Here is a 288,358-nt window from a genome sequence, read left to right as displayed (position 1 = left end):
TGCACTTTTTTTTTTACTTGCAGATGCTGACCCAAGACAGGAAACAGACCGCCCGGACATCTCAACAGTTCAAAAGTTAAGTATGCCCTTTATGTTAATGGCCCCTTTTTCCAAAATTGTCGTATTAATGTGGAACTAATATGCACTTTTTTTTTTACTTGCAGATGCTGACCCAAGACAGGAAACAGACCGCCCGGAGAGACTCAACAGTTCAAAAGTTAAGTATGCGCTTTATGTTAATGGCCCCTTTTTCCAAAATTGTCGTATTAATGTGGAACTAATGTGCACTTTTTTTTTTACTTGCAGATGCTGACCCAAGACAGGAACCAGACCGCCCGAACAGACTCAACAGTTCAAAAGTTAAGTATGCGCTTTATGTTAATGGCCCCTTTTTCCAAAATTGTCGTATTAATGTGGAACTAATGTGCACTTTTTTTTTTACTTGCAGATGCTGACCCAAGACAGGAACCAGACCGCCCGGACAGACTCAACAGTTCAAAAGTTAAGTATGCGCTTTATGTTAATGGCCCCTTTTTCCAAAATTGTCGTATTAATGTGGAACTAATGTGCACTTTTTTTTTTACTTGCAGATGCTGACCCAAGACAGGAAACAGACCGCCCGGACATCTCAACAGTTCAAAAGTTAAGTATGCGCTTTATGTTAATGGCCCCTTTTTCCAAAATTGTCGTATTAATGTGGAACTAATGTGCACTTTTTTTTTTACTTGCAGATGCTGACCCAAGACAGGAAACAGACCGCCCGGACATCTCAACAGTTCAAAAGTTAAGTATGCGCTTTATAATAATGAACCCTTTTTCCAAAATTGTCGTATTAATGTGGAACTAATATGCACTTTTTTTTTTACTTGCAGATGCTGACCCAAGACAGGAAACAGACCGCCCGGAGAGACTCAACAGTTCAAAAGTTAAGTATGCGCTTTATAATAATGAACCCTTTTTCCAAAATTGTCGTATTAATGTGAAACTAATGTGCACTTTTTTTTTACTTGCAGATGCTGACCCAAGACAGGAAACAGACCGCCCGGAGACACTCAACAGTTCAAAAGTTAAGTATGCGCTTTATGTTAATGGCCCCTTTTTCCAAAATTGTCGTATTAATGTGGAACTAATGTGCACTTTTTTTTTTACTTGCAGATGCTGACCCAAGACAGGAAACAGACCGCCCGGACATCTCAACAGTTCAAAAGTTAAGTATGCGCTTTATAATAATGAACCCTTTTTCCAAAATTGTCGTATTAATGTGGAACTAATATGCACTTTTTTTTTTACTTGCAGATGCTGACCCAAGACAGGAAACAGACCGCCCGGAGAGACTCAACAGTTCAAAAGTTAAGTATGCGCTTTATGTTAATGGCCCCTTTTTCCAAAATTGTCGTATTAATGTGGAACTAATATGCACTTTTTTTTTTACTTGCAGATGCTGACCCAAGACAGGAAACAGACCGCCCGGAGAGACTCAACAGTTCAAAAGTTAAGTATGCGCTTTATGTTAATGGCCCCTTTTTCCAAAATTGTCGTATTAATGTGGAACTAATGTGCACTTTTTTTTTTACTTGCAGATGCTGACCCAAGACAGGAAACAGACCGCCCGGACAGACTCAACAGTTCAAAAGTTAAGTATGCGCTTTATGTTAATGGCCCCTTTTTCCAAAATTGTCGTATTAATGTGGAACTAATGTGCACTTTTTTTTTTACTTGCAGATGCTGACCCAAGACAGGAACCAGACCGCCCGAACATCTCAACAGTTCAAAAGTTAAGTATGCGCTTTATGTTAATGGCCCCTTTTTCCAAAATTGTCGTATTAATATGGAACTAATGTGCACTTTTTTTTTTACTTGCAGATGCTGACCCAAGACAGGAACCAGACGCCCGGACAGACTCAACAGTTCAAAAGTTAAGTATGCGCTTTATGTTAATGGCCCCTTTTTCCAAAATTGTCGTATTAATATGGAACTAATGTGCACTTTTTTTTTACTTGCAGATGCTGACCCAAGACAGGAAACAGACCGCCCGGACATCTCAACAGTTCAAAAGTTAAGTATGCGCTTTATGTTAATGGCCCCTTTTTCCAAAATTGTCGTATTAATGTGGAACTAATGTGCACTTTTTTTTTTACTTGCAGATGCTGACCCAAGACAGGAAACAGACCGCCCGGACATCTCAACAGTTCAAAAGTTAAGTATGCGCTTTATGTTAATGGCCCCTTTTTCCAAAATTGTCGTATTAATGTGGAACTAATGTGCACTTTTTTTTTACTTGCAGATGCTGACCCAAGACAGGAAACAGACCGCCCAGAGAGACTCAACAGTTCAAAAGTTAAGTATGCGCTTTATGTTAATGGCCCCTTTTTCCAACATTGTTGTATTAATGTGGAACTAATGTGCACTTTTTTTTTTACTTGCAGATGCTGACCCAAGACAGGAACCAGACCACCCGGACAGACTCAACAGTTCAAAAGTTAAGTATGCGCTTTATGTTAATGGCCCCTTTTTCCAAAATTGTCGTATTAATGTGGAACTAATGTGCACTTTTTTTTTTACTTGCAGATGCTGACCCAAGACAGGAACCAGACCGCCCGGACATACTCAACAGTTCAAAAGTTAAGTATGCGCTTTATGTTAATGGCCCCTTTTTCCAAAATTGTCGTATTAATGTGGAACTAATGTGCACTTTTTTTTTTACTTGCAGATGCTGACCCAAGACAGGAAACAGACCGCTCGGACATCTCAACAGTTCAAAAGTTAAGTATGTGCTTTATGTTAATGGCCCCTTTTTCCAAAATTGTCGTATTAATGTGGAACTAATGTGCACTTTTTTTTTACTTGCAGATGCTGACCCAAGACAGGAAACAGACCGCCCAGAGAGACTCAACAGTTCAAAAGTTAAGTATGCGCTTTATGTTAATGGCCCCTTTTTCCAACATTGTTGTATTAATGTGGAACTAATGTGCACTTTTTTTTTTACTTGCAGATGCTGACCCAAGACAGGAACCAGACCACCCGGACAGACTCAACAGTTCAAAAGTTAAGTATGCGCTTTATGTTAATGGCCCCTTTTTCCAAAATTGTCGTATTAATGTGGAACTAATGTGCACTTTTTTTTTTACTTGCAGATGCTGACCCAAGACAGGAACCAGACCGCCCGGACATACTCAACAGTTCAAAAGTTAAGTATGCGCTTTATGTTAATGGCCCTTTTTCCAAAATTGTCGTATTAATGTGGAACTAATGTGCACTTTTTTTTTTACTTGCAGATGCTGACCCAAGACAGGAAACAGACCGCCCGGACATCTCAACAGTTCAAAAGTTAAGTATGCGCTTTATGTTAATGGCCCCTTTTTCCAAAATTGTCGTATTAATGTGGAACTAATGTGCACTTTTTTTTTTACTTGCAGATGCTGACTCAAGACAGGAAACAGACCGCCCGGAGAGACTCAACAGTTCAAAAGTTAAGTATGCGCTTTATGTTAATGGCCCCTTTTTCCAAAATTGTCGTATTAATGTGGAACTAATGTGCACTTTTTTTTTACTTGCAGATGCTGACCCAAGACAGGAAACAGACCGCCCGGACAGACTCAACAGTTCAAAAGTTAAGTATGCGCTTTATGTTAATGGCCCCTTTTTCCAAATTTGTCGTATTAATGTGGAACTAATGTGCACTTTTTTTTTTACTTGCAGATGCTGACCCAAGACAGGAAACAGACTGCCCGGACAGACTCAACAGTTCAAAAGTTAAGTATGCGCTTTATGTTAATGGCCCCTTTTTCCAAAATTGTCGTATTAATGTGGAACTAATGTGCACTTTTTTTTTTACTTGCAGATGCTGACCCAAGACAGGAACCAGACCGCCCGGACAGACTCAACAGTTCAAAAGTTAAGTATGCGCTTTATGTTAATGAACCCTTTTTCCAAAATTGTCGTATTAATGTGGAACTAATGTGCACTTTTTTTTTTACTTGCAGATGCTGATCCAAGACAGGAAACAGACCGCCCGGACATCTCAACAGTTCAAAAGGCTTTATGTTAATGGCCCCTTTTTCCAAAATTGTCGTATTAATGTGGAACTAATGTGCACTTTTTTTTTTACTTGCAGATGCTGACCCAAGACAGGAAACAGACCGCCCAGAGACACTCAACAGTTCAAAAGTTAAGTATGCGCTTTATGTTAATGGCCCCTTTTTCCAAAATTGTCGTATTAATGTGGAACTAATGTGCACTTTTTTTTTTACTTGCAGATGCTGACCTAAGACAGGAACCAGACCGCCCGGACAGACTCAACAGTTCAAAAGTTAAGTATGCGCTTTATGTTAATGGCCCCTTTTTCCAAAATTGTCGTATTAATGTGGAACTAATGTGCACTTTTTTTTTTACTTGCAGATGCTGACCCAAGACAGGAAACAGACCGCCCGGACAGACTCAACAGTTCAAAAGTTAAGTATGCGCTTTATGTTAATGGCCCCTTTTTCCAAAATTGTCGTATTAATGTGGAACTAATGTGCACTTTTTTTTTTACTTGCAGATGCTGACCCAAGACAGGAACCAGACCGCCTGGACAGACTCAACAGTTCAAAAGTTAAGTATGCGCTTTATGTTAATGGCCCCTTTTTCCAAAATTGTCGTATTAATGTGGAACTAATGTGCACTTTTTTTTTTACTTGCAGATGCTGACCCAAGACAGGAAACAGACCGCCTGGACATCTCAACAGTTCAAAAGTTAAGTATGCGCTTTATGTTAATGAACCCTTTTTCCAAAATTGTCGTATTAATGTGGAACTAATGTGCACTTTTTTTTTTACTTGCAGATGCTGACCCAAGACAGGAACCAGACCGCCCGGACAGACTCAACAGTTCAAAAGTTAAGTATGCGCTTTATGTTAATGGCCCCTTTTTCCAAAATTGTCGTATTAATGTGGAACTAATGTGCACTTTTTTTTTTACTTGCAGATGCTGACTCAAGACCGGAAACAGACCGCCCGGAGAGACTCAACAGTTCAAAAGTTAAGTATGCGCTTTATGTTAATGGCCCCTTTTTCCAAAATTGTCGTATTAATGTGGAACTAATGTGCACTTTTTTTTTACTTGCAGATGCTGACCCAAGACAGGAAACAGACCGCCCGGACAGACTCAACAGTTCAAAAGTTAAGTATGCGCTTTATGTTAATGGCCCCTTTTTCCAAATTTGTCGTATTAATGTGGAACTAATGTGCACTTTTTTTTTTACTTGCAGATGCTGACCCAAGACAGGAAACAGACTGCCCGGACAGACTCAACAGTTCAAAAGTTAAGTATGCGCTTTATGTTAATGGCCCCTTTTTCCAAAATTGTCGTATTAATGTGGAACTAATGTGCACTTTTTTTTTTACTTGCAGATGCTGACCCAAGACAGGAACCAGACCGCCCGGACAGACTCAACAGTTCAAAAGTTAAGTATGCGCTTTATGCTAATCAACCCTTTTTCCAAAATTGTCGTATTAATGTGGAACTAATGTGCACTTTTTTTTTTACTTGCAGATGCTGACCCAAGACAGGAAACAGACCGCCCGGACATCTCAACAGTTCAAAAGTTAAGTATGCGCTTTATGTTAATGGCCCCTTTTTCCAAAATTGTCGTATTAATGTGGAACTAATGTGCACTTTTTTTTTTACTTGCAGATGCTGACCCAAGACAGGAAACAGACCGCCCAGAGACACTCAACAGTTCAAAAGTTAAGTATGCGCTTTATGTTAATGGCCCCTTTTTCCAAAATTGTCGTATTAATGTGGAACTAATGTGCACTTTTTTTTTTACTTGCAGATGCTGACCCAAGACAGGAACCAGACCGCCCGGACAGACTCAACAGTTCAAAAGTTAAGTATGCGCTTTATGTTAATGGCCCCTTTTTCCAAAATTGTCGTATTAATGTGGAACTAATGTGCACTTTTTTTTTAACTTGCAGATGCTGACCCAAGACAGGAAACAGACCTCCCGGACAGACTCAACAGTTCAAAAGTTAAGTATGCGCTTTATGTTAATGGCCCCTTTTTCCAAAATTGTCGTATTAATGTGGAACTAATGTGCACTTTTTTTTTTACTTGCAGATGCTGACCCAAGACAGGAACCAGACCGCCCGGACAGACTCAACAGTTCAAAAGTTAAGTATGCGCTTTATGTTAATGGCCCCTTTTTCCAAAATTGTCGTATTAATGTGGAACTAATGTGCACTTTTTTTTTTACTTGCAGATGCTGACCCAAGACAGGAAACAGACCGCCTGGACATCTCAACAGTTCAAAAGTTAAGTATGCGCTTTATGTTAATGAACCCTTTTTCCAAAATTGTCGTATTAATGTGGAACTAATGTGCACTTTTTTTTTTACTTGCAGATGCTGACCCAAGACAGGAACCAGACCGCCCGCACATCTCTACAGTTCAAAAGTTAAGTATGCGCTTTATGTTAATGGCCCCTTTTTCCAAAATTGTCGTATTAATGTGGAACTAATGTGCACTTTTTTTTTTACTTGCAGATGCTGACCCAAGACAGGAAACAGACCGCCCGGAGAGACTCAACAGTTCAAAAGTTAAGTATGCGCTTTATGTTAATGGCCCCTTTTTCCAAAATTGTCGTATTAATTTGGAACTAATGTGCACTTTTTTTTACTTGCAGATGCTGACCCAAGACAGGAACCAGACCGCCCGGACAGACTCAACAGTTCAAAAGTTAAGTATGCGCTTTATGTTAATGGCCCCTTTTTCCAAAATTGTCGTATTAATGTGGAACTAATGTGCACTTTTTTTTTTACTTGCAGATGCTGACCCAAGACAGGAACCAGACCGCCCGGACAGACTCAACAGTTCAAAAGTTAAGTATGCGCTTTATGTTAATGGCCCCTTTTTCCAAAATTGTCGTATTAATGTGGAACTAATGTGCACTTTTTTTTTTACTTGCAGATGCTGACTCAAGACCGGAAACAGACCGCCCGGAGAGACTCAACAGTTCAAAAGTTAAGTATGCGCTTTATGTTAATGGCCCCTTTTTCCAAAATTGTCGTATTAATGTGGAACTAATGTGCACTTTTTTTTTACTTGCAGATGCTGACCCAAGACAGGAAACAGACCGCCCGGACAGACTCAACAGTTCAAAAGTTAAGTATGCGCTTTATGTTAATGGCCCCTTTTTCCAAATTTGTCGTATTAATGTGGAACTAATGTGCACTTTTTTTTTTACTTGCAGATGCTGACCCAAGACAGGAAACAGACTGCCCGGACAGACTCAACAGTTCAAAAGTTAAGTATGCGCTTTATGTTAATGGCCCCTTTTTCCAAAATTGTCGTATTAATGTGGAACTAATGTGCACTTTTTTTTTTACTTGCAGATGCTGACCCAAGACAGGAACCAGACCGCCCGGACAGACTCAACAGTTCAAAAGTTAAGTATGCGCTTTATGCTAATCAACCCTTTTTCCAAAATTGTCGTATTAATGTGGAACTAATGTGCACTTTTTTTTTTACTTGCAGATGCTGACCCAAGACAGGAAACAGACCGCCCGGACATCTCAACAGTTCAAAAGTTAAGTATGCGCTTTATGTTAATGGCCCCTTTTTCCAAAATTGTCGTATTAATGTGGAACTAATGTGCACTTTTTTTTTTACTTGCAGATGCTGACCCAAGACAGGAAACAGACCGCCCAGAGACACTCAACAGTTCAAAAGTTAAGTATGCGCTTTATGTTAATGGCCCCTTTTTCCAAAATTGTCGTATTAATGTGGAACTAATGTGCACTTTTTTTTTTACTTGCAGATGCTGACCCAAGACAGGAACCAGACCGCCCGGACAGACTCAACAGTTCAAAAGTTAAGTATGCGCTTTATGTTAATGGCCCCTTTTTCCAAAATTGTCGTATTAATGTGGAACTAATGTGCACTTTTTTTTTAACTTGCAGATGCTGACCCAAGACAGGAAACAGACCTCCCGGACAGACTCAACAGTTCAAAAGTTAAGTATGCGCTTTATGTTAATGGCCCCTTTTTCCAAAATTGTCGTATTAATGTGGAACTAATGTGCACTTTTTTTTTTACTTGCAGATGCTGACCCAAGACAGGAACCAGACCGCCCGGACAGACTCAACAGTTCAAAAGTTAAGTATGCGCTTTATGTTAATGGCCCCTTTTTCCAAAATTGTCGTATTAATGTGGAACTAATGTGCACTTTTTTTTTTACTTGCAGATGCTGACCCAAGACAGGAAACAGACCGCCTGGACATCTCAACAGTTCAAAAGTTAAGTATGCGCTTTATGTTAATGAACCCTTTTTCCAAAATTGTCGTATTAATGTGGAACTAATGTGCACTTTTTTTTTTACTTGCAGATGCTGACCCAAGACAGGAACCAGACCGCCCGCACATCTCTACAGTTCAAAAGTTAAGTATGCGCTTTATGTTAATGGCCCCTTTTTCCAAAATTGTCGTATTAATGTGGAACTAATGTGCACTTTTTTTTTTACTTGCAGATGCTGACCCAAGACAGGAAACAGACCGCCCGGAGAGACTCAACAGTTCAAAAGTTAAGTATGCGCTTTATGTTAATGGCCCCTTTTTCCAAAATTGTCGTATTAATTTGGAACTAATGTGCACTTTTTTTTACTTGCAGATGCTGACCCAAGACAGGAACCAGACCGCCCGGACAGACTCAACAGTTCAAAAGTTAAGTATGCGCTTTATGTTAATGGCCCCTTTTTCCAAAATTGTCGTATTAATGTGGAACTAATGTGCACTTTTTTTTTTACTTGCAGATGCTGACCCAAGACAGGAACCAGACCGCCCGCACATCTCCGCCCGGACAGACTCAACAGTTCAAAAGTTAAGTATGCGCTTTATGTTAATGGCCCCTTTTTCCAAAATTGTCGTATTAATGTGGAACTAATGTGCACTTTTTTTTTTACTTGCAGATGCTGACCCAAGACAGGAAACAGACCGCCCGGACATCTCAACAGTTCAAAAGTTAAGTATGCGCTTTATGTTAATGGCCCCTTTTTCCAAAATTGTCGTATTAATGTGGAACTAATGTGCACTTTTTTTTTACTTGCAGATGCTGACCCAAGACAGGAAACAGACCGCCCGGAGAGACTCAACAGTTCAAAAGTTAAGTATGCGCTTTATGTTAATGGCCCCTTTTTCCAAAATTGTCGTATTAATGTGGAACTAATGTGCACTTTTTTTTTACTTGCAGATGCTGACCCAAGACAGGAAACAGACCGCCCGGAGAGACTCAACAGTTCAAAAGTTAAGTATGCGCTTTATGTTAATGGCCCCTTTTTCCAAAATTGTCGTATTAATGTGGAACTAATGTGCACTTTTTTTTTTACTTGCAGATGCTGACCCAAGACAGGAAACAGACCGCCCGGACAGACTCAACAGTTCAAAAGTTAAGTATGCGCTTTATGTTAATGGCCCCTTTTTCCAAAATTGTCGTATTAATGTGGAACTAATGTGCACTTTTTTTTTTACTTGCAGATGCTGACCCAAGACAGGAAACAGACCGCCCGGACATCTCAACAGTTCAAAAGTTAAGTATGCGCTTTATGTTAATGGCCCCTTTTTCCAAAATTGTCGTATTAATGTGGAACTAATGTGCACTTTTTTTTTTACTTGCAGATGCTGACCCAAGACAGGAAACAGACCGCCTGGAGAGACTCAACAGTTCAAAAGTTAAGTATGCGCTTTATGTTAATGGCCCCTTTTTCCAAAATTGTCGTATTAATGTGGAACTAATGTGCACTTTTTTTTTTACTTGCAGATGCTGACCCAAGACAGGAAACAGACCGCCCGGACAGACTCAACAGTTCAAAAGTTAAGTATGCGCTTTATGTTAATGGCCCCTTTTTCCAAAATTGTCGTATTAATGTGGAACTAATGTGCATTTTTTTTTTACTTGCAGATGCTGACCCAAGACAGGAACCAGACCGCCCGGACAGACTCAACAGTTCAAAAGTTAAGTATGCGCTTTATGTTAATGGCCCCTTTTTCCAAAATTGTCGTATTAATGTGGAACTAATGTGCACTTTTTTTTTACTTGCAGATGCTGACCCAAGACAGGAAACAGACCGCCTGGACATCTCAACAGTTCAAAAGTTAAGTATGCACTTTATGTTAATGAACCCTTTTTCCAAAATTGTCGTATTAATGTGGAACTAATGTGCACTTTTTTTTTACTTGCAGATGCTGACCCAAGACAGGAAACAGACCGCCCGCACATCACAACAGTTCAAAAGTTAAGTATGCGCTTTATGTTAATGGCCCCTTTTTCCAAAATTGTCGTATTAATGTGGAACTAATGTGCACTTTTTTTTTTACTTGCAGATGCTGACCCAAGACAGGAAACAGACCGCCCGGAGAGACTCAACAGTTCAAAAGTTAAGTATGCGCTTTATGTTAATGGCCCCTTTTTCCAAAATTGTCGTATTAATTTGGAACTAATGTGCACTTTTTTTTTACTTGCAGATGCTGACCCAAGACAGGAACCAGACCGCCCGGACAGACTCAACAGTTCAAAAGTTAAGTATGCGCTTTATGTTAATGGCCCCTTTTTCCAAAATTGTCGTATTAATGTGGAACTAATGTGCACTTTTTTTTTTACTTGCAGATGCTGACCCAAGACAGGAACCAGACCGCCCGGACAGAATCAACAGTTCAAAAGTTAAGTATGCGCTTTATGTTAATGGCCTCTTTTTCCAAAATTGTCGTATTAATGTGGAACTAATGTGCACTTTTTTTTTTACTTGCAGATGCTGACCCAAGACAGGAAACAGACCGCCCGGCATCTCAATAGTTCAAAAGTTAAGTATGCGCTTTATGTTAATGGCCCCTTTTTCCAAAATTGTCGTATTACTGTGGAACTAATGTGCACTTTTTTTTTTACTTGCAGATGCTGACCCAAGACAGGAAACAGACCGCCCGGACATCTCAACAGTTCAAAAGTTAAGTATGCGCTTTATGTTAATGGCCCCTTTTTCCAAAATTGTCGTATTAATGTGAAACTAATGTGCACTTTTTTTTTTACTTGCAGATGCTGACCCAAGACAGGAAACAGACCGCCCGGAGAGACTCAACAGTTCAAAAGTTAAGTATGCGCTTTATGTTAATGGCCTCTTTTTCCAAAATTGTCGTATTAATGTGGAACTAATGTGCACTTTTTTTTTTACTTGCAGATGCTGACCCAAGACAGGAACCAGACCGCCCGGACAGACTCAACAGTTCAAAAGTTAAGTATGCGCTTTATGTTAATGGCCCCTTTTTCCAAAATTGTCGTATTACTGTGGAACTAATGTGCACTTTTTTTTTTACTTGCAGATGCTGACCCAAGACAGGAAACAGACCGCCCGGACATCTCAACAGTTCAAAAGTTAAGTATGCGCTTTATGTTAATGGCCCCTTTTTCCAAAATTGTCGTATTAATGTGAAACTAATGTGCACTTTTTTTTTTACTTGCAGATGCTGACCCAAGACAGGAAACAGACCGCCCGGAGAGACTCAACAGTTCAAAAGTTACGTATGCGCTTTATGTTAATGGCCCCTTTTTCCAAAATTGTCGTATTAATGTGGAACTAATGTGCACTTTTTTTTTTACTTGCAGATGCTGACCCAAGACAGGAAACAGACTGCCTAGACAGACTCAACAGTTCAAAAGTTAAGTATGCGCTTTATGTTAATGGCCCCTTTTTCCAAAATTGTCGTATTAATGTGGAACTAATGTGCACTTTTTTTTTTACTTGCAGATGCTGACCCAAGACAGGAAACAGACCGCCCCGACAGACTCAACAGTTCAAAAGTTAAGTATGCGCTTTATGTTAATGGCCCCTTTTTCCAAAATTGTCGTATTAATGTGGAACTAATGTGCACTTTTTTTTTTACTTGCAGATGCTGACCCAAGACAGGAACCAGACCGCCCGGACAGACTCAACAGTTCAAAAGTTAAGTATGCGCTTTATGTTAATGGCCCCTTTTTCCAAAATTGTCGTATTACTGTGGAACTAATGTGCACTTTTTTTTTACTTGCAGATGCTGACCCAAGACAGGAAACAGACCGCCCGGACATCTCAACAGTTCAAAAGTTAAGTATGCGCTTTATGTTAATGGCCCCTTTTTCCAAAATTGTCGTATTAATGTGAAACTAATGTGCACTTTTTTTTTTACTTGCAGATGCTGACCCAAGACAGGAAACAGACCGCCCGGAGAGACTCAACAGTTCAAAAGTTACGTATGCGCTTTATGTTAATGGCCCCTTTTTCCAAAATTGTCGTATTAATGTGGAACTAATGTGCACTTTTTTTTTTACTTGCAGATGCTGACCCAAGACAGGAAACAGACTGCCTGGACAGACTCAACAGTTCAAAAGTTAAGTATGCGCTTTATGTTAATGGCCCCTTTTTCCAAAATTGTCGTATTAATGTGGAACTAATGTGCACTTTTTTTTTTACTTGCAGATGCTGACCCAAGACAGGAAACAGACCGCCCCGACAGACTCAACAGTTCAAAAGTTAAGTATGCGCTTTATGTTAATGGCCCCTTTTTCCAAAATTGTCGTATTAATGTGGAACTAATGTGCACTTTTTTTTTTACTTGCAGATGCTGACCCAAGACAGGAACCAGACCGCCCGGACAGACTCAACAGTTCAAAAGTTAAGTATGCGCTTTATGTTAATGGCCCCTTTTTCCAAAATTGTCGTATTACTGTGGAACTAATGTGCACTTTTTTTTTTACTTGCAGATGCTGACCCAAGACAGGAAACAGACCGCCCGGACATCTCAACAGTTCAAAAGTTAAGTATGCGCTTTATGTTAATGGCCCCTTTTTCCAAAATTGTCGTATTAATGTGAAACTAATGTGCACTTTTTTTTTTACTTGCAGATGCTGACCCAAGACAGGAAACAGACCGCCCGGAGAGACTCAACAGTTCAAAAGTTACGTATGCGCTTTATGTTAATGGCCCCTTTTTCCAAAATTGTCGTATTAATGTGGAACTAATGTGCACTTTTTTTTTTACTTGCAGATGCTGACCCAAGACAGGAAACAGACTGCCTGGACAGACTCAACAGTTCAAAAGTTTAGTATGCGCTTTATGTTAATGGCCCCTTTTTCCAAAATTGTCGTATTAATGTGGAACTAATGTGCACTTTTTTTTTTACTTGCAGATGCTGACCCAAGACAGGAAACAGACCGCCCCGACAGACTCAACAGTTCAAAAGTTAAGTATGCGCTTTATGTTAATGGCCCCTTTTTCCAAAATTGTCGTATTAATGTGGAACTAATGTGCACTTTTTTTTTTACTTGCAGATGCTGACCCAAGACAGGAACCAGACCGCCCGGACAGACTCAACAGTTCAAAAGTTAAGTATGCGCTTTATGTTAATGGCCCCTTTTTCCAAAATTGTCGTATTACTGTGGAACTAATGTGCACTTTTTTTTTTACTTGCAGATGCTGACCCAAGACAGGAAACAGACCGCCCGGCATCTCAATAGTTCAAAAGTTAAGTATGCGCTTTATGTTAATGGCCCCTTTTTCCAAAATTGTTGTATTAATGTGGAACTAATGTGCACTTTTTTTTTACTTGCAGATGCTGACCCAGGACAGGAAACAGACCGCCCGGAGAGACTCAACAGTTCAAAAGTTAAGTATGCGCTTTATGTTAATGGCCCCTTCTTCCAAAATTGTCGTATTAATGTGGAACTAATGTGCACTTTTTTTTTTACTTGCAGATGCTGACCCAAGACAAGAATCAGACCGCCCGGACAGACTCAACAGTTCAAAAGTTAAGTATGCGCTTTATGTTAATGGCCCCTTTTTCCAAAATTGTCGTATTAATGTGGAACTAATGTGCACTTTTTTTTTACTTGCAGATGCTGACCCAAGACAGGAACCAGACCGCTCGGACAGACTCAACAGTTCAAAAGTTAAGTATGCGCTTTATGTTAATGGTCCCTTTTTCCAAAATTGTCGTATTAATGTGGAACTAATGTGCACTTTTTTTTTTACTTCCAGATGCTGACCCAAGACAGGAACCTGCCTTTTTTTTTACTCAAAACTCCTGTCCTGCCTATTTTTTTCAAATTTCATCCTAGCTATTTTTTGTCTTTGCAGGATCTGTTGTTGAAGTTTTTCATGATTTCAATTACCAAGTACAAGGAGTTTTCTAACAAGATGAGGAAATGCAAAAAATATTTTCTGTTTACTCCCGTACAGAAATTGCTAACAAAAGCACACAAGTTGCATGTGAGATGCAAGTAAGAATTGTATGCAAATCAGTTTGGTAGTTCATATGTGCCCACAAAAATCTAACATAATGCTCATATGTGCAATTCAAACCTCATGTGAGCTTTTACCATGTTAGTTTTGTACTTTGAAAGTTTGTCCATTCTTCTAATTATTCACCTTGTAAGAAATAAAACCTGAGAAGACAAGAAACTTAATTATAGCAGAGGACTGCATTTTAAAATATAATATTTATAAAACTTACCATTTTTGCTGCTATAACAATATCATCTTTGTAATCCACAATAAAATCGAATATATCTGAACACACATTTGATTTTGATCCACAATGAAATCGAATATATCTGAACACACATTTGATTTTGATCCACAATGAAATCGAATATATCTGAACACACATTTGATTTTAATCCACAATGAAATCGAATATATCTGAACACACATTTGATTTTAATACACAATGAAATCGAATATATCTGAACATACATTTGATTTTAATCCACAATGAAATCGAATATATCTGAACACACATTTGATTTTAATCCACAATGAAATCGAATATATCTGAACATACATTTGATTTTAATCCACAATGAATCGAATATATCTGAACACACATTTGATTTTAATTCACAATGAATCGAATATATATCTGAACACACATTTGATTTTAATCCATAATGAAATCGAATATATCTGACCACACATTTGATTTTAATCCACAATGAAATCGAATATAGCTGAACATACATTTGATTTTAATCCACAATGAAATCGAATATAGCTGAACACACATTTGATTTTAATCCACAATGAAATCGAATATATCTGACCACACATTTGATTTTAATCCACAATGAAATCGAATATAGCTGAACATACATTTGATTTTAATCCACAATGAAATCGAATATATCTGAACACACATTTGATTTTAATCCACAATGAAATCGAATATATCTGAACACACATTTGATTTTAATCAACAATGATATCGAATATATCTGAACACACATTTGATTTTAATCCACAATGACATTGAAAATATATCTGAACACACATTTGATTTTAATCCACAATGAAATCGAATATAGCTGAACACACATTTGATTTTAATTCACAATGAGTCTAATATAGCTGAACACACATTTGATTTTAATCCACAATGAAATCGAATATATCTGAACACACATTTGATTTTAATCCACAATGAAATTGAATATAGCTGAACACACATTTGGTTTTAATTCACAATGAGTCTAATATAGATGAACACACATTTGATTTTAATCCACAATGAAATCGAATATATCTGAACACACATTTGATTTTAATCCACAATGAAATCGAATATAGCTGAACACACATTTGATTTTAATCAACAATGATATCGAATATATCTGAACACACATTTGATTTTAATCCACAATGGAATCGAATATAGCTGAACACACATTTGATTTTAATCCACAATGAAATTGAATATAGCTGAACACACTTTTGATTTAATCCACAATGAAATCGAATTTATTTATCTGAACACACATTTGATTTTAATCCACAATGAAATCGAATATAGCTGAACACACATTTGATTTTAATCCACAACGATATCGAATATATCTGAACACGCATTTGATTTTAATACACGCTAGTTTGAAGCAACACAAACACTAATAACGGCATCACTTCTTCGTTTTTTTGCACTAAGAATATACTTCCATTGTCTTTATCCATTTTGAAACACAAAACGCATGTAAAGGTATTTACTGAAAATATTGAGAATAGTCCTTGCGCAAGGCTGATATATACATATACCTGGTGTCTTAAAGTGTGTTTGGATATCTACCTATAGGTAACATAGCATTATAGAGGGGGGATAAGAGGGGTCTTGATCCCGAAATCCCGGACTTGAAAAAACGAAATCCCGAGGTCCCGAATTTAAATAAAGCAAATCCCGACATCCCGAAATCCGAAAAAAAGGATTCCAGGATCCCGAAAGGATCAACCCCGAAATCCCGAGCTTAAAAACACCCGATCCCGGAGTCCCGATAAAGGCCCTATCTCCCCTCATTATATCCTTAATCTTCATGTTGTTTACCTTCAGCTGCACTTTCTTGTTGTCTATAGTTTAAGATGAGCTACTGTTTAAAGGAGCTAACATCTATGATAGAAAGTTTATTCTTAAAACATTTTTTTACAGAATGGCCTGTTATTGGCTTATATACTGTTTAAAGGAGCTAACATATTGGATAGAAAGTTTATTCTTAAAACATTTTTTTACAGAATGGCCTGTTATTGGCTTATATCCTTTATAGAAATGTTTAATATTTATAAAAAAAGGCCAAAACATTTTTTTAACCTCTACAAAAACAAGAAAATTTCGAGTAGAACTGTCAAAAACTTAACATTAACCATAAATGTAGTTTCATAAGGGGGAGCAAGGCAAATTGTGAAATATTTTGATTCTTCAAAAGCGTTTTTTTTTTATCAAAATCAACAGTTAAAAATTCTTAAGGATTATGTACCCTTGTCATGATTCAATGCTAAACATATGGAAATTTTATAAAAAAAAATCCACAGCCTTTATCCTTGTATACTCTCATATCTGGCAATTTGGTGACTGATAGATATAGGATTATTTCATGCAGTGCTAGCATTGATTTCTTTAAAACAAGTTTATTAATGTAGTTAGCCCACACCAATTTAACTTCCTGTTCGACGGACTCGCCCGCACCTAATTATTTCAAAACAGATTTTTTTTATTTTTTTATATTCCCGCTTCCAACATCAGGAAATGTAATCATGTCCATTTCCCGCACCGTTTTTTTTTTGTGAATATTATAAGAAATATCAACATTTGTTTTTTAAAATCACTCGTACAGAAATTGCTAACAAAAGCAAATAAGTATCACATGTGAAGCACATGAGATGCAAGTAAGAATTGTATGCAAATCAGATTGCTCACGTGTGCAGTTTGGTAGTTCATATGTGCCCACAAATATCTAACATAATGCTCACGTGTGCAAATCAGACCTCAGGTGAGCTTTTATCATCCATGTTAGTTTTATGTTAGTTTTGTACTTTGAAAAGTTTTCCATTCTTCTAACCATTTAAAACTAACCTACATTATTACTCACATGCGCGTAGCTACGTTTACGTCAAAACGCCCGGGCGTACACTTGAATTTTGAAAATAAAACAAATAATCGACATAGAATAAGAAAATTTGGTCAAAAGCACATCAGCCTTGTGCTTCTTTTTTTAATGGATTGTAATTTGGAATAAAAATTGGGACTAAATTTACTCAAATAGATCTTTTATTATATTTGTTCGAATCTTTTGTAAAAGTCTGAATCCACTTTGAATTCTACCGGCTTCTTTTCTTATATTTAAAGCAATTCACTATCTGCTCAGATTCGATATGCTGTTTGTATTTTTGTCGAGCCTGTGTTTTATATCCCAAAAGCGAGACAAAGTGGTGTCAATATTTAGGTTTCCGAATGTGGATAAATTCTTTTAAATGACTCTCCGACCGTGAAATTTTACGAAAGTTGTACAGAAACTGTTTATGATCAAAAGAGTATTCAGAGCAATATAATAATGCAATTATATCTTTAATTTTCCCGCATTTTAAGGATAAAATGTGTTTCTTTCTGCAATTAATCTGAGACTACTATAACACTATAACACATGTGTTATACACTATAACACATGTATTATACACTATAACACATGTGTTATAGTAGTCTCAGAATTAACAAGTGGTGTGAATAAAAACATTTCATATTCAGTAAAATATGTATGAAATAACAATATGCTTCCTTGGGGAGATAACCTAAAATACTATTCTTTTGAATAAAGACTTTTTGAAACCAAAAAGCGATTATCTCCCTTTCCTACAAACATATTGCAATTTCAAATATTTTACTGAATATGAAATGTTTTTATTCACATAGTGTGTGATTCTTATAAATATAGAATACTTTTCGAAAGAAAAACTCTATAAAAGCTTAGTTTTGACATTTTTGTAGCAATTCAAAATAAAACAGTTCACCTTTAGTATTGTAATGGCAATAATATAACTATACATATTGATAGACTGATTTAGGAAATACATCAATACAGTGGAGTTACAGACTTATAGGATTGTAAGTATGATTTATTTTATCACTTTGCACTTTCACATTTTGGCTGAACAGTTTGTTCAAATTTTTGACCAGTTGAACAATTTGATTTAATAAAACAAATTGCAATTGGGTCAAAATTTTGAATGAGTTGCAATTGGTGAATAGCAACACTAACAGTCAAGTCACTGTAATATACCATAATATTTCAATAAAATGTGATTTGAGTACATTTCAATGAGACAGCAACTCAACGACAAATATTTAACATATTTTCCGGAGACCAAAGAGGAAATTTAAATATTACTTGAATAATATTCGTATCAATTGGAATATTGATCGTTTTAGGAATTAACGCAAACTTCGGCACAACAGCAATGAATCAAATTCGGAGATTATTTTTTTATATATATCTGCAACAAGTGACATTCAAATTACAAAAAAAATCATCATAAATGATTCATTCCAAACGTTGCCATATATTTTATTTCTCGTTTCTTAACTAAAATAAGTGCACGTATATGTATCGTTTTACGGTACATACCTAGTAAACATCGGTAAAGTCGTTTTGCTCATTATGTTTTTTAAAACAGCAATATTTTACGAGTTAAACGAATGAACAAATAATGTGAGATAACACCAAACTCTGCCCCCTACTTGCCTGATCATTGTCTCATTATCGATCTAAGTAACTACAAAGGAGACCTGCATTATTGCAAAGTCGACAAAATTTATTTGACAAGAAAATATCCGACTAGAGACACATTAATTAAAAAAGAAAATGATGCTAGTTTTGAATGTGCGAGGGTATGTGTTGTACTGTTTCACTTTTAGGTAAGGGAAGGTTTTGGCGCCAGCAAACATGTTTAACTTCGCTACATTCTGTATGTGACTGTCCCAAGTCAGGAGCCTGTAAATTCAGTGGCTGTCGTTTGTTGCTGTATATATTTTTTCCCCCGTTTATTGATATGTATTTTTAAATCTGTTTTACCTTATTTTATTTCGGGGCCATTATAAATTACTGTGTGGTATCAATTTTGCTCATTGTTGAGAGCCGTACTGTGATCTATAATAGTTAAATTCTTTGGTAGAGAATTGTCTTATCGGCAATCATACCCATATATCTTCTATTATTTAAAGAATTTCAGAGGCCTTGTTTTCCGAGCGATCTAAAAAGTATAGCTATACTGATCACTTAAGGATGTCAACATCGAGGTTTTAAATTCGATGAATCTTATTTACTAGGAAGTGTCGGTTTCCTGGCGTAGATCTCTGTGCACTGCGGTTTTCTCTGCAAATAAAACAAATTTTGGACGCAATTCTTTTCTTATTCTGTTGTTGTCGCGAAATCGAGGGCATATACAGCTTGTGAACTATTGTAGGATGATTTTTTGTCAAAGATATTATGTATGGAGAATTTCATAAAAGGTATGAAAAGCTCTCTTCCTTTTTCCAAAGTCCGATATTTGTTTCCTTTCTGTTAAATTCAATTATTTCGTTTTTCTGGTCTCAGACCACAATTATTCATCTCCTTTGCTACAATGCTTCTTTTGGTAAAATTCAAATCAAATTAAAAATTTGCACCGTTTCAGACACGAAATAAATGTAACTGCTTATATATTATGAAAGACCATTATTAGTCTAATATAATGCAGTATGCTTCTAGGACAATCCATTAGTGTTTTTTCTTTTAAGAGCCTTATTAACATGCCAATGGTAGGATATTAATCTTGTATAAATGACCAAGACCGACTAAGGCTAATTTGAGGGGTGGTCGGAGGCCTCAGGGGTCCTGATCCCGAAATCCCGGGCTTAAAACCATGAAATCCAGAGATGAAGAATTTAAAGAAATTCATATCCCGAAATCCCGAAATCGAAAAATATATTCCCAGATCATGTAAGGATCAATCCCAAAATGAGGAGCTTAAACACACCCGATCCCGACGCCCCAAAAAGGTCCTGCCTTCCTCTAATCTCTACCTTACTTTCATTTTTGCTAAATCACTATTTTCCCTTTTAACAATAAATTTGTATGCCCCATTTATGGGCATTATGTTTTCTAGTATGTGCATCCGTGCGTTCGTTTGTTCGGTGGTCCGCCCGTCCGTCTGTCCCGCTTCAGGTTAAAGTTTTTGGTCGAGGTATAATAGTTGTGATTCTTGCGATCTAAACACCATGATATGGAGAACACTCTGAATGGCTTATTTATTTTTCATTTTTGTTATCTGTCATACGATTGGTTGTACTTGTGTCACATGTTTTACTTATTTTAATATATATATATGCAACTGGTATGACCCCTTAAATAGTAAACATTTCAAAGAAAACAGTAGACAGAGAGTCTCTTAGACTATATATTAAAGTAGTATAATCGTAGTTTACATGTAGATAAACGCAAAAAATAATTGGTCCTCTATAAGAAGGTATAATAGGTGTTGGCCTTGCGATCTAAACACCATGATATGGAGAACGCTCTGATTGGCTTATTTATTTTTCATTTTTGTTATCTATCATACGATTGGTTGTATTTGTGCATGTTTCAAACCGGAAGTCTTATCTATTACTAAAAGTCAGTCTAATGACGGAATCATATCCGGACTCCTTTTTGTCCTTTTTCTCCCAAAATAACTCAATCTGAATAATCGCAAGAATGGATGACAAATGCGACTATGCATGTTACCTATAGCTAGGACACAGAGGCATGATGATTGATTTATTGTGGAAGGAAGAAAATTATTGTCCTCTATAAGAAGGTATAATAGGTGTTGGCCTTGCGATTTAAACACCATGATATGGAGAACGCTCTGATTGGCTTATTTATTTTTCATTTTTGTTATCTATCATACGATTGGTTGTATTTGTGCATGTTTCAAACCGGAAGTCTTATCTATGACTACAAGTCTGTCTGATGACGGAATCATATCCGGACTCCTTTTGGTGTCAGACCACCAATTACTCCCTCCAATTTAGAACGTATGTAAAAGTAGCCCTACTCTGACACAAAATATAGTGCTTTTGATGTCCTTGTTTACTGAAACTAACCAACAAATTTGCAGAAATGAAACTTTTAGTGAAAGAGAAATATATCTAGATCATTTTGAGCCAAAATTTACTTGTCTATGAGTTTGCATTAAAAATTGAGGATTAATGCGCACCATAGTATACTAATTTTAGATTTCCAGAAAACCAGGTTTTTGTTTTGGAGTACCTCTGTTTGATGGTCAGTTATTTTGTTAGAAGGCTTTAAAGGTATGATGAAAATTGGCATGTAGAAAGCTGATACATGTACAATTAAGGATATACCTGGTTTCTATGAAGTTAAACTTAAGGTAAAATATTTAGAAAGCTGTGAAAATTGCAAAATTTGGTTGAACAGATAGGGATTTTTAATTGGTGGTCTGACACCTTTAAGAGAAATGCGGTGAAACCCAAAATTCAGAAAACAATTGATTTTTTGGTCTTAATTGATCATTTGAAATAATAGTAGCCACATTTTAATCTTTTCAGGAGCAAAAAGTCACAAATTGCAAATTTAGAGCCTTAAACCTGAATGTGTGCTATTTTTAGCTTTTCCCACCCTGATAATATGCTTTCATATAAAAAATGTTATAAATTGTTATAAATGCACAGTAAGTTGTTTCTGTGGTGTTAAACATTTAAACATAGGTTGATTGCTACCCCAAAAAAATTGTTGTCATGAAGATTTGATGAAATTATTTGATTTTTACCCCTTATATCATTGCGGCATACCATGTATATGGCAGTTAACATAGCCTGATATAAACACTGCATAAACTCACAAAAATCTCATTTATTATCCCAAATGAAAGTTTTATACTTTAAATTTTATTGTCTGATAGTAAATAAAAGAGTTAAATGACCATGACTGCACTTTTGATCAGTTAATAGTCCCATTACTGACATCAGGTGTAAAATAGGGGGGTCAATATTCCTTGACTCTTCAATACCTTGGATTTTTTTATTAAACTCATTGTAAAAATTGTGGAAAGTCTTTCAAGCAGTAGAACAAACAAGGAAAAATCAACAAAGGCTGATCTTGATATTGAAAGTTTATGTTTCTCTAGTCCAAAATGAGATTTTGAAGTATTTTCTATCAAAGGCTTACATTACAGTCAGTTTAAATTGAGCTGTGAAATTTGTTATATGAGTCGCATTATGCTCAGAAAGGATGTTTTTAACTTCATATTGACTAAGGATTAAGAATAAACAAAACAAAAGATTTCTGATTAACTTTTTTGGCTCTTTAAGAGAAATGCGGTGAAACCCAAAATTCAGAAAACAATTGATTTTTTGGTCTTAATTGATCATTTGAAATAATAGTAGCCACATTTTAATCTTTTCAGGAGCAAAAAGTCACAAATTGCAAATTTAGAGCCTTAAACCTGAATGTGTGCTATTTTTAGCTTTTCCCACCCTGATAATATGCTTTCATATAAAAAATGTTATAAATTGTTATAAATGCACAGTAAGTTGTTTCTGTGGTGTTAAACATTTAAACATAGGTTGATTGCTACCCCAAAAAAATTGTTGTCATGAAGATTTGATGAAATTATTTGATTTTTACCCCTTATATCATTGCGGCATACCATGTATATGGCAGATAACATAGCCTGATATAAACACTGCATAAACTCACAAAAATCTCATTTATTATCCCAAATGAAAGTTTTATACTTTAAATTTTATTGTCTGATAGTAAATAAAAGAGTTAAATGACCATAACTGCACTTTTGATCAGTTAATAGTCCCATTACTGACATCAGGTGTAAAATAGGGGGGTCAATATTCCTTGACTCTTCAATACCTTGGATTTTTTATTAAACTCATTGTAAAAATTGTGGAAAGTCTTTCAAGCAGTAGAACAAACAAGGAAAAATCAACAAAGGCTGATCTTGATATTGAAAGTTTATGTTTCTCTAGTCCAAAATGAGATTTTGAAGTATTTTCTATCAAAGGCTTACATTACAGTCAGTTTAAATTGAGCTGTGAAATTTGTTATATGAGTCGCATTATGCTCAGAAAGGATGTTTTTAACTTCATATTGACTAAGGATTAAGAATAAACAAAACAAAAGATTTCTGATTAACTTTTTTGGCTCTTTAAGAGAAATGCGGTGAAACCCAAAATTCAGAAAACAATTGATTTTTTGGTCTTAATTGATCATTTGAAATAATAGTAGCCACATTTTAATCTTTTCAGGAGCAAAAAGTCACAAATTGCAAATTTAGAGCCTTAAACCTGAATGTGTGCTATTTTTAGCTTTTCCCACCCTGATAATATGCTTTCATATAAAAAATGTTATAAATTGTTATAAATGCACAGTAAGTTGTTTCTGTGGTGTTAAACATTTAAACATAGGTTGATTGCTACCCCAAAAAAATTGTTGTCATGAAGATTTGATGAAATTATTTGATTTTTACCCCTTATATCATTGCGGCATACCATGTATATGGCAGTTAACATAGCCTGATATAAACACTGCATAAACTCACAAAAATCTCATTTATTATCCCAAATGAAAGTTTTATACTTTAAATTTTATTGTCTGATAGTAAATAAAAGAGTTAAATGACCATGACTGCACTTTTGATCAGTTAATAGTCCCATTACTGACATCAGGTGTAAAATAGGGGGGTCAATATTCCTTGACTCTTCAATACCTTGGATTTTTTATTAAACTCATTGTAAAAATTGTGGAAAGTCTTTCAAGCAGTAGAACAAACAAGGAAAAATCAACAAAGGCTGATCTTGATATTGAAAGTTTATGTTTCTCTAGTCCAAAATGAGATTTTGAAGTATTTTCTATCAAAGGCTTACATTACAGTCAGTTTAAATTGAGCTGTGAAATTTGTTATATGAGTCGCATTATGCTCAGAAAGGATGTTTTTAACTTCATATTGACTAAGGATTAACAAAACAAAAGATTTCTGATCAACTTTTTTGGCTCTTTAGGTGTCAGACCACCAATTACTCCCTCCAATTTAGAACGTATGTAAAAGTAGCCCTACTCTGACACAAAATAGTGCTTTTGATGTCCTTGTTTACTTAAAACTAACCAACAAATTTGCAGAAATGAAACTTTTGGTGAAAGAGAAATATATCTAGATCATTTTGAGCCAAAATTTACTTGTCTATGAGTTTGCATTAAAAATTGAGGATTAATGCGCACCATAGTATACTAATTTTAGATTTCCAGAAAACCAGGTTTTTGTTTTGGAGTACCTCTGTTTGATGGTCAGTTATTTTGTTAGAAGGCTTTAAAGGTATGATGAAAATTGGCATGTAGAAAGCTGATACATGTACAATTAAGGATATACCTGGTTTCTATGAAGTTAAACTTAAGGTAAAATATTTAGAAAGCTGTGAAAATTGCAAAATTTGGTTGAACAGATAGGGATTTTTAATTGGTGGTCTGACACCTTTAAGAGAAATGCGGTGAAACCCAAAATTCAGAAAACAATTGATTTTTTGGTCTTAATTGATCATTTGAAATAATAGTAGCCACATTTTAATCTTTTTAGGAGCAAAAAGTCACAAATTGCAAATTTAGAGCCTTAAACCTGAATGTGTGCTATTTTTAGCTTTTCCCACCCTGATAATATGCTTTCATATAAAAAATGTTATAAATTGTTATAAATGCACAGTAAGTTGTTTCTGTGGTGTTAAACATTTAAACATAGGTTGATTGCTACCCCAAAAAAATTGTTGTCATGAAGATTTGATGAAATTATTTGATTTTTACCCCTTATATCATTGCGGCATACCATGTATATGGCAGTTAACATAGCCTGATATAAACACTGCATAAACTCACAAAAATCTCATTTATTATCCCAAATGAAAGTTTTATACTTTAAATTTTATTGTCTGATAGTAAATAAAAGAGTTAAATGACCATGACTGCACTTTTGATCAGTTAATAGTCCCATTACTGACATCAGGTGTAAAATAGGGGGGTCAATATTCCTTGACTCTTCAATACCTTGGATTTTTTATTAAACTCATTGTAAAAATTGTGGAAAGTCTTTCAAGCAGTAGAACAAACAAGGAAAAATCAACAAAGGCTGATCTTGATATTGAAAGTTTATGTTTCTCTAGTCCAAAATGAGATTTTGAAGTATTTTCTATCAAAGGCTTACATTACAGTCAGTTTAAATTGAGCTGTGAAATTTGTTATATGAGTCGCATTATGCTCAGAAAGGATGTTTTTAACTTCATATTGACTAAGGATTAAGAATAAACAAAACAAAAGATTTCTGATTAACTTTTTTGGCTCTTTAAGAGAAATGCGGTGAAACCCAAAATTCAGAAAACAATTGATTTTTTGGTCTTAATTGATCATTTGAAATAATAGTAGCCACATTTTAATCTTTTCAGGAGCAAAAAGTCACAAATTGCAAATTTAGAGCCTTAAACCTGAATGTGTGCTATTTTTAGCTTTTCCCACCCTGATAATATGCTTTCATATAAAAAATGTTATAAATTGTTATAAATGCACAGTAAGTTGTTTCTGTGGTGTTAAACATTTAAACATAGGTTGATTGCTACCCCAAAAAAATTGTTGTCATGAAGATTTGATGAAATTATTTGATTTTTACCCCTTATATCATTGCGGCATACCATGTATATGGCAGTTAACATAGCCTGATATAAACACTGCATAAACTCACAAAAATCTCATTTATTATCCCAAATGAAAGTTTTATACTTTAAATTTTATTGTTTGATAGTAAATAAAAGAGTTAAATGACCATGACTGCACTTTTGATCAGTTAATAGTCCCATTACTGACATCAGGTGTAAAATAGGGGGGTCAATATTCCTTGACTCTTCAATACCTTGGATTTTTTATTAAACTCATTGTAAAAATTTTGGAAAGTCTTTCAAGCAGTAGAACAAACAAGGAAAAATCAACAAAGGCTGATCTTGATATTGAAAGTTTATGTTTCTCTAGTCCAAAATGAGATTTTGAAGTATTTTCTATCAAAGGCTTACATTACAGTCAGTTTAAATTGAGCTGTGAAATTTGTTATATGAGTCGCATTATGCTCAGAAAGGATGTTTTTAACTTCATATTGACTAAGGATTAACAAAACAAAAGATTTCTGATCAACTTTTTTGGCTCTTTAGGTGTCAGACCACCAATTACTCCCTCCAATTTAGAACGTATGTAAAAGTAGCCCTACTCTGACACAAAATAGTGCTTTTGATGTCCTTGTTTACTTAAAACTAACCAACAAATTTGCAGAAATGAAACTTTTGGTGAAAGAGAAATATATCTAGATCATTTTGAGCCAAAATTTACTTGTCTATGAGTTTGCATTAAAAATTGAGGATTAATGCGCACCATAGTATACTAATTTTAGATTTCCAGAAAACCAGGTTTTTGTTTTGGAGTACCTCTGTTTGATGGTCAGTTATTTTGTTAGAAGGCTTTAAAGGTATGATGAAAATTGGCATGTAGAAAGCTGATACATGTACAATTAAGGATATACCTGGTTTCTATGAAGTTAAACTTAAGGTAAAATATTTAGAAAGCTGTGAAAATTGCAAAATTTGGTTGAACAGATAGGGATTTTTAATTGGTGGTCTGACACCTTTTGTCGTTTTTCTCCCAAAATAACTCAATCTGAATAATCGCAAGAATGGATGACAAATGCGACTATGCATGTTACCTATAGGACACAGAGGCATGATGATTGATTTATTGTGGAAGGAAGAGAAGCGACACACAAAATGAGGTCTTCTCGTTTAATAGTATACTGCTCTTTGTGGGCCCATTGGATAGAAATACACATATGCTTCTCCTTAAGAAGACTGCTGAAATTTCGTAAATCACCAATACGCAATCAATTAATTTTCGGTTAAAGCGGGGGTCAAGTTAAAAATACTTATTAATAAAAGTGAAATCACAAAAATACTCCGAGGAAATTCAAAAGTTCAAAACTTCATACTAGTCTTCCATTTAACCTTTTCAAAACTCTACAGAACTATAAAAAAAAAAAATAACTCTGAATGTGATACCGCGAACTTTGGTGTGACGTATATTTTATCATACGTTCCTACTGCCTTTAAGACATACCCATCCTCTCCAATGCGCATATATACATACATTTTCAATAGTCATGGCTTTCTCAACATACAAATAAATCGGTCAGCTAATAAAACAATCATTATAATTTTATACAAAACTACATTTTGACGGCATTTAAAAACCATGTGTTGAAAGACGCAGAATATAATTTTGTTTATTTGGTCATAATTTTTCTTTAGTTATTTTTTTTTCAAATTAGGTTAGTTTGAATATAAAGCAAATTTTAGGATGAAAATCAATTTTGTGTGTATCATCAGAAATTGATAATTAACACAACAAATATATTACCCAAAAAAAAACAACTATGAGAGTTCTGCTTCTGTTGGTACCAATTTTTATTAAAACCCCCAACATGAAATTGTCCCTGAATAATTTTTATGAAAAAATGTAGATTTACATGAAATATATAACAACAAATCGTAGTCGACAAACCCTTATGTCCATTTACTGAATATCCAATATCTTGTTTCGTTCATAGAACACAATATGTATACCTCATAATTTCTTTTGTCCTAGAGAACATGGTGTTAACCCTTATCTCCTTTTATTCACAAAAACAATGTGTTTAAAGACTTTACTAGAAGGCAATAAAAACATCACGTCAATAAAGTACACGACTTTGACGTTAACCTACGACGTTACCAAAAGTGACAACAATATCATGCGTAACGTCTATTGGGCCATTCCAGTTAATTTCTGACAGGTGGGGATGGATGGGGAGATTTTTGTTCATACCTATCAGGAAAAAAAACATCACGAAAAACTACCTATCAGATCTATATATTAAGACCTATCAGATGTAGAGTTTCTGTTCAGATTGGGTGGATGGGCTTTCTTGTGAAAAAATGACCTATCAGAATGTTTTACTGCAACATTTTGTACCCATCATAATTTTAAATACAATACCAGATAATGCATGATACGAAACTGTCTACATTCCAAAGCACCCCTAAGATCTGAAATAGGTATTTTTTGTAACCCCTAAGATGTAATTATTTTTTATTATTTACTGCTGCAAGACCCTCAGAAATTTTTTTGCGTATAAGTGTACGTGTCAGATGAAAAAAAAAAAAAATTTCACCCCTAAGATGTATAAATTTTACACCCCTCAGAAAGGACCATCCATCCCCCTTTAGCAGATATTAACTGGAATGGCCCATTTAGTGAATGGCTATTATTTATTTTGAATTTATTGAACCCTAAAACTAATTTTTGACTCTTCACATTGAATAATGTAAAATGTGAAGAGTCAAAAAATAGTTTTATGGTTCAATAAAATCAAAATAAATTATTGCCATTCATTATAAATAAATTTCTATCAAAAATAAGGCTCAAAGAACTTTTTATATATTATTTATATTAACAATTACAACGTACACACATGTTAGCGTATGAATACACAACGTCAGAGTGGGCGTGTCGCCATCAAAATTGATAACATGAAAATAAAACTAATGATTTTAACCAATCAGAAGACAGTCAAAACACCAAATTTATTTATACATTTATATTGTGTCATTTCAAAAGAATAATTCAAGTCTGGAAATGATTTATTTTCGTTTTTTTATTTTTACATGTAGCATAATGAATTTAACACCAGTCAACGTTTTTCTCAATAACCACACTAAGCAAATAGAAAATGATCATCTCCTATAACACTTCGGTTTGCAGAGAATTAATAAACAAAAACGAACGAATTTTTTGATTGTCCTGTAAATCTTTTGTGATAAACTAATCTTAGTAATAGTAAGTCCGTTGTAACTGTTCAAGTGGTATTCGTCAAATCGGTAGCACTCAATAACAAAAATTAATAAAACGACTATAGAGAGCAACATGATTCTTTGATCAGACTGTAATTAAAAGTAATGCACAATAGTAAGTTATTAAATGTAATAATCAGTTGTTAACTTGTAAAAAAAAATCAGTTTAATTTATGTTTTTCAAATTTTTACATACCGTTAACTCAAACATACAATAGTATAGTGTACAACATACGAGCGCTGTGAACACTGTGAACTACATGTACATGTATATTCTAAAAAAAATATGATAATCATAAAACCGTATACCGTACACACATTCTCGTAGAAGGCCTTTGGTGTATTATGAAGACGGTAACCATCGACATGAATTTCTAACTTATTTCATGTTTCAAATAACATATTAGGGTAATAAACGGTTGCAGTAAATATTGAATGCAATGGCATGTATATTCTAGATACAAAGTTGTTATGGATCTGTTGAGACCCCACTTTGAAAAAAAGCACCATGTGACCATCGACAGTCCGAAATTAGTACACGACCTCAGAAACAGGGGTACATATTGTACTGGTACCATACCCGTAGCCAAGGGGGGTCGGACGAACCCCCCCTTTTGAAAACGAATTGTGACCGTTAAAGTCGAGTTTGTGAGTCCAAATACCCCCCCCCCTTGGGAATTGCTGGCTACGGGCCTGGGTACAGTAATTAACACAAGAAAAGGCATGCTTCAAAGTTTTAGAAAAGCAAAACTTCCAAAGGGGGCAATTCTTGCAAAGTTGCAAGGACCAGTTATGTCTGTTTTATAAAGTGATCGCCGACAAGTGTCCTTGTTAACAACAGCTGGAAGTGCAAAGTAATATTTTTTTTATTGAATGTATTGTACTATTTCCGGAGTCTTTTTCTTCTTCCAAGTAAGGAACCGTATTCATATATTAATGGTTCCGCGAAAACTAAGCAGAGTGTTTGGGCAGCTGTATTCACAATTCATTCCAAAAGTTCACAATTTAAAAAGCCGTGATAATATCTACGAGTAAAACGGATTTAAAATTAAATTCATTCATACTTGTAAGTACATTCATTGAAGTAATCAGAATATTTGTTTTATATCAAATTCTAAATCTAGACTATATTTAAAAAAAAAATATTTTATATTTTCAGAATGACCCGGAAACCTAATAGTAAGGGGAAAGTTGTGAAGGCGCCATCTTTGGTACACAAATACAATGAGACGATGGGTGGAGTTGACCTAGGTGACCAGTTAATTGCACAGTATGAAACCCAATTTAGAAGTTTGAAATTATGGAAGAAGATTTTGTTCAATCTCCTCATGACAGCAACATGTATGGTTTATTCGAAATTTTAAGTTACCGAAAGGCTTTAATTTGAAAAATATATTTAAAGTTAGTATACGAGCGCTATGCAATTGTTTGTTCTCTATCTTATTTTTTGGTGTGACGGGTTTAGTTCTGATGTTTTTACAAACATTTAGTCCTATATCATACTGATAATTAATTACCGTTTCTCGAACTAAACTCGCATACAATTCAAATATGACTTTGTTTTTCAAAAGGTATTACAAAACATCAATTTAATATTATTATTTTATTTTGTTTTAAGTTAACGCCTACATATGTTATAGAAATACCTTTGTGGTACAGAAGAAAATGGACCATTTGACATTTCAGCAGGAAATAATACAGGGTTTGATTGGACAACACAGAGAAGGACAGACACGACCGGGTAGACGTTGCTTACTTCACAGTACCAGACTTACTGCTCGGCACTTCATAGAATGGATTCCCAACAAAAGGAGAATGAGATGTGCTGTTTGTTCTGGCAAAGAGAACAGATTTTCGGGGACAAAAATAAGAACATGGTGTCCGGACTGTGGCGTTGGTATTGATTTTCAGGGCTATTTCATTTCTGCTTAAATTATGCACATTTTGATATATACATTCATATACCGGCCCACGTCCACTTGTATTTTTGTCCATCTGATGAGTTTAGCCTTTTTCAACTGATTTTTATAGTTCGTTCTTATATGTACTGTTATACCACTGTCCCAGGTTAGGGGGAGGGTTAGGATCCCGCTAACATGTTTAACCCCGCCACATTATTTATGTATGTGCCTGTCCCAAGTCAGGAGCCTGTAATTCAGTGGTTGTCGTTTGTTTATGTGTTACATATTTGTTTTTCGTTCATTTTTTTTTTACATAAATAAGGCCGTTAGTTTTTCTCGTTTGAATTGTTTTACATTGTCTTATCGGGGCCTTTTATAGCTGACTATGCGGTATGGGCTATGCTCATTGTTCAAGGCCGTACGGTGACCTATAGTTGTTAATGTCTGTGTCATTTTGGTCTTTTGTGGATAGTTGTCTCATTGACAATCATACCACATCTTCTTTTTTATATATATAGTTATCAATTTCAAAACTTTGATTAGATTCTAAATACAATAAATGCGAACTGGAAAGCAACATCCGTATATCACCAACAACGCACTCGACGTCATACGGATTTACGATGCATCAAACAAAGATCTATATTTTTCTTATATTTTATATTGTAAACACACAAAGTTAGGAAAAACCAAATACAACCGAAAAATGCATTAGACCTTATCTAAAGATGTGTAAATTTAAACATTGATGTACAATATAAATGAATACATACAGTGTTAATTTTTACTTAGTTTTGGTAAGTTATAAACTCTTTGATTGTTTTGGCTACCGTAACCAGGTTTTTTCCCATATAGCTATATGAATTCGAAAGTGCTCTGTAATATTTATCTGTAAATACATATACAAAAGTAATCAGGAAGTTGTTGAGTACTGAATCCGAAAACACATCACACGATATAGCCGACTTCAATAAACCCTGAATCCAAATTCAGTCAGAAATCCTTGTAATGTAGTTCATGAAAAAGATGCAACGAAAAAATTTATTGGACGGACGGACGAACTGACGGATGTACCGACGTACAGACAGAGGTAAAACAAATACCCCCTCCCCCCTTTTCCGAAGCGATGGTATAATGATTGGGTCAACATTAAGACATTACAATACTAATATATGATATATTTATCTTTATTTCACCATAAGCCTCAGTTACAAATGGAGCCAAAACAAAATAGAATAAATCAAACTCGTTGATCGATATCAAAAGCACAATCAAGACGTCTATTATGCGTAATTGAATAGAACTAACAATAAAATCATCAGTTTTCCCATAATAGTAAAGTTTTCTTGTGTTGACATTTACGATTTATCATGTTTAATGTTTATCTAATACGCGAAAGGGGGAAACCAAAAAATCAAAGTGAAAGAAGGTAGACCAAGACACCAACAAACAACGAACTAGAACAGCACAGACTGCCATTTTTGCTCTTGAAAACCGATAAATCTATCCGTATAGCACCATTACGATCCTTATATGTTAGTATTTTAAAAGACAAATAAATCTACTAGCTAATGAGCATCAGTTAATTATCTTGTCTACATTGATTCAACTTAAAACTATTGCCTAAGGCAGCAACCATTTGATTTTCGAGGGGGGGGGGGGGGGGGGGGGGGGGGGCTATGTTTTTTTTTCTGTACAAACTTTTTTTTTGACTATTTTTTTCGCGACAAGTCGAATACAATTTTTTTCTTTCAATTTTAGCATTATTACATATAGTGGCAGCTGAGGGTGTAACAAACAATTTTTTTTTTCAGAATTCAAAACAAATTATTTTTTTCTCCAAAAACTGGAAACAAACTTTTTTTTCCAAAAAAAAAACATAGCCCCCCCAGAAAATCAAATGGTTGCTAACTAATCGGTTGCGAGGGTTTCTTATCGTCGAGTTGCAAGTTGCGAGTTACAAAAGTCGAGAACTTTGCGAGTTACGAAAGTCGAGTTGCGAATTACAAAAGTCGAGTTGCGAGAGTTACAAAAGTCGAGTTGCGAGAGTTACAAAAGTCGAGTTGCGAGAGTTACAAAAGTCGAGTTGCGCGAGTTACAAAAGTCGAGTTGCGCGAGTTACAAAAGTCGAGTTGCGAGAGTTACAAAGTCGAGTTTCAAAAGTCGAGTTGCGAGTTACAAAAGTCGAGTTGCGAGTTACAAAAGTCGAGTTGCGAGTTAAGAAAGTCGAGTTGCGAGTTAAGAAAGCCGAGTTGCGAGTTACAAAAGTCGAGTTGTGAGTTACAAAAGTCGAGTTGCGAGAGTTACAAAAGTCGAGTTGCGAGAGTTACAAAAGTCGAGTTGCGAGAGTTACAAAAGTCGAGTTGCGAGAGTTACAAAAGTCGAGTTGCGAGAGTTACAAAAGTCGAGTTGCGAGAGTTACAAAAGTCGAGTTGCGAGAGTTACAAAAGTCGAGTTACGAGTTACGAAAGTCGGGAACTTTGCGAGTTACGAAAGTCGAGTTGCGAATTACAAAAGTCGAGTTGCGAGAGTTACAAAAGTCGATTTGCGAGAGTTACAAAAGTCGAGTTGCGAGATACAAAAGTCGAGTTGCGAGTTACAAAAGTCGAGTTGCGAGTTACAAAAGTCGAGTTGCGAGTTACAAAAGTCGAGTTGCGAGTTAAGAAAGTCGAGTTGCGAGTTAAGAAAGCCGAGTTGCGAGTTAAGAAAGCCGAGTTGCGAGTTACAAAAGCCGAGTTGCGAGTTACAAAAGTCGAGTTGTGAGTTACAAAAGTCGAGTTGCGAGTTTCGAAAGCCGAGTTGCGAGTTACAAAAGTCGAGTTACGAGTTACAAAAGTCGAGTTGCGAGTTAAGAAAGTCGAGTTGCGAGTTACTAAAGTCTAGTTGGGAGTTGCAAAAATAATTTTGACACCGAATTTTCAAGTTTGATTCACATTTGATAAACAAAGAATGCATTAACCCGAACTTAGTTATTCCCGTGGCTGCGCGGGATATGAAAGAGTTATATGTTATATTTTTTTTTATAAGAGTCTAGTATAAGTTAAGTTCTGTAAGTATTTGTAGAAAAAAACAATGTATCCTTGAAGGACGAAATCGATCTTATTTAATCTAGTGCGTGTACACTACAACATAAAAAGAACCGGTCTAACCATACATTACCTAGCCACTAATCCCGAAAAATAGAATAATATAGGAATTCTGCATCTCCCGCTAACTATAACACACTGCAGTGCAAAATTATGTAGAAAATTGTTTGCTAATTCGAATTTCGTATGGATTTATTCATCATTTTTTTTTTCATATATCCAGGGACTTTCTATACTAACGTTTACTTACTATGAAAAGTCCCTGATATATCACATCACAAGGCAGTCGGTTTAAATGGCATCCCAACTGAAGTATTCGTCGGAAGAGTGGTGCTAGTATTTTGGCTCTATGATTTCAAAAACTTTTTAATCAAGTATTTTCTAACGGAATATATATATAAAAAAAATTGGCCATCAGCATATATGTTTCAAATGCATTTATTGACACCCATGAAACCCCAGATGCTGGTGATATAAATGGCCGCAGAATTAACTGTCTCATGTATGCAAATGGTCTTGTTATTTTTTGTCTAGTTCCAAGGCAGGGTCTTCAAAAACGACTTGATGGTTTATCCAAATTTTGAATTGTTAAATGGTGTTTAGAGGTCAATCTATCTATTTTTAACAGCATCTTTATATGAACGTTTTTCATACATTATTTTTTTTAATCTGAATATTCATAATTTGGAAATAAAGCTTTACTTCTTTATCAAGTCAGTTAAGCAAAAACTTTGTTATAGTGTGGTAAAATTTTGGGACACAAAAAAAATAGATATAAAGAGTAGTAAATTAGATACACATTTAAAATTAAAAACTTCTTTTTCTAAAGTTATGTTTCTAGTACATGCATCTTTAAACAATTTTTAAATGAATCAGTGCCCATGATCTCAAAATAGAAAGAGACAGATATAAAACTTTGTATATAGAATGAGACCACTTTAAAGGCTTTGTAAGAAATGTACTCTAAATCTAGTTGAAGATGAACAACATTTCATTCCAAGTTGCCGAGCATGTACAACGATGATCTGTAGGGAGATATTTTTCAAGGAGATACTTTACAGTATTTGTTTTAATTTTTCATATCTCTCAAATGAGACAAAATTTGTTTGGTTATTTACTAATGAAAATTTGTCTGAACTTAAACTATATTATTACATGTCCAGATGTTAGACGAAATGTAAATGAATATACGTAATATATAATTAATAACAATAATAATTGTAATGATTTTATTGTTCATACTATTTGGCTAACTGCGAGTTCACCAGTATTCGAAAAATTCACTGTTACTCCTAAATGATGACCGCTGGGAAAACCAAAAAAAAAGTAGTTCTGAAGTATTCGTTTCGTTTCGCTTTTATTCTATTTCGTAGTTTACCAACCCTCTATTCGCCCTTTTTCTATTTTTGATATAATTCAGGGGTTAAAAATTCCACTAGCCGGACGCCCGGGACTAGATCAATTACGCCTCGGGCAGTTAAAATGTGTAACCCGATATGCCCGACGGACTAGTAACACAAAATTCTTGACGCTTCCAATATAGAAAGTGGAAAATCCCTTCATCACTATTCTATGTTAGCCAATCCGATTCAATTAAGTCATCCCGGATTCCAAGAATTTGAACTGGTTTGTACAGGTCCTGTTGTACATATTTTAAAAATAGAAAAACAACTCTGGCTGCTCGGTATCGTATGTTGATTGCAATTCTAGTACTTTAAATATTGATTTCTCATACCATGGCCTGGGGTATTGTACATTGCTGATGCCGAGCTTTTTCAATTAACGGTATTTGGGGGTATGATGTATTGATCGGTATTGACCTGTCTTGTCGCACAGCTCTTGAGCACGAAACCATGCAACAAAATATTTCTTAATATTTTAATACGGGAACCCCAGGAACTTTATCCGTTCCAAAACGAAAAACTGTAGATGAAGGGGGTAATGAGACTGACAATTCATCCCCCCAAAAAATGCCAAATACGACCGGGAAAAGTGGAAATGTTTTTATAGTGTCTAATAATTAACGGTACCAATTTTGTTGCACCAGATGCGCATTTCGACAATACATGTCTCTTCAGTGATGCTCATGGCCAAAATATTTGAAATCCAAAGCTTATATAAAAGATGAAGAGCTATAATCCAAAAGGTCCAAAAAGTATAGCCAAATCCGTGAAAGGAATCAGAGCTTTGCATGAGGGAGATACATTCCTTAATTTATAATAATTTATAATATTTTGTAACAGCAAGTTTTAATAACACAAAAAATTCGTATGTTCATGCCAGTAACGAAGTACTGGCTACTGGGCTGGTGATACCCTCGGGGACTAATAGTCCACCAGCAGAGGCATCGACCCAGTGGTAGTAATAAAATTAACGGTACCAATTTTGTTGCACCAGATGCGCATTTCGACAATACATGTCTCTTCAGTGATGCTCGTGGCCAAATTATTTGAAATCCAAAGCTTATAATTATAAAAGATGAAGAGCTATAATCCAAAAGGTCCAAAAAGTAAGACAGGAAGCCTGCCAAGACTTTATCGCGAGATTCACACATTTTCATGCTAATTTGGAAGCATTTGCCTTTGATCTATTGTTTTGTATTTGATCTTTACAATTTGGCCAAAAACTCACGCATTTACCATATTTACTACCTGTAAAAAAAGTTGGCAGAACTAGGACACAATGATTCCTCTGGCAAGGTTGGCTGTTGGTGATGAAAAAAACAGACGATGCTCTGTAAAAATTGCCGTTAATTGCCCCAAGCACGCAAATAAAAAGTCTGCTTTGAATGTGGGAACAACTAAATTAGGTTAAGCACCAACAGAATAAATAGCAGATTAATAAAAAATATGAAATACAGTGTATAACATGTATAATGTCTTCTTCAAAACAAAGGACACACATTTTGTATTAGGCAGCAAACTCTTGATTTTTACGGCATACTAGGGCTAGCAGGTCAGTTTTGATGGACTAGCAGTTCTTCCAACAGGGCTAGTGAAATCCTGCTGCCAACAAGTCTTGGGCTAGTTAGCTGTTACAAAAAATTTTAACCCCTGAATATTTTAGTAAAAAAATTAAAAAATAAAACTTTCAAAAAGCGAAATAATTAAAAATGCACGTTAAGTTTAGCACTTTTAAAGTTTGATCAAATATAAAAACTATCAAATATAAAAACGTAATTTAGAATTTAAAAATTTCAATTATTTTCAAAAGTTTGGAATTTTGATATTTTAAAACTTTAATCAAAATTTCAAAAATCTAAAATTTGAAAACTTTGTAATATTTTTAATTGATATATGTTACACGGACCGTATGGCTTTCAAAATCCATTCTTTGTAGTCTGCTATAAACGGCCCAAACATGAAAAATGTGAAACCATCCAAATGGAATTCTTAGAAAACTAACGGAAACCGTTTTCTAACTCATACATTTGTAATTGACAATCTCAAACATGTGAACACTACTGTGAAAGTACTTTTATTCGTGGAGTACCAATTTTCGTGGTTTTCGTGGATGACTTTATCCACGAATTTAAGTGTCCAACGAAATAAAATAACCATTGTCTAAATCAAGACCTGGAAAGATCCCAATCGGTAGGTTTGACTACTGATATGACATGTATGATCTAGTCTAAGAGAAGATATTGAATAGCACCAACTCTGAGAATACTTTAATAGCAGTCGCATAACTACAACCGCATGCAGGATTATACCCATTTAATCTTTAATAACCTAAAATGTACAACTTTTGTTTTTGATTAATGAAAGTCAGATTTCCGGTATTGATATGCTAGTATGATAAAGTGCTCATTTTATATCCTCATAGTTCTCGTACATATTAGAAATAAAAAAAAATATGCTGGTCTTGATTTTGCTAAGAACTATTTGGCAATTCATAGCATTTGTTTATGTTACTGTTTTCTTTAGGTGACATGTTAATGGCCTAATTAACACCTTTGATGGTCTTTAATCTGTTGATCACTTTATCATTGTTTAATTAGTGTTATCACTACGATTTACACGGGTCAATGCTTACTTTGCAATTTCCTTCAATCTAGACTATTTGTAACCCTCGTTTCTAAAGGCTTCAATTTTTCATTTTTTTTTCTTTTTTAGAAAACTTAAATCCACGAATTTAAAAACCCACGAACATGTAAATATTGCTCAAACCACGAAAATTGATACCCACGAATTAAAGTACTTTCACAGTATATAATTTTTAAACCTAAGTGACTCAGTTTTATAAGTTACCCAGTACCTAGGTGGAATACTTTAAAAAAATATATAATTCACGATGTAGCAATAAACATTTCAAACTCTCAATTCAAATCTTACCTGTAAAATGGCGCAAATGTAGTTTTTACAATAGTATGTTTGACAGCTACATGTATAGACTAAAGAAACGGGGAATGAGTCAAAGAGACAGCAACCCAACCAAAATATACAATTCAACCAAAGGCCATTGGCTCTTCAACACAGCGAGAAAGCACACATCTAGAGGGAGCCCCGAGCAGGCCCCGAAACACAATGTTTATTTATAAGATCAACAATATGGACGCCATTCTATGCTCCTAAATATAAAGATGAACTAAAATTATAAAATATACAAGCGCAACAAAGGCTAAAGGTTCCTGACTTAGGTCAGACACAACACTGCGCCGGGTTTAAACTGGTTTTATGCACGCCAATCATTTTCCCTTCATCTCTAGCCAATGTAGACATGTATAATTTTAACGTCCACAATTTTGAGTGTCACTACCAAAGAACAAATTTTGCGGTCCTTAACGAATATTGCCCGGCTCTGCAGCTGCCCCAAAAAGCTCACTCTAAACGAAATCTGCAGAAAGGGTCTTTCACATATACATGTATGTACTATCATGACTATAGTTTGGTTGCTATCTCCCTTTACGTTTAATATGACGGTGCTAGCTATGAAATTTTATAATGATTAAACTGCAACTATCCGTTGTATTACAAAGGGCTATCTGATTCTTATAAAATACTATACATAGTGATTTTATTTTTACAAGAGACTCAGATGAAGTACAAACCAGAAAAAAATCAACAATACTGAATACAATTCTATAAGCAATGATCATACCAAAATGTTGAACAGTTACAACAAAAAATTAAATAGTTTCAACATTTTTACGCAATTCGACTTCTTAACTCGCAACTCGACTTTCTTAACTCGCAACTCGACTTTTGTAACTCGCAACTCGACTTTTGTAACTCGTAACTCGACTGTTGTAACTCGCAACTCGACTTTTGTAACTCGCAACTCGACTTTTGTAACTCGCAACTCGACTTTCGTAACTCGCAACTCGATACTCGCAACTCGATACTCGATACTCGACAACAAGTGAATCTCATCGATTGCCAGGTGGAAATTTTGAAAGTTCATAAACATTTAAAAAAATTCTAATTAAATATTTCGTGGAAGGGCAGACTAGAATTTTTTAGTGGTTGAAGACTATAAACCGTAGTTATCACACACACAAAAAATAGTTTTTTTTCGAAGATATGCATTTTCATCATCCAACTTGAAAGACTGTCGTCAAGTACTATAGTAAAAAAAATAGCAATTCGAACGCACCTACTCTGTTTTTATGATTCATCAGATAGGTATTTCACTTGACTCACATATTTCATCATTTAGTACTGTGATTTTTTTTATGTTATAAAGTAAACCTGTAGCTTTGATATATAAAAATGATAGAATCTGAAGCGAGATGATGTATCAAATATTCTTGCTTTGTACGTTTTCAAGACAAAATATTCAACTCAAACACGCCCTAACATAAAAAGGTGCACTCGATTTTCTCTTTTCGATACAATTGTTACCCATTTTTTATAATTTTTTCTTGAGTCACATAATGGGAGGACAGACACGAAAATTACTGAACTAAAAGATTGATATGTTCTCCACCCGGAGGTTATACATTTTCTACATCCAACTTGATAGATACCCATGTCGCAGTCTTCACGCCGAGTGGCAGCCCAGACAGCCCAGGCTGGTAAAATTGGTCACGGGCCTGTAAAAATTAGACCTACAGGCCAACAGAATCTAACTAAAAATTTTCAAAAATTGAGCTGCGGGCCTGTAGATTTAGCAGTTCAGCGTGAAGACTGATGTCGTCGACTTGATATCTAATTCTTCTGCTTAACTATGTAATAGATACATTGAAACCTTATGCAAATGGTGTTTTTAAAATAGAACACTTCGTAATTGAGAAGAAAATTGTCATTTTATTTGTTTCTATTAACTTTTAAATTTTTTGTTACTATAGTAAACATTACAGTAAGCATTTATCGCCTTCTCTAACAAAGAGCTTCGATTCTTTTGTTCTATTTCAACCGGGTTTCCACTTGAGCATGTGTATCAACTCTAATATATTAGCCGAGACAAATATACCGCATGGAAAGAATAATTGGAATCAAAACGGACAACCACAAATATTAAAGAGAACGGAGTAACCAGTTGGTCTTTTTAGAGAAAATTAACCCATAAACATAAGACAGATGCTTTGCCGGAATAATGGGCTGTCGGAGTAATGGGTTGTCGGAATAGTGGGCTGTAGGAATAGTGGACTGTCGGAGTAATGGGCTGTCGGAATAGTGGGCTGTCGGAGTAATTGGCTGTCGGAATAATGGTTGTCGGACTAATGTAATGTCACCGTCCATGCAGCATATAGGGTTATATAATGACCAGTGTAAAACAATTCAAAAGAAAAAGACTACGACTTGATTTATAAATGAAACAAACAAAAATGTAATAGGACTGACCCAGCAATAAAAGAAAACCATTGCCTGAACCACATCCGCGTTACACCGGCATCGGAAGTTAGCGTGTCATATCATCGCACTTTCAGGGGCGGATCCAGCCATTTTAAAAAGGGGGATCCTAACACATGATAAAGGGGGAGGGTGTTCCAACCACATGTCCTCATTCAAATGCATTAATCGTCCCAAAAAAAGGTGTGTTCAAACCTCCGGACCCCCCCCTTCCTGGATCCGCCAATTACTTTAGTATTCGACACAATCGCACTTTAGCGTAGCCGTAGACCATCGCTCTTTAGAGTACTTTCGCACTTTAGAGTCCTACATATATTTTTTTTTATAAAAGGATGAAAATGTCTCATCTGTCCTAAAGATCTCCGTGTCTAATATGGTTCTAAAGATTTTTATATTGTATATGATGATTATGACACTATAATAAACTATCGATTTACTAACTTACCTTTCTGTAAATATATATAATATGGCGCAACACATCCAACGACTGAATACAAATAATGAACTATACAGGTATGAAAATTTATTACAGGTAAGCAGGGACTTTTTGGCGGCAACTAGAAAGCATGCAGGTAAAAAGGTGTGCTTGATTTAGAATTTGTCATGCGTCTAGCATCAGTGTGATATGATGAATAAGAATAAGAATTTTATTAGTATAAAATCCAAACAATAGGATTGTTACTAAAATACAAATCAAAAACAAAACAAACAGACAGACAGGCATATTAATTACAAAACGATAGACATTAAACACTACAAACATGTAGCATTGAAAGATTTTTTTTTTATAGATGATTAATTTTAATTATAATACTATTTTTGACAGCATGCCTCCTCTTTAACATTATTAATTCAAATATTATGCTTATATATAATATTAAAAGTTGAGACGTCAATTACAGTTCATATAATGACATTATAATTGTTTCTCTCATTATACATTTCACTTATATAGTTTATTATAATAGGTAAAATATCACATTCTTCACTGGAAAACAGGAAAATATAAAATCAAATTTGTTTTCTTCACTCATTGAATTAAAACTGGGGACAATACTAGAAATTTCATTAAACATTTTGATCCTAGTTTTATTAATTTCTGACTGTGACATGTTATGACAAAATGAAATTCATCTTCCACCCCTTTATGGCATCAAGGACATATTCTATTTTCTAATGCTGTTTTGTTGTATCTACCGCGTTCAACAGCCAGCCGTGATTTGAAATTATACCACATCTTCTTTTTTCATCTAATTTAATACCCTTCCAGAGCATATAGTCACCTTTTCGGTATATATAGATATTTATTTTGTACGAGGATTATTTTCATTTTTATTTTACATTTGATTCTTAACATATTTTGTACTGTCCTTTTCTTTTTGTCTTGTATACTTATTCAGTGGTTGTTTGTAACGTTTATGTGTTACATATTTGTTTTTCGTACATATAAAAGCCGTTAGTTTTCTCGTTTTATCTTGTTATTTCAGGGCCTTTTATAGCTGACCGAGCGGTATTGTTTCTCATTGTTGACGGCCGCACGGTGATCGATAGTTGGTAATTTTTGTGTCATTTTGGTCTCTTGTGGAGAGTTGTCTCTTTGGCAATCATACCACATCTACTTTTTTTCCCTATCTATTGTACACATTTTGTTTTTGTCTGTGATATAGTCACCTTAAAAGCCCGGGGTTCCTTGATAGAATCTTAATTGTCACAATGACTGGTTTTGTGTTTATTTTCATTTCAAATACCATAGATGAATATAATAGGACAGACAAGGAACAACCAATCACGGCAATGCATATGCAATGTATTTAATAAATTTAGCCAAGCAATTCTACAGGAAAGCTTCAAGTAATTGTACAGGAAGGCTCCGAGGGATTGCACAGTAAACTGGCAAGCGATTGTACAGTCAATATTATACAAATATCCGACATGGAGAAAATGAATATATTTGGCCGTTTCTACTGGGACAATGGCTTTGAAACTTTCAGACAGTAATACTATATATCAGAAAAGGTACACTGTGAAAATTCAGGTAGCAAAATGATTGATTTTTCGATGTTTATTTGACATTTTTGATCGGTGTTGTGTAACAATATTGATCATTTTACACGGAGCTCCACCATTCTGAGGAAAACGTTTGGATGCATATCTTTCTTATTATTTCTGATCATTTCTTGGTTCATACAGAGACATATAATACATATATTATATGTCTCTGGTTCATACATAAAGAATGTTTAGTTACCAAAACTTGAAGCAGAAACGTTAACGTAATATAGTTACATAACATTTCATCAAAGTTTTCATCAAGCAACTTGTTACTTTGCAAATGTCCGAGTCCCGCTTGACAGTCTACCGAATGACCAAATTATCAGAAAACCGTACAGGTTCCGTTCCCTGTTTACAGGATTGCTCCGGTTACGTTCGTGAATTACACATTGTTTACTTCCGGTTGTAAGAAAAGTGTTACCTCTCATCCCATTTTCAGCCTTATAAACGGTATTTTCTTTTAATTACACCTTTAAAATCCTTCAAGATTTATATGAATCACTAATAGATTTTGAACAAAGTTCATTTAACCCCATAATCGGTATAGTTGAGAGAGAGTTCTCACCTGAGTTCTCGAACCATTATTTTTCGATTTTTACTCTTAGAGTGGGGTGCACACATTTGCCGGGGACACAATTTCGCCGTTTTATGATTTTGAGGTAAATTAAAAATTTTATAACAAATATGATTATTTTTTAAACTACGACAAAATTGCTTCACTTTACTGTCTTTAATACCGCATAGAACCGAAAACTGGACAACGATTTTCGGCCAATTTCCAGAATGAAAAACCCGATTTCGAAGAAGTATTTCTTAGTAATTCTTTGACTGATCGCACTAAATTTTAGTTTTGTACACCTATGAAATGTCTGATATTGCCGTCTGTAATAAAATTGATTTGAAAATTTTGTTTAAAGTAGCAGTTTTTTTGGATTTAAGTAGATTTATAAAAACGGCGAATATGTGTCCCCCATAGACAAAACATCAGGCAATTTCAAACACACTTAAATCTAATTTTTCAGAGGATTATTTTCAAACAAACAAGTTTTCAAGCTGAAGAATATTTTGCATTTTAAGTTATCTTCGTATAGAAATATCACTATACTTCAAAAACATATAGACCTGAACATAAACTGTAGAAAACATGGAAAGATATGGCGAAAATGAGCACCCCACTCTAATTGAAATCTATTAAGAAAGACAGAGAAAATCAAACTTAATAATTAGAAAATACATGTCAAGTTTCATATACGACTATGCCCAACATTATATCAAGATGTTGACTAGAATAAAGATCAAAAGAAATATAGCAGCAAAACATAATGACCATGATGACATAATTTGAAATAGAAATACAATAAGTGTGGGGTGCAATGATCCATGATAAGAAATGTTTTAAAATAAAATACAGTGAAACCAAAGTTACCCAAACAAGTAGTACATGTCATGTCATCTGTTTATAAGTCTAAATGGCAAGACTTGAAGTAATTAATAAAATAAGCTTAAGCATACACATATGGACCATAATTTGGGACCGTTTCCGATAACGATAGAACAGTAGAAAAGTGATAAAATATTGTATTTCGGTGAGAGAAGTTGTTGCTCCACCATCAAATGCTATTATTTCTATTAAAATAAAGGTGCTTTCTACTCTCCCCTAGAGAGAATTTAAAATTAACAAATGTTTCAGATTATCTGTGTCGTTTCTTAGCGTTATTTTCGCTTCTGAAGTGTAACTCTTGCCAAATTAAAGATAATCGTCACCTGCAAAATCATAACTTTTGCTTTCAAATAATAAAGAACATCGACCAATAAGAATAGTCAGAAGAAAATGCCGAGAACTATAAGTATTTCTGTAGCAGGTGTAAGAATACTAGCGTTACTTTGGTTTCCGATTTCGTAACGCAAATTTTAGATGGTGTAATCTGCTTTGTTGTAATAGAATTCTTTATAACAATATGCAAATATGAACTCTCGCGAGATGTTCAAACAAGTAAATCAGAGATGATTTACATTCTAGTTTTGTTCTTCATACAATATGTAATTAATAATTAAGTTAGAAAACGACGTTACCGTCAGGGGCGTAGCTAGGTATCAAATCAACTGTAGGCACAAATCGGCAGGGGGTCTGGGGCCGCTGAAGGCCCCCATGAGGTCCAGGGCAGAGCCCTGGTAGGGGGTTACAGGGGGGCAAAGCCCCCCGACGGAAAACAGTTTTCAGCATTATAGTTGCATAATTTTGTGTACAAAAATATCATATTTACTGGTTTTTATTATGATAATATTCATGAAGAAAAGTTCGAAGAATTATGATTAATTTTACATTAACACCTGAATTAACACAGTAGTGTACAATCAAAAATCTGAAAAAAATATTACAATACAGTGTAGATCAGACTAGTTTTAGATTAAGGCCCACAGAAGGTCAAAGGAAAAGATTTTAAACTTTTTTGAACGAATCTTTTAACTCAAATTTGGGCAAAGACTGATAACTTTCAGATCCAATTTCATACACAAAGACAATGATACATTTACTCAAAGTCAAGTCGACGTTTTTTTCTGCCGAATAAAATCAGTTATATACTCGCATCAAAATCAACATTGATGTGTCAGTGTACATGAAGAAGAGATAGATTTGAAAGTCAATCGTCTCCACAGGCACTTGTCTCAGAATTTTTTTTCCCGATATATATATATATTTCCTTGTTATATTAAGGTGTATAGGAAATTTTTTTCTGAGACAAGTGCCTGTGCTCGTCTCCCATTGTCGATCTCGGGTACGATTTGACGCGTCTCATCGCGCTGAAGGATCTTTTATTAGTTGCCTATGAATTACAATTTTAGCCTCTGTCAAAGATTCAATCAAATCAATATCGGTTTTCTGTAAGTAATTTGTCAAGGCGACTGTTGAGCTAAATATGTGTTCTGCAACAACAAGACTTATGATAAATTCAAATCGAAGTATCGCATTCATACTCTGTGCTGCTTTGTCATCGTTGTCGTCTTTAAGTGAATCGAGGGCAGAGACAACAACTTCAAATGCTGTTCAAAATGTATACAGCGAATCTGCCCGGCTTGACCAACGAGTTTCACACAGTGTTCTCAACTTTGTTCAACGTTCTAGTTGTTCTTGAACATTTTCATCTTTGAACGATAGTGATTACTTGATAGCACCCGCTGAATGTAAGTAAGGTCTTAATCATGTACTGCTTCCCTATATAATACAGGTATCCTCAAGTAATTACGCAACAAGTTTACGATGTTATAGACGCAGGACGGACTACGATATTTTAGTTTTGTACACAAAATTATGCAACTAAAAGACTCGATATCTGGGTAAGGGTGGTGGTGTTGTGTACATGACGATGTATTACTTGTCGGAGAAGCTTCAGTCTTAGATGATTCGCCACTATCGTCAGTTGCAGTCCTAGTCTGACAATTTGGACTCTCTTCTTCATTTTTCTTTCGTTTCGAACGAACAACAAATGTATCCATGTTGAAATTTTGTTTACCTATGCACGAGTTATTGCACTTAACCAGGATAGTCGTATCGGGATTCGAATACGGGTGGGTCATGTATAAATAATAATATGCATTATAATTAAAATTTTTAATTTTTTAAATATTTGTTTTCCAAAGGGGGTATAATCGGCAAATTTATGTATAGGCACGTGCCTAGTCGAGCCTTAGGTAGCTACGCCCCTGACTGTTATACGTTACATTTCACACAAAACAGAAGTCCAGCTATTTCTGTTTTTTATTAAAATTGCTTTTGTCGTTAAGGCAGCAACCATTTGATTTTCTGGGGGGGGCTATGGTTTTTTTTTCTGTGCAAACTTTTTTTATCGCCTGCGGCGAAAAACAATCTATTTTTTTCGCGACAAGTCGAAAACAATTTTTTTATTTCAATATTAGCATTACACATAGTGGCAGCTGAGGGTGAAACAAACATTTTTTTTTTCTCAGAATCAAAAACAAATTATTTTTTTCTCCAAAAACTGGAAACAAACTTTTTTTTCCAAAAAAAACCATAGCCCCCCCCAGAAAATCAAATGGTTGCTGCCTAAGTTCTAATAATTTCTGGTCATACATGAAACATGTGACTAACGTGATCACACACTTACGGCCGGATATATATGAAATACTAGGTCTAAACATTGTTTTTGTTTCCAACGGGATGTTAGCAAGCATATTCTGTAGACTTGATTCATATTGTTTATTAAAAGGAAAATACAATTTTCAAAGAGATCGCGCCGGGGGGTCTATTATTTTTCCTATGTGCATAATGTTACATACAATCTTGAATGAAAATAAATGCCTAATGACCTGACAAAATCGATTTCAGATTTGACGGACATTATAACACACTTTGTTTCCGGATAACGATGCAAAGGGTCCTTGGAAAATTCAATCGACATTACGTCTCTTATCATTGTGTCCATGCTCGTTGAATTTATTTTGCTTCAACAGTAAATATTACTGGATATTTTAGGTGAATAAAGATAATTTAATAAAAAATACATGTTAATATACTATTACACTTGGAATATACAATGATGGTATGATACTAAACCCCTAACGGGAAGGATTGTGCCTGATGTTCATATGATGAAATCATAATCTTTCAGTCAGTTTAATTGAAGTCTGGAGCTGGCATGTCTGTTAATTACTAGTGGTCTGTTGTTATTTATGTATTATTGTCTTTTTGTTTATTTTCTTTGATTACATCTTCTGACATCAGACTCGGACTTCTCTTGAACTGAATTTTAATGTGCATATTGTTATGCGTTTACTTTTCTACATTGGATAGAGGTATAGGGGGAGGGTTGAGATCTCACAAACATGTTTAACCCCGCCGCATTTTTGCGCCTGTCCCAAGTCAGGAGCCTCTGGCCTTTGTTAGTCTTGTATTATTTTTATTTTAGTTTCTTGTGTACAATTTGGAAATTAGTATGGCGTTCATTATCACTGAACTAGTATATATTTGTTTAGGGGCCAGTTGAAGGACGCCTCCGGGTGCGGGAATTTCTCGCTACATTGAAGACCTGTTGGTGACCTTCTGCTGTTGTTTTTTTCTTCTATGGTCGGGTTGTTGTCTCTTTGGCACATTCCCCATTTCCATTCTCAATTTTAAAGTTGGTATCTTTGTCACAATTTAATTTTTTTTTTAATCATGTTTTCAGAAATGCAATAAACTTGTCAAAGGAGAAGTAAACTTTTACCATGCATGACTTGAAAGGAAGTACTTTATTGATTTTAGCCCACTAAAGTAGGTTAAAATGTGGAAACCATGTAGATGGTGTACAGGTCACAAAATCACATGATGCCTATTTTAAGATTTTAATTCCAAGTTAAAAGTTTTTTACTTTACTGGATTTATAGGATTTTGACATTGCCAATGATTTGGAATAAATTGTGTAAAACTGGAAATTTCAGAATAAATTGTACTAATTGTTTTCAAAACAAGCACATATTTAGGAGTTTTATAATACTGTAATTCATGTATTTGGTTTTGATGTTATATTTGTTATTCTCATAGGATTTTGTCTAATGCTAAGTCCGTTTCTCTGTGTGTTACATTTTAATGTTGTGTCATTGTTCTCTTATATTTAATGCGTTTCCCTCAGTTTTAGTTTGTTACCCTGATTTTATTTTGTGTCCATGGAGTTTTGAACAGCAGTATACTACTGTTGCCTTTACATTTAAGATGGAGTTTAAGAAAAAGTATACTGTTCTGATTATTTTAAGCAGATTTTGCAATAAAATAAAACTAAAAAAATACTTTTGGTTTCTTATGGTTTCCTGTCGCGTTTAAAAAAACTTTAATTTAACATTGAAAATAGATTTTAAATATTAACATGAAGCAAGTAACACAAGTAATGGTGTTCATTTTGTCTTTTGAAATATATTTTGCAAAATAAAGAAAATAAATAGATATAGGAAGATGTGGTGTGAGTGCCAATGAGACAACTCTCCATACAAATAACAATTTAAAAAGTAAACCACTATAGGTTAAAGTACGGCCTTCAACACGGAGCCTTGGCTCACACCGAACAACAAGCTATAAAGGGCCCCAAAATTACTAGTGTAAAACCATTCAAACGGGAAAACCAACGGTCTAATCTATAAGTTTGGTTTCCTGTTAAACAGTGAATCAAAATGTATTAATTTTTTCTCAAAAAACCCACTTGTTCCATTAAAACTATTCTAACACCAACACAACCCACAGAATAAAAGTTCAAGTTTTAGAACTTACAAAAAAGGATACAAAAAGAAACCAAAGGCTGAATACCAAATTATGGTCCATATACTAATCAATTAATTTTAATCTGTAATAAATATACTCATACATTGTACCTTGAATTAATTAATATAAGTCATATAGTATTTATAAAATACAATTATGTTACTTAAACATAGAAATATACACAATTACTGCAAATCCTATAAAATACAGTCTACCACATTAATGTCCATGACTGTATATAAGTATTTTAAATTTATTTTCCAAAGTATATACATGTATCCTATATTTCTTTGTAGGTCTGCACTGTGATTGAATAATGAGAAGATCAAGAAATGGATCAGGTGAAGAAGTAAAATACCACAAATTAAGAAGAAATGTTGATGATGGCTTTATAGATTTACAGGTTGGTACATGTACATTTGTCTTTAGGTAAATTAATATGGGGTTCATTATCACTGATCATGCGCTGTTATATCTTTGAAAAGATTAGTATACTTAAAGAAAATTATAATATCAATATGAACTAGTATATATTTGTTAAGTGCCAGCTGAAGGACGCCTCCTGGTGCAGGAATTTCTTGCTACATTGAAGACCTGTTGGTGACCTTCTGCTGTTGTTTTTTTCTATGGTCAGGTTGTTGTCTGACAAATTCCTTATTTCCATTCTCAATTTTAAAGATACAAGTACATTTGTTTTTAAGTAAATATAAAAAAAAAATGTGGTATGATGGCCAATGAGATAAGTTTCCATAAGTGACCAAAATGACACAAAAATTAACAATTACAGGTAACAGGTACGCCTTCAACAATGAACAAAGCCAATACCGCATAGTCAGCTATAAAAAGCCCTGAAATGACAATGTATAACAAAAAGTAGGATACAAGAACATTTGTTGACCTATCTTTTTTATTATATATTTTTTAACATACATGCATATGTATATAGATATATACAAGGTTTTGGCAACATATGAACAAATTCTATCATTTTTATTTTAGACTCCCATACCACCTTAAGCTAGTAAGGATACATGTAAATTGTTGCTATTATTATACCCCCGCTTTAAATACCCCCGCTTTAAAAAAGGGGGGGTATACTGTTTTACCTCTGTCTGTCAGTCCGTCCGTCCGTCCATCAGTCCGTCCGTCAGTCAGTCCGTCCCATGAAACTTTCGTCACATTTTTCTCAGGAACTACACATCCACCCTTTCTGTAATTTAGTATCAACATTTATATATGTCAGCCATACCGTGTGATGCGTTTTCAGATTCATCATCTGACAACTTCCTGTTTACCGAACACTTGTCTGATTTTACACATGATAGCCAAGTTGAACATTTTCGTCACATTTTTCTCAGGAACTACAATACAAGGATTTCTGAAATTTGGTTTCAGGATTTATATAAGTCCGCTATACCGTGTGATGCGTTTTCAGATTCATCTTTGACAACTTCCTGTTTACCGAACACTTGTATGATTTTACACATGATAGCCAAGTTGAAAATTTTCGTCACATTTTTCTCAGGAACTACAATACAAGGATTTCTGAAATTTGGTTTCAGGATTTATATAAGTCAGCTATACCGTGTGATGCGTTTTCAGATTCATCACTCGACAACTTCCTGTTTACCGAACACTTGTATGATTTTACACATGATAACCAAGTTAAAAATTTTCGTCACATTTTTCTGAGGAACTACAATACAAGGATTTCTGAAACAACTTCCTGTTTACCGAACACTTGCATATTTTTACACTATTAATATTATCCACTTGCGGCGGGGGTATCATCAGTGAGCAGTAGCTCGCAGTTTCACTTGTTTAATTTAGCAGATCAATCAGAAATTTGAACAAAATGATCTACATGTAGAGTGTAAGAAACCCAGTTATATTGCAATTAAATGTACGAAATTGTTGTATTATCAGACATCAAACAATGAACAGGAAAATCTTTTCAGTCCAGTAAAGCCTTTCTTGTTAATAGACAACTTACAAGTTGGTTGGATTTCCTTTAAAACTTTGGTTTTCAGTGGCAGATCAAGAGGGGGGTTCATGGGGTTGGAACCCCCCCTTTTTTTCGGCCGATCAATGCATTTGAATGGGGACATATAGTTGGAACCCACCCTTTATCCTGGGTTGGAACCCCCCCTTTATCCTGGGTTGGAACCCCCCTTTTTAAAATGGCTGGATCCGCCCCTGGTTTTATTGATGCTACATTTTATATTGCACAAATTGTTTGGCAAATTAAATTCTTATAATTCCTAATCAGCACTGCTTTAAATATATGGATTTGTGATTAAGTACCTATGGAACAATTATTAATTCTAGTATATCCTGCACAATAATGAAGACGCTAGAAGAACTTTAATAGTGCAGGGATACAGCTGGTGGTCCCCTCTATCTGGTAAATGATCTGACATTTATAACTCAAAAGTTGTCTATTCTTTATTAAAATATTCAAAATGATATGAAAAGTGTTTTGTAGCTTGCATAAGAAAAAATGTATCTAAATTTACTTTGGACTTCTTGCCAAGAAAAGGATCTTTCAGTAATTGAAGTTTATTCATTAGTTTCAGAGACCACCACCAAAGATACCATACAAAGCTATATCACTTGCTACAGTGCTGTTTGTCATAGGAACTGTCTTGCTTGTTATTGGATCAATGTTGTTGACAGGTTACATTGATGCTAAGGTAACAATACTTGAAAGAGAGGCAAAAGATGCAAGAGTGGTACTGTAAATTCAGAAATTATTGTGTGCATTTATTATTGCGATTTTGTCATTTTAAACGAAAATACGATTTTATTTTTTGCCATATATTCAGAAAAATCCTGTTTGATTTATATAAAAAAAAATCAAAATGCAAGTTTTAATTATTGCAATAATTTCTGAATTTACAGTATTCAAACTCATGAATAAAAAACACAAACTGACAATGATATTGCAAAAAACATAAAACAATCAGAAGACATACATCATTATACAAAACACAACATAGAAAACTGTGCAAAATGATCCCCACCAAAAACCAGGGGTGATCTCAGTTGATTCCAAATGGTAAAAGGATCCTGTACCACATGTGGCATCTGTTTTGCACAAGCTTGTTGATAATAGATATAGGAAGATGTGGTGTGAGACTGTGAGTGCCAATGAGACAACTCTCCATCCAAATAACAATTTAAAAAGAAAAAAAAGGTCAATGTACGGCCTTCAACACGGAGCCTTGGCCCACTATGAACAACAAGCTATAAAGGGACCCAAAATTACAAGTGTAAAACCATTCAAACGGAAAAACTCCTTATTTTAGTGGCATATAAACAACACACATAAAAATGGTAAATATTTGTAAAATCAAAAGTTACAACCTTGATATCTATGGTATTCTTTAAAAAATCTTTTTAACCACTAGATGTCTTCAATTTTTTGTTAGGGATATTTCATTTTATTTTTTATATCAAATATAGTTATATCATTTTATTCTTACCAAAAAATTTGTTGGAAGTAAAGTAGCATCTTCATCTAGCAAAATGTACATGGTGATGAACTGACAATGTTCTCCCCAGGGCATTGTACCATTGTGTTCTATCTTTATACCATATTATCAGGAAAAAGGAAACTGTGCTAATTAAAAATTCTAATCCCACTTTGCTATCTTAAGATGAAGTACAAAACTGTATTAAGTTTTGAATTTACAGAAAAACTATGAATAAATGAACAATTAATTTATACATGTACATTTTATTTCAGTATGGGGACAGAACTTGGCCTGTGATTATTTTAGGAGCTATTATGTTTATTCCTGGTGCATATCATGTTAGACTTGCATGTTATGCTTATAAAGGATATGATGGATATTCTTATGATGACATTCCAGAATTTGATGAATGACAATCTAACATATATATATATACATGTACAAGGAACATTTTAGTGGCCTGAGAAGACCTTTATATCAGACAATGTCACAATTTGAATTAGGAAACTGCCTTAAACTATACAGAATTCTTGGCATATATAAAGTATTGCAGAAAAAAACTTTATTTGTTTAACAATCCAATTTAAATTCATGTCAATATGAGAAATGCATATCATTGTTGTGTCTTTTAATCTTTTGAATACATATTTTAATTGTCAGTTACTTGTATTTAGATCACAATTTTTGTTTTAAAGCATAATATAGTACCCCCAAAAAATAACTATAATTTTGTACTATGCAAATTTTGTATGCATTTTTATTTTAAAACCACGACTGCAATAGCAAAATTAATTACATGTAGCATGGTTTTGTCAATATTTATTGAGTGTTTTTTAGTTAAAAAAATGATGTTAGATTGAAAAAAGTAATAACATTTAAGTGCTGTCTGTGATTTCAATTTCATTTCTTAATAATGATAAAGAGTTTTTGAAATGTACCATCATTTTATATTATTTATTCATGGGGTTAAGGAGGGTGGTTGTTTATAAGACAACCTTTCAGAAATAAAGGAATTTCATAATTTTTGATAAAAAAAAAGGTCTTTTTCGCTGTACAAATGTATCTCCCATTCATTTATTAAGAGCCCTCACTTGAAATATAAATTATAGGAGTCATATTTCCTTTAACTTTTCGGTTTACATAATGGGATATCTGAAATCCAGTTTTTATTGTTCATATACGTTTCATGCAAAAAATATGTCAGACAGTCAGCAGAATGCAGTTTCTTGCATTTAACAGTCTAAGGTTTTTAAAATATTTTGACATTTTGAAGGTTCAAATCTTTATTTTCTATTCGAATATAATATAATGAGTATGAATCTCACAATTTTCTTTGAGTGGAATAAACATGAAACAATGTTGTCAATTTTTCATATAATAAGAATATATTGTCTTTATTGATAGTAAAAATGTAAAGAGTACAACGATTATTTCATGGATCTGTGCAATATGTAAGTTTGTGATGAAGCTGTGATTACATGTACATGTATAACATATTATAAATGTCTTTACAGTTCTTATAAGTACTAATTTGAACATGATTTATTTGTACATTTTGAAATCATGTGATTTATTTGTACATTTGGAAATCATTTGGTTTATTTGTATATTTTGAAATCATGTGGTTTATTTGTATATTTTAAAATCATTTGGTTTGTTTGTATATTTTGAAATCATGTAAAATGATTTTTCTGGATCCTTTGCACTCTTGAAAAAGTATAAATTTTGATTGATTGAATTTTTATTGTTTTCTAAAATTAGAAGCAACTAGGATAATAATTACAAAGCTGGGGGGGGGGGGGGGGGGGTAGGGGGCCAAGACACCCCCCTTTTGAGAAAAAAATTGGTTAATTACATAGGGAATCACTAAAGCATGATGGGAACAGGCCCCCTAGGCAGCCAGTGGGCCCCCACTTATGAAATTGTCTAGGTCTGCCAATGGTTTGTAATAAGGAATGATGACTGAATAATTGTTGGATAAGGATAATAAGTTTGTTGTATAAAAGTTACACTTTTTCAAGTGTCAATCTGCATTGTGACTGATATCAAAATATTATTCTTACTTGAGGAAATTTTAAATATAGTGAATCATGCTAAAAATAAAAATTGTTTTCAAAATGGTCTATGCTTCTGACTGACTGAAATTAAATTTCAGAAGAATGGTGATTTTTACTGACAAATGAAACATAAGATATTTACTCCATATTTTTTGTCCAAATTGTTAAGTGTTTATTTCAGATTACTTGTATGAAAAACAAAACATGAAAATAAGTGATACTGATCCTTTAAAAGTATTTGTCTTTTATTAGATTTGATATAAGAAAACTGATTCAGAAGAATCCTGATACAAATTGACCTATACAAATGTTTTGTGCTTGTATTTCTTAATCTTTATTTATTACGTTTTCACAAAATCCATGGTAACTGTTATTGTTATATATAAACATGTAATTATGATTTTTTTTAATGTAAATATTACTTTTATTAAATGATATGAATATTGAATTAGTTTTGTTCACTTAATCCTACTTTACAACAATATTGTTCAGTAGTTTTACATTATTTCCTTGTCCATCTTATTCATGATATGCAAAAAGGTGAAACCTATAACCTATAAAACAGTTTAAGAACTAGGACTTTTTTTTATTAACAGCAACAAACAACATCGAAATCCAAAACTTGAATGGGGCTTTGTAAAAGTATGCCTCCTACATAAATCAGGCTGTTGTGTCATTTGAATAGTTTTACATTTTATTATGTCAGGTTTTAATATTAAAAAATAACACTTGATAAAATTTCATACCTTCAAAAAGTTCAAAGTGCTTTTCTTGATTTACATTTATCAGGAACTCTCAAACTTAAAGATTTGGTATGTGTTTTGCTCGTTGTTGGAGGCAGTTATTTATGATGACCTATAGTTGCCTACAACTACATCTTTTGGGATCTGGTGTTTTAAAGTTGTCACATCCTATATTACCTCATCATATTTTTATATATACATGTATATAAATTTTTAACAGGTTAGGTCACTTCATCAGGATTAACCCCTTAACCAAAATTGTTTTCCAAGCACTTGAAATTTGAATTTATTTTTCTCAAATAAAATAAATATAGAGGTCAAGTCCAACATAGACTTTTTCACTTTAAATTTCAGGAGTTATTGTCCTCTAAGATTTGTATATAGTGAGAGTCTCATTGTTGAAAATTTGCACTTTTGTCCATTGTATAACTTAACCCTTCTACCAGTGGTTTTCTAATTGTAATTTTTTTATTATGCCCCATTTATTGGCATTTTTATGCCCAATTTATGGGTATTATGTTTTCTGGTCTGTTTGTCTGTTTGTTTGTTCGCCCTTCCTTCCATTCATCTGTCTGTCCCACTTCAGGTTAAAGGTTTTGGTCAAGGTAGTTTTTGATGAATTTGAAGTTCAATCAACTTGAAACTTAGTACACATGTTCCCTATGATATGATCTTTCTAATTTTAATGCCAAATTAGAGTTTTTACCCAATTTTCATGGTCCACTGAACATAAAAAATGAAAGTGCGGATGGGGCATCTGTGTACTGGGGACACATTCTTGTTAAATTATAAAATGGAGGCCAAATTCACTATTGACAATTTTAACTTTTACTGTTCAGGAGTAAAAATCCTTGGTCCATTGAAAGTTGGCACTTTATGTTGTTTCTATACAATGAGGGGGAGGACAGGGGTAAGGGAGACAGGGAGAAAGGGGGTAGGAGAAAGGAGAAATGGGGGAAGGAGAAAGGAGAGGAAGGCTAGGAGAAAGGAGAAAAAGTTGGAGAAAGGAGAAAAAATAAAATATCTCTCCTTTTAAAAAATGATCTAATATTTCAAGAAAATAATCTCAAAAGGAGATGTTTTATTCTAATGGGAGAAAGGAGAATGGGGTAGGAGAAAGGAGAAAAGGGGTGGAAGAAGGGAGAAGGGTACCCCCTGTCCTCCCCCTCATACAGTATCTCATGACCTGCCTAACCAACGCTTGTAATATATTGATGCATGTATGTTGTTATCATACTGGTGAAAAAATGGAGTTAAATTCATTGATTTACATATTCGATGTTCAGGAGTTATGGCCCTTGATAGAGAAACAAGTCATAGAATGTGGCAGGTAAAAAAAGCCAGAGAACACTTTTCAAAATACAGAAAACCAATTTGCTGCCAATATGTGGTGATTGGTCATGATGTCATCATTTTAAAGATGACCTTTCAAGTTTTCATGAGACAGCAAAATGGGGCTACATGTACTTTCTTTTGTCATATTAAGACAGATAAACATGGCATGGTAATACTCATAGAATTATTTAAGAATTTAGTTATCTTAATGAGTTAAAAAGGTATCTTGTTGAGTTAAAAAGATATCTTATTGAGTAAAAAAGATATCTTATTGAGTAAAAAAGATATCTTATTGAGTAAAAAAGATATCTTATTGAGTTTAAAAGACATTTGGTTAAGTCTGAAAGATATCTTATAAACTATTATAAGATATCTAATATACAATCATTCTCTGCTGCTAGGCCATGGGGGGGGGGGGGGGGGGGGGGGGGGGGGGGGGGGCATTTAGGTTTAAAAAAAATAGAGGACAAAATATTTCATCCTATACTGTCCTATCCTAAAAAAACATTTTAGATAACTAAATTAAATAATATATTATAGAGCTAAACGAGATATTTCATTAGCCAATAGAGATATTTTATAAACTAAATACATGTGAGATATTTTATATTCTAGTTAAGATATTTCATTAGCTTTTAGAGATATCTTATAAACTAAATATGATATCTTATATTCTAATTTAGATATTTTATATTGAATTCTTATTTAGATATTTTATATTGAATTCTTATTTAGATATTTTATATTGAATTCTTATTTAGATATTTTATGTTCTAATTTAGATATTTTATGTTCTATTTTATGTATGCAGTTATAGGACAAACGCCACATTTTGAGTTTCTTCATCAAAATAGCCAGAACATTAACCAATTAACAGCTAATTGATAAATCATTTATTCAAACACTTGTTTATTTGTCTTCACAGCAGGAGATCTTCTGACTACCACAATATTTTAGATGACTGACCAGAAATGACCACATGTGTAAAAGTACTGTTCCACTTAAATACTAAATAGATTATTATCAGAATCAGCTAGTGGCAAAATTTTCTGACTTTTGAATTTTATCTACACAAGAACCCCCCCTTTTTTCAATAAAAAGTTTTGGCAATACAAACATTTGAACAGAGTATTTTTGTTTAGTATTTTATTTTAATATTTAAGCGTATAACTTAATCGACAATATAAATATGAATAAGAAATGACTGATTTGTAAAATAGTTTTTTGTTTACTGAAATGAAACTTGAGAAGTTATGGAATTTATTGTTCTTGTACCCAAGGCACACCTTGAAAATGTTTTCTCTAAATAACGGTGTTAAAAATCAAACACAAAACATTTTTCATAGTTCCAGTTTTACAATTTGCTATTTGTCTAGCCTGCAAATAAAGTGGTCAAATCTAGACATAACAAATTTCCTTCTATCGGGAACGGATTTATATAATTTTTTCTTGTTTCCAAATGTCTGCATTTCTATTGTATAATTTTTGCACTTTTGAAAAATAGAATATTGTTTTGAAACTAAACTAATCCTTCTCTAGTCGTGTCACAGCATTCTTCGGTTATTTTCTTTTTTAAAAACATTTTTTGTTAAACCTTCACGTAATTTATTTAACTGACAAACGTATCTTCAACACAATGACAGCATGCAGAGAATATTTTTTTCTTTTTTTCAAAATTTTAGTGTTATTTAGTCTTGGGTTAAAGTTTCCAGATATCAATAAAATGAATAACTTTATAGAATTTTATGAACAGGGAAAGAATTTTTTTCATGACCCAAAAATGGCAACTTAAAAAAAGGTTTTTGTTTTATGTCCCTGCAACTGAAAGTTGGGAGATTGGACTATTGTTTTACCCCTGTCTGTCCATAAGTCCTTCCCCCTTCAATCTTTCTGTCCGTCCGATTTATTATGGGGATATACCTTTTCGACATAGTTTTTGAAAGTTTGAATGGTTGCAGGTTTCGCCTTATGTAAATATATTGCGCATGTAGTCAGGGTTTTGATATTTATTAATAATTTAATTTTGGATGTAATGTGTCTTCTGATTGGCTGACGTTATTTTGTTATCGGCCCATAGAAATAATTTAGTAATGTGACCGTGACGTCATCAACGTTTTTTCATGGTTTTCTACGGTTTAAAATGAAATTTAGAATGTAGCTAGTTGAAAAGTTCTGTCTCAACAGAACAACTAGTTAGCAAAATTTGAGTTGCATTTCATAGCTCAAATAAAACGCAATAAGTTGCATTATTATGCAAATTTAGTATACACAGTACCTTCGAAAGAGGAAAGAATACCCCCTCCTCATGTGGGTACTTAAATATCAATTTCAGATTAATGTATAACAATAATTAGAACTTATTCCGTTATTTTACTTTGCATCAATTCTCCAAATGGAACTTTGTGACTTGTTGATAAGTTCCGTTGTAACTTTTGGGCTAGTTTGTTAGTTCTAGTTTTGACTAATTTACCAAAGAGGAACTTTGTGACTACCGGTAGTTGATAAGTTCCTTTTGACTTTTGTAATCAGTATCTTGATTCCCCTTTGAAAGGTTCAAATATAAAATGTTGCGCTTTTACTTTGCATCAATTCTCCAGACTGGTTGATAAGTTCCGTTGGAACTTTTGGGCTAGTTTGTCACTGATGAGTCTTATGTAGACGAAACGCGCGTCTGGCGTACTAAATTATAATCCTGGTACCTTTGATAACTATTGTTAGTTCCGGTTTGGACTAATTTGGCAAAAAGGAACCTTCTAGCGAGTTGACATGTTCCGTTGAAACTTTTTAACTAGTCGCTTTGTTCCGGGGGAACTTTAAAACCAGATGAAGAACAAAGTAACTAGTTAATAAGTTCCTCTGGAACTTTTCGGCTAGTTAGTTCTTTCCGCCCGGAACTTTCCAACGTCGGAACAAAAGAGCATTTGCACACACTGTTAAAAAACCTTAATTTTCAGGAAAGTAAAAGCAGATTCTTCACACTCAATAAGTACCTAACATGTAGAGTGAAATTTTGAATTTTTCTCCCATTCTTGAAGTCTGTTGTGAAAGATTTTGAAAAGTTTTGCTGAACCCTTCGATCATTGAATTTTATAAAACAAGAGATTGAACCCTGAGCTTTTTAGATAATTTTTAATTATTTTTTTAAAGTAAGGATATTTTTAAATAGGAATTCAAGACTTAAACAGGGTTATATTCAAATATAGATACTTCTAACGGCACCTTGTTGCCTCCTCTTTTCAAAATCCTTTATTAATATAGTTATTCATTTATTTTAAATACATATACATAGAACTCTTTTAAACATATTTATATTATATTATATACACATATGTTTCATTCCTGGAATAGTTTGCACTCTATAAGGTCCTATAAAATAGTGTTCTTCTATAAATTCTGAAATATACACAATATATTGTTTCTGATTTAATCTATTTGTCTGTATGGTCAGTGGTCTGATTACCATAGTCACAGATAAAAGTTTCATACCCATTCATCTAAATCACTACCAGCAGGGAGTCTGATAAGAGGTTGTAATATGTTGAATGGATTAATTAACATCAATAAATTGTGCAATTTGATATCTCCTAAATTTTAGGATGAGATTTGGCGTTTGTCCTATAACTGTATGTTTTGATTAATTGAGATATCTTATATAAACTAAATAAGATAGCATATAAACTAAATAAGATATTTGATAAGCCAATCAAAAAATAAAAAGATATACAATGAAGTAAGATAGTTATTTTATAATCTTTACTATTTATATGATGAAGTATTTGTTTAAAAGATGACCCATTAGTCCCTTAATATAAGATATCTCATTATTATAACTCTTATAAAGTTGATAAGATATAGTATTAACATGAACTTTAATTAATGTATCTCATAAAGAATACATGATGTCTTTTATTATCGTTATGAGATATTTTATTAATTTTATAAGATATGGTATTTTGATTAAAACTTTATAAATTATCTTATTTTACACCGCTTCATAATCTAAAAACAGATTGTCTTGCTCTACATCATACGACGATCCATCAGCACATTGACATACCTGCCAACTGTCACTATTTGCGAGGGATTTCCCCCATGGAGGCTCCCAAATTGAAATTTTTAAAGAGCAATTATGTCCACAATTTTAACAAAACAATTAATTTTACAATGAATTGAGGATTATAAGGTATGAAGAAGCCAAAAACAACATTACACTGTATTTGAAGGCCCCCTTGAAGGTTTTTTAGGAGTATGGCAGCCATCTTGCATGCAAAACCACCATGGGCATTTTGAAAACTTGGCAGGTATGCATTGATGGTCTTTAGAGATAAATCAAGTTAGATTTGCCTAAGATCTACCTGAGGCTAGAACCGGTCTCACTAATTAGCGACAACAAGAATTTTAGCGACAACAAGCGTCAACAAGCGACAAGAAGCGACAACAAGAATTATTTTAGCGACAACAAGCGACAAGAAACTATTTAGCGACAAGAAAACATTTTTTTTTAATTAAAATTAATTATTGCAATAAATATTAAAAGAATATGCAAAAGAAAATAATTTTAGCGACAAGAAAGTTAAAATTGATAGAAAAAAATGAAACATTATTTACATAATATTTTATCATCTATTATGAATAACAGCCAGTATTACGTTTAATTATTGTATTATGAGATTACTTTTCCTTGTGTTTTAGAACATATTATTTATCTTATAATTTGTTTTTTAAAACTCTTTTCGTGCAATATATATTAAGCTCGCAAAATTAATTATTTGTGCATCATTGTCCTGAAAATATTGACACAAATTGTGAAATACAAAGAACTGAAATCAAACAGGAGGAAAAGAAAATTGAAATGTGAATGTTTTCATCTTTTTATATGTTTATTGCCTCATTAAACGATATTTATCATGTTTATGCATATTGATTGAAGATGAAAGGAAATTCACAATCTCTTTCTTCCTCACAAATGTTTCATTTCTTCGTCTATCTATATAATAAAACATTTTAATTAGGCATATCTGCTCGTATATTTAAAAAAAAAACATTAAATACAAATTTCTTTATATCTAATAAAAAAAAAACGTTTTCTTGTCGCTAAATAGTCTTCTTGTCGCTTGTTGTCGCTAAAAAAATTCTTGTTGTCGCTTGTTGTCGCTTGTTGACGCTTGTTGTCGCTTCTTGACGCTTGTTGTCGCTAATTAGTGAGACCCGCTAGAACAGTTTGGGTTTCAACAACTACTATCTTTTACAGAGACAAATAATGTCTCTGTTTTTTTTTACATTTCGTTAATGAGATAATATTGAAAACTTTTTGCGGAGTTTGGACACAGGTACAGTATTCGACAATCGATTGAATAGCCAGTTTACAAAAATTACTATCTATTGTATAGTCAATTCAAATCAATTGACTACTGCTGTAGGATCAATCAATTGTTTTCAGTTTATTACTATCATTTGTAGTCAATTCAGTGAATCTATTCAATCAACCCTTTATTTTTAAAGTTAATTGTATTCAATCGTTACGATCGATTAAGAGTTGATCAACTCAATCAACTTTATCTTTTGTATTTCAAGGGTCACGATCGTATCGATCGTGTTCAATCGTTACGATCGATTAAGAGTTGATCAACTCAATCAACTCTATCTTTTGTATTTCAAGGGTCACGATCGTATCGATCGTGTTCAATCGTTACGATCGATTAAGAGTTGATCAACTCAATCAACTCTATCTTTTGTATTTCAAGGGTCACGATCGTATCGATCGTGTTCAATCGTTACGATCGATTAAGAGTTGATCAACTCAATCAACTCTATCTTTTTTATTTCAAGGGTCACGATCGTATCGATCGTGTTCAATCGTTACGATCGATTAAGAGTTGATCAACTCAATCAACTCTATCTTTTGTATTTCAAGGGTCACGATCGTGTTCAATCGTAACGATCGATTAAGAGTTGATCAACTCAATCAACTCTATCTTTTGTATTTCAAGGGTCACGATCGTAACGATCGATTAAGAGTTGATCAACTCAATCAACTCTATCTTTTGTATTTCAAGGGTCACGATCGTATCGATCGTGTTCAATCGTTACGATCGATTAAGAGTTGATCAACTCAATCAACTATATCTTTTGTATTTCAAGGGTCACGATCGTATCAATCGTGTTCAATCGTTACGATCGATTAAGAGTTGATCAACTCAATCAACTCTATCTTTTTTTATTTCAAGGGTCACAATCGTATCGATCGTATTCAATCGTTACGATCGATTAAGAGTTGATCAACTCAATCAACTCTATCTTTTGTATTTCAAGTGTCACAATCGTATCAACCGTGTTCAATCGTTACGATCGATTAAGAGTTGATCAACTCAATCAACTCTATCATTTGTATTTCAAGGGTCACGATCGTATCAATAGTGCTCAATCGTTACGATCGATTAAGAGTTGATCAACTCTATCTTTTTTTTATTTCAAGGGTCACAATCGTATTGATCGTATTCAATCGTTACGATCGATTAAGAGTTGATCAACTCAATCAACTCTATCTTTTGTATTTCAAGGGTCACGATCGTATCGATCGTGTTCAATCGTTACGATCGATTAAGAGTTGATCAACTCAATCAACTCTATCATTTATATTTCAAGGGTCACAATCGTATTGATCGTGTTCAATCGTTACGATCGATTAAGAGTTGATCAACTCAATCAACTCTATCTTTTTTTTATTTCAAGGGTCACGATCGTATTGATCGTGTTCAATCGTTACGATCGATTAAGAGTTGATCAACTCAATCAACTCTTTCTTTTGAATTTCAAGGATCACGATCGTAAACTGAGCTGGTAACTGTGTATACCTTGTATAAAACGTGAATTACATTTATATTCTAGTCAGCATAAGTAGCCATACACACCTTTCGACTGTAATATATCACAAAATGTATTATATAAGACAAAGTGAGGAATACCATTAAAAGCAGAATTAATTTTCAAAGTGTTTGCATATAATTAAAATAATCTTAATTTTTCGGAAAATTACCAGATCCTCTTTAAAAGGTCATAGGTATCAAATTATGTTTGTTGGAAAAAATATCTAGAATAGAGACCCCATTTTAAAAATACTAATTAAATATTATTTTTTTCAAAGATATGCAACATTTTAACCAAGCTATGCTAATGTATAACATTTTTCGTTAAAGTAAGTATTTGTTTTTAATTTTAGTTAAAAAGATACGTTTTTAAAATCTGAAATATTGCAAAAACAATTTTTTGTGTGTTTATGTCTAAAATCATTGCTTTTAATTCGAAAATTGAACATTGGACCAATTGGGCCATTTCTAAGATTAAAGCCGTGTATATTGAAGACACATTGTATTGTATCGTTTCTTTTGTTGACTAGTATATTACTAAATTAATTAAACGTGCCTAAATGTGTATTTCCAATACTGATAATGCATATAAGTAATCAATATCTGTTTCTGTATAGTATTTCGTGTACTTCACTTTATTAATTATTGCTTTTCTTTTATACTAAGTGATTTTTTAAGTTTTTAAGTTTTTGATTGTTTAATAGTTAATTTGTTGCATTTTTTTCACTAGAAATACTCACAATTTTCCAAAATATACGTACAAGTACGTTTTTTTTTTTTTAGTAATATTAGCAGTCAAAATGATTTAATCAAGTAAAGAACTCTTTAAAACAATACAAAAAGTCATTATTATTATAAGTCAAAAACGTAATACTAAATGTAACTCATATCTTTTATTTTTTTTAGGGAAAATAAGTGTAAAGCGCTTATAATCCCCATAATTTTTCAAAATTACACCTAAATCTGGTAAAGTTATTAAATCTCATATTTGTGGTACATGTAATAGTAATATATAATTGAAACAAATCTGCACAAAAAAAACTAAATTATTTTTGTACTACTGTTAAAAAATATACAGGTGTAGGAATCCTGCATTTGCCATTTATTATTATTTGTTTAAAATTGGTAATCATTCTTCAATTAGTATATTTTTACTAAATTCATTAATTTGTGCATTTATTCTTTATATTTTGCACTCCATTATTGTCAAGTGTTAAAAATCGTTAATTTTTCTATATTCTCTATGTGTTAACCTATATTCCAGCATTCCTTATTGTTTCTAAAAGAGGGACGAAATATACCAAAGGGACAGTCAAACTCATAAATCTAAAACAAACTGACAACGCCATGGCTAAAAATGAAAAAGACACACATGACACAACATAGAAAACTAAAGAATAAACAACACGAGCCCCACCAAAAACTAGGGGTGATCTCAGGTGCTCCGGAAGGGTAAGAAGATCCTGCTCCACATGCGGCACCCGTCGTGTTGCTTATGTGATAACAAATCCGGTAAATAGTCTAATTCGGTAGGTCACATTCAGGAAAGGGAAGGGGATTGTAGTTACGACGTAAGGAACATATCCGATATCATTTGTGATACGGTTATTCCATAACGGTCAACCAACTCGTGATGGCGTCCGTAAAATTTACGAAGGGATGATTTCAACTTCACCATTTGGAACTCTTGGTTTAATAGCTTCCTTGTTAGCAGCAACCCTCTATCAAGAAAATCATGATAGGAAATGCAAGCACGGGAATATCGTATCAATTGGGAGATATATACCCCGTATGCAGGTGCTGCTGGAATGTTGCTACTTAGAAATGGAAAGTTCACAATTGGAAAGCTGAAATCATCTCTTTTGTCGTAAAGTTTTGTTTTCAACCGACCCTCATTGTCAATTTCTAACCTGTAAACCCCATCCACACCATACTGTGATAATCATAATTAATAAAACATTTTAATTCGTTTTCAAGTACATTTATTTATAAGTACATCAAAATATCAAATGTTATGACAAGTTGAAACATTACTGATTATAAGTGCATACAAATACTAACTACGCATACATATTCATGTATTAAAACACAATATTAATAATGTATAATTATCCATTAGTGCTGTAAAAAATGTAATTTTCCCCCAAAAAAATTACAATAACTTGTGTATATGCATTTAGTATGAAATATGTCTCTGTTTGTATTTCTGTAAACAATTAATAAAAAATGGCTTAATATTAAAATGTATATGCATGTACAAACAATGTTGTTTTTATTCATAAAGAAACCTATGTATATTGTTCATAGTTACATTGATGATCAGTTACATTAATGTTTAGTGCATTAAACAGTAACAGATAATGGCGTAGACAAGTGATAATATCTTATCTTTTACACTAATCAAAATATCATTTGCATAAATGAATGAAATGGAATTAATTTTTAGTGAATCATACATTTACAAAATATATAATTTCTTTCATTGCTATAATAAGTACAAACATCCAATCTAAATAAAATTCATATGCATCTAATTTGTTTAACTATTTTTAATATAAAAGTTTAGTAACATCATTATTTATACAACATCAACAATTATGAAAAACTTTTATTCCAACATAATTCACAAAAATAATAACCAGTATAAATACAATTTTATGCAAATGTCCTTGGTCAGAAGTCTGCTGTTCGGTAGTTGTCGTTTGTTGTTATGGTTCATAAGTATTTCTCTTTTCTCATTTTGTATACAAATCAGGCTGCTGCTTTCCTGTTTAAATTGTTTTTTCACTAGTCATTTTGGGGCCCTTGATAGCTTTCAGTTCGGTGTGAGCCAATGCGTGTTGAAGTCCGTACTTAAACGACCTTAAACCTGTAATTGTTAACTTTATATATATACATTGTTATTTCGATGGAGAGTTGTCTCAATGACACTAATACCACATCTTTTTATTTATATGTATATATAAAAACTAACAAATCCTTGCAAAAAATACATACTCAGTATACTATTTGCAGTTATAATTATATGAAAACCGTTTTATAATATTTATTTCCACCTATGTTGTCGAATGCACAAGTCTTTTTGGATTACGCTTCACCAAAGCCTTCCATTGGTAACGATCAAGTTGTTGCATTTCTTATTAAGTTAATTGAGTTAAAATTTGGTAATCAATTGTGATCAATAGTATCGAATCGTTGTATTGAGTTGATTGAGTTGATTTTTGGTAATCAATCGTGATCAATCGTATCGATCGTTACGATCGAGTCGTTGTATTTCGTATTTCGTATTGAGTTGATTTTTGGTAATCAATCGTGATCAATCGTATCGATCGTTACGATCGAGTCGTTGTATTTCGTATTGAGTTGATTGAGTTGATTTTTGGTAATCAATCGTGATCAATCGTATCGATCGTTACGATCGAGTCGTTGTATTTCGTATTGAGTTGATTGAGTTGATTTTTGGTAATCAATTGTGATCAATCGTATCGATCGTTACGATTGAGTGTTTGTATTTCGTATTGAGTTGATTTTTGGTAATCATTCGTATCGATCGTTACGATCGAGTCGTTGTATTCCGTATTGAGTTGATTGAGTTGATATATGATAATCAATCGTATCTATTGTTACGATTGAGTGTTTGTATTTCGTATTGAGTTGATTGAGTTGATTTTTGGAAATCAATCGTGATCAATCGTATCGATCGTTACGATCGAGTGTTCGTATTTAGTATTGAGTTTATTGAGTTGATTTTTGGTAATCAATCGTGATCAATTGTATCGATCGTTACGATCAAGTGTTTGTATATCGTATTAAGTTGATTGGGTTGATATTATATAATCAATCGTATCTATCGTAACGATCTATGGTTTGTACTTTTTAGTTGTTGATAGAATTGAAAACTGGTTATCAATCGTGATCAATCGTATCAATAGATGTTTTAAAGTCAATTGTTATTGTATCAATCGATTGTCGAATACTGTACCTTAATGGGAGTTTGAGCGTAGAACACGGATTTTGTTCCGTTCCGAAACGGTTTTAGTATTTAGTTTTTAAAACACTTGGAGGACACGTGCGTGGAAAAAAATAATGCAGACGAATGTTCGTTCACTTCATTCCCCTTTAATTTTACAAACAGACAGTTTGCATGCTTGATTCTAAAAGCTGGTAAGTAATGGGTTATTATTAACTAAAAATGCAGTCACGTTGGATGTCGTTTGTGAAGATATCAATTTGCATCATGTCCAACTTCATGTCAACATATGACAACATGCCCGCGGTTTCATGGTCAACAACTGGTCAAGGTTGCAGTGGGAAAATTATCAGCAGATACTGATAGGTAAAATTTCATGCATGGTTATAAAGCAAGCTCAGACCATGATCAGTTACTGCAGGATTGTTCAGAATGGAGTCTCATACTTCTAACAACATGCGAAAACTAGACAATAAAAGGAATTATATCATCAATTGTTGTGAAAATCATAAAATAGGTTGAACATGTTGTACATGTTGTAGTAAAATACTTATTTATGTTTGCAATATTATATGATAAACGGCAATTCACAATGAAAATTAAACCAGAAAGCATGATTTTACATACACAAAAACTTTGTCTCCTGCAACCGACCGAGCTAAAGAAGTATTTCCTTGGATCAACTGCTTACCATGCTTACTGCTGACTAAGAAAGTATTGATAATCATTGACCAGGGAAGCAATCTCGCCACACTTCCCCAACCTCAAGATTCATTGAATCTGGGTCTGTTTGCCCTGATTCATGTCAATTATTTGGACTTAATTATACCTGTTCGCCCTGATATCTGTTCGCCCAGGGTTCATTTGCCCTAACTTCTATTTTTTTGCATTGTTGTTTAATTGCAGAATATTCATAAGTTGAACAGCATGAACAGAGTATGTTAAAATTTGATGAAAAATGCAGAATATAATTTTGTATTGCTGCAACCTAATAATTAATTTCCTCGATCTGCATATATATATAGTCACTAGAACACACCTGCGAAATCGCGGTCATTCAGAGCGTAGTTTAAAGTATTTAAAGTGTTGTTGGAAGAATTTTGTAAAATATTGAATGACTGGAGAATTTCAGCAAAAGTATCATAAGTCATAGGTCATTATTTCCAAAATTCCCAATTTTTGGTTTTCTATCAATTTCAATAATTATGAACATACATTTAGTATGTTATGAACATTTAAGTAAGGAGCCTGTAATTCAGTGGTTGTCGTTTGTTTATGTGTTTATACATATGTGTTTTTCGTTAATTTTTTGTGCATAAATAAGGCCGCTAGTTTTCTGGTTTGAATTGTTTTACATTGTCAGTTCGGGGCCTTTTAAAGCTGAGTATGGAGTATGGGCTTTGCTCGTTGTTGAAGGTCGTACGGTGACCTATATTTGTTAATTTCTGTGTCATATTGGTCTCTTGTGGAGAGTTGTCTCAACATGGCAATCATACCACATCTTCTTTTTTTTTGTAATCAATGAATTTTGTAAAAGATTTAATGACTGGAGAATTTTAGAAAAGGTATCAAAAGTTCACATGAATATTTTTAGCGCTTATCTGTATATTATGAACATTCATTACAGTAACTATATAAATATAGTGTATTTACTTTCAATTCTAAGTTTACTAATCGATTCATGGTGGTCATTGGTATAGTATACACACGTGAGTATACAGACTCTCTCTATTTAATAAACTCTGTGACCGCCGTAGATAGTAAATTCTAAGTTTACTAATCGTTCCATGGTGGTCATTGATATGGTATACAGACTCTCTCTATTTAATAAACTCTGTGACCGCCGTAGATAGTAAACTTGAAAATGATAGCAGATAGAATTCTGAAAATACACTTTATTCTTTGTAAATGTATGTTCAAAGTATACAGAAAAACGCAAACCGGAAGTCTAATCTGACTTAAAATTTCGTCCAATGACGGGACAATATCTGGATGCCTCTTTTCTCGTTTTTCTCCCAAAATAACTCAATCTGAATAATCATATGAATGGATGACAAATGCGACTATGCACTGTACCTATTGGACACAGAGGCGTGTTGATTAATTTATTGTGGAAAGAAGAGAAGCGACACACAAAATGAGGTCTTCTCGTTTAATAGTAACTAGAACACACCCGCGAAATCGCGGGCATTCAGAGCGTAGTTTAAAGTATCAGTATGTAAAGTGTTGTTGGAAGAATTTTGTTAAATACAGAATGACTGGAGAATTTCAGGAAAAGTATCATAAGTCATAGGTTTTTGGGGACAGGAAAATGTTTTTTTTTACCCTCCACCTTTATTTCCAAAGTTCACAATTCTATCAATTTCAATATGAACATACATTTAGTATGTTATGAAAATTTATTTAAGTAAGGAGCCTGTAATTCAGTGGTTGTCGTTTGTTTATGTGTTATTTGTTTTTCGTTTATTTTTTGTACATAAATAAGGCCGCTAGTTTTCTCGTTTGCATTGTTTTACATTGTCATTTCGGGGCCTTTTGAAGCTGAGTATGCGGTATGGGCTTTGCTCTTTGTTGAAGGCCGTACGGTAACCTATAATTGTTAATTTCTGTGTCATTTTGGTCTCTTGTGGAGAGTTGTCTCAACATGGCAATCATACCACATCTTCTTTTTTTTTGTAATCAATGAATTTTGTAAAAGATTTAATGACTGGAGAATTTCAGAAATAGTATCAAAAGTTCACATGAATAATTTTAGCGCTTATCTGTATATTATGAACATTCATTACTATATAAATAAAGCGTATTTACTTTCAATTCTAAGTTTACTAATCGATCCATGGTGATCATTGATATAGTATACAGGCCCCCTCTATTTAATAAACTCTGTGACTGCCGTGGATAGTAAACTTGAAAATGATAGCAGATTAAATTCTGAAAATACACTTTATTCGTAGTATATGTATGTTCAAAGTATACAGAAAAACGCAAACCGGAAGTCTAATCTGACTTAAAATTTCGTACAATGACGGGACAATACCCGGATGCCTATTTTCTCGTTTTTCTCCTAAAATAACTCAATCTGAATAATCATATGAATGGATGACAAATGCGACTTTCCACTGTACCTATAGGACACAGAGGCGTGTTGATTAATTTATTGTGGAAAGAAGAGAAGCGACACCAAAAATGAGGTCTTCTCGTTTAATAGTATAGAAGATGATAGTAGAATATGGGAATACAATCATTTTTGACAATCATGACAAGGTATTTATGATTTGACATTTATTTTTATTGATATGTGTTCACAATTTTTATTAGTCTTGTCAGTCAATTTATGCAGTATGAAAATAAATGAACATCTTTTTCGGGTTTTACAATTTGTTTATGATTGCTTTTACTCATTCCAAGCTTACTAGTAAGTTTATCAAAACAAAAATGTTGTTTTATTATTAATTCATTAAAGACAATTTTGATCATTACAACAATCCGTGAATATTATTATTATAAATAATTATGAACAATAAATGCTACAAACTACCAAAGCAAGCATTAACTTTAAAATCTTTCAATTTAGTTTCATGAATTTGGAGAATTTATACCATATAAATATCTGAGTAAGTTTATTAACCTTTAATAACCCTTATATTTATAATTTTGTAATAAAAGTAGGCAGAACAAATCTAGGGCAAACGGACCCTGTCCCATGGCAAGGGCTAAAAGACTCAGGGCAAACTTGTAATTAGGGCAAACAGACCAAATACCAGATTCATCATACCATTATGACTCCCACGCATACCCTAGCTAGAAATCCTTTAACTAACATGGTTTTTTAGTTGAGCACCTTATGTAACCAGAGAGCATGATTTTGCATACAAATTTTCTTTGTCTCTTCCAGGACTGGAACCTGGTACATCTGTTACAAGGCTTTAAACCAACTGAGGTTAAGAAGTACTTCTTTAGCTTAAGCACTTACCGCTGACTACTGAATCATGTCACAAAAAAAAAAAATTCAGTGTAACCTGTGTAATCTGACACACTGGGGGACCAGAAAAAAATGTCTGATTAAGCAGGGTGTCCGAATACTCCTTTTTTTTCTGCAAGGATAGGCATATTTTGGGACCATGAAAATGTGTTGGTTAAAGCAGGATGTTTGAATACTCAGGTGTTGGATTAGACAAGTTACACTGTATATATGTTCCGGACCATATGAGTATTTGGACCATACGCGTATGGTCATGACCATATGCGTATACTCATATGGTCCGACCATACGCGTATGGTCCGACCGTACGCGTATGGTCGGACCATATGCGTATGATACTCGTTTGGTTATTAACGGGCCGGACCATATGAGTATTGGGACCATATAGGTATTTTGTTTTAAATTACATTATTAAAGTTTCAATAATACAAAAACTTTATCTAAAAAAAAACAATGATGGTTAGATAACAATGTATTATTTTTATAATTTAAATACTACGTTATAATTAAATATTGATGCCATAGTTGGTTTTCATCGCTAATTACATTCTTGCTTACAGGCTTGGGGTGACATTTACTTCCACACGGTATCATAGCTTTTTTGCATTTGCAAGTCTTGGTTGTACACGATCCTTTTCATTTTGAACCTTTTGTTTGTGAGTGAAAAGCTAACCTTTTTGTAGCTGCGTACATTGATACCGAGGTCTTGGGCCATTCCGATATGTCTACGGTGTTTTTTTAAGAAGCTCTAGATCTCAAATATCGTAGCATGACTGAATACACCATAATCACAAGATAACTTAAATAAACTATGTTACTTTCCAATGACTTCCATTCAGAAATTTTTGGAATTTATTTTTTTAAGTCGACATATTGCCATTCACTCGTTATAACAAATCGGTAATGGCCATCGGTGATGACCATCGGTATAAAATGTGTTTATTATAGTTTTCAGTGACAAGCAAGTAAAATTAACTGTGTGAAACTTCTAATTTTTTATTTAGCTAATCGTTTTATTATAATATCTTAATAAAATTACCTAATAAATATATGATAGCGTCTTTTTAATTATCGAGTTTAGAAGTATTAAAAGTCAACTGTAACAGAGTGTTAATTACCCCGACCATACGCGTACGGTCGGACCATACGCGTATGGTCGGACCATATGAGTATATACCCATATGGTCATGACCATACGCGTATGGTCCAAATACTCATATGGTCCGGAACATATATTTATTTTAAACAAATGATTGGGTCTTAAACCAATATACCAAGCAGCAGGTAGGGATTCGTAAACTTTTTTCTGCAAGATAATAAGAGTATATAATGGCTAATTACGGTTCATGTACATGTGGACCCTTTGGCTTAAAAGGTGGTGTATTTACATCTCAAAATTTACTCTGAGCTCATGACAAATCTGTGCATCTGGAAAACATCTGCATTTACATGTAAATCTTACAATGATCCATCAGCACATTGATGACTATACTTCGGTGCATTGTAAACACACTATATAAAAAGATAACAATTTTATGGGTGCAATAATCAGAAATTATTATTTTTCAAAAATGATTAAAAACCAAATACATTATTTTATATATTTATAAACATATAAGGGACTGTTCAATATTTATCAGATGGATGGGCCGGTGCATTCTTAATATTGATTCATTAAAAAAGTTAATGCCCATCCTTTTAAATTCTGAAAAAAAGTCCTCGCCCATCTAAAGAAATCTATAAAAAAAGTCCTTGCCCCTGTCCTAAAGCTTAAAACAATCAAAAAATATTAAAGTTCTTTTTCTATTTGAAAGTTTGCAAGTTTATGTCTTGAAATCAAAGAATAGACTTTGATGTAAATACAAAATTTAAAATGTGCTAGTTAATTCCATTTATATATAAATATTTATGTGTGTATCAGAACCATACATTTTATTGTTTTTAAAACCAGTATGAATATACATGTATATATTTGATTTTATATTGGCAGCCTCAGATACAATATTGATTTAAAATAAAGGAAATAATTTAAACTAAGGGACAATAACTCTTGGACTAGTAAAAATATTATCATATGCTGAATTACTAATTATTGTCTCAATAACACAGCATGTTAAATATAGTTCAAATACCAATGTCCCTTTATCTAATCTTTTCAAAAAAGAAATTATGGTCTTTTTAAGCAATTTAGGCAGACATATTTTTGACTTTGATGCACCCTTTTTCACCTATTAATTAATTCCGTACATTTGACAGTAAAACACCAAACAACCTGGCATTCTGTAAGATTAATATATAAATGAGATAGCTGTAGAGTTATATGAAGATCTAAATTGATTTGAAAAAGTTATAAAAAAGTTTAAAGATGACTATCCAATGATTTGGCCTAAACTGAAAATTTAAGCTTTTTTTAACCTTTTTATGAAATCCATTAGAATGACACCAATTCACCAAACTACCAAACAACCTGGTATTCTGTAAGATCAATATATAAATGAGATAATTGTAGAGTTTTATGAAAATGCCAGTTGATTTGAAAAAGTTATGAAAAAAATTAAAGATGACTATCTGGATTTAGCCAAAACTGAAAATTATAGGTTTTTTTTTAACCTATTTGTTTAATCCATAGAATGACAGCAATTCACCAAACCATCAAACAACCTGGTATTCTATAAGATCAATATATAAATGAAATAATTGTAAAGTTTTATGAAAATCCATGTTGATTTGAAAAAGTTATAAAAAAATTTAAAGATGACTATCTGGATTTGGCCTAAACTGAAAATTATTGTTGAGACCATGTCCCTTATGTTTTTTTGTGCCTGCAAAAGGACTTTCATACACACCGATAAAATTGAAAGCAATTTTTTTTCAAATAAAATAAGTTCTAGCCCATCCACTATATATATTAAAAAAAGTTCTCGCCCATCCAAATATTTCCACAAAAAAAATGCTTGCCCCACCCCATTTTGCACCGGCCCATCCATCTGATAAATATTGAACGGTCCCTAAATAGAAAATAGTGCACACTAAAAGCAGTAAAAAAAATCATTTTTCTTAAACATAAAATAGAAGCACTGGTAACCTTAGTGTAGGTAAATGTGTTTGAATGTTTTTTTGTTCATACAGTTGTGCTTAAAAGTATGTATAGAATAACAAATAAACAATATGAACTTTATTCGGACATTTGTTATTACTATCATGACTATCATTAACAAATTAAAGTTTATAGCAGTTGATAGTCATGATAGTTATAGCAGGAACTGAATTGGAACTAACAGGATTTAATATAAAATCAAACAATGATATAAACAAATATATTCCAATTTGTATGAAATTAATAAGATTTGCCTATTACCGGTAATTCATGATTTAATGAAGAATTTACAGAATGTTTCAATCAATGCCTTAAAAATAAGATTTTGAAACTATTGTCCCCTTTAAATGAGAAAACTTTGTCTATGTGGAAAATTGAAAGAGGAAAAGGTCCCTAGATGGAGTTTTACAATGAGGGAGAGATTAAGCTTGCTAAAGTAAGTCTCCCTATTAAATGTGGTTTATAGTAATATTTTTCTTAACCATATGAAATTTCTGCTGTGCAACTTGTACAGGTAAATTAAGCTTAATATTTCATTCAATAAAGTAATCTCATATATTGACATTTCAGCAGATATGTCGGTTACACCAGACTTGCAAGCTGTTTACAGCAAATGGGAGAATAAAGGACCAAGACAAAGACAACCTGATACCAGTACCCAAAAGATCCTGCAAGATGGGCGTCAGAAATGGAGGGATAGATATGGAGACCAGATAAAACCTCAGAATCGAAGGTCATCTTATAAACAGAAGGCTATACCAACAGAAAATGTAATATTATAATGTTGTGCTGCAAAAGCTGTATAAAGTTAATTGGCATGTATAAAAAGGAAAAACAAAATAGTAAAATATTGTGTATGCAAAACAGTGATCAGTTTTGATAAGTTGCAGAATTCATATTTGTCTATGAAAATGAAATTGATACAACGATACACTTAAAAGTTAAATCACAAAAATACTGAACTCCTAGGAAAATTCAAAACGGAAAGTCCTTAATAAATGGCAAAATGAAAAGCTGAAACACATCAAAAGAATGGATAACAACTGTCATATTCCTGACTTCCTGACTTGGTACAGGCATTTTCTAATTCAGACTGTTTCTTAATAGCCATGAATAAAATGTTCTTTTCACAGAAATTTGTCATTTTGCAATCAACACCATATGATATATATACAGAAGCTTTAGACAACAATGCTAATGTGATGTTCTTCTCTCTTTTTGTTAACAAAGCCATGCTCTTATTATCATAAAACATGGGGTGCATGTGTGTAACATCATGATTAGTATTGCAATATATATATCAGTTGTATTTTGAACAATGCAGGATATAAAAATGGACATTTCTGATAATTCTGCTTCAAAAACTAACCAAAAATGACCTCGCAATATTTTTTTGTTGAAAAATGTAGAGTTATATGAAAATTTGGTGATAAATTTCATTGGCCATACAGAGTGTTCACAATGAAGATATTCTCCCATTAACTTGAAATTTAGTACATGTCATATTCATTTTAATGTGAGCTTTGAAATTATATCTTATGTTTGTACCCATATTTTGTGGTTCAATTATCAGGTTAAATTTTGGTTTAAGTTATTTTACCAGGGAGATGTTGTCAAATCAATTTATTAATTTGCAGGCTTGTTCAATATGTTGCGATTTTTCCAAAATAAATGCCAAATTAGGGTTTTGACCTAAATTTTGGTTAGTTTACCGAAACATGAGAATGATGTGTGTGTGTGTAGGGCATTGTGTTATATTGACCTGTTTTCTTGCTTATAAATCGCTAGCTCCATAATCTACTTTTTTGAAGCAATCAAACAAAATTTAGCATCCAACATATTATTTGACACCAATTTAAATGAAAGACTATTCTATTCATCTACCAACTAGGTGGGATCAGATAAAAAGGTATAAGATCTTAATGCAGATTTGATTTTTTTATTTTTATTTTTTAGGTGAGTTATAATGTAATAACCCAGTTTAAGACAATGCCGACCATTACAGCAGACAGTTTTATTACTTCAAGGCCATTAATGGGGCACTGTTGTTCCTGTGTACCATACAGTCAGAAGGATTTTAGTACATCAACACAAAATCATGGCATAAATAATATCCTGAATGTCACTGATGGTGTCAGGTTAGTTGATGTAGATATTTTGTATATATACACATGTTGAAAAATACTTGATGAACTATATATATTAAGATATGAAGTTATTGTGTTTTAAACAAGGCTAGCTACATTTCTTTGTACAATTTCTTTGAATCAGTATTGCTTACACTTATATATTTGTAAACCGATCAGATACTTTTAAATACTGTAATTTCAGAAATTATTGCGAAAAATGTGACAGTGTTATAATCGTATTTTGAATTTTTTTATTTAAATTAACATAATTTTTCTAAATAGCACAAAAATTAAAATCACATTTTAGACTGACATGACAAAATCGCAATAATAAATGCATGCAATAATTTTATATTTACAAATGAATTAAGGGGGATGGCGGGTATAAATAAATATTTTTTTTAATGTAGGATTTCGCTTTATTTTTTTTATAAATAAACTTTATCATATACCCCTTTCCTCCATTGAAATTTTTTTTTTGCATACTTGATTCGCATAGGATTTTTTTAATAAAATGCTGAACATATGCTTTAAAGTATTAAGGCATTGCCAAAAACAACTATTTCATCAAATAAATTTTAAGTCGGATATTCCTATGATATTTCTTTTCATATTGGATACAAATTTTATTAAGTCAACTGCAGACACTTTGTAGTCAAAGTGGTTCAACTGAGGTACTACACAGGCGTCAAAAGGCATCATTATGGAGTAAGGGGGGTGGCGTCAAAAGGCGTCATTAAGGAGGAAAGGGTTAGTAGAAAAATAAAGTTTTCATTTTAGCTCACAGTATGCCTACGAAAAAAGCATACATTTTTGTTAATGTCCTTTTCTTCTGTTGAACTAATAGAAGAAATAGAGGTAATATCGAAATAAAAAAAGAACTAAATTACAGAAATCACTTAAATTTTACAATTATTTAGTTTATGTACAGCTTATTTGAAAACAATAATAACAAATATAGGTCACGGATGAGTTATAAATTTATTTCAATTTTAATGCCAAAAAAAAAGGCATTTTTTGCTCCAAAGGGAGATAATTTGGAGCTTTTTCAATGATATACACATTTTAAAAGTCATCTAGGACCAAGCCAAATTGATTTTTTTGGTTGATTTTTGTACCATAATCATAAAGTAATAACTAATGGTGTTATAAATATAATTTGTAATGAAAAAACAAATGTTTAATTTTTTGCTGAAATCTTTGTACCCGCAAGCCTCCTTAAGATGAAAAATCTAGACTTTATATATAACTGATCCAGTCTTTGTTAGTTCTAGTAAGTTTTAAAGATCACATTTGCAGCAAGTATTCTAAAAGCACCAATATACATACTAGAACTGACAAAGACTGAATCATTTATAAAAAAAGAGATTTAGGGTTAATTGGAATATACATACTAGAACTGACAAAGACTGAATCATTTATAAAAAAAGAGATTTAGGGTTAATTGGAATGAAACAGCAAGTCAACAACACAAAAAAACATCTATAGGTTATCAAATATTATATATTATAATCTTAATTTCTTATCCTGATAAATGATAATGTGTGAAAATATTGAATATAGTTAACAAAATAGATAAATTTAAGCTATCAACCATTTTGGACAAGGATTACATGCTTTGGAAAACAAATATTTTTAAATGGGCAAATGAGTGAAAAATTAATGTAGCATAGAGATCTTGATTAACTAGATTTAAAATTTGGCAGACCCAAAGGATTTTTTGATAGAAGATTGAAGAAGTTAGCATACACCTTTAGACGAAACACTTCACACAGATACAATGACATTTTGATGTTAGTGTTAACTGCTCCAAGGTAGGAATCTTATTTGATATTGTGTCTTATAATGGATTTGGGGAACTAAATATAATAAATTCGTTGGTGATAATATAGAGAATCAAAATGGGGAATGTGTCAAGGAGACAACAACCCAACCAAAGAGTATAAAAAAAAACCCAGTGGAAAGGTGGTATGCAACATGATGTAATTGTTCAGTGCTTTATAAGATGCAGATAATCAAGTTACAAAAGTGCTTTATAAGATGCAGATAATCAAGTTACAAAAGTGCTTTATAAGATGCAGATAATCAAGTTACAAAAGTAATGTCCACAAAACAGTCTTTTATTTGAAATACAAAAAATAATATCAATGTTACTTATTCAAGTTTATACAGTCACACTTTTGTAGACAGGACTGCTGAGTTTGGGCACTTATTCAATAGGCTTATATTAGGCCTAAAACTTTAAGGCTGACTGTCAGAGATTTGATGTTGAAACCATGGATTCAGTCTTTATTGTCTCGTTTGTGTATATCCTTTTAAAAACAGCTCTTATGACATTCATCAAAATGATTCAACTGAATTTTATTTGTGCACACATTTTTATCACACTATACACATACAAATGGAAAAAGCATATCTTTAAATTGCAGTGTATCAAAACGAACTGGTATCTATCTTACTACAAATAAACCTTAGGTTAATGCATATAGAATATTAATTTACATCATAAAATATGCATTGTATTCAGTTACATAGTCATGTTTGGTAGTTTTGCAGAAATGAAAGACTTTATGAGCTGTTGAGCATGAAAATATATTGTAGTGATTTTGGAATCAATCACAAAGTATGGACAATGCAAGAAGAACTATGGGCTGTTGCTTAATAACATAGTTTAGATTTTGAAGTGCCTTCTCTATTCTTTTTCACTATAAAATAGTCAATGAAAATTCTTTATATCTTTCAGAGTTTCAGAAGCTGTGAAAATGAAATCAGAAAAAGGTAACTAGAAAAAGCCAAAAAATAAATTACAGATATAATTTTGTTGCTAGAGTTTTTATGAATTTAGAGAATATAATTCACTGTATAAAATAGAGTTTTTAACAATAAAAAAGTTTAATTTAAGATAAAGACCAATCAGCAAAGGAGGAATGAATGTCAGCTTTATACATGTCAATTTTCCTGCAAAAATGGATAATGACTATGGTTTATTTTTGGTGTTACCTTAAAAGGTCACTAGCTGCAAAATTCATGGTCACCGATTTTATTTATAGCAATGTAAAACATTTTTTCAAACTATCAAAAGTATAAAATAAACAATTTACAGGACATGGTTTTCAGGGCTCACACTACTTCAGAATTATAGGGAGAAGTGGTGAGATTTGAAAGAGAAGTGCTCATTCGCGCGGGTGCGCTACAATGTTTGGATTTTACAATAGTATAAAGGGCCATATGTAAATAATGTTCTTTTTATGTTGTTCAATTCATATGAGTAAAAAATTACAATTTGAAATTAAAAGTTGTTTAAGTTTTACTAAGGTTCTTGTTCTTACCAACTAAATATCTAGCACTAAAAAAAAAAAAATATTTTAAAAAATGTAAAGAAATTATATCAATTACAATTTAATTAAAAATTATCTTGTGTATGAAATTCAGTGTTTCTCATAAAAAAAATATAAAAGTTATTAAGCTGGGCCATAATATATTGATATTAGTATAATGTCTCAGAGTTAAGCAACTTTAATCAATAGTTTGAAACATTCATAAAAAATATAGGGAATTATATACACCAATCAATTAGATGTAACCAAAAGTCTCTTAATGCGTGTGGGATGCGTAATTTTTCCCTTTGGGATCAATATTCTTCTTTCAGCTGTTCCATCCGTGCGTCCGTAGTAATTATTGTAAAAGTACAGATTTCGGTCATAGCTGGACCGGTTCAGATCCGTAGTTTAGAAATCGGTCAATGGCGGACGAATGCAAGAAAATTTACAAAAATAAACGATGTTTGACAAGTTATTTGGAAAGGAACATGACGGTTTTAATGCAATAAATGGATTAAACATTTACTGGAGGCAACTTTTATCACGTTTAAATGAAGTAACGAACTTATTTTGCCGCCGAAATTTAGGTTGATGTACGTTTTCGAGTAACAAGCACCGGAACTTGCACGAAGTGATAAAAAGTTGTATTTTTATCAAATAACCTGATACACACTGCGAAGACAATGCTTCAACCTCTTTTCTAAAGATAATGAATAGTTTATGTCTGAATTTCTTAAATTATCAGTTAAAAATTAATGTTTCATCAACTTGGTAAAAATTGAAAATGTCCGATGACGGAAGCGACTGAAAGCGACTTTCGTCAAGAACAGGGCGACTTGTTTTCGCTTTTGGGGGTTGGGGAAAGCGAAGTGACGGTCAGGAGGGCGACTTCTTCGCCCAAGTCGCCTGGTAGCGTTAGCCCTGGTCGTAATAAGATGTAACTTCGTTTCGTGTAAATTTTAGCCAAGACGCCATCTAATTAACTATAGAGTTGACCTTATATGACCATATAAGCGATGTAAACATAAACATGGATATAAATAGATTAAGTAACTCGTGCACTTGGATTTTTATAGAGCTGTTAAATTTTGTATTATAGATTAACAATTTATGTTTATCGTCGTTTTTACCTTTTTGAGAATGAATCAGTTAATCAAATTATTTAACTTTGTTTCTCTTTCAATGTTGACATTCTTTTCCTTTAAATACCCGTACACGGACAATGCATGCGTTATTCTATCACTTTCTATGGGGTTAAATTGGAGTTCACATGAATACAGATTTAATGAGGTCGAATTATTCACTTGCAAGTGAATAATTCATTATCAATGTTTATTAGCTTAATTTGACAAAATTGAACCATTTTAGCTGATAAAAGTAAATTATTATTTCACTTTTTCACTTTCATTAATGATTGAACAAAAAAAAATCATACTTGTGATTTTTTATATATCTCGTAGCTCCCCTTTAAGTATTTTTTAATATATTGTTCTTTTGTATCGATTTTTTTTAAATGACAGTACATTTGTATTTTCATTTGAATAGATTGGAACAGAACAGTTTAAGATAATAGTTTCCAAACATTTTTATTTATTTTCCCAGTAACATCAATAAAAAGAAAAGAAAAGATAGAGAAAAACCCTGCAGAAATATTAAAAGTGATGAAAGCTGCTATATCTAACAAACTGTTAAAGTAAGTATGTGACTAGTATGTTTGTGATAGCCTATTTAATAAAATTGAGAATGGAAATGGGGAATGTGCCAAAGAGAAAACAACCCGACCATACTAGCAGACAGCAGCCGAAGGCCACCAATGGGTCTTCAATGCAGAGAGAAACTCCTGCACCTGGATGTGTCCTTCAGCTGGCCCCTAAACAAATATGTATACTAGTTCAACGATAATGGACGTCATACTAAACTCCAAATTATACACAAGAAACTAAAATTAAAAATCATACAAGACTAACAATGGCCAGAGGATCCTGACTTGGGACAGGTGCAAAATTGTGGCAGGGTTCAGCATGTTTTTTGAGATCTCAACTCTCCCCCTATACCTCTAGTATATACTTGTGATAGCCTATTTAATACATATTTAACCCCAACCAGTTCCTTAGTTCAAGGGAACTTAAATGGTAAACAGCTAATTCTTTTCAGGATTTTAAGGGAGCAGATGATATTGTGCAAATTTCTATCCGAGAATCAAAACATTTCCTGAAAATTTGTATTGGATGAGCATATAGTTTCCTGCAAATTTGATAAAGCTGATTACAAAAAAGATTAACGATATCTAAAACAAAATTGAACCAATAACCTTCTTGAGCTCATCAGTTAGCACCTGCCTCATATTACTATTAACACATAGATGGAGATTGGGATTTACATCTGTGTGTTACAAAATTAGTTTTAACTTCCAAGAAATGAGGTGGTTTATTTAAAAATATAATTCATTAGGCTTTTTACCATTTTGCAGATGATATAAAAAGAGAAAAAACAACAACTTAGAAAATAGTACTTTCACATAATCATTCCCCCGGTTTAAAAAAGTGTATACTGATTTACCTCCATCCGTCTGTCAGTCCGTCCATCATTCCATCCATCTGTCCGTCCGTCCCTTGAATATTTTTGTTGCATCCTTCTTAGGAACTTCATCATAAGAATTTCTGAAATTTGGTAACAGGGTTTATATAAGTAAGCTATACCGTGTGATACTTTTTCAGATTCATCACTCAACAATTTCCTGTTTACCGAACACTTGTATTATTTTACACATGAAAGCCAAGTTGAAAATTTTTTGTCACATTTTTATCAGGATCTACAATACAAGAATTTCTGAAATTTGGTTTCAGGGTTTATATAAGTCAGCTATACCATGTGATGCGTTTTCAGATTCATCATTTAACAACTTCCTTTTGACCGAAATATTAAGGTGGGGGTATCATCAGTGAGGGGGGATAGGAGGGGTCCTGATCCCAAAATACGGGGCTTAAAAACTTGAAATCCTGAAATCCTGGGCTTAAAAACACGAAATCCTCAGGTCCCGAAATTGGAAAAAAATAATTCCCGGATCCGGAAAGGGTAAATCCCGAAATCCCGATCTTAAAGACACCCCATCCCGGAGTCCTGATAAAGGTCCTATCCCTCCCCCATCAGTGAGCAGTAGCTTGCAGTTTCACTTGTTGATTTGATTTATATTTGACATATACTTTTCAATTTACATTGTCACTATCAGACAGCATTATATGTATAGAAATGTTCTATCTTTCTATAATTTCTTTTCCAAAACATTGAGAATGTAATATGAAAACCCTTTGTATGAACTATTGAATTACTTTGACTTGATTAAAGTATCATTAATTTAATAAAGGATAATTTTCTTTTTTTCCCAGAATAACAGCTTGGTTGTTGTTAAAGTTTTTGTCAGTGATGTTGAATGGTGTTCATGTACATAAAAATCAAATGGTTGTTATAAAGAAAGCATCAGAGGTAATTAGACAGTTGATAAGTATTATACCGTTAGTTCATTTATCTTTTGATTGATACAAGATCCCTGAAAAGGAAGATTGATAAATTTCAAATAAAACAAATTTTTAGTGAATTTTAGAAAGCTGTAGCAGAAAAAAAGTTAAATAGATCTATATGTTTCATAAGAAAGTTGAAACACAATACATGTGCAATGTTATTTTCCAGTAAATTAAAAAAACAACATTACAGAATAATTTAAGCTTCATAGTAAAATTGATATTTTAAGTCAATCGAGGGTTTACATGATTTTGTGAAATCTAACATAAAAAGTTAGCAGGTTCCAGATTTTGAATTTTGCCAAGGGAGACAATTGTAAATAATTATGCCTAACAGAATGGGTTTTTCATGTGATCACACTTTCATCTCCTGAACATTGATACGTTGTTAATTTGAATTCTCTTTGAATTTTCAGTTGTTTTCCTCAGAGTCAGGGCTCACGCTACCAGGCGACTTGGGCGAAGAAGTCGCCTTCCCGACCGCCACTTCGCTTTCCCCGACCCCCAAAAGCGAAAACAAGTCGCCCTGTTCTTGACGATAGTCGCTTTCAGTCGCTTCCGTCATTGGACATTTTCAATTTTTACCAAGTTGATGAAACATCAATTTTTTATTGATAATTAAAGAAATTCAGACATAAACGATTCGTTATCTTTTGAAAAGAGGTTGAATCATTGTCTTCGTAGTGTGTAGCAGGTTATTTGATAAAAATACAACTTTTTATCACTTCGTGCATTTCCGGTGCTTGTTACTCGAAAACGTACATCAACCTCAATTTCGGCGGCAAAATAAGTTTGTTACTTCATTTAAACGTGATAAAAGTTGCCTCCAGTAAATTTTTAATCCATTTATTGCATTAAAAACGTCATGTTCCTTTCCAAATAACTTGTCAAACATCGTTTATTTTTGTAAATTTTCTTGCATTCGTCCGCCATTGACCGATTTCTAAACTCCGGATCTGAACCGGACAAGCTATGACCGAAATCCGTACTTTTACAATAATTACTCTGGACGCACGGATGGAACAGCTGACAGAAGAATATTGATCCCAAAGGGGAAAATTACGCATTCCACATGCATTTAGAGACTATTGGTTACATCTAATTGATTGGTGTATATAATTACCTATATTTTTTTATTGATTTTTTCAAACTATTGATTAAAGTTGCTGAACTCTGAGACTATTATACTAATAACAATATATTATGGCCCAGCTTAATAACTTTTATATTTTTTTAGGAGAAACACTGAATGTCATACACAAGATAATTTTTAATTAAATTGTAATTGATATATATTATAATTTCTTTACATTTTTTAAAATATTTTTTTTTTTTTTAAGTGCTAGATATTTAGTTGGTAGTTTCTCACAAGCTTAAACAACTTTTAATTTCAAATGTTACTTTAATTGTAATTTTTTTACTCAGATATGAATTGAACAATATAAAAAGAACATTATTTACATATGGACCTTTATACTATTGTAAAATCCAAACATTGTATCACACCGCGCAAATGAGCACTTCTCTTTCAAATCTCACCACTTCTCCTTATCAGTTTCAAAAAGAGAAGTCACTTCTCCCTATAATTCTGAAGTAGTGTGAGCCCTGAGAGTGTGGAAATCTTAATAATTTTGAATAAAATATGTAAGTGATACTGTTATGGAAAGGGAGATAAATGTAAATGACTTTAAAATTTGTGATGGGGAGGTTACTATAGATGAATGTACTAAAGCTGTTAACACGATGAAGTTAAATAAATCACCGGGACTAGATGGTTTAACATTAGAATTTTATAAGACGTTCTGGGAAAAATTAAAAACAGTGTTAGTAAAAGTTCTAAATAAGGGACATGAGGAAAAACTTCTTTCATATACACAACGAAAAGGTGTTCTTACTTTATTATTCAAGAAAAATGATCCATTATCTTTAGACAATTATCGTCCAATATCATTATTAAATGTAGATTTGAAAATACTATCTCATGTTTTAGCACAGAGACTAAAAAAACTTCTTCCTAAATTAATTAATGAAGATCAAACTGGATATGTAAAAAAATCAATTTATTGGATTTAATTTACGGCAAATTCAAGATATAATGGACTATGCAGAATCAAACGGAATAGATGGGGCTATAATATTTGTTGATTTTACAAAAGCTTTTGATTCTTTGGAATGGGAATTTATGTTAGGTGTTCTAAAACATTTTGGTTTTAATGAATCATTCATATCATGGGTGGAAACATTATATAAGGGAATACAGACGTGTGTAATAAATAATGGATGGGTATCGGAAATTTTTGAAAACTCTAGAGGAATCCGTCAAGGGTGTCCTTTATCGGCTTTACTTTTTGTTTTATCGGTTGAAATATTGGCTGAGTGATTGAGCCAAACCTCAGACATTAAAGGTTTTCGTATTACTATAGATAATAAAACACATAGCATCAAAATATCACAATTAGCTGATGATACAACTCTGTTTTGTAGTTTAAAATCAGATATATCTAAAGCTATGAATTTAATTGAAACATTTGGCTCTTTCTCAGGGTTGAAGCTAAACCGTAATAAAACAGAAGGAATTTGGATTGGGGCGCTTAAAAACAGCGTAGATAAGATTGAGGGCATACGCTGGACAGAAAAACCTGTCAAAGCTCTAGGCATTTATTTTGGTCACGATAGACTTCAATGTGAAAAGTTAAATTGGGAACCTAAAATAGATAACATGAAATCATTAATTAAAACATGGGAAAAAAGAAAATTAACAATGGTTGGGAAAATATTGATCATAAAATCTTTAACATTACCAAAATTTACATTTTTGGCTACTTTGTGCAAAGTTCCAGATATTTACTTGAAAGAAATTGAAAGCTGCTGTTTCAAATATATTTGGGAAGGAAAAAATGACAAAGTAAAAAGAAACACACTTATTGGCGAATACCAAAAAGGGGGGTTAAGAATGATCGATTTTGACAGTTATTTTACAGCACTGAAAGCCTCATGGGTCTCTAAATTAACAACAACCAATATGTCGAACTGGAAGATTATTCCTACTAAATATTTTAACAATCTTGGTAAAAACTTTCTTGTTTTTAACATGAATTTAGATAATATTAAATCAATAAAAAATACCCGATTTTTATTTACAAGTAATTTCAAGTTGGGTTAAAACAGGAGGAGGTTTATCAACATTTTCTAATCACTTTTCTAATATTAGAAAACAGATTATTTGGGGAAATAAATATATTAAATGTCGCAACAAATGCTTGTTTTTCCCGAGCTGGGTTAAAAGTGGATTGGTTTATATTAACGACATATTCGATCGTGAAGGAAATTTATCCGAAAGTTTTATTTAAAAAAGTTTATTAATAAAACAAACTGGATTGCAGAGTTTAAGATGTTAAAATCCTGCATTCCAAAAGAATGGATGCAAGTTTAAAAAAAAGAAAACTCCGTTAAGAGTATAATCAATATATGTAAGGTTAAATTAAGATGGCAAAATAAACAAATTGAAACAAAAGATATCAACAATAAAATACTCTATAAAACTTTAGTAGATAAAAAATATATAAAGCCAATCGGTATCAACATTTGGACACGATATTTAAAACTAGAATACATACCACAGATGTCATTTGTATACGATTTTATATTTAAAATTTTAAAGGAAAATAAGTAAAAAAATTTCAGATGGAAACTGCTTCAATATATTATTCCTACAAAGCAGCTACTATTAAAGTGGAAAATATCTGAGAACGATAAATGCAATTTTTGTAAAACAAAAGAAGAAGATTATTTTCATTTCTTTATTACATGTTCATTTTTGAAAGATTTTTGGGAGAAAGTACATTATCTTCTAGCAAAAATGAATTTTCAAAACAAGATATTAGCAAAACATATAATATTTGGATACAAAATATCAGAATCAGATCAAGGGTATAACGGTTTTAATTATTTCTTGACAATTATAGGTTTTTGTATTTACAAGTCGTACTATGTATCCGAGCAAAAACTGAAATTTTTAGATGTGTATGCTATGTTTATAAAGGATTTACAAAGGTTTATGAATGAGAACAAAACAGTATCTCAAAATGTATTTTTCATAAAGTTAAAAAGATTAATATAATTGATGGGGAAAAAAAAATAATGTTTTATTATATTTTATTATATTCTGTGTATTTTCCTGGATACTCAGAAAGTATTTCACAGGGATACTTTATTGAAGCTTGGACAATGAAGTAAAGATGTAACAAGCAATTTGAAGAATAAAGAATATTTATTTGTTGTTAAAAAAAAAAAAAAAAAAAATTTGAATGAATTATCAATTGTGAAATGGTTCTAATGTCTACTATTAAAGAAGAAAAAATATTTTACTGGTACAAAAAGTACTTAGAAACATTGGAAATCAAAGTTGAATTCAGAAGCTGGTTGACAAATTCACGTCCCTTCTACCTACAAAGTCTGCAACAGAGAATTCAAATTTGACCACAGTGATTTGAGTGAATCTAAAAATTTATATTCTTATTGCACTTCCAAGACTTTTACAGTACTTGAATATCTTTGTTAAGTCTTTCCTTTTTTAAAAGATTAACATATATAGATAATGGGAGGACATTTTTATCATACTTAATTTTTCCTTCTAGATATCTACAGTGTATGATCTTTTGAAATCTATTTGTTGTAGAGAGGAATTCCAATGATCTACTTACCATTACATCTTAGCCATCTAGACTATATTTTAGTGACATTTATCTTGTGGAACTATGATATAAAAGCACCTTTTGTGGCAGCTGGAGATAACCTAAATATCCCAGTGTTCAAGTAAGTCACACATTTCCTAAATATTCCAGTGTTCAAGTAAGTCAGACATTTCCTAAATATCCCAGTGTTCAAGTAAGTCACACATTTCCTAAATATTCCAGTGTTCAAGTAAGTCACACATTTCCAAAATATTCCAGTGTTCAAGTAAGCCACACATTTCCTAAATATTCCAATGTTAAGGAAGGTCACACATTTCCTAAATATTCCAGTGTTCAAGTAAGTCTCACATTTTCTAAATATTCCAGTGTTCAAGTAAGTCACACATTTCCAAAATATTCCAGTGTTCAAGTAAGTCACACATTTCCTAAATATTCCAGTGTTCAAGTAAGTCACACATTTCCAAAATATTCCAGTGTTCAAGTAAGTCACACATTTCCTAAATATTCCAGTGTTCAAGTAAGTCACACATTTCCAAAATATTCCAGTGTTCAAATAAACCACACATTTCCTAAATATTCCAGTGTTAAGGTAGGTCACACATTTCCTAAATATTCCAGTGTTCAAGTAAGTCACACATTTCCTAAATATTCCAGTGTTCAAGTAAGTCACACATTTTCTAAATTTTCCAGTGTTCAAGTAAGTCACACATTTCCTAAATTTTTTATTTGCCTTTACTTAAGTTTCTGATATATTTTAAATTGATCTTACTAAATCACATGTTTGTTCGGTTAAATTATACTTTGGTATGCCAATTAGATACAATTTCTACACATTAGTCTTTGTAGCTCATCCCCCCAAGTTTTAAATTTTATATCTATATGAAAAGGGGGATAACTCAATTTAAATTTCAAAAGTGTCAAACAGCTGTTAGTCCCCAGTTTTTCCAAGTTGTAATTTGTTATGTAAATATGTATATATATGTTGTGAGATTACACATGCTTAGTAGTGATAAAATATTTCTTTTATCCTATTGTTTGTTAACATAGATAGATTCAAAGTATGATAGAAGTGCTGGTATAAATTCGTGAGACAGCAAAACAATAGAATCTTGGTTAAAAAATGTACATATCTAAGAGGCAGCATCAGGTCAACTTGGCAATAGTATTTTAGTACGACAGTAAAGGACTTATAAGTTGGTATAGTTTGCTCAGGTCACTTTGTAGTTTGGTCTATAAGTCATGCAATATAGTAACAAGTTGGTAAAGGTCCAAGATTGGTTTTCTTATACATGTATCAAGTTCCATTATTGTGGTATATTCCATGAGACAATTACTAGGCTGTTCGTACATGTAGATATCGTGAGAAATATTGGGTTCATTACATTAGGAAATGGCAGGTCTATAAATATCCGAGTGTTCAAGTAAGTCACACATTTCCTAAATATTCCAGTGTTCAAGTAAGTCACACATTTCCTAAATATTCCAGTGTTCAGGTAAGTCACACATTTCCTTTTTAGCTCACCTGACCTGAAAGGTCAAGTGAGCTTTTCTCATCACTTGGCGTCCGTCGTCCGTCGTCCTGCGTCCGTCGTCTGTCGTCCGTCGTCCGTTGTCCGTCGTCCGTCGTCCGTAAACTTTTACAAAAATCTTCTCCTCTGAAACTACTGGGCCAAATTCTACCAAACTTTGCCACAATCATCCTTGGGGTATCTAGTTTAAAAAATGTGTGGCGTGACCCGTCAAACCAACCAAGATGGCCGCCATGGCTAAAAATAGAACATAGGGGTAAAATGCAGTTTTTGGCTAATAACTCAAAAACCAAAGCATTTAGAGCAAATCTGACATAGGGTAAAATTTTCAGACGAATAGGACAACCTGTTGTTGGGTTGCTGCCTGTGAAATGGTTATTTTAAGGAAATTTTGCAGTTTTTGGTTATTATCTTGAATACTATTATAGATAGAGATAAACTGTAAACAGCAATAATGTTCAGCAAAGTAAGACCTACAAATAAGTCAACATGACCAAAATTGTCAGTTGACCCCTTAAGGAGTTATTGCCCTTTATAGTCAATTTTTAACAACTTTTCGTCATTTTTTGTAACTTTTCTAAAAATCTTCTTCTCCAAAACTACTTTGCCAAATTTAACCAAACTTGGCCACAATTATCATTGTGGTTTATAGTTTAAAAAATGTGTCAGATGACCCAGCCTGCCAAACAAAATGGCCGACATGGCTAAAATTAGAACATAGTGGTAAAATGCAGTTTTTGCTTTATATCTTTGAAACTAAGACATTTAGGGCAAATCTTTCAAGATTTAAATGTCCATCAGAATAAGATATATCCCCTCACAAATTTTGAGTTGAATCGGACAACCTGTTGTTGGGTTGCTGCCCTAAAATTGGTGATTTTAAGGAAATTTTGCAGTTTTTGGTTATTATCTTGAATACTATTATAGATAGAGATAAACTGTAAACAGCAATAATGTTCAGCAAAGTAAGATCTACAAATAAGTCAGCATGATCAAAATTGTTAGAGGACCCCTTAAGGAGTTATTGCCCTTTATAGTCAATATTGAACAACTTTTCGTCATTTTTGTAACTTGTATAAAAATCTTTTCTAAAACGACTTGGCCAAATTTAACCAAACTTGGCCACAATCATAATACTAGGGTATCTATTTAAAAAAAAAGTGTCTAATGACCCCGCCTACCAACGAAGATGGCCGACATCAGTAAACACATTAACAGGTGAGCGACACAGGCTCTTGAGAGCCTCTAGTTAAAGATTTATCCTTAATGTATATCGTGCTTGTTAGTGTTGTGTAATTTTTCCACATCATGGACTTGTACTTTCAATTTATATTTTACTCTTACTTATTAAGATGCTTTTTTAGCTCACCTGGCCCAAAGGGCCAAGTGAGCTTTTCTCAGCACTTGGCGTCCGGCGTCCGTCGTCCGTCGTCTGTCGTCCGTCGTCTGGCGTCGTTAACTTTTACAAAAATCTTCTCCTCTGAAACTACTGGGCCAAATTTAACCAAACTTGGCCACAATCATCATTTGGGTATCTAGTTTAAAAAATGTGTCTGGTGACCCGGTCAACCAACCAAGATGACCGCCATGGCTAAAAATAGAACATAGGGGTAAAATGCAGTTTTTGGCTTATAACTCAAAAACCAAAGCATTTAGAGCAAATCTGACATGGGGTAAAATTGTTCATCAGGTCAAGATCTATCTGCCCTGAAATTTTCAGATGAATCGGACTACCCGTTGTTGGGTTGCTGCCCCTGAATTGGTAATTTTAAGGAAATTTTACTGTTTTTGGTTATTATCTTGAATATTATTATAGATAGAGATAAACTGTAAACAGCAATAATGTTCAGCAAAGTAAGATTTACAAATAAGTCAACCTGACCCAAATGGTCAGTTGACCCCTTTAGGAGTTATTGCCCTTTATAGTCAATTTTTAACCATTTTTCGTAAATCTTAGTTATCTTTTAGAAAAATCTTCTCCTCTGAAACTACTGGGCCAAATTAAACCAAACTTGGCCACAATCATCATTGGGGTATCTAGTTTAAAAAATGTGTCCGGTGACCCGGCCAACTAACCAATATGGCCACCACGGCTAAAAATAGAACATAGGGGTAAAATGCAGTTTTTGGCTTATAACTCAAAAACTAAAGCATTTAGAGCAAATCTGACATGGGGGTAAAATTGTTTATAGGGTCAAGATCTATCTGCCCTGAAATTTTCAGATGAATCGGACAACCTGATGTTGGGTTGCTGCCCCTGAATTGGTAATTTTAAGGAAATTTTGCTGTTCTTGGTTATTATCTTGAACATTATTATAGATAGAGATAAACTGTAAACAGCAATAATGTTAAGCAAAGTAAGATTAACAAATAAGTCAACATGACCGAAATGGTCAGTTGACCCCTTTAGGAGTTATTGCCCTTTATAGTCAATTTTTAACCATTTTTCGTAAATCTTAGTAATCTTTTACAAAAATCTTCTCCTCTGAAACTACTGGGCCAAATTAATCCAAACTTGGCCAAAATCATCTTTTGGATTAGTAGTTTGAAAAATGTGTCCGGTGACCCGGCCATCAAACCAAGATGGCCGCCATGGCTAAAAATAGAACATGGGGTAAAATGCAGTTTTTGGCTTATAACTCAAAACCCAAAGCATTTAGAGCAAATATGACAGGGGTAAAATTGTTTATCAGTTCAAGATCTATCTGCCCTTAAATTTTCAGATGAATCGGACAACCCGTTGTTGGGTTGCTGGCCCTGAATTAGTAATTTTAAGGAAATTTTTCTTTTTTTGGTTATTATCATGAATATCATTATAGACAGAGATAAACTGTAAACAGCAATAATGTTCACCAAAGTAAGATTTAAAAATAAGTCAACATGACTGAAATGGTCAGTTGACCCCTTTAGGAGTTATTGCCCTTTATAGTCAATTTTTAACCATTTTTCGTAAATCTTAGTAATCTTTTACAAAAATCTTCTCCTCTGAAACTACTGGGCCAAATTAATCCAAACTTGGTCACAATCATCTTTTGGGTTAGTAGTTTGAAAAATGTGTCCGGTGACCCGGCCATCCAACCAAGATGGCCGCTATGGCTAAAAATAGAACATGGGGTAAAATGCAGTTTTTGGCTTATTACTCAAAACCCAAAGCATTTAGAGCAAATCTGACATGGGGTAAAATGTTTATCAGGTCAACATTTATCTGCTCTGAAATTTTTAGATGAATCGGACAACCCGTTGTTGGGTTGCTGACCCTGAATTGTTAGTTTTAAGGAAATTTTGCTGTTTTTGGTCATTATCTTGAATATTATTATTGATAGAGATAAACTGTAAACAACAATAATGTTCAGCAAAGTAAGATTTACAAATTAGTCAACATGACCGAAATGGTCAATTGACCCCCTTAGGAGTTATTGTTCTTTATAGTCAATTTTTAACAATTTTCATAAAATTTGTAAATTTTTACTAACATTTTCCACTGAAACTAATGGGCCAAGTTCATTATAGATAGAGATAATTTTAAGCAGCAAGAATGTTCAGTAAAGTAAGATGTACAAACACATCACCATCACCAAAACACAATTTTGTCATGAATCCATCTGCTTCCTTTAATATTCACAAAGACCAAGGTGAGCGACACAGGCTCTTTAGAGCCTCTAGTTTATATATAGGATCATTATGATTCCAAGAAATATCTATAGGTAGATTTGGTATAATTGTCAATGACACAAAACTATTTACCAGAGAAAAAAAGGAAAACAATGTTAGCAAAGATAGACATTTCATTTTACAATGAACAAAACCCATTTAGAATAGTAAGCTATAAATTGCTTGACAGAACTATGAATCAATATAAAAGAATAAAACAACTGTTGGATATATTCTGTAAGCAGATAGCAAACAAGGACAACCACAATTTCAACTGTTTTAACTGAAACTTATTCATTTGTTTTATTATGATATCTCAAACTTGATTTAGTTGATTATTGCCATTGAAAATATTTGTCTATTTTAATTCATTCAAAATTCAATCTTAAATATTTGTTTTGTTTTAAATAGAACTCTGCCTTGATTTATGTCCTTGTAAATGTTAAAAATTGAAAACATATACCTTGTGTAAGCCCTGTCTTTAGTAGTACATTTTGCATTAGTTTGTTAAAAATAACTAGCAATAGGAATGTCTCTTGTGGTTTTAAGGTTGTTCTCTATGTATCCATGTTTACTCAACATCTTGTTCAATTCGTTATTATATTTTACAGTTTAATCCTACGTGGATTGGGAGGATTTTTTATCAGGAGAAAACTGGACAAAGTTGCAGGACAAAAAGACACTATTTACAGAGCTGTGTTACACACTGTAAGTTGGAATGGTAGTAAATGCAAGCAGTTCCTATCAATTATGTTTTTAAAAGTAGTATATGATAACATTCTTCTTCAGGAGAATTAAAAAAATAAGAAGATGTGGTATGATTGCCTATGAGACAACTCTCCAACCGGGATCAAATCAGTTCAGCAACAAACAAAACTGTAAAGGAGATCTACGTACTAAAAGTTTCTCAAAAATTTACTTTTCTACTCACAACCTATTTTAGATCTATTTGAGGTGAATTGCCTAGGTGATGTTGTGGTAGTGTCCTCCTCACAAATATGGAAGTTATTTTTTGATACTCATTAAACCTCAAATCAACACTGAATAGCGGTATTAAATGCTTTTCAGCAAAACATAGAGCCTTTAAAATTAAGGGCAGAAGAATGTATCCAAATTGTATGAAATGTCTATTTGTTTAATGTAAATAGATGTAGGAAGATGTGAAATGAGTGCCAATGAGACAACTCTCCATCCAAGAAACAATTAATAAAAGTATACCTTTATAAATCAAGGTACTGCCTTCAACATGGAGCTTTGGGTCACACCGAACAGCAATCTATAAAGTGCCCCCAAAAATTACTAGTGTAAAACCATTCAAACAGCAAAACCGAGTCTATTCTGCCTCTGATGAAGGTCCTTTATGGACCGAAACCGGTCAGGCTATCAAACATCACCAGGCGCTGTTAATTATGTGTATTGGTATATACTATATTTTTAAGCAAAACCGAGTCTAGTCTATATAAAAACGAGAAGCTCGAAAAAGCATATACTGTAAGTCAGACTTAAAATGTTGATGTAGTATTAAGCAAGATTTATTTAGACTAATTAACCTTGTGCATAAAATCAAATGTTATAAATGCATGCACTCAATTGAATTCAATTTTTAACAGTACATGCAAGAAATACTCAAGAGTGGAGAAGACTTAGAATTTTTCATAGAAGGTGGAAGAACAAGGTCAGGGAGAGCTTATCATCCAAAAGGAGGCTTACTGTCTGTTGTCATGGATACACTAAATGATGGTTTGTTAATAAATGCTTTTACTTATAGAATAACTGATCCAGGGATCTCCATGGATGAAAATTGAACCATGGAGGAACTTTCATCATTACAAACCTTGTCTACGCTGTACAGTGTAGCGCGATCGGAAGTATTTTATCCCTCCATACAAGGAATGGTGAAAATGCTAATTCATTGCTTATTTAAATTATATTTATTTGAATTTTCATTATAGAATTAGAAGTATCAATATTTTCATTTATTGCCGTTTTTAACCATTCAAATGCCAAGTCATCATGGCCCCCCCTTAGTCGAGAATGACCAAAAGCTGTCATGAAGGTCCCCATGCAGATTTCTTTTATTTTTGGTAATTGTTATGGGGGTTAAAAATCATCTAATGACTAATGTGGAGCTTATTTTCGTGGACACTGTCAAATTCAGAGCCCATTACCGGTATGGCTGATTTGCAGCAACAACAAAACAATTCGTACGGGTTATGTAAAAGGTTAAAGAGATTTGTAAAGCAAACGTCGACAAATGAAAAGGTTTTTAATGACTATCTGGAAAAATTGATGCTGTGCAACATGCATCTTTCGAGTCTGAATAGAAACCGGAAACGCGGATGTATCAATTTGATTGTAATATACGAAATGAATTCGGAATTTAGATACGATATTTCTTTACAGGAAATATTTAAGTTTTTACTTTTAAACTTTTAAAGTAATTCTAAATTATCGTTACAGCAGTACTCGAGTTATTTACGATGAAATAATATTTACTGTTTTGCGTCTTATTTTGTACTTCTTAAAAAAGGGGGATGCTGATTGCGTAAGTCAAAATAAAGCACGTGTTCGACTTGTTAAACTGTTTTCTTTGTAACTGGATTAATTTATTAATTTATTTATTTAATCTAAATGATCATAATCATTTGCTGAAACTTAGTTGATTACTTCGACAAATGGATCGTCTATCCTCAGATAGTATTCTCCTGTTTGGTTTGTTGATCTACCTGTACAAGCTCAGGTACAAGTAATTAGCGATCTTAATCCGGATATCCCTCAGGCGTTAGAACTGTATTGGATTATAACATAAAAAGCCTAAGGGTTATGCAATTACATGCATTTGATTATAATTGATAAAAAAAATGGCGTCGGGCTACAAAAAACGATGAAGTTTTGAACGATGGCGGAAGACAATTTAACGATGGCGCAAGACAATTTAACGATGGCGCGAGTCATTTGACGATGGCGCAAGACATTTGAACGATGGCAGGGCTCCATCGTTAAACAGGCCATGGAGATCCCTGTGATCAAGAAGTCAAATACAGAAAAATATATAAAAAATGAGTGACTTAACAAATTAATTCATGAATGAAAAGTACTCGAATTCTTCAATTAGTTATTCTTTATATTACATTGACCATGAACTTTTTTATGAAATAAAGTAGAATAGGAAAGGAACTATATATTTTTCTATGCATTGCTAATTTTTTTTGATGCAACTTCATATATAATGTCTTGATAACACCCATTGTTATATGAGGTCAAAATACAGAAATTATCAGATTTATTTGACATTGAAATTACCAGATTTATTTCAAAAGGGAAATTACCAGATTTATTTCAAAAGGGAAATTATCAGATTTATTTCAAACTGGAAATTATAAGATTTATTTCAAACGTGAAATCATCAGATTGATTCCAAATGTGAAATTATCAGATTTATTCCAAATGTGAAATTATCCGATTTATTCCAAATGTGAAATTATCCGATTTATTCCAAATGTGAAATTATCAGATTTATTTCAAACGTGAAATTATCAGATTGATTTCAAATGTGAAATTATCAGATTTCACTTCACTGGGAGTTCAGTATAAATCATTGCAACCAATGTTATAATATTAGAATAACTAACCAAAGTTTTCAAATAGAGAAAAATATTCAACAAGTGACCGAACAACAATAATTCACAAATGCATGTAGCGCATGAGTTAATTATCAGTGTTGATCGGTCACAAGTTGATGTTTTTTTTTAGAAAATTCACCTGGCAACGCCTATTGTTGTGCGACATCTTGGAATTCAGTGTAACTCATTGCAATCAATTCAATAATATAGATTATTCATAAGAGATCAAGAGGCTCCTCTTCAAACTCCATTATGTTTGTTTTTTTAACAGTCCTATTCTGAAAATGAAGATTTTTGTTAAGGCTGCATTGTTGATAGGAGGCAATTTTTCAGAAGGTTTGGAGTTGTCTTTTTTTATAAGTACTATTACTATTACTTTACTGTATAATATTTCTATGTTTCCCACATTTTGGAAAAGTTGCATCTTTTAAAAATTCTCAAATAGATAAATATTAAGACAAAAAAAAAGAAAATAATTTGGCATTGATATAGGGTAAAACCATCTTTTTGATTTCCATTATGTGAAAAATAAAACTGGTTATTTAAAAAAAAAAACTATTTACAGGATTGATAGAAGATGCATACATGGTACCTATCAGTATTAATTATGAGAAGATTCTGGATGGAAACTATTGTAATGAAGAAATGGTAGGTTAAGGTTTGGGAAATATTTTACATCAAACAAAGATATTATTACATATGCACATTACATATGTGTATTTGTGTTCCCTTCAGGCTCATTAAACAGTAATATTCTAGAGCTTTCAATATTTAGCTCAGTACTATACAGCTCACTGAAACACTTCATGTTTACACAAAAGATAATATTTAATTTCTTAGGCGAACCGGTTTATGTATAACTTTTCAAAGGACTTAAACAAACTCCTGGGGATGATATTGTAATCATATCCATCTATGTAAATAAGTATTACTTTGAAATTCATTAGTATTTAATATGAAATAAAACATGTATGACAACATCAATTTAAAAGACATATTGACCGTTTTTTATGTATATACAAATATGTTTAAGTGTGATTCATATGAAGTATAAGAGATTTAGCAGCAATAATGTGATAGTTATCTGTTAAATATAAAACTCCTGTTTTATCACACTTTTCTCAATAACTAATTTTACACTGATTTTATATCTTAACAGTAATGAGTAGTATTGTAAAAGCACATTTGGATCTATCAGATACCTACTTCCTGTTTACAGATACTGTGATCTTTTCAATAGGTTGAATGAACTTAACTTTGTAATCCCACAAATCTTGCATACTATGTAATTTTCTTCTCTAAAACTCAGAATGAAAGTGAGCCAAAAATGTGTCTCTTTTTGACTGAGGTTATGCAGACTGTATTTTTGTTAATGCATTGCTAATGCATTTAGTGTTTCTTGTAGGGATTTTTGTTGAAGTCAAATTTTGTAATGCATTGTCACTGGTTGATGGAGGACATTGTTGAGCTTCAGACTCACCCTGAACTATTTGGTTACACAGTAGAAATTTATTTGCATCATGATATAAAAATCTCCAAATGTAGGTTATGCAATACAGAGCTGAATTTTATTTTTTGACATTGTCCATTTTGTTTTACTGTAGACATATAGGTTATGCAAATTTGAAGATTCTCTCTTTTTAACTGGATCTTAAAAGGAAAATCTGTTGTTATTTAAGGGATGTACAGTGGGTGGGCTAACATGAAATCACTTTGAGAATTTTTTTTCAAATCAAGATATGTTGTTTCCTGTGACTAAATGAAAGTCATGTTCAATTTTCACAATTTTAGCTTTCTCCTTGTTGAGTTGTAGTCCTTTTAGTTATCTATTTTATTATTTATTTTTTAACTGGATTTGATCACAATTCCCTTTGTACAGAAATGGTGTAACTTTTTTTGCTTTCACCAAAAATATTACTTGGGGCTCTTTGCTGATTCTAACAATGTACTTAAATTTTAGATAATGAACCATTATAGGTAAATGTCCAATTTCAATTTTTTCAGTTCTTTGAACACATTCATTTTGTGTCACAAACCAATGCTGTGCCACAAATTCAATCAAAATCCAAATTCAGAGCTGTTTTAAGCTTCAATGTTGTGTCCATACTTGCTCAACTTTTCAGGTTTAGACCTCTGCAGGAAAATCTGGTTTGCTGTCACTCTAATAGCCTCTTGTTATCTTTTATTTAGGGTCTTCCAAAAAAGCGAGAAACATTTTGGGGAGTAGTGAAAGGTGTAGTCAAAGTACTCAGTGGAAACTATGGTAGTGTTAGAGTGGACTTTAGTCATCCATTTTCCTTGAAAGTAAGTAATTTTTCTTTTTTAGCCTAGACTGACATCATGGTCTTCTGTATTTTAGTATAATCATTTGACCATTACCTTAGTTTAAATACTTTTTGGTCATTAAGTATAGCTTTCTAAGATTATGAATATAGACTAAATAGCATTTTTTTTTAAACTTTGGAATCGGCTAAACATTTGCCTTTATGTCTATCAAGAATTAAGTTTATGTTTGGTCATGAAAACATTCTTCAGACCACTTCCATGCAGATTTTTTTGATAGTCGTTCCATAATCTTATTTATCACAAATGAATACTAACCCTTTACCCGAAATGTTGCCATTTAAGTTATAATCCAATGATAAGTCAGTAATGGAGAAGCTCATATTTCATACTTGTTTATAACATACTAGGAATACATTCAACGTAATGCTAGTACATCAATGATGTCAGATGATGATCTTCCAGACACACCATCACCTACTGGTATAGGTAATGCTGCAGACACACCATTGCCTATGGATACAAGTAATGCTGGAGATGTACCATCACCTACTAATATAAGTAAAGCTGGTAGTTGTAGTTCACTGTATGGTACAGATATTGTTATTGAAGATCAAAGACAATCAATAGAAGGGGTTGCAGAGCATGTTCTCTACTGTAAGTTAATGTTAAGATAGTATTGTGTTAGCTTTCATATTAAAATAAGAAGATGTGATATAGTTGCTAATGAGACACTCTCCACCAGAAACCCTTCAACAATAAGCAAAACTCATATTGTTAAGACATTACGAAAGATGTTAAGAAAGGCGTTTACATGACAAAATGTGAAACAAGTCAAAAGAGGAAGTCAAGGTTTGATATATTACCAAACAAAAAATATAAACGAATTATTCTTTAATTAAAAACGATCCTGTGTAAGGGAAATAGTCATGACAGTGTCCATTTGTGCCGTTTTTGCATTTTTAAAAAGCTTAATTAAAACTAAATGAATCAAAGGATTTGAATATTATTAAAAATCTTTCTTAGAATATTTCTGAATATTACTAGAGAAATTCATCAGATTTGTGTCACATTTTAAAGAACTAGTCAAATTAAGATGGGGTCACAGATATTTTTGGATAATTAATCAAAATGATGCAAGCTTATTGTGGTACATGTTTTATATTTTACAGACAGTGTACAGTCTCAGTCGTTGATGTGTACTAATCTGGTGGCTTTCCTTCTCCTTACAAAGTACAGAGAGGTATTCGTATTCTCATGCATTTATATATATATCGTTGATGTTAAAAATAATTGTGTTATTGATTTAGAAAAATAATTTCTTAAATCTATACTGCAAAGGTAGTCTTCACCTAACCAATCAATGTTTTGTTTTAAATGAGAAAAAACTTCCACTGACTATAAATGCAGATAGTCCAGTTAAACATTCGAAATTTAATTCTATTCTTTTGTTATGAAGATGTCTAAGCAAAAAACCTGCATTTAAATAAATAGACAAATAGGCCAATTTGGGCAATTATGCTGTAATGGAAGCGTTATCTTCAATTCCTCTACCCGTATTATAGACTTCAATATATGTATGATAACTCATTTCCAAGCGGAGACAATTTCACTAATCTGGTTAAATTTTTGGATACAAAATGGTATTAGATTTTCCATAATTTTGCCAACCCAGAAAAGCCCTTTTATTTTGTAATGCAGCTGTCAAGGTAAAAAAAAAAAATTTTTTCACATACAAAGAATTGTGAAGATACAGATATTAAATGCAGTGCTTGTTTTTATATATCAGGGAACAACTGTAAAACAACTGATTCGTGATATTGACTGGTTAAAGGGAGAGTTAAGATTTAGAAAGAGAGATGTAGGTTTTGTTGGAGAAACTTCTGAAGTATTGGAATATGCTATGGAATTATTGACAGAAAATTTAGTTATAAAAGTGTAAGTTCAAATTATACAAATTTTTTTTTTTTATTTCTTTGTAAATAGGAAATTAAGAAGATGTGGTATGATTGCCAAAGAGACCCAATGACAAAGAAATTAACAACTATGGGTCACTTTAACGACCTGGACAATGAGTAAAACTCATACTTCATAGTCAGCTTTAAAAGGCACTGAAATGACAATTGTAAAATAATACAACAAATTTATTGAAATACTCCAGTGTTCATTATTTTTTTATAAGTGACTCAAAAAAGTATTAGCATTTTTGATAGTTTAATAAAAATAAAAAAAACTGATTAGCAATTTTAAAAGTTATTTAGATTAAAGCAAACACAAGAACAATCCATTTTGTTATTGAATGGCATGAATATTCATTGTTTCATTATTTATTCTACAAAAAAGTAATTTTTAGCGAATATTAAAGTTACAATATACAATTACAAACATGCCAAAAAGCTTGAAGATTAAGTTGAATGAGTTTTTAAATTCATGGATTTCACAAACTCAAAAAAATAAATTGAAAATAGTTTTTGTCATGGATGTAAATTATTGTGGTTTGCAGGAAAGTTATCATTTTCATTGGCATTGGATTTTGAAGTTTCCAACAATGTGCATATGAATCTAAAACAAATATAATTAGATGTTTGATAATATCAAAATTCATGAAATCACAAAAAAATGGCACTCCATGAAGAAATATGACCAGTTTTAACGCAGATTTTTAGGTTTTAATATAATGCTGATTTTATCAGGATCTCATAAAAGCAAGGTTTAACCGTAATGTGATCGAAGAAAAAAGAGGTGTTAATAATCTCTCATTAACACTCACTTTGCTGCTGCATTGCTGCATGGCTTGCATTCTCTTAACTGGTTGCAAAGGAGTATGTTTGGTAAGGTCCTAAAATGGCCTCCATTTTTAGCATCAATTTCAAATTCGGATTTATTGACCAATATCACAATAAATTATAGCTTATACAGTGACTAGATAGGAAATAAGACATTTTGTTGAAAATTTTACGTTTTTGCTTTTCATTATGACGTCACAAGTTGTACTCATATTGATTTTTCACAAAAAATCAATGAAAATGGGTAAATTTCCCATAGATTATTAGACAGGAAACATAGAGTGCATACGTCGACAACAAAGATCTTTTAATATAATGTTTGTGAAGACATTTCACATGTTTTATTTGAATATTAAGTTTGTCGACGCCTGCGCTCTATCTTTCCTGGTCCATAAATTGGTTGAAATCTAGCTGTTTTTGTCAAATTTCACCAAAACCCTTTATTTTGACCTATTTGGGATGTAAAAATCAACGTGTTAAAATAAAATTTTGATAAAAACAGTTCTGTTAAACTTTCTCACATATCTTTAAGGCAACTTAAAACATTTATTGTCTTGTAACTATGAACTTTATAATTGGGGCCAAATATGGCCCTTACCGAACTTACTCCTTTGATCTAATTAATAAGGATACAGACCAACTTGAAACATTAGATGCTAATAGTTGTTGATTATATTGGTGTAAAGACAAATCCTTAAATGATGTTTACAACAACAGGGAAAGTTTAAAAACTTCCAATTTAATAGTAATGTTATCATAACAATGATCCTATCAATAAGTTTTAATATGAATATTTTTCATGAATTAAAAAAAAAAAATGTTGCATAAAGAAAAACCCAACCAGATTGTGGTAATTGTTTTGTGTCAAGGATACTGTGTATTTCATTAAATATAAAGATATATGTTTTCTTTTCCTTCTCAGAGGTGACAATAATATCAAACCCTGTACAGAATTACCACAGATATTTGAACTCAGTTATTATGCAAATCCAGTGCTTTCAGTTTTTCTGCTGGAAAGTGTTCTAGGTATGCAGTAATGTTATTTTTCATCTTCAAATATGGTTTTGTCACCAGAGCTTTCAAGTAAAACATTTTGTTTTATATTTGAAGTCTTTAGAAGTTTGTGGTCTTAGCATATTGTTAATGATATAGAATACGTCTGTCAGTAGATATACCATGAGCTAAACTGTCTTTATAACCCTAGTCACTTGATAAAAGTTGTCTGAAAATATGTCAATTGTGATGAACTCTAGGGCAAACCTATTTTATTTGCTTAAACACAAATTGGATAAGACACAAGTCAATCAGACTTTTGAGGTCTTCTCCATTTAACATATTTAACAATACAATAAATAAGAGTCTGCATACAAGAAATAAAAAAAAATAACACAAAAAAACAGCAAAGAAATGAAACGAAAAAAGAAAAAGAGAGAAAAGAAACCCCAACAGAACTTTGATGATCATGTGTGAAGCCATGTCTTACATAATCTAAAGAATTTCTTTAATCCAATAATAAACTCAAACACATGTTTAAAGATATTATCATTTTACTTCTGAATTAGTAAACAACTACATGAGGTTAATAGATCTATATTGTATGGACAGTTATTTGGGAACCAGCTGATTTTTTTCCAAAAGCTTACTTTGCTTTTCTAAATATGATAGGTATTTAAAAATGAAATGATGAGATTCTTCCCTATACACAATGAATGAGTAAGTTAAAAACCTTTTTAAGTATGAGGGCCTTGTGTATTGTTGAATACTCACAAAGTTCAGTTTAATTAGCTTTAAGGTATTTAAGTAAAAACTTGATGATTTAATTGGGGACACACTGGTGTCTATATTTCTTGAGTAGCCACATACGAATAAAGTGTTTTTCCTTATATTCTTTTTACAGCTTGCTCTGTGATATTCCATTGTGATATAGACATGTCATCAGTTACCAAACAGAAGAAAGATGTCACAGCAAACAGAGAAGATATACTAACAACAGCACAGTCTCTTTGTAAACTTCTCAAATACGACTTTATCTTCTGTCCAGTAAGTTACCGTCAATATATTCCTAAGTAATGCTGGAATCAAAAATCAATATTTGTACTGCCTTTCTGTAGATGCTAATAGTAGGTTTATGACAAAGTTTGCAGCTATTTATTTTTTTTATGCCCCACCTATGATAGTCTGATCTGTGCATTCGTCCGTCTATCTGTTAGTCTGTCCGTTCGTCCCACTTCAGGTTAAAGTTTTAAGAGCCTTTTTCTATAGATAATTATTCATCCTTTATTTATCTTTTGTATACTTGTTTTCTGCTCTGCTTTGGTTTGAAATAAATGATACTTTTTTTTGTAATGGGGGTTTACAGGAATGCCCATGAGTGTCTGTCAATTTTCCTTGCAAGTGCAACTTCTGCTAAACAGCTTTAGATTAATATTGATGATAAAGGGGAGATAATAAAAATTACATACTTCAATTTGGCAATATGTGGTAATAGTTCTTGTAAGTGTCAATTCTGCTAAACTACTAGATTAATATTGATGATAAAGGGGAGATAATAAAAATTACATACTTCAATTTGGCAATATGTGGTAATAGTTCTTGTAAGTGTCAATTCTGCTAAACTACTAGATTAATATTGATGATAAAGGGGAGATAATAAAAATTACATACTTCAATTTGGCAATATGTGGTAATAGTTCTTGTAAGTGTCAATTCTGCTAAACTACTAGATTAATATTGATGATAAAGGGGAGATAATAAAAATTACATACTTCAATTTGGCAATATGTGGTAATAGTTCTTGTAAGTGTCAATTCTGCTAAACTACTAGATTAATATTGATGATAAAGGGGAGATAATAAAAATTACATACTTCAATTTGGCAATATGTGGTAATAGTTCTTGTAAGTGTCAATTCTGCTAAACTACTAGATTAATATTGATGATAAAGGGGAGATAATAAAAATTACATACTTCAATTTGGCAATATGTGGTAATAGTTCTTGTAAGTGTCAATTCTGCTAAACTACTAGATTAATATTGATGATAAAGGGGAGATAATAAAAATTACATACTTCAATTTGGCAATATGTGGTAATAGTTCTTGTAAGTGTCAATTCTGCTAAACTACTAGATTAATATTGATGATAAAGGGGAGATAATAAAAATTACATACTTCAATTTGGCAATATGTGGTAATAGTTCTTGTAAGTGTCAATTCTGCTAAACTACTAGATTAATATTGATGATAAAGGGGAGATAATAAAAATTACATACTTCAATTTGGCAATATGTGGTAATAGTTCTTGTAAGTGTCAATTCTGCTAAACTACTAGATTAATATTGATGATAAAGGGGAGATAATAAAAATTACATACTTCAATTTGGCAATATGTGGTAATAGTTCTTGTAAGTGTCAATTCTGCTAAACCTTTAGACATTAATGAAATTGACACGGTATTAGAACAACAGCTGATGATTTTCTTAAAAGATTTTGATCTCAGTCCCACTTGTTAAGGGGAGACAATTGAATTTACTTATTTCAATATCGCAACCTGTGGTAAGTCTCTAGTAAGGCAGGGGTAGCCATTTGTGACTTCTCTTATAGTTGAAGTTGTTTGTTAATGTTAATATTTTTTTCATTTCAGCCATGTAAAAGGTTAGAGGAAGAATTAGCTGATGCTTTAGATGAGTTAGTAACATCAGAAATCCTTAGAGTACAAGAGGTTTGTATCAACATGAATATAATTCAAACTAAAACTATATATCTAGAACAAAGCTTTCAAAACAGTCATATATGCAGAACAAAAGTCATATTTGCCGAACAAATATGAATTTATCAGGCATTGTCCCACTGGGCCAAGCATAAAATGGACATCCTATGTGGGTTGGCAATTTCAATAAATCAACCAATTTTACTTGACCCTATGCCTTAAACAGCCACTCTTTTCTGGTCATTAAAGTGACAGTACTTTATCGACAATCCCAACTACAATCCCCTCTTATCACAATCAAGTTAAATGAACTGTCCTAACTGTTGAGATTATCCTGTGATCATCTGTGTCTGGTAAACTACTTGTACTGGATAAAGTTTAAAACATTCCTGGTTTAAACCAAATACTATTTACCATCATCTTGCGTTTATCGCAAGTATTCTCCTTTAGAAATAACATTGAAAGAACTGCTTAAATAAGACTAGATAGAATACACATGATTTGCACAATTTTGTCTTTTCCACGTTCTATCCTCATCTTGTAAATATCTGGTATTGGAAAACGTGTTTATCAAAAAAAATAAGCTTGTACACTTTGTTAAGTCTGCGTTTATTATTATATGCCAATTCAAACCATGCACTATAAATGTAATATTTAATTACAAAAATGAAATTTATTAAAAGCACTGAAAAGGTATGAAGTTTATCCTCCTTAAATGGCTAAATCATAGGATTATATTCAATGTTTGTTATGAAGTAACATGTCTATAGGGATAAAAATCAGTATTGAAAAAATGTCCTGCTGACTCAAAAAATTTTTGAAGCCCTGATCTAGAAGTGACCAAAATGAGTTTTAATTCTTCTTGTGGTACACTAAGACTGCCTTGAATCATACTTCTGCTGCTACTGTTACTATTATGAACAAATGGTTTCTTTAGAAATGTCTATATGGCTTATGTTTACTTGAAATTTTGGCTTAAGTTGCATAACCAGTTAACCAAAAATGATTTTCAAATGAATACTGTAGATTAATTATTTTCATGGAATAATAAAAATGAAAAGTTCATGGATAATAAATGTGATGGTTTTAGCAACATCTCCCTATTGTTATGATTTCAAACTTTTATTGAATAGGATTTTGGCAACATCTCCATATTGTTATGGTTTAAACTTTTATTGAATAGGATTTTGGCAACATCTCCATATTGTTATGGTGTAAACTTTTATTGAATAGGATTTTGGCAACATCTCTATACTGTAATGATTTCTACTTTTATTGAATAGGATGATACTGGATGTGGTGATCAGCATCAGAAGTGGGCTCGTAGTTTATCTGCCACAGTATCCTGGGATGATGATGAAGACAATGAAGCCATCAGTGAACAAATGCTGAAGGTAAGATTATAATTATGTGATAAATATCAACAAGTAAATTGATTTTATATTGTTTTATACATATTTAAATACAAGAACAATGAAATGAGAACAGACCAGTAAATTAACCCAGAGAAATATAAATACATATAGTTTATATATGTCTCTGGTTAACCCTTCTATTAATATAAACATAAAAACTATGTTTTGATTCTGTATTTCCACTAATATAGATCCATGGCACCACTCAAATATATCAACCTCGCTGCATATACACTATATATTCATATTCGTCACCCAGTCAGGAACCTCTTAGTGTATATATGCAGAGACATATGTGTATATATATGTCTCTGGTGTAATAGTCTTAGAGTTAAGCAACTTTAACCTATAAATTGAAACAATGCTTATACATGGAAATATATACATTAATCAAGAAGATCTAACCAAAAGTATGTTAATGCGTGTGGAATGCGTAATTTTCCTTTTTGGGATCAATTTTTGTCTGTCAGCAGTACCATTCATGCGTCTGTAGTCATTATCGCAAGAATCCGGATTTCGGTCATAGCGGGTCCGTTTTCGATTAAATCCCGATTCCTATCCGTAGTTCTACAAATTTAAATGTCATACGAAGAAAAATTTACAAAAATAAACGATGTTTGATATGCTATTTGGAAAGGAATATGACGTTTCTAATGCAATACATGGATGACAAGTTTACTTTAGGCTAATTTCTTCAAGTTCTGATGAAGTAATAACTGATTTTGCCGAAAGTTAGAATGATTTGATGTACGCTCTCGTGTAACAAGTATGAAAAGCATGCCACCAGCTTAAAAATCTTTTAGAAGAAAATATATCGTTTATGCCTTGAACTTCTTTACTTTTAAATTAAAATTGCTGTTTCATTGACTTGGTAAAAATTAAATATTACCGATAACTAAATTGACTGAAAGCGAGTATCGTGAACAACACATTTTATTTTTTTCTGAGGATTTCGTAACAGTCGGCGGGAAAAATAATAATAAAAGTAAGAAGCACTACTTTTATTTTTATTCTAAAATCGGGAAAGGTGGAGTCGGCGGATCTCGTTAAACAGATTATAAAAAAAGTCTGGCCTTATAGTTAAATTCTTATATGACCTGCATCTTTCACTTTGTAAACAACAGCCTCGATATATCTATGATATTCGATTTATCTATACTTGAAAAAAATCTTGAAATATCTATATACTTGAAAAAATTCTCCATTTATATCTATACATGAAAAAATTCTTGATACATCTATATACTTGAAAAAAATTCTCCATTTATATCTATACATGAAAAAATTCTTGATATATCTATATACTTGAAAAAAAATCTCCATTTATATCTATACTTAACAGAGACTCAAGAGATGAACATCTTAATAGCTGTTTCTTTTTACCTCTCACGTAAATACACATGTATCGTAAACCTATGTGCAACCACTATGTGGATTTCATTGTCTTCAAATTGATATTGGTAAAGAACTTACAGAGCTGTTATTTCTATTCTTAGACTAATGAATAACAAAGAGAATTAATGAATTAGAAAATGTTTAAAATCAAAATAAAATAAAATTCTGCAAAATACATGAATGATCTTGGCACATTAATGTAATGTCACAACATGAAGTCTTGCTAAAGAAAATTCCCAAGCTGAAGATTATTCCAATACTGGTACGGTATAAATTTGGATATTATTGCATTAAAATGGAATTTTGTTGTTGTTTCTTTTTTGAATATATTGCATAATTTGCACATTCATGGATATCAGCAATTCAAAACACATTAACTGTGGATTTGACAGTAAATAGTTGCCATTTGAAAATTTCCAACAAATCTATGGCTTGCATGAATTATATCTTAAATACTCAAAAGATCTATTATTATGCATGAATTTTTTAATTACCATCATCAAGGAAGTTCGCTACTCAGTTTCAAAATAACAAGCTTTTCATAACAATAGTATATCATGATAGGGGAATAATTAAGGAACAAAAAGAAGGAAAAAATATATAGGTCAATCTGCTTGTTTTCAAGATATTAGCCATTGAAATTTTGGCAGGAAAACGTTCTTTCTCGATTTTTCATAGCTTTATCATTGTCAAGTTAAGTTATCAAATACTATTAAAAAATAACACAGATTTTATTAGACTTTTACAGATGGCTTATGATTATACATGTAAAAGATTTATAAAAAGAAAAATGGGGGTCAATGGACAAAGTATTTTAAGGCATTCAAATGAATAAAACCAGCGGATTCCGAAAATCTGATAAAATTTCCAAAAGATGACAAGCAAACATCCTTAACACTTGAAATCTTTTTGAACAGGATTATGATTTAGATGCAACTTTTTAGCTCACCTGGCCCGAAGGGCCAAGTGAGCTTTTCCCATCACTTTGCGTCCGGTGTCCGTCGTCCGTCGTCGTCCTGCGTCCGTCGTCGTTAACTTTTACAAAAATCTTCTCCTCTGAAACTACTAAGCCAAATTTAATCAAACTTGGCCACAATCATCATTGGGGTATCTAGTTTAAAAAATGTGTCCGGTGACCCCGCCAACCAACCAAGATGGCCACCATGGCTAAAAATAGAACATAGGGGTCAAATGCAGTTTTTGGCTTATAACTCAAAAACCAAAGCATTTAGAGCAAATCTGACATGGGGTCAAATTGTTTATCAGCTCAAGATCTATCTGCCCAGAAATTTTCAGATGAATCGGACAACCCGTTGATGGGTTGCTGCCCCTGAATTGGTAATTTTATGGAAATTTTGCTGTTTTTGGTTATTATCTTGAATATTATTATAGATAGAGATAAACTGTAAACAGCAATAATGTTCAGCAAAGTAAGATTTACAAATAAGTCAACATGACCGAAATGGTCAGTTGACCCCTTAAGGAGTTATTGCCCTTTATAGTCAATTTTTAACCATTTTTCGTAAATCTTAGTAATCTTTTACAAAAATCTTCTCCTCTGAAACTACTGGGCTAAATTAATCCAAACTTGGCCACAATCATCTTTGGGGTATGTAGTTTAAAAAATGTGTCCGGTGACCCGGCCATCCAACCAAGATGGCTGCCACGGCTAAATATAGGACATAGGGGTAAAATGCAGTTTTTGGCTTATAACTCAAAAATCAAAGCATTTAGAGCAAATCTGACATGGGGTCAAATTGTTTATCAGGTCAAGATCTATCTGCCCAGAAATTTTCAGATGAATCGGACAACCCGTTGATGGGTTGCTGCCCCTGAATTGGTAATTTTATGGAAATTTTGCTGTTTTTGGTTATTATCTTGAATATTATTATAGATAGAGATAAACTGTAAACAGCAATAATGTTCAGCAAAATAAGATTTACAAAAAAGTAAGATTTACAAATAAGTCAACATGACCGAAATTGTCAGTTGACCCCTTAAGGAGTAATTGCCCTTTATAAGTCAATTTTTAACCATTTTTCGTAAATCTTAGTAATCTTTTACAAAAATCTTCTCCTCTGAAACTACTGGGCTAAATTAATCCAAACTTGGCCACAATCATCTTTGGGGTATGTAGTTTAAAAAATGTGTCCGGTGACCCGGCCATCCAACCAAGATGGCTGCCACGGCTAAATATAGGACATAGGGGTAAAATGCAGTTTTTGGCTTATAACTCAAAAATCAAAGCATTTAGAGCAAATCTGACGGAGTGAAATTGTTTATCATGTCAAGATCTATCTGCCCTGAAATTTTCAGATGGATCCGACAACCGGTTGTTGGGTTGCTGCCCCATAATTGGTAATTTTAAGAAAATTTTGACGTTTTTTGTTATTATCTTGAATATTATTATAGATAGAGATAAACTGTAAACAGCAATAATGTACAGCAAAGTAAGACCTAAAGATAAGTCAAACATGACAAAAATGGTCAGTTGACCCCCTAAGGAGTTATTGTCCTTTATAGTCAATTTTTAACAATTTTCATAAAATTTGTAAATTTTTACTAACATTTTCCACTGAAACTACTGGGCCAAGATCATTATAGATAGAGATAATTGTAAGGAGCAAGAATGTTTAGTAAAGTAAGATGTACAAACACATCACCATCACCTAAACACAATTTTGTCAAAAATCCATCTGCTTCCTTTGTTTAATATTCACATATACCAAGGTGAGCGACACAGGCTCTTTAGAGCCTCTAGTTTTATGTTGTAGACCGTTGAAATACAATCTCATACAAATTATACCTGGGGCAAAATGATACAGTAACTCTTAATAGCTGTTTCAAAAAGACATATGCTGAATTTACTCATTCTTTTTTAGGTAAATGTTCATCGTTCAGACTGCTTCAACAAACTCTTGTTTCTGTACAAAGTTCTAGCTCCTATACTGGAATCCTATTATTTAACAGCTCTTCACATCAGTAGAGATTTAGCTGTGGAGCTTCCAGGTAAACACAAAATAACTTAAGTATTGAGGAGTTTTGTTATGTCAAAATTTATTTATTGTAGTTTAAAAATACATTTTCCTGCATCAACTGAAGCTTACTTCCCTTTTAGGGTCATTATCCGCTAAGTTTTATGAAGATAAGATGAATGGTTCAAACGTTAATATTATTATGACTGTGGACACTTGGATGTATAATGAGCTTTTAAATAACATGTATGCGATACTGATTTGAGTTGAGTTAAAATATGAGTTTAGCAATTTGCCTGTCATTATTTTCATTTCCAGACAATACCTTTTTTATCCCTGAACAATATGTACCAATTTTGGTTTGATAAGGACCTATGGGGTTAAGAAGACACCTGATGAGTAAAGAAAATGTCAAAGCAACAATTTATAGGAATTTGGGCTAAACTTTAGTTTGCTGATGATATCTATTGATTTATGTGCCCAATGTTCACCAAACTTAGCCAGAAACTGTCTCTTGGAAACAAAAAAAACAAAAGATATATTGGTCAGTAAGTGTAAGGTCATGGTTACAAAGCCATGAGAGAAATTTTGGTTGCAGTATCACCAAAACCATGAAAACAAGTACTGACTTTTTTTTTATGTCCGTCAAAAATTAACATCAAATGATATACTTTGTCCTTCTGTCTGTCTGTCCATTAACTCTTCTAGCACTGAAAAGATAGTTCTTTGATGAATTCTTTTTAATTTTATGGTTTGTCTTAACAAGAATTACAAACTGTAACCATCAGGTTTAAGACATTGTTTTCACATATTGAACTTTAGTATGGTTGTATCCATTAATTTGTTGTTGGGATTGGTAAACTTTAGCTTCCTTTTGAATTTGGAAATTTTGTGGTTCCAGAGTTACAGGACTTTTGCCTTAAAGGAGAAGGGGCAATAAGGCCCTTATTTGGCCCAAATATTACTGCAAATTTAAAAGTTATCATACATATTCTGAAATTTGTCATAATTATATGAATTGTACATTTTGTAAATTTTCTTGATTTTCCTTATTTTTCATCAAAGGAGTAGGTTCAGTAAGACCCCTTTTTGGCCCCAAAATATAGCAGTTTTACAAAATTGTTAAAATGTAAACCTTTAGTTATTTATTGGACAGTAGAATGCTTCTGCTACATAAATATGGGCTGTTTTTGACAATACAATGCACATATATCCGGTACTAGCACCATTAAGTCATGCTAAATTACTGAAATCCTCATAATTCTAGCATTTTAGTTAAATTTTAGACCGTTTTCGTGTAAAACGAAAGTGGCCGCATTCGTGTTCATCCTTAATATTGAAATGTAAGTTTTATTTTATGATAATACATAACATATATAAAGGTTGAGGATGAACACGGATGCTGCCACTTTCATTTTTACCAAAAACCACCTGAAAAGTGACATTTTCCGGCATATTAGGTAGATTTTTCATATTTGAGCTTGAATCGGATCGTTTTTATACCCCACGCAACGAAGTTGCGGAGGGTATAATGTTTTTGACCCGTCAGTCCGTCCGTCAGTCCTGTTTCTTGTCATCGCAACTCCTCTCAAACCACACAACAGAATTTCACGAAACCTTATCAGATAATAAGGACATACTATGTAGTTGTGCATATCGACGGGAAATTGCGATTCAATTTTTTTTCTAGGAGTTACACCCCTTTGAACTTATTTGCTTCAATGTACTACTGCAACAGTTTGTCATCACAACTCCTCTCAAACCACACAACAGAATTTCATGAAACCTTTTCAGATAATAAGGACATACTATGTAGATGCGCATATCGACAGGAAATTACGATTCAATTTTTTTTCTAGGAGTTACGTCCCTTTGAACTTATTTACTTTAATGTACTACTGCAACAGTTTGTCATCCCAACTCCTCTCAAACCACACAACAGAATTTCACGAAATCTTTTTATATGAAAAGGACATATTATGTAGTTGTGCATATCGACAGGAAATTTCGATTCAATTTTATTTCTAGGAGTTACGCCCCTTTGAACTTATTTGCTTCAATGTACTACTGCAACAGTTTGTCATCACAACTCCTCTGAAACTACATAACAGAATTTCATGAAACCTTTTCAGATAATAAGGACATACTATGTAGATGTGCATATCGACAGGAAATCACGATTCAATTTTTTTTCTAGGAGTTACGCCTCTTTGAACTTATTTGCTTTAAGGTACTTCTTCAACAGTTTGTCATCTCAATTTTTCTGAAACCACAGAACAGAATATCATGAAACTTTGTAGATAATAAGGACATACTACGTAGATGTGCATATCAACAGGAAATTACGATTCAATTTTTTTTCTAGGAGTTATGCCCCTTTGAACTTATTTGCTTCAATGTACTTCTGCAACAGTTTGTCATCTCAACTCCTCTGAAAACACACAACAGAATTTCATGAAATTTTGTAGATAATAAGGACATACTATGTAGATGTGTATATTGACAGGAAATTATTATTCAGTATTTTTTCTTATACAATTTTTTTTTCTTATACTTATTTAATTTCTCCAATGACAATGTGGGGACGTGGGGTATGTGAGCGTGCTCACTAAGGTTCTTTAATTAATGACTAAATCTGTTAAAATCTTTCATATAAACTAATTAATTCAAATAAAATAGACACTTAAGTGTTTAAAAAGTGGTCAAAATCTTTCGTCAGATGAACCTGAAATTTGAGGCCAAAATCGGTCCTTACCGGACCTGCTCCTTTTAAGTACATTATAGATTGGCAGCTTATGTTTGCACACAAGAAACAATTTAATAATTGGTGAGATTATGTCAAAACATATAATGAAACCTCTCTTCAATTATTTTGTTGTTTCTAGGTTGTGTAGAACCTTTCTGCAATGGAAAACTGCATAGATTCTGTATTTTTCATCGTTTTCATGAAAACGTTTCATATTATGACGTCATTGTGACGTCATCAGATAAAATATCTTGATTTTTCATTTATATTCCCTAGCTCTGAGCAATTCCAAAACAAAATATGTGTAAATTTGAAATAGTTGTCCAATATTTTATTTTCTTGGGCCAAAACCAGACCTTAATGCCACTACTCCTTTAAGAAAAATTTTCACATTATGCATACTATTTTCAACTTTAAAGTATGCTCAAATCATCGTGCTTGAAACTTCACACAATTATAGGGATTTGTAAAAGTTTATTATCTGTGAGTGCAAACTATAAAAATGTCTGAAGTTTGGAAACATTGTGTTGTTATTAGTAATTCTCTTGATCATCATGCATGGATAGTCAGCTCCTTTCAATATTTTTTATTAGCTCACCTGGCCCAAAGGGCCAAGTGAGCTTTTCCCATCACTTGGCGCCGGCGTCCGGCGTCGTCGTCGTCATCCTTCGTCGTCCGTCGTCGTTAACTTTTACAAAAATCTTCTCCTCTGAAACTACTGGGCAAAATTTAACCAAAGTTGGCCACAATCATCATTGGGGTATCTAGTTTAAAAAATGTGCCATGGCTAAAAATAGAACATAGGGGTAAAATGCAGTTTTTGGCTTATAACTCAAAAACCAAAGCATTTAGAGCAAATCTGACAGGGTAAAATTGTTTATCAGGTCAAGATCTATCTGTCCTAAAATTTTCAGATGAATCCGACAACCCGTTGTTGGGTTGCTGCCCCTGAATTGGTAATTTTAGGGAATTTTTGCTGTTTTTGGTTATTATCTTGAATATTATTATAGATAGAGATAAACTGTAAACAGCAATAATGTTCAGCAAAGTAAGATTTACAAATAAGTCAACATGACCAAAATGGTCAGTTGACCCCTTTAGAAGTTATTGACCTTTATAGTCAATTTTTAACCATTTTTCGTAAAGATTAGTTATCTTTTACAAAAATCTTCTCCTCTGAAACTACTGGGCCAAATTAATCCAAACTTGGCCACAATCATCTTTGGGGTATCTAGTTTAAAAAATGTGTCCGGTGACCCGGCCATCCAACCAAGATGGCCTCCATGGCTAAAAATAGAACATAGGGGTAAAATGCAGTTTTTGGCTTATAACTCAAAAACCAAAGCATTTAGAGCACATCTGACATGGGTAAAATTGTTTATCAGGTCAAAATCTATCTGCCCTGAAATATTCAGATGAATCGGACAACCCGTTGTTGGGTTGCTGCCCCTAAATTGGTAATTTTAAGGAAATTTTACTGTTATGGGTTATTATCTTGAATATTATTATAGATAGAGATAAACTTTAAACAGCAATAATGTACAGCAAAGTAAGATTTACAAATAAGTCAACATGACTGAAATGGTCAATTGACCCCTTAAGGAGTTATTGTCCTTTAAAGTCAATTTTTAACAATTTTTATAAAATTTGTAAATTTTTACTAACATTTTCCAATGAAACTAAGTTCATTATAGATAGAGATAATTGTAGCAAGAAGAATGTCCAGTAAAGTAAGATCTACAAACACATCATGATCACCAAAACACAATTTTGTCATGAATTTATCTGTGTCCATTGTTTTAATATGCACATAGACCAAGGTGAGCGACACAGGCATTTGAGAGCCTCTAGTTTTCATAGTTTTCACATAGGTGAACTTTTTTCATTATATTACACAAAGTTATTTCATTTTCAGAGGACAGCTTTATCCATATTTTACATACTCATGCAAAGAAAAGAGTGGAAAAGAAATTGGCCAGTTTTGGTTAGTACAGCTTGACCATTTGAGCTCAAATGTAACACCTTTATAACATGTAGAACAAAATATGCAACAGCAAAAGGTGGATGTTAATTGTATGTGACACATGTTTCTGAGACTAAAAGAATCAATAAATATAAACTGGTTTTGAAAACTCATCCAAAAAGAAAAGCAAAAACAATTCAAGTCAACTTACATTGTGAGCAACATCACTTGATTATATTCCCATGCCAGTTACCAATTTTGCTGTTACATTTGTAACAAGGCCCTCTCAATTAAGTTTTCTTCTATTATGAGACAAGATGGTAATCATTAGAGATGAAACTCATTTCAAATTCTTGCCATTGACAAAAGTCTGTCCTTTAAGAAGGTATCATTTTCTCTGCAGAAATTCATTGATTGATCATGAAAAATGGGTGACGTTGTATTCTTTGTACTTCTATGCAATTTGACTTATACGTTTTGGCTTCAGTTTACAATAAGTATGCAACAAGGTTTTATTTTTATTCATTTTGCATGTTTATACACAGATTATATAATTTCTGATATCTGATTTCTGTTTGGACTACATATTTTTGGGTTAACCTTTGTAGAAACATTTGGGGAAGAAAAGATTGTCAAATTAAAACTTTTAAATATTAGACAACAGGTTCATTTCTAGGTCTGTCCATCACATCTTGAAACTGATATAAATTCTATACTATACTGGTTTTTATCCATAAATGTGATATGTTCAATACCAGACTCGGAATGTTAATTAAAGGAGATGTGGGGTTGAGGTCATTGTGATAATTTACCAAAAAATAAAATGTGGAGGTGTATTTTTCACTCTTTAAAAAACTGAAATTATAGCTAGCTGTGCATATACTTTAAAAATATCTTTATGGTTTAATTTTGTTAAAAAAAATCAGATCAAGATATCAAGTTAAAAAAGATATTTCAATTTTAGTGCCAAAGAATGGTATTTTTTTGCACCAAAGGGAGATAATTTGGAGCTTTTTCAATATGAACATTTTAAAAGTCATCTGAGGCCGAACTGAATCGATTTTTTTGGTTGATTTTTGTACCGCATCACAAAATAATGACTAGTAGTGTAATAAATAAAATTTGTAATGAAAAAAACAAATGTTTAATTTTTTGCTGGAATTTTTGTACCCTTCTTAATTGATAAATGTTACATGCTATATTTGTTTTACAGCTGAAAGTGCAGCTCTTAGTACAATAAAGAATGCTGTAAAGGGATTTGAAGATTCCAACATTGTTAATGTGTATTATGCTGGTAATGTCCGAATGATGGAACTTAGAGATCACTATACAGTGTGGAACAAATTAAACTACTATCTAGATCTTTTGGAAAGTCTGAGAAATTAAACTGCTTCTGGATCTTCTCAAAAGTCTGAGAAATTAGAGGAATACTCAGAAGAAATTGAACTAATATCTAGATCTACTGGAAAGTCTCAGAAATTAGAAGAATATTTAGAACATGGTGTTTTATTAAATGGTTCTTATTTGTTACATTGCTTAATTATTTGTTGATATTCCAAGGAATCAGAAGATGACAGTATGGAAACTTTTAAAGTGTTTATCTGGTTCTAATTTGCTCTGTGACAAGAGAGACTTACTTGGAAAGCCTAGAGCTAATTTTCTTGAAGAAAATGATGAAAAGAATGTTGTAATGTCAAATAAAAATGTTTTTTCTTAGGTTTTAGTTTTTATAATAGAAAACAAAGGATATGGGAGAATTCATCCATGACACAAAATCTGTTCATTCACAGCAAAAAAAGCATACATCTCAAAGTCACAGTGAGGCCTTCAACACAGAACAAAAACACTCATCTCACAGTCACAGTGAGGCCTTCAACACAGAGCAAAAACACTCATCTCACAGTCACAGTGAGGCCTTCAACACAGAGCAAAAACACTCATCTCACAGTCACAGTGAGGCCTTCAACACAGAGCAAAAACACTCATCTCACTGCAAGTTTAAGACAGCCCCTAGCTCTTGCTTGAGCGAATTTCTTGCAAAAGTAATTTGGATAGACTGTAAGATGTAACACCACCTTTTCTGGCCTGGTCTGAAAAGAACATACTGGAAAGTAGTACATATTTAAAACAAAATAGTTCCTACACATAAGGGTAGATCTTCAAACTATGTAGCATATATTTTAGTAATTAGGGTATCAAATAAAAGGTGAAAGACTGGTGATCCTTGTAGAGCACACAATTTATTGTTAATTTTGAATAATTCAAAAATGGATGAATCAATTCTAAAGTTGAGGGCATATAGTCTGTTTTCAAAAATAAAGTTCCTGGTTTGGTGTATCCAAAATTCAGGTAACTAGTGCAGTACATATGATCTGAGGTATAAGGACTGGTATATTTATACCACTTCCATAAAATGTTTCGAAGTGATAAATTTAATGTGGACTTTGGACAGAAATGAGGACCAAGAACAAGTGGTCTGCATCTTATTAAAATTTTAGTATATAAACTGACCTAAACTTAAGGGAATGATGTGGCACACATATAAGTGATCTCAAGAATAAATACACCATAACCTCAAAAATACAGGAGAATATACATATCAAGCATTGGGAAACTTTCACACAGCACGAGAGTAGTTGTTTTGATTTTATATTTCGTAGAAGATTCTGTTCCGGTTTGATAAGTTTGTTCCAATATGTTAAATAATTATCACAATGGAGGGGGTGACAACAGGAGTGTGTTGCTCCAGTAAGAAGCTGTTGGATTACACAATAGTAATGTCAAAGAACCCTTGTAACTGCTTTCTAAGGGGTCTGTGGGTGGCCTGTTGCCAGGCAAAATTTCTGTCCCTGTCAGACATGCCCTCATTTTCAAGTGCCACTTTTAATTCTACCCAATCACTTACAGAACTAACCAAATGTAGAAATTTTAATTCGACTCCAATCTTAACCCATTAACCCCCAATGACGCCTGTAGGCATCATGGCAACAACCATTCTTTGATGGCCCGTATGACCCTCCATACCTTTTTTGAACTGCCCCACCTGAACTGTCATGATAGCAGGGACTTCAACCAAGCAGTTCATGGTCCATAAACTCGTCTCAGACGTCTGTTTATGAAAATATGGCACGTTGAAAGCCGTTTAAGAGTTCAAAATCGGAAAAATGTGAAAAGTAGCCAAAATCAGGTGGGTGGGCATCTTTTGATGGCCACTACTTAACTGGTAGTCATTGTAGGTATAAACTATTATCGTAAATGCATGCATAGGTGGTATAGGAACACAAAGAGGTATAATATGGCCAATAGGAATCTAGTCTGTAAAATCTAGGTCACCGTTTCGTCAAAAATCCGTAAAAACGGACATTAAGGCAGACCTGACTTGACGATAATAATTCGCCAGCAAGACACTTAAGTCCCATATACTCCCAGTTAGCATGCATGGACTGCTGTAACTATAGGGTAATACTTGAATGACAAGGAAACACAGTCTGGTTAATGTTCACCTCTCAAGGTCGTTTTAAAATCGGAAAATGACCATTTTTCAGTGGGGGTGGGTAGAAACCCACGAGAAAATCTTCCACCTCCCACGCATGCCATCTGCCCCCAAATTTCAATACATAGTTTAATAGATGAGCAGCAGTTACAGCATCAAGAGTCTGCTAATTTGCATATAATTTGCATGATTGCAAATTTTCGAAAATGCCTGATTTTCCCGAAATCCGTTAGGGGCGAATGAGTTAATAATTCACTAAGATTGTCAATTTTCCTACCAATAGTCAGTGATATTCTCTGTCACTTCAGCTTCTTCCACCAATAAAACTGAATGCCACAAAATAGCATAATAGAGACAAGAGTGGTGTTAAACACCAATCAATCAATAATACACCTCTTACACCTTTTACACTCAATACAATGATGGAAGAATACACAAATACACTTGAATATGATTTACCAACAGCAAACACCTATTTTGATATAGAGGAATCATAAAAGACTAAACTAATCACTTTAGACATTTCCATGTACAGTCTATTTAATACTATTCAAGATCAGTTCAGTTTTCAGTGGTTGTTGTTTACCTGTTCAAAACTACAAATGTTATTAATCTTAAATTTCATTGAAATTTTTTAGTACTGGATTGACAAGATGAAAGCGTCTAAATACTACTTAATTTACCATGATATGATATCTGAACCATATCAACTGAAGTCTTACAGATTGAGTCTACTTTTTTGTAATTACAATAATGCATATGTTGAAATTAAAACAGCAACACTTTTAACATGTAGGTTTTGCAAATATTCAAAGTGAATGAACTATGACTGCGGGTACAAGGCTGAACAATTTCCATGGGAATGCGATGTGCCAATGCTAATACAACTGCATACCAAATACCATTGACTTATCATAAGTAGTTCCCTTTAAACAAACCTAAACACAAACTAATACATGTAAACTAAACAAAATTTCAGTCAATAAACCATAATTGAGGGGGTGGGATCAAATAGTCTCCATGGTAATGAGATGTGCCAATGCTAATACAACTGCATACCAAATATCATTGACCTACCACTAGTGGTTCTCCATAACCAACCTAATCACAAAACTAATACATGAAAACTAAGTGAAAGTTTCAAAGTCAATAGACTATGACTGAGGGGGTGGGGCCAAATAATCTCCATGGAAAGAGATATGCCAATGCTTAATATATAACTGCATACCAATTGTCATTAACCTATCACTTGTGGTTCACCATAAACTGACCGTATCACAAATTAATACATGAAAACTAAGCAAAAGTTTCAAAATCAATAGACCATAACTGACGGGGCGGGACCAAATAATCTCCATGGTAATGAGATGTGCCAATATTAACACATGCATACCAAATATCATTGACTTACCACTAGACTGTTTCACCATAAACTAGACCTAATCACAAACTGATACATTGTTGATGTTGCTGCTGCTGGAAACAGCATACCTATGTCTCGCTTTTCAACTCCGTCAAGCGAGACAATAAATGATGATCAAAAATGTGATAAAAAATACTAAATACAGATAAATTTCAAAAAGATTTAATGTGTAATAAAATGTTTATGGAATGCATAATTGTATGACATGTAAATATATGTAAAAATGTGAGATTTAAACAATAAATATAAATAAGAGACAACAAATATAAAGACTAGAAAAATTGTGGAAATGTTGGCTACCTAGAACATTCAATCAATTACACTATCTCACCTTGAAATCTTAAATGATTTAGAAAAAAAGAAAAAAATATCCATGGATGTATGACAAGTCATTGTTTGACCATTGAAGTTACATTAATAGAAAAGTTCTCAAATCTTTACACATTATGTATTTATTAAAGTCTGAATATAATAATATGATACGGTCATTCAATAACAAACAGGCCATTTTTTAGTTTCAGTATGATGTCATCAACAAGTTTACAAAACAAATTGCTATATTTGACATTAACAATCATTTTACTCTAAAATGGGGAATGTGTCAAAGAGACAACAACCTGACCAAAGAGCAGACAACTTTCAAAAATTACACAGATTTGTGCAAGACCTCTTTAGACAAAATATATATTTGGTATGGCTGTAGCTTTAATCTAAATATTAATACTAAATATTAATAACAAAATTTTTAAAGGGAGATTATTTTAAACAGTTTTCCTTCATTACAAGAAGTTTAAAGACCTGTTAACATCCTCAATGTCATTTAAAAAATTTATAGTTTTATTTTCAAACTTAAGGGTAAAAAAAAAAGACTTAACACTTTCTTAAATCCTATAATATTTGGGTTACTGTTAACCAACTAGTAGAAAAATAACATGAATTTAAATTGTTGTCAAAATTTCTAACTTGGATCTTCTCTTATATGGAAACCAAGTTTAAGAAATCTCAAAAATAAATCATGGCAAAGTTTGGTTCAAAAGTGCTAAATGCAAAACTAAGTTGGTTTAGAGTATTGTTCTACATAAAGCCAATATCATTATTCTAAATCTGGGAGGTCTTGGGTTTGAAGTCAGGCTGGATCATACCAAAGACTTTAAAATTAGAATTTGCTGCTTCTCCGCTAAGCATGCAGCATTAAGTAAGAGAAAAGACTAGTCAGCTGAAGGGATTGAATAATATGCCTAGGTAGGGTGATGCACATCTTTCTGCATCCTGTCAAATTGTGAACTTGCACTTTTAATATCAGGCTCAGCATGTTGGTCAAGTACACAGAAGGGTTAATATTCATATTATTTGAACATGTTCTTGTCCTGTTTATGCATTCAATTTGCTGCTGGACGTTTATAATAAGCAGCCTTCAATAATCATCATCAACATCAAATCTAACTGAGATGCATATTGGTAGAACACATAAAAAACAAAATATACAAAACAAATGTTTACAATAAATAATAGAGCATTTTTAATAAATTCAAGCTCAGAAAATTTAAATTTAATACTTACATGATGAATATACATTCAGGCCTACTAAGTTTGTAAAGCTTTAAATGTATATAGGGAGCAAACATTTCCTTTTTTCCAATATGACACAAAGAAATAATAAAGCATTGTCCAATCATTTTAAGACCTATATATTTACCCATTGATTCTGATGAAAATGAGCAGTTTGGTTTAAATAAGCTAGAAATGAAACAGCAAAATATAATATATTTCCCATTCATTAAGGCCAAACTATTTACCTGATCAGAAAATACCACATGAAAAATGAAAAGTTTGGTATTATGCACCTAAAATGCTGTTTTAAAACAAATCAGAATTTGAGTCTTTATGAATGATTAAACCTCTTACTGTAAATTTAGAAATTATTGAGAGGTTTTTATTAATGCAAATAATGGGTCTGTGTGACTATCCCAATAATAACAACTCACATTCTGATATCTGATACATATATTATATGCAGATTTTCCTGTAATCACAATAATCAATTTTGCAATTTTGTCAAATCTTCAAAAATCACAAAAATAAATGCATGTAATAATTTCTGAATTTACAGTAACCTTAATCCCATTATAATACAAAATATGATTTGATATGATATAAAAATATACATTGTCTTTGAATTTTTTTTTAATAATGATAATAAATAACTAGATCAAGTATAAAAATATATTTTATTAGACTGATGTTGTGACATGGAAAAGCCCGACGAGATACACATTTTTACCTGGCTCTGACTCAATTTGGATAATGCCTGATGTCCTTGTAATTCCTTTAGAAAAAGCTATTTGATTTTTAGAGATAACTAATTTTGTAATAAATATTTAACTACTATAAATGGTTAAAATGCCCCCCAAAATGAGAATGCTACTTAACAGCAACACGAGTACTGTATCTCTTCTGTTTTCCTGTTTTTACTTACTACTCCCCCCCGTCATAATAAACAGTAACACTACATCCCTCCCCCCTAATACAAGAACTCTCCTAAACAGCAGCACTGCATCTCTTTTATTTTTCCATGCCCCCCCCCCCCCCCCCCTCTCCATGAGAAATATTATCAACAATAACACTACATCTCTTGTGGTTTTACATGCCCATCTCCACCCAATGAAAATACTTCAAAACAGCAAATCTGCATCTCCACTGTTAATAAATGCCCCAAAAATGAAAATTATACTAAACAGCAACACATCATCTCTTCTGTTTTTACAACAAAATACTAACATAAAGCAATGTATCTTCTTTTCTGATGGGATTTAATGTTGCACCACAAGGCAAATTATTACATCAATTTTTTGAATACTTTTTTAATAATACAATATTTGCAAATCAACAAAGACAAAAAAGAATAAATAACGAATTTTTCTGTGACAATGAAAATGATGAACAGAATAGTGTGCTCAAAAACTAAGTTGTGAAAAATATGTAGATTTTTTAAAATGTGGAATGGTTGTATGGAAAGACCTTTTGATTTTGTATGGGGGATATATACAAATCAGCCTGTCTGTCCCTGTGATTTCTCTGGTGATGAATGTGTATCAAGATAAACATTGAAGTAACCACAAATTTATGACAAACTAATAAACAGGATACAGGACAAACTAACAAGAGGACAGATAGATGCAAAAACTAGAAAACATAATGCCCCCCTTTTTTTTAATGTAGACTGTATGAAAATGTGTAATTAACATATTCAAAGGTAACAGTCAATAACATTTAACAACAGTTTCTTTTAATAATGAGAGACAATAAAAGTCAAGAACTGACCAGCAGAAAACATAAAACAAAGTAAAGCTATCAGAAAAATAATGTTTAAAAAATGTAAAAAAAAAAACACAATTAAGTATAGAGATTCAGCATGATAGAATATGCCATTTATGATATTTACATTTTGATGTATAACAGAAAATTGTATATATTGAGCCACATCATTTCTTTAAACTTATTTCCTGGTAGAAATATCATTTCTTTTTTATAATAGTGCTAAAAAATATTGGTTTTTAGAGTGGTAAATACAATTGGTTCTACATATACACATGGTTTAATTTTCAATTTTGATTAAGTTCCATCATATCACAATGCTACCAAAACAAATGACAATGGGTATTTTTTTGGTTTTAAAATTTGGTTTTTGAAGTTACTGTGTTAATATTCTTTAGATATCAATTTTCATGGATTTTGTGGCGAAAAAGGAAACCACAAATTTAAATGTCAAATGAAATACAAGTTTTCTAAAGGAATGTATGAAGACTTTGCCAAAATCATGAATTCAAATATCCATGAAAATACAGGTTTTCTCTTATCCACGAAAATTGGTACCCACGAAAATAAATGAATCCACAATATTTAACTTAGATGTTATTTAGTCAGCATCTGTTATGAATACAATTTGTGAAGGTCATCTATTTGGTATCTTTCAAGATATGACAAAGATGCCAAAAATTTACACGCTAAAAATATCAATAGGTTAACACAAGCCTATACACAACATAAGTTTCACCCCATTCATCACAGACTCAATACATCTCTAAATTGAAATGCAATATAAATTTTAGTTTAAAATTAATAGCACTGCAAGTATAACTAGTAACATTGGAAGAATAAATAAAAAAATAAAGAAGAGAAATAACAAAATACCCTATTTAATACATTCTATGAAAAATGACTAAATGATTTTCGTAACTTAAACAGTAAAACTACCAGTAGTTATCATTTCAGTTCACAAAATCATATTAGCATTACAGGCAAAATATTCTACAAAATACAATAACTAATAATTATCTATCCTTTAAGCAAAGGGAAGTAAATCCTACTTACTCTCTTTAAAAATTTGGTGTTCAAAATATGAAAAAAAAATATAAGATATTGTAAACAAATGTTGAACAATTTAACTTTGTATGCTTCTAATTAAAACATCATTATTTCATCTCTTACAAAACGATCTTACAATAAATCAATTCTGAACACTATTTCTTCTTCACAGATTTTTTTTTTTACTATCATAATCTTTTAACTTTTAATACACCATGTGGTATGATTGCCAATGAGACAACTATCCACCAAAGAATGAAGAACATGGATGTAAAAACTACCTGGTCAGTGTCAAGTAAATTCTGGAAATTACCCCAATTGTATTGGATACTAGTTACTAGTTCAAATGATTTATATTAATAAACAAAATGATAATCAGACATTGTCTAAAAATTATCCTCAGTAGAATAGTGAGATGATCAGATTTGTGTACATGTATTTGATTTACATCAGGAATGAAAATGTCATTGCCAAATGCTCTTTTTGAGACTGCCCTTTTTCCTTTTTCTAACCTTTGAACTGTTTCCACAATAGATATTAATAGAAAAATGGTTCATTACAATATTCAGATTCCTTTTAAATTATGTTGTGTTGAAAAGACTTAAATTACAATAAATTCAACATTTACATATTACATGTAGTTGTTGTAATATCCACAAAACTCAAAAAGATCTGAGATTTCGTCCTCAGATTACATAAAAGTTTAATAATTAGTTTTACATTCTTTTGGGTGAACATATCCAAAAACATTAAGTTCATATAAAGCAGTGAGTACAGTAAATATGAGGTAAACAATCATTAAAACTATTCCATACTTCTTTGTCAACTTCCAGCCATTCACATGAGTAGCAGCCAGTAAAAATACTACAGTTCCTAGTAAAGTCAATGTTGAATATAATAATCCTGAAAAGAAAAATTGAAAGACTGTAAAGTTAAGTACAATCATATGCTTGTAACATCATCCTTTGTTTTGCAAAACTAATTTTTGTCGGCATTGGTTTTTTTCATGTTTTTTATTTAGCCAATAAATGCCGAAAATCAAAAGAAGAACGTTTGCCTATCCATCCTACTGGTATGCTCTCCAGAATGCATTACTGTTTGGAACAACCCTTAACAAAACATTTGAGCAGAGGTTCCCCTGACCCCGACTACTATTAACCAGAATGCATTACTGTAGGAACAACCCTTAACAAAACATTTGAGCAGAGGTTCCCCTGACCCCGACTACTATTAACCAGAATGCATTACTGTTTGGAACAACCCTTAACAAAACATTTGAGCAGAGGTTCCCCTGACCCCGACTACTATTAACCAGAATGCATTACTGTTTGGAACAACCCTTAACAAAACATTTGAGCAGAGGTTCCCCTGACCCCGACTACTATTAACCAGAATGCATTACTGTTTGGAACAACCCTTAACAAAACATTTGAGCAGAGGTTCCCCTGACCCCGACTACTATTAACCAGAATGCATTACTGTTTGGAACAACCCTTAACAAAACATTTGAGCAGAGGTTCCCCTGACCCGACTACTATTAACCAGAATGCATTACTGTTTGGAACAACCCTTAACAAAACATTTGAGCAGAGGTTCCCCTGACCCCGACTACTATTAACCAGAATGCATTACTGTTTGGAACAACCCTTAACAAAACATTTGAGCAGAGGTTCCCCTGACCCTGACTACTATTAACCAGAATGCATTACTGTTTGGAACAACCCTTAACAAAACATTTGAGCAGAGGTTCCCCTGACCCCGACTACTATTAACCAGAATGCATTACTGTTTGGAACAACCCTTAACAAAACATTTGAGCAGAGGTTCCCCTGACCCCGACTACTATTAACCAGAATGCATTACTGTTTGGAACAACCCTTAACAAAACATTTGAGCAGAGGTTCCCCTGACCCCGACTACTATTAACCAGAATGCATTACTGTTTGGAACAACCCTTAACAAAACATTTGAGCAGAGGTTCCCCTGACCCTGACTACTATTAACCAGAATGCATTACTGTTTGGAACAACCCTTAACAAAACATTTGAGCAGAGGTTCCCCTGACCCCGACTACTATTAACCAGAATGCATTACTGTTTGGAACAACCCTTAACAAAACATTTGAGCAGAGGTTCCCCTGACCCCGACTACTATTAACCAGAATGCATTACTGTTTGGAACAACCCTTAACAAAACATTTGAGCAGAGGTTCCCCTGACCCCGACTACTATTAACCAGAATGCATTACTGTTTGGAACAACCCTTAACAAAACATTTGAGCAGAGGTTCACCTGACCCCGACTACTATTAACCAGAATGCATTACTGTTTGGAACAACCCTTAACAAAACATTTGAGCAGAGGTTCCCCTGACCCCGACTACTATTAACCAGAATGCATTACTGTAGGAACAACCCTTAACAAAACATTTGAGCAGAGGTTCCCCTGACCCCGACTACTATTAACCAGAATGCATTACTGTTTGGAACAACCCTTAACAAAACATTTGAGCAGAGGTTCCCCTGACCCCGACTACTATTAACCAGAATGCATTACTGTTTGGAACAACCCTTAACAAAACATTTGAGCAGAGGTTCCCCTGACCCCGACTACTATTAACCAGAATGCATTACTGTTTGGAACAACCCTTAACAAAACATTTGAGCAGAGGTTCCCCTGACCCCGACTACTATTAACCAGAATGCATTACTGTTTGGAACAACCCTTAACAAAACATTTGAGCAGAGGTTCCCCTGACCCCGACTACTATTAACCAGAATGCATTACTGTTTGGAACAACCCTTAACAAAACATTTGAGCAGAGGTTCCCCTGACCCCGACTACTATTAACCAGAATGCATTACTGTTTGGAACAACCCTTAACAAAACATTTGAGCAGAGGTTCCCCTGACCCCGACTACTATTAACCAGAATGCATTACTGTTTGGAACAACCCTTAACAAAACATTTGAGCAGAGGTTCCCCTGACCCCGACTACTATTAACCAGAATGCATTACTGTTTGGAACAACCCTTAACAAAACATTTGAGCAGAGGTTCCCCTGACCCCGACTACTATTAACCAGAATGCATTACTGTTTGGAACAACCCTTAACAAAACATTTGAGCAGAGGTTCCCCTGACCCGACTACTATTAACCAGAATGCATTACTGTTTGGAACAACCCTTAACAAAACATTTGAGCAGAGGTTCCCCTGACCCCGACTACTATTAACCAGAATGCATTACTGTTTGGAACAACCCTTAACAAAACATTTGAGCAGAGGTTCCCCTGACCCCGACTACTATTAACCAGAATGCATTACTGTTTGGAACAACCCTTAACAAAACATTTGAGCAGAGGTTCCCCTGACCCCGACTACTATTAACCAGAATGCATTACTGTTTGGAACAACCCTTAACAAAACATTTGAGCAGAGGTTCCCCTGACCCCGACTACTATTAACCAGAATGCATTACTGTTTGGAACAACCCTTAACAAAACATTTGAGCAGAGGTTCCCCTGACCCCGACTACTATTAACCAGAATGCATTACTGTTTGGAACAACCCTTAACAAAACATTTGAGCAGAGGTTCCCCTGACCCCGACTACTATTAACCAGAATGCATTACTGTTTGGAACAACCCTTAACAAAACATTTGAGCAGAGGTTCCCCTGACCCCGACTACTATTAACCAGAATGCATTACTGTTTGGAACAACCCTTAACAAAACATTTGAGCAGAGGTTCCCCTGACCCCGACTTCTATTAACCAGAATGCATTACTGTTTGGAACAACCCTTAACAAAACATTTGAGCAGAGGTTCCCCTGACCCCGACTACTATTAACCAGAATGCATTACTGTTTGGAACAACCCTTAACAAAACATTTGAGCAGAGGTTCCCCTGACCCCGACTACTATTAACCAGAATGCATTACTGTTTGGAACAACCCTTAACAAAACATTTGAGCAGAGGTTCCCCTGACCCGACTACTATTAACCAGAATGCATTACTGTTTGGAACAACCCTTAACAAAACATTTGAGCAGAGGTTCCCCTGACCCCGACTACTATTAACCAGAATGCATTACTGTTTGGAACAACCCTTAACAAAACATTTGAGCAGAGGTTCCCCTGACCCCGACTACTATTAACCAGAATGCATTACTGTTTGGAACAACCCTTAACAAAACATTTGAGCAGAGGTTCCCCTGACCCCGACTACTATTAACCAGAATGCATTACTGTTTGGAACAACCCTTAACAAAACATTTGAGCAGAGGTTCCCCTGACCCCGACTACTATTAACCAGAATGCATTACTGTTTGGAACAACCCTTAACAAAACATTTGAGCAGAGGTTCCCCTGACCCCGACTACTATTAACCAGAATGCATTACTGTTTGGAACAACCCTTAACAAAACATTTGAGCAGAGGTTCCCCTGACCCCGACTACTATTAACCAGAATGCATTACTGTTTGGAACAACCCTTAACAAAACATTTGAGCAGAGGTTCCCCTGACCCCGACTACTATTAACCAGAATGCATTACTGTTTGGAACAACCCTTAACAAAACATTTGAGCAGAGGTTCCCCTGACCCCAACTACTATTAACCAGAATGCATTACTGTTTGGAACAACCCTTAACAAAACATTTGAGCAGAGGTTCCCCTGACCCCAACTACTATTAACCAGAATGCATTACTGTTTGGAACAACCCTTAACAAAACATTTGAGCAGAGGTTCCCCTGACCCTGACTACTATTAACCATAAGTATAAGTTTATCTAAACTGTGACAGTAACCTTTTGATCTCAAAATGATCAGGATTTTTCTTAGAAATATTCAATTCAAAAGATATTAACCCATCAAAATAGATGGAATATAAACAGTTTTATTTTGGTTCCCAATCTGATGATTTCACATGGAAAATACTAACAAAATTCTTTTATTCTAATAGCATAAATAATTAATGGAGAATGTGTCCATGGGATACAGCTGATACACCAGCTTTCATATTATAAAGGGACATAGCTCAAGAACAGTATAAGTGACACTACCCAAATTAGAGTTATTTAGTAATAAGCATTGTGTATAAATTTTATAATATTGGTTGAGGGGAACTAAAGTTAGAGAACAGAAACCAAAAAATAGCATTTTTTCCATTTAAAAAGGGGCATAACTCTAGAAAATTAAAACTAACACATCCAAAAATAAAACTTTATCCGAGTTTTGTGGTAATAAGCATTGTGTATAAGTTTCATAACATTTGGTTGAGACAAACTAAAGTTAGAAAATGGAAATAAAATTTGGGACTGATAGACAATGATAAAACTGAATCCCCCTCTGCTACACTATGCCAAGCTTTTACTAGGTATTCAACTCATTGTAGTTTTATTCATACTAAATAATACATATCATTTACGAGGGAAATTACATTCAATTTTAATTATTTTCTTAATCTTTGAAAAGTCTTGCGTCAGTTGTCACTTTGAAATCAATATTTTAAGTAACACAAAAGATTCATAGATTGTCTAAACAAGATTAGTATATGTTTACACTTACCTTCACTATATACTTTTATTGGTGCACCATCATTAATGGCTGACTTTAGTACCCAAGGTACACCCATACAAATTAAAATATCAAATACATTACTGCCAACAGCATTTGAAACGGCCATATCACCATAACCTGTAACAAAATATTATATTCAGATTCACAATAATGTTTATCTAAAATGCAATAAACTTTCTATCTAATGAAATAACAGTTATAAGTATGCACATACTGCGGATTCATTTATTTTCGTGGATACCAATTTTTGTAAATCCCAAATTGATGCCGTTGGAGCAACATTGTTATCTCCATTCTAATGATCTGACAGAAAAAACAGGTTAAACATGTATTTAAAATCTGTCATATGCCGTCTGCACTTGCATGTACGTCCCATAGCATCAATTGTCAATTGATGCCATGTAATAAAGGGACGTTATCCAATCAAAATGAACGTTACAAACGTTGTTGCATTAGAATTAAATTTGTGCCCTGAACCAACGAAATCTACGGAAATTGGTATCCAACAAATTTTAATGAATCCACAGTACATATATTAAGATGATATTTATTATATTTCCAATAAATTAAAGTAGAATATTGTTACAAGTGCCACTAACAATCTGTCAGGTGTCATATTTTCTCAGTAGATTAATACTATTAATATTACATTATGTGATCAACTCTTTATAGTACATTGCATATACCCTACTGTTCTTTAAATTTGATTCATGAAATTGTCTTCAAAAACTGCCTTGTGTTATATATCAATGTGTAAAGTTAGAGTACGTTGCTGTGTGTAAGAGAGAGTTGTTCCCCTTTTAACAGTACAATGTATACTGTAATTTTGTAAGTGATGTCATCTTTGTCTGATTGAAGTGTAGAAAATGGAAGCATATGTGTTTTTATCTGTCTGCATATAAATGCCTCAATCCTTGCTATCAGAGCTATTTCCCAAGTCTGTTACATGGTGGAGACCCTAAATGGTCAATGGATAACCAATTATACATTATTTGGTATTTTATTTTCTACAGATTTTGGACATTTTTACTTGTGAAGTTAACTGACCGTTCCTGATACAAAATTCTTTTGATTAAATCTTCATCCAATACAAATTTATATTTTTATAGTAATGCAATATTTTTTTGTAATCCAGACGCTATTATCCAATTCATGGAAACCACATATACTTAAGACTGAAATTTATCACTTACAGGTTTATGGATAATTTTTCGCCATTTAAAATAATTGCAAGATTTTCAGATCTATCAGTGATCTGTTGCCTAGTAATCTTGCCCACCTAATGAAGATTTTTACAACAAAATTTACAGGAATGTATGTGTGTTTTAAACTTACCTTCTCTAACTACAATAAGACTTGATATTACATCAGGCAAACTGACCCCAAATGCCACGAATGTCAAGGCCATTACAGTATCTGGTAAATTAACAGTAAAACCTGCAATAATTAAGTGTAATTATACATAACATCATTCATACCTGTCAACCTGTGACGATGAAAATGCAGGTCATGACCTGCATTGAAGAATCAAATCTCAGGTCATAACGCGTACGAACTTTTTCGAGCTGAACTTCAGTATTTATGGTACATTTTCTTATAATGTATATCAAAGATACCAAAACATCAATGCATGTTCACTTGGTTAAGTCATTTTAAGTCTTATTTATAATTTCATTACACTTTTAAAGATTTTTATTAACTTGTGTATCACAGTCTTATGTCCTTTACTTTTGTCATCATCTAAAATCAGTCTACTAGCCTTTGAACATACCAAAAAGGTATTGCATGAATGAACATTCATCTCTCATTGACAAGGGAATTGGACTATGATAAAATATAGTAATACAGTTAAAGGAAGTATAAATGTAAAAAATAATTTTCAACTTTTTTTTAAAAATTGTATAAAGGTATAAAAATAATGGAAAGTTATTTTTCAATATGTATTTGAATTTTATATTATTATGATTTAATCTTTTTCACCAATAAAACGTAAATATAAGGAATAATTTTGAATGGTGACAAATAAGGGGAAGTAACTCTTAGTTGAAATATCTTTGTAAAACAACAGGGCAATTTATTTACGACCTAAAGCTAAGGTAATTGGTGTTAATCAACAGTGTGTTTGACACCAAAGCTGTCAAGTGAAGCCATGCACTTAATGGGTCACTTAATTTGACAGTTTACATAGCTAGATGAACTGCATGTTCATGGAAGAATTACGAATTTGCCGGTATTTCAAAGGAATATTTCTTATGTCATGAAAATCAATCTCAAGGCTAAGAAATACGGGTGAAATCGGGTCATTTTCGGAATTTCCGGGTTATTTCAATGACCCGGCGGGTGATCCGGGCGATCCCTCAGAATTGTGAAAATCTCGGGTCACACCCGCAGAATCCGGGTCAGTTGACAGGTATGATCATTACAGTATCTAGTATTAAAATTTACGGTAAATATCTGGCCTACACTGATTTATTAATTTGTTTGGTTCTTTTCTTCCTTTCCACTGATTTTTTTTACAATTTTATTGCATATATTTATGATAGATTGTTGGTTGCTTAATGTCTAGTGGCAAGATACAGTTATAAAATAAGGAAGACATAATCTTTCAGTCAATTTAGTTGGATGGAGAACACAGTAATATTGTAGTTCATTCCTTTTTATACAATAAATGGAAATTAACAAATAAACAATGTGCTTTTTCAATAAAATTTTAAGAGTGTGGTATACTACTTTTGGGACAAATTATATCATAACTATAGAAAACTTTATCAGCTCAAAATATGGACAATTTTATGTTAAATGGCTTGAATACTATGACAACTCCAGAAAGACTTATTTTTAATCACTTTTAGCTGAACCAAATCACTACTACACTTTAAGATTCATGACAATTTTTTTTTAAAGGAAGCTGGCTTGTCATGGTTTAGATTTTTAGTCAGATTTTCAGAATTCTCTGGTTTTATCCATTTGAATGCCTTGAAAAATTACCCAGTGACTCCATTTTTCTTTTTGTTCATCTTTTACATATATAATGATAAACCATCTGTAAAAGTCTTATAAAATTTTAATTACTTTTTAACAGTTTTTGAGAACTTCAACTTGTCAATGATAAAGCTATGAAAAGTCAAGAGAGAATATTTTCCCGCCAAAATTTCAATTGCTTTATCTCAAAAACAAGCACGGTGACCTATATATTTTTTTTGCTCTTTGGATTCATTTATTAATCCCCTATCTATATAAACTAGTTTTTTGAAAAGTTAATTACTTTGAAACTGAGAAGCAAACTCCCTTAAAGTGTAATTTAATCCCCTTACTTTCTATTTAAGGCATATAAATGTGCAAGGGGTATACACAAAAATTGTAAGTAACACACTATCCACACTAGGGATTATATTTGCAGACATAGAAACATCAAAGGAAGACTGCTGTGTTTCCAGACCAATTAAGGTCAGGAGCTGGAATGTCGGTAACAGCTCTAGTAGTCATTTGTTAATTTATGTTGATTATTAACAGTTTGTTTACTTTCTTCTGTAACCTTTTCTAACATCAGATTCAGACTTCTTTTAAACTGAACTTTACTAATATTCCATATCGACTAGACGTATAGGGGGAGATTTCACAAATCAAGTTTAACCCGCCATATAATTGCTTTTCCCAAGTCAGGAACCTCTGCTCTTTATTAGTCTTATATGTTTTAAAATTTTAGTACATATATATGTTTCAGAGTTTAGTGTGACATCCATTTTTGCTGAATGAGTATACAAAATTGTGTTTGGGCCAGATAAAGGCCTTTTCCGGTACCAGATTTTCTTGCTGTGCTGAAAACAATGGTTACTTGCCAGAAAAGATAAACAGCAGGTTTGGTTTCATGTGAAAATTTTATGAGACTAAAACCACAAAAATAGGATGAAATTACTCACAAAAAGAGGACCAAATCTTACAAAGTAGGGACCTCGGTGGAGACCATATCTTACAAAGTAGGGGCCTCAGTGGCAGAGTGGTCTAAGTAGTTACTACTGTAATCACTAGCCAGTCAATACTGAGGTTGTGAGTTTTGAACCCCACTCATGCAGGTGCACTCGACTCCAATCTTAATTGATTAGAATTGTCAGTTTTTCTATTGAAGGTTGTTGTTTTCTCCGGACACTCCGGCTGCCTTCACCAATAAAAACTTGCCACCATGAAATAGCCTTAATGTGGTGCTTAAAAGTGGCCTTAAAACACCAAAATTCAATCAAATCAATCTTACAAAGTGAAAGAAGATAACTCACATATTGTACTAATCATCAAAACCATTAAATAAGATAACGTAACTCACCTATTATAGTAATCATCCAAACCATTAAACAAGATAACATAACTCACCTATTATAGTAATCATCCAAACCATTAAATACGATAATGCTGTCAGCCAAAATAATGACATGAAGAAAGTTATAAAAAAATATTTTTTCCATCTTTGCTGCCGACAGTCAGGTACTGATATGAAGAATACAAATTTTAAAGGTAAAGAAGATGTCCATAGAATTTTTTTGTACCAAACATTTGGAAGTGCAAATACTGATTCTGGTTCTTCAATATTACCTGAAAAGAGAAAAATATGAGTTAACTTAAAGTAGATCACAAGAATAAAATAAAACCTCCTAATGTTGTTAATTTTTTAGGATAGTAATCTTCAAATATAATACCTACTGTGGATTCATTTATTTTCATGGGTATCGTGGATTGAGGGAAAATGGCATTTTTGTGGACCAGGAAAATTAGATTCATGGTATTGGCAAAATCTGCATACCGTTACATTCCTTTACAAAATTTGTAATTTTTTGAACATTTAAATTTGTGGTTCCCCTGTACCCAGAACATCCATGAAAATTGGTATCCAACAAATATTAATGAATCCACAGTCATTTCTGGTGAATAATATACAATTACTGTCTTTTGATGAGGTAAATATGCGGTTTTATTGACTTTTGAAAAAATGATATTCACTGAGGCCGACGGCCGAAGTGAATATAAGTTTTTCAAAAGTCAATAAAACCCCATATTTACCGAAACAAAAGACAGTAATTGTTTTATTCCATTGTCCGAGAGAAGAAAATGTATCTAATGACAAACATATTACCAATTTTTTTTTTTACATGAAACATTTTACCATAACATTGCATGTAAAAGCGTGTGACGTTTAGAGTGGTGAATAACACTTTCTCAGGTGAATATGCTTTTTTATTCAAAATCCAATTCATATAGAGAAACCTACTAAAATAATACCAATATGGAATAATATATTTTATTGTTGACTGAATCCTCTTATCATCCTTTCACAGTTCAAAGAAAAAACCAAATTAAGTCACCGTAAAAATCATGAAGACGTTGTTTTTCTTTCTCAAGGGACCAATCTTTTTTTTTAAGAATTGTACAAACTGTAGAAATCAAATCTATTTTATCAAAGTTCTACATTGTGAATATTTGTTTATTTTATGACTAAAATGGGCGGTATGAAAATCTTGACATTATATTGTGTTTGACTTCATCATTCTATTTTTAATGTCAGCTATTTTCTTGGCCGGGGTTGAATTTATTTTCTTGGCAGGGGTCGAATTTAAGTTTTTTTGTGTACTGTACAGCCAGACCAGTGGACAGAAAAATCTCCTGGTCTGGCTCCAAATCTACTGGTCCTGTTATTTATTAAATTTATGTTAAACAAGAATGTGTCCCCAGTACACGAATGCCCCACTCGCACTATCACTTTCTATGTTCAGTGGATCGTGAAATTGGGGTAAACCCTCTAATTTGGCATTAAAATTAAAAAGATCATATCATAGCGAACATGTATACTAAGTTTGAAGTCGATTGGACTTCAACATCATCAAAAACTACCTTGACCAAAAACTTTAACCTGAAGCGGGACAGACGGACGGACGAACGAACGAACGGACGAACGGACGCACAGACCAGAAAACATAATGCCCCTCTACTATCGTAGGTGGGGCATAAAAATTAACAAACTTTAGCAAAAACATATTAATAGAATAGAATAATCAATAGCAACTGGAAAACAAGCTGTTAACTTATATTAATAGGTTTCCTAGAAATCAGGAACTTTAGAAGCTAGTGTTGATGGCACGTTATTGATAGTCTATGGTAATTTAAGACTCCAGGTGATTCAGAACTTCATGTATTGTAAAATTGCTTATCTATTGTTCCTTATGCATCTTTTTTCTCCTTGGGTTGATGTCTCATAAGAATACATCATTTAACTCATGTCTACCTTTATTTATTAGTAAATATTTCTTTTTAAATAACATCAAAACAATGGACCAACTATTGTTTTCAGTTCAGGGTTTGACAGAAATTATTTTCTAACATATTCTGTTTGTGATTTATTGTTCCATGCTGTTGCACACAAGTCATTATCTCATATTTACATGTATCATATGTAATATTCAATGACATCTGTTATCAGAAGACAATATTATAGCAGTGTTTATCCTAAAAACCACATCAATGATCCGTCATTTCCATGGTAATAAATTAGTGATGATGATTTTTTTACTTTTTTTTGTCTGAGCACTCATTTGTAGAATTAGTTGCACCAGTAAGTTGTATTACCAATAAGTGTTGCTAAATGCTTAATATGTGTCAGAAAGGAAGAACAAACTGACATAATCACAGATTAAATGTTGTAAATTAAGAATGTTTATTGAATACAAAAAATATTTTTTAATAGCTATTTCTATGTACAGGATGATTGTATGGCATTAGATGACACAAGAGTGCAAACACTTAAATATCTCGCCTGCTCTACTTATCATGACTGAATTTATATCAAAAGTATGTAATATGAAAATTTTACTATAAGTATCGCATAGTACTTGAAAAACAGACCATACCCTACAAATTTAGCATTGCACAATGAACCTTAAAAATGAAGTCATTGATTACTTATATAATTTGCCAATTGGAAAACAAAAATTACCTATGGCTGTTACGATTTCATTGAATCATAACCAAAATGAGTATCCTTTTAAGAGGAACATCCAGATTTTTTTTTTCAGGCAATTATTTTTATAATTGTACTTATCCTTTCAAAGGAGTACGTGTAAAGATGTGAAAGAATAAGGTAGACGTTTAGGATAGATGAGCTAAACATGAAACAAATTTGTGATTTCAGGGCCGTTTATAGCTGACCATGAAGTATGGGCTTTGCTCATTGTTGAAGGCTGTACAGTGACCTATAGCTGTTAATTTCTGTGTCATTTGGTCTCTTTTGGAGAGTTGTCTCATTAACAATCATACCACATCTTCTTTTTTTAAATTGTATCATAATTAGATCCAGTTTGTTTTTTTAAATGAACGATGTGAGCAAAACAACCCAATATTTAAAAAACTTTTTCACTTTTCACAGTACTAATGTTTATTAATTTTACATACAGTCAAACCTGTTTTGAGACCACTTAAGGGAGAGCAAAAAGAGTGGTCTCTAAAGACATGAATTATCATTGATATTGTTATATTTATAAATTAACTGTTTACAAAATTTTGAATTTTTTGAAATACTAAGGCTTTTCTACCTCAGGCATAGATTACCTTAGCTGTATTTGGCAACACTTTTAGGAAATTTTGATCTCAATGCTCTTCAACTTCGTACTTTATTTGGCTTTTTTAAAAAACTTTTTTGGATTCAAGCGTCACTGATGAGTCTTTTGTAGACGAAACGCGCGTCTGGCATATATATAAAATTTAGTCCTGGTATCTATGATGAGTATATTAAATACAGGTTCAATTCATATGAAATGTACTTCAGAGGGATCTAAAATTGGTGGTCTTTGAACACAGTTTTTACTTAATACGGGTGGTCTCTTAAGCAGGTTTGACTGTATATCTGTATTTTACATACTCATAAGTGGTTCATCATAATGATCAACATCATCTGCATCCACTTCTGATCCTTGAGAATCTATAAATAAAAATCATAAAAAATATCTGCATAAATTATCAATTTTTATTTAAGAATTGAATGCTTCTTTTTGTAACTTCATTGGGGTGTAAAAGTGTTGACCGAAGTACATTTTGTATGAAGTGCGGAAGCATACCTGGCAACTTTTCAAAATAACCAAAAGGGTTTTAAGTGCAAGATGGCTCTTATAGTCCTACAAAACCTTCAAGAGTGCCTTCAATTATAACTTAATGTTGATTTTTGTCATACTTTTACAAGCTTAACAATTGGTTTTTTTTTAATTTTGGAAAAAATTTCATTATCAATTTAAGTTCAATGTCAATGAGACGTTTTATCTGGTCTCCCATGATCACTGCTTCCCTATATTTATCACTTTTGGTCAAATATTGCAATGAATTTTACTTTATTGAAATAGATCATAAAGGCAATACTTTGGCTTTAAAAAAATCAATGATTTTTTGTTGTTTTTATTTGGATGTACTAGCTCTTATAATGCCTTGTATGTAACCTACAATCCAAAATGTTCTGAAAACAAAAGGTGCAAAACATTAATTGAACCTCTAGAGTCTAGACTCAAAAACTTTTTCTGGATCATGTTTTCAAAAATAAACCAACATAATCTGTTATCACAGAGATATGTCTCGCTTTTTTGTAATTTCGATGATGCAAATGTTGAAATAGAAAATAGCAACACTTTAACATGTAAGTTTAGCAAATATGAACTATGACTGAAAATACATGGCTAAACAATCTCCATGGAAATGATATGTGCCAATGTTAATACAACTGCATACCAAATACCATTGACTTCTCATAGTAGTTCTCTTTAAACAAACCTAAACACAAACTTATTGAATACATGTAAACTAAGCAAAATTTCAGTCAATAAACCATAACGGAGGGGGAGGGTAAAAAAAATATCCATGGTAATGAGATGTGCCACTGTTAATACAACTGCTCACCAATATCTATACCTCACCTAGTGATTCCCCATAAACTGACCTAATCACAAACTAATACATTAAAACTAAGCAAAAATTTTAAAGTCAATAGACCATGAATGAGGGGGTGGGGCCAAATAATCTCCATGGTAATGATGAGATGTGCTGATGCTTATACAACTGTAAACCAATTATCATTACTTTTCCACAAGTGGTTCCCCATAAACTGACCTAATCACAAACTAATACATGAAAACTAAGCAAAAGTTTCAAAGTCAATAGACCATAAATGAGGGGGCAGGGTCAAATAATCTCCATGGTAATGAAATGTGCCAATACTTATACAACTGCATACCAAATATCTTTGACTTACCACTATTAGTTCACCATAAACTAGACCTAATCACAAACTAATACATTGTTGACGCCGCCGCTGGAAACAGCATACCTATGTCTCGCCATTTGACTCCGTCAAGCGAGACAATTAAAACTGTAGGTCCAATTTTTACCCTTCATGAATTTCCACTTCAGCAAGATTTCATACAAAAACATGGACAGAAGTATGTCACCTTCCAGTTTTGGTAATTTTCATCATCTTTTAATCTCATGAGACAAATTTTCAGGCTGATCATTTATGTCAAATGTAATAGTCATCAAGATGAGCCATGAAATATGATTAAGCAAGAAAACAATGGAGGTTATTAAAAGAAATCTACTGATTTTTAAAATATGACTTCCTTAACAATTTTGGACATAAACATTTTTCATTCATACCAAGATTTACCTGATTCTACATCATAGTGTCTATGTTTTGTTGAGGTAATGCTGCCGTTCGATGTGACGGATTCTGATAATTTGTCATAGTGTACAATCGTATTGTTGTGTTTTATTCCTTGTTTATGATGAACAGAACTACACAAACATTTACAATGTTCTACCATCCAAACTTCTAATTTAGAGTTGAAAAACATCAGCACTATATAAAAAATGTAGAATATCACAAGTCCTAATGATTCATACCTGCAACATACAAAAAAGTGGTCTGATTACAATCATGAGTAAAACTTTTATCTTATTATTACACTTAGTTTTTAGATGCTGACTATATTTATACTTTTATTTAGAACAATATATTTTGTCAAGAGAAGTTGCTTTCTCTGATTTTGGTCCTCTTATTGAGGTTGGCCTTTAGAAGGTCATGTTTTAACAACTTCATTATAAACTTTTACAGCAATAGTATCTATTGCAGCTTATATTCATTTTGAACCAAATTCATGATTAAAATTGACAATCAAACAGTATAATTCTACTATAGACATGTTCTTTATTTCTTAAAGTCATTATGATTTCTGGGTAAGAAATCTTTGCTTTAAAAAAACAACAACATTTGCATAGATTACAGGTTACTATCTTTTCATTTAAGATTTGTTTAAGACACCTCCAATAGAAGAAATATTTGAATTATCAGAAATATTAATCCCTCACTAACCCTTCAGAATAAATTATGAATACATGTACATATAGTGAGTATAGAAAGTAATAAACTTTAGTGTCTACTATACTACTGCAATTCCTGAATGCAAGCCATCACCTTAGAAATAATAATAGACACCTCCCACAGACAAGTATAGTTAAGCAAACCAAAATCTCTCTTTGGTGATAAACCTGCAAACAACACGATATTACCATTGTTTACATTAACATTTTACTGAATCATTTAATTCCACTCCAATAAAATTTCTGAACCGAGAAAATAAATTAAAATGAATCCTCAAACAAAACTTTCTTTGATAAAGCCTTCATCAGCTATTTCACAATGTTTCCACATCAACTCAATTTAATTACTGTAATGACTATGTTTCTATCATCAGCAAGATTCCAAGGAAATTGTGAAGTCAGCTATATATATAGTAGCATTCTGTATCAGGTTGTAAAAGATACCCAAGTGAAAGTGCATATTTACTTTTATAGAAATAGTTGAAAAGAGAAAATATATCTTTTAGACTATTCATCAAATTCAAAACCTTTTACCTATCCCTAATTACTATAGAGTGTATGGTTTTGTTTCATCTTTATAGACCAAACTATTTCCAATATACCTGAATACAAATTAAATCAGATATGCTTGGTTGAAACCTTGCATGTTTAGGTTCCAATAAAGGCATAATTGCAAATTCCTGGATATGATAATTTTTTGAAGAGCTATAATAGTTATTTGTCTAGTTACCAACCAAAATACACAATTTAATTATTGACAAACTTTTAAGATTCCAGTTGGACTTTGAGATCAACAACATTATATTATATATGAACAACCATGATCTGAAATCAAAGGAGACTGGAAAGAATTCCAGTGAGGAAGAAATTGTCAAATATTACTAACCCATAAAAATAGAATCTTTACTATCATTTCTTTAAGGATATTTTACTCACCAGTATACATTTTCATCATATATCACATAAGCTAAAGCTAACACACTCAATGTATAAAAGGCACAGTCTCTAAATAAAGGCCACCAATTCAAATGTACCACCTGTAAACATAAATAATAATTAATCTAATGCAATTTGTATGCAACAGTTTTTTCATTGGCTTAGATTTGCCGTCAAATCCACAGTTGACCAGGCGTAACTAAGGAGGGACCTGCCATTTTGAACTGATTGAATCAACAAATGTTCGATTACTACTATATAATCGAAAAATAAAACAACACATACCTCGAATTCGACGTCTTAATGTAGTTCTATCCGAATTTCAAGCGTACATGTAACGTGATAACCTCCAGTTTGTAAGTTTTCATCTGTATGGCATCATGTTTAGCCATGATTGGTGTGTGTTGTACTGATGTGTGTAAGTACTAATATTAACAATTTAAGATCTGATCTGTGTTGTATGACCTGTTTTAGCACTGCTGTGTGTGGTGTGAACAGTTTAAGCATTGATTTGTGTTGTATGAACTGTTTGAGCATGGATGTGTGTTGTGTGATGTATGAACAGTTTAAACACTGATGTGTGTTGCATGTTGTTATTACTGCTTCCACAAAAAACATTTTAAGATATGATATTAGACAACAAATATCAATGTTCATCAAGTGAGACCAGCACATGATTTCGTGACCTGTTTATTTTTTATGTCAACTCTTTCCCATTAAATTCAATAAGTGAATTAACAAAAGGAAAATAAAACGAAATTAGTACAGGAAAATCACTTAACTTTAACGTCACAATATAATGTACACATATACTGTTGTGTGAAAAACAAATTTTAAAAGCTTTGTTACTTGTAATGAAATATATATGTAAACTATTAAACATATAAGGGTTAACAAACAATTTTTCTGATTCAATGAATAATAAACAACTTAAAATAATGTATAATATACACACTATTTTTTTATCAAAAACTACAAATCTAGAGATCAATCAAGGCTGCATGCACAAGTTATGAGGGAATACATAGCGAAGTGTACATTTTTTAATACATATAAACAGATTCTATGAGGTTTTAAAGGCTTTGGATCAAGTTGTAGGAGGAGTTCATAACACAGAAAAAATATCCTCTTTTCCAAGCCTCTTTGAAATAGTTGCAAATAGCAGATGGACATTCAAACTCATATGTCGAAAATAAACAAACAACACCATGGCTAAAAACCAAAAAGACCAATAGACAAACAATAGTACATAAAACACAACATAGAAAACTAAGGACTGAGCAAAAAAAAACTCAATTAAAAACTGGGGGGGGGATCTCAGGTGTTCTGGAAGGGTAAGCAGATTCTACCCCACATGTGGCATTTACAATACTAAAATTTCCATTTTGTGTCCAACCCTACCAAACATTGTTTAAAGAAAAAACTTTAACTGCTTAGTACTTTTTAAAATTTATAGCAAATAATTCAAAATATGAATATGTTAAACTATTATCATATTTAAAACGGATGTATTTTCCCTGCCTCATGACAGAAAAATTATTTAAAATTAACAAGCCCCGAAAAATTGGAGAAACTGAAACTGCTTACAGTAGCTTCTTTAATTTTAATATGAAGCTTATTCTTTTCAACGTATTGATGATATAAAATAAAAAGAAAACAATTCTGTGTTCTATAAATTGAATAAAACTAAAAAAATCAAGACATCAAAAGGTCAGCATACTGTTTTAATAATAGACAATATTTCAACAATATGTCACTCTAAATGTTAATAATTTTGTTTAGATACTTTCATCTTTAATTTCTATTTATATAATTACATGTATTAAACACTAAAGATATAAAGACAAACAATCTAGAAGATTTTAAACCTCTTTAATAAGATTTTTAAATTTATTTAATATAATATTTCGTACATAAATGATAGTGCATCATAAGCGTCTAAAAGCTGGTTGGTATTAATATACATGTTTATTGACTATATATGTATGTTTAAAATTATAATATTGTATTTCATGTACATGAACCAAGGAAAGAGACTTTAAAAATGTGAATAAATTGCATTAAATTATAAATGTACATGTAATACACATGTGTGCACCTTCTTAACAAGTAAATATTTTGACTTTATAAGAAACCAATATGTTTCAATTACACTAATCATTTCATACCAAATTAAAGGAGACAAAAAAATGTGTTCAGACTTTTACTAGTATGAAATTAACATGTGATTTACTGTCACTGTCAAGAGAAACCTTAAATGATTAAACTGGATTCATTCATAATTTATTTTCCAGTTAAAGTTTCTCACTGTATAATTATTGTGTTATAAAATTGAAAGCAGCAGTGTCAATTGATGATGAGTTGTAATTTTAGTTCATTAAAATCATTTCTATTTTAAACAACTTTATTCCACAATTTTTTATTTAAAGATTTTAACTGAAACAAGCAGTTGCGTAATTCTAATATTGCATGCTGTAAGACATTTATCTCAGATTCATTTACGCTGTGAATTCTGGTATGGATTTCTATTTTTAGCTTTATCTTCTTTTTTTTATTTTAAATATATTAGATAATACTTTTATTTTGTGGACAAAAATGTTGATTCATTTATTTTCAGTTTCAGACTTTTACACTATCAATGACTGCCAAAATCTTAAAAAATTTTCTGCATGAATACATAGAAGTTTTTTTTTCTTCAAAATCTAGAATTTTCAAGATTTCAAGGTATCCACATAAAGAATCGAAATAAAAGTAATGAATATCACATGATCTACTATTTAGAATATTGGAAATAAAAGAACCTCACATACTCACAAAGCACACATTTTTACTTGGCAACCAAATTATTGCCAGATTCTTAAGTTCAAAGATTCATAACATCTATACCAAAGTCAACTGATGAAAATTTTTTGTTGGTTTGCACATGAATCTTACATTGGGTTATCAAGGGTTCATCAGTACTGAATTTGCTCAACACAAATTAACTAAAAGGCTCCAAAAAACTAGGATGACTAGACCATGGGGGAGTTATTGATATTCTAGAAATATTAAGCTTGCCTACTGAAATACATTTCTAACACCTAAAACAAAGTTTTAAATTCTTACCATTCCAGCAAATAATGCACAAATACTGATAACAAACATCACATTATAAACAGCTGAACCAACAACAGTCCCAAGTCCTATATCATCCTGAAATATACAATCAAAAATAAGGTTTTAGTAACATAATTATATAAAAATTTGTAAGGGTCCAGCGGAACCCAGTGTCTCGCCTACTTTTGTTGTTCATCACACACTCAACAAAAATTATGAAAAAAATCATCGATACTATCTTTTTATTGTCAGAAGCTTCTGTCCATGTTTGGTATAAATCCAGGATACTTTAAGAATCTTAAAAACGTTTTAAAAACTTCAACTGCAGACTGTATGTACTGTTAACTGGAAGAAAAACCAAGTCCATTTATAAGTAAATTACAGAAAATAGGAATTTTATTTTTACAAAATTTACTTCTGGATACTATTGTCCATTTGACTTCTATATATTTGCAGAAAATAATTCTTAAAAATTCATTTTTATAAATTAATAATTTTTTCTTCGATGTATGTTAATATATGATATATACGATGACAATCAATTTCATAATTTTTGGTCAATAATTAAAAAAGTTTCCCATTAGGTCTCTATGTTAATTTTATTTTTTGAAGTGTTGATTACCTGATGGAGTAAGTAAAAGGGTGTAACGGCCTTCCAACCAAAACAAAAACAAAATACATGTGATATTAATGTTAAAACTTTGTTTATTTGTACCATGTGATTATGTATATTTACATATTAAGATGACCTCTACTGACCATCAAACAAACTTAGATTCCATGTCATGTTATTGTAATAATTGTTATATATATATGATAGGAAACTGCAATTTCCATTTTCTGTTTTAAAAAATATTAGATATAATAGTATAAACTATTATAAAATAGTACTTTATAGGCAAAGGATATGAAAATGAATATTGTTTTTATGTTAGTGGACATGAGTTATGACAGAATTTACTAACTATAAAACTTTTTTATTTTCCTAAATTGTTTGCTCCCAAGATGTGCATTTTGCACATTAATAAATAACTGAATGTATATTAACTTTAGTCTGTTTTTTTAATTATCTTTTCAGAGCCTCTTTGTATTGTTATACAACTCCCCATGCTAAAAGCATGAAAAGCTTGTGTATAGTAAGTTAACTTGTATAATGATATAAAATCAATAATCAAAACTATAAAGTGATGATCATTTTCATTGGTGTCCTTTAACATTCAAATCGGTATAGTCACATGGTACAAACAAACAAACATTAAAAGCACATGTATGTTGTTTTTGTTTTGGTTGGAAGGCTGTTTCACTACTTATACTTACTCCATCAAGTAATCAACACTTCAAAAAATAAAATTAACATAGAGACCTAATGGGATTTTTTTTTAATTATTGACCAAAAATTATGAAATTAATAGTCAGAGTTCGTATATATCATATATTAACATACATGAAGGGAAAAAATTATTAATTAATAAAAATGAATTTTTAAGAATTATTTTCTGCAAATATATAGAAGTCAAATGGACAATATATCTTATGATCATAAACAAGCTTCTGTTCAGGTTTGGTACAAATCCAGGATAGTTTAAGAAAGTAATTAAAATTTTAAAAGCCTCTGTCCAAGTTTGGTAAAAATCCAGGATAGTTAAAGAAAGTTTTTAAAATTTTAAAAACTTTACCACAGAGGGAATGTAATGTTTTCCCGCTGAAAAACTAAGTCCATTTATAAGTAAAATACGGAAAAAATGGAATTTTATTTTCACAAAATTTACTACTGGATACTATCTTATGATCATAAACAAGTTTCTGTCCAAGTTTGGTAGAAATTCAGTATGGTTTAAGAAAGTTATTAAAATTTCAAAAACTTGAACCACAGAGTGAATATTTGTGGATGACGACAACGCCGACACCGACGAAGACGGAATGTAGGATCGCTTAGTCTCGCTTTTTCAACTAAAGTCGAAGGCTCGACAAAAATGGAATTTTATCTTTACAAAATTTACTTCTGGATACTATCTTATGAACAAGCTTCTGTCCAATTTTGGTAGAAATCCAGGATAGTAAAGGAAGTTATTAAAATTTCAAAAACTTTAACCAGAGTGAACAGAGACAACGCCGCCGCGGACAGAATGTAGGATCGCTATGACTGCTTTTTCGACTAAAGTCGAAGGCTCGACAAAAATTAACTGTTTTTCACACCAAATTATCTTCTTTTTTTTAGCAATTTTTCTCTACAAAATACAGACTTTGTAGAAGAGGCAGAGAAGTTCCCAAGGAACTGACATGCTTACTTACCACTCTTATTTTTATATTGATGGATATTTTCAGCACATCTATTTGTCTGAATCCTTGGTTTACTTATAAATAGGACATTGTCTTATAAATAGATTGCTCTAGGGACAGTAGTATTGACTTCAACACTGTTAATGTCGTTTGATTGCAGCTCAATCTATGTTTCTGTCAATACTTAGATGGACTGTTCAAACAATGTTATAAACAGCAGGATCCATTTCAAATCAAGTGTGACTTGCTAATTGTATATGGCTCTCTCAAACAGAATAGGATTAATTTGAATTTTGATAGACAAAATTATTTGCAAGGGACCATAGGAAAAATTGTGACCTATTTATTTTTTGATAAATACTTGGGCCCGGTTGTTCAAAAGGCTGGATAAAGTTATCCAAAGGATAAAGTCTGTATCCACTGGATAACTTTTGTCCACTGGACAAATCCGGTTGTTCAAAAATTGTCCAGTGGATAAAATAGCTTAACCATGGACAAAATTTGTCCAGTGTCTAGGGGTTCGGATAAGTTCTTATCCAGAGGCTAAATATGGCTGCCCATGTGTTGTATGATGTGTAGTAGACATATAAACCACGCATAAATAGTGAATTTCACGGTGAACCATATAAAGAATTTCAGGCTAGGTAAACATTTTCTGAAGCTAGCATAGAAGTTTAAACAATTTTGCTTTATGATGATTTGAAAAGACCTACCCAGAGAAATTATGCCATTCCAGTTGCCACACAGATTAAAATTACTCTAAGATGTTTTAACAGTTGCATTGCTTGTTATTGCGTAATATTGAAATGGAAAAAAATCGATTCGGACAAATTTTAAGAACGCCTGTTACTTTAAATTATTACATGACGTGACAAAAGTTCTGACGTAAGAAATGCTCGGCCAACGCACCTGTTGATGAACAATACGATACCAGTTGTTTTTCATATCGCATTAATTTTCTAACTGCGATTTGGAAAGCACAATAGAATAATCAGAAATATTGGTCATGCAGTTCTCTTATTTAATAAATTAAAGGACAAGGTACGATAAGCATCAGAGAACGACCCCCTTATATTTCGTTCAAATTGAAAGTTACTTGCCATTAATTATAATATTATATTTAAAGAAAAATCAAATCATGCCTATATTTTTGTAAACATCAATAGATTTTCCAACTTCCGCTGATATTATTCATGCTCTCCTGTTGCTGTAAACACCTTAAGATTTGTGAAAAGGGCAGACTGAAAATTGCAGTTCTGCATTTTAAACTATGAGCGTACCTACGGCCCATGATCATATTTATATCATACCTTATCTCCACACTTTTATAGCATTTGAATATCTTGTTAGTGATTAAAAACAGCTTAAAATACTTTAATTCAAAAGATTTGGAAGAAAATGTGAAAATAAAAAAAAATTAAAAAAATCCTTCTGAATGAAAATTTATGTTTTTACATATTTTTTTTAAATTCACTATACCGTACTTGTCACCATCATGTAATTCTTTCTGCGATTATTTTCAATCTTCGATACTAGGACAGGATGGCCAATTGATTTTTGTAGCTTAGGATCTAATTAAAGAAGAAACATCCAGTTAATCCCTGTCAAAGTCAACCCAAATTAGTGAGGAGAATTACAGCCTGACAACAGCTGACTTTGTCAAATAACTGCAGTAAAATCAAGATTATTTAGGGAACATGTTAATGATTGAACAGTCATAAATGTGCCGTTGCGTGGACAATTTTATGTTGACAATATTCTTAAAATACTGATTTCAGGAAAAATCTGCAGTTAACATGATAGAGAGAGAGAGAATTTTATTTTGACAATATTCTTAAAATACTGATGTCAGGAAAAATCTGCAGTAAACATAAGAGAGAGAGAGATAATTTTATTTTGACAATATTCTTAAAATACTGATTTCAGGAAAAATCTGCAGTAAACATGATAGAGAGAGAGAAACAATTTTATTTTGACAATATTCTTAAAATACTGATTTCAGGAAAAATCTGCAGTAAACATGATAGAGAGAGAGAGAGAGAGAGAATTTTATGTTGACAATATTCTTAAAATACTGATTTGTAATACAATAGTTTATTTTTGATACAGTTTAAAGCTAAATCTTCCAATATAATTAAGACACTGGTGGACTATGAAATGAAGCAACTATACACATTTCAAACAGTGGAATATGAGCATTCATTTTTTATACGACCGCAAAATTTGAAAAATTTTTCGTCGTATATTGCTATCACGTTGGCGTCGGCGTCGGCGTCGTCGTCGTCGTCGTCCTGCGTCGTCGTCGTCGTCCGAATACTTTTAGTTTTCGCACTCTAACTTTAGTAAAAGTGAATGGAAATCTATGAAATTTTAACACAAGGTTTATGACCACAAAAGGAAGGTTGGTATTGATTTTGGGAGTTTTGGTCCCAACATTTTAGGAATTAGGGGCCAAAAAGGGCCCAAATAAGCATTTTCTTGGTTTTCGCACTATAACTTTAGTTTAAGTTAATAGAAATCTATGAAATTTTGACACAAGGTTTATGACCACAAAAGAATGGTTGGGATTGATTTTGGGAGTTTTGGTTTCAACAGTTTAGGAATTAGGGGCCAAAAAAGGGCCCATATAAGCATTATTCTTGGTTTTTGCACAATAACTTTAGTTTAAGTAAATAGAAATCAATGAAATTTAAACACAATGTTAATGACTACAAAAGGAAGGTTGGTATTGATTTTGGGAGTTTAGGTCCCAACAGTTTAGGAATTAGGGGCCAAAAAGGGACCCAAATAAGCATTTTTCTTGGTTTTCGCACCATAACGTTAGTATAAGTAAATAGAAATCTATGATATTTAAACACAAGGTTTATGACCATAAAAGGAAGGTTGGTATTGATTTTGGGAGTTTTGGTCCCAACAGAATAAGGGGCCCAAAGGGTCCAAAATTAAACTTTGTTTGATTTCATCAAAATTGAATAATTGGGGTTCTTTGATATGCCGAATCTAACTGTGTATGTAGATTCTTAACTTTTGGTCCCGTTTTCAAATTGGTCTACATTAAGGTCCAAAGGGTCCAAAATTAAACTTAGTTTGATTTTGACAAAAAATGAATCAGTTAGGTTCTTTGATATGCTGAATCTAAAAATGTACTTAGATTCTTGATTATTGGCCCAGTTTTCAAGTTGGTCCAAATCGGGGTCCAAAATTAAACTTTGTTTGATTTCATCAAAAATTGAATAAATGGGGTTCTTTGATATACCAAATCTAACTGTGTATGTAGATTCTTCATTTTTGGTCCTGTTTTCAAATTGGTCTACACTAAAGTCCAAAGGGTCCAAAATTAAACTTAGTCTGATTTTAACAAAAATTGAAATCTTGGGGTTCTTTGATATGCTGAATCCAAAAATGTACTTAGATTTTTTTATTATGGGCCCAGTTTTCAAGTTGGTCCAAATCAGGATCTAAAATTATTATATTAAGTATTGTGCAATAGCAAGTCTTTTCAATTGCACAGTATTGTGCAATGGCAAGAAATATCTAATTGCACAATATTGTGAAATAGCAAATTTTTTTTTAATTAGAGTTATCTTTCTTTGTCCAGAATAGTAAGCAAGAAATATCTAATTGCAAAATATTGTGCAATAGCAAGATTTTTTTTTAATTGGAGTTATCTTTCTTTGTCCAGAATCAACTTAAATCTTTGTTATATACAATATACAATGTATATTCACTTTTTACTACCAACTGATAAATTAAAATAATCTTTACCATTCAGTGATAACAAGCAGTTTTTTTACATCTTAATATTTTATGATGTATTTAAATGAGTAGTTATTGTTGCAAACTCCATTAGAAATTTTAATTGAGATTAGTTTTGGAATAAGGGAAAGGGGGATGTGATTAAAAAAATTGGGTTCAATTTTTCTCATTTGAAATTTCATAAATAAAAAAGAAAATTTCTTCAAACATTTTTTCAGAGGATTAATATTCAACAGCATAGTGAATTGCTCAAAGGCAAAAAAAAACTTTTAAGTTCATTAGACCACATTCATTCTGTGTCAGAAACCTATGCTGTGTCAACTATTTAATTTTAGATTTAAAAAGTTCAAAGAAGAAATCTTTAATTGATTTGTAAAATCTTGACATTTGCTTTGTGTAAAAAAAACCCATGTAATGTCAAAAATTTGATCACAATCCAAATTCAGAGCTGTATCACGCTTGAATGTTTTGTCCATACTTGCCCCAACTGTTCAGGGTTCGACCTCTGCGGTCGTATAAAGCTGCGCCCTGCGGAGCACCTGGTTTCAACTTCAAAGCAATATCTTGAAAACTAGAGGCTTCAAAGATGTTTCCAATCTATTTCAAATTGGGGACATTGTTTTGGTCTTTAAAAAAAAGTTTTTTACCTCCCAGTCTTAAAAATGAAGCGGTTCATGTTATAACATTGTCAGAAAGATCATATCTAAATTATTGGTTTAGCAGTCATGTTAGCAGAGCATTATTTTCTATACCCACGACTGATGCAACTGGCATATAATTAAAAACTTAACTTCAACTGAGGTGTTTGTATGTAAACAAAATAATTGGTCGTTCTATGTTATCAAAATAAAGAGATATAAAAATCATTAGATCATTTACAACCTTTTATCATAATTTCAGTAAAATTTTCCTTATAAAAATTAAGAGTGCAGCAGCTTTAATTTTATTTTGCACAGCAATACAGCACAATCTGTCTTCCCCTTTTATGTTATCTAATTGATAAAACAAAATGCCAGCTTTGAAGATTTATACTTGACTTAAACTTCATGATGTCAATAGTTTTTTTTATAAAGTTTATACTATAACAAACAAATTCTGTTTACATTGTACATGAGATGATTGCTCTTTTCTTTGCTGTCTATACAAGATAAAAAAATAAGTTATTACATGATATAGATTTTTTTGTAATATTAAAAGTTTCTCGATTACAATTTGATGACAGTGAGGATGACAGAGACAGATGTTGACTGAGTCTTCAATTACGGTACATCTCTTTTTTATCAGTCAAATTTATTATCATAGCTGGAGAAAATCTATTACAGCCTTCTTAATTGTAAAAATACTAAATTAAAAAATATATACTCTAGAAAAATCAGAATTTTTCATATTGGGACATAAAAACTAAATGGCCTTATTATCAAATCTTCATTGATATTATATGTGCTTACAAAAATATCTATGAAATGTCTAGAAAAATAATGAATTCAGAATAAACTAAAATAATTTTCTTATTTGCAAAAAAAAAAGCATCTGGCCAGTCAGATGTTCAACATTTCAGATTTCTATACCAGGAAAATCATACAAAACCAGTTTTTATAGCCTTTGTTAGTCTAGTGTGATTTTTTCATTTTGACTAATCTGTGTATGTTCCAGAGTTTAAAGTGGTGTCCATTTTACTGAACTAGTTAACATTATTGTTTAAGGGCTGCCCTTGACTGTCTCTGGGTGAGGAATATTCTTGCTGCTTAGAAGACCCGACCCATTGGTGGCTTTGGACTGTTGTCGACTCTTTGGTCAGGTTGTTGTCTCTTTGACCCATTCCCATTTCAATTCTCTTATTACAGAAATTTTTGTATTAACATTCTTCACCCACATCTAAGTGAAAATGAAAGAACTCACTTTAGCAATGAAGACAGCTATAACAGCAGTAGCTAGTTCTGGTGCAGAGCTGCCTGCTGCCATTAAAGTGGCTCCTGCAACATCTGACTGTATATGGAGAACTACAAAATGAAACAAAATAAAAAAATAATTATATCATAATATAAATTGTTTATTTATGTTAGTTCTATAAATATTTGACTAACAAGTGAAATTGTGAGCTAATGCTCACTGATGATACCCCTGCCACAAGTGGATAATGTTAATAGTGTAAAAATATGTAAGTGTTCGGTAAACAGGAAGTTGTCAAGTGATGAATCTGAAAACGCATCACACGGTATAGCTGACTGATATAAAGCCTGAAACCAAATTTCAGAAATCCTGGCATTGTAGTTCCTGAGAGAAATGCGACGAAAATATTCAAGGGACGGACGGACTGCAGACAGACAGGTAAAACAGTATACCCCCCCCCCCCCTTTTTCAAAGCGGGGGTATAAAAATGTGATATCTTTGATCTAACTAAAGCATTATAATAGTTTAACTTTTCACTCAGCAAATCTGTCATCCTTGTGACTACACTAGAAAGAAATGACTTTATAAGAAGGTGACCTTTAATTTAAGGTTCTAAATACAAAGGTATTACTACAGCAGGACAAGCCGATGGTGACCAGGTCAGACAGGTTTTTCACTAAATAAAGTGACCTGACCATACAGGTTTTTCACTTAAATTATGTGACTTTTATATCACGTTTGACTATAGTTGTTTAATGTGACCATAAACCTCTGCAAGAATCCATAGGATGTGGTATACAGGAAAAGAGAAATAGATGGTCTAAAGAGTCTGTGTTGCTCAAATAGACCTATGTGCATCTTCAACAATAGCCACTTTCCAACATTGAAAACTAGAATATAATTCATGAATTTTTTTTTATCTATCATTGTTTTCAAGATATATAAGATAGGCAAAAAACAAGAGATTAAATCTTCAAAGGGCAATAACTCCTAAAAAATAGTACTGACAGTTTAACCATCTGACTAACATGAATCTAGTCTTGTTGACCATTTTTGATTTTTCATGTTCATATATATATAACTTAATTGAAAAAGGCAAAATAATAGACTAAATACTTATAAATATGGACATGAAGTACTAGTAGGTCTCAACAGTCATAACATAAACAAATTATCTACCCTGTCAGATTTTCTTTATCTATTATAACACAAGAGTGCACACGCTGCAATGTCTCACCTTCTTTACTAATCATTGATATTATGTTGATAGTTCTAAATATAAAGCTTTATTACAACTGTCACATAAACTTAACGAAGAAAACTAAACATTGACCAATGAACCATAAAAATGAGGTCAAGGTCAGATGAACCATGCCAGTCAGGCATGTACAGCTAACAATTCTTCCATACAACAAATATATATAGTTGACCTATAGCTTATAGTTTAAGAAAAAACAGACCAAAACACAAAAAATTAACACCGAGCAATGAACGGTAAAAATGAGATCAAGGTCAATAAACCTGCGTGACTGGCATATAGATCATAAAATATTTCCATACACCAAATATATTTGACCTATTGCAATTAGCATGATTAGTATTAGAAAAAAAGACCAAAATGCAAAAAATTAACTTTGACCACTGAACCATGAAAATGAGGTCAAGGTCAGATGACACCTCCCAACTAGACATGTACACCTCTCAATCTTCCATACACCAAATATAGTAGTCCTATTGCATACAGTATAAGAAAAACAGATCAAAACACAATATCTTAACTATAACCACTGAACCATGAAAATGAGGTCAAGTTCATATGACACCTGCCAGTTGGACATGTACACCTTACAGTTCTTCCATACACCGAATATAATAGACCTATTGCTTATAGTATCTGAGATATGGACTTGACCACCATTGTCCAAAACTTAACCTAGTTCACTGATGCATGAAATGAGGTCGAGGTCAAGTGAAAACGGTCTGACGGGCATAAGAACCTTGCAAGGTACACACATACCAAGTATAGTTATCCTATAACTTATAATAAGAGAGAATTTAACATTACAAAAAACGATTTTTTCAAGTAGTCACTGAACCATGCAAATGAGGTCAGGGACATTGGACATGTGACTGACGGAAACTTCGTAACATATACAAAATATGCAGACTCCAGGTCTTCCACCTTCTTAAATATAAAGCTTTTAAGAAGTTAGCTAATGCCGCCGCCGTAGCGGCCGCTGGATCACTATCCCTATGTTAAGCTTTCTGCAACAAAAGTTGCAGGCTCGACAAAAAATGGTACTAATTTTCCTGCATCAGATGCACATTTAACAATCAATGTCTCCTCAGTGTTGCTCAGGACCAAATAAATTTGAAAGTCCAAAGCTTATTTAAAAGACAAGGAGCTAAAAAACAAAAAGGACAAATATATAGCCAAAACCAGGCAAGTAATCAGAGCTTTGTATGAGGGAGATACATAATTAAGTCAGATATAATGGTTTTCAAGATATTACAATCAAAACACTTGCATAGCAGCATTTCACCTTTATGTTCTATTTTCAGACATGCTGGATGGCAGACAAGATCATAGGAAACATTCTAAAACTTGTAGTAGCTTTGCAATTCATAAATATATATGTTTTAACCTAGACCTATAACCTCTGAGTCACTTTGAAAATTGATAATGATGTCATTGTTAGTATTAGATATTGTATATATATATATATGAAATTTTGATGAAAAAAGCCATTGTTTGTTTTGATGTGATGACAATATAAAATAATAAAAATACATCTTAAAGTTCACTCATCATTTAGTTTATCCTTTTCCATTAATTATCCTTGTAAGCTGGATTTAATGCAATAAAAATATTCCCTACAGAATAACATTAAATCATAAGAGAGTTTAAGATTCATTCAATTGTTCTAATTAAGTATTGTATTCTGAGGCTACCGAGATTCCCTTTAACACAATTCAAGGCTTTCATACCAATATATTTCTTATATATTTTCTTCGCTGTATAAGCAGTATAAAGCTTTTTTACAATTTTACTCAATTTTAGTAAAATTGATACATAATTTGTCATCTTTAATAATTGCTGCTCTTTAGAGACTGCAACATGGATGCTCTGCACATGTCATTCTTGCATGCTTACATCCTAACATTAGCTTATTTCAAAGCTATATTAGCACAAATTTACATGTACTACAAATTCTGTTGTACCTTTGTACTTGTAAATTTGTGCTAGTTTCAGATGTAGTTGTCATCCATTAAAAATTGTTTTAATCAATTTGTCTGATACTGATAGCGTACCCGGTAGGTGGAAAGAGAAATAAAAGTTGTTTCTTTTAACAAATCATGTTAAGAAAACGGATTAAAAAACACAATTTCCTAAAAAGTAAAAAAGGACAACAATAAATTTGATTCATAGGAAAAAGTGAAATAAATTTAGATGTCTATTTCCATCAAGATCAATAAAAAAGATACAATGCCAGAATTCTAGTAGTTGCATTGTGAAATGTTTAATTTATCATAATATTAAGAACTGGCTGCAGAGTCAATGTGTTTGCAAGACAAGACAAGACAAGACAAGACAAGACAATTTATTACAAATTAGGCACACATATGGTGCTACTGCAGCACAAAACTTTACTTCTGTTGTATTTATGAACTCAGTAAAATAATCAGCAACAGACCTATGTTCCCTTGTTTAAAAGGCAATATGATGAATTACTAAATTCATAAAAGTAAATTTATGCATGATAAGCTGGATGATTTTATTTTTTAGGGTAAGTTAATCAAATTGATCTATATCCCAAAATTGTTGTTTATTTTATGGTGGAATTGACAAATGAAATCAATTGTTGCACTAAGAGTGCATTTGTTTCTAACCCGAAATTTTGTCATCGATGACTATCGTTTAGTAAACGTTGAGCTGCTAGAAACAAATACATCATTTAATAAACTTTATCGACCCCGCGTAGTCAGACAGAAATAGATTACACTCACGCACTGTAAACAAACAGGTAAAAGTGCAGGAAATAAATAACCAGGACTTTGCGAAAACAACACGTGCTCGTAATTATTTAAACGACAAATGCAGTAACAAATTTATCGTTTACACGTCTCAACGATAAACGATCAACGACTACGCGACTATTTTGCGCGTACATCGTTTACGTGAACGATGTCAACGTTGACCAAAAAATGTAAGAAACAAATGGATTAAACGACTACGTGCGTAATCGTTTACATCGTTTAGGTTAGAAACAAATGCGCTCTAAATATCTGATGAAGGGAAATGATATTTCATGTATTTCTCACGTACAAATATAAAAGTCATTGAAACTGCCCTTAAACACAGCACATTTTCTTCATATAACTTAACCACAAGTGCAAAATAAAGATAAGCATAAAAATGCAATATCTTTTTCGACAATCATCCTTAGAAACTTGGTTTTTTTTTAACAGAAAAAAATCCATTCATATTATGATAAATCTGTTGAACCATTTGGATTGGGTAATGAATGATGATGTTAATATTTTACTTGTCATACAGCAGATGTGAATAACAAATGCCATTTGTACCATTTTCTATTAAAAGAACTAAAAATTTCAAGGATAAAATGCAGATTTATGACATTTAAACAATTTTATATCTATAACTAATAAGTTTAATATAAACTGTTTTTTGATACAGAAATATGTCTTGGTTGTATGTAATTTTTACAGTAAATATGCAAATGTTGAAATAAAAACAGCATTAGATTTTAACATGTAAACTATACAAAATATTAAAAATCAAAGAAACCATGATTAAGGTGCAGGGTCATTAATCTACCTTGAGATAAAATATGACAATGCATAAACAGCTTCATATCAAATATCTTTGACCTATCGTAAGAGGTGATCTAATAAACAACATAGACACCATGCAAAAGTTCCTGAGTCAATGAACCATGACTGAAGACATATGGCCAAATATCCTTCTGACAGGTATAGATATATATGCCAATGCTATAACAACTGCATACCAAACCCTTTTGACTTACTATTAGTGATTCCCTTAATTTGACATTATCACAAATCTTAACAAATTTTCGACAGCTATTTCACCTCTGGAAACAGCCTAATGACTATGTAGAGGAAAGACAAAAACATAGAATAAAAAAATGGACTATATCAAGCATAGATTAAAACTTGGTAACTTAGCAATACCAATGCATAAATGTTTTCAATGAATCACAGAATCTTGCTTGTTGAGATGATTCTTCAGCACACTTACTTTTGTGAGATGCATGTCTACATTCAACCTGGCAAAATTAATAGGGCTTAATTCTATTGGGTTCCTTAAAAAACTTTCAGTGTATGTAAAATAGATGAATGATTGAAAAACGCAATAAACCTACCATCACACATGATTTCTAAAGAAGGTACAAAGTAGTCATCACAGATGATTGCAAAACCCAAAAACATATAGACTGCTATAAGGATGTTAATCACTACTGCTCCATGTACTCGCTGTTCTTGTGTAAACATTCCATGTGGAAACTGAGTTATGGCCCTTGGTGTACAGTTCGGGAGTGATGTCAGGTGCCTCAATTGTTCTGTAAAATACAAGCATTAAATTAAACTATTGATTTCACATGCATATATAAGAAGAAATGGTATGAGTGCCAATGAGACAACTCTCCATCTAAATAACAATTTATAAAAGTAAACCATTATAGGTCAAGGTATGGCCTTCAACACAGAGCCTTGGCTCACACCAAACAGCAAGCTATAAAGGGCCCAAAAAATTACTAGTGTAAAACCATTTAAACGGGAATGTATATATACCTAAAATAACATTTCCCTTATTTAGAAAGGATCTTGTACTACATTTATAAATATCACTAAAAGTTTATCTTCTCATTTCAATTAAGAGCCAGTCTGTGATAAAACCATGCAAAATGGTCCAAATCCAAAATATTCCAATCAGACTGATATTTTGTATTTTAGATACCTTATATGTAATAACTATTTGTGCAAAATATTTTGAAAAAATATTCAGCCATTATTTGTGTATGCCGCACATTCGATAATTGTCTATTTCTGTACTGACAAATGGCCATTTCAAGCCTATTTAAGGGTATTTTGACCTGATTATTTTTTGTTTTATAGAAAAAATACAGCTTAATGATAACAAATATCTTAACTAACAACTTAAAATGAAAGGAAATTATGATAATTCAAAAAGTTGTGAGATTTCTCAATACCCCTACTAACAGGATGAAATTGCATGGTTTTGAAAAAGTGCAGATTCAGCAAAATTTGTATATTTTTAAAGGCTTGAATCTTGTAAGATCATGTTTTATTTTCAATAAAATGTAATATTTCATGAAGCTTATATAGTTATCTACAAAATGCAAGAAAATGGTGCTCGGCAAATGATACCTTCTTACGAGAAAATAATAATTAAAGATAGGCGTGATGGCCATTTTGCCGATTTTTTTATTTTTTGATCTGTTTCATTAAAAACTTTTTAAAAGTATGTAATAGTCAAAATATAAGAAAAATAATGACTGAACTAATGTTTACTGGTTATATTAATTGAGTAAACCAAGTTTAACTTAGTTTAAATTATAAAATATACTAAAGGAGTAAACCCAGGAAAACCGCTTTTTTGCATTTTTTGCCCCTTAACTGCGCATTTTGACCATATGTTTAAAATCTTAACTTATTCAAAAGTAAATTACTTTTATATAAATTAGTAACTTAAAATGGGCTGTTTTATTTACAATACTATGCACACTCATCAGGTAATTATCATCATGAGTTCTTCACAATTTTAGCATTTTATAATAGTCTAGTTTTTAGACGTTTTTTTGTCTAAATTCAAAGTGGCCACAATTGAGTTCAGTCTTAAATTTTTAAAACATGTTGTATTTGATAATGATTCATAAAACTGTTTAACATATAAAAGATAGAGACTCAACATGAATGCAACCCCTTGCAATTTAGACAAAAATACTATCATAAAAGTACTAAATATTCTAAGCACGTCTCCTTCAGATGAAATCGGGGTATTTTCTTTTCTAAAATAGTATGAAAATGTAGACAAAATTGTACAAACTGCGCAGCCTTGTACATCCATGTTATCTATTTCCAGAATAGAGGAAGATTAATAGTTTTGTGAATTTCATAGAATTGTGCCTCTTACCTAGAAAAGTGCTACATTTTGTATATTGTGATAAAGCTTTATGTCAAATACAAAGAGACTACTCCTAGTAGTTCCTGATAAAACTGGAACTGAAATTTTGTGACGCTGACATGAACCAGTTCGTCATCCCTATGTCAATTCTGGGAGAACAGTGGACATAACAGTAATGTTAAGTTTCCTCCTAGAATGTAATCTCTAGCAATTTGAGGCTTGGGAATAAGACATGTAAAATACAGATAGCCTATTACTACCAGCTGAGACAAACACAAATATTTCAAATTGCAATAACATTTATTTCATAACCAAATGTAATAACCAATAACTCCGCAGGGTGCAGCTTTATACGACCGCAGAGGTCGAACCTTGAATAGTTGGGGCAAAGTATGGACACAACATTTAAGCTTGATATAGCTCTGAATTTGGATTGTGATTAAATAGTTGACACAACAGAATGAGTGTGGTCTAAGAACTTAAACTTAAAAACTTAAAAAAAAATTAATTTGACATTTACCTATTATGGTCCAATATCCAAAATCTAAATACATGGTTAGATTCAGCATATCATAGAACCCCAAGAATTTAATTTTTGATGCAATCAAATAATGTTCAATTTTAGACCCCATTAGACTTAAGCTTCAATGTGGACCAATTTGATAACCGGGCCCAAATATTAAAAATCTAAATACATGGTTAGATTCAACATATTGAAGAACCCCATTTATTCAATTTTGTTGAAATCAAACAAAGTTTAATTTTGGACCCCGATTTGGACCAACTTGAAAACTGGGCCCATAATAAAAAATCTTAGTACATTTTTAGATTCAGCATCATCAAAGAACCACGAAAATTAAATTTTTGTTAAAATCAAAATAAGTTTAATTTTGGATCCTTTGGCCCTTAATGCAAACCAATTTGAAAACAGGACCAAAAATTAAGAATCTAAATTCACTGTTAGATTTGGCATATCAAAGAACCCCAATAATTCATTTTTTGATGAAATCAAACAGTTTAATTTTGGACCCTTTTTGGCCCCTAATTCCTAAACTGTTGGGACCAAAACTCCCAAAATCAATCCCAACCTTTCTTTTATGGTCATAAACCTTGTGTTTAAATTTCATAGATTTCTATTTACTTATACTAAAGTTATAGTGCGAAAACCAAATATCTTTGCTTGACGACGACGATGTCAACGGCAACGTCATACCAATATACGACCAAAATTTTTCATTTTTTGCGGTTGTATAAACACAAATATACACAGATAAATGGTTAAACTGTTGAGCAGACATACCATTACCCGGCCACGTCCACTTGTATTTTTGTCCATCTGATGAGTTAAGCCTTTTTCAACTGATTTTTATAATTCGTTCTTATGTTTTACTGTTATACCACTGTCCTAGGTTAGGGGGGTTGGGATCCCCCGCTACATTATTTATGTATGTGCCTGTCCCAAGTCAGGAGCCTGTAATTCAGTGGTAGTCGTTTGTTTATGTGTAACATATTTGTTTTTCATTCATTTTTTATATACATAAGGCCTTTAGTTTTCTCATTTTAATTGTTTTACATTGTCTTATCGGGGCCTTTTATAGCTGACTATGCGGTATGGGCTTTGCTCATTGTTTAAGGCCCTACGGTGACCTTTAGTTGTTAATGTCTGTGTCATTTTGGTCTATTGTGGACAGTTGTCTCATTGGCAATCATACCATATCTTCTTTTTTATATTGTCATTAAAATGGTAAGATTTTACTGTTTATATACATGTAATATTATGGTGGTCTACAGTTAAGAAAAACGTGCAAAATGGTCTAAATACAAGTTTTTAGTCATGAATGAACATGATGAAGGTATTAGCAAAAAAAAGTAGAAGTTTGATAGATCTGAAAAAATTTAACATAATAAAGTCATCAATATCTATTTTAACTAAATATTAAACAATTTTGCAGCATCAGAATTTTTTTGGATAAAAACAAGCATTCTGTGAGTAATACATGACAATACATAGTCCCCAACTCGTTACAAATTCATTGTAATGGAACAAAATTTTAACTTGATCTATAATTTGTCATGGTGTAAACTACATAAAAATATCGAGACAAAATCTTCAAGCAAAACAAAAAAAAAAACTTGTTGAATTCTGACTATCTAAGTGAATTTCCTATGTCCAAAGACCCCAACTCTGCACACAAATATCAGTCTGGAACAAAACTGAATCACTAAATACCAAAGAAAAGGAAAAACATTCAAAATGTCATTTCGTCTTTAAAAAAATGAGTTATTTCCGTTTGAACAGAAATCTTCTAATGAATAAGTATTTCACCAAAAATTTAATTCTAGAGAAAGGGCTTCAACTGAACAAAGAGAAAACCTTAAAGCGTGAATAATGAATTCGACCCGTAACTTGTCATGATAAATCAATAAACCAAACATCAAATCAAAATCTACAAGCACAAAAAGTCTTGATTTGCCGAAATGACAGATAGACAGACTGACAGACAGACAAACGCAGTGCAAACCTAAGTCCACTTAGACGTTAGCCGTTAGGGGACTTAAAATCAAAATCTCAAAGTATCAACAAACAGGAAAGAGGGAACATTCAAGATAATTTTGGAAAAGCTTTCGATTTTTGAAGAAGTAGGGTCACCTCAAATGTCTTTCTTTTATCTTTATTTAATCTGAGATATAAATCAAAAACTTTTATATGGCAAATTATATATGCATATATAAACTTTTTTCGTAGATGAAAAAAAATGGCCACATTTTTTACATACGCTCTAACAGACACAGGTTTCGAATCTAGACACTCAATGAGTGATTGCCCCTATAATTGGTTGCATTCCAATCAAAAGTTTCAAAGAGGAAGATTTTTTGAAGTACAAGTATGTTCACAACTCTGTTTCATATAACAAGCTTTTTAAAAGACTGTCATCAATTGAAAGTATGTGAAAATCAGGTGCTCCGCAGGGCGCAGCTTTATACAACCGCAGTGGTTGGACCCTGAACAGTTGGGGCAAATTAAAGTTGGTCACAATGTTCAAGCTTGATGCTGTCTGAATTTGGATTGTGATTGCATTTTTGACAAAATAAAGGTTTTTGTTACAAAATAAATGTGGTCAAAGATCAACAAATCTATTGCACAATACTGTGCAATTGAAGATTTCTTCTTGAAAATTTTCAAAATTTGAAATTTGAAAAATTTTGAAAAAAAAAGAAATCCCTTAAAAAATTGTTTACACCCCCCCCCCTTATTGAAACCCCCTTTAAGGAATAACCCTTAAACACAATCCCATCCTTTCCTTTTAAGTATAGAACCTTGTAGTACAATTACAGAGAGATCCATATTCTTAAACCCAAGTTATTCTTTGGAAACTAGAAACATGCTTATTTTTGGCCCTTTTTTGACCCCTTATTCCTACATATTTTGGACAATTTATCAAAGACTAAATCCCAGCCTCCCCTTTGTTATATGGAGCATTGTGGTACAATTTGAGAGAGATCCATACAATAACACACAAGTTATTGTCTTGAAACTAGAAAAATGCTTGTTTTTTGGCCCCTTTTTGGCCCTTAATTCCTAACTTTGAACCCATGACCCATTTAAATGAATCCAAACTTTCTACGTGTGGTTTTAAACATGGTGATACAATATCAGAGCAATTGAAATACTTATACACAAGTTATTATCCTTAAACTATAAAATGCTTGTTTTGGGCCCCTTCTGGGCCCTTAATTCCTAAACGGTTGGGACCATCATCCCCAAAATCGATCCAAACCTTCCTTTTGTGGTATTGAACCTTCTGAAAAAAAATCATAAAGATCTATACACTTAAACTAAAGTTATTGTCCGGAATATAAGTCTACTTTGATCAGTTTTAGTTAAAATATTAAGGGGCAAAAACTATTTCAATAAGTGCATTTTATAGATATTTGGGAGCATTTTTTTACCAATTTCCCAATATTTGCCAGGCTAAATTTTTTTACTTGTCTTAGAACTGATATGCACCTTTAAAAAAATCCTAAAAGTTGAAAAAAATAAATATGATCTTGAGAGAAAACACCTACTGAGTACATGTACTACATGCAAGTTATCTAATACATCTGTTGCACGAACCTCTCTGGCAACCTGCCAAAAGGTAAAAAAAATGTCAAAATGCATTTTTTCTTTTTTTTTATAATGTTCTTTGCAAAATATAACAAGATAATGCTTTATTTAAGAGATATATCAATTATCCAGACCTTTAAAAAGTACCTAAATATGGTGATTTTTTTTGCATTTTTTTTTAATAATTCACAAATATGCAAATAAGGCTGTTAAATGAAAAATAGTGTGAATTTACAAAAAACATTTTTTTATCTTAACTCCTAAATACCCAAAGATTTTGGAAATATATATAATGTTGCCCAGTTATAACTACCAATTTGGACGAAATTTGAGATTTTGCATGGTTTTATGGCAGACTGGCTCTTAAAGTCATATCATTTGTTCAAATAGGAAAATTAAACAGGGTTTTATTTTTTGTTTGTAGATCAACATACACTCTATGGAGTTAAAACAAACACTTGTTAATCAATAACTGACACTTGATAAATAAAGACGAAGGATTGATGTTTAATATCCAGTGGCAAATATTACATGCATACCAGGACAAGAACACTACATGTACAATATGATACGAAATTGGTCCCCAGTTATAAACACCTAATTTTCCAGATTTTTTTTTAACAGTTTAAAATAGCTATATACAATACTGACTAAAAGAGAGAGGAAGGAGTATTTGCAAGTATCTGATAAATTGAGTATCTGAACTTAAACCCTATAAAATGTTTATATCCCTGTGCAAAGTATACGGTCCCCATCTTTATGATTTGGAATATGCAATTTAATTGTTAAGATTGTCTATTTTCTCTATCTGACAAATTCATTAACAAAATGTCTATATTTAGATTGATTCAATACTTGTCTATAGAAGATGTTCCTTTATTGCAAAAACAGTGAGGCAAAAGCTAACACTGCAAGATCAAGATGGCTCTTGAACACCAGTTGGAGAAATAATCTGCATTAGATATTGTCAGATCAAGCCACACCTGTGCAGTGAAGTACACAGATGTTTGAAAAAAACAAACATATTATAATTGTTAAGAAATCTAACTAATAATGTCATAATTTGCCACCAATCGAATTGTATAATACAGAAAGTGATGAAGAAAACCATTGGGTGCACCATCAACTTATTGCCAGAGTTGCTTCCTTATCTACGTTTACCTAACATCTTATATTATATGATATTTCAGACTATAGTCTAAACAATGAATACTATAACAGCATTATGATGTCAAATACTTAAATACAGCTCTTAAATACAAATGTACATATTACAAAATCAATACATTTAAAGTATACATTTATCTGGTAAATATCAAACAAATAGAAATGACATTTAAACATAAAATGTCATCCTAAAGAAACATGAGTGGGTTTTCTGACAATGTCTAGCACCAATTAACCTTAATTCTAGGATGCAACAGAACTGTGCTCAACAAAATAGAGCATATTATCTTCAATAATCATTCAAGACATGCACGAACATAAAGTTTTAAAACATTATTTCCAATTATTTGCAATAGAATTCAAAAATAACACATTAAAAAAGTGTTTTAAACAAAGATGTTTAAGATTGAATTTTAAACCATGTGTTTAGAGGTAATTGTTTGAAAAATATTTTTGTTCGATTTGACATAATTTTTTCTTCAGTTGTTTATTTGTTGCTATGATGACAGATGTAAAAAATACACAAGATAATAATTTAAAAATTGATTTCTTTGAAGCTAACTACAAATATCTGGACAAAAAATAAAACTTGTGAAAACAAAATTTATAATAGCAAACTCAGTGCTCACCTAGGTCAATGTGCATCTTTAACATTAAAAAGTAAAATCACAAAAATACTGAACTTAGAGGAAGATCAATTGGGAAAGTCCATAATCACATGGCAAAATCAAATAACAAAACGCATCAAAAACGAATGGACAAGAACTGTCATATTCCTGACTTGGTACAGGCACTAGCGGTAAAGGGGCACTAGCTACGAGATATATATATAAAAAATCTAAAGTCTGATTTTTTTCTTTTTAATCAATAATAAAAGTGCAATAGTGAAATAACAATTTTGTCAAATTACGCTAAGAAACATTGATAATTAGTAATTCACTTGCAAGTGAATGAGTCGACCTCTTTAAATCCGTATTCATGTGAACTTCAATTTAACCCCTAGCTAGAGATTGACAACGCATGCATTGTACGTGTACTGGTTATTTAAAGAAAAAGAATGTCAACAATGAAAGTGAAACTACGGTCAATCATTTGATTACTAATTCGATGCACATGAAATCATTCTTATACGGCTAAAACAATGAGAAACATCTATTTTTAATCTATAAAATAAAATCAAACAGACCTATAAAAATCCATTTGCACGTGTTGGTTTAATCTATTCATATCTTTATTTATGTTTACATTGCTTATATGGTCATCTGACGTCAAATCGATAGTTAATTAGATGGCGTCTGGACTAAAATACCCACGAAACGAACCTATATATTATCTACCCCATGCTCTGTAAACTGTTTATTTTAGACTTTTGATAGTTTGGATAAATGTTTTACATTGTTATAAATCAAATATGAGAATTTGAGTCAATTCGGTGACCATGAATTTGACAGCTAGTGCCCCTTAAAAGACTAGAATATAATTCATAACAAAAATCTCTTTTTTCTTGTTCTTGTATGGCTGATAAAAAATTTCTGTTTACAGTTTCTCTCTTCTTCTTTAGTTTTTGCCTACCGGTAAACAAACTTTCTTTTATCATTGTTTTCACTATTATACAAGTCTACATATAAACTATTTTTATAGGGCAGCAACTCCTATAAGAAATCAGCAAAGTTTTGAAGGAAAGAGTCGATAGACAGAGCTCATCATTCTTAACAAATATGACCAATGTCCAATTTTCTCTATTTATACCGTTTTTTAAATAATAGTCCACACTTGAATTTTACCCCTATGTTCTTTTTTTTAACAGTTGACATAAACTTTATGCAAATGCTGTATTTGTCAAAACCATTATTTTAGAACCTATATTTTGAACTATTGGGAAAAAGAAAAAGAAGATCATTATATCCATAGAATTATTTATTGTACATGTAATAGCAACTACATGTAACTTCTGATAGAAATTCTCTTTTAAGGAAGACATTTTTTTATTGTTACACAACAAAGATAAATGTTTTCTAATATTGATGACCCACACAATGATATGGGGTATATATGTCAATGAAAAAAACAACACAACTATGATGGTCAACAAAAGATAGGGATCTTTTATCAATATTCATATTATAAATCATATAAGTCCACAAAAATGATCTCTAAGCTACATGTATTTGGAAAAACTGTCAGAATGTTTGCTCCAATGCTTTTCAACTTCGTTCTTTAATTTCTTTTTATTTATTGGAGCATCATTGTCAGATGAGTCTTTTGTAGACAAAATGGAATTTCTGAGGTAATAAAACTATAATCCTCCAATCTTTAAGTTTTTTAAAGCTGTATCACTGTATGGATGGGCCCTTTTATGCAACTGTAAGATATATATATATTTGTACTGTTTTGTCCACCTATGCAAATCACATTTATTTCTCACATATCTTAGACATGTTTGAATGATAAACACTAAAGTACACCTTTTTTCTTTAGTATTGATTTTATAATAATAGATGTTATTTTTCAAGATTAATTTATTACAATTCAATCCAGAAAATTAAATAAAATAAATGAAATCTTAAAGTACACAGATTACATCAGATGTTTTGTCTAAAGATTCTGATCGATTAATTCTTTGTACAAACATACAACAACATATCAATCACTTTCTTTTCATAATCAGTAATGACATTTTATGACAGCATTTATCAAATTTCTAATTTTAAAACCAGGTTTTATTTTTTACTTGATCATTACTAAAAACACTATCTGGTTTAAACCAAATCTCAAATGCGGTTAGAAGAAAAAAACACATGGATAACAAAGTAACACAGAACAGAAACACCCAAAATCTTGAAGCAGATAGTTTATCTGATAAAAGTCCATTCATTAATTCAACCCAAAACAGTGATTTCTACCCATAGAATCATCTGATACCAAAACAACGGACAATTCCAAAGCGGAACAGGATTAATGCTGACAAACCTGATTTGTAAAGCCTGGCCAATATAAAATCAATGCTAAGTGCATGAACTCTATTAATAATCTATCTTGAAAATTTTGTTCTACGCTAGTACTATCCTGAACTTATTTCACAAATATAAAATGTACTGAAAACCTCTTTTTTCGATAAAAGGGTTGCATTATTTTTTATTTGTATTATTTATTGACCAATTTATTATTTTGTATACTTTATTTTGTTGCTCTTGTTGCTCACAATGTGTGTCTGAGTGTATTTATAAACTTGTCTATTGTTTAAATATCCTGAAAAGAGAGTAATTTTGTCATTTAATTCACTATTTGAAGCCCTAATATAAGATAAAATGTTATCAAAGAGCTAGATGAAAATCAGTTGCAGAAAATAAACCTACTTGTGGCGATGATGAGTTTTATTACAAAGACAATGATTCTGCTAAGTATAGTTTAAAATAATTATCTTCTTTTTGTTCAGTAGCAGTGATGCAATCAATAATTAACACAAGATAGAGCCATATATATTTACTAAAGGAAGATTACCATAGACATGTTTGTTCATAAATCTACCGAAAACTAAGTATCTAATGATCCAAAAATCAACTCCTGAATTGGCTGATGAAGTCTTGTTTTGATTAGGTACAATGTACATGGATTTTTTTACAAATGTGATATCACAGATTGAACATTTGCATCACATTTTCTAAGCAGCTACAAATCACAATGTTGTCCCTTTAAAGACCCTAATATCAGAATTTTGCACAGTAATCTTAACATCAAAATTTAGGACGAACAGAAGCCTCTTGCTGCTCAAAGATTGAAATATCAGTTCATGAGCCATATTGTCCTAATTTAGGCAACCTAGACAGAGGATGTAGTCATATAATAATTATTTAGCTATTTAGATAAATGAGACAAGTGAAACATTTATGCTTAGTTTCTAGTAATATTTAATAAACAATTGTGTAAATAGATATAGGAAGATGTGGTATGAGTGCCAATGAGACAACTCTCCATCCAACTAACAATTTTTAAAAAAGTAAACCATTATAGGTCAATGTACGGCCTACAACACGGAGCCTTGGCTCACACCGAAAACAACAAGCTATAAAGGGGCCCAAAATTACTAGTGTAAAAACATTCAAACGGGAAAACCAACGGTCTAATATATATAAAATAAAAAAACGAGAAACGAGAAACATGTATAAATTACATAAACAAACGACAACTACTGTACATCAGATTCCTGACTTAGGACAGGTGCAAACATTTGCAGCGGGATTAAACGTTTTAATGGATCCAAACCTTCTCCCTTTTTCTGAAACAATAGCATAAAATCACAAGCTTGGTTTAAGTGAACCTACTGTACATTTGTATCTCAGCAAAACAACACATTTAGGAAATGTATTGATGAAATATGTTTAAAGTAAAATTTGTAAGGTTGAAGTATCAAGTCAAAATTACTACTTCTTGACAGTAAATTCATACTCTGGTATTCATCAAGTCAAAAATAATAATCTATTATTACACAGTAATATTTCACTTGTGATGAGGGCTAACCCAGTAGACACTTAAGAATGATCATTTAATCACATGTAGCCCCATGCTACATATTAAAATCATATGACCACTTGATAGATCACTTAGTGACAAAACAATACTGAATATAATATAGAGAGATGTGGTCACCTACAACAACAAACTTCATCAGTTTCAAGGAGGATGTCATTAGGATATACTAAACTTATATAATTATGTTTGATAGATTATTTGATTTACCGGTACATGCATTTGGTGATAATAATATGTTGATGATGTATGATGATGTACAAAATTTTAAATCACATGCAACTTTTAAAATTAAAAAAAAAAAACACTTATTTTTTTTTACTTCTAAAGACATCAAAAAGACCTCCAAATCAACTGCCTTCAAAAACCATAAAAAATTTCTAATAAACTTTTAAAATAATTTTTTTTGTCAGACATTGAATTTCATAAACATGATATCATTATATAACATAAATGACAGGACTGTCACAGGAGAGAAGCAATCTTTATACAATGCACATGTCTTAGAGCCTAATCACTCACAAAGCATCTATATATAATACTGATTAAATTGGTTGTAAGTAATTTCTTTGACTAGTCACTAAATCAAGTCTGGTGGTTTTATAAGTACATTGTATTTTAGGAGTACTTTATCATATGTTAGTTAAAATACAATTTTCAGCTTTACGACCCGATCGATCAGATCAAAATGTTCAAAAATCAATTAAAACACATAGATAACTTAAAAAGAAAACATCCATGTAAAATCTTCTGGTAAAGTGAGCAGAAATGGTTCTATTGATGTTTAATGTCTTCAAGTAAATAAATACAATATACAATTAAGACAAATACAGTCTTGAATATACATGTCATATAAGAAATGAGCTAACAATCTGCAGCTGTGACATCTAAGAAGGCATTCAGCCTTAAATGCATGTCCTTAAGATTTGATCTCACAACATTATGTAATAATTCATTTTTTCAAAACCAACGGAAATACTAATTCTATGTTAATAAATTCAATAAATATATATAATAAAATAAACTACTGCATTTGATAAACTATGTGCTCAGGTACAAAAGACCAACCCTGGATACATGTACCTTGTCATACATGGTCACTATTTTGTGTCTGTCGCTGCTTAAAGTTTTTTTTAGGTTCATGGACAAGTACGTTGAAATTTTGTTCTGCTAACTGTTTGAGCAAAAAGATTTAAACATCTGGATGTAACTGAAAGCTCCCATAGACAAAGCTACCAAATATTGCATTATCATAAATCGTTGCAAAATTTGTATCTAACTAAAATGTTATTTCTCATCAAATCCATCCAAATTATACAATTGTAAGATGAGTTGATTATAAGACTTAAGCTTGTTAAATGTCATGTAGCATATATTTCATGCATTTTCAGAACTGAAAGAGCTTACTTTTAAGTAATTAAAAAAAAGGAAACCCTGAATTTCAGTTGATGATATGTTTGGTCCTAGTTAAAATAAATTTGTCAGAAGTCAGCAGAAGAGTTGTATTTTCGTTCCCTGCTTTGATCATTTCAAAAATTTCATATTTAAAATTGCTATTCCCTCGGTGTTCTCTTATAATATAAGCATGATAAAGTTTTAAAATAATATATTGTAACAGAGGAAAGAAATGTAAAAACAATGTGTTGTTTATAAAACAATGTATAAAACCTTATAAAAAGAAAAAGAAAAATGTTTCTGGAGACCTGAATGCTTTGAAACTAGAAATGATGGAATGACAGATGGTAAAAAAGTAACACTGAATGCCCCTGTCGCCTATTATAAGTCGGGTCATAAAAACTTTAGATAAATATATTCTGGCAGAATCTGGGTAAAGCAAATTTGCATCATAGTAAATAACCTGATGCTAAAAATGTCTTTCTACAAAACTTTCTTTTTTATATTTTAATTCATTATCCATTTTTAACATTATAATATATTTAAAGTTATGATTTTTGTAGTTTAAAATAAAATGCCTCAATTATTACCAAAACCAGGCTATTATTTAAACTTGGAATTATTATTAATTATGGAATTTGCATAATTTCTTGTGCTTGAAATTTTTTAATAAATTCCATGTTTATTCTGTACTCTAGCACTTCTCAGAGCACTTAAATGTTCTGTGCTGTGTTATGAACCGCTCAAAACATTAAAATACCAAATAACATGGAATTTATTAAAAATTTCAAGCACAAGAAATTTTGCAAATTCCAAAATTAAAAATAATTCCAAGTTCAAATAATAGCCTGTTCAAAATGAAAAGTTTACATTATCTTATAATTATTGTTAAATTTATATGACAATTATACATTGACAATTTAAACACCAACCACAAACATGATGAGACTAAAATGTCCAGACTTATAAATAACTCCTTCATTTCAATGAAGTTTACATGTATGATGTACAAGCATATCAGATTTAAAGGACAGATCAATAGTCATATTACTCTATAATAATATTACAACATTTATTTTCCTTCATACATAAAATGGGACTCCAAAATGCACTTCTTAATGTGCAAAAAACTAACAGAAAAGACATAAAACGAAATATGTAAAGCAAAAACAATGTACATCTGTCAATAATAGACTACAAAAAATGCAAACATAAAACAGAAAACAAGAATGTATTAAAATAATATAGACACAGGTAACCCTAAATTACTAATTACACAAAATATCTTATATGAATATTAATGTAGTTATAATAATTTGTGAAGTATGCATATAACAGGTTAAATCTGGCAGTGGAATAACCTGCACACGCGAGCTGTCTTGGAGAATTTAATTTAATTCAATTTAAATATAAAATCATTAGCTGACATAGACCTTTAAAGAACAAATTGAGTTCATTGACTTGACTTTAATAAACCTCATTAATCATGACAAACATGTACAGCCATTGAGAATATAAAAATAAGAAGATGTGGTTTGATTGCCAATTAGACAAATTAACATCAAAGACCAAGGACATATATATCATGTATATCTTGTATATAAAAGTTAGAAATTATAGGTCATCCCGCAGTCTTTAGCAATATGCAAAACCCATACCCGAAAGCAAACTATACAAGGTTCCTACATAACAAATAAGTAACAAATTAATTCAAATAGAAAACTAATTGCCTGATTTAATTACAAAACAATGACAGAAAAAACAAATATGATTTTATACAATAACCAATGACAAGTACCGAATTACAACCTCTAGACTAAGGATAGCCGCATTCAAAATGTGGCAGGGTTAAACATGTCAGTCTTCACAATAAAATTTTGAATCCATAAGCCTGAAAACTGTATTAATTTACAAATAAATTAAGTTGGATTCTAGATCTGTTGGCTTTAATATAGAGAAGAATTTTCCAAGCCCAAAAGCAATTTTACAAGCTGAGGCTGGGTTGATGCTTAGCTATAGACCTCCATCTAATTTGGGTGTTATACCTAAAAGCTAGAATGTCACAAAAAACAGAAAAATTAAGCATCCAAGAAAAAAATATCAATCAGTACATGTACATTATACAATGGGTCAAGAGTAAATTAAAGATGTCATAAACAGTCTAACAGAGAAAAACAAGATGTTATGCCATGCCATTTATAGGTATATATAGACATATACAGAACTGTAAATTTACGTTCATAGCTGAATAGCAATAACTTTTTGTTATGCTTTTTGTCTTATTAAATGATAACATAAATCAAAGTCAAATACAATTTATGGGTACTTTGCAGAAACGAGCAGTGATTGCTTCCTATTAGGTTTTTTTTAAATTTGAAGACTTGTTACAGCTACTGATCTGGACATGGTCCCTTTCTATCGAATTCCAATGACCTTAAATTTACCGCTTACTTAATTCAGTCATTAGGTCAGTCAGTGGGATCCCAGCCCCCAACCCCCTATGAAAAGTTCTGAATCAGCCACTGTTAATGTTGATAATATTTAGTAAAAAGGAGCTGGAAATTATTTCAATTTCAACTGCATGTATAATTAAAACACTAGACTTAAAGCTATTAAAACAACTTGTTCATTTAGCATGTTTAGGGAAAAAGTGAAGCTTTGAAGTAAACAAATTTCAAAGGCATGCACATACAGTAAGTCAGTTGCCAGTATAATTGCTTACATCCACTTCATCTGAACTTTGTTGAATATATGTCTCATTGGCAATCATACAATATTTCCTTATATTTTTATAGCTTAACTTGTACATGTTGTAGGTTTGAATTTCTCATATACATGACCCATACATATGTTCCAAGTAACCAAAATGCAAATTGATAATTTTTAGTATTAAAACATACTTTAATGCATGTTTAATATTCTATTGTATGTCTTTCTTATATTGCAAAGGAGAATTAATTGTTCCAATTGAGATTTTACCTACTCATAGACGATTTTAAATTTTATCAGATCCCTAACATTCCTTAAAAAAAAATTGGAAACAAATTTTGTCAACTGAAATTTTTCAAAAAAAAAAAATTCTGGAAGTATATAAATATTATAAATGAATATCGAAACAACATGTACCTGGGTCTGAAACATGTCTATTAGTCCCATCATGTTCCCAAATATGGGTTACTACATGTACATTCAATCTAAATAATTCAAGTTCATCTATTTATTTGTTATGCATATAATTTAATGTGTTGCAGATATGTACTGAATTGAGATCTTATACCCCATCATAGGAATATCCTAAAATTGTAAGGTTTTTAATTCATACTAAAGTATTAGTCTCTTTAGTTTCTGCACTTTAATTTGACATGACTGAATGTAAATGTCATGCACAGATTTGAAGGAGTGAAGAACTAGAACTGTATATTATTCCAAAACTTGACTGCATTTGCTTTGATTAGTTTCTTACTCATTATTTTTTTCTCCAAAATAATGCTTGTAGATTTCAAACAGAATGTGATATTGCACAAAACATATACCTTAATTGTTATTCTATAGCAATACATGTACTTACTGCTTGTGTTCCAGTCTATCTCATCTTCAATGACTTTATTATTCTTCCAGAGTGTCAGAGAGATCATGGCTAAACCAAACAGAGAAAATTTGACAAATGCTGATGTTTTACCCATCTCGAATGGTTTCTTTCGTTTAATTTACTCTAAAACATCACATCGTATCTAAATGAAAGGATATTATGTCAGGTTTCCAGGTATCAAGTTTGACACATGTGTTGTAAATCCATATTTGGGTGATTCCAAATTTTGATATCACAGGGTTAACAGCATATGATTTTGTAAATCAAATAGAGGAATTTTTATGAATTAAATTTATTAGGTCATGTTTTCATCTTTAAATCATCTTAACCTAACAGGATAATGAAGTTATATTGCCTTTTAGAGGCCACATGCATTATTGGCGAAAGTGAAAGTATCGATATGGAATGATCTTATCCTTTCGTGTGCATATATTTTCTATTGTTGGATTATTTCCCTTAGCTATTATCAATGTAATTTGTTACGGGAAGTTGATGAAGGTGGAGCAAGTCAGTTTCCTTTCGGAGCTTTTATTAATTAATACCACGTGACTGGTGACGTATACGTAAATAAACGAAAAGCAAAACATCAACAAAGAAGTATCATGTCATCGACACAAAAAATTGAAGGTATATTTTGTAACGGGAAGTATTGCTTCATTGCGAAATTGTAAATACAGTTAAATAAGATAAAAATATGGAACAGAGTACGAATTTAATTAGGAAGCAGGTGCGCGGAAATGTCAGAAAGGAACAAATAATTGATGACATCAATAACTGTCGATCGAACAGTTGAAAATCATTAATCTTGACCTACTTTTGTTTCTTTTTCTGTTACATGATATTTTTGATCTAAATTTTCTTCATCTGAAGCTTTCTTTTGTTGTTGTAAATTGTATAAATCTTGACAGGTGCTTGTGAAGGTACGTGACTACCCTCAGATACACTGTACGAGTTCATTGTCATTTTCAATGAATTCATGCAACATTAGTGCGTAAATGGGTTTGTATATTAATAAAAACAATAAATAGAATAGCTTTGATAATAAATGTCAAATACTTTAACAAGAAACAGAAATCTGTGAGAAGTTCATTTTGTACATGTAAGACATCTGACCAAAAGAATCCTCACAAGAGTCAAAACTGGGGAAAAGAAAGTGATTAACAATGATTTTACATTTATGATTTTTCTTTCCTGCTGACTTTTAAAATGCAATATACACAACTAGAAAAAAAATCATGAAAAATAAAATGCATGCTTTCTTTTGACCAAAAGACAATATAGAAAATGTTGCTGTCATGCTAATCTCTGTTGGGATTTTCTGATTTGTCTGCCCTCATCAGAGGTTACTGTCATGCATGCAGAAACTGTACATGCACATTATTATGTAGATGTTTAGAAAAGGTATTGCTAGCAACATCAATATGTGTACTGTGTATTTAAAACTGCATTGTATTTTTGGATTTTGTTCATCTAACAATTCCAATACATAATATAATGCTTGCATCACAGCTGAAGATTGACCAATCAGATAATTAGATTGTGTTTATCTATTTGCATATTGGAGTTGAAACGGTGGCAAATCCTCAGGTTTTATCATATATGCATGTAGTACACATGGTACACAAACTTAAAACTCAATTTATTATTTGTCGAATCATTAAAATTAAATTTGAGATTGTTTTTTCAAATCTCCTTATCATATTAGACATGTGTTTAATAAATCTTTGTGATATCTTTTACCGTTTAGTTTTAAATTGGAATTCAAAATTGTATTTTCCCATAGAGTTTGAGGTATGAATCAGGAATTGAAAAAAAATTGTGTTCATCCTCTCTATTTATTTCAATTGTAATATAACTTGAAAGAACAAAATTGTACTGTAAGTAAAAGAGCCTTAATTCAAGGACATCATAATTTAATTGAACTTGTTAAATTGTCTACAAATCTTGCTTTCAATGGGACAAATAAAAAGAAAGTGAGGATGAAAGTTGTCTTCCTTTGTATATTTACTTTTACATGGCTTTTGGAATAGTGAACACAACACATCAAAAAGTACCAACGAAAATTAACAAAATTTGTCTTCTAGATTCATGGATAGAACTTAGTGGTGGAGTTACACCACCAGTTGAAGCACAATCCATATACAATGGTAACTTAGAAAAGTTATTGATCGAGGCCCAAAGAGAATCTAGATCATCATCAAGACCAAACAGTAAAGAATCATCAGCCAGGGGCAGGTAACTAAGAAAATAACATGTTCTTATGTATGAGTTTGTTTCCATTGCATACTAGAAAAAGCAATTATTCACAATTTGTACAAGTATTTCAAACAAGCATAATGTACATGCATCATCACTGACATGTATTCTTTATCACATTTGTCATCAATGATGAGGATTAGATTTTGGTTAGAAATAAAAAGACCTTTAAAAATAAAGCGGTGTAGGAAAAATGTCCATGTGACAGTTCTCCAATAACAAAAGATACACAAAATATATGAATAAAGGTCACTATATGATTATATCTGGACAAGCATTGCTATTTTGTCAAATCATTTTATATACCAACAAGATGGAACAGAAATTAATATACATTTTACATGTTACAAATGTACATTAGATAACACATGGTGATGTGAAAGAACCATATCCAATTGCAAGTAACATAAATTTGTTGTTTTAAATTACATTTAAATTTATGCGATGTATAGAGAGTAATTATATGTTATTTAATATAAAAAAGAAGATGTGGTATGATTGACATATACATGTATATTAAAAAAAAATGACATATATTGATAATGCTGATTATTTTTTTCATTTAAATTTACACATGTTTGTTAAATGAAAAAAATTCTAGATTACATCGTAAATGAATAAATAAAGATCTACTAAATTTATTTAACAGAAACAAACCTGGATAAATAAAAAAGATAGAAGCTTTGTATACTGCTTCCTCTTCTGATAACACATTTATACTAAACAGTTTTTGCATGGAAATCACATTGAAAATGCAGAAATTATTGCTTTTTTATACATAATCGGCATACATTGTACAATGTATGTCAAGGAAAAAACCCAACCCAATAACACAATAAAAACCTAGAGGTCAACATATTCATGTACAGTCTAAAGTTCAACATAAATTGGCCTAAAAAAATCTAAAAAAAAAGTTTTGTAAAGTTATTGACTATTTTTAGTGTTGTTTATTTCTTTTTCAGCCCTAAAGGTCTGCACAGTCCTACAAATGAATTATCAAATGCTGAATCTACACAGGTACATGTACATACTGAACTACACACTTTATTTTAATTTCATAATAAACAAGGAGATGTGGCATGAAGCCGCATGAGACAACCTTCCTCCAAAGTTCAAATGAAGTGGATGTAAACCTTTTCTTGAGCTTTTAATCAAGATATAATAGATTCCTGGAAAACGTTTATGAATTATTATTTTTATTGTATGATACCAGACCTGCCAACCCATAGGGTTGAGCAGAGAGGTGTGAACCTCAATTTAGAAATTCTTTGCAGGCATCCAAATGAAGGAAAAGGGTATTTAAGCACATAAATATGCATCTGCACTACATGAATATAGTAGTAGATTAAAAACACTTTGACAATATAAGAGGAGTATTAGGTCCTTGCACTTAAAATCCCCATAAAAATTTTGAAATGTTGGCAGGTATGTTATACACTTATCAATGCCATTCATTAAACTACTATTCTTCTTCTTTCTGCATTTAAACCATTACTATTTCTTTTTTATCAATTTGACAGCTTCTTTCTTGTTTTGTATAAAGAAGTGATTATTTTTTAATAGGAAAACCGAGATCCAGGTACAGACTGGATTTGGGACTGGTCCAGTAGACCTGAAGCCTTACCTCCAAGGTAAGTAAAAGTTAGATTGCACTTTAAACTTCAATTATGTCATATTGATATGTGCATATCATTTCTTTTTTTTTAATACATGTACCAGTAATTTATCATAAATGTATTTCTTTTCTTCATAGTTTTTTATCAGAAAATTAAGATTTGACATTTACAACTAGGCTTATTTTCATCCTTTGGAACCAATGTTTAGAAATTTCAGACTAATTAAGTAGCAGGAATTATAGTTATATTCATTATACTTGTCATACCTTACTTTTGAATGAATATATAACAACACTAAAGCTTGAAACATCATGAAAACTGAACTAACTTAATTTTTTGTTGTGTCTTCACTGTATAAATCATCCTTTTTTTTTTTTAGTGATTTGGGAGCACGTTTCAAGCATCCAAGAAAATCTGGATTTAGAAGTTCACAAATGATACGAAAAGAAGATGCTTACAGCTTGAAGTACATTATTATATCAAATGCCTGCTCCTTTGTTGTAGGAATTGGTCTTGCCAGTCTGGGGTAAGTTAATTGGATTACAGCAAATAAAAAATACTCTCAGTACAAAAGTACTGTGGTAATTTGAAAGGACTTGCAGTACGCGTATAAGTAAAACTTTACCATCCTAGTATAGATGTAATGATTAGAAACAACCATTCTGAGAGGACAAAAAGCTGTAACAAATAATTATTCAGTTATTCACACTGTACAAAGAACAGCAAAATATGTGCTTAAAACACCAAATCTAGTATTTTGATTGGTTGAATTCTGAGTGTGAATACTTTCTAGGTGCTCAAACTTTTGATGACCCCAAGACCTGGGGTTTAAAGTCATCAAACTTTGCTCAATGCTTGGAGCACAAAAATCATGCTCGAAACATGAAATCCATTTTGATTGGTTGATTTTAGAGTATGAGTACCAAAAACTGACTCAACAGTTTTATGACTTTAAGGCAAGGACTTTGGAAACACTAAAAAAAAGAACATATTATCTGTTCATTACTTCCTTCATTTCATGTTAAAGTTTCGATAAATATAAATCTTTTTCTTACTTCTTGTTTTGCATCAATATTGTTTTCTTTTCTTTCAGATTCTATTTTGTAATGAAGAGATACTGCAGATGTAGTAATTTAATGATCTCTAACTAATGGATAAGGACAAGATAATGGAACAAACGTATTTTTTATCGGAAGTCTTATTAAAAATCATAGTGATTATCTCTGATTCTGTATATGAGGGGAGATGATATTGAATTGGAATATTTTTGTACCATCATAATTTTTACCCCTCTTACTTACAAATGTATGCATATGAAATGATTTAAGATTTTTCTCAATTATTTAGATGCTTTTTGATTTCTGGTAAAATGTCTACAATATACAACAGTAAACACTGAAGCCAGCTTCAAGTTGTTTAACTGATTTTACTATGGCCAGTGGCTTTATGATTTTCAGTTCTTTAATTATTAATAAATACCGGTAGCTGTTATTTTATGCTTCCAGTTGTTTGATACTTATCACCTCACAATATAATACAAATGTTCTTGAATTATACAGATGCTACATGTTTTTGTATTTAAGAAAACTAAAAGCAGATTATTCCAATGTCAATGTCTGTTTGAAGAAGCCTCCTAGTTGCAAGCAATTGTAAAATCATTTTTATTTATTATAAAAAAAAATAGATGTTAATGAAACTATTTTTTGTACGTAAATGTATTTTAATAGATGATTTTAAACTTTTAAGAGCTGTGGAAAAAAATAATTGTTATAATGATTGTCTGTTAAGGAACATTTTAATTTTATTTGAATAGAAATTTGAAAAATATTATAAAAAGAAAATTATGACAATTTATTAGTTATAGTTGATATATATATATATCTCATAGGAAACTTAAAAGATGTAGATTTAAAAATGAATGTATATACTATGTATGTATTTTGTTGTAAACTGTATTCTTTCAATATAAGTAACATTTGACTGTGCACAAGTATGTTGACATTTCTCTTTATTGTTTTATAATCTGACTTTGGCAAACTTTTCTCATGTATACATTTATTAAAACATATATATGCAAAAATTTAAATAATACAGCTAAAATTACTTTAATAAGGTTCCAATTTTATCTCTTGTTTGATGTATATTCTTCCAAAGCCAAATTTTTGTAAAATCTTATTTAAATTATTCAGTTCTGATTTTCTGAGACCTTTACGTAGTTGGTTGTGGATATATCAAATTTTACAAATTTCAATTAGTATAAATTAAATAATGAAATTGATTGTTAATATAAAGTGTGTATCACCGTGCAATATGCAATCATTATTCATGTATGTATGTTAAAATTTTCAAATACCGTATAAAGTAAACTGCATTTTCATTATAGACAATTTTCACCTCTATGAGTAAAAAATATTTCAACAATTTTTGTAGGTATTTATATACAATGTTTCGATTCATAACTCCTTTTAACTCTTTATATGTTTCTGAAATACATGCAAATAAAGCAAAATAAATCTGCATGGGAATTTTTTTTTTTAAATTGTTAAAAAAAGAGGATTTTTTGTTAATAGTTAATAGAACAAATTACAAATAGGACAAACATGAGATTGTTTATTTAGTTTAGATTTTGGACTTCCTATTCCGGTGAAGAAGTTTAGAATGCTTTTCTAGGTTTCAATTCATATGCAAAAAATCTCACAATTACGAGTAATTTCATAATTTTTATAATACTATAAATTTTGTGTATATTGAAAAGTCCAGAAAATCTTGAGTCAAATCCTTGGTTGCATATTTTCTTTAGTAAACATAAAACTTCTACAAAGTAAAAACTTTTGCACAACAATCTCTAGAAAAACAGTATAAAAAAATATAGATTCACACATGATGCACAATGCTTAGGAGCAATCACTGCTTTTCCTCATTTTTGAAGCCAGCACAAATTAATTTGATATTTTTTAAATATTTAAATATATTTTATTTATATACCTTTCAAATTGTACTTCCTAAGTCATATGGAACTTGTTTGTATATTTTATGAAATTTTGAAATGATACATGTATTTACAGGAATTGTATTCATTGTTTTATAATGTTTAATTTTTTATTTTATATGATGTTTTCCTGTTACACTTACTGCTATGGTTGATTAAACACTTTTTATGCCCCACCTACGATAGTAGAGGGGCATTATGTTTTCTGGTCTGTGCGTCCTTCCGTCCGTCCGTTCGTTCGTCCGTCCGTCCGTCCGTCCGTTCGTTCGTCCGTCCGTCCGTCTGTCCCGCTTCAGGTTAAAGTTTTTGGTCATGGTAGTTTTTGATGAAGTTTAAGTCCAATCGACTTCAAACTTAGTACACATGTCCCCTATGATATGATCTTTCTAATTTTAATGCCAAATTAGAGTTTTTACCCCAATTTCACGGTCCACTGAACATGGAAAATGATAGTGCGAGTGGGGCATTCGTGTACTGAGGACACATTCTTGTTTTAAACAGTTTTAACTCAATTTATAAATATATTTAAGTTTGCTGTTTTATACTTTATATTAATTGTTTAGATATATATATCTGAAATATAATTGGTCTTAATTGTGACTGAGTTTTTTTTGCCTATCATTATTTCATGAAAAAATATTAAACTGATCAAATGTGTCAATATTGCAGTTAAGACAAAATGAACTGAAAAAATTACACACTTTTGTTATACTTAACAACAAAATATTGCCTTGTATTTAAAGAAATATTTTCTCATTTTTACAGTGTCACTTATATATTAAAAAGTTAACCCTTAAGTGTAAATTTGATTTTTGATTGAACATTCCTGAAATTCCACCAGAGAATGGAATGGATGGAATTTGTCCAGTATTTTATAATTCCATCATTAATCAAAATGATGTTTATTATAATCTTGTCAAACTTTATATGCAAATAGGGTGTTAATTCGGTGAGGCTTTTGAGAAAATAGTTTATTTTGGATAGCGTTTACAATAAATTTTTAAGATGCAGATAAGATGATTTTTAAAGTTAAAAAATAATGTTAGATAATATAACTGGGTTTGATGAACAACATCAAGAATATGATATTCTGTATGACTCAAAGGATATTTGATATGGGTATTTTATTGTGAAAGGTATTACCACTCTTATACAAAGATATATATATATTGCCCTCTCTCTATAACATTCTATTCTATGGACTTGGGGAAATGTGCTTAATTATATATGTCATCACTTTTTGCATGATCACACTAAATTTTTTCATCTTGACGGTTTGCTGAAGCAGAATGAACTAATTTGAATGATCACATAAATGAATAGATGAACATTTGATTATTTTCTAATCTGACTGTTGTTAGAATCTTGTTCTGTCAGTGTAACAAACTATTAGTGCGGTCACCATTGTTAATTTTATGATGTATACTAATTAATCACAAACTAGATTTTACTGTATGTGTAAGGTCTGTTTTTTTTCTCAATTGATTTATGAATTTTGAACAGCGTTATACTACTGTTGCCTTTATTAAAAGATGGAGGCTAGTAGAATTATTGTTGATTCTTTACTAAATATTATACAATTTTACCCTGAAATTCATTTTCCTTTGTATATAAATGGCATATCCTATATAACGAATTTTTAAATCAGTCTGACTTTGAATTAAAATAAGTAACTTTGATCGGTATGTAGGATAGTTAACATTGTTATGTGTTCATAAATGTGTATTACTGATCTGGAGCATTGATGTGAGAGTTGTCTTCCTTTTGATAATACTAATATTTACCCTACAAATAATTATTTAGATGTATAATCTCTAATTATAAGGCACATTTGGGTTTAGGAGACACTTATTTATTATTAGAAGTAGGAATTATTTTGCATTCAAAAATAAAATAATTTGGTAGCACTTTTAATCATGGATATCAATTTTCATGGTTTGTAGAAAAAACAAAGTTTTGTGGGTTCTTGAATGTGAAATTTCACCCTTTGATCAGCTCATTTAATGAGTGCAAAATATACATTTTGTTTGAATTAAAATTTCAAAGTTGGTTTTAATTCTAATGAAGTATGGAAACACATGTTGAGTTTTGATGTCCACAAAATCTATGAAAAGATGTCCTGATTATTTATTGCTATAAGTTATTCTTGTATGCTTGTAAATTTTTTAACTACAGTTTGGTGAAGGGTTTCAATGCACAAATTAACTCCATATTTTGAAGCTAAAACTAATATGTTAACTGATGTATTTTGAAATTTTTGATGGTTGAAAGGAAGGCCAATTTTTCACTCTTGCAAGTTGTGTAAATATTGTATGTGATAATTTTGACAGCATTATTGTTGATTGGCGGGTATGTAATTGTGATTTTGAAAATTATATCTGTTGTATCTTATTTTAAATAGCGTGAAAAGATCTGGAAAAGAGAAAGTTATGTAAAAATTTGTATTTTTCTTTTTATGGCTTCCACTTTTTCCACCTTTGACCTGTTAACATGACTTTGGTCTTATCTGCACAAGTGGAAGTATCATGTATAATTAGTGGAAAAAATAAAGATTTAGAAAACTGTTTTGTGATTCTTCATTGTAAATGTCATCAGATATGAATTAATTGAAATTTCCTGTAAGTGGTTGATTCTATTTAGAACAAAACTTTTATTTAAAAAAAAAAGCAAGATTACACACACAGTAATGACTTGCCTGCTTAATTTATCATGATTGAACATGTTGAAAGTTTGTTTTATGAAGATTTTACTGCACGTATCACATAAACTTTACATTATCAACAACCCAGGAAAATGAGGTCAAGGTTGGAGGAACCCGCCAGACAGACATGAACACTTTACATTTGATGAGACTGTTGTACTGTTGCGCTATAAAACCAGGTTCAATCCACCATTTTCTACATTTAAAAATGCCTGTACTAAGTCAGGAATAGGACACTGGTTGTCTATTGGTTTGATGTGTTTTATCATTTGATTTTGCCATGTGATTAGGTACTTTCCGATTGAATTTTCCTCGAGGTTTCAGTATTTTTTTGTGATTTTACTTTTTACAATCATTCCATACCTTTGATAATGTTAACCTAATGCTGATAGCATCTGAGAAACCGCACTAATTATAAGAACTAAACATTGACCAATGCACAAAGAATATGAATTTAAGGTCAGATGAACCAAGCAGACAACATGCATAATTCCAGACAATAAAAATAGTTGATCTGCCCTTATGCATGTAGTATCTGAGAAACAGACAAAGTCATGAAAAATTAACATTGACCAATGAACCATGAAAATGAGTCTGTGGACAGATGATCTCTGCAAGACAGACATGTTCACCTTCTTATCATTCAATGCACCTAGCTGATATAGTTGACGTATTGCTTATAGTATCTGATAAACTGACAAAATCATGAAAACATAACATCAACAATGAATCATGAAAATGATGTCAAGATTACTTGTTACCTGTCGGACCAAAATGGTCTTACAATCATTCCATACACCAAATAGAGTGACCCTAATGCTTATATTCTTGAAATATGGACTTGGAGCACGAAATTAAATTGAAGTCAGGTTAACCCTGTCTGATAGAAATGCAGACCATACAAGAATCCCATATACCAAATATAATTATCCCATTACATGTACTCATGATAATGGAGTATTTCACATGAGTCAGTGACCAGAAATGAAAATGCTCCTCCCCAAGCTACTTGTTAGCAAGGGATATAATAAACCATACAATGTTTATAAAGAGAATGATGAGAGTACAAATATAAGGACCTTTTAACTGGAGAGTCTCTTTTAAAACAACTGGAAATAGTATTAAACATGGCTTTTGTATATAAATGTTCTATTAACATCATTGATCATTTGTTTATATCAAACATTTAAAAAAGGTACTTGTAACTGTTGTGAGCAATATGGTTTAATTACTGTTAATTCAGAAAAGATGGAGATATTTTTATTAATGGAAATAATGGAACTGGATGCGCATCACAAAAACAAGAAGAAGCATTATGATATATCTGTTATGTATGTTAGTAGGCAGCTTTCCCCAAATATAATAATTAATCTATAATACCACTATAATTTCTGTATTACAGAACCTGATATTTACCTCTTTGATGAACTTTTAAAATTGTACCAAATTGAATACCCATATCTATATACCATTCGGACTGGTAATATCAGTTGTCTGTTCATTTGACATTTTGTTTATGGGATACATAGACTCAAAAGGAGAAACAAAATTACCTGATTTGACTCTATAAATATGACAAAATACTTCTTTTTGTTGCTAAATATAACAAATGTGTATAATTTTTCAGTTCAAATGCCTTAAACATTGACTCTTTTGATCAATCAAAGATTTTCTTCTGAAATAGTGAGAGGCAAAAAACAAATCTATCACAGTTAAGACAAATAACAGACAGATCCTTATTTCTTTTTTCCTAAAGAAAAGGGGCTTTCAAATTTGTTTGTTTAGTTATATGTATATGGGTCTGCTACAAAGATAGCCATTATGACACAGGTATATCTGAAGCTGTTGTTTTAAGTACTGTCTTTTGTTTAATAAGATAAAAGTTCATCTTGCACTTACATGCATAAAGATGAGAATAATCTTAGTTTGTCAGAATTAAAATTAAGTCTGAACCAGATGCTCCGCAGGGCGTAGCTTTATACGACCGCAGAGGTTGAACCCTGAACGGTTGGGGCAAGTATGGACACAACATTCAAGCTGGATTCAGCTCTAAATTTGGATTGTGATTAAATAGTTGACACAGCATAGGTTTCTGACACAGAATGAATGTGTTCTAATGAACTTAAAATTTTTGTTTTCTCTTAGAGCAATTCACTATGCTGTTGAATATTAATCCTCTCAAAACAAGAATGTGTCCTCAGTACACGAATGCCCCACTCGCACTATCATTTTCCATGTTCAGTGGACCGTGAAATTGGGGTAAAAACTCTAATTTGGCATTAAAATTAGAAAGATCATATCATAGGGGACATGTGTACTAAGTTTGAAGTCGATTGGACTTAAACTTCATCAAAAACTACCTTGACCAAAACCTTAATCTGAAGCGGGACAGACGGACGGACGAACGAACGGACAGACGGACGGACGGACGGACGCACAGACCAGAAAACATAATGTCCCTCTACTATCGTAGGTGGGGCATAAAAATGTTTGAAGAAATTTTCTTTTTTATTTATGAAATTTCAAATGAGAAAAATTGAACCCAATTTTTTTAATCACATCCCCCTTTCCCTTATTCCAAAACTAATCTCAATTAAAATTTCTAATGGAGTTTGCAACAATAACTACTCATTTAAATACATCATAAAATATTAAGATGTAAAAAAAACTGCTTGTTATCACTGAATGTTATTTATTATAATTTATCAGTTGGTAGTAAAAAGTGAATATACATTGTATATTGTATATAACAAAGATTTAAGTTGATTCTGGACAAAGAAAGATAACTCCAATTAAAAAAAAATCTTGCTATTGCACAATATTTTGCAATTAGATATTTCTTGCTTACTATTCTGGACAAAGAAAGATAACTCTAATTAAAAAAAAATTTGCTATTTCACAATATTGTGCAATTAGATATTTCTTGCCATTGCGCAATACTGTGCAATTGAAAAGACTTGCTATTGCACAACACTTAATATAATAATTTTAGATCCTGATTTGGACCAACTTGAAAACTGGGCCCATAATAAAAAAATCTAAGTACATTTTTGGATTCAGCAATTTTTGTTGAAATCAGACTAAGTTTAATTTTGGACCCTTTGGACTTTAGTGTAGACCAATTTGAAAACAGGACCAAAAATGAAGAATCTACATACACAGTTAGATTTGGTATATCAAAGAACCCCATTTATTCAATTTTTGATGAAATCAAACAAAGTTTAATTTTGGACCCCGATTTGGACCAACTTGAAAACTGGGCCAATAATCAAGAATCTAAGTACATTTTTAGATTCAGCATATCAAAGAACCTAACTGATTCATTTTTTGTCAAAATCAAACTAAGTTTAATTTTGGACCCTTTGGACCTTAATGTAGACCAATTTGAAAACGGGACCAAAAGTTAAGAATCTACATACACAGTCATGACAGTTAGATTCGGCATATCAAAGAACCCCGATTATTCAATTTTGATGAAATCAAACAAAGTTTAATTTTGGACCCTTTGGGCCCCTTATTCTGTTGGGACCAAAACTCCCAAAATCAATACCAACCTTCCTTTTATGGTCATAAACCTTGTGTTTAAATTTCATAGATTTCTATTAACTTATACTAACGTTATGGTGCGAAAACCAAGAAAAATGCTTATTTGGGTCCCTTTTTGCGGTCGTATAAAAACTATGTGAATATGCGATGTTTGTTTTGTGATGAGATAACTTCATAGAGATAATATCTTGCATAAAATACTATCTTTAATTTTTAATTATTTTTTTATGGCTGACTATGGGGTATGGGTTTTACTAATTGTTGATTGCAGTACAGTGGCCTTTGGTAATTTAAATCTCTCTGTTATTTGGTCCCTTGTGGGGAGATGTCTCATTGGTAATCATACCACACCTTCTTAATTTTATATTTGAATAACTTTTTGGTTTACTGGGTAACCAATATAAGGACAACAAAATACAGGACTTCTATGTCTGGCCTTCAAATTTTCAAAGAAAGAACAAGAGTGCACACGCTGAAATGTCTCGCCTTCTATACTAATCATTGATATTATGTTGATAGTCCTAAGTATAAAGCTTTATTCCAACTGTCTCATAAACTTAACATTAACCAAGATAACTAAACAAAGACCAATGAACCATGAAAATGAGGTCAAGGTCAGATGAACCATGCCAGTCAGACATGTACAGCTAACAATGTTTCTATACAACATATATAGTTGACCTATTACTTATAGTTTAAGAAAAATAGACCAAAAAACAAAAACTTAACACTGTGCAATGAACCGTGAAAATGAGGTCACGGTCAAAAGAAACCTGCGCTACTGACATAAAGATAAAATATTTCCATACACCATATATAGTTGACCTATGGCATATAGTATTAGATAAAAAGACCAAAACTCAAAAACTGAACTTTGACCACTGAACCATGAAAATGAGGTCAAGGTCACATGACATCTGCCCGCTAGACATGTACACCTTACAATCATTCCATACAACAAATATAGTAGACCTATTGCATATAGTATGAAAAAAACAGATCAAAACACAAAAATTTAACTATAACCACTGACCCATGAAAATGAGGTCAAGGTCACATGACATCTGCCCGCTAGACAGGTACACCTTACAATCATTCCATACAACAAATATAGTAGACCTATTGCATATAGTATGAAAAAAACAGACCAAAACACAAAAATTTAACTATAACCACTGAACCATGAAAATGAGGTCAAGGTCACATGACATCTGCCCGCTAGACATGTACACCTTACAATCATTCCATACAACAAATATAGTAGACCTATTACATATAGTATGAAAAAAACAGACCAAAACACAAAAATTTAACTATAACCACTGAACCATGAAAATGAGGTCAAGGTCACATGACATCTGCCCGCTAGACATGTACATCTTACAATCATTCCATACAACAAATATAGTAGACCTATTACATATAGTATGAAAAAAACAGACCAAAACACAAAAATTTAACTATAACCACTGAACCATGAAAATGAGGTCAAGGTCACATGACATCTGCCCGCTAGACATGTACATCTTACAATCATTCCATACAACAAATATAGTAGACCTATTACATATAGTATGAAAAAAACAGACCAAAACACAAAAATTTAACTATAACCACTGAATCATGAAAATGAGGTCACGGTCAGAAGACACCTGCCAGTTGGACATGTACACCTTACAGTCCTTCCATACACCGAATATACTAGCCCTATTGCTTATAGTATCTGAGATTTGGACTTGACTTAACCTTGTTCACTGATCCATGTAATGAGGTCGAGGTCAAGGGAAAACTGTCTGACAGACATGAGGACCTTGCAAGGTATGCACATATAAAATATAGTTATCCTATTACTTATAATAAGAGAGAATTCAACATTACAAAAAATCTGAACTTTTTTTTCAAGTTGTTACTGAACCATGAAAATGAGGTCAAGGACATTTGACATGTGACTGACGGAAACTTCGTAACATGAGGCATCTATATACAAAGTATGAAGCATCCAGGTCTTCCACCTTCTAAAATATAAAGCTTTTAAGAAGTTAGCTAACGCCGTCACCGCCGTAGCCGCCGTAACCGCCGGATCATTATCCCTATGTTGAGCTTTCTGCAACAAAAGTTGCAAGCTTGACAAAAACTACCACCCAATTAAAACAAAAGCATGTTGCAGAGGCCAATATAAGTAAATATTGATGATACCAAAACAAAATAGTTTCAAACTTTAATATATATAGTACACAACAGCACTTCACATGGCACTTTGATTGTATATCTGTGTTAGTTGCAATAAGTATATATATAGATTCTACATCTGTATCATGTGTGATACCTTAAGTAATTAACAATACCATTCATAAAAAACTTATCATATCATGGTTACAACTCATACCTTAACGAAAAATATTCACTGGTTTCAAGTAGTGTAAACTGCACAATATGACCAAAAAAAAAATTGTCAAATAAAGCCATTTAATTAAAGAGGTAAAAAAAAGTAACAAAAAAGAAAGCAAATTAAATAGTTTACAAAAAAAGCCTTACAAAACATTAAAAAAATCACATATATATGGTGTATCACAGTTGACTGATCTGTTTTTGAACCATATTATATGTCCAAATTTGAATACTGTAAATTCAGAAATTATTGCGAGGTTTTATTAATGCGAATAATGCGACTGAGTGGTCATGGCAATGATAAAAATTTGCACTCTTATATCTGATACATATAAAATTGAGAATGGAAATGGGGAATGTGTCAAAGAGACAACAACCCGACCATAGAGCAGACAACAGCCGAAGGTCACCAACAGGTCTTCAATGCAGCGAGAAATTCCCGCCCAGACATCACAAAAATTAATCTCGTATTTTTGTCTTTTTTTTTTAAATCGCAATAATAAATGCATGCAATAATACCTGAGTTGACAGTATAACAGATCTACATATAAAGGGAAGGTACATTTGGAGGACTGATTGGTCATATTCAGGCTCCACAAAAAACAAACATTTTTTTCCTCAGTTTGAAAAAGTAAATGACTATCATTATATGTCAGTTATTTGTCTCTGTTTTCATAATGGTTTAAAGCATGCCAGTACCTCATGGTAAAATTACAGTCAAACCTGTATGTCAAGGTCAATCTTGGGACCATAGAAAACTGACCTTACAAGAGAAGTGACCTTTTGGTTACATCAGATATTACTACCTTTGGACATTCATGGTTATAATAACTCGAAAACAAAAATGAAGAAAAAATTTTAAGCTCTTGGGACTAATGAGTGAGAATAAATATAGCATATGATTATGAATAAAAAAAAACAACAAGATATAATGGAGTGAAAATAAATATAGCATATGATTATGGATATAGACAATCTGATATAATGGTTAAGTTTATACAGATAACTTGTAAGATGTTTATAAACTAGAACAATTTCTTTAACAGAAAAACAATTTTAACAAGTGAATTCTGAACTATTACCATTACATTACTAATACATTTTTGTAATCTTGGAAACAGTTAATTTTACCTAAAATTGCAATTTCTATCATACTAACCCTGATGTATACCCATAAAGTTTCTTACCATGATATTTAAAGCTGTAGATTTGTACTTTCAGAAAAATATGTGTAATGAATTTTTAAAAAACCTATTGCATGTAAAATTTTTACAATAGTCATTTATTTTTCTCATTTTCTAGTTTAACTTTGTTTAATATCTCTCCAAGATCTGTGGCAAAGCCACCGGAAAACAAACCATAAGCAGGGGGTCTAGGTGACAGCAAAAGCTGATCGAAAATAATAAAATTCTTATTGAGAAAAAATGATTTACGAAATGATTTAAAAGCATACTTCACTGATGATATGCCACTGCCCCATGGCATTTTTTAAACTAAGGTTTACATTATAATACAATTGATAACATAATATTACATTATAATACAATTGGTAGCATAATATAGAAAATTTACCTGACCATATCGGGTAAAAGGTAGTTAGTCGGATCTTATCACGTACTTGTGATTTGTTTAAAACCGGTTTTGATAAATTGAAAAATAAACGAAGAAATGTCGAAATGTTCAGGACTTAATTAAATCCGTATTTCAGTAAGATGGTGCAAGCATACGATTTTTATTGCATCTTACACTTCGAGAAGCGAATAATCTTTAACTACTTTATTCAAATATTGTGCAAAAACGTTAATTTTGAGCTATGAAAGTCAAGTGGCTCGAGCATTTTTCTGAGGAAGTTTTAAAAAATTGCAAAGAAATATTTTTACAGTGGGTTAGCTTTCATTGGTCTTCACTATCTATAGATTAACAACTTTTGGTTATATTTACAATTTAGAATCATCATTGAAGGTGGAGCACCATTGCACAGTTAATTAATTATATTGATGTGCCATTTGTATGCAAGAGTGACATTCCGTTGTATTATGTGCCAATTCGAAAAAGTTATGCGAGTTTTGTCTCCCCTTAACAGGTTCATTTTTTTATAATTAAGTTTAGGTTTCTGATATAATTTTGAATAATTACAAAATGTATCAATTCAATATATTTCAGTTTTTGTTATTGGTGTATCAAAAACATTGATGTACGAATATAATTTCATATGTGAAACCTTTAAAATGATTACATACCAATATAAAAAACCGTTCATCATTTTTGAAAAAGACTATGGATGAATATTGCATTATTTACCTTCCCTTGATGATTGATTGATTGGGAAATGAACTAGAGTTATCTAATGGTAATCACAGAGAGGGACTAGCAAGCAATTTTTAATTGAAGCTTTTTCAACGTTAAAACAATTTTCCATTATAAACGAATGTTACTTTATGCAAATATAAGGACTTTCTTTGTTAGCTAAATCTACAAATTTTATTAGATATTATGAATTTTTATTGCAATAGATAAATATGCTACATAATATAACATAATAATATAATTGATAGCATAATATACAAAAAATTCTATTGAAAAGGTTTAAATAAAAAAAGGGTAATTATCAAAGCTCTGCACATAATAAAGGTGATTGCTGCACACGGCATCAGCTTAATTAGGCTTTATTATGATGTCATGATAAATGATGAATTGTGTATATAACTGAATGGAATGTAGGAGAGTTGCCTATTTCTGTTGTCAATGATACTGGTTACCCATAATGCTTTTAAAATCATCATTTCCGTGACTACTGACAATAAATAAATGATCATAACATGATAATGTCACATGATACATACTGAAAACATACATCACAGTTTAAAAAAAGAACAAAACATTCAATAAGAAAGATGATGATATTCGATTAGAGTAATAATCATAAATAAAGCTGTGCACACAACAAATGATCAATATTATTTTTTACTGAATGGAACCATGATATATATAAAACTATAGGAAATTTGCCTGGAATCTGCATAATTACGCAAATACATGCATCAATTGTTTCACCCATGTGTTATGTTCATATTAATGGCAGTCTAGCTAGAGTCAAAACAAGACAAATTCATTAACTAACTCTTGTGATATAGTAAGAATTTTGAGTGCAACATTAAATTTATGCTATTCTTAAGTTTTGTCAAGTTAATTTCCACTTGCTGATACCAGAAGATAATTCTGTCCAACTGATCAAATACAACGACGCAACAAAGCTAACTTTGGTGACCTTTCAACTTTTAAGCTTCTTTATGGTAGCACTATAATCTACTATAATAAAGACAAACACCATTGTTTAAATCAAATAACAATTTCCTAATAAGGAACATTGTACAAGACAGAAAGAACGTATAAAGTTAAATACATATAATTGATTGACATAGCAAACTTAAATATTTCAGATTTTTACAATGATGTCTTAGGCAGTCAGATCTATATACAATTGTATTTAAAAACTTCTGTACATTCATATAAAATGCAAAAATACAAAAAATACAAGATCATATAAATAAACATAAAAAATGGAATGGTTCATTATGCTGCTTAGATAACAATATAAAAATTCATGCGGCTACATCTTTTATATAAGTGAATTTCAAAACTTGAAAAGAATTTGTGTTACTTTAAAAAGATTGATATGGGATTGATTGATTGTTGGTTGCTTAATGTTCAGTGGCAAATATTTCATGCATGTTTATGACGATATTAATATCTGCTTCCATATTTTAAAATATTTCTCTCTAATATAAAATTTACAAATCTAAAAGACTTAGTACTCAAACTTATCATCAGAGTAATTATATTATTAAGAAATTAAATCCATTTTTGGTATACTCTTTTTTATTTTTCATTTTTATTTTAAAATTTGAGATTTTACCTCCCAAGAAACTCTTTAAAAACCCAAATATACAATTGAGAAAGTAAACAACAATTTATTTCAAATTAAATACTACATTATACTAGAAAATCTGTTCTGTTATTAAACATTAGATCTCAAAAATTAGACTATCTTTACTTTCAAGATCATTTCTTATATAAACATCATTTTTAGTAAGGAAGGACTACCTTAAAGCACTAGAGATGAGAGATCAATAAAATACAACAATGTTTTTTCATCAATGAAAACAATACTACTAATCCCATTTATGGTAGCACTATGATCCGCTCTAACAAAGGCAATCACCATTTTTATATAAAATAGCAATTTCCTTATAAGCATAAGTTCTTAATCATAAAGACAGAAAGTGATCATCGCAATAAGTGAAAAAAGTGATAAACTCTCCTAATTAAGAAGACACGTAAATCACTGGTGGTTAGTTCTACAGAATTGTATTATGTTTTGTCATTTGTGATTTGATTAATATAAGCACTTATGATCATGATCTTTGTCCTCTGATTACTGTTCCCCCTCTTTGGGGGACTGGTGGGGCAGCGTTATGTTTTCCTGCTGTCGACTGGTTTAAATTTATATACTTGGATTCAGGATCCATAACACTACCTAACTGTTGGACAATCTCATCAAATGATGGCCGATGATGATTGTCAACTTCCCAGCAATTAACCATTAAACCATATCTGTAATGGAAGGATTAAAAGTACACATTATAAAATCATGTAAAATCTATTGAAAATAGTTTTACTATCAGATTTGTATTAAAAAGATTTCAATCCAGTTAGAGGGAGGGTTGGGATCCCGCTTACATGTTTAACCCCGTCACATTATTTAGGTATGTGCCTGTCCCAAGTCAGGAGCCTGTAATTCAGGGTTGTCATTTGTTTATGTGTTATATATTTGTTTTTAGTTCATTTTTTTACATAAATAAGGCCATAAGTTTTCTCGTTTGAATTGTTTTACATTGTCTTATCGGGGCCTTTTATAGCTGACTATGCGGTATGGGCTTTGCTCATTGTTGAAGGCCGTACGGTGACCTATAGTTGTTAATGTCTGTGTCATTTTGGTCTTTTGTGGATAGTTGTCTCATTGGCAATCATACCACATCTTCTTTTTTATATTCAATTGCGTATGTGGAGAACATAGCTGTGGATTCGTTTACCAAGGTTACCAAGGTTACCAAGTTTTGTAGATTGAGGACCAAATGAATTTTGGGATATTTGAATTTATAGCTTTCCCAAAGTCAGCATACAAGCTTTATCACGAAAATCATTCGACAAAAAGTTATTATAGTCTATACTGAAATATTAATGACTTAAGAATATTTGGTAGAGTAAAATGTCTTCTTGCTGAATGCTGAATGTTACCCTCTGAGATAACTTTATAAACAAGAATGTGTCCATAGTACACGGATGCCCCACTCCCACTATCATTTTCTATGTTCAGTGGACCGTGAAATTGGGGTCAAAACTTTAATTTAGAAAGATCATATCATAGGGAACATGTGTACAAAGTTTCAAGTTGATGTAACTTTAACTTCATCAAAAACGACCTTGACCAAAAACTTTAACCTGAACTTTGCACTATCATTTTCTATGTTCAGTGGACCATGAAATTGGGGTCAAAACTATAATTTGGCATTTAAATTAGAAAGATCATATCATGGGGAACATGTGTATTAAGTTTCAAGTTGATTGGACTTCAGCTTCATCAAAAACTACCACGACCAAAAACTTTAACCGGACGGACGAACGGAGGCACAGACGGACGGACGGACAAACGGAGGCAAAGACCAGAAAACATAATTCCCCTCTACTATCGTAGGTGGGGCATTAAAACTGACTTGCTGTGTTAGCCTAGTACAAAGCAGGGTATATCAATGTGCCATTATTATATAGGCAAGTTATTTTAATATCTATTTTTATGCTGATGATTGAAATCTTTTTATAAATTAGATTAACATATAATTTCCATTTTTAACGATACCCTTTGAAAGCCTCTTAATTAAGTCAAGATGAAGAGTTTTGATTGGTTAGCTATTTTTAGATATTCCATAATCAATTATTTAGACAGCAAGAGGATCGATACTATTTGTAATCAATAAGTTATCTTTGATCTCTTCGATTTTTCACCATCTTTCCTGGTGGCATATGTGACCCCATTCTAGACCAAGAGTTTATGTTACATAATGGTATGTTACAATTGTATTGTTATGTAATTTACTTATGTTAATTAAGAACATTTTTCACTTATCTTTTATATGTTGTAAACAGTTTAAAGTTTTGTAATACTTTACGCAATACTTTATGTTTTGACAAGTAAAAATTCACGATATCATTTCTGTGTTTGTTATACTTTACTTTTATGACTTAATTACTTATAGTCTAAAGAGTGTTTAGTTTAGCGTCTGTTGTGGATTGAAGGAGGAGGGCATAAATAAAGCATGTCATCCACGTAAATAAACATGTAATATTTTGATGCTTGACACTATACACTACTAGCCATTCAATCATATGTTATATGAAATATTCACATCAAAGCTGGGAATATTCAAATGAATAAATATTGCTACTCACAAGTCCTCTGGAGCATTTGTTGGCATTCCCAATCGGAAGCCTTCATCTATGTGGTCTTTTATGGCTTTGTCTGATTCCTGGTCATGGTATGGTAGATACAGAGAAAGGGTCATAACTTCCCATAGTAACACACCAAATGACCACTGAAAAATAAAGGGTTCATTTGTTAACTTGAATAAAAAAAAATATGACATTGTATACTGTGGATTCATTATAATTTGTGGTATACCAATTTGATGGATTTAGTGTGGACAGGACACATTTTCTATAAGCTTGTATGCTTGTGGCAAAACCCTGAAATCAAATATCAACTTAACTACATTTTTTTTCTTAATCCACAAAATTTGGTACCCTAAAAAAATAAATGAAATTTGTCTAATCATTAAAATTTAAAGTTTGCTGACATTTTGTTTATTTGAATCCATTCATGTAATTGAATGAATTGGTCTCCAATCAATTTTATTTGATCTCCTGTTGTTCAATCATCATCTTTCATCTTAAACCTATCATCTTTTTTGTAGAAAATATTGTGCTGTCCTGAATAGCATGAAAAATGTTAAACAGTTGTACTCTTTGGCCAATGAATTTGATGGAAGAAAATATTATTATAGATGCCAATGAATAATTTCTGTCACATTCATTCCCGCACATTATAAGTATCGAATATCAACTAATGTCGAAATCTACTAACTGTGAAGATTTGAGTCAAGAGCGCAGTATGGAGTAGCATGTTTTAGTTTACCATCAGATACCTTCCTGCAACATCTATAAGGAACAACAGTAAAAACTTTGTTACTAAATAGACTTCCTATTGGAAGTTTTAACTAAATAGACTTCCTATTGAAATTTTTAAAACAAGGACTTAATAGACTGTTATCCCACTAATAATTTATATAATTGTTGTCTCAAGTGCATCGTCCCCTATATTCTTTCTTTTTCCAGTAGAAATACTTAATTTAAAAATCTGTCCATACCACATCAGATGAAATGTCATAATATCCCATCTTAAGACTTTCTAAAGCCATCCATCTTACTGGAAGGTATCTCTGTCTTAGTTGATCATACAGGTACTCTGTTGGATAAAGATTCCAGGAAAATGATGAATCAGAAATCTTTATTAATCCATCTGCACATACCCTAAAATGTACAATTTTTTCATCAATTTAATTCTCTAAATATTGTTTCAGCATTTTAATATTTGTTAACTGCTTTGTTTTTGGATACCATGGATTCAATTTCAACCAAAAAACAAGGATAGTTTTTGATTGTTGCTGATAACCAGTTAAGATACAATTTCTATCAACAACTCTTTTCAAATAAATAGCATGTCCAATCCAAAATTTCTAGATTGAAATTCAGGTTAAGTATTTTTGAGGGAAGCACCAGCAGTACTGTTTGCCAGACCTAACAATTCTTTCTAAATAAAAATAGCTATAGATAATAATATGACTAATATCCCTAAATAATACCATGACTGAACTATCAGTACCAAAAAAATGGTTAACAATTCTCTGAGTTGAGACTGTGGAATTAAATCTAAAATCTAAATGTAAATGTGTAACTAAAAAAAAAATTGAGCCTACATATTTTCTCATGCTAAACTTGAAACTACCCTTTTGAATTTATAATATTATTAAATTTGGTGTAACACCATTGTGCAATGTTTTTTTTTAAACCTATTTAATGGGTAAGCAATAGATGCACCTACTTATTTTTAGAACAGATTGACAGAAAGAACTGAGGCGATTCATTACAAATTCTAGCTCAGTTTATTTTTAGGCAATCACAAATTTTAAACTCTTTTGGTAATATGATTGTTAATGAAGGTTAATTTCCGGTTCTGCATTTGGAATTTTTACTCTTTTTGTTATGTTTTTATGGTATTTCTTTGAAAAAATCTTTAACTTACACACAGTTCCTTGTAGCAAGATCTTTATGAACCATGTTTTCATTGGATAGGTAAGTCATTCCCTGTGCGACCTGTAGACACATCTCAAGTAACTGTTTTACTGTAAAGTCCTGTCAAAAGTTTACAGAATGAGAAAGAGAACTATAAAAAAATCTTTTATTACAATAGCATTGCATCATCGTAAAAATATGAGATCGAACAATAATAAGTTTACCCTGTTATTATTAACCAACACTGCATAAATGAATAAATATTTTTTTTTATTCAGGAAAACTTTTTTTTGTGAATATTTCATTTAGTTGTTTTGCCGAAGTGTACATACTGTGTCAGACCTATGAAAAATGTGTAATTTGTTGAACATTTGAATTCATTGATCACCAGTACCCATGAAAACCATGAAAATTGGTATCCAATAACTAATAATTTAATTTTGGATGTAACACATCTTCTGATTGGCTGATGTTGTCTTGTTTATCAGCTGATAGACATAGTTTTGTCATGTGATTGTGACTTCATCAACATTTTTTCATGGTTTAATATGGAATTTAAAATTAAATTATAAGAAATGACTGAAATATTTTTTCTGTCTATTTGAAATAACAAAAAAAAAATGTGGTGCACACTTTAAAATAACCTGCGTAACAGTGTGCACCACATTTTTGATGTTATTTTTTCATAGACAGAAAAAATATTAGTCATTCCTTAAATAATGTAAGTGCAGTATCTTTAGACTGTTCTCCGAAAACCACCATCAAATCTTTATTTTGAGGACCATTTGACACATCACCTCTTTCATTACAACTATATCTTTTAAAAAGCTATATCTTTATTTAAAAACAAAAAAGCTTTTAGATGTTTTGACTTTAAATTTCTTAGAAATTGGTTGAAATCAAACCTTAATGATTGTTGATTGTTGTTTGCATAACATTCAGGATAAGAATAAATTAACATTAAACAATATAGGTAGGGTCTACACAGTTGATTGACAAGGAGCATACATTTTAACTTTGTAATAAGCCTTTCGGTTACAATGAAGTAATTATTTACATAGGCGACAATGGTAGCCTTTTCTTATCAAAGATCCATTGAAAAAAATTTTGTATTCCGTATTATCTACACCTTTGGGTGTAATAGAAACTGCAAAACACATATGGTGCCGCAGCTTTTTTGATAGAAAAATAGCATTTTTTAAGGGTACTCTAAATTTCCAAAATAGTACAAATGAAGAACACAGCTTGCTAAATTTGGCACAGAAAAAGTTGCATGTCACAGAGATTTTCTCTAAATTTTTCAATATTTTTACACCAATGGCCAACACTCATTTCTCACTATTTCAATTTTGATTTTTTTATAACCAGGGCAGTTGAAAATAAATTTACTCCTATTATCTTGGATGTGAAATCTAGCATTATCTGGGTGGCGCCAGTCATCTTTATTTACTTCCCTTTAACCACCTACTGATCCCACAAAGAGTTGTTGCAAGAATTCTTCAGAGAGCTGCTTGCAAGAAAGGTACACATTTATGTATTTTCAGCTAGCCAGTACAAGTAACTTTAAAAAAATCTCAAAATTAAATTCAAAATTCAGTTCCATTGAAATAATTTATACTTACATGCTTGGCATCATTTAAATATTCTTTAAATCCTCTACTGTAGGCAGGATAAAACTCATAAAATCTATTTTGGTCAACAGAAATACCAAGCATTCTTTGTATATTGTCATGGAAACAATCTTGAAACTTCATACATTCCAACAATCCATTATTAACCCAAGCAGGGTACTTGTTGTCCACCACTGCAAAAATATAAACATATTCTTATTGCAACAAATCATACATATTTTACTATATATTCCATGGTAGGAAATGCTTGAAAGAGGTTAACTGCTAACTATAGAACTTCTTCATCAGTGGTTTTTAGAAGTAAACATGAAATTGTCTCTTTGAATGTTTCACAAACACCATCATGACCTAATTGCTATAGAATATCTGAGACACTTTATCATTAATGTCTGTTATCATATACCATTAAACAAGATATGTGTAGGGTATGAGTTGCTCTGTCCTAAATTTTCTGTGATATTTTAAGTGGACTTTTATTTGATTGCTGATCCTTTTTCAATTGACTATGATAAATACTTACTCAATTCCTTTAATGTTTTTACATTGGTTTTGATTGTCAACTCTTTGCCAGTATTTGGAGAATTTTTACTGAATGTTCCATTAAGTACCCGTATCTCAGTTCCTGTAATGTAAATGATCCTGATGATTATAACAAGTAAAAACTTTTCATTGTTCAGGAGTAAAATAAAATGTGCTATAATTCATTTTACTTCATTATAATTTTTTTGATTTGAAAGCCTATATCTTTGAGGTAAAAAAATAGTGAAAAAAAATAACAGCCAAAAGATTGTGAAAAAAAAATAACAGCCAAAGACATTTAAGAACAAGAATGTGTCCAAAGTACACGAATGCCCCACTCACACTATCCTTTACCATGTTCCATGGACCGTGAAATTGGGTAATAATCTAATTTGGCATTAAAATTAGAAAGTTTATACTATAGGGAACATATGTACTAAGTTTCAAATTGATTGGCGACCAAAAACTTTAATCTGAAACTCCCACTTTCATTTTCTATGTTAAGTGGACCCTGAAATTGGGGTCAAAAGTCTAATTTGGCTTTAAAATTAAAAAGATCATATCATAAGCAACAAGTTTACTAAGTTTCAAGTTGATTGGACTTCAGCTTCATCAAAAAATACCTTGACCAAAAACTTTAACCTGAAACTCCCACTTTCATTTTCTATGTTCAGTGGACCGTGAAATTGACTTCAGCTTCATCAAAAACTACCTTGACCAAAAACTTTAATCTGAAACTCCCACTTTCATTTTCTATGTTCAGTGGACCGTGAAATTGGGGTCAAAAGTCTAATTTGGCTTTAAAATTAAAAAGATCATATCATAAGCAACAAGTTTACTAAGTTTCCAGTTGATTGGACTTCAGCTTCATCAAAAACTACCTTGACCAAAAACTTTAATCTGAAACTCCCACTTTCATTTTCTTTGTTCAGTGGATGGTGAAATTGGGGTCAAAAGTCTAATTTGGCTTAAAATTAAAAAGATCATATCATAAGCAACAAGTTTACTAAGTTTCCAGTTGATTGGACTTCAGCTTCATCAAAAACTACCTTGACCAAAAACTTTAACCTGAAACTCCCACTTTCATTTTCTATGTTCAATGGACCGTGAGCCAAAAGATTGTGAAAAAAAAATAACAGCCAAAGACATTTAAGAACAAGAATGTGTCCAAAGTACACGGATGCCCCACTATCACTATCCTTTACCATGTTCCATGGACCGTGAAATTGGGTAATAATCTAATTTGGCATTAAAATTAGAAAGTTTATACTATAGGGAACATATGTACTAAGTTTCAAATTGATTGGCGACCAAAAAATTTAATCTGAAACTCCCACTTTCATTTTCTATGTTTAGTGGACCCTGAAATTGGGGTCAAAAGTCTAATTTGGCTTTAAAATTTAAAAGATCATATCATAAGCAACAAGTTTACTAAGTTTCAAGTTGATTTGACTTCAGCTTCATCAAAAAATACCTTGACCAAAAACTTTAACCTGAAACTCCCACTTTCATTTTCTATGTTCAGTGGACCGTGAAATTGACTTCAGCTTCATCAAAAACTACCTTGACCAAAAACTTTAATCTGAAACTCCCACTTTCATTTTCTATGTTCAGTGGACCGTGAAATTGGGGTCAAAAGTCTAATTTGGCTTTAAAATTAAAAAGATCATATCATAAGCAACAAGTTTACTAAGTTTCCAGTTGATTGGACTTCAGCTTCATCAAAAACTACCTTGACCAAAAACTTTAATCTGAAACTCCCACTTTCATTTTCTTCAGCTTCATCGAAAACTACCTTGACCAAAAACTTTAACCTGAACGGACAGACGAACGAAGGGAAGCACAGACGGACGGACGAAATGAGCCACAGACCAGAAAACATAATGCCCCTCTACTATCGTAGGTTGGGCATAAAAATATTTGACCCAAAATATATATTCCCTACCTTTGAGTGTACACACTTTTCCCGGCTCTATATTTTGTCTATCTGATATACTCTTCTCAATCTTTTCTCTAACTGAACTTTCTATTTTATGGAGGAAATCATCAGAACAGTCTGTTTCGTCATAACTTAAAGCTTGTTCTAAATGACGTTTCTCAGAATACATTCTGTTAGGAAAGCTTGGTACTTCTTCTTTCTGTATTAAGTTAGTTGTACTAGGCGAAGTGCTTCCTGCATTATACATTGGTATATCAAATCCATTCTGGATTGGACCTGAAAATGATGATTAATTACAACATAAGACATCATATAATCCAGTGGTGCTTGAAATCCAATTTTCAATAGATTAAAATCAATCAACCACCAACCCCACCTACCCCTTCCCCCAAATTTGGTGTTATATCATCGAAGATCAATATTAAAGTTACATTGTCCCAGTTATGACCCCTCTAAACCAGGACTTTTTAGATATGCAAGTATTACTATGCATTTTGTAAAAGTCATTAAAGAGATTCACAAGACAAGCTTAAAATTACATTTTGCTGTTCTTTTCTCGTCATTCTAAGGAGCCTATGTTGTTCACCAAGAACTATGTGCATGTAAACAATTGGCACTTTCCTACACTGTAAACAAGATTAGATTTCAAGACAAAAATTACTCTATAGAAGTGATTGCCATTATTTTTTTTAATCTTTTATTGCTGATCATTTTTTCTATTTACCGTTTCACTCTATCTTCTTTAGTTTCTGACCAAAACATAAAAGATTAATAAACATCATTTAAAGTCATATGAAACGAGTGTCTGGTGAAAAATTATGTTATTCCTATTCTTGTACCAATGCATACAAACATCATAAACTTAGTCTTCTGTGCATGATTTTATCATTTTTTTCGCATAAAGGAGTAGGTCCGGTAAGACCCCTTTTTGGCCCCAAAATATAGCAGTTTTACAAAATTGTTAAAATGTAAACTTTTATTTATTAATTGAACAGTAGAATGCTTCTGTTACATAAATATGGGCTGTTTTTGACAATACAATGCACATATATCGGGTACAAGCACCATTAAGTCATGCTAAATCACTGAAATCTTCACAATTCTAGCATTTTAGTTAAATTTTAGACGGTTTTCGTGTAAAATGAAAGTGGCCGCATTCGTGTTCATCCTTAATATTAAAATGTAAGTTGTATTTTATGATAATACATAATATATATAAAGGTTGAGGATGAACACGGGTGCGGCCACTTTCATTTTTGACAAAAACCATCTGAAAAGTGGCATTTTTTGGCATATTTGGTAGATTTTTTATATTTGAGCTTGAATCGGATCGTTTTTAATGACAAAATCAGTTAAAATCTTTCACATAAATTAATTGAATCAAATAAAATAGACACTTAAGTGTTTAAAAAGTGGTCAAAATCTTTCGTCAGATGAACCTGAAATTTGAGGCCAAAATCGGTCCTTACCGGACCTACTCCTTTTGTAAAATTGTCAATTTTTTTTTCAATCGGTCAGTGTTGTTGTGAAAATATGGTAGGTAATTAAAGTTCGTGTTTTGAAGCCGAAGTTTAACCATTGTCACCTGTTTGTCAACAATCAACAAAAAGCATGGATATTAAGCATGTGTTTAACATGTACAATCAAATAATTATAGTTTATCTTAAGGACACCCATACGTATTGCGATCACCAGATTTTTACGAGATGGGTCACACTGAGGTCACTTTGCATATGGAAAATATGTCGGGGAATTGCTTTCTGGAAGGAAGCAATTAACATAAAGTAAACTTCTTCTAAATATTAACAAATTAAAGAATTTTCTTCAGAAAAAAGTATATGTACATAAGTTTTATAATGACAACTATCCATAAAACATATGCATTATTTTTTTTAATTTGAGGTTTTTTATGACTTTAAGGTCAAACCCTCCTATACAGTACTGTAAATTCAGAAATTATTGCCTGCATTTATTATTGCGATTTTTTTCATTTTAGACTTAAAGGTGATTTTAATTTTTACGATTTTGAGAAAAATCCTGTTTCAGAGGCGGATTTAGAGGGGGGGGCCCCTTTTTGGGAAAAAATTTGGTTGCTTATATAGGGAATCACTGAAGCATGACTGATGCGGGCCCCCTCTTAGGTCAGTCAGTGGGCCCCCACTAATGAAAATTTCTGGATCCGCCACTGTGTTTTAATTCATATGAAATATTTCAAAATGCAAGTTTAAGTTATTGCATTTACAGCTCTGTCGCATTATTCGCAATAATAAAAACCTCGCAATAATTTTTGAATTTGCAGTATACAGTTTATTCAAGCAGGAACTCCAATAAGGATCAGACTGACTATTTTGGCCATATTGACTTATATGTAAATATTGATATGCTGATCCTTTTTGATTATTTTTTAGATAATAGCCAGAAACACTTAAAATTGGTATAAATCATCATTAAAGATCAATAATTCAAATACTGAGTCAACTGATGATTTTGGCCACATTTTTAAACAAGATGCCCTTATGATGAATGTGGCCAAGTTTGGTTTAATTTGCCAGTTGTTAGTAAAATTTCATTAACGACGACAATGTGAAAAGAAAAGTTCACTTGGCCCTTTTAATAAGGGTATATCAAGAAATAGTTTTAAAACAAAATGACTTAATTTAGAAGTAAGAAAAAGAAAACCATATTAGTTTTGAAAAATCTTATACTTATAAAGGATCAAATTATAAAAAAGTTAAAAAAATAACAGAAGGTTCAGTTCTTGATCAGATTTTCCAAGATACAATACTTCAGAAGAGTATAAAATATCAAAGTCAGTAAATTTTGGCAGACCAGAATATCAAAATAATATAAATCAAACATTCAAGAAATTCTGGTTCATCAAATTTTACTGACTATGATATTTTATACTCTTCAGAAGTGACCTTTCTTTGAAAATCTGGGAAACTATTTTGCAATGAAAGTAGATTTTTTTTCACACCTCAAATGGAAACATAACTTATTTCATCATTTCCTTTAAATATTTCTGGAAATATTTTTCACTAATAAGCACACAAAAGTTAAGACTTTCTCAAAGTTCTGCCAAAAATTCTCTCTCAAAGTCCAAACTGAAAAAAAATGGCTTCGGGGTAAAGACAAGTAGGAAGTTGTTTCAGAAAGAAAAAGAAAAAATAGCCATTCAAGACATCATAATTATTTTGACTAGGATTTAAGTGGCTCATTAGTTCAAGGTTTTCACATTTACTCATACCATCTTAAATTTTATATTTAAATGACTATTGATAGGTTAAATCATCTCTCAACAAACACTACTTACTTTTTGAGGAGTTGTTGTAACTATCTGATTTCTTCCTTCGACAACAACAACAACAAATAACAATAACTAAAACCAAAATAACAAGAGCTCCAGTGCCAATCGCTATTCCAATAAACTCCATTGTATCCCAGAATAATATAAGTTTGATCCTTCCTGCTGTATGATTAAAATTTCCAATTTTTACCTGAAAAACAAGATGAAGTAGTTGTATGTGTATTTAGTGGGTAAAGGTGAACCAATTTTTAAGGAAATACAAATCTTCTTATCTATAGACATGTGTGCAGACATTTGCAAATGCAAATAAAATACAAATCTTCTATAGACATGTGTGCAGACATTTGCAAATGCAAATAAAATACAAATTTTCTATAGACATGTGTGCAGACATTTGCAAATGCAAATAAAATACAAATCTTCTATAGACATGTGTGCAGACATTTGCAAATGCAAATAATATGTTTTGCTGAGCACAGTCTGATACGACCACAGAGTTTGAACCCTGCTGAACAGTTGGGGCAAATTTGGACACAATATTCAAGCTTGAGACGGTCTGAATTTGGATTGTGATAAATATTTTGACATAATATAGGTTTCTGACACAAAATAAATGTGGTCAAAGATCTTACAAATCTTTTGCACAATACTGTACAATTGAAGATTTCTTCTTGAAACTTTTCAAATATTTATAAATTGAAAAAATCCCCCCACCCCCTTAACTGCCACAAAACCCTCTTTTGAGCAATAACCCAAAATCTCAATCCCAGCCTTTCCATTGTAGTATGGAACCTTGAAGTACAAAATTAGAGAGATCCATACACCTAAATACAAGTTATTGACTAAAATTTTTAACTGCAGACTGTATGTAATGTTAACTGGAAGAATAACTAAGTCCATTTATAAGTTAATACAGATACACAGGAACAAAATTTTGACAACATATCCTTCTACATACTAGCTTTTGATCATAAACAAGATTCTGTCCAAGTTTGGTACAAATCCAAAATATTATAAGAAAGTTATTAATATTTTAAAAACTTTAACCACAGAGTGAATGTTATGTTTCCCGGCAGAAAAACTTAAGTCCATTTATAAGTAAAGTACGGAAAAAATGGACTATCTTCTGATCATAAACAAGCTTCTGTCCAAGTTTGGTAGAAATTCAGTATAGTTCTAAAAAGTAAAATCACAAAAATACTGAACTTAGAGGAAGATCAATTGGGAAAGTCCATAATCACATGGCAAAATCAAATAACAAAACGCATAAAAAACGAATGGACAAGAACTGTCATATTCCTGACTTGGTACAGGCATTTTCAAATGTAGAAAATGGTGGATTAAACCTGGTTCTATAGCGCTAACCCTCTCACTTTAATGACATTAATAAAAGTTATTATAATTTCAAAAACTTTAACCACAGACACAGAGTGATTATTTATGGACGCCCCAGCCGACGGAATGTAGGATCGCTATATCTCCCTTTTTCCACTAAAAGTGAAGGCTCGACAAAAATGCTTTTTTTGGCCTTTTTTTTTGGCCCATAATTCCTACATGTTTTGGGCACTAACCCCAAACTCAATCTCAGCCTTCCCTTTGTTATATGGAACATTGTGGTACAATTTCAGAGAGATCCATACATTTACACACAAGTTATTGTCTGGAAACTAGAAAAATATTTGTTTTTGGCCCTGTTTTGGCCCTTAATTCATAAACTTTTGGCCCCATTACCCCTCAAATAAATCTAAACATTCTACTTGTGGTTTTAAACATTGTGGTACAATTTCAGAGCAATCTCAATACACAAGTTATTATCCTTATTGTTTTGGGCACTTCTGGGCCCTAATTCCAAAACGGTTGGGACCATCATCCCCAATCTTCCTTTAGGGGTATTCAACCTTCTTATTAAATTTTATAGAGATCCATTCACTAAAACTAATATTATTGTCCAAAAACCAATGTGTCTTCAGATAATGACGACGAAATCATACAATTATACGATCCCAAAAACATTTTTGCGGACGTATAAAAATCAAATATCAACGAAGAAATGTTTTTCCCTCAGTCCACAAAAATTGGTTCACACTTAAAATAAATGAATCCACAGTTTTTTATTTAATAATTCAATCTATTTATTGGAAACATGAAATGTGGGTCAAAACAGAGTTCATCATTTAAATTGAACAGTCATAAATTTCAAAGGTAGGAATTTCAATTTAATGCAGTCAACCAAATGTAAATGTAACATTGCAAATAGCTGATACTTTAAATGAAAGTTGGTTTTTTTCTTCAGAAAATGAAATCAATAAGTGTTATGCATCAATAAAACATCTGACTATTCACATAATGGAAAATTATTTTGATTTTTTTCTATTTTGTAGGAATAAAAGAGTGTAGGAAATGGGTATAATAAATATGACAAGAAAACCTAACACAAAAAAACAGATTCCTAGATTCTCAGATGTTGTATGTTTACCAATGAGAAAAGTAACTCTCCACTTAGTCCAAATAATTATGACGTCTTGAAAGGTTATTATACCTCTTTTCTTTGACGCCTTAGATTGACAGGAAGTAGTCAAAGCAAAAAATTAAAATAGCCTTCCAAGACGTCATAATTATTTTGACTACTCTCCACTAAGAGACCAAATGATACAGAAATTGACTATAGGTCACCTTACATCCTTCAACAATGAGCAAACCTCATACCTCATTGTCAGCTATAAAAGCATATTTACCTATTTACCTACCCTGTTCAGTGTTTGCAATATAAAACAAAATCTTCATGTCTTTACACTTTAATACAAAATATCCTACATTCCGTAATTTTCAAGAGAGAATGATGACAACCTAAGAATTATTTTCATATCGTTACATTCATACCATTACGTCGGCAGCACCCAAACTGACACCAGGAAAATCAAGGTCAGGTCTACATGTAATTTTTTCATTTGTTGAACTTTCTATTTTACAGTTAATACTTCCAATCATTATCTTTAAGCTTCCTTCACAAGCCTCCTGCAGTCTAGTACCCTGTAATACAAATGATTTTTGAGAACTGCAAATTAAATTAGAAGCAGATTATTTCTTAAATTTCACGTAAAGGGTAATTTTATATCCAAGCAACTTGCTTAATTTTTTGTTAAAATATTGATGTTACAAATTTCTTGAATATAAACAATTTTAAACAAGAGGCTGTCACAACGACAGCAAACCAGATTTATTAACATTTATTTGTGTCCTGGCAATATCACAAGAACCATAACTGATGAATGCTGAAAGTGAAAATCGTCAATATCAATTTGTCCTCCATTTTGTAGTCAGTATCATCATATTAAAATTTGAAAAGCTTAGATTGAATGGTTCATTAGTAAATGCAACAACATGAATGGTCAAACACCATTTTACGATCTTTCAAGAACCATAACTGCTCAATGGTAAAAGTCAAAATCGTCATTTTTGAACTTGACCTCTATTTTGTCATCAGTAACAACATATAAAAATTTCAAAAGCTTTGGTTGAATAGTTTATGAGAAAATGCACGGACACGACTTGAAACACCATTTTCCAATCTTTCAAGAACCATAACTCCTGAACGGTAAAAGTCAAAATCGTCATTATTGAACTTGACCTCCATTTTGTCATCAGTAACAATACATTAAAATTTGGGAAGCTTTGGTAAAACAGTTCATGCGTAAATGCACGGACACGACTGGAAACTCCATTTTCAATCTTTCAAAAACCATAACTCCTGAACCGTAATAGTCAAAATCGTCATTATTGAACTTGACCTCCATTTTGTCATCGGTAACAACATATTAAAATTTGGGAAGCTTTGGTAGAACAGTTCATGCATAAATGCACAGACACGACTGGAAACTCCATTTTTCAATCTTTCAAGAACCATAACTCCTGAACGGTAAAAGTCAAAATCGTCATTATTGAACTTGACCTCCATTTTGTCATCAGTAACAATACATTAAAATTTGGGAAGCTTTGGTAAAACAGTTCATGCGTAAATGCACGGACACGACTGGAAACTCCATTTTCAATCTTTCAAAAACCATAACTCCTGAACCGTAATAGTCAAAATCGTCATTATTGAACTTGACCTCCATTTTGTCATCGGTAACAACATATTAAAATTTGGGAAGCTTTGGTAGAACAGTTCATGCATAAATGCACAGACACGACTGGAAACTCCATTTTTCAATCTTTCAAGAACCATAACTCCTGAACGGTAAAAGTCAAAATCGCCATTATAGAACTTGACCTTCATTTAGTTGTCAGTAACAACATATTAAAATTTGAAAAGCTTTGGTTGAACGGTTCATGAGTTAATGCACGGACAACATTTGATTGCCGCCCGCCCGCCGTACATCCCCAAATCAATAACCGACATTTTTGTCACAAAAATCCGGTTAAAAATGAATTTGTGTTGTTGAACAGAAGACAAGCTTTTCGATTGTTTGTGTTTTGTTCACTCTAAATATTTTAACCTTCCCATATGTATATCTCTGATGCATCTTTTTAAAAATTTCATTGCATTATCAATACAGTCTTAAACTTTCAGTTGAAGATTAAAAGTGCATTTCACAAATATTTCAACGGTTAGCTTCAAATAACATTTATCTTACCTGAATTATAATATTATCAGAAAACAACATTTTGTAATCATCAAAATTCTTGGATTGAACAGTTGGGTCACTTGTTATGTTAAAAAATGCCCGAGGAAAGTTTGTAGATAAATCTCTATACTTTGTAACCCCATCTAAAATAAGTCCATATTTGATACTGGTACCAATGGTTCCTTCAGGTGATTCACATACCAGAGTAGTTGATCCAACAGGTCTACAGTTTGTCTGAAAAAAATCAGTAACATTCAAGAATATTGCTTGTTCTAATTGTTGACTTCACTTTTCTATGCTTTTCCACTGATTTTTATACATACCCAGTTTAGGCCATTGAACAATTTTCAAGCAATGTGCAACTAAGAGCTTTTTCGATTTTAACAAAAACAAGTGAAACTGCGAGCTACTGCTCACTGATGATACCCCCGCCGCAAGTGGATAATATTAATAGTGTAAAAATATGCAAGTGTTCGGTAAACAGGAAGTTGTCGAGTGATGAATCTGAAAACGCATCACACGGTGTAGCTGACTTATATAAATCCTGAAACCAAATTTCAGAAATCCTTGTATTGTAGTTCCTGAGAAAAATGTGACGAAAATTTTCAACTTGGCTATCATGTGTAAAATCAGACAAGTGTTCGGTAAACAGGAAGTTGTCAAGTGATGAATCTGAAAACGCATCACACTGTATGGCTGACATATATAAATGTTGATACCAAATTACAGAAAGGGTGGATGTGTAGTTCCTGAGAAAAATGTGACGAAAGTTTCATGGGACGGACTGACTGACGGACTGATGGACGGACTGACGGACAGACTGACAGACAGAGGTAAAACAGTATACCCCCCTTTTTTAAAGCGGGGGTATAATAAATTATTATACTGAATATGTAAAACTTGGATCTTTCCTTACTTTTAAAAACAACATCAAGTTAATTTGAAAATCATGAACATGTATTACATCATAACAAAGTGGGCTGAAAAGAGCTAAACTTGAAATAAAGTATCCACAAGAATAAGTTAATTTAAAGTTGAAGTTAAAGAGAACAGACAAAGGATTGGGTTCTTTAAAGATCAAGCGTGTTGAAATACAGTATGAGCTTTGCATAAACAAGATACTCTTTTAGATAAAGGGCTATAAAATTAGTATAAATAAACATATTTATTTATAGTGGATTGGGAAACAAGTTTTGCAACTTATATTAATCCCTTTCCACTTTACGGGTGCGAGTGCTGCCTGGCTATAAAATTTACCCTACTTATCCAAGTACCCGGTATTCAAATCCACTGCATTTGACTCATCAGCAGTAATTATGCTTTGATCAAAAAGGAATTTAACTGGGACCAAAAGTTTTTTGACACAACCGTGTTTGACACAAGCTCAACTGTATTTGTGATAAACACTGTCTAAAGATGTTCCCTGGATTGTGATGTCACACAGTACTTACTGTGATATTATCTTTGCCTGGGATGTAGGATAGTAACTCAGGCTGGTATACACTGTCTAATGATGTTCCCTGGATTGTGATGTCACATAATACTTACTGTGATATTATTGCTGCCTTGGATGTAGGATAGTAACTTAGGCTGGTATATACTGTCTAATGATGTTCCCTGGATTGTGATGTCACATAGTACTAACTGTGATATTAGTGCTGCCTGGGATGTGGGATATTAACTTCGGCTGGTATATACTGTCTAATGATGTTCCCTGGATTGTGATGTCACATAGTACTAACTGTGATATTAGTGCTGCCTGGGATGTGGGATATTAACTTCGGCTGGTAAACACCGTCTAATGTGTTCCCTGGATTGTGATGACACGTAGTACTTACTGTGATATTATCTTTGCCTGGGATGTAGGATAGTAACTCAGGGTGGTATACACTGTCTAATGATGTTACCTGGATTGTGATGTCACATAATACTTACTGTGATATTATCTTTGCCTGGGATGTAGGATAGTAACTCAGGCTGGTATACACTGTCTAATGATGTTCCCTGGATTGTGATGTCACATAATACTTACTGTGATATTATCTTTGCCTGGGATGTAGGATAGCAACTCAGGCTGGTATACACTGTTTAATGATGTTCCCTGGATTGTGATGTCACATCCACCACTAAAATTATTAAATTAGATTTACATTTAAAGCATGTAACTCAAGAAGGAATTCTAGTGTATGCCATTAAGTGGCCAGTAAGACATGTACACCTAACAATCATTCCATTCACCAAATATAAAGGTCCTATCTCTTATAGCACCTGAAAAATAGGCAACATCACAAAACTTAAATGACCAATAAACCATGAAAGTGAGATAAAGGTCAGATAAATTTTACCAGCAGGCATGCACACATTACAATCTTTTGTTACATGAAATAAAGTGTCCCTAAGGCCTATTGCTTTTTTTATCTGAGATATAGACATAAAACACAGAAACTAAACATTGTCCAATGAATCATGAAAATGAGGTTAAGGTCAAATGAGACCTGCCCTTCACATAACAACTTTACCTGACCATATAAGAAAATAGGTATTTAGTCGGATCTTAACACGTACTTGTGATTTGGTTAAAACCGGTTTTGTTCAAAATATACGAAGAAATGTCGAAATGTTCAGGACTTAATCAAATCCGTATTTCGGTAGGATGGTGCAAGCATACGATTTTTATTGCGTCTTACACTTTGAGAAGCGAATAATCTTCAACTACTTTATTCAAATATTGTGTAAAAACGTTAATTTTGAGCTATGAAAGTCAAGTGGCTCGAGTATTTTTCTGAAGAAGTTTTAAAAAATTGCAAAGAAATATTTTTACATTGGGTTAGCTTTTATTAGTCTTAACTATCTATAGATAAACAACTTTTGGTTATATTTATAATTTAGAATCATCATTGAAGGTGGGGGACGATTTCGCAGATAATTAATTATATTGATGTGCCATTTGTATGCAAGAGTCACATTTCGTTGTATTATGTGCCAATTCGAAAAAGTTATGCGAGTATTCTCTCCCCTTAACAGGTTCATTATTTTATAATTAAGTTTAGGTTTCTGATATAATTTTGAATAATTACAAAATGTATCAATTCAATATATTTCAGTGTTTGTTATTGGTGTATCAAAAACATTGATGTACGAATATAATTTCATAAATTTGAAACGTTTAAAATGATTACATACCAATATAAAGAACCGTTCATCATTTTTGAAAAAGACTATAAACGAAAATCGATTTATTTATCTTCCCTTGGTGACAGATTGATTGGGAAATGAACCATAATGATAAAAAAAAAAAGATTGGGAAATGAACCAGCGTAATATAATGGTAATCACAGAGAGGGACCAGTAAGCAATTTTTAATTGTAGCTTATTCAACGTTAAAACAATTTTCCACTATAAACGAATGTTACTTTATACAAATATAAGGACTTTGTTAGCTAAATCTACAAATTTTATTAGATATTATGATTTTTTATTGCAATAGATTAATATGCTACTTCACACATGTATACCTTACAATAATTTCATTCACAAATATAGTTGACCTATTACTTATAATTATAGTACTGAGATACTGTCAAGACTACTTAAACTTAACATTGATCACTGATCCATAAAATAATGATGTTGAGGTTAACTAAACTATACAAGGAAGCCATGTACAGAACATAATTATCCTTTTATTCATAATAAGTAAATACTTCATGTGACAACAAAAGAAACAATATCTTTCAAGTAATCACTGAACCATGAAAACTAGGTCAAGAACAATTGATATATATTTGTTGCATAAATTAGAATTCTCTGCTGTAAATTACCAGTAAATCTTTCTTACTAACATAATAAAGGAAATTTTGGACTTTTGGTGCTCTTTGATTTTCAGAGAGGAACAGATGACAATTGTAGCATATGTTTGTTTGTCATAAAAATATTTTTGCTACATAATTAAGTTCCATGTAATAATCAGAGAAAATGAGTATCGTTATATCTGAATTTAGCAATATCAAAGCAAAAAGTTGTTGTATAAAATTGTACCTTTCAAATGATACCATTGGATTCACATTTTTAATAACTGGATCACTTTTGTACTCGAAGCTTGTTGGTAATTTTGCATCCTCTGATTTACCACTATAAGGTGCTTTCCACCTAAGCAGGAATGAAGCAGTCTTTGATGTATCTGAATTGCCAGTTTTAAATATTACTGTGGTCTGGTTCCTGTTAAAGATATAAAAAAAAATATTGAAATTTAAAGCCTCTATTTCACACAATTATAAAGACTGTACTAAAGGGGGCTTGTGGGTCCAAATCAATTTTTTTATCTAATATAGGAATTCTCTATATTTTTCTATAAATGAACTTTATCTTATACTTAATAGAACTAGAGGCTCTAAAGAGCCTGTGTCGCTCACCTTGGTCTATGTGCATAATAAATAAAAGACACAGATGGATTAAAGACAAAATTGTGTTTTGGTGATGGTGATGTGTTTGTAGATCTTACTTTACTGAACATTCTTGCTGCTTACAATTATAGCTAGCTATAATGAACTTGACCCATTAATTACAGAGGAAAAAAATTGTTAAAATTTACAAAAATTTACAAAATCTATGAAAATTGTTAAAAATTGACTGTAAAGGGCAAAAACTCCTTGAGGGGTCAACTGACCATTTTGGTCATGTTGACTTATTTGTAGATCTTACTTTGCTGAACATTATTGCTGTTTACAGTTTATATCTATCTATCTATCTATAATAATATTGAAGTTAATAACCAAAAACAGTAAAATTTCCTTAAAATTGTCAATTCAGGGGCAGCAACCCAACAACCTGTTGTCTAATTTGTCTGAAAATTTCAGGGCAGATAGATGTTGACTTAACAAACAAATTAACGCATGTCAGATTTGCTCTAAATTCTTCGGTTTCAGAGTTATAGGCCAAAAACTACATTTTACCCCTATGTTCTATTTTTAGCCATGGTGGCCATCTTGGTTGGTTGGCCAGGTCATCTGACACAGTTTTTAAACAAGATACCTCAATGATGATTGTGGCCAAGTTTGGTTAAATTTGGCCCAGTAGTTTCAGAGGAGAAGATTTTTGTAAAAGTTAATGACGACAACGACGGACGCCAAGTGATGAGAAAGCTCACTTGGCCTTTTAGGCCAGGTAAGCTAAAAAAAACTTAATGAGACTCTCTTATCTCTTATGCAAACGTGCAAAAACTATGAATTTAATGATCATATATTAAGGGGAGATGTTGTCAATTGACCTTGTAATTTCACAGGGAGATGTTTGCCCTATTTGTTTCAGTTTAGATACTGTAAATTCAGAAATTATTGCATACATTCAGGGCTCACGCTACCAGGCGACTTGGGCGAAGAAGTCGCCCTCCCGACCGTCACTTCGCTTTCCCCGACCCCCAAAAGCGAAAACAAGTCGCCCTGTTCTTGACGAAAGTCGCTTTCAGTCGCTTCCGTCATCGGACATTTTCAATTTTTACCAAGTTGATGAAACATCAATTTTTTACTGATAATTAAAGAAATTCAGACATAAGCTATTCATTGTCTTTAGAAAAGAGGTTGAAGCATTGTCTTCGCAGTGTGTATCAGGTTATTTGATAAAAATACAACTTTTTATCACTTCGTGCATTTTCGCAAGTTCCGGTGCTTGTTACTCGAAAACGTACATCAACCTAAATTTCGGCGGCAAAATAAGTTTGTTACTTCATTTACATTTATTATTGTGATTTTGTCAATTTTAGACTTAATGCGATTTTAATTTTATGATTTTGAGAAAAATCCAGTTAAGTTCATATAAAATATTTCAAAATGGGAGTTTAAATTATTGCGTTTACAATTGTGTCACATTTTTCACAATAATAAAAATCTCACAAAAATTTCTGAATTTACAATAGTTAAAAGTTGAACTAGAGGCTCTAAAGAGCCTGTGTCGCTCACCTTGGTTTTTGTGAATATTAAACAAAGGACGTAGATGGATTCATGACAAAATTGTGTTTTGGTGATGGTGATGTGTTTGTTCATCTTACTTTACTGAACATTCTAACTGCTTACAATTATCTCTATCTATAATTAACTTGGCTTAGTAGTTTCAGAGAAGATTTTTGTAAAACCCAACAACAGGTTGTCCGATTCACCTGAAAAATTCAGGGCAGATAGATCTGGACCTGATACCCCATGTCAGATTTGCTCTAAATGCTTTGGTTTTTGAGTTATAAGCCAAAAACTGCATTTTACCCCTATGTTCTACTTTTAGCCATGGCGGCCATCATGGTAAGTTGACCGGGTCACGCCACACATTTTTAAAACTAAATACCCAAATGATGATTGTGGCCAAGTTTGGTTTAATTTGGCCACGTATTATCAGAGGAGAAGATTTTTGTAAAAGATAACTAAGATTTACAAAAAATTGTTAAAAATTGACTATAAAGGGAAATAACTCCTAAAGGGGTCAACTGACCATTTCGGTCATGTTAACTTATTTGTAAATCTTACTTTGCTGAACATTATTGCTGTTTACAGTTTATCTCTATCTATAATAATATTCAAGATAATAACCAAAAATGGGAAAATTTCCTTAAAATTACCAATTTAGGGGCAGCAACCCAACAACAGGTTGTTCGATTCACCTGAAAAATTCAGGGCAGATAGATCTTGACCTGATGAACATTTTTACCCCATGTCAGATTTGCTCTAAATGCTTTGGTTTTTGAGTTATAAGCCAAAAACTGCATTTTACCCCTATGTTCTATTTTTAGCCATGGCGGCCATCTTAGTTGGTTTGACGGGTCACGCCACACATTTTTAAAACTAGATACCCCAAGGATGATTGTGGCCAAGTTTGGATAAATTTGGCCCAGTAGTTTCAGAGGAGAAGATTTTTGTAAAAGATTACTAAGATTTACGAAAAATGGTTAAAAATTGACTATAAAGGGCAATAACTCCTAAAGTGGTCAATTGACCATTTCGGTCATGTTGACTTATTTGTAAATCTTACTTTGATGAACATTATTGCTGTTTACAGTTTATCTCTATCTATAATAATATTCAAGATAATAAGCAAAAACTGCAAAATTTCCATAAAATAACTAATTCAGGGGCAGCAACCCAACAACGGGTTGTCCGATTTGTCTGAAAATTTCAGGGCAGATAGATCTTGACCTGATAAACAGTTTTACCCCATGTCAGATTTGCTCTAGATGCTTTGGTTTTTGAGTTATAAGCCAAAAACTGCATTTTACCCCTATGTTCTATTTTTAGCCATGGCGGCCATCTTGGTTGGTTGGCCGGGTCACCGGACACAATTTTTAAACTAGATACCCCAATGATGATTGTAACCAAGTTTGGTTGAAATTAGCCCAGTAGTTTCAGAGGAGAAGATTTTTGTAAAAGTTAACGACGGACAACGACGACGACAGACGACGGACGACGGACGACGGACGACGGACGCCGGACGCCGGACGCCGGACGCCGGACGCCAAGTGATGAGAAAAGCTCACTTGGCCCTTTGGGCCAGGTGAGCTAAAAAGATATTTCAATTTTAAAGCCCAACTAGAGGCTCTAAAAAGCCTGTGTCGCTCACCTTGGTCTATGTGAATATTAAAGGAAGCAGATGGATTCATGACAAAATTGTGTTTTGGTGATGGTGATGTGTTAGTACATCTTACTTTACTGAACATTCTTGCTGCTTAAAATTATCTCTATCTATAATGAACTTGGCCCATTAGTTTCAGTGGAAAATGTTAGTAAAAATTTACAAATTTTATGAAAATTGTTAAAAATTGACTATAAAGAACAATAACTCCTAAGGGGGTCAATTGACCATTTCGGTCATGTTGACTTATTTGTAAATCTTACTTTGATGAACATTATTGTTGTTTACAGTTTATCTCTATCAATAATAATATTCAAGATAATGACCAAAAACAGCAAAATTTCCTTAAAACTAACAATTCAGGGTCAGCAACCCAACAACGGGTTGTCCAATTCATCTAAAAATTTCAGAGCAGATAAATGTTGACCTGATAAACAATTTTACCCCATGTCAGATTTGCTCTAAATGCTTTGGGTTTTGAGTTATAAGCCAAAAACTGCATTTTACCCCATGTTCTATTTTTAGCCATGGCGGCCATCTTGGTTGGATGGCCAGGTCACCGGACACATTTTTCAAACTACTAACCCAAAAGATGATTGTGGCCAAGTTTGGATTAATTTGGCCAAGTAGTTTCAGCGGAGAAGATTTTTGTAAAAGATTACTAAGATTTACGAAAAATGGTTAAAAATTGACTATAAAGGGCAATCACTCCTAAAGGGGTCAACTGACCATTTCAGTCATGTTGACTTATTTGTAAATCTTACTTTGGTGAACATTATTGCTGTTTATAGTTTATCTCTATCTATAATAATATTCAAGATAATAACCAAAAAGAGCAAAATTTCCTTAAAATTACTAATTCAGGGCCAGCAACCCAACAACGGGTTGTCCGATTCATCTGAAAATTTCAGGGCAGATAGATCTTGAACTGATAAACAATTTTACCCCATGTCAGATTTGCTCTAAATGCTTTGGGTTTTGAGTTATAAGCCAAAAACTGCATTTTACCCCATGTTCTATTTTTAGCCATGGCGACCATCTTGGTTTGATGGCCGGGTCACCGGACACATTTTTCCAACTACTAACCCAAAAGATGACTGTGGCCAAGTTTGGATTAATTTGGCCCAGTAGTTTCAGAGGAGAAGATTTTTGTAAAATATAACTAAGATTTACGAAAAATGGTTAAAAATTGACTATAAAGGGCAATAACTCCTAAAGGGGTCAACTGACCATTTCAGTCATGGTGACTTATTTGTAAATCTTACTTTGCTGAACATTATTGCTGTTTACTGTTTATCTCTATCTATAATAATATTCAAGATAATAACCAAAAACAGCAAAATTTCCTTAAAATTACTAATTCAGGGGCAGCAACCCAACAACGGGTTATCCGATTCATCTGAAAATTTCAGGGCAGATACTTTAAAATGCTTTGGTTTTTGAGTTATAAGCCAAAAACTGCATTTTACCCCTATGTTCTATTTTTAGCCATGGCGGCCATCTTGGATGGTTGGCCGGGTCACCGGACACATTTTTTAAACTAGATACCCCAATGATGATTGTGGCCAAGTTTGGTTAATTTGGCCCAGTAGTTTCAGAGGAGAAGATTTTTGTAAAAGTTAACGACGACGACGTACGACGACAGACGACGGACGACGACGGACGCCAGATGCCAAGTGATTAGAACAGCTCACTTGGCCTTTTAGGCCAGGTGAGCTAAAAATGGCATTTTTGCACCAAAGGGAGATAATTTGGAGATTTTTCAATGATATCTACATTTTAAAAGTCACCTGCGGCCAACACGAATTGATTTTTTTGGAATGATTTTTGTACCATATGATAAAGCAACAACAACTTAAGGTAATAAATAAAATTTGTAATGAAAAATTAATGTTTAATTTTTTTCTGAAAATCTTATACCCGCGAGCCTCCTTAAGTCTCACATTGGTATTTCATAAGACAAAATCATTTGTATCCTTAATCTAACCTGTTCAATTGATTATTTCTTACAAAATGACAAAGTTTTTTTTTCTCGCCAAAATTGTGACCTTCAATTGATAGACATAAACACTGTTAAAGCAATGGCTGCCTAGTTTATATGTTTGTGACTCTTCTTTTTCATCCACGTGAAACCTGATACTGGAGTCTAATCTAGTGAGAAGTAATGATGTTTTACAGCGGATTCCATTGAGTGTGTAGCCAAAGGTAATATATTTGGTTAGCTTGCCTGTTAGCTGAACCATGAAGTCATGGTTAGCTTAGGTAAACTACCCTACTTTAATAATAGACTAGTCCAATAGAAAACCAATCGATCTGTCTGTTGGACTATGCTATTTCGAAAGAAGGGTAGTATACCTGACCTAATAATGACTTCACGGTTCAGCTAACAAGCAAACTAACCAAAGATATATCCTTTCGCTACACACTCAATGGAATCCGCTGTAACTTTATAATAACATCTAGCAGAAAGTCATGTTCATTTTTACAATGTTGAGCATTTCCCAGGGTGATGACCTGTTTAACTGGCTTCTGGGGAGGGCAAATATATTTGTCATGTTCGTGGAAATGTATTACACCTGAAAAGTAATAACAGATTATCCCCTTGTAGAGTATTTATTACTGAACAATTATTAACATGACAATCCATGCACCTGGCCACATTATCTCTAATGTTTCTATTTTAATTTTAAGTATAACATAATTGATTTAAATATACTCCAAATTGACAACAACACTTCAAATGGTCTGCAATTTTATATGATGCAAGGCAGGCTTCATCAGGACAATTTTCATACAGTAAGCAATTTCTGTGCAACAAATCAACTGAACCAAGATCACCAAGATTTCTGATACCACCTTACATACATGTACATCTATAAATGATAGCAGAAGAAATGTACCACACACCGTGCTGGTGTCGATCATAAATGAAATTTAAATTTACAACCATGCCGATAAACAGACCAACTACAGCAGACAATAAAAAAAAATAATAAACAAAGATCATATTTTTCAACTGTGTCAATAAATGTATTCCATTAGAAAATATAAAGGGGAATATTTGAATGACAGATACGGAATCAGTTTTATCTGCGCAAAAAAAATTGACTTGATCAATTATGTCACATGATCTTTATGGATTACAAAGATGGCTATATATGATAGCATGAAACCATTTGCTTTTAAAAAACTGAAATAAATTGAGACAATATTTACTTCAAACAACATAGAAGTAGTATTGAATTAACAGAGGGAATGGCAGATAGATTACAGTAGGACACTGTGGACTATTTTGTAGGCCTTACTAAAGTTAATTGTAATTATATTAACATGCGCATCAAGTGAACTATTACAAGTTTAAGTTTAGAAGTTTTTACCATGACAATCTTTCAAACTTATTCAATGCTTTGTCATCCATAAAAATATCCAGGCCTTCCTTTGATTCAGCAAGTGCACCAAAATGATGTCCAGTTAGTGTAACAACAGTCCCACCAGACATTGGTCCGTATCTTGGCACCATGTTTTCTATTACTGCATCCTAAAAACCATATTCAATTGAAAATATTTAACAGCTTAAAAATATTAAGATTATATTCTGAGGTGTACAAGAAAAGCCTGAAAACAGAAGGTGTTTGAATTTGAAGCCGAAAGCATACATATCAATCAGATGTCACCTTAATGTTAAGTTGCCAAAGACGATAACCTCTTTCTAAGAATTTTCGTTTAAAGAAATTTTACCCTGAAATAATAACTGAAATGGACTGATTTGTTTAAATGTCATTAGAATAGAGAAAACATATTTGAAGCTTGGCCTTCCTATAAAAAATGGCTTTTCCTGTCACAAATTGAAGCTATCTAGTCCTAAAAATAAGGTACCAGTAGGCATATCACAGAACAACCAATTTTGTCTATAACGGTGTTTGTGCTAAAAATAGAAATACTGTGATCAAAAAGGTTGACAATTACATGTCTTGATATTTATGATGAGTTTATCTCCATTCTAAATTTAGAATTTAAAAAAAAATGAATTTTAATTTCTTAGAAACTTTCATGGAGAAATATAATATCACACTGGACAAGGCTCACACCACCAGGCGACTTGGGCAATAAAGTTGTTTTCTGCCTTAGAAAGGAGGCTAAACCTTCGACTTTACAGTTTGTTGTAGGCTATTTAACTAGAGGCTCTAAAGAGCCTGTGTCGCTCACCTTGGTATATGTGAATATTAAACAAAGGACGCAGATAGATTCATGAAAAATTGTGTTTTGGTGATGGTGAAGTGTTTGTACATCTTACTTTACTGAACATTCTTGCTGCTTACAATTATCTTTATCTATAATGAACTTGGCCAAGTAGTTTCAGTGGAAAATGTTAGTAAAAATTTACAAATTTTATGAAAATTTTAAAAAATTGACTATAAAGGACAATAACTCCTTAGGGGGGTCAATTGACCATTTCAGTCACGTTGACTTATTTGTAAATCTTACTTTTCTGAACATTATTGCTGTTTACAGATTATCTCTATCTATAATAGTATTCAAGATAATAACAAAAAACAGCAAAATTTCCTTAAAATTACCAATTCAGGGGCAGCAACCTAACAACCAGTTGTCCAATTCATCTGAAAATTTTAAAGCAGATAGATCTGGACTTGATAAACAATTTCTTCCACTGTCAGATTTGCTCTAAATGCTTTGGTTTTTAAGTTATAAGCCCAAAACTGCATTTTACCCCTATGTTCTATTTTTAGCCATGCAGCCATCTTGGTTGGTTGGCTGGGTCACTGGACACAATTTTTAAACTAGATACCCCAATGATGATTGTGGCCAAGTTTGATTTTATTTGGCCCAGTAGTTTCAGAGGAGAAGATTTTTGTAAAAGATAACTAAGATTTACGAAAAAAATGGTTAAAAATTGACTATAAAGGACAATAACTCCTAAAGGGGTCAACTGACCATTTTGGACCTGTTGACTTATTTGTAAATCTTACTTTGCTGAACATTTTTCTATTTACAGTTTATCTCTATCTATAATAATATTCAAGAAAATAACCAAAAATAGCAAAAATGTCTTTAAAATTACCAATTCAGGGGCAGAAACCTAACAAACGGTTGTCCGATTCATCTGAAAATTTCAGGACAGTTAGATCTTGACCTAATAAACAACTTTAATCCTTGACAAATTTGCTCTAATTGCTTTGGTTTTTGAGTTATAAGCCAAAAACTGCATTTTACCCCTATGTTCTATTTTTAGCCATGGGGGCCATCTTGGTTGGTTGTGCGGGTCACCGGACACAATTTTTAAACTAGATACCCTAATTATGATTTTGGCCATATTTGGTTAAATTTGGCCCAGTAGTTTCAGAGGAGAAGATTTTTGTAAAAGATAATTAAGATTTACGAAAAATGGTTAAAAATTGACTATAAAGGGCAATAACTCCTAAAGGGGTCAACTGACCATTTTGAACCTGTTAACTTATTTGTAAATCTTACTTTGTTTAACATTTTTTCTATTTACAGTTTATCTCTATCTATAATAATATTCAAGATAATAACCAAAAACAGCAAAAATTTTCTTAAAATTACCAATTCAGGGGCAGCAACCTAACAACGGGTTGTCTGATTCATCTGAAAATTTAAGGGCAGTTAGATCTTGACCTGATAAACAATTTTACCCCATGTCAGATTTGCTCTAAATGCTTTGGTTTTTGAGTTATAAGCCAAAACTGCATTTTACCCCCATGTTCTATTTTTAGCCATGGCGGCCATTTTGGTTGGTTGGCGGGGTCACCGAACACAATTTTTAAATTAGATACCCCAATGATGATTGTAACCAAGTTTGGTTGAAATTAGCCCAGTAGTTTCAGAGGAGAAGATTTTTGTAAAAGTTAACGACCGACGACGACGACGACGCCGGACGCCGGACGCCGGACGCCAAGTGATGAGAAAAGCTCACTTGGCCCTTCAGGCCAGGTGAGCTAATAAAAAGACATCTTTATATATCACTCGATTTTGTAACTCGATAGCTTACATCAAATCAATCTAACTTTTGGCAGCATAATAGGTTTGCTACTTCATTAGAATGTGATCAAAGTTGCCTCTAGAAAATGTCTAATCCATTTATTGCATTAAAAATATCATATTCTTTTCCAAATAGCTTGTCTAATATTGTTTATTCTAAATTCTAAATAGTAAATTTTCTCCATCAGTCATTGAGATAATTTTAAAAACTACAGATTGGAGGCGAGATTCATCGTAATGAGACCAGCTTCGAACTAAATCAGTTATATTACAATCATAACTTTGAACGTATGAAAAGAACAGCTATCAGAAGAATATTGATATCAAAAGTAAAAATATGCGTAAACAGACTTTTGGTTAGATCTACTTGATTAATGTATATAATTCCATGTATATGGATTGTTTCAATTTCTTTATTAAAGTCACTTAACTCTCACTCTGGGGACTATTATACAATATATTATGGCCCAGCTGTACTTTGTTAAATTTGAATATATTTATGATGAGAAACGCTGAATTTCAAAAATATGATAAACAGAATAGTTTTTTAATTGAATTGTATAAATTGATATACCGTAATTATATTTTTATATCCTTTTTGAGATATAAAAAAAAATCTTTTTATCTGGTAGTTTCTCACAAGAACCTTAACTTAAATCATATTGAATTTGAACTGTTACTTTAAATTGTTTACTCAGATAACAATTGAACAATATGAAAAGAAAATAACTTACATTCATATTTAGGACCTTTTATACTATAGTGAAAACCAAAATGGCAAACATTATAGCACTGCAAGTCAAGGAGCACTTCTTTTTCAAATCTCACCACTTCTCCTAATCAGTTTCAAAAAGATAAATCACTTCGGCCTATGATTCTGAAGTAGTGGTAGAATCCCATTTTTCCCCCCTAATAGTAATATACCATGAAGACAAAATGTTTCCTATATGAATTCATTAGAGAATCAAAAACTGTTATCCCCTTTTTACAACCACAAGTAGAAGGTTTGGATTAATTTAAAAGATTATGGAGCCAAAGTTTAGGAATTAAGGGCCACTAGAAAAATTTTAACAGATTTACAGATACCCGTAATTGTTTTTTAAAACTACATTACTAATAAATTTGTTCTCAGTAGAACATTGCTTAAATAACTACTACTAACCCCCTAGTTTACTTACACAATGTTGGTTTTTACTTTCTTTCTGACAATAACATTGTCCAGTCGTAGCATGACAGTTTTTACCGCTAGATCCATATCTATTACATCCACAGCTCGTACATCCACTTGATTTAACATTTTCTAATCCATAAGTACCATTCTTACATGTGTTACACTGTATTCCTAAAAATAAAACCAATGTCAGAATTATCACCATATCATTGACCATCTTTGCTAAAAGTCTGATATCTTTCACGATCAGTTATCTTTCTACTAGTAAAAAGGATATAATTCTCTGAATAAGGAATAAACTGAACTGTTCAATTTTAATAGGTGAACACATATCTTGAAAAAGGTAAACTGAAAATCCCACTTGCAGATTACAATATCCAGCACATCCTTCAAACAACACCATGTAAACATTTGTCACATCAAGATATCCTGCTATAAACAATAAGACAAACTTTTAAAAGAACAATGCAATTATTATGTAAGGCCATGTTTATAATATAAAACAATGGAAAGTAAATGAGTGCACTCTTCTTTTTTTTCTAATTGCAATTCAACCATTAAAATGTATTCATACAAAAAGCTTACAATAATTTAAATTCATAAGGCAAAATGAAACAAGACAAAATTCAAATAAAGTACTCCAATTTCATTTAAAAAGTAAATTTTCTTCAAAAAGTCTTGCTATTTGCAAGGTTTTTTGTGTTTATTTTATAAAAAAATTGTAAGGGCTTCTACGACACCCTGTGTCTGGCCAATAATTGCTGCTGTCAGTGTAAAAGTTTAAGGTCAACTTAAAAAGTGAGTCCATTTATCAGTAAAACAAAGATTTCTTTTAAATTAAAATTTTTCTTTAGATGCCATTTCAAGGTCTTGAGGATAAGCTTCTGTTCAAGTTTCATAACAATATTTACAATAAATTCATGATAAAATAGATGAGTTTTCATTTCCTATTGTTAATTATCCATTTTTAGATAGTGATGTTTCCTTGTCACCATTTTATGGTGTTTATATATATCTCAACATATATGACTTCAATGATGGGTCAGTCATGAAAAACTGCTTTGATAGTTTGTTATCAATAGGATCCCAGCATTCTAAGTCAATAACTATGAAAATTAATGTTTGCTCTAAACATATGCAGTAAACACACATTTCTAGAACAATCCTTATCCCTTTAACCAAAAGTTTTAGATTGAATACCAACTGTAATGTCTGTATGTACTTTTAGCAAAATAAAAAAGTTCAAATATCAAGTTCTTTGTTGTTCAGGATCCTCTAGATTCTAGATAGAACTGATAAATAGTTTAAATGCCTTGACAGAGATGACACTGTCGAAATGTTCTATTTGTTTCGCAATAAACAAATCTGAATTACTCATGAGAATTTATGTTTTTAACCATAAACAAACTCAATGTATTATTGATTTTTTTTTTATTTAACAACAATTTTCATCGAAACAAAAATTTTAATCAATTATTAAGCCATACAAATATCAAAATAGTCCTTCAACAAGTAAAGTCACAATTACATTCTTATAAATCATTAAAACAAATAACAGTGGGAAGAAGTTTTTATTCAAGGAAAAATTTCTAAGAAATTTAACATTAGCAGCCAAGTGTCTCATGACAATTTGTACATCTTGACAAAACATTCTTAACAATATGTTCTTTAGTGGCCTACTTTAGTTGTTACTACTGCTAAATTACACCAATAAATTTTAAAACTAAATGGATGAAAAGCTTCCCTAAATCTTTTTTGGGGGAAATAATTCTAAGAAACTTGAACCTCAACTGATAAGGTCCATGACAATATGTGCATCTTTAAACATTTCGCAAAGTTATAGGTTGGTTACCTTTTCCCCCTTCATACTTAAATTATCATAATAAATTTAATAAAAATCAAATAAATGTGACAAAAATTCTTTATAAAGTTTTTCTCAAGGAAGTTTTAATAACAACTGACATGGGTCTCAGTACATGAAAATTATTCCAGAAACAATTTAGGTACAAACAGAAATTGCTATCAAATGTTATTGATAAGGTTTACACATTCATACATTCTCAAGTTTCAGAATAGCATAATATTCAATTCCAGGGTAGACATCTAATGGAAATGAAGCTCTCTTGAATCTAAGTTAAATGGAGGATATGTGAGCAAGCTATTGTGTTATTATCTTTCCTTCTAAATCTGTCCAAAAATGTTTAGGTAGTTTGTGTGAAGCCTAATTTTCAACGAAAAGTTATAACAAATTTATTTACAGAAAAGTGCAATTCCAACATATATATCATCCTATTTGTGACAGGAAAGGGATTTATTCTAGATCATCAAACTCAGATGTCATGTTATTGAAATAAACTAAAAGTTGTATGCTTTGTTGTGCAATATATATCTCTACACTTGTTATTTAATAGCTAGAGACATTGAAAAAATATACATGCAAATGTGTTTAAGCTCACGTTTATCTATTTTGGTTTATAAAATGCAATCTCTTATATCAAAGAGGAAAATTCCAAATACATGTAAATAAAAAAAAAAAATCAATTGCTATATATATCTATAGATTATTGATGGTCATTTCAAAGAGATTGATTTTCTAACTTGAGTCAGTATGGAAAAAGAAAGAAAAGCAATCGAGTTTAGATGACCAATGATGATCTGTTTATCACTATTTTGCCTATGTTGACATTAATGATTACATTGATAAAGGCATGTGCCCCCTTTGTTTCTGGTGATAATTTCCATACCACTCTACTGCTGAGAAGAAAAAAAATATACCTCTGTAAGATCAAATTAAAATTTAGTAAAATAGCGATAAATAACCTTAGACACAGCTGTCACCAATAGAGTTCTTCCTCTCATTATATGTGACCAAATACATCTAAACATGGAAGTAATATAGTCAATAAAATATTCCCATTATCCAAGTAAGGTTGCAATCCCATAGGTAGCATTTTCTACAGCATCTTTTTTTGCCCAAACTTCTCTTCTAACTATTTTTCAAACTCTGACATTGACCCTTGATGTACTTACTTCAAAATCAATTAAGATCTTTCTCTCTTCATACAAGACCTTGAATTCAAGTATGGATGCAATCCAATTGAAAGTATTTAAGTGAGCATCTTGACAGACTTACTGAATGACTGGTGGACATGTCAAAAACTATATACACAAGCTTCTTTGTTATTATTTTGGTATTGACTATTTACTTAGCTTTTCAAGATATTAGACAATAAAATGCATTATATCCTTATTTTCTATTTTAAAAAATGGTTGCCATTTTGTTTGATCAGCAGTAACATCTTGTGCAAAGCTGAAACTAGTTACCCTACCGATGACCTTGACCATGTTTAGTGTCAATTACCCTAGTGGTTTCCAAGGACAAGACTAATGTTCAACTTATTGAACATGGATACCAAATGATGATGATACCTCAAATTTGCAACTTGTTAGTATTAGTCGTTCTATTAAGAAATATTTATTTATTTGTTCACAATTTTTTTTCAATTCTTTATTTTCTTAACTTAAAAACTCTTGATTCTGAGCAAATCAGAAGCAGGTAATTTCAGAAACAACTTTTATGTGCCTGATGTGCAGTTAAGATGGTGAATTATTATCAAAATAGCTACTAGTTATGATGCTGAAAAGACAAACTCTACCTACTTCCAGTGAATAATTCTTTAGAAAACATTTAATATTTCAAGACATTGTAACAACAGAATAAGTCCATGCTGGGAATCCCTTTTTTGTGGCACTAAATCATGTTCAAATTAATGTATTCTTAATGCAAAAAAATCGTCATGCAGTTTTTCCTGTCATACATAAAAATATTATATGAATTTCTGTCATATATTAGAACTTATTGATGATAGAAAAGAAACAAGAATGTGTCTCTAGTACATGGACGCCCCATCCACACTATCATTTTCTATGTTCAGTAGACCATGAAAATGGGGTAATAACTCTAATTTGGCATTAAAATTAGAAAGACCATATCATATGTATACTAAGTTTCAAGTTGATTGGACTTCAACTTCATCAAAATCTACCTCAACCAAAAACTTTAACCTGAAGCAGGACAGATGTACAGACAAACGGACGGACGCACAGACCAGAAAACATAATGCCCATAAATGGGGCATTAAAGTCTTTCTTTGTATTTGAAACCTAATCTATGTCAATCTACAACTAACCATAAGATAGTTATAATACACACCTTCTACCAAACTTTTACAATCGCACTGTCCTGTTGTAAGGTCGCATGTCTTGTTAGCATTCTGTGTTCCAGGAGTATTACAATCACAAGGTTCACAACTATTGTTCCCATTTATTCCATAATGATACTGGTTACAAGCATCGCAGTACGTAGTATCCTTAACGTTTGTTTTACATTCACAAATATCACAAGTAGCATTGTTATTACAACGTAATGTCCCATTTTCATGACACGAACTTCTGCTACATCCAGCACTGTTACTACTGTTTAAGTTATAATGGATATGTTTACATGTATCACATTGAAGACCTTCAACATTGGTCTTGCATGGACACTGCCCTCTAACCTGTCCAATCAAATACAATAAAAATATTATTATTTTGTCTTCTCTGAAATTGTTTGTGTCAAAGAGAATGGTAAATGGCTATGTCCAGCTTTGGATACTGAAACCTTAGTATAAAAAAGAACTTTTACATCATGTATAATTTCATTGCAAATTTAGGTTTTTTCTGTTCAGTATTGCATGAGCTTTAAGGAGGCTCGAGGGTATAAAAATTTCAGAAAAAAAATAAACATTTGTTTTTCATTTCAAATTTTATTTGTTACCTTTTGTAGTTGTTACTTATCATATGGTACAAAAATCATTCAAAACAAACAATTTGTGTTGGCCCCAGATGACTTTTAAAATGTATACATCATTGAAAAAGTTCCAAATTATCTCCCTTTGGTGGAAAAATGCTATTTTTTGGCTTTCAAATTGAAATATCTTTTTTAACTCATCGGTGACCTATATTTTTTAGTATAATTTCCATATAAGCTGTACTTAAACTAAATTATTGTAAAATTTGAGCGATTTCTGTAATAAATTTCTTTCTTTTTTTTTCGATATGACCTTTATTTCTCCTATTACTTCAACAGAAAAAAAACACCTTTACAAAAATGTATGCTTCTTTCGAAGGCAGATTTTGAGCGCAAATGAACGGTGACCCCACTTTTTTATTTTATCTTTCTATTAACTATAAGATAAAGTTCATTTATAGAAAAATATAGAGAAATCCTATATAAATCATTTAGACCCGCGAACCCCCTTAAAAAGAGATTTGTGTGCCCGTTTGCACCACATTAAAATTTGAATGGATGTATTAAGCTGTCATTAAATATCTGCCAGTTGAATTATCTTATTTTAATTTTTTTTGAGAAAAGGCCATGAATACTTTAAAACAGACTCAGTCAAACTAAAGGGAAAATTACCAAATTCATGTTCCTGCACATGCAATAAAATCACATTCAATGTTATTTTTAACCTAATTATGAATTATAAGAGTACAATAATTTTGTCAAGATTATATACTTTGCAGACATGTGACAGAGCTGCCTTGTCACAAATGGAGATTTGATCATTAACAATTAATGCCCCCTTAGCCTAGGATAAAAATATGATTTCAGAACTTTGATTTCCTTTTGGACTTAAACATAGAAGAAATAAATGAGTTTCCGAACATCATGTCATTAAAATTTAGCAGTTATGAGGAGATAAATATGCAAAGGGGCAAAAAAATGCATTAAAGTATTCAACAAATATAAAAATAAGAAAATGTGGTATGATTGCTAACTCTCTACAAGAGACCAAATGGCACAGAAATTAAAAACTATTGGTCACTGTACAGCCTTCAACAATAAGCAAAGTCCATACCGCATAATCAGCTATAAAAGTACACATTTTCTAAAGGCTTGTATGGATCCAGGAGCAAAATCATGAAATAAAAAATAAATGAAAATACAATTTCCCCAATCCACAAAATGACAATTCCATACAACAGGAACAATCTATTAGTAAGACCCATCCCTCTGGTACACTTCTAGCACTTATGAATATTTCAAAGATAAGATCAACAGAGAAAATGCAAGTGCGAAGAATTCAATGTTAACAACGTTCATCTACTATTTTTAGCTGTCTTTGGCAAGTAATAGCTACTTACATACATATTTCATTAAAATAGAATTCCTATATGTTTTGTATTTGGCAGCAAGCTGAGATAGTTTTATCTCTATTTTATGTTCTTTGAAAGTAAAACAATAATATATAAACACAATACTTTATTTTAAATAAATGTAAAATTTTCACTTCATCTTTGAGTATGTCAAACATATAATGAAATTGCTTTTCTTCTTGTTCTCCTCCCCTCTTTCAATGTTGGCTAAACCTTAGCTCTTTAAAATCAAAGAACATAACATATTTCTTGTTTTGTAAATAAAATTTTCTAAAATACACATGATTATTACCTCCCCTTCTAGAAGGAACATAACTAAAAGTTCAATCTTGAGAAGTGTGAAAACAACATCACAGACACAGCTTTTTATAAAATATTGTCAATAAAAATCCAAGCTCAATTTCAGTTCCTAACAATAGGTGATGGACAAAATGCAAACTAACTTACAAAAACAAACCAGTATTATACAGACCTGATTACAATTTTGACTAGCTCCAATAGTTCCAGCAGTATTACACTGACAGGGATTGTGACATCCAAATTCTTCATCACTTCTGTAGTATCCCATTTCACACTGATTACAGTCAGAGTCTTTTGTGTTGTTCTGACATTGACAGACATTTTTATTTGGACTTGAACGGTATATACAGCTTCCTGCATTGCCATAGCAACTACATCTGTAATTAAACATAAAATCTTTTGCTCAGAATTATACATAAATTGAAATGTAGATTTGGGAATACATTGTTTGAACTCTTAAAACTACAGCCCATCAAATATGAAGGTTGTTCTGTAATCTAATTGGGTAAAATAGAGACATTGTGCTGTCTCATTTTAATTTTTACATTTACTCAACATCTCCATATATACTTATATTTCTTTTGTTTTGGAATAAGTTCAATAATTTTAGAACAAGTGTCTTGCCTGCTATTGATGCTCTCAGTGTAAAGTATATTGCCACCTGCCAAAAACTGCATTTATATATTACGTAATATTGCAAAAAAAGTCCATTCATTAGTCTGATACATTTAAACGAACACACCTTTTCGCCATATCAATTTTATTTTTTAATTTTTTTTTTGGGGGGGGGGGGGAATTGTAACTGCTGTAAAATGTCTTATGAATCTCCTGTAATTTCAAATTGTGAGTGATCGTTTGCTGTACTTTCATGGAAAAACCTGCCTTCATCATAAAGTTCTTATTGAAAATTCTTTTAGATGATTTTAGAACACTCTACAAGCGAAATAATAAGTCAAAATCAGGAATAAACAATTGGGAAAATTACAAACACCTTCTGACCTTAATAGTTTCCAGATAAAAAATGTTAACAGACACTAACAACAGAAGACCACAGATCAGGGACACTAAAATAAATATCAAAACTCATTCTTGACAGACAATATTTGAAAAACAGAAGTCTTAATTTTCATTGTTATAAGACTGTATGAAAGAAACACAAGTGAGTTGAAAAAAATCAGGTACAAAAAAGTATCCGATTCTATGAAATTTCTAATTTTTTCTACATGGGAAATGGCTTCATTATCTCATAGAGACATGCACCTCATTTCAAATTTAATACATTAAATATATATATAATAAAAAGGATCAAACCTTCCAGTAACTAAAATTTCTGCTATATCATGACTATTTCCATTATTTCCAGTACAAAATCCACTTAGAAGTACAGCTACATTTCTTGTAATTACTTTTTCGTACTGTGATCTACTATTAATGTTCTGTGATATATCAGACCACTTTGTTCTCATTGATCCACTGAAAATATAATTGAAAGTATCAATAAAAAAAAATAACAAAAGAATTAAGTCTTAATGAAGAATTTTTATGTCTGTATCATCTTCTTTCTATCTTCACAATATATACAATTAAATTGAATTATAAAAAAATAATGAAAAACCAACCTGAATTTTAAGGGGGTAACACTATATTGATATTATAACGGGATTTTTTTTTCCTTCTAATAGCAAGTATGAGCGTATGCTTCATATTATTTCATTAACTAGTTTCTGAATACTTTTACTGTGAATCTTTCATTTTCTGAGGGTTGACAGGGCTAAACTGGAGCTGTCTACATAGCAAAATTTATACCCTGGCACATGCATTTAAGTTTGTGCTATGAAATACCATGAATGCCCATGATGCAATTGCATACCAAGTCTGATCAGCCTTAGTTAAATGGTACACATCAGACATGAAGCAAGGGGGACAGACAGATAGACAGACTTGGTGATTTCCATAAATATTTGAATTGTATTTTCCATTTACAAAGGGATAAAACTTGAGAATGGTGAAAGTGACACACCAGAAATTAGACAAGAACAAGTTAATGTTATATGAAATATTAACTATGCTTTCTACTAGACCTACATGCTAAGATGTATTTTTAACTTGCTAGTTCACAAGGTAAAAGTGAGTAAGAAGATATGTCACCTTACCTGGACACATTTTTCTGACTTTGAGTAGACCGGTCTTTGCCCTTACTCCTTAACTTTGCATGCTTAGCAAATAGGCAGCAAATACAAATTTTTGGTTTGATCCCTCCAGGATTCGAACTCACAAACTGCCAGACTCAAGGCAAAATTTAGATTGTGCTTCCATTTTAAAAATAAATTTACATGTATATGCCCATTCAATATAATTTAATGAGATTTGCTAATATAGCCAATGAGACAACTATCCACCAGAGATCAAATAATGACAAAGGTTATAGCAACTATAGGTCACCATAGGTTATTTTTACTTTTTTAATGTACAAACTGCATGAACTAGGGAAAATATATATCTTACTTCATTGTTTTATTGTTTCCACTATCTAAAGTAAAAGTAACATAACAAGGTGTGGTCTTTGTAACTAGTTCTATTTCATCAATCTGAAAGATAATAATATTCATATGAAGATTTCATGAAATCATGGCATTTATGATATTTTGTTTTTCATTTTTGAATGCACAATTATGAATGCATGCAGCTCAGTTGAACAAATGAAATAGTATCTAATGACCTATAATTTTCCAACAGCATAAAAGATGATGTATATGTGTCAAATGTTTTGTGAACAATTTGAGAGAAAAAATATTTAATTTTCTTTAAAAAAAATGTTCCTCTATGCGACTTTCAAACTTAATACTTTTCAAATGACAACAATAGTATGACTTAAGATCTTTGTGGAATATTTAACATATTTTAATTATTTGAATTTTTCTATGTTCTTATTTTCCAGCTGTGTGTAGTGATATTATCAAATACAGACTGAAAACAAACACATTTGCAAAATAAATTAGAAACCTGATAAATTTGATCCAGTTGTATTGTAAACTCTGTATCTGCGTTGTTCGTCTTCCAGATTGTATTTTCTCTATTATCAGCTATATACTGGATTACAGAATCTTGTTTAAATCTACTGGTCATTGCTCCTACTTCATTTTTACATTGTAAACTGTAGTAGTTATCATCTGAGTGAACTATGGGATGCAGACTTGGACATCTACAGTCACTGTATGGCTTTACATCTTCAATGTTTGTTGATCTATTATAAATCTGTGTAATTTCTCTGTTGAAAGAAAAGGATTTGCATTCATTACTCAATCAACTGTTCAAATTCTATCTTTATTTAAAAAAACATGCATTTTGAGAGTATTGCATGGGAATACATAGTCCCCTACCAGGTAAAAATTCATTATACTGGAATAAAATGCTGACTTGTTTTATAACCTGTCATGGTGTAAACAAAAAGAAAATATCAAGTCAATATCTTCAGGCATGACTAAAAACAGTGTGGAAAACTGATTGTATGAGTGAATTTTTCAAGTCCAAGGACCATAACTCTGCACAAAATTATCAGACCAAAACAAAAATTTGAACTAGATTTGTAACTTGTCATGATAAAATTATATACCAATTATCAATTAAAACATTCAAGCATGATGAAAAAATTGTGGAAAACACTCTTATATTAGATATGAGTAATAATTCTCTACATTAAATGATTTAGATATAATGTAATACAATGTATATCTATTTTCAAATTATAATCAAATATAATTAATATTTCAAAGTATTTTTCTTTCATTTGTCACTTATCTATAAAATTTCAACAACTTTTATCTATACACAATGTAATGTAACGAAATATATACTTTAACAAGAGGCTGTCACAACGACAGCAAAACAGATTTATTAACATTTATTTGTGTCCTGGCAATATCACAAGAACCATAACTGATGAACGGTAAAAGTCAAAATTGTCAATATCAAATTAGACCTCCATTTTGTCATCAGTATCAACATATTAAAATTTGAAAAAGCTTAGGTTGAATGGTTCATGAGTAAATGCAACAACATGAATGGAAATGCCATTTTTTTATCTTTCAAGAACTCCTGAACGGTCAAAATCGACATTATTGAACTTGACCTCCATTTTGTCATCAGTAACACCATATCAAAATTTGAAAAGCTTTGGTTGAACAGTTCATGAGTTATAAATGCACGGACACAACTGGAAACACCATTTTTCAATCTTTCAAGAACCATAACTCCTGAACGGTAAAAGTCAAAATCGTCATTCTTAAACTTGACCTCCATTTTGTCATCAGTAACAACATATTAAAATTTGGGAAGCTTTGGTTGAACAGTTCATGTGTAAATGCACGGACACGACTGGAAACCCCATTTTTCAATCTTTAACTCCTGAACGGTAAAACTCAAAATCGTCATTGTTGAACTTGACCTTCATTTTGTTGTCAGTAACATCATATTAAAATTTTAAAAGCTTTGGATGAAAGGTTCATGAGTAAATGCACGGACAACATTTGGTTGCCACCCGCCTGATCGCCCGACAGCCTGCCATACATCCCCAAATAAATAACCGACATTTTTGTCACAAAAATCTGGTTAATAAAAATAGATTATTATCTAATTAAATATATAGCATTCAGAAAACTAGATAATACAAAATAACAAAATTCTTCAAACAATTTACCAAAGAATGTCTTTTAAAAAAATAATTTATCTCCTTTTGTACAGAAATATGGTTTAACATACAAAATGAAGTACTCTTAACATTAGATATGGACCATGATAACTCTGGACTAAATCATCAGACCAGAACAAAATTCGAACTTGATCTATAACTTGTCATGATAAAACTATATACCAAATATCAAACAATCTCTTCAAGAATGAAGAAAAAGAGTGTGGTAAACTGATTTACTGGACTGGCGGATGGACAGACGGAGGGATAGATGAACAGACAGACGGATGGACCGAAGGACAGAGTGCAAACCTACAGTCCCCTTCAACGGAGACTAAAAAGAGTGCACACCCTGAAATGTTTCATTTGCTTTACTTATGATTTAATTTACTGTGGATTCATCATTATTCGTTGGACGCACATTACCATTGACTTCGAGGATACAGGTAAATTTTAATGTTCAATAAAATACAAACTTATCATAAGCTTGTATGTAGACTTTTTTTAAACAGTGTAGTCAAATGTCCATAAAAATACAATTATTCCTTAATCAGGTAAATATCAAGAAAATAAGTATCCATAAAATAAATAAATCTACAGTATGTTGAAAGTCTGTAATATGGTGCAAGAACACAGTTATCGTCCTTGGTTTTCGTTGTCTACGAATATAGTCCCTAGTGTAAACAGTGTATAACTTGCAATTTTTTTTTATACACTTTCCCAATTAATAATCCCATGAAATATTAATTAGGGGGATTAAATTACATGTTAAAAAAATTTGGGTGCTGAATCTTTATGATAGTGATGTGGTCCAGTTAAAAAAAAGGTCAAATTTTAGTACGTCTGAAGCTGTCAAACTGAATTTTAGACCCCCTTATCACAGAATTGTCAGTATTTTGAATTAGAGCTGGTAGAAGTTTCTATAATTTTGATATTATTTGTCCCACTAGTAGTACATAGTACACTGTAAAAATCTTTTTGAGAAAGAGCAGGTGAGATTTTTTTAATTTGAATTTATTGTCTAAAAGAAATGCACAACGAAATAACTGTGTTCTTGGGCCATATGAAGGTTCTACTGCAAGTATCACATAACCATAACATTATATGTACCCTGCCACGTTTGTTTTGTGTTTTTGTTAGATATAATTCTGCTTTGTATCTATCTGATGAGTTAAGCCTTTTATTATGACTTTTTCTTATGTTAATATACTGTTACACCACTGTCCAAGGTTAGTTGAGGGTTAGTGCCTTCAAACTAGTTTAAACCCAACACATTCTGTATGTGCCTGTCCCAGGTCAGGAGCCTGTGACTCAGTGGTTGTTGTTTGTTGCTGTATATCATATTTCTTTTTCGTTCATTATTTTGTTCATAAATCAGGACTTCAGTTTTTTCATTTCAATTCTTCACATTAGTTTTTTCGAGGCCTTTTATAACTGACTGAGTGATATGTGTTTTGATCATTGTTGAAGGCTCTATGGTGACCATAGTTGTTTAAAAATTTCTATGTCATTAGGTCTCCTATGGATAGTATTTTTATTGATGGGAGGATGAACAGTTGGACGAATAAGGTGTCTTAAATATAGACTTCATTTTTAGAGTGGGTGTATGAACAGATCATTACATGACATCAATTGAGGAAAAAACAACTGTTTCCACATATAAATTAAATTGACTCAGATTTTGGCTTTTTTTTTCTTTTCTGACAAGCTGATACAAATTTTTTATTTGTCTTCTCTTTATTTCTAGACTTAACCTACCGTTCTGTTAATGGGTCTCTATACAACCTTACATCTAACAAAGTGAAAGATTCTCCCGCATTCATATCTGAAAAAGGAAAGATTTTTGTAAAAGCAATTTATAACAAACTGGTGCAGTCATATATCACATAACACAAAATATAAATATACATGAAATTGGAAGAGAATTCTACCTTTTAGATCATTTTATTCCTGTGAAAAAAATTTCAGTATTCAGCACTAATACATTTGTACCGCAAATTTGAAAGCTTTTTTTTTCAAAACCATCATGAAAGACAATTTAGGGGATTTTCAATTTGCTAGGAATATTTTAGAAGGTTTAAAATTACACAACAAATTGTATGAGATGACCAATAATATAGGCAGTACCTAAGAATATCAAATTTTGTTTATGTAAGTACACAAAAGTAATCATTAGGAAACAATTTGCAATTTTAAGTGGGACAGAACTCCTAGCTGTGATGTTGAAATACATAAAAAAAAATGCAAAGTACAATGTATTTCTGATATGTCTAGAGAAAATCTTGAAAAAGGGGTTTAAGAGCATATCGTTGGCTTTGAATTTCAAATATAGAATTATTCCAAGGTATATTAAACTTCTCATTCACAGTGTAAGTTAATTATTAACTGAAAAGATGAATTAAACAATTGAAACAAAATTACTTCATTTGCTCACTGACTTTAAATGCTTTGTACATAAAAAAATAAATTGAGAATATGATGCTCCTGCTTACATATAATGTTATAAAGGGACATAACTAGAAAACTGTTAAAGTGACACCACCCAAAGTCGAACTTGATCTGTGTTTTATGGTAATAAGCATTGTGTATAAGTTTTAATATATTTGGTTAAGGCAAACTAAAGTTCAAGAACGGAAACCAATGTCAGGACATACCGACGTACAGAGTGACAAGGGTAAAACTTAATGCCCCCTCTGATTCTGCGGGGGCAACAAAATTACATATACTGACAATAATGTTCGCAATTTTTTACATAATATTTTTTCCACACGGTCTTGAAGAAATGACTTACTTGAAGGATCAATGTTTATCTCACTAAAATCTGTAAGCTGAGGGCTTGTACTCTGTCTTACATCATTTATATATATAAAACTTCTTTCAGAATTTTTCTGAAATATGAAGATTATGATATCATTAATACAACAATAATTATTTAAGTTTGACGAACTTATGTCTAACAGGTTTTGCTATATTTTGCAAAAAAAAGTTTAAACTAAATCAATGCAACAAAAGACTTCATTACATCAGTAAGACAAGTGTTGTTGACATGTAACATGAGGAAATCCAAGTCAAAGATATTATATTTGCTGTTTTCAAAGAGCTGTTATAGACTTATACTCGATGTGACATTAAAGCTAAAATAAGGGAAAAAGTGCAGTAAAATACAATGTACAACTAAACAAGAACCTAATAGATTGTTAAAATGTATAGATACATTTATCCATCTATTGCAGATCTCTAGATATTATAGATGATAGTTAAGGCAATGTGTATTCAGGCCTGTGTATTACAACAACTGGTCAGCCATTACATTTAATATACAAGTATGTATTTTTGCCCAGGGCAACGTCACTGACAATACGGTTTCGACAATGGACAACTACAATAGTCCAGATTTTGTTTCCTCCATAATCTCAACATACAGGGGCTGGGAAAAGTGAAAATGAACCAAATTCCTTTATGCCCGCGTCACACTGTCCCGATTTTTACACCGATGGCAACACGATTATGGAAATGTTCAAAATTGGGACTGATCGTATCCAGATCGGGCTATTCGTAGTGCCATCTTTAACATCTTTATCCATCGCCCACTTTTTCTAGCCTTCGGGAACAACTTCGGGAAGGGTTCTAAATGTTTTAAAATGTTAAAAAATTCCCGAAGGTGCGTCCGATGTTGAGGGTTCGTATTGAGTTCGTATCACCATCCTCACCATCGTAATGTCACCGGGAATGCATCTTTGAACATCGTATTGCTTTCGTGTTTCCATCGTTTCCATCGGGCAGTTTTGACATTACGATGTCTACATGAATGAATCACGAAGCTACCCGAAGGTCTTATGATGGCAACACGACTTCGTGAAGACCTCGAAATCCTGTCATGTTGCAATCGAATAAAAGTACGAAGGCGACAAGATGGAACTACGGCGGCAACAAATCCAGCTAAATGTAAGTTAATTTTTATCGCTAAAATACATTTAAAGTGCCATGTGCAAAATGCACTGGTCAGTCTTATACGACAGTTAGGAAAGACGTTCACAAAACATGGAGCTCATATCATATGATTCTATGAGAACAAGAAAGGGGACAGCGTTGTTTCTATTAATTCAAATGGAGAACAAGAAGAGCAGCTATTATAGTCTCAGGATTTACTTTTAGAAGTAAAATATTATTTTTTGTCAATTTTTCATTTCAAGTAACATAATGAAAATTATAAACGCGCATCGTACACCAACACTGCAGGTACACGTATATAGGGAAACCAACTTTTTCTTCATTATTCTGATTTTTTATGTATCGTCTGAGTTGTTGTCACACGAATGTTTACTCCATAACCATTTTGTTTTCTATATGCCATATTTTGACGCATTTGTTGCTTTCCCCACATCTTTCCTTTTGTCTATATTATTATGACATTCTCCTGGAAAGAGCTCTTTTTTAATAAAAGGGATCAACGAACCCATAACCTTACCTTTAATATAGATCAGTAAACATGGGAATAATTATGGGTGATTATTCAGACTAGTGCACACATTTTACAGTTCAAACAAGGCAATGCCGAGCGTGGCATCCCCTCGTATGTTACATATTGGGGACAAATATGGACACTTTATTTGTATATGACACATGCAGAAAATAGTAAATTGAATATGCATATTTGATACATAAACTATTTTTTTAGAAATCAACCAAAACATTCAGTAACTTGAAATACCTTTAATATTGTCTTTAGAACCAGCAGGTAAAAAAATGAGCAACCAATTTCCTGTATATTATGCTATTTCAAGGAGAAAAAAACAAGTTCCTCTGCATGACCTTGACCTTTGGCCTTGAACGTAAAAAATGCCAGATCATTACAAGGAGGAACAATTTACCAAATGTGATTAAAGTCTTTGGAAGCATATTGGTTTAAGAGTGTCCACAAGGTTGATATTGCCTTGTATTACAACTGCCACTGTGACCTTGACCTTTGAACTTTAAAGTCAATAGCGCTTAAGATATTCTTAACGAGTAACACCATACCACGTTTTGAGCATTTTGGTTCTAGAGTGTCCATAACAATTTTATCTACACGCAACTTACATGTAGTAGTAGTAGGCGAGGGGATAATAAACTAAGTTATATTTAATATTGATCAAACAATTTAAAACTCGTGATGCCTTCGGCATATAATTTAAATGCATCGTAAGCTGTACATGACGTAATCCATCGTGTAGCCTTCGTGATATGTTGTGTAGGCTTCGGCTGAGATATGAAGCTTAAATACCTGTCTTCGCTTAACCTTCGTATGTCCAACTTTTGCTATCGTATATAATTTCGGCACCATTGTATAGACTTCGTTATTCATCGTACTTGCTTCTGTCACTTTTTGGTATTTTAACGAGATCGGGACCAACTTCGTACGAACTTACAATTTTGGCATTCCGTTGTCCATCGTATATAAAAATCGGGACAGTGTGACGCAGGCATTAATCAATCGTTTCACTGATAAATAACTGTCCATCATTATATAATATCTCTTAGAAATTGTCTCTGGCATTGTGCTTTTCATTGAAAATTCTAAGCAAATCATATAAAAATGGAAATTACAAAAATTCAATTAATGTCACTCATGAAATAGAAATAAAATTAAATTTTGCGCTTATCAATTACATCACTTATGATCATCTTTAATATCATTGATGTATCCAATTTTGTATGGTCTCACATGCTATTTTGTCACGGAATGTTCTGTTAGTCCTGTATTTATTACAGGATTTTTCATTTTTACTGGTTGTCCCATGAAATTCAAGAAAAGGAGTAAGAAAATCAGAATTGCAATCTTTTCCTTTTTCTAGAGTTATAAACAATTCTGTTAGTAGTGATGCTCGGTTTTTTCTGTATAGGATGATCAGGAATATAATGAATTTTTCTTGAAGTTTTTATTGTTTCATTCATCTTTTCTATGAGTTCCCATGGTTCTTGTTCTTGAATAACGTTTACATATTTCTTCAACATATCTGGATTTTTAATGAAAGCAAATATCCAATCTTAGATTTTTCGGGGTGGTGGGACCGTTTCCCTGTGCTATATGGTCTTCTGCAATGTCCCAATAGTGGTCTGCACCTACTAGTAAAGATATCTGAAATGTATTTTGCTGCGTGATTGTGTGCGCTAACTTTAAACCACCGAAATATCCATACTTCATAACAATGTTACTCATGTGATTCTGTAGAGGCATAGGGATAACTTTCTATCAGTACTTTGAATGGCAATACATGTCCTGTATCGTGTTTCAGGTAGATTGTTGTCTTTTCTAAGTGTTTTTGTCTTCACCTCCAAATGCAGATAAATGTATAATTTCTGTTCTCTCTATCTGTAAGTTAAGTCCTGTGTTAATAACAATTTTTGCACTCCTATGTCAAGAAGAATATTCGTATCAATAAAGTGCTGGTTTAACCCAACTTGTGCTACAGCGGTTTTCAAAAGTACATTTGATGGCAATTCTGTCAATTGTGAATACAAAATGGTAGTATCTAGTTCCGTTGTATGACTATCATTTCTGAGGTGAAAGTTTGTCGATTTTGAAGATGGCGGGCTTGGTGGGTTGCTGCTCTGGTTTTCTTTTGCACGGAAATTTGTATGTATATTGCTATTAATCCATTTTTATTGCTTACTTCATTCCCTGGTTTTATGTTGTTTGTTTTGTGGGCATTACATAAGCTTGTATGGCGTTTTCTGTTACAATGTCTACACATATTCTCAGATGTACATTCTTTTAGTCTGTGGTTACCAAGGCAGTTATAACTTGTCAGGTTTTACTATGTTCATACAGGATTCTGAGTCGGTTATTTTACTGCAATGGTAAGGTGCGTGTATTTCATGACAGAAACTGCAAGGTCTAGTCTCAATATTCTTGTAAAATTTGGACTTTGTTGATTTCATTCAGCTAAAGAAAGACGATGTTGTAGGCAAATCGTGTGTTGACTCTTGTCTTGTCCTGTTTGTCCTGTGTCCACTATATCGATCTTGTCTAACATACTATTACGGAGGTCCTGTAATATCCAAGTTTTTGTTCTGTGTTTTCCTGCCAGATGTTTTCTCACTTCCCAGGGTAATTTGTTCATAATAATGGGAACAAGTAACGTACCATATTTTTCCTGTGTCTGACCCAAAGCTTCTAACATGTCTAATCCCCTGACGCAATCTATCAAAATTGATACCCACAAAAATAAATGAATTGCCAGTAGCTAAAAATCTTAAACATATAAATGCTAGAAAAAAAAGACACATGAAGATATAGGGTATGATACTTAACCCCCAATGGAAGGGATTGTACTTGATTTTCATATGAGGAAGACGTAAAATTTCAATCAGTTTAATTGAGGTCTGGGGTTAGCATGTCAATAACTGCTAGAAGTCCTTTTTCTATTTATGTATCATTGTCACTTTGCTTAGTTTCTTTTGTAACCTTTTCTGACATCAAACTGAGTTTTAAAGTGCATATTGCTGTGTGTTTTTTTTATTCTACTTTGGCTATATGTTGAGATCTCACAAATTTCAGCTGCATTTTGTCCCTGTTCCAAGTCAGGAGCCTCTGGCCTTTGTTAGTCTTGTATGTTTTTTATTTATATGTTTTGGAGTTAAGTATGAAGTGTATTTTCACTGGGCTGATACACATTTTTTTTCAAAGAATATCTCCTAACAAAAAGAAATAAAATACAGTGAATACCTTAATGTTAGAAATAAACATAAAAGTCCACTAGATATGTAATTTAAAAAAAAAAAAACTTACCTTTAATACAATAAATTTCCAAGCATTTCTCTGACATGTGTAGTTTTTTCCATCGACTGTCATTAGATTGCTTTTAAATTCTACTTTTATACTACTGGATATCTTCACAGAGCTGTAAAACAGAAACATAAAGCAACTTTTGGCCATCAAGTTTATAAACAAAATACATGTATAAGAAATTTTTGCATGCATTTATGTATGGGACTCTATGTCTGTTGACAGAATGTCTCGGTGGGGGTTATTTGGGATCTTAACACACTAATTAGATCAACTGAAGTGTACAGAACAAAAGGTACATTGGCTAATTTTTTTGGAGTAATTCGATACTGTTCTTTCATATGATTAATCAGACTAAATGACTTACAGTATCCTGTGATCATTGATATCCTGTGATCATTGACACATTGAAATTGACAGACCACCATATATGCTTATGACACATTAATGTCCAAGGCTGTACTTTGACATATAATGGTTTACTTTTTACACATTGTGACATGGATGGATAGTTGTCTCATTGGCACGCATACCACATTTTCCTATCCAGATTGACAGATCTTGAGACGTTGTATACATTGATACTTCGACAATGAAAGACTCTGAAAAGTGCTCATTGATACACTGGCATTGACAGACCATGAAATGTGCTTACTGACACATTGATATTGACAGAAAATCAAAAGTAACATCAACTTCTCCTTGGAGCTTCTGTAGAGTAGAGCTTCAGTAGAGCTTAGTCAAGAATCCTAAGCAAAATGTTGCTTAGTTCTCCTGGTGTGGTGACACTTGCATGCCCCTTGTATAAATTTTCAATAACCGTTTTCATACTTACCAATCACTAGAACCAGTACAGTAATATTTTATCCAAAATGTCAATGTGTATTCTGATGCTGTATAAGATTCACTGACACTACAGTTTACATAGTTGTTACTATTAAAAGTAATATGTCCATTAGTTTTGTTACCATTGGGTGACCCTGTAAATGATGGTTTACAGATGCTATCCAATGGATTCATATTAATAATGTTTTCTGGATTGACTTTTAAACTTCTTCCAACACAACAATCATTGCAAGTTCCATCAGTCAATATCTGAGCACTCAAAGTCAAATTAGACACAGAAGGAGTAGGTTCAGTAAAACAGTCCACTATCGTCCATGTTACTGACAAAACAATCAGATGTTGATACATGGATGCCATTTTTTTTTCAGTTTTTCATCATTTTGAATTTATCTGAAATGAAAACAAAAATCAGCATTTGTTTTCTTCACTAACTTTTTAATGCCCTTAAGATTAGTGCAACAAGTAAGTGTTCAAGTAAATAGGGAATGTATTCATGGGACACAGATTATGCCCCTGCTTGTCTATCAAATAACGTTATAAAGGTACATAGCTAAACAAGAGTGCACACGCTGAAATGTATCGTTTTCTTTTCTTACCATTGATATCATGTTGATAATTGAATAACCCCACCACATTTTTGTGCCTGTCCCAAATCAGGAGCCTCTGGTCTTTGTTAGTCTTATATGATTTTAATTTTAGTTTCTTTTATATATTTCAGAGTTAAGTAAGTCTACTGAACTAGTATATAGGATTTTCTCACTGCATTGAAGACCCATTGGTGGCCTTTGGTTGGTATCTGCTCTTTGGTCGGGTTGTTGTCTTTTTGACATTTTCCCCATTTCCATTCTCTATCTTACTAAATATAAGGCTTTACTACACTTATTACAGAAACTTAACATGATCAAAGAAAATGAGGTCAAGGTCATATAAATTAAACGCGAAATACATGTACACCTTACAATAATTCAATACACTAAATATAGTTGACCTTCATTGCTTATAGTTATTTCTAAGAAACAGACTTAACCAAGAAAACTAAATATTGAACCATGAAAATGTGGTCAAGGTCAGATGAACAATGCCAGGCAGATATGTATAGGTCAGAACTCTTGGCCTTCCATACAAAAAATATAGCTGACCTATTGCTTATAATTTAAGAAAAACAAACGATCTTCTAACTTCTGAAATATTAAGCTTTTACAGTTAGAAGTTATCTAACAGCGCCACCTCCGTCAGATCACTATCCCTATGTCGAGCTTTATAAACAGGTATATAATAATTAGGTACTCATGCAATACCCCACCAATTCACTCTAACCATAAACATTTAAATATTTCCATTTTTATAAATAAATGAAATCTGAATGCTTGAAGTTAACTTTTTCAGCTTTTTATCACTGTTGTGAAACAAAATGACCGTATGTACTTACTGTTTATTTTAACTAATATTATATTGAACATTTATTGTGGTGGTGCTTTCATCACATTTCCAAACAAAAACCATTAGTTTTGCTTTTTAGCTTTTCTTATGCTTTTGCACAATACAGAAACTTATCATTGCTTAAATTGCTATCTATTGAAATCTGGTGGATACTTGTCTCATTGGAAATCATACCACATATCCTTTTTTATACAGGAAAAAATTATTAATTAATTCATATTAATTTTAATATGAAATTTTTATCAATAAGTACCAGTAGAAGGAATTTGGTTTCAAGTGTTATTATACACAGGTAAAACAAGCACTAGGTAATGAAAATATCAACACATGTCCTATAAGACCTAAAATTCCAAATCAAGCATATGTTACATCTTTTGACATCAGACTCGGACTTCTCTTGAACTGAATTTTAATGTGCGTATTGTTATTCTTTTACTTTTCTACATTGGCTAGAGGTATAGGGGGAGGGTTGAGATCTCATAAACATGTTTAACCCCGCCGCAATTTTGCGCCTGTCCCAAGTCAGGAGCCTCTGGCCTTTGTTAGTCTTGTATGATTTTAAATTTTAGTTTCTTGTGTATAATTCGGAGTTTAGTATGACGTCCATTATCACTGTACTATTATGCATATTTTAGGGGCCAGCTGAAGGACACCTACGGGTGCGGGAATTCTCGCTACATTGAAGACCCATTGGTTGCCTTCGGCTGTTGTTTGCTCTATGGTCGGGTGGTTGTCGCTTTGACATATTCACCATTTCCTTTCTCAATTTTATTTTATATGATATTTCAAAAATACAAAAACCTGATGGGTACTGGCAAAACCTGTATCTTGACTGCTATTGTTGCTGTTGGATTAAAAGAAAATGCTGACTACCAAAAACTAAGTCCACCTACCAACAACATATAGATTTTTTTTAAAAACAGGGCTTTTTTCTTTAATTACTCTATCTTGATCAACAAAAAAGCTAGAGTAGAAATTTTATAACATTCTAAAAATATTGAAAATTTATTGATGTATAAATATTTTATTAATGTATTCAAATGTTTCTAAACTCAATAAGTCCATTTATTAATAAATTACAGAAAAGTGAACAAATAACAATCTGTATTTTGATCATATAAATGCTTTTGTCTAAGTTTCAAATAATTCCATGAAGATTTAAGAAAGTAACAGATGTTTAAGCAAATGTGGGAAGTGATGTGTCAAAGTACACAGATAATGTTCCCTCTTGCAAATCATATAAAGTTATAAAGAGAAATACCTGTCAAAGTGACACCACCAAAATTCAAACTGATCTGTATTTTGCGGTAATAAGCAGTGTATAAGTTTCATAACATTTGGTTGAGGCTAACTTAAAAAGTAGAATAACAAAAATAATGGACTGCTAGAAAAATTCAAAAAGGGAAAGTCTGTAATCAAAAGGCAAAATCAAAAGTTCAAACACATCAAACAAATGGATAACAACTGTCATATTCCTGACTTGAAGTTAAGTTAAGTTAGAGAACTGAAATGAAAAAATTCAGAAATTTTTCCACTTGTAAAGGAGCACAACTCAAGAACAATAAGAGTGACACCACCAAAATTGAAGCTAGATCTGTTTTTTCTAGTAATTACCATAGTGTTTAAGTTTCATAACAAGGTGGAGGCCAACTCAAGTAAAAGAATGGAAACAAAAAATTTAGCCATTTTTCCATTTGTAAAGGGGAATAACTTTCGAATGGTAAAAGTGACACCACCAAAATTCAAACTAAAAAGAGGGAACTGACAAAAAAAAATTCTTTCCCACTTCTTTGCATAGATGCTGATATTTCAAGGCCTTCTAAGTTTGATTTATGTGTGGATGTGTGAAATTTTCAAGATATAAATGTTAAGAAACATAATGCCTAAATGTACTGAATAAAATCTTTGATGAAACTTCTTAATACATTTTACAACCATTCAACAACCAAACATTATGAAAAATTTCTTACATAATAGTTTTAGCAAACTTGAGTTTTACCAATACTTGCTATTTTTCTAACATAATATCATGTTTTCAAAAGGTATATAAAAATTACTGAACATTTATAAAAAAAATTTCCTTTTCTAATTTGTATTTCTTCTGTTTTGCAAATGCTCTATTCCACCTTGTACCTGTGGGAAGACAAAATTAAAGATTTGTGTGATTAATGCAAATTTAATTAACAGTCATATAACACATTCTTTGAACAAGCAAAGTTCAGACACAATTCATTTCTTGATTTGTGCTATATCAGTTCATAAACCTTAATATAAAAGTAAGGAGATATGGTATCATTGCCAATGAAACAACTCTCGACCTAAGTTCAAATGAAGTGGATGTAATCAATTAAAGGCAACCCTATGACCTTCAACAATGAGATAAACCTATACTGTTTAGTGGGCTATAATCTATTTTTCTCCAAATTTCCTATTTTTAAACTTTTGTTATTTCCTTTTACTGTAGAATAAATACACAGGAAGCTAGATATGATAGTTTTTTTTAAATATTTTTTTCAGACAATTACTCAAAAAAAATATATCAGAACGTGATTAAGGCCTTAGAAATGTATTATAGCTGCACTGTGGTAAACTCACGAGGAAGAAGCTAGAAATAATAACTGATGTAGAATACTGTTGACAAGTTCATGAATAATTTTACTTCCCTAAGGATGTGAAAACACTTCAAACCACTTACAAAAAGTTTATCAAACCAAGTGGTACGTCAAATGATCAAAAACATCTAGTAATCTTTGGTTCAAATTTGTCAATTGGCCTAGTAATTTTAGAATAAAACACACAAGATGGTGATATGAAATTGGATATAAAAAGACTTACTGTAAAATAATCATACCAACATAAATATAGTAAGCATCACTCAAAGACTTGTATTGTGTTCATTGATACAATGGACCTGAAATACTTTATTTTTAAATGATCTGACAATTAATAGTTTTCTAAGTTTAAATCTTTGAGGAGGGGTTAATATTTAAAGGCTACAGCTGGCACAGCGAGTATATCTACCAGAAAAATGTATAATAATTTGACAAAATGCCATTTGAAGACATTACTTTTCAAAGGTGCTAGCTACAAATCATTTCATTGCCCTGTGCATCATAATTCAGCTGTCACTGCACTATAGCCTGTCTGTGCTTAAATGCAGCATAAAAATATAACCCATCCATCAACCATCAACTCAAAAGAAACATGTAAAAGGAGAAAGTATGATATTAGGCTTCTTTTAGGCCCTTTAATTACTCAATTAGAAAATAAACAGATACATGTATAACATATACTGTGGATTCATTATTATTCGTTGGATACCAATTTTCGTGGATTTCGTGGGAACCACGAAATCAAATATACACAAAATGAAGGTTTTCATCAATCCACGAAAATTGAAACCCACGAAAATAAATGAATCCACAGTATAACAAATGACATTTTTCAGATGTTCATAAGGCATGAGTCAGTTGAGTCTGGCAGAAATTAGTGTACACAGTTTTCCTATGTATTTTCATTAAGCTTCAAACTTCTTGAACTTAGTGCATACTGAACAAGAATGTGTCCAAAATACACGGATGCCCCACTCCCACTATCATTTTCCATGTTCAATGGACCGTGAAATTGGATAAAAAATATAATTAGGCATTAAAATTAGAAAGATAATATCATAGGGAACATTTGTACTAAGTTTCAAGTTGATTGGACTTCAACTTCATCAAAAACTACTTTGACCAAAAACTTTAACCTGAAACATGCACTTTCATTTTCTATGTTCAGTGGACCGTGAAATTGGGGTCAAAAGTTTAATTTGGCTTTTAAATTAAAAAGATCATATCATAAGGAACATGTGTACTAAGTTTCAAGTTGATTGGACTTCAACTTCATCAAAAACTACCTTGACCAAAAACTTTAACCTGAAGCGGGACAGACGGACGAACGGACGAACGAACGAACGGACGCACAGACCAGAAAACATAATGCCCCTCTACTATCGTAGGTGGGGCATAAAAACTTGAAGAAATAGCATAATTTTCAGATCCTTTCATTAAAGCAATATTAGGATATATATGACTGAGCTAATGCATCTTAAAATACTTGGTTTTATCCAAAAACATTTTTTGCTGAAAATGTATTTTAAAATGATTTTCATGTTTGTAAAATATTTTTTAGGGTGCCTTGGATAATTCATATTTTGTCCATGAACTACTGGTATGTGTAAATGAACCTTTTTGTCATATATGTCAATTTCAACAAGTTTATGGCACCACAAGTGGCCTTTAAACAGATTGTATTAACCTGGTGATTTATCAGTCAAATTAAGGATTTATATAGTACATGTAGTAAGAAGGATTGGAATCTTGTGGTTTCTTGTATAAACTCAGATGGTAAGACATTAAGCTATATATATAGCTATTTGCCACTACAAATAGCCTCTAATGTTTAATACAATTGTGAATTAGGGGCCTTTTATAGCTGACTATGTGGTATGGGCTTTGCTCATTGTTGATGGTGAACTTTAGCTGTTAATTTCTGTTTAATTTGGTCTCTTGAGTAGAGTTGTCTCACTGACAATCATTACACATCTGCTTTTAAATAATGATTTCGAATTAATTTTTCCAGTAACTTTTTGTATACATGTATAGTTATTTTTTTGTTTTACTTACATATGAAGTGTTGTGATGGTAAGAAATATTGTCTTTCTTTTTAATTGAATAAAGTATTCAGTCTTCAATCAAGCGTTCATGTCAGTGGCAAATCCAGGGAGAGTTCTGGGGAACCAGTCGGAACCCCCCTTTTTTTTGAACGATCAATGTATTTGAATAAGGAAATGTGGTTGGAACACACACACCCCCCTTTTTTGTCCTGGGTTGGGAAACCCCCTTTTTAAAATGGCTGGATTTCGCCCCTGCATGTTATTATTATTGATTCAAACTTACTTTTCATGAAAAATGTATTTAAATTGTTAACTTATTATTGAAAATGTGGAAGAACAGTGTTCTTATAAGTCATCTTGTGATAATTTAATTTTAAATTTCAATCAATTGTCTATATATATGCATGTAAATACTTTGAAAAATTCACATAATTCTGAAAGTTTAAAAAAAGTTTTATTTTAATTTCAGGGGAAAAACAATAGTTCTGAATAACATACCTACTCAGTAACTCCTTTACGGCCTTTGTTTCTTAATTAGCTACAAGTAGTTATAAAAAATTACAAAAGTAATAGCTTTTGTAACTCACTTTTTGTTTGATACCATGAATTCAATTTTAAAAACCCTTTCGAGGAAAACGCTTCTTGTCAAAAATTGATCTTTGATTTTATCATTTCTGTAACTTCAGGAAACTCCTTTATTATGAATCTATTAATAAACTTATGTCAATGAATAGCAAATACCAGTCACCAAGTAACAATTAAGAACGTGTGAAAATATATAAAATCAGGAATACAAATCAGGTTCAATTCCCACAAAAACATCATTATGGGTGTAAGAGGATATGAAAAGTTAAGGCATCAGTTCCCTTGCATGATACTTATAAAAAATTTGATATTGATATGATATATGGGATAAATGCTATATAGACAGCAAAACAGTATCAAACAAGATCGTTTTCCAAAGTACATGGATGCCCCACTCACACTATCAATGTCTATATTCAGTGGACCATAAAATTGGGGTAAAAACTTTGGCATTAAAACTCTAGAAAGATCATATAATAAGGGATATGTGTACACTAAGTTTCAAGTTGATTGGACTTCAACTTTATAAAAAAACTACCTTGACCTAAAACTTTAACCTAAAGCGGAACAGACTTACTAACAGACAGAGAAACAAGACACACAGACCATAACATATCAAGCCCCTATATATATCTAGGTGGGGCATAAAAATCAAACAATAGACATCTTAAGGCAATGTTTGGAGTGAAACATGTAAAAAGTTTATGCATTAACCATGCGCATGAATATACATTTTGTAGCTCCCTAACAGCGACATGGCAACCTTGGCCACCTTAATCCCCTCTGTACATGTTTGGGATTTGTAACATTGTCATGAATGAACAACCATAACAGCCACAAGGCAACCTTGGCCACCTTAATCCCCTTTGTACATGTTTGGGATTTGTAACATTATCATGAATAAACCTCCATAACAGCCACAAGGTGGAGGCCTTATGTGACTTCTGGCGCAGAGAGAATTTAGGATAAGGTAAGGAACAGCCACAAGGCAACCTGAGTCACCTTAATCCCCTCTGTACATGTTTGGAATTTGTAACATTATCATTAACATTTTTAAGGTCACTGCATATAGAAAAGCTACATGTATTAGTGAATTAAAAGTACAGGAAGACAATAATTAAACATAAGTTCATTTCTGAAGATATTGAAAAAGATAAAGGATTATCTTTTGAAAGAAATTCCTCGTTCAAAAGTTTTGTACAGTATGTGTAGTAAAAACTTATAAAACATATTCAATTTCTTTTTTTTTATATTTTAAAGTATCATGACTTTCACTATACACATCCTAACAGCTGTATATGTAGCACATGATGAACCGAAGACTCCTTATTCACTAATGGACATCTGAAGCCAAGTAACAACCTCGGCGTGTGAGATTTTCTAGCTGTGTTGAAGACCCATTGCTGGACTTGAGCTGTTTTCTGTTCTTTGGTTTTTGTCTCTTTAACGCATTCCCTGTTTCTTTTCTCATTTTTAAGTTTATTACATTGTCAAAAATTACCCAAGAAAAATTTGTAGACGACTCAAAAATCAAAACAAAATTCCTTTATGCCAATATATGCTTTTTGCAATTTTAATTTTAAAAAATGTAGCACTTAAAAATAAAAATTCCATCAATCTTCACATTTATAACCAAATTTTGTTTTTTACTTGTAAATGGTTTCTTTTTTTTAATATTGCCCAATAAACGTGATTTTTTTAAAAACCAGCATATCTTAAAACTCCAGAATTCTTGTTATCCTATGCTGTTTCTACAAAAAATGGAATGTTCTGTCAGCAGACATTGATTCCCCTTTGTTATTCTTCTTAATTCTAAATCATAAAGTTTGTAGACAATTGCAGTCTGTGCAAGTTATTAATACATGTGTGTAGCATTAAATTATTAACAGTCATACTTTCAAATGTCTTTTTAGTGTCCTTACACACTATTTCAGCTTAAGCTTTGTATATCTCTGAACTGTCTTTCACATTGAAAAACTGTTTATTTAAATATGGAGTAATAGTCAAAATGATTATTAAGATGAACAGTTGTTGAACTATTATTTAGAGAGTGGTAAAAGCTAATATTGACTCTTATCCAACCATAAGACAACACATTCTTAAGTGTAATTGTTCTGAAATTGTTAAATTTTTTTTTTACCTCATTTCAAAAGTAACTTCAAATTCATTTTTACTTCTGAATCTGTATTGAAAAATTATTATATTGCATAATCATAAGGAAAGTAGAAAACAGGAACATGTAAATGAAAGTAGCTGTAAATAAAAGTGCATATTTTAAATTTTACAGGTGAGGTTCATATATGAATTCTAACATTCTTAACACTTTTTTTAACAGTATTTTTCCTTATGTTCACCCTGACAGTATACAATGTACAATGTAGTTAATTATAATCAGTCAACTTATTATAAATGATGTATAAAGTTTAGTATAATCTGCTTATCATGCTTATACTATGGTAAAAACAAATTTATATCTTTTGGACAAGACCAAAATAAGGAATGGTATGATTACTATTACAGCTGTCCATTACAGACAAAAGAACAAATGAATTAATTAGTAGTTTTATGTCAAATACTTTGTAGTCTTGGTTTTTAATTCACAGAAACTTATCCTCGTAGCAGCAAGACAACATAATAACTTAGTCTTCAGTTGTTTTACATTTAAAAATACAATGTAGTGTTGAAATTCACAGAAACTTATTTCCTAGTAACATATAGTTACATACAGATACAAACTTAGTCCTCAATACCTTGAAGTCACAATATCTTGAAGTCCTGAAATGTACAGAAACTTATAACCTAGTAGCAGCTACAAATGTAGCTGTAGACAACATCATACATTGTAAATATTCTGCGAAATTATAGACTGACTTCAACATATTCCATTAACTATACACAACTCTACACTATACCAAAAAATAAAAACCAGGGTGAACAGACTCGGGGCAAACAGGTTTTCGGGTGAACCTGTATGAGGGTGAAACCGGAATCAGGGCGGACGGACCCAGATTTGTAAAAAGACGCTCTGTATACTTTGATTACACATTATCACTATTCCCTGTTGACCGGAGAATCTGTCCCACTTGAACTATTGACTTCATACAACCATCACTTTCCCATTGTGACGTCAGATAATTTGTATTATGACGTCAAAATTTTACGGGAACCTGTGTGATGTCATGTAGGGTATGGCGGACAAATAGCGATAAGGTGGTTTTTTTTTATGAACATCAATTTGTAAAATATTAAATAAAAAAAGAAAGCTTAAGTTTCTATCTTCTGCATTGATAATAAGTTGTAGATTTACTCTGGTTTTCATGGTCATTTAATATGTCTTCCGTTACTTTCATAGGGCCAGGATTTGCTGTGCCGGTGTGCTACATTTACTCTGAATTTACTTATGAATGTTAACACCAAGCAAGAACAAAAATGTAAACTCATGGTTTGTGAGAGAAAGCTAGACATTAATTATGATACCTGTTTCAATTGATTTTTGTCTTAATATTAGTGTGACTACTGGATCATAACTACCGTCAAACTTTCCAATTTCTTACCGGACACTACACTTTGTGACTAAAATTAGAGTAGTTTCGGAAAAGGTCTAAATTCCGGAAGTCACGGTTGCGATTACTGAACATGTGTCTGACAAAACTGTACACTCTCATGATAGAGGGGGGATAGGACCTTATCAAGACTTCGGGATCGGGTGTTTTTCAGCTCGGGATTTCAGGATTGACCCTTTCGGGATCCGGAAATTCTTTTTTTCGAATTTTGGGATGTCGAGTGGGGCGCTCATTTTCGCCGGGGACACAATTTCGCCGTTTTATGATTTTGAGGAGTAAAAACGTCAATGGATGGGTGAAATGGAAGAACTATGCCGTTAAATTATATTATAATAACAAATATGATTATTTTTTTAACCTTAGACAGAATTTCGACACTTACCGCAAATTAAGGACCGGAAAACAGACAACGATTTTCGGCCAATTTCTTGAATGAAAAAATAATTTCAAAGACGTTATTCTTAGTTATTTTTTGCGTGATTGTGCTAAATTTCAGTTCTTTACACCTTTGACTTGTCTTCTATTCATTTATAATAAAATTGATTTGAAAAATATTGTTTATAAAGCTGCAGTTATTTGGTTTTAAATAGATGTGTTAAAACGGCGAATATGTGTCCCCTTTGACAAAACATCAGGACCTTTCAAGTAGCCTTTAATCTAACTTTTCAGAAGATTTTTTCAAAAGAAACACATTTTTAAGCTAAGAATATCATGTTTTGTTTTTGATGTTATATTAATATGAAAATATCAGTATACCTAGCTAGAAACATAAAAATCTGAACATAAACTGCAGAAAACATGGAAAGTTATGGCGAAAATGAGCACCCAACTCGGGATTTAAATTACTTAAATTCGGGACCTCCGGATTTCGTGCTTTAAGCCCGTGATTTCGAGATCAGGACCACTCCTATCCCCCCCCCCCCCCCCCCTCATCATGATAGTCTGTCAAAATAATATATAAGCACTATGCTGTGAACGAGAAGGCAAGTCCAAATAAAAGAAAATGAAATTAATATCATATCATATTTCAATGGGAAGATAACAGACCATTTAAGGAGCTGATTCTTCCTGTATTTGCGTAAAAATCATATATCATCTGAACACATAATTTCTAAAAGAAAACAAACTGGGTGAAGTTCTTTGTAATTTTGTTTTCACTTTTGAATATAGAGCTATAAGTACTTAAATTTCAAAAAAATTTAGACGATGCCAGTGGTGTAGGGGTATGCTGAACTATCCCAAGGATGAAAGATCGCGTGTTCGAATCTCACTGCCGGAGGTGGAAAATTATATCCTATATTAAATGTAGTCTTGTTTATCGCCATTTTGGCTCAAATTATTCCTCGGATAACCAGCAATGTGATTTAATGTTCGTTAAACTTCTATCAATATCGGTTTAAAAACCAAGTCGAATTTTGAAGAATATTCAGTTTCACAAAGAAGGGCTTAGAAAACTTCTTTTTAGGGGAATTATGACTTTTTCAATAATTGTGCAGTGAGTTTTTGAAGAATAGTATTAAATTATTAGTTCTAACTTGTACACTAATTTTCAAGGTACCAGCGCAATCGTAAACTTGAAATGCGCTAAAAATCCGAAGTCATGTCTTAAAGATTTTTATGGTAGAAGAGACAAAAATCACTAAAATATTATGTTTTTTTTTTTGGCAAAATTGAGATAGATGTATCAAAACATGAGTTCGTAAGTGTTGGGGTATGATAAAGTTGAAAACACTTTTGTTCAGATAAAAGAACATGTATATTTCAATGGGAAAATGACAGACTAAGAAGTTGATTCTTCCTGTATACACCCCCCCCCCCCCCCCCCCCCCCCAAATGATTATATGTGTCTCAAATGTTAGCTGTCTACTGGAATATTAGTGATTATTTGATTCTTTTATGTTGACATTGCATATTTTCATTGTGTGTTTTATATAAACGGCAATATGTACCGGCGCTGAGTGAGATTGTGATTTATGGATATTTATTAAATCATTAAAATTGATTTTCCTACCGAATGTTAGTGCCGGGTTCTCTCCTGGCACTCTGGCTTCCTACAGCAATAGAATTGAAACTGACTCTCATGAAATAACCTTGATAACAAGTTTGTTAAAAATTCGAATCAGCGTGTTGGTCTAGTACAAAGCAGAGTTACTATTCATATTGCAGTAACATGTACTCGTCTTGAATATGCCTATTAATTTGCCACTTGACGTTTTAGCATCATAATCAACATGGACATATTGATAATTGTTGTGAAACTCCTTTAAAAATATAATTCCGATCCTGTTTACACTTTGAGAGAAAACACACCCTTATGAGAAATTGCAGCAGATGTCTCTGTAATTTGTTTACCTATATAACTTAATACTATACATGGTTGCCGTGTATAAGACTTTCACCGATGTTGTGTTTGTTTTCTGGTATCTAGCTATATTTATACATAAAGATTATTTTCTTTTCACATGTAAACGATGTTTTTGTTTCTAGCAAACCAACTATTTCAATCCTTTGTCAATAGACAAAATTTTGATTTTGAAAATATCTTAAACGGAAAACATTTACAAAAAAATAGGAATGACCATAATAATTTTAGTCGCGAAATGAAAAGATGATTTTCATTATTTTGAGTCGGTAAAACTAATGTGTAAAGATTCGTGTGATGCTGTCAATTTACAGGAATATACGTATATCAGACTGTGACAAATTAGAAAGGGTTTATCTTACCTTCCATGGCCCTTATTATTTAGAGATGAAAAATAATCAAAACCTGATATATAAAGTAGTCTAAGATTCAAAACATTTCGTTTATTAAAAGTTAAGCTAAAACACGTTCAGTCATTTTGTAAGTGTGAAATATAACTCTGATTAGAATCTTCGGTGTTACCTATTGAAGATGTACTTGTTCATCATGTACTACAGGGACTTTCTATTCTAACGGGACTCGTCTCTGTTACACATTCTATACAATATATAGAAAGTCCCTGTGTACTACGATGACTGATGTAATCTTGTATTCGATCCACCGTGAAAACGAAAGTTCTGTAGTATTTATTCAATCATGAGTCAAAATAGTCCACACCTTATAAACAGGTTAGTATATCAACATTATATTCTATATTATATAAACTGATAGTTTAGGATTTCTGAATTTGATTAAAAATAATCTTACCTAACTAAATTCTTGATACACCATGTAGTTATTTTCAGAGAAAATGATATCAACTATTTAGAAACTGTTGTGAATATATCTCTAAGTGCACAGTTGTATAACATATACTTCCTGGTTTATAGTTTAAAAGTAGAATATTGACAAAGAATACGTTTTAATTCGGGTAGTACTCACCTGGAAATACCGTAACACTGATAATTTATCCATTTAAATTATTCTTTTGCACAACAATGCAATGGAAACATGAGCTCCGATGGGGTAATGAAAGAAATACGAATATATTGTGGGCACATTTGATTGTCAATACAAAAATAAGAAGATATGGTATGATTGTCAATGAGACAACTCTCAACAAGAGACCAAAATGACTAAGAAATAAACAACTATATGCCATCCAAGGATTTGTATAATAGCACAAATCCTTGAGCCATCGTACGACCTTCGACAATGAGCAGGGCAAAGTCCCCGTCGAAGCCTAACTCTTATACAAATCACCGAGTGTGCTGTATAGAATGATCGATTGATGAAGTCATTGACAATGAGCAATATTGTTAAATATGGTATTACAGATGTGATACATGTTTCAAATGTTTAGAAGACAGATGTCAAACTCAAACTATCATTATAAAGACTTTCAATTGCAACATGATCCTCATCTTCATTAATTAAAGTTTGAAAGCTCGTCTTAATTTGCTATACATGACGTATTGTCTCCAAGCCATATAAACTTTACTCTGGTAATAAGGGTATTTATCATCAAATGTGACATTGTTTGGAGATACAGTTACATCTTCATAAAACATTGCAATCACATTGTACTGTTTATTAAAATGTTATGTTATTTTCCATCCTTCTTCATCATACTAAAGAAACTCTGTGATTCTTGTTAAAGTGTATAGAATCTAACGCTATTCTAAGTATTATTTGCCCTGTTTATACAGTTGAGTAAACCATCTTACAGCATACGTGAGTGTCTTCGACAATGTCCGTGGCGCACTGCAATAAGTACCCTTTTTTCTCAATCAACGACCTATTAGTATGACTGTTTTTGTTAAGACACCATTGTTCTTGTTTGTTTGATAGGCACTTGTCTTTTTCATTTATTGCTGAGGGGACTTGAAGGACCCCCTTTTTCGAGCCCCTCTCTGGAAAAATGAAATCTTATTCAAGTTCCACATACACACACACACATCTTCATATTTTTTTCCTAAAGACAAAAATGGCATGCATACTGTTTCTATTTTTAGCTCACCTGGCATGAAGGGCCAAATGAGCTTTTCTCATCACTTTGCGTCCGGCGTCGTCGTCGTTAACTTTTACAAAAATCTTCTCCTCTGAAACTACTGGGCCAAATAAAACCAAACTTAGTCAAAATCATCATTGGGGTATTTAGTTTAAAAAATGTGTCCAGTGACCCGTCCAACCAACAAAGATGGCCGCCATCGCTAAAATAGAACATTGGGGTAAAATGTAGATTTTGGCTTACATCTCTGAAACCAAAGCATTTAGAGCAAATCTTACATGGGATAAAATTGTTCACCAGGGTCAAGATCTTTCTGCTCTGAAATTTTCAGATGAATCGGAGAACCCGTTGTTGGGTTGCTGCCCCTAAATTGGTAATTTTAAGGAAATTTTGCAGTTTTTGGTTATTATCTTAAATATTATTACAGATAGAGGTAAACTGTTAAGAATCTGTTAACAGTAATACTGTTCAGCAAAATAAGAGCTACAAATAAGTCAAATGACCAAAATGGTCAGTTGACCCTTCAGTAGTAATTGCCCTTTATAGTCAATTTTACCAATTTTTCTTAATTTTTTGTAATTTTTTGTAATCTTTTACAAAAAATCTTCTCCTCTGAAACTACTAAGACAAAATGTAACCAAACTTGTCCACAATCATCATAAAAGTATCTAGTTTTAAAAATGTGTCAGATGACCCTGCCCGCTAACCAAAATGGCAGACACGGCTAACAAAAAAGAAAAAAAAAGGGGGACGAAAGATACCAAAGGGACTGTCAAACTCATAAATCTAAAACAAACTGACAACACCATGGCTAAAAATGAAAAAGACAAACAGAAAAACAATAGTACACATGACACAACATAGAAAACTAAAGAATAAACAACACGAACCCCACCAAAAACTAGGGGTGATCTCAGGTGCTCCGGAAGGGTAAGCAGATCCTGCTCCACATGTGGCACCCGTCGTGTTGCTTATGTGATTACAAATCCGGTAAATAGTCTAATTCGGTAGGTCACATTCATGAAAGGGAAGGGGATTGTAGTTACGACGTAAGGAACATATCCGATATCATTTGTGAAATGGTTATTCCATAACGGTCAACCAACTCGTGATGGCGTCCGTAAAATTTACGAAGGGATGATTTCAACTTAACCATTTGGAACTCTTGGTTTAATAGCTTCCTTGTGAGCAGTAACCCTCTATCAAGAAAATCATGATAGGAAATGCAAGCACGGGAATATCGTATCAATTGGGAGATATATACCCCGTATGCAGGTGCTGCTGGAATGTTGCTACTTAGAAATGGAAAGTTCACAATTGGAAAGCTGAAATCATCTCTTTTGTCGTAAAGTTTTGTTTTCAATCGACCCTCATTGTCAATTTAACAATAGTACATATGGTAAAATGCAGTTTTTGTTTTATATCTCTGAAACTGAAGCATTTAGAGCAAATCTGACTGGTGGCATAAATGTTTACCAGATTAAGATATATCTGCCCTGAAATTTTCAGACAAATCCGACAACCAGCTGTTGAGTTGCTGCCCCTGAGTTAATTATTTTATGGAAATTTTGCAGTTTTTTGCTATTATCTTAGATATTATTATAGTATCTTATAATATAAACTATGATTTTAACCATATTTTACATGATTTCCAAAGCATATGTAAATAAAGGTGAGCGAAACAGGCTCTTTAGTGCATCGAAAGAGGAAATAAAGCTTCAAGAGGCGAAGTTGTTTGTGACTTCAGGAAATTTTATTATTGATTGATTTGTATTTTACGCCACTATTGTGACATTTCGTGGCGCTCAGTTTTTATGGGTGCAGGAAGCCGGAGTTCCCGGACAGAAACTGACAATCTTAGTCAATGCTACAGTAATTGGACTAAGTAGACCATTTAACCTTCACTGAGGTCCTTAGCACATTATTTAAATGACAGTGTCTGTTATGGTCTCATTGACATTTTTCATCATCAATTTCGGCACATTGTTTCTAACATTAAACTTCAGATAAAAAATAAAATAAAGCATGTGTGGAAAGCATTGTAAAGGTAACTTAATCCAAGAGATTAAAAGAAGTAAAAGGTGTTTCAAAAGCAAAAAAAAAATGCCTAAACCTGATCACTCACTCTCAGGGTTATAAAAAAGAGTAATATCAGGACTCATTTGACGATAGTCATGTAGTAAGTATTGGAGATAATAACGAGACGCCATGGTGTGTGTGTGTAAAAAACGTTTCCTGAAGCATTGAGACAGTGTGTGTTTTCCCTCCATAAATTTATATATTCACAATGTGACCACTGGACCCATCTAATATTTGTTGTAATGTAAATATTTTCAGGCGTCACGTACATTATTGTTTATATTGCCCAGATCTATGTCATAGATTTTCATGTTTCCTGTATGAAAAGTGATGTATGTAAATGTATTAAAAAATTATCAAATAAACATTAGTAATATTTATAATCAAAACTTAGTAATATTTCATATTATATAATTATACCAGTAACATATATATTGTTCCAAGCTTATACATGGCCTGTATTTGCGTATGTTACCATTCATTTGATGAATTTATAAGTGTGAATCCCTCTTGCACATTTGCTTTTATTTATGCATCAATTTATAAATTATAACTAATTTCTGAAAATCTTAAATTTTGAGATCAAACATTTAAATGTCAACCAAATAAAATGGAAATTCCGAGAGAAAAAATGTGAGTAAGCTAGAAATTACATTAAACGAGTACAGTAGCCTATAATACTTGTTGAACAACTTGATATATGATTTCAAGCTCCCCCATTTTCAGGTTTCAGGGCATACGATACAGTTACAGGGGAGGTTATGACGTTGCTAACCCAAATTGTTTTTTCGCGACGTCAAACTATGACTATGACTAAAAGATATCTGTGCCAATTTTTAATTTGATAAATGTAAAGCAACAAATGACGTGTTCTTTCTACATTTGTTAACATTTGATAGATATGAGTTATTTATAAAACAAGAATGTGTCCCAAGTACACGGATGCCCCACTCGCACTATCATTTTCTATGTTCAGTGGATCGTAGGTGGGGCATAACAAATTGAACAGATTCAAAGAACATCTTTATAAAACAGCATTTACAATAAAATTAACAAAAAACAGCTTGTGTTTTTCTTTCAAAACAAAAAAGTTATGTATTTCTGTCGAAAGGAAACATACGTCCACAAATCCGAATTTTGAGCAAATATATAAAATTTGGACCTTATTTTACTCAAAAAGTAGCGAAGGTATATTTTTTATTACATATTTGATTTAATCAGTCCAAAAATAGCCTTTAGCAAAAATTAGATATGGGATCAAAACTGTATCGTATGCCCTTGAAATTACCAGACCCTTAGACGTTTGTTTTTTGTTGTTGTATTTTTAGTAAGAAATGATCAGTGATTAATAGTGCTTCTCATAGCTTTGATTTTTTTTTATCCAAAGGAAGACAACCCGTACTACCTTGACAACCACGTGACCTCGACCTTGAAAGTGAAAGAAGATCACCTCGGAATTTTAGATTTGCCGGGACACACTGTCCTAAATCAAAAACAAACCATGGACTCCGTATTTGCCGATATTGAAGGTGCACCTGCAATCGAAGTTTTCAAGCTGATAGGGGATTACAATGAAGACACATTTGACAAAAAAGTTAATTTAGGAGTTGGAGGTTGGTATAAACTTTGTCTATTTATAGCTCGAAAGAAAACAGTGCTACGTGATAAGAAAGTATAGAACTTTTAGGAATTATTTTTTTTGGAATTCCATAACCATTCATATGAATCAGGATGCAGTTTGGAAACAAACCACATAGGCATGACCCAGTTTGCTAATGAAAGGGGGTGGGTGGGTTGGTAGAACAAACAAATAATTTTTATGACTTAATGATAATAGCCCCCCCCCCCACCCCCCCCAAAAAAAAAATAATAAAATAAATAATAATAATTGAGGGATGTCCATCTGCCTGTCCTACTCCAGGTTAAATATTTTGGTGGTATAAGTTTTTGGTCAAGGTCCAATCGACATGAAATTTAGTCTTGTTAGTAGAAGGTGATAAAGGGTTATTTTCGTTCAACATTTACGGCCTTTAAATTTATTTCACATGTTTTGACGTGTTATTTCCTCGTTTTCTCGTGTTTGGATAGACGTGCCTGCCTCGTGTTCTCCTTTATTTATTTTCCGTGTTTTATGTCGGTACTCTTAATTTCTAGTGCTTTTAATTGTCCCGCATTTGATTAACAAGTAAACCGGGACTAAATTCAAAGTCAGTCCGGAGATTGTTTTAAATTATGTGTTCCCATAATATTTAAAATTTCTATCAAATTACTTATTATGAATAACATTGTTCTTTCAAATCAGTGGCAACTACATGTAGCAGACACTAGCACCAAAAGGTGACTGCAGGGTCATCATGTCCATTACAATGTACATTAAATTTTGTATATAATGACTAGATGATGTCCAAGAACAGCTGATTAAAAAAAGCACTTGCACTGTGTGTTGACCAAGGTTTTACTCGAGAGGTCTTGAAGTTAAGGTCACTGCATACATGGCATATAGGAAAATATGGGTGAAGTCGTGCCTGGGAAGTCAATGATTCAATATCAGTACAAAAGCTTACATTTTTGAAGAAGATAATGAAAGGATTTTCTTTTTAAAAGGTGTTCTGCCACGTTCACTACTTTTAGAGTAAAACTTAGTCATGAAGTATATACATGTAGAAGCATTCATATAACTTTTAAAGGCTTTTTTTTTAAAAATTCTGAAAAAAACATCCTTTTAGGACGTCTTAATTATTAGGACTGGTTAACATTATAAAGGTTTATTGAAATGCATACATTGTTTTTCTAGCCTACAGGACAGATGAAGGCAAACCATGGGTTTTACCTGTAGTCAAAACAGTGGAGGCTATGATGGCAGGGGATGCTGGTTTAAATCATGAATATTTACCTATATCTGGACTACCAGACTACAGAACAGCCTGTCAAAAACTACTTCTAGGATCTGAATCACCAGCTATTCAGAGTAGTAGGGTTAGTATCTTATTTAAAAGAAAAAAATAGACAATCATATTGACCTTGCATGGTTTGAAGTTTAAGTTTTTGTCTCACCTGCGATGAAATGCACGACACATGGATTACAATCTTCAGTTCTTTTAAACATGAATTCATAATATAACCATTTTTGTTGGTTATAAATCAGGTTTACACTATACAAATTTAAAACCTATAAAAGAGGAACTCAAAATTGTCATATTTTAAAACCAAGTTAGATGAAAATTTTAGTTTCAAGCATTTAAGCCTGTGACGTTTTCTTTGAACTAGTATGCATATTTGTTTAGGGGCCAACTAAAGCACATCTCTGGATGTGGGATTTTCTCACTGTGATGAAGACCCATTGGAATTTGTAGCCTTGAGCTATTTTCTACTATTTGGTTAAGGTTGTTGTCCCTTTTAAACATTCCCTGTTTCCAGTCTCAATTTTATAAAACATGAAAATAAATTTGCAACAGATTTAATTTGATGAATTATTAATGTACAATTGCGAAGTACTAATCATAATTTTCAATTTGTTCAGTGTACAATATTGTGTAAAGATCTTATGGAGAAGACGGAACTAAGTTGAAAAACTTGTGTCTAACCCATTTGTTTTGTACAATAAAATATGTTTAAACTAAAGATCTTATAAATGGGAAATGAAAATACTGACTAGCTTCCATTCTTTCAGTAGAAATCATTATCACCACTACTATCAATCTTGATATTCGTTTTACAGGTGGAGAGTTTTCAGGCATGTGGTGGAACAGGAGCTATACGACTTGCTGCTGATTTCTTGAAAAGATTGATGAATTATGATTGTGTTTATGTATCCAAACCAACATGGGGTATGTATTCAACTTATCGCTATTTGTCCGCCATTACTGGATATCACACAGGTTCCCATAAAATTATGACGTCATAAAACAAAATAGCTGACGCCACAATGAAAAAAAGATTGTTGTATGTGTCAAAAGTTCAAGCGGCCGGGTCAGCCGGGATTAGCCATAAGGTGTATTAAACAAGATGAATTAATAGGTAATTGACTTGGGATATATTAAATTTGGGTATACATGCATTTACTAGGGAATGATTTCTTAATTATGACTGAGTTGTTGCATCTTAACCAATAAGATGGAAGTATTGAACACAATGAAGTTTTATAAATGTGAATCTGTATATATTACATGCAGGGCTTCCAAAACAGTCATATATTCCGGACATTTGATTAATGTCCGGTAAAAGTCCGGCTGGGCAAAGCATGAAACGGTCATATACATTTTAGTTTTCAAGGCTTTTTTGGTCATTTTAACATAAGTCACGATCTTTTTGACCCAACCTTTTGCCTTTAACATCTACACATTTCCGGTCATAAAAGTGACATGATGATTAATTACTATCAAAACAACCGCTACTTCAATACTTTCTAATTTTAATCAAGGCTAATTAGTTGTTGGACAGGTGATATCTACCTGTTCAGGTGACAGGTAAACTATGTTCAGTACCGGACATCGTATAAATTGATCGGTCTATTCACAATTATTTTCTTACATTTCAGCGGTTTGTAGCTAATTGATTTAGTCCAAAAGATTAAAATTATAAGAAATTAGTTTACCTACATGATTTGATAAAAAAAGATAAAAGGTTTAAATAAGAAATCGTCAGAACTACGTCAAATGAACTAGAACACGTGTGCGCATGTGCAAAGGTTGGAAATTTTATTATGCATCCTTTATTTCTTCAAAATGCTAAAATTATCATTGATACCTGTATCTAAACGTTCATTTCAAGCATTTTGTTGAAGAAATAACGTGGAAAGAGCTTCTTCACTCAGTCATGCTTTGCAAAGGTACACGGATTTTACATATCCGTTTACGGTCCATGTTTTACCATTGTCAAGTCAACATCCGGTTTTAGAAAAACGTTTTTTTAAAAATGAAAATGAAGTTTTTGACATGTCATTTTGCACAAATAAAGAGTCTATGGCAGATATGAGCACACTGATATGCACACTTTGAATGATGCACTGCCAATTTAACAGTTTACATCCAAAACAAAGTAAAGTTTAAAATCGTTTTTTAATCTAATGTCATTATCATTGGAATGGCCATCTGATTACCATAATTGCCTTTTGTGACTTAGTCTTAAGGGATTAAAATCGGGATCAGATATAAAATGTCCGGCTGGCTCAAATATTTTTTGGAAGCCTTGATTACATGGTAGTGATTATAGTGTATAAGTGTGATTATCCCGAGTCATTAATATCAGATAGAGATTTGAGACGTTTCTGATTATTCTTTACATCCTTTATATAAAAATATAAATTGATGTGATTTTCACACTTAAGAATGACAAGGGCAGTATTTTCAATATGTACTGTGAATTCATTATTATCCATTGGATACCATTTTTCATGGATTTCCTAGATACAGGAGAATTACAAATTTAATGTTCAGAGAATTACAAATTTGCTGTATGATGATATGCAGATTTTTGAATACCACGAAATTAAATATCCATGAAGTGCAAGATCCACGAAAATTGGTACCCACAAAAATAAATGAATCCACAGTATACCTTTACATCTAACCATCAAGTTCAATTTAGAATGAGTCAGTTCATGAACCATATTAGAGGTACTTCCCTAACTAAATTCATTTTAGTATTATCTACTTTACAAACAAATCTGACACATAAACTAATTCATTTTTTGTATTTAGATAAAATAAAAAGAATGATTACAAAATTATGTTTTAGGTAATCATAAAACAATATTTAAGAGAAGTGGATTTTCTGATGTAAGAGAGTACAGATATTGGCATCCTGAAACAAAATCCCTGGATTTCCAAGGCATGCTAGAAGACTTGAATGTAAGACATTTAAAAAATACTGGTGTTCATCTTCATCCTACCTTTTGTACATTTTTCCTTGACTGTTGCATGTGTTGTTGATGTCTTGGATATTATTGGAAGAGCACAAAACAGCCTAAACAGTAAAAGCCATTATGAAAAAAAGGAGATGTGGTATGATTTCCAACGAGACAACAAATTAAAATTGATGTAAGCAAAAATCAAGCAACCAAGCAACTGTACAGTTGTTTGACTAAAAATTAAATGAAACTTGGGGTTCTTTGATATGCTGTGGTAACAATATCCCTGACTTAATAATTTATTAGTAATACATAGATTACCCTCTTTGAAATCCAATATGTCACTACAGTCACAACGGTGCCAAAGGAACATCATTGTTGAAATTTTTTTTATTAATAATAGGGAAAGAAAAATCTTTCATTTTGTCATAATTTTTTGTGTAGAGTTTTTGAAGTAAAACTGAAATATCTAGGAAAGGTCAATCATTGCTGTTTAATCATATATCAGGTCAACTTTTACTTAGGGAGTTACAACCTATGTGTTGGCACAACAAAGTAGTGAAGCTGATCACAGTGAACTTTGTTTTTTTTTCAAATGTATCAAGCATGTCATAGTATCATGAAATTTCAAAATATGTACATTATAATTTTGAAGGGAATAATATTCAGAATGTAAAGAGAAAGCTTCTACTGAATTCCAAAGTTAAACATATTTAATCAGTGTGCACCACATTTTTTATGTTATTTCGAATAGACAGAAAAAATATTACAGTCATTTCTTATAATTCAATTCTAAATTGCATTTTAAACCGTAGAAAACCATGAAAAAACGTTGATGATGTCACAGTCACATGACTAAATTATGTCTATGGGCTCATAAAAAAATAACATCAGCCAATCAGAAGACGTGTTACATCCAAAATTAAACAATATACTTTGTGAGTTAATAAATACAATTCTGCAAATTTATTTTGTAGAATGCACCAGAGAAATCTGTAGTAATACTACATGGTGTTGCACATAATCCTACCGGAGTGGACCCAACAAAGGATCAGTGGGTAGAGATAATCAAGACCTGTCAGGTAATTACCATGATCTGCAAAAGATCCACAAGAATATTCAAAGTTTTTTTTAATGAGGAGTTGTTTTTTATGAACTTACTAACTTGTAAATGTACATGAATACATCGTTTAAATAGAAATTTCTAACAAGAAATATAAAATTGACAAAATTATAAAAGTTTGATAGCCCTCAAAAGGAAAAAATTAGAACTTTCGCTTTAATTCAGGAACTATTAATTACAGATTCAGAGGCAATTTAAAGTTATTCAAAAAACAATCATAATTTGAAATTTGGGATACATTTAAGTTACTGCCTGTGACATTCTCAAGCCCAAAGATGTACATAGTGGCAGTGCTAAATTTTTCTTAATTTGGGGTTCCCTTTAGATATAAAACAGAAAATGTGGTATGATTGACAATTAGACAACTCTTCACAAGAGACCAAATGACACAGAAATTAACAACTGTAGGTCACTGTATAGCCTTCAACAATGAGCAAAAGCCATACTGCATAGTCAGCTATAAAAGGCCCCAAAGTGACAATGTAAAATAATTCAAACGAGAAAACTAAACGCCTAGTTAGAGACAACATTGAATGCAGATGAGTCTGAAGACATGAATGATGACCATTTATTATCTATATAGTTGAACAGTTAAGGTCAGAGAACCTGAGTGTACAGATAATAGAAACTGATGACAACTGATTTAGGAACAATCGTGTAAAATATTATGCAGGTCTGGTTCACTTTTACTTTTTTTAAATTGTTATTTGGATGGAGAGTTTCTCATTGGCACTCACACCACATCTTCCTATATCTATTTTATCTGGGCCGAAAATCAATGAATTTTTCTTGCAGTAATATTCTTGTTTTCATTTAATATTTATCTTTAAATCATGTGATCTTCTTGTTTTATTTCAGGCTAAAAACATATTTATATTGGTAGACATTGCCTACCAAGGTTTTGCTACAGGTGACCTTGATGCTGATGCTCATCTTCCAAGATACCTAGATAGAAATAATATAGAGTTTATGGCTGCACAATCTTTCTCCAAGAATTTTGGACTATACAGTAAGTTTACAAAGATGTTTTTTCTGAATGTCATATTGACCTAATATTCGGATCAATGATCTCATCAAAAACTGATTGATGATTGATTGGTACTGGCAAAAGTGAGGGAAATAGTTAAATTGCTACGAAATTGATTAGCTCTTACTTATCATCCTTCCCTCCGCCTATATCACCCTGCTGTGTTTCTCCGTAATTCTCGTATCAAGACTTCAAAACGAGACCAGGCATTATCAGCGACGTCACAATGTGAGAGGAGAAGTTATCAGCGACGTCACAATGTGAGAGGAGAAGTTATCAGCGACGTCACAATGCGAGAGGAGACGTCATCAAGCTTGCTTTTGTCAAGCGTAAAACTGTCTTAGGGAGAAAGAAACGACCAGTAATAGAACGATAAAAGGATAATCAGGTTTTCTTCGTATAGATATCGTAAAATATCAGTGGCTCAACACAATGTGAAACTTTTTAGCTTTGTAGAAAACCTGATAATCTATACTAATTTGGTACTCCTGAAGAACTTTCCTGGATTTATCTTCACTTAAATGCTGAAAGACAAGAATGTATAAATATTTGTCAAATTGAGGAGCTATATGATGAAAAGGGACATAAATTAGCCACATTACACAATGCTTATTACCACAAAACACAGATTAAGTTTGAATTTTGAGTGGCATCACTTTAACCATTCTAGAGTTATACCCTTTTCAAATGTAGAAATTACTGAATTTTTCATTTTTTTTAAAATTTAATTTGCCTCAACCAAATGATGTGAAACTTGTGCACAATGTTTATTACTACTCAGATCTAGTACAAGTCAAATTTGGGTAACTTGGCTTTTACTGTTCTGGAGTTATGTCCCTTTATAATGTTTTATGCAAGCAGGGGCATCATGTGTCTCATGGCCACATTCCCCATTTATTTAGGAAGTTATTCTAAAATTAAAACAGATCTGCTTTTCAAGGTGAAAATCTGGAAATAATCAGTCAACTGACAATCTAAATAATAATACAAAAGTTTTTGAGCATGAAGTAGCATTTGTAAACACTACGTTCATCCCTTTGAAACAACATGGCAGAAGCAAACAATTTTCTGTATCATTAATCTTTTGGTTTGTAATTTTAGATGAACGAACTGGAAACTTAGTGGTGGTGTGTGCTAATTCAGAGTTAAAGGCAAAGATAAGATCTCAGATGGAGCTTATTATTCGTGTCACATGGTCTAATCCACCCAATCATGGAGCTAGAATTGTTACTACTGTTCTCAACAACCCTGCTAATTGTGCTGAATGGTAGGTACAGACACTTCTTAGCTTACAGTTGATTGTTAATATTAAAATACCAGGGACTAATTCTATGGTATGATTTATTCCCCAGCTTCAAATACACTGATTGATAAGCTGCCTGTTATTCAGTAACACATTCTTTCACATTTCAAAGCAAATTGGAGCCTCTTGGTATTTATTACCACATTTTGTTGTTCTGGTAATCTTAATGGTGTGACACATTTTCCATCTATTTTTTTTCAAAAATGTGCATGTGTAAGAGATTATCCTTCCACTTTTCTCTGCAACTAAAGTTGTAGGATTTTGAAGTTCCAAATTTTTATGCCCCAGTTATCGTAGGTGGGGCATTATGTTTTCTGGTCTGTGCCTCTGTCTGTTTGTTCGTTAGTCAGTCTGTTCTCGCTTCGGGTTAAAGTTTTTGGTTAAGGTAGTTTCTGATGAAGTTGAAGTCCAATCAACTTGAAACTTAGTTCACATGTTACCTATGATATGATTTTTCTAATTATAATGCCAAACTAAAGTTTTGACCCCAATTTCACAGTCCACTGAACATAGAAAATGAAAGTGTGAAGTTCAGGTTAAAGTTTTTGGTCAAGGTAATTTTTGATGAAGTTGAAGTCACATCAACTTGGAACTTAGTACACATTTTCCCTATGAAATGATTTTTCTAATTTAAATTACAAATTAAAGTTTTGACCCTAATTTCACGGTCCACTGAACATTGAAAATGATAGTGCGAGTGGGGCCTCTGTGTACCATGGACACATTCTGGTTTTGGTTAGCTTTTCCATTGTACACATTTTCAAAAGTGTCACTTATCTGCTTCTTGTATTCTTCATACATTGGATTAACAATCTTGCTGCGAGATAAAACGCTTTATATTATGTAAGAATAAATTGCTCATTTTTCTCACATATTTAGCATAGTTCTAATTAGAGTGCATAATAAAGGACAGCAATACACACAAAATCTATACAAGAGTGTAAAATTTTTAATTTTCAATTTTTGATGGGTATAACGGTTTAGCTCACCTGACCAAAAGGGTCATAGTTAAAGGCATACAGGTCTTCTCTTGTACGAAAAATATGAAGCCAAATACAAAAAGTTTTATATGCTGCCACATAATTAACATCCCTTTGTCTCATATTGTGCAACTTTCAACAAACAATAACTGGAAAGGCTCTCGTGTGTATAATGCAGAAAATTGTTAATTCAGAAAATATTGCGTACATAAAAATAAGAAGATGTGGTATGATTGCCAATGAGGAAAACTCTCCACTAGAGACCAAAAAACATAGCATGCTATGTTGCATAATTATTCAACATTTGAAAATACATTAAAACATTTACATGAATTATTCCTTTCAAAGTAATGGGATCAGAAGTTAACATGTGTGTCTTTATTAATGGTTTGCAAGTACCAATTCTGTCACATTTGCACGAAAAAATGAATATATATGTAAAAATATCCACAGTTACTAACTGCTTTATTGTGTTTTATTTGACTTTTGTTTAGCTCACCTGACCAAAAGGGTCAATAGAAAAGGCAAATAATAAAATGATTTTGTAATGTAGTGTATTCTATGTTTATAATAAGATAAATCAAATATTTGTAGGAAGGAACATATAAAGGAGATGGCTAGCAGAATAAAACAGATGAGACAAATGCTACATGCTAAGTTGAAAGCATTAGGTACTCCAGGTAATTGGGATCACATCATTCAACAGATTGGTATGTTCAGCTTTACTGGTTTGTCACGTAAGTAACATAATTACCATTACTTGTGATGCACACTGATTAACTTAAGAGGGGGGATAGGACCTTTATCAGGACTCCAGGATCGGGTGTTTTTAAGCTCGTGATTTCGGGATTGACCCTTTCGGGATCCAGGAATCCTTTGTTTCTAATTTCGGGATTTATAGATTTTTTTATATCGGGACCTCTGGATTTCATGCTTAATGTTTACTATATGACTCACCTTAACATTGAATTGCATTTAGCAAGTGTGGAAAGTATTTACAATTATACCACATTTTTTTTATGTCTAAAATTTAAAAAAAAAAATCTAAACAGTTCAACCAACAACCCTTAAAAGCATAAAGAAATGTTAAAGATCCTATATAAAATTCTGGAAAATCCAGAATCATTTTTACTAAACATACTGCTGAATAGGTTTTTGAGATTTGAAATCGCATTGAAACCATAATTAGATCTGGTGTGAACTGTTTGTGAACACTGTTATATTAAAATAAAAACCTTCACATAATTTAACGATAAGGTTTTATTCTATATATTATCTATAATCTATTCTTTTTGCATTGTTGTCAATATTTGGATAAGATAATTTGAATATGCTGAAAACTGAATGTGTAAGTGTAAGTGTAATTGTAATTGTAATTGTAATTGTAATTGTAATTGTAATTGTAATTGTAAAATTGTAATTGTAAAATTGTAATTGTAATTTGTTTATTACAGCAAAACAAGTGGAGGTGATGATCAACAAATACCACATCTATTTACTGAAAGAAGGTGGCAGAATTAACATGTGCGCTCTCACTACGTCAAATATAGACTATGTCGCCAAAAGTATACATAGTGTTGTTACAGAAGCTAAATTATAAGGTGGACATGTTACGTGGCATACTGTCTGATCAATTGATGACCAACCCTTCCAAAGCATTTTAGTGGATATTTTTTTTATTGCATTTGAATAAAAATATTCAGAATTGATTATTGTTAAATATATTATACTGAACTCATTATTTTCACACATGTATGTGTGATGGGTTACATTACTTTGAAATCCTGTTTGCTTCAAATAGATGTTTAATGTTCTGCGTACAGTAGAATATTTTATACAGGAATTTTAATGATAATTTAATCAGAAATTATATACATGAAACAGGTCTGTTTGATAATTTATTAAAGAATTGCCAACCATGCTAACCAAAAACTTATCATGTTTGTAATCTTGAGATTTGTAGAAAAAAACGGATACTGTTAATTTTTATTATTTCTTCTCTTCTTACACTGGTAGTCAACTAGGTTTAGAAAAATTCAAATGCATATTGCAGTTGAGTTTTGCAAATCTTCAAAATAGTGCTTCTGTTTACTGTTAAAAAAAATCATGTCTGAAATTTTTACTTTATTCAAGATTATGTCTATGTTATTCAGACTGTGATACATGTATATGAATTATATGTATATATTTTAGATATTATTTGAATGAAATCTCTCACTTTTTTATTTTGACATGTTAGAGAAATTTTACTGTGAATAAATGTTTACTTGTCTCTGCTTTTTGCTTTGCTTTTATCACTTTTGCTGCTTGTGATGATTTGTAAGAAGAAAAACTACTGTGGATTCATAAATATTCGGTGGATTCATAAATATTCGTTGGATTCATAAATATTCGTTGGATTCCAATTTTCGTGGATTTCGTGAAATGTTTAACGAATTAGAAGTTTTTGTTAGGAATGTATGCAGACTTTGCCAAAACCACGAAATTAAATATCCACGAATATGCAAGTGTTCCTCAAACCACGAACATTGGTACCCACGAAAATAAATGAATCCACAGTATTGTAAATATTTTACCTGCAATGCCTGTACAATTCATAGTAAACAAGTCGGTAGGAAGATTGTCTTGTACTCTTTCTGGTTATTATGTTTCATTCATTCTGTCTCCTGTTTAAGATATTTCAATACATTTGAATGTTACATAATAAAAGTTCTAATGCATGTGTATTCCCTCCAAATCTCTTGCAGATGATAAATGAATGTAGTACTATGAAAGTAGTTTTATTCATTGATATCAATTTTAATGGTTTGAGCAGAAGTTACAATTTATTGGTTCTGAAATTTATTCGTATCTTACCGATGAAGTTGAAGGGGACTTTAGGTTTGCACATTGTCCATCTGTCTGTCTGTCCATCTGTCAGTCCGGCATATAAGTTTTTTCCACACATTTTTATGACTCATTTATGGGCATTTTATGTTTTCTTGTCTGTTCATTTGTCCATTCATCCGTCTGTCTGTCCTGCTTCAGGTTAAAGTTTTTGGTTAAGGTAGTTTTTAATGCAGTTGAAGTCCAATCAACTTGAAACTTAGCACAAATGTTCCCTATGATATGATATTTCTAATTTTAATGCCAATTAGAGCATTGACCCCAATTTCACTGTCCACTCAACATAGAAAATGATAGTTTGATTGGGGCATCCATGCACTAAGGACACATATCTTGTTTCTCCATGCTTAAAGATATAGATTTGATATTTGGTGTATTGTTTTATCATGACAAGTAACAGATCCAGTTTGAATTTTGTTCCAGTCTGATGATTTTGTGCAGAGTTATGGTCCTTTGACTTTGAAAATTAATTAAAATAATCAGTTTTCTGTTCTTTTTTTTTTGGTCATTCTTGAAGATAATAATTTGATAATTGCCATATCGTCGCATTTTGTTGAGTTCTTTATACACACACTTCATTACGACAACAGATTAAAATTGTTGACACTTGTTACCTGTATATAACCACCTGGTTCATTCAACCTATGCCAACATTTTGAAATTTAGGTATAAAATTGTGTGAAAAAATGTTGGCATAGGTTGAATAATTTCTTACAGATTAAGTGTTATAAAAACATAAATGAATTAGGGGCTAATCAATCTGCAACCAGTTTAAACCTAGCGTTAAAGTACAATTTCTTATACAAGTACTAGTGAAAATGTAGGTAAATGAATTAGAATGAATGAACTTTATTCTCACAGAACTACATGTCATAGTTACAGAGGAAATATATATTTGCAATTACATATATATGTATATATATAGCATGTGAACAAGAGATGTCAAAGTCTGTCGTTGTGTGTGTTGAGGATCTCTATTTCATAAAGGAATTAGTTTAAATTAATATAATGAAATAATGGGGGGGGGGGGGGGGGGGGGGGGGGGGAGAGGATTTTATGATTTTTTTTTTAAAGGGACAATCATTTAGTCATGTTGAAACTTGTGTATTTCATAAATACTGACTCGTGTAAAATATCTATTTTAAATGAATATTAATTCCAACACATACAGAGAATAAGACAAATTTCGCTAATATAATTGTCTCAAAAGTCATACTATAAGATATGATGCCGCATCTGCACAATCAACTGGTGTCAATCATGTTGTTATCCTTGAGTTTCCGAGGCCATGCAGTTTTACAAAACTATCTCAGGATTATATAAGACATGTCTCAGGATGGTTTTACGGTACATTCTAGTCCTTAGTGGGTTTCAAAAAGTGATCCTACATTTGGACATCTTTTAAAGTTGGTCACAAAGTAATGACTACACGAGAGTTTGTGTATAAATGACACTTATTTTGCAAATTATCTTATTAATATCTAATTATCAATTCGAATGATGGAGTTCCAAATTAGAGACACAAAATAAAACCATAAATTCCACAACTCAATATACTCGGACTACTTGAATTTTCTAAACTAAAACAAAGAAAATAAATGGTGCACTGTCCCACTGGAAAGTTGCTGTCTATAATTGAACCAAAACATCATTTTTATACGACCTCAAATATTAAACAATTTTTGGTCGTATATTGGTATCACGTTGGCGTCGTCGTCTGCGTCGTCCGAATACTTTTAGTTTTCGCACTTTAACTTTATTAAAAGTAAATAGAAATTTATGAAATTTTGACACAAGGTTTATGACCACAAAAGGAAGGTTGGGATTGATTTTGGGAGTTTTGGTTCCAACAGTTTAGGAATTAGGGGCCAAAAAAGGGCCCAAATAAGCATTATTCTTGGTTTTCGTACAACAACTTTATTTAAAGTAAATAGAAATCAATGAAATTTAAACACAAGGTTTATGACCACAAAAGGAAGGTTGGGATTGATTTTGGGAGTTGAGGTCCCAACATTATAGGAATTAGGGGCCCAAATAAGTATTATTCTTGGTTTTCGCACCATAACTTTAGTATAAGTAAATAAAAATCTATGAAATTTAAACACAAGGTTTATGACCATAAAAGGAAGGTTGGGTTTGATTTTAGGAATAAGGGGCCCAAAGGGTCCAAAATTGAACTTTGTTTGATTTCATCAAAAATTGAATAATTGGGGTTCTTTGATATGCCGAATCTAACTGTGTATGTAGATTCTTAATTTTTGGTCCAGTTTTCAAATTGGTGTACATTAAGGTCCAAAGGGTCCAAAATTAAACTTTTTAACAAAAATTGAATCCTTGGGGTTCTTTTCAAGTCGGTTCAAATCAGGATCCAAAATTATTATATCAAGTATTGTGCAATAGCAAGAACTTTTCAATTGCACAGTTTTCAGCAATAGCAAGAAATCTTCAATTGCACAGTATTGTGCAATAGCAAATATTTTCAATTGCACAGTATTGCGCAATAGCAAGAAATCTTCAATTGCACAGTATTGTGCAATAGCAAATATTTTCAATTGCACAGTATTGCGCAATAGCAAGAAATATCTAATTGCACAATATTGTGCAATAGCAAGAAATTTTCAATTGGAGTTATCTTTCTTTGTCCAGAATAGTAGTTGAATCAACTTAAATCCTTGTTTTATACAATATACAATGTATATTCACTTTTACTACCAACTGATAAATCAAAACAATCTATACCATTCAGTGATAACAAGCACTTTATTTTACATTTTAATATTTTATGATGTATTTAAATGAGTAGTTATTGTTGCAAACTCCATTTGAAATTTTAATTGAGATCAGTTTTGGAAAAAGGGAAAGGGGGATGTGAAAAAAATGGGGGGGGGGGGTGTTAAATTTTTCTCATTTCAGATTTCATAAATAAAAAGAAAATTTCTTCAAACATTTTTTTGAGAGGATTAATATTCAACATCATAGTGAATTGCTCAAAGGCAAAAACAATATTTTAAGTTCATTAGAACACATTCATTCTGTGTCAGAAACATATGCTGTATCAACTATTTAATCACAATCCAAATTTAGAGCTGAATTCAGATTGAATGTTGTGTCCATACTTGCCCCAACCGTTTAGGGTTCACTGACCTCTGCGGTCGTATAAAGCTGCGCCCTGCGGAGCATCTGGTTATTAATTAATTTTAATTTTATTTTGCAAAGTTGATTTAATTCTTCTTGAAGTTACGGAGCTCTCGAAAGTCCGATTTTTGTATCAATTTTCTTATTGAAATCCGTTTTGACAAATTTATTGATATCATTAGATATATTTGTACGCTCAACATGAAATATACAGAGATGCTTGTTGAATTAATCTATTTCTCAAGATTGAAATAAAGACAATTGTCTCATTGGCACTCTTATTTAAATTCACAACCAAACATACACAATTTTCAATGTAAAGTTTACCCCACTCTCCCTATCTCCTTTCAGTAATATTGGAAATGAGACCCCTGAAATTGTAATTGAGACAACTGTCAATTTGTTGACAAGAAAGACCCAGAATGGCCCATAGCTTCAAAAAGAGGAACTTACAGATCGTTCCTTATCTAGTCTGCTAGAGCTATTTCATTCACCTTGTCATAAGGAAAAAAAACTATTATCTATGTACCCTCTTGTTGCAACACTAATTAGTGTTACAATAATACAAGGCCAACCAGTACAGCAGAGGCGGAGAAAATATTCTCTCTAGTCAAATTGATAAAGACAAGTCACAGGGCAAACTTGAAAACATAGACATTAACAAAAGTATTAACTGTAAAATTAAACTGTGATGAAACTAAATTTGAAAAAAATTCTTGATCAATGTGTGACAACCTTCTTCAAAAAGAACCAGGTGCTCCACAGGGCAAAGCTTTATATGACCGCAGAGGTCGAACCCTGAATAGTTGGTGCAAGTATGGACACAACATTCAAGCTTGATACAGCTCTGAATTTGGATTGTGATCAAATTCTTGACATTATATGAGTTTCTGACACAAAACAAATGTCAAGATCTTACAAATCTATTACGCAATTATTGTGCAATTAAAAAAAAATTCTTCAAACTTTTGAAAAATTTGGAAATTGAGAAATTTGGAAAAAAAATTGAAAACTACTACCATCCCCCTTTTTTGGGCAATAAGTCCAAAACGTGACATTTCTTTATACATTATTTACAAGTAGTGTAAGGGAGGTCTACACATACCAAACATTGTATGTTAACAGTTTATGAATTACCTCCCTTACACTGCTTTTAAATTGTCTTAATTGTCCATTGTCCAGAAAATCCTAGTTTCCCCCCTTTTTCTTGCCCCTAATTCCAAAACATTTTGAGCAATAATATTGTCTGGAAACTAAATGCGTCTTCAGACGAGGCAGTTCTTCTTCTTCTTCTTCTTCATCTTCTTCTACCCTATCTGCATGGTCACCGCATTTAAAAATTTTGTCTATTTTTAAAATTGCGTTATTTAAAATTCTATGTACAGTACTAGTTAAAATTTAAAAATAATAGTAACAGACTTAGAATAGGATAAAACTAAAAATTAGATAAAAACATGAACTTGTATGTACACTATATATTTTAAAATTTTAAAATGGATAAAAATACTAACTTATCAGTTGTTTAAATTTCTCTTAGCAAAAGGAAAGTGATATGAATTACTAATCCGTATTAGTAATGGGTAAATGTATGCACTAGTGTGGTTTCGTAATTAGTTAGTCAGGGGCGTAGCTGCTGTTAGGCACTTTAGGCACGTGCCTACACATAATTTTTTCACAATTTTTTTTTTCATAAAAAAAAAATAATAAACAACGTTGTCTGTAGATGAACACCAGTCTCTCGTTCTTAGTGAATAAAATATTGGATAGTATTGAATGTTTTTTATGATTTTACCTTATATAGAAACTATTAACTAGAACTTTGGTTCAGAATGAGATCATTTCACTTCTATTAACAAAAACTTGAATGAACCTCAACTTAGAAACATGATTTTTTTAATAATTTGTTGTTAGTGTTTAACTAGTTTTCCGCTTTGTCTTCACCGGACTTGCTAATGTTGGTCGTCCGTTTGGCTGTACAGGATGTATAAATACGCAGTCACGTCTGGTCAGAATGGGGACATTAAATCCGATGCCTAATTGTAGAGAGAATGCCACTCTTTGAGGAGTTCGTAGTTGGCCACTGAAAGGCGAAATTTCTGCTCCTATCCAATAGTCCCTCATTTTCCAAATAAACTCATCATAGATACCAGGACTAAATTTAGTATATACGCCAGACGCGCGTTTCGTCTACAAATTTAAAGACTCATCAGTGACGCTCGAATCCAAAAAAAGTTAAAAAGGCCAAATAAAGTACGAAGTTGAAGAGCATTGAGAACCAAAATTCCTAAAAGTTTTGCCAAATACAGCTAAGGTAATCTATGCCTGAAAATGCATGGCATTTTTCAAATTTCCAGACCTTCGTCCTGGACGACACCTATTACAGGACCTAGATCCTTGTAGTAGTCTCAGAGCCAAACAAGTACACAGTTTTTAGAGATTTTATAAAGGAAAACAATCTTTTAATACCACCGTCTTGCTGAAAGACTTTTACTTTTTATCATTATAATGGAAGAGATACCTACCAGATAGATTATTTTTTAGAAAGCAAAAGTGTCATTAGCAATTACTTGACTTTTATACGTGAATCTACAAATATCTCTACTCATGATCCAATACTGACTACTATTCCATGTAATATACAAGCAAATGAGGAAACTAATTCATTAATGTAATTGAGAAATAACAAAATGTAAGCCCAAACTGCGACCACTTATTAATTGCAGAAAGAAATACATTTTGTCCTTAAAATGCGGGAAAATTAAAGATATAATTATATTATTATAATGCTCTGAATACTCTTTTGATCATAAACAGTTTCTGTCCAACTTTCGTAAAATTTCACGGAGAGTCATTCAAAAGACTTTATTCACATTCGGAACCTAAATATTGACGCCGCTTTGTCTCGCTTTTTGGGACATAAATCACAGGCTCGACAAAAATGCAAACAGCATATCGAATCTGAGCAGATAGTGAATTGCTTTAAATATAAGAAAAGTACGTGGAATTCATGGTAGATTCAGACTTTTACAAAAGATTCGAATAAATATATTAAATGATCTATTTGAGTAAATTTAGTCCCTTTTTATTCAAAATTACAATCCATTGAAAAAAAAAGCACAAGGCTGATGTGCTTTTGACCAGTTTTTCTTATTCTATGTCGATTATTTGTTGTACTTTCAAACTGATGATTCAAGTGTACGCCCGGGCGTTTTGACGTAAACGTAGCTACGCGCATGTTCTATAGTTGCTGTAATTATAAAGTGTCAGGGTTGGACATTTTTTATGCTGTATTCTCCCTATTGATTCATTGTCTACTGATATATTTGATGCGGGACTTGTCAGTAAAAAATAGACATGGACAATTCTCGTTTGTTGTATGTTAAGTTAGCATAACCTCACAGATTTCTTGTTGTAAACAAGAAATACGCCGGGCTATTCTATGAAATTTACAATACCAATGAGTCTGAAATCTTATTATTATGACAACGAATTTATGAATGACCGTCGACAAATGGAGACATAAAGGCCATTCTCAGCAGTCAGGTAACTGGTTGCAGTCTGGTCTTGAAACAAGTATTCAATACATCATATATATATCAGTTCGGCGAAACAGACATTCCGGTCAGACATGCAAACCCCCGACCTTAAAAAAATACGCCCGTTTTTTATTCATCATGTACATTTAACGCTAAATAATTCTGTGGGAAATTTTCATTTCAAATAGCAAAATTTTTTATTTAATGCAAAAATCGGAGTCAGATTTTTTTCTCTCTCAGATACCTTAGACTGCCTCCTTAAATCAAATGGTTTGTATCTTAGACTTTAAATCTATCCATGTATCTATTGAGCTGATACTGACTGGGGATCATTATTCAGCTATCATGTTATTCTAAAATAGGCTGGGGCGTTTGGGATAAAACATGTTTTCGTAGGTAAATAATATTGCTGTGTTTTTTTTCTCCATGAGATTGTAATAGAGCATTACTTTCTGATTGATTGAATTGTGAAATAGAAGTCACTTCTCATACGTTTTTGCTCAATCCTGTGTCGCTTTGAAGGTATCATGTTTGTCATCCTCAGACTAAGCAATGTGTTACTGTAATTTGAATTTCAAATGATGACTGAGTGACGCACTGGTCAACTCCACCATAGCGAATCACACGACTTAGACATACTCAATAAATACGTATCTCAGCGAAAAATATCTTTATAAGTAAAGAATTGTCGCATTAAAATTAAGTACACGGGAAATGGCAAAGTTCACGAAGTCTTTTCTGATAAATCATTTTTCCAAAAAAAAAAAAAAAAAAGCCAAGCAAAGGGGGGCGTACGCCCTCTACGACCACCTCTGGATCCGCCACTTGGTCTTCTCGTTTTTAAAATAGTATAGATGATGTATTGTCAAATTCAATTGCAGATGCCAATATTATTTTTTATTTTATTTTTTTGAAAAGGGGGACGTACGTCACTTACGGCCTTACCTAGACCCGCCCATGCAAAATGCTATTGTTCTGCAAACTAAATAAACAAATTGATACTGATGGAAAAAAAATAATCCTCATTTAATTTTTCAAGTGTCTTTGCACCTAAAAAATCACCAATAAAACAGAAGTTGGCGTATTTTTTTCATATGGCTATAGAAAGGTTAAACTTGTGTTTTGAACTTGAACAGATTTTACAATACTGTATTTAGCCAGGCTTCATGGTTCATTAGACAATACCTGACGGCTATTTATTGGGCATTATGATTTCTTTTGTTCTAATTTGTGAACACTTTTATCAAGAGGGAATTTATTTCGAATTACTAGTTTAACTGAGTTGGCTGTTATCACTTTGGTTGGAAAGTCTCTTGCAGAAGGTAGCTTTTATTCTTTCTTTAATGGTAACACGTTAACAAATTAATGGAATAGTAATAGAAGTGTTGCACAAAATGAATGTCAAGTTTATTTTGGTGGCTGTCGAAAAAGTATTTATAAAAAGACAATCCAAAAAGAACATATAAATTTCATGATTCAGTAATCTGCTTTGAATTTGTTACACTACTATATTTTCCCCGACGGGTCTACTCGACTGCACGCCGCATGCATGCTATTTTGTGTAAATCAATTTAAAATAACATACCATATTAATAAATAGAAATGAAAGGAAAGGTCTATAAAGTATTATGTAGTATAAACCATATTTAATGCTTTGCAGGATTGTATAGTTGAGTCTATCAATTTTGTTGTACTGACATCATTTCAGATTGGGAACAACCCCTCAAATGAGGGATAACCTCTCAATGTAATGACTATCCCTATTATGAGGGATACACTTCAAGTGATATAAAATATTTTTTTGTTTTGTAAAAACCACTTAGTACAAATGAGCACATATTAATATTATTTGAGGAAACTATACCCAAAGAACCATAGGTGGATCCAAAGGGGGGGGGGGGCATTTCTTTAGAAAAAATAGGTTGATTATATAGTCACTGAAGCAAGACCCCCCTTAGGACAATCAGCAGGCCCCCCTTATGAAAAGTTCTGGATCTGCCACTAAGAACTCTACATCTATCTGGTATTATATGGTCAAAACATGTCCAAGAATTTTTCCCCTTTTAAGTTAAAAAATCAGTTTTTCTACAACAGTCGCCCCATTGACTGATGGACAGTCCCTAATTTAAGGGATATCTCCACCTGGGGGGTGGCAACCTGTATATACATTTGTGTAGGTCCTGCCAAAACATAAATGATACAACAAAATCATATTTTATGGTCACTATGGAAATGTGCTACACGCACAATATGTGAGGTAAGCTAAGAATTATTTTGAATTAATATAAGCCTTATATGCTCTCTCTATAAAAATGTCAAGCAAGCTATAGTTATAAAATTATAAATTTAACTAATGAAAAGGAACATTAATTACTAAAATGTCAAGGCACAGGCCATCAACAAAAATAACTTTTCAGGAGAACTAGATAAGTTTATTTTACATGACTTCATGAGAGAAAGTTTTAAACATTTTCCTTGTTTAATTTGGTGCAATGAAAGACCAAGTGTATTTCATCTTTTACTTCACCTAATCCACACTGGAAAATAAAAAAAGAATGAAATTTCAGCATGAACATTTCAAAGAATTAAGTCTGTCAATAAACCAATAAGTTAAAAATTCTTGCCTTATTAAAACTCAAATTATTTTATATTTAACAAAAGTAAACACTTTCCCGAAAAAAAAGTCTTTTTGTCTGATAATAAAAAGAAACCTGCGTCTTCAAATTATAAAACCAAAATTTTAATCAGACTGATAATGTGATATCTATAAAGTGCTTTGTGGAAGACCACAATTTGGCACAATAAGCACTGACACCTCCCAATAATTTGGAAGATTTTTCAATGTCTTGATGACAATTTAACATGGATGAAGAACGAATCCAAATGATGATGGCAGTGCAATGCATTGGAGTGGTACTGCAATGATACTATTATGTTCTAATTGGTAACCTCAACCGAACATAAAACATTTATCAATATAATACAAAACTCTCACATGGGAGTAGCCACTTGCAAAAGTCAAGTGCATTTTTATTCAGGTAATAAGTACACGAAATTCATTTTATATCAATGAGAATTATGAAAATTGTGTTTTCTCTAACTAGCACTGCAACTTCAATATTTTCGACTCTTCTTGGACTATCAACCTGTAAATAAATAATTTTCATAATTAATTATTTGGAAAAAAGCATCTAGAGCACTTGACTGCAATGACTCGAATGACTAAATTTAACTACTATCAAACCACCCGTGCATGAAATTCTTCCTGCATACTTTATATATCCAATCAAACAGAACTTTCTATAAATAGCATAAACACATGCTCCTTACCAAACAAAACAAACTAGCATCGATATATGTACAACTTTGATAAATATAATTATATTTGTTAACTATTTTATGCGCCACCTACAATAAAAGAGGGGCATTATGATTTCTGGTCTGTGCCTCCGTTTTAGTTCGTCCAATTGTTCGTTCATTAGTCTTGTCAAATTGTTCATCCGTCTGTTCGCTTGTCGGTCTATTCGTCCATCCGTCCATCTGTCCCACTTCAGGTTAAAGTTTTGGTCAAGGTAGTTTTTGATGGAGTTGAAGTCCAATCAACTAATGAAACTTACTACTCATGTTCCCCTTGATATTATATTTAATGCCAAATTAAAGTTTTGATCCCTAGTTCACCGTCCACTGAAGATGGAAAATGATAGTACGAGTGGGGCATCCGTGTACTTTGGACACATTCTTGTTTTTGTCGAGCCTGTGACTTTTGTTGCACAAAGCTCGTCAAAGGGATAGTGATCTGGCGGCCATGTTAGCTAACTTCTTTAAAGCTTTATGTTTTAGAAGGTGGAAGACCTGGATGCTTCATACCTTGTAGATGGATGCCTAATGTTACAAAGTTTCTGTCAGTCACATGTCCAATGTCTTTGACCTGTTTATGTTTATGGTTCAGTAACTACTTGAAAAAAAAAATTAAGATTTTTTGTAATGTTAAATAATTCTCTCTTATTATAAGTAATAGGATAATTATATTTGGCATGTGAGTACCTTGCAAGGTTCTCATGTCCGTCAGACAGTTTTCACTTGACCTTGACCTCATTTCATGGTTCAGTTAACAATGAAGTTTTCATGGTCAAGTTCATATCTCAGATACTATAAGCAATAGGTCTAGCATATTCAGTGTATGAAAGGACTGTAAGGTGTACATGTCCAACTGGCAGGTAACATCTGACCTTGACCTCATTTTCATGGTTCAGTGGTTATAGTTAAGTTTTTGTGTTGTTGGTCTGTTTTTCTAATACTGTATGCAATATGTCTACTATATTTTGTGTATGGAACAATTGTAAGGTGTACATGTCTAGCTAACAGGTGTCATATGACCTTGTCCTCATTTTCATTGTCCAGTGATCAAAGTTAAGTTTTTCAGTTTTGGTCTTTTTTTTGTAATACTATATGCAATAGGTCAACTATATTTGGTGTATGGAAATATTTCATGATCTATATGTCAGTCCAACATGTTTTATTTGACCTTGACCTCATTTTCACAGTTCATTGCTCATTGCTAAGTTTTTGTGTTTTGGTCTGTTTTTCCTTAACTATAAACAATAGGTCAATTATATTTCTTGTATGGAGAATCGTTAGCTGTACATTCCTGCCTGGCATGGTACCTGACCTTGACCTCATTTTCATGGTCCATTGCTCATTGTTAAGTTTTTGTGTTTTGGTCTGATTTTCTTAAACTTTATATAAGCAATGGGTCAACTATATTTGTTGTATGGAAGAATTGTTAGCTGTACATGTCTATCTGGCATGATTCATCTGACCTTGACCTCATTTTCATGGTTCTTTGGTCAATGTTTAGTTTTCTTGGTTAATGTTAAGTTTATGTAACAGTTGTAATAAAGCTTTATATTTAGGACTATCAAAATAAATTTATATCAGTGATTAGTAAAGAAGGCCAGACATTTCAGCATGTGCACTCTTGTTAATCTTTTAAAAGTTTTTTCCCTCCATACTTTAATTTATATTGTTAGTATCATTACAAAGTTATAAAGCACGAAATTTGATAAGAAAGTGTTTGTGGTAATTGAAATAGCACATCAATCCAACTGAACAATGTATTAAATCTTTTAAAAATAATTTGTATGATTGTCAATGAGACAAACTTTCACCAGAGACCAAATTTGTTGAGGTTTGTAACCAATACAGTTCACACACAGTACATGGCCTGCAACACAGAGCGTAGTTGGATCCAGGGGGGGGGGGGGCAGCCCCCCCCCTTTTTGTGGGAAAAATTTGGTTGATTATATAGGAAATCACTGAAGCATGACTGGAGCAGCTCTGTGGGTTGAAAACCCTTGCTTTAACATTAACTTATTGAGAGATTAGTAGGTGGCATAAAATGTTTTTCATAGATTTTATTTTTTTAATATGTCAAAAATAATATCATTTGCTAGTAAAATAT

The 288,358-nt window shown here is 32.2% G+C and overlaps 6 protein-coding genes and 2 long non-coding RNA genes across 17 annotated transcripts in view; 6 read left to right on the top strand and 2 right to left on the bottom strand.

Moving 5' to 3' along the window:
• The first annotated feature begins 30,415 nt into the window (after positions 1 to 30,415).
• On the top strand, positions 30,416 to 31,475 carry LOC139518454 (uncharacterized). Its single transcript, XR_011663350.1, has 2 exons — positions 30,416 to 30,607; positions 30,885 to 31,475. It is a non-coding gene; the product is annotated as an uncharacterized lncRNA (long non-coding RNA).
• An 11,962-nt stretch (positions 31,476 to 43,437) lies between these two features.
• Positions 43,438 to 55,327, top strand: LOC139519813 (transmembrane protein 230-like). 2 transcript variants are annotated; one of them, XM_071312087.1, is made up of 4 exons: positions 43,438 to 43,549; positions 49,643 to 49,749; positions 51,917 to 52,039; positions 53,095 to 55,327. In XM_071312087.1, exons 2-4 carry the CDS (start codon positions 49,663 to 49,665, stop codon positions 53,233 to 53,235), a joined length of 351 nt encoding a protein of 116 aa, XP_071168188.1. In that variant the 5' UTR covers positions 43,438 to 43,549; positions 49,643 to 49,662; the 3' UTR covers positions 53,236 to 55,327. The 2 variants fall into 2 exon arrangements, with proteins under 2 accessions (XP_071168188.1, XP_071168189.1); XM_071312088.1 differs by having other exon boundaries at positions 43,491 to 43,758.
• Positions 55,328 to 67,873: 12,546 nt separating this feature from the next.
• LOC139519811 (glycerol-3-phosphate acyltransferase 1, mitochondrial-like) lies at positions 67,874 to 118,322 on the top strand. 7 transcript variants are annotated; one of them, XM_071312084.1, is made up of 22 exons: positions 67,874 to 67,987; positions 75,446 to 75,642; positions 76,829 to 77,010; positions 78,708 to 78,815; positions 79,745 to 79,779; positions 81,924 to 82,014; positions 83,708 to 83,804; positions 88,518 to 88,654; positions 94,325 to 94,421; positions 95,324 to 95,453; positions 97,902 to 97,984; positions 99,527 to 99,640; positions 100,030 to 100,276; positions 100,792 to 100,862; positions 101,409 to 101,557; positions 103,328 to 103,431; positions 104,303 to 104,445; positions 106,047 to 106,124; positions 107,396 to 107,506; positions 111,805 to 111,931; positions 116,559 to 116,627; positions 117,820 to 118,322. In XM_071312084.1, the coding sequence occupies exons 2-22, from the start codon at positions 75,448 to 75,450 to the stop codon at positions 117,990 to 117,992; spliced, it is 2,541 nt and encodes an 846-aa protein (XP_071168185.1). In that variant the 5' UTR covers positions 67,874 to 67,987; positions 75,446 to 75,447; the 3' UTR covers positions 117,993 to 118,322. The 7 variants fall into 7 exon arrangements, with proteins under 7 accessions (XP_071168185.1, XP_071168184.1, XP_071168182.1 ...); XM_071312083.1 differs by having other exon boundaries at positions 75,443 to 75,642; XM_071312081.1 differs by lacking the exon at positions 67,874 to 67,987 and adding an exon at positions 68,066 to 68,159 and having other exon boundaries at positions 75,443 to 75,642.
• Positions 118,323 to 124,786: 6,464 nt separating this feature from the next.
• On the bottom strand, positions 124,787 to 176,224 carry LOC139519827 (probable sodium/potassium/calcium exchanger CG1090). The gene is made up of 11 exons (XM_071312104.1): positions 175,778 to 176,224; positions 159,229 to 159,426; positions 153,830 to 153,930; positions 145,904 to 145,990; positions 142,799 to 142,899; positions 141,150 to 141,385; positions 139,365 to 139,424; positions 135,833 to 136,051; positions 132,803 to 132,904; positions 131,456 to 131,584; positions 124,787 to 126,790 (listed from the first exon to the last, which is right to left on the bottom strand). The coding sequence occupies exons 1-11, from the start codon at positions 175,890 to 175,892 to the stop codon at positions 126,591 to 126,593; spliced, it is 1,548 nt and encodes a 515-aa protein (XP_071168205.1). The 5' UTR covers positions 175,893 to 176,224; the 3' UTR covers positions 124,787 to 126,590.
• Positions 176,225 to 176,278: 54 nt separating this feature from the next.
• LOC139519832 (BCL2/adenovirus E1B 19 kDa protein-interacting protein 3-like) lies at positions 176,279 to 185,221 on the top strand. Of its 2 annotated transcripts, XR_011663689.1 has the most exons (7): positions 176,279 to 176,425; positions 177,883 to 178,033; positions 179,017 to 179,071; positions 179,618 to 179,685; positions 180,050 to 180,196; positions 180,764 to 182,829; positions 183,161 to 185,221. XR_011663689.1 is itself a non-coding variant. In XM_071312110.1 (6 exons), the coding sequence occupies exons 1-6, from the start codon at positions 176,401 to 176,403 to the stop codon at positions 180,819 to 180,821; spliced, it is 504 nt and encodes a 167-aa protein (XP_071168211.1). In that variant the 5' UTR covers positions 176,279 to 176,400; the 3' UTR covers positions 180,822 to 185,221. The 2 variants fall into 2 exon arrangements, 1 of the variants encoding a protein (XP_071168211.1); XM_071312110.1 differs by having other exon boundaries at positions 180,764 to 185,221.
• A 5,890-nt stretch (positions 185,222 to 191,111) lies between these two features.
• LOC139519826 (hepatocyte growth factor receptor-like) lies at positions 191,112 to 259,545 on the bottom strand. Of its 2 annotated transcripts, XM_071312102.1 has the most exons (25): positions 256,483 to 256,578; positions 249,846 to 249,896; positions 246,313 to 246,715; positions 245,481 to 245,592; positions 240,501 to 240,597; positions 239,468 to 239,534; positions 236,026 to 236,290; positions 235,528 to 235,610; positions 234,334 to 234,495; positions 233,195 to 233,399; positions 230,732 to 231,077; positions 226,526 to 226,689; positions 222,707 to 222,867; positions 215,760 to 215,939; positions 213,754 to 213,847; positions 211,731 to 211,955; positions 209,977 to 210,126; positions 207,103 to 207,286; positions 203,796 to 204,065; positions 201,852 to 201,953; positions 201,323 to 201,504; positions 199,711 to 199,820; positions 198,776 to 198,938; positions 197,802 to 197,944; positions 191,112 to 195,908 (listed from the first exon to the last, which is right to left on the bottom strand). In XM_071312102.1, exons 3-25 carry the CDS (start codon positions 246,678 to 246,680, stop codon positions 195,710 to 195,712), a joined length of 4,032 nt encoding a protein of 1,343 aa, XP_071168203.1. In that variant the 5' UTR covers positions 246,681 to 246,715; positions 249,846 to 249,896; positions 256,483 to 256,578; the 3' UTR covers positions 191,112 to 195,709. The 2 variants fall into 2 exon arrangements, with proteins under 2 accessions (XP_071168203.1, XP_071168204.1); XM_071312103.1 differs by lacking the exons at positions 249,846 to 249,896; positions 256,483 to 256,578 and adding an exon at positions 259,453 to 259,545 and having other exon boundaries at positions 246,313 to 246,713.
• LOC139519828 (aspartate aminotransferase, cytoplasmic-like) lies at positions 259,546 to 275,612 on the top strand. The gene is made up of 10 exons (XM_071312105.1): positions 259,546 to 259,658; positions 264,447 to 264,672; positions 265,854 to 266,035; positions 266,778 to 266,886; positions 268,796 to 268,908; positions 269,885 to 269,989; positions 270,889 to 271,039; positions 272,159 to 272,324; positions 273,935 to 274,077; positions 274,795 to 275,612. Exons 2-10 carry the CDS (start codon positions 264,561 to 264,563, stop codon positions 274,938 to 274,940), a joined length of 1,227 nt encoding a protein of 408 aa, XP_071168206.1. The 5' UTR covers positions 259,546 to 259,658; positions 264,447 to 264,560; the 3' UTR covers positions 274,941 to 275,612.
• Positions 275,613 to 283,988: 8,376 nt separating this feature from the next.
• The window catches only part of LOC139519837 (uncharacterized), a 13,081-nt gene continuing 8,711 nt past the window's right edge, over positions 283,989 to 288,358 (top strand). The window contains exon 1 of the long non-coding RNA XR_011663694.1: positions 283,989 to 284,219. This is a non-coding gene — a long non-coding RNA (uncharacterized lncRNA). The remainder of the gene's footprint in view (positions 284,220 to 288,358) is intronic.

The sequence above is a fragment of the Mytilus edulis genome, chromosome 4 (assembly GCF_963676685.1).
Source record: "Mytilus edulis chromosome 4, xbMytEdul2.2, whole genome shotgun sequence".
Taxonomy (NCBI): Eukaryota; Metazoa; Mollusca; class Bivalvia; order Mytilida; family Mytilidae; genus Mytilus; species Mytilus edulis.
This window is presented reverse-complemented; position numbering and strand designations above follow the sequence as displayed.

What these genes read in the sequence shown, in the direction of transcription:
- LOC139519813 (XM_071312087.1), top strand. Translation starts at nt 49,663, where the DNA reads ATGAGAAGATCAAGAAATGGATCAGGTGAAGAAGTAAAATACCACAAA. An exon ending in ATGGCTTTATAGATTTACAG is followed by an intron (nt 49,750 to 51,916) that starts GTTGGTACATGT and finishes TTTATTCATTAG; the next exon opens with TTTCAGAGACCACCACCAAA. An exon ending in CAGGTTACATTGATGCTAAG is followed by an intron (nt 52,040 to 53,094) that starts GTAACAATACTT and finishes ATTTTATTTCAG; the next exon opens with TATGGGGACAGAACTTGGCC.
- LOC139519811 (XM_071312080.1), top strand. Translation starts at nt 68,226, where the DNA reads ATGGAGTCTCATACTTCTAACAACATGCGAAAACTAGACAATAAAAGG. An exon ending in AGGCTATACCAACAGAAAAT is followed by an intron (nt 75,643 to 76,828) that starts GTAATATTATAA and finishes TTTATTTTTTAG; the next exon opens with GTGAGTTATAATGTAATAAC. An exon ending in GAAAATGAAATCAGAAAAAG is followed by an intron (nt 79,780 to 81,923) that starts GTAACTAGAAAA and finishes TTATTTTCCCAG; the next exon opens with TAACATCAATAAAAAGAAAA.
- LOC139519827 (XM_071312104.1), bottom strand. Translation starts at nt 175,892, where the DNA reads ATGGGTAAAACATCAGCATTTGTCAAATTTTCTCTGTTTGGTTTAGCC. An exon ending in TTGGATGATTACTATAATAG is followed by an intron (nt 132,905 to 135,832) that starts GTGAGTTATGTT and finishes TAATTATTGCAG; the next exon opens with GTTTTACTGTTAATTTACCA. An exon ending in TCTTATTGTAGTTAGAGAAG is followed by an intron (nt 131,585 to 132,802) that starts GTAAGTTTAAAA and finishes ATTTTGTTACAG; the next exon opens with GTTATGGTGATATGGCCGTT.
- LOC139519832 (XM_071312110.1), top strand. Translation starts at nt 176,401, where the DNA reads ATGTCATCGACACAAAAAATTGAAG. An exon ending in CAAATGCTGAATCTACACAG is followed by an intron (nt 179,072 to 179,617) that starts GTACATGTACAT and finishes ATTTTTTAATAG; the next exon opens with GAAAACCGAGATCCAGGTAC. An exon ending in ATTGGTCTTGCCAGTCTGGG is followed by an intron (nt 180,197 to 180,763) that starts GTAAGTTAATTG and finishes CTTTTCTTTCAG; the next exon opens with ATTCTATTTTGTAATGAAGA.
- LOC139519826 (XM_071312103.1), bottom strand. Translation starts at nt 246,680, where the DNA reads ATGGCATCCATGTATCAACATCTGATTGTTTTGTCAGTAACATGGACG. An exon ending in TTACAACAACTCCTCAAAAA is followed by an intron (nt 204,066 to 207,102) that starts GTAAGTAGTGTT and finishes CATCATTTTCAG; the next exon opens with GTCCAATCCAGAATGGATTT. An exon ending in AAAAACATTAAAGGAATTGA is followed by an intron (nt 201,505 to 201,851) that starts GTAAGTATTTAT and finishes ATATTTTTGCAG; the next exon opens with TGGTGGACAACAAGTACCCT.
- LOC139519828 (XM_071312105.1), top strand. Translation starts at nt 264,561, where the DNA reads ATGGACTCCGTATTTGCCGATATTGAAGGTGCACCTGCAATCGAAGTT. An exon ending in AGTTAATTTAGGAGTTGGAG is followed by an intron (nt 264,673 to 265,853) that starts GTTGGTATAAAC and finishes TTGTTTTTCTAG; the next exon opens with CCTACAGGACAGATGAAGGC. An exon ending in TGTATCCAAACCAACATGGG is followed by an intron (nt 266,887 to 268,795) that starts GTATGTATTCAA and finishes ATTATGTTTTAG; the next exon opens with GTAATCATAAAACAATATTT.